This window comes from Talpa occidentalis, unplaced genomic scaffold (genome assembly GCF_014898055.3).
Source record: "Talpa occidentalis isolate TD23 unplaced genomic scaffold, MPIMG_talOcc4v2.1 talOcc4.11, whole genome shotgun sequence".
Lineage (NCBI taxonomy): Eukaryota > Metazoa > Chordata > Mammalia > Eulipotyphla > Talpidae > Talpa > Talpa occidentalis.
Window position 1 is genome coordinate 15,999,879 of NW_023601104.1, and position 288,358 is coordinate 16,288,236.

The 288,358-nt window shown below is 41.2% G+C and overlaps 1 protein-coding gene and 1 long non-coding RNA gene across 13 annotated transcripts; both read left to right on the top strand.

The window, feature by feature from the left end:
• Positions 1 to 56,663: 56,663 nt before the first annotated feature.
• SEMA6D (semaphorin 6D) lies at positions 56,664 to 114,283 on the top strand. 9 transcript variants are annotated; one of them, XM_054701218.1, is made up of 19 exons: positions 56,664 to 56,968; positions 99,522 to 99,684; positions 100,085 to 100,196; positions 100,755 to 100,815; positions 100,935 to 100,997; positions 101,397 to 101,498; positions 101,734 to 101,824; positions 102,270 to 102,389; positions 103,070 to 103,158; positions 103,892 to 104,109; positions 104,225 to 104,356; positions 104,669 to 104,824; positions 104,916 to 105,089; positions 105,935 to 106,075; positions 106,171 to 106,248; positions 106,645 to 106,745; positions 107,105 to 107,161; positions 108,656 to 108,823; positions 110,591 to 114,283. In XM_054701218.1, exons 2-19 carry the CDS (start codon positions 99,576 to 99,578, stop codon positions 111,877 to 111,879), a joined length of 3,261 nt encoding a protein of 1,086 aa, XP_054557193.1. In that variant the 5' UTR covers positions 56,664 to 56,968; positions 99,522 to 99,575; the 3' UTR covers positions 111,880 to 114,283. The 9 variants fall into 9 exon arrangements, with proteins under 9 accessions (XP_054557193.1, XP_037358316.1, XP_054557203.1 ...); XM_037502419.2 differs by having other exon boundaries at positions 106,684 to 106,745; XM_054701228.1 differs by having other exon boundaries at positions 106,684 to 106,745; positions 108,656 to 108,811.
• An 11,203-nt stretch (positions 114,284 to 125,486) lies between these two features.
• Positions 125,487 to 227,464, top strand: LOC119238588 (uncharacterized). Of its 4 annotated transcripts, none has more exons than XR_008554125.1 (9): positions 125,487 to 125,889; positions 137,637 to 137,764; positions 169,175 to 169,256; positions 175,022 to 175,122; positions 192,779 to 192,841; positions 194,072 to 194,148; positions 200,550 to 200,600; positions 206,447 to 206,686; positions 227,283 to 227,464. It is a non-coding gene; the product is annotated as an uncharacterized LOC119238588 (long non-coding RNA). The 4 variants fall into 4 exon arrangements; XR_005123600.2 differs by lacking the exon at positions 137,637 to 137,764 and adding an exon at positions 162,417 to 162,588; XR_008554126.1 differs by lacking the exon at positions 169,175 to 169,256.
• Positions 227,465 to 288,358: the final 60,894 nt, after the last annotated feature.

Consider the following 288,358-nt stretch of genomic DNA (forward strand, 5'->3'; position numbering starts at 1 on the left):
GCTTTAAGATTTCCCCCTCCCTCTCATGAAATTTCCAATATGTACTTCTCCTGGGAAATCGTTTCATAAGAATGTGTATGAAGACTGACCTTGACTCTATTCGATTTTGAAGTGGCCAATTTTAATGTCTTTGTCTTACATCCATTTGCATCTTTCTTTTTCCTACTCTAATAAAAATTAATGGTGAAAATATCGATGATATAATCTCTGCCTGCTAGGCTGAATTAAGATTTTTAAATTCTATTTTGGCATTGACACCTTGGCACTGACCTGGTAAATTTACAGTCCTTAAGATTTTCTGGGTGAGGGATGAAGCTATGGAAACTGCATGAAGAGTGGCTTCTCACATTCTCTCCTGAAGGGAGGAACTCAGAGAGAAAAACAGAATTAGTGAAAAGCTCATTCCAGGAAGTAGCCAGAGAGAGAAACTGAAGCTCTGGCTCTGTGGGAAAATGCAGACTTTGAAGGTAATAATGTTTGTGCATCCAGGAAGAATAATGATTAGCTTATGTCTTCAGAAGGTGAAGCTAGAAATCTTTTGTTCAAAGCAAAACCACTTGCCAAGGTACAGCGAGATTTTACTCTAAATGTCAAACATGAAGGAGGAGTAGAATTAGAACCCAAGTCCCTAAAACAAAACATACTTACAGAATCCTAACACAGAACAGTATTATTTAAAACACTTTTGTCACAAATGAATAACCAGCCCAGATGTCTTACACAAATCAGTTAAAACCTCTTGATTACTTCTTCATTTCCTTTCTGGTATTTCTAACACCAGCAGTGAATTGGCCTGAGACTCCGTTCCAGTCACTGCAGTCATTACGTTTTTCAAATGTGATATGCAAAACCCACATGCAAAACTGTGTGTTTGATTTGCCTCAAAGTGCAACTATAGCTAGTGGGGTTTTATATTAGAGTGTATTGGTGTGTGTCTGCAGTGTTTGGGAAGGTAAGAGGTTGCAGTGCTTCCATTAAGCTATGTATACAAAAAAGAGAGGACAGCTTTGGAGCAGGGATACTCCCCCACCTCTGGCATGTGTGTGCACATGCACACACATGCATGCACATGCACACACAGAGAGAAGCAATCAAAGTAATGTGCTTGTAATTACATTGTGTCCTCAATCTTTGAGTTCCTACCTTCAAGAGCAGCTGGATAGTGACAGCAGAATGTCAGTGGCAAATCCATTTCTGTGATTCTGTCACCCACTTTGAATGCACCACTGAAACCTAATATTAGCCAAGTCTTTATGAAATAGCATTCATCTCAGTTTTATCTGCTAATGACAATGTTGTAAAAATCAGAAAGCCCAGAAAATTCTGTTATTAGCTCATCACTCATTGTGCCTCCTTCTTAGAATATATCTGTCTCTGTGTGAGCACTAAATGTGTTTAAGTACATTTCGACAATGACCTGCCCCATTAGGTATTTCCTCTATATACATATTTACCTTACTTCTTAGGATTTAATTTCTTTTGAACTTGTTTTTTAAACAAATAATATATGAACTCGATTCCATACGTACCATTTTATATCTGCTGCATGCCTTCTTTAAGCTGAGTAGAGCACAAAAAACTTTTTTTCCTAAGCAGATGGCATTTCACCTAGATTAAGGGACTAGGTTGTGGAAGAGAAGAAAGCTCAAAATAAACTGTTATTGTTCAGAAAAAACTTTGACTCATTGGGAATAATACAAGTTCTAGATATGGCAAATAAAGTGTATGTATTTCAGGATTAGGAAATAGCTGAGCTAGGATGAAACTGTTGTATGTTGTATGTTGTATGTTGGAGAGAAGTAGGGTCAAAAGTAATTTGAGGCCAGACTCCAGAAGACATTGACATTCAGAGTAAAGTACTCATAGTATATTTTAACGCAATTTTAGTGACCACGTGAAATAACATGCACAGTGGCTGGTAGAACATAGGTGCCCAGAAAACATCAACTCCTTTAATTTTGTGGGCAGAGGGAACCCTTAGAGATTGTAAAGACACTAACAATTTCCAGAAGGAATGCTCCAAGAACATTGCCCACTGTGACAGTGGCAAATCATGTTTAGCAATGGAAAATTACTTTGTTCCAACTTTTTAGGTGCTCGCTTGAAATCTTTCTTTCCTTTTGTCCATTAAACTGTTTATTCTGACTCAATTCAGTGTCACTAGAATTGAATTACCTTATCTCCTGATCCAGAATTAATCCTGGATTGATCTCTGCAGTAACAGAATCAGGACTTTGCTTTGTTTCATTTCCACTGTAGTAATAGGGTTGGGAGCTTTGATAAGAGACTTTTATATGTAAACTGGTGCTAGACCTTCTGGTGTCCAGAAATAAAAACCTATGAAACTTAGTGTCACAGAAAAGAAACATTTGGAATACAGAGATCATAGTTCTTCACCAACCTTCTCAAAACAAACTTGATCAAAAGATCTCAGTGCTTCTTTGAATTTTAGGCAGCTTGTAAAATGTAATTTGAAAGCTAAACTCCTGGAATTGCCGAGATCTTCTTGTGGTCTGATGGGAGAAGAACAAGAAGGTTTGAGAATGCACTGTCCTCCAGAAATTGCAGGCATATGGATATAATATTTAAACTCATCTAACCCAGCTCTTTTGATTGGAGACACAGCAATGTAACTCCAGGGGTGTGATGTAGTTACCTATGGACACCCAGGCTATTAGGCGCAATGGTGGGATCAGAACCTGAGACTTTTTACTTATGGGTCCGTTTGCATTTTACTGTGTCAGACTTCTTCATCTTTGTTGAATTAATATTTTTCTTACACATAAAATGTCTAGAGATCAGTGTTAGAACAAATCTGAAGACAAATAATAGTGGATATTTTAATAAAACCTTGAAGCAAAACAGTTTGTTAACCATGGTACAATATGCAGATATAATTTATTTATAGTTATTTCTTCTCAACTAACATACATTTATACCCACATAGTCACAGACATAACATGGAAATACTTGCTTTGCATTTATTAGGTGCCACCCTTACACTTTATAGATGCAAGCAAAGGTACAAAGGAATTTGCTCTGATTGAATTATTTTTGAAGATTCTGCCTCTCTGCTTATAGAATATTTAGTCAGCTTCTGTGAATGTCAGGCAAAATTCTAGGTAGTGAGGATTCTGCCTTAAAACTGAATAAAATAATTATCTAGTCCCAGATTTGTACTGTGATATGCACTGAGCCATACATCATGTATCACAGCTATAAAATATTTAAAAAGTAGCATCACAACAAGATATGACAACAGTTTGTATCCAGCAACTAACAATTCATCCTCACTAGGGTATGACTCTGGGCAGATCATTTAGCATCTCTGTGAAGGCGCATCCTCAGAAGAAATGAGATCCCTTCCTTCCTTCAGTCTCTCTTTCCCTTTATGCCCAGTGTATAGCTTTCCTCTGTTCTTCATTTCAACTGTGCCAGTCTGTAGTGATTAGCCACTTCGTAGGAGCAGAACTGAACATCCCATGGCAAACTTTTCATGCATTTCCTTTGCAGTTATTCAAAGATCATCTTTACAGCTGAGTTCAACGAATCGACTCTCTAGGATGCCCAGCATTTGCACTTACTGGCCAGCGAGATGCACGTGCTTGGTAGGCTGAGTGAATGACCCCAGCAAACATGGCCCCTCCAGAATTCCCTCTGCAACTGCAGTGGAAGGATTGTATTTCCCTCCTCAGCTTTAATGGAGGGGAGAGGGGAGACAGGAAGTAGGTAAAGATTCCCAGGTGGAGTGTTACCTGGAAGAGCCTCCCTCATCTCATATGCCTTTTATTCTTTATGATTTTAAGTCTTTACCTGTCAAATATACCCATAGCCACAGCTTATGTGTATTGACTCGATGGGACTTGTTGTTTTGCTCTTTAATTTAAGTCATGACTATGAATTATTCCTAGTATTTTTAACTGTTGAGTAGGAGAGAAGAACTTTTTGAAGTTTTAGACCATCTCTTCTACTCCTAAATGTTATTAACTATTGTTTTCCATCTCTCCTTTCCATCCTTCCTACTTTTTCTTCCCTCTCCTATCTTTATTCATGTTTTTGTTTTTAATTGTCCAGTCTTTCTCCCATTCTGCAAATTTTCCAGGGAACCAGAACAGCAGGTGAGCAAAGAGTAAGATCATGGTTAGTGTGGGCGTAGGCAAACTCTGCCTAGAATAAACATTTTCTCCTTAGGAAATGTTTGCCTGGTGACTTGCCCAAAAGTACTCATCAATATCACATCAATTTTAGCACTCATATTTTTCAGGTGAAGATACAACCTTAGGGAATTAAGTTTGGCAACCATATAGTCAAGAGTATCCAGCATCAACTCAGAGTTCCAGAGATTTCTCTGTTGCTAGGCCATGTGCCCCAGGTCTTAGATTGTAAATATTGCTGTCCTAAAATAAGCTGCTTGTTGATAATAGGTGAATGATCCCAGGGGCATGAGAATTCAGATTCTAAAACACTTACTGCAAAATTTTCAGCCAGAAGTTAAAGAAATTTTGTATGACACCTTTTTCTAAACTTACAAAAATACTTGTTTTAAAGCAAACTCCTACTCAAATGTCCTGCTCTGTTTCTTCACTGTTTCATGAGAATGCAGTGAGGGAAAAGAAGAAAAATAGAACTGTCTTCCTGCTTCAGGAAGTTGGACCAAGACACATCTCAATATGTAATGGCGAGGCAAGTGCCCTAAGAAAAATCCCCCACCTTACCCATGTTGAGTAATTGTACTAGGAATTATATTTAGCAACAGCCTAGCTGGGGCAAAGTTGTGACATTTAAGGGATAATCCAATACTTAGTCACAAACTCCTTTATTTTCATTTAAGAGCAGAATTAGGGAGGCTATACCTAGAAGAATGCTTTTGGGGGTACATTGGGAATCACTGGTGCCTTTATAGTGAACTAACTTGTGTGTTAACTTGTAACATTTTTCTCCATTACATCATTCTCCCAAAAATAACCCATGGTGGAAAAAAATGAAAGGATGTGGGGGCCTCCCTGGTGGTGCAAGGGTTTAAGTCAGTGTTATCAAGCTATCGCCAGCCACTGCAGCATGAGTTTGATCCCTGACCAGGGAGCTACCCACATGGCACAGCAGACCTCTCCTGTCTCTCCTGCTGCCTCCCTCAGCAGTGTATTTCAGTAGATCTGCCTGTTCTACTCCACATTCTGTTTCTGGTGAATCCTCTCACCCACACCCCCTCACCTCTGGCCTGCACCCCAGTTCTTGCATACATAAATAAAAATAGTTTTTTTTAAATAAATAAATAAAAGGATGCTTTGGAACATGGCAAATCCTATGGGTTTGTGGCATCCTTATGAAACTAGAGCTGTGTAGGAGGAGCAAGTCAGAGACAAGGAACACAAGTATATACACCCTTAATGTGCTGAGCACAATGCTGAATTTTTTATGCTCTTAACAGGATTTTTGTTTTCTTAGAGCTTTAACAATACAGCTAAATTATGCTCACTGTGACCCACTTGTGAGAATTCCTGTTCCTCTGGCTTGGGATCCCTATTCTCATGTAGGGAATATGTGCTTATGACCTGAGAAGCACACAAAACTTCTCAAAGTGAATGCATTTTAAGTGTTTGGGATCAAAGGTGCTTCCTAAATTATGATCATCCTCACATGGTCCTTCCATGGCCCTAACGTGCTGCCAAGTAGCTTGTCCAACTAGCCTGAGGCTGCCGTGCAGAGAATGAGACTCAGCTTCCAAGAGGGGCCACTCACAGGCACTCCAATCAAAGTCCTCCCTGGCTAAACCCAAGAGGCATGGCAACCCAATTGTCCAACAAGTGAGTGAAGAAGCCTCCAGAGTATTACACCCCCCAGCTTTCCAGTCACCCTGCCTTCAATTCTTTCCAGCTAAAGCACCAAAAATTGTGGAGCAGCCAAGCCATTCCCTACCATGCCCTTTCCACATTCCTGACCTACAGAATCTTGGAGCATAATCCAACAATTGTTTTACACCACTGCATTTGGGGTTGGTTTATTACAAAGGGAGAATAAGTAGAAAGTTCTCCATCATCATCATTAATGAACTTGTCATTCTGATGTTTTCATTTTCTGAAACACTAAATGACTGTGCAGAACACAGAGAATATTTATGCAAACTGTATGCGAGCCCTGCATAGTCTATTTTCATGCAGAGCTACAAGTATTCTCCTTCACATCCAGCATCACACTTCATAGATGGCTACATGAAGAGGCTCATTCCTCAGAATGGGTGAGCTCCATGGAAGCCCAGGCAGCTCCATCAAACTGTGACCTTGAGGGAAGTGTCCATGGTCCTGGTGGCCCCCTTGGACAGACTCCAAGAAGAATCCTACTCTATTTACTCTTACCTGTTCTATTCTTACATTTTAAAAGTGGTAAAATATTTTTAAGCAAATACAATTAATTAAAAATTTCCTGAAATTTGTTTTGGTAAATTGAAAGTCTTAGTAGTATAACTTTATGGAGTATTTCCTTAGCATCAAGATTACCCAAAATACTGGAAACTCCACTGACTTCATTCCTCCCCTTTCATGTACCTTGTTGCCTAGAATATATTGTATTAAAACAATAACCTAAGGGCCTCCCCTGGTGGCGCAGTGGTTGAGCACTGGTCTGCAAAGCTGCCCACAGCCTCTGCAGCGCTGGTTCAATCCCCTGCCACCAGCGAGGGTCCCACATGGCACGCAGACCTCTCCTGCCACGCCCACTGCTCCCCTCAGCAGTGTACTTCGTCAGTCTGCCTGTTCTGTTCCCCGCTCTGGCTCTGGTGAATTCTCTCACCCTCCCATGCTTCTGAATGTACCCAGTGCTTGTATAAATAAATAAATAAATCTTTTTAAAAAAAAAATAACTAAAACAATGCACAGTATTAATGGCTCTCAAGTAACTTGAGTCAGTTTGTTCTGTGTCATACTACAAATATCTAGCTGAATGTAACACTGGAAAAAATGTTAAGACTGAAATGAAATCTGACCTGTTCCAGCCTGGCCTTGGTCAACTAATTCTGCACTCCACTGTTTATAACATGAACGCTATTCTGAAACCTTATGTATAAAGAGGTGGGTAATAAGTGGCCTCTATTCTGCTCCTAGCTGTTTGCACTGGTTTCATACATCTCAGAAATTACAAAATCAATGAGATAAATGCCACCCTGCCTCCCATTCACCTCTCTCTGAATCTCCACTTCAAGAAACCAAAAGCTTGTTTGAATGTTCTACAGATTGAGAAGGAGTGGTCTTTTCCAAAACCTTCATGTCATTGTTCCTTGGCTTAATGAATAGATTCCTTTTCCTGGCCTCTCTTCCAGTGCTCCCTCCACCATTAGCCCTTACTTTCTAACAAGAAATAATTAGAATTCAATTCTCATTTTAACCTCCTTTTGTTCTCCACCAATCTTTATTTCTAAAAAATCAAATATAAACTTTGAAAATTATCAGTATTTTAATGAACATCCATAAAGATTCACTAATTGTTATTCTGCTTCCTTTGGTTTTTTCATGTCATGATATCTCTCCTCTTTGCTGTTGCTGAGTAATTTGGAAGTATGTTGGCAGAAACAGAAGCGATTCCATCCTTGACTATCTGGGCCTGTAGCTCCTTAGAACAAGGACATTTTAGGGCCTCCCTGGTGGTGCAAGAGGTTAAGACACAAGCTATGAAGCTGTCCACAGCCACTGCAGCACAAGTTCGATCCCCAGCCAGGGAGGTGACCCACACGGTGCAGCAGACTTCTCCTGTCTCACCCGATGCTCCCCTCAGCAGTGTATTTCGGTCAATCTGCCTGTTCTGCTCCCCACTCTGTCTCTGGTGAATCCTCTCACCCCCCTGCACCTCTGGCCTGTACCCCAGTTCTTGTATGCATAAATAAATAAATCTCTAAGGAAAAAAAGGACATTTTAAAAACATCTCCTTTTGATGTCCTCCCTGATACCTTTTCCCTCCACCAAAATGCAACTCACTTCTTCCTTTGAGCCTCCCCTCCCCCACTTCTAACACCTTTATCTTAGTATCTGTAATGTCTGTGCTTGCATGGAATTGTTTATAAAACTGTTTCTTCTTCATCAGTTTGAGAGCTCTTCAAGGAAAGCTCCTGTCCTTATTGTTTCTCTACATCATCAGTGCCTGAACCTGTGCTTGGCATAGGGTGCCTGTTTGTTAACTGTTAGCCAAAGACATGAGTGGTTTCCTGTTCAAAGCCCCTTGTCCCCTTGATCATCTGCCCAACATGACAATCTGTAGATGGCCAGTCTCATCTCCTCAGCTACTATGTAGAACTCTTATCACCCTCTTACCCCAGCCTGGTTTGTTTTATTACCAAAAGATGCCCTGGCCTGCCTCTGCACCATCTATCATCTCCTCCTTCAACTTCCTTTTCCTCACACCATATCTGTCCTTTCTTCTCAGTTATTTCAGAGAAAGAGATATCTTTCTTCTTTTGCTGAGCAACACTTGCATCTGAGCCTGATCACATTCCATTGCATGTGGTATAGAACCAACTGCCTGGAAGTCTGATCTGGACTTGAATCCTAGCTCTAACATTTTACAGCTTTAGCAGCTTCTCTTCTCCAGAAAATGGGAATGAGGTGGCTATTGTAGGTGTTGAAAGTTTTGATAATTTTTGTTAAATGATTACCTTGGGATATAATACCCAGTTGGTTTGCAGTAGTCTCCCTCTTTTTCAGTTCCCAAAGCATATTGAGTTCTTTCATTCATTCTGCCTCGTTGGGCATGTTACCCCAAGTTTCTCTAGCACTCCTCCAGCTGGAGAAATTCCACACATCTTCCAAGCTCTTGAAATGGCATATTCACTCAGAAACATTCCTGGAGTAACAACTCCTCCTCTTCACTACCTCTAAACAAAAAGCAGAATTAATGAATACACTCCCCCTGCTCTCTTAACCTCCATAAACACCATTACAGAATATTCATTATGTTGCTCTGTGAACAGTGGGTCTTCATTTGTCTTACACACATGTGCCAGCCCCACCACGAGAACAGGGCATGTTATCTAAGGCACAAACCTTACCTCAAGTATTTTGAATGAGAAGTGTGTGCCTTCCATGTGTCTGTCCTTGCTTGGTGAGTCTTGTGTCTGAATGAAGAACCAAGGAGAAGGCTCTAGGGAGTCATGGCCAATGCACAGCAGAAAGCCAGTGAAACTTGGGGAGGTTTTGCTGTAATGGCGTCTTGATAACACTATAGATTCCTTTGAAATATGGCTTAGTAAGTTTTCTGTTCCCATGATGAACACAAGAAAAATTCTCTAAGGATTGAAATAGTTAAGGAATTGAAGTTTGCAGAACAAAAGCACTCTCCTGTGCTTCCTTTCTGTCATAAATACACACTTATGAACCCACCTGCCTCCTTCTTTTCTTACTAATTTATAAAGGCCTCTATTAAATTCCCAAGTTCAGTGATATTCTCCTGGCTCTCTGTTTTTTTCTCCCACTCTGTTAGTTACTAAGCATTAGCCAATCCAATTTTTTGTAAAAAGAAATATTACACAGTAGTGTTTTATAAGGATTTTGGTTTCCGTTTAATTACTTTCAATAAGTACATTTTTGTAAACCAAGTTTGCGTTCCTGAGAAAACAATGCTATTGTCGAGATGATAGCTTTGGATTTAGATTATATTTTGATAATGGAATATAGAAAAAACGCCTTTGTGTTTTTATTCCATTTTCAAAGAAATTGGTGGTGGGTTTTTTTTTTTTCCTTCTAATTTAAACATTTCCCTGCAGTGTTGATAACTCAAAGCAAATCTCATTATACACAGTGCATAAGAACCAGAAAATGATGCTGAATTGAGTTGAAAAATGAAACTGAGTAGTTTCAGCTAGATATGATAGCTGTGCTAAGAATTTTTTGAAATACCTACCATTTTGACTGTCAATACACTAGACAATGTAGGCATATAAGCTAACTGTCAGAAATGTCCTGTGTTCTCAGTGGTATCTATGAAATGTGGACATAGTTCAAATCATAAAATAATGCAACATAGTATTTTTCCCTTGGCAAGTGTATCAAAAGTTTAGATGGCACCTATGGCAGTGGCACTGTGAGGAATGTTTAAAGCCTTAGAAGAGAAACATAAGCAGTAAAGTGGACTGGACAGATCAGGACAAATTTGGGGGGGTTGAGGAATAAATCAACCTGATCATAGTGGTGGGTGATAGTAGAAAACAACATATTTGGAGCTCAGAGGTGCAAAGGTTAGGTTGACAAATTAAGGAATCAGGAAAGTGGGGATCCAAGTTGTAACTAAGCAGGAAAGGCATATCTTTTAATACCACAAAGGATGGTTTGAGCTGAAAAAACACTGTTGGCAGGGAGAGCAGTGCAGAGGCTTTTATAGTATTTGAAATTTGAAAACCTGGTGGTGGTAGCAATAAAATGAAATTGAAAAGATGTGACTGATTAAGCTATAAGGCTTGGCAACTGGGTCGATATAAGGACAGGCAAGAGTGAAAGAATTTGAATGACAGCAAGGAATATGGTTACCAATATGTCCAGTGGAAAAGCAAGTTGGGAAGTTCTGCTTTGAGGAAAACTGTGTGTGGATATGTTTGCAAAAATAACAATGACTGCTATTTATTGAACAGTTGCTATATGCCAGGTATTCTGCTAATAATAAGAGCACATATTTACATTTTGAGTAGCACATGCCAGCTACCTCTAAAATCCTTACCTATAATGAAGCCACAGAAGACATTTAACATTCTTATGTGATATTAGTACCACGCAAAACCCTTATATTATCCCCACATGATTATTCATCTCCATTTTACTTGGAAAAAAACCGAGGCTCAGAGAGGTTAAGTGACTTGCCAAAGGTCACATACAAAGCCAAGATTCAAAACTAGGCAGCCTGGCTCTAGAGCTCAATGCTTAACTCCTATGTATATTGCTAAGCATTTTACATTCCTTAACTAATCACACCACAGCAAAGTCTAACAATAGTGATTAATTGCTTTCCTGATCGTCCCCATTGCTCTGCTACATAAAAGTAGCCGAGGCTGACTCTTAGACTATAACGTACTGAGGGACATACCCTCAATTGGCTGTTGGCTATATAGACCACAAAAGCTTATGTAGAAAGGCAAAACCAAAGATATATGGAAAAGTCAACCACCTGGAGCCTCCCTGGTAGCACAGGGGTTAAGTCTCAGCACTATCAAGCTATGGTCAGTCACTGTGACTTCGATCTCCAGCCAGAGAGTTAACCCACGTGGCACAGCAGACCTCTCCTGTATCGCCCGTTGCTCCCCTCAGCAGTGTATTTCAGTAGGTCTGCCTGTTCTGCTCCCCACTCTTTCTCTGGTGAATCCTCTCACCCCTGCACCTCTGGCCTACACCCCAATTCATGTATGCATAAATGAATAAAATAAATCTAAAAAAAAGTCAGCCACCTAGAGTAGTGTAAATGGTGATGAACATGGGGTTAAACCCTGAGTTTTGAGAAAAATATATGCCAATAATACTTTAATTAACTTGACATAATTATATTACCGATGTAACACATTCTATCACCAACTTGTATTAAAATGTTTATTGGCAATCCTGAGTACATATATTAATGATATCAATAATATCATTTGGAGTAAGTTTTATTTTCCTAATTGCATCAGCTTCTCTTCCTGGTTAAATAATGATAATTATATAACATTAATATGAAAATTTCACTCAACTTGAGCTGCTTCTTTTTATTTTTCTACTCTAGGCAATGTATTAATAATTATCAGAATAATTCAGTGCAACATAATAAATATGACCTAATAATATTTAATCACATTAATAATGTAAGTGGCAAAAATTAAATGACATTCAGAAATGTTCCTACAATTTTAACAAATTGGTTGGGTTATCAGAAAGACAAGGAACTTTTTCAAATGGGATTTTTATTGCAAGCCAACTCTTTTAGCTTCTGATGCCAGAGGCAGAAAGATCCGTCATCTCCCTGGTTGCTGTCGAAAACACAGGAGGACCACTTCTGCATGTTTCATCGGGTCCTGAACGACATATGCCCCTAGACTGGCAACTTTCCCTCACCCCCTAGGAAACCCCCCAATGGCCAGCTATCCATCCACTTGAGCCACGTTCCTCCAATTACTCTTTGCAAAGGGAAAAACGACCTAAATTGTTTGCGAGAGTAAAATCTGTACCCAATCATGAGAAGCCTAAGGCTAAAAATCTGTTGTATACTTTTCTTCTTTCTGAAATAATATTAAGCTCAGACATATATAATTATACAGGCTGTGAAGGATGAGAAAATATAACACAATTATCTCTTCACAAACCTCAACTGAAATTGACAGAAATCAACATGAGCAGAGAACACTTCTCTCTCTCCCCTCCTCCCTGTCCAACTTAACCCCTGCTTTCAAATGGCTATCTACCAGAATCCACATCCGGGAATGCTGCCTACAAGCCTGTCACAAAAAGACTGGGCTGGCCCAGAAAGCATTCAGTGGGAGATGTCACGTTCAATCCAGGGATAAGTTTGCAGGGAAAGCTTGTTCTAATGTGGTGGCAACATTGTCAGCTTCATAATCAGCTATAAACCAGCACAGTCTACTGGGCAAAGCCAGCTCTGCTCAGGAACTTGTTGAAGTAGGAAAAGGAAGAAGGAGTCAGCTGTCATGTGGGGAATAAGAGCAGGGAATTAGCAGCAGGATGGTTGGGAACTGAAAGATAATGACAAGAAACCGAGGAGTTTATTTCCCAACTAGTCTAATGCCTGGAAGCACCCTTCTACCCACCTAGGAACACTTGCAGGCATTTTGGAGAAAGGTCACTGGGGAAGAGCAGCACTAGGCTGCCATTTCTTAGGACATCTGCAGTCTGCGCCCTCCAGCCAGTGCTTTCTCAAGTGAGTGTTTCTGTCAGGACCCCTCTGCTTTTCACATCACTGTCTCCTACCCAGTTCATTCTTTGTGTCTGTTCCCAGACACTTTCTGCAGCTCTCCCTGTGCAACCTATGGCACATGTCCACTTCAGCACCAAACTAACACTAGCTGCTAGGGGAACTGCCCAGAGGCCCAGGGGCTCTCGAACCTATCTAAAGTGAAATAGGGAAAACATGCCAGTGGGAGAACATTCATTTCCAAATAAAAAGTCAGTGTCAATGTCAAAATGCAGTTTTAGGGTTATTTTCAAATCTCCAAAATGTCCTCAGGCTTGACTTTTTCTTCTGGTGGAAGGAGAGTGGTAAGGAAGAGTTGGAAGGAAAGACATAGATTCCAAGAAGAACATCTGATTCCTCAACCACCACCACCACAATCATCATCATCAGAAATCACTGGGACCACACAAAACCCCTGAAATTTGACTTGAATAAAACATGGTCTTGAGACAACTCAATTCGCATTGAAAATGTCATCGATTATTCTTTGAGGAAGAAGATAGCTTGAAATTCCCACCACTGTGTCACTTCTGCTTGCCTCCACTGACCTGTCGACAGCCTCAGCTTTCTCTGACCTTGTTTGTAACCACTGTGGTTAGAAGGGTGAGGTTCTCTTTATAACGACCCACGATCCTTATTAGACTTTGTCTTTTAAGCCAAAATGCTAAATTACATCTTCAAGAGCAACATGGTCCATCCAAATGCCAACTTAGATGGGAGGGGTAGCAGCTGGGCAGGCTGGGACTTTTGCAATCTCAGAAGCACTGTGTACAGGAGGATTAGGGGGCACTAATTATAGGAGCAAACTATGGAAGTGACACTGTTTTGCAGCTGCCCCTTTATTGAGGACGCAATGTGCATCTGTGTTCTTTCCCCAGAAGAAGTAGGAATTCCTCTTATTTGAGGGGTTAGCAAATAATTAGCACCTGCCAAGTTCTAGGTCTTCAGAAGACCTCCTGGCTCAATGATCAAAGTGAAAATGAATGGTGACCACCATATGAGCAAATAAAGCAGACTGAGTTACATCACAGTGCATCAGGAAAGAACACAGAGCTGGAGTCAGAGATGTCTCATCAAGGACTGGACTGACCACAGCCTCACAGTACTATGAAACCATGTTTCTTAGATAATTTGGTGTTGCCATTATCAACACTACTACCTCCTAGTTAGCATGTGTAATTTAGATTGACTTAATTGTCCAATTTTCTAATTATTCTCCATATCCCATGTTATGAGTTGAATCATGTGGTTCCCAAAATTATTATGAATTGGAATTCATTGAAGTCCTAGACCCTAACACCTTAGAAGCTGGCTATATTTGGAGATGGACCTTTTAAAGAAGCAATTAATTTAAAATGGGGCCATTAAGGTGGGCCTTAATTTAATATGACTGTTGTCCTTGTAGGAAGAGGAAATTTGGACACATACAGAGATACTAGGGATACACAGAGGAGAACCTGTGTGAGAACATGGCAGGAAGGGAACCATATGTAAGCCAGGACCAAAGCCTCAGAAGAAATCAAACCTCCTGGCATCTTGATCTTGGATTTCCAGCCTCCTAAAGTGTGGGAAAACAAATTTTTTGTTAGTTAAATCATCCACTCTGTGATATTTTATTACAGTAGCTTTAGCAAACAAATATACTCCCCTCTCTAATAGGAGTTAATGTTAGTATTGTGTTTTGCTGCATAGAGAGAAAATCCAAAAGAATGACAGCTTATAAATGACAAGCTTTTATTTCCTACAGCAATTCCACAATCATCAGGACCCAGCCCCCTTCTATTTTTTCATTTCACTATCCCAGCTCTGGATTCCATGGTGATCCTGGCTCATTTGCCCTCAGAGCCATTCCTCAGAGCCTTTCCCTGATCTGGCCTGCACTGTGGGGAAGCTGCTCCTGTAGCTTGTGTTTCCTTGGTTCCTAAGATCCTTGGCTTTCAGCTGCATTTAGTCCATGGGAGGCTTTGACCAGAGTTCATAGTTGGGGGCACAGGAGGAAGGAGAAATCCTTGGGTTGCCCCTCTGGAGCACACTTGTCTCTTGGGCTTGAGCTCTAGCAGGAACAGGTGCACTGGGTTACAGTTTGAGCTCCCTCTGCCCTCTGTGCTCCAGTGTCATGGCCTCCTTCTGCCTGCTGGGGTGGTTAATCTCCAAGCCCTTTCACTGTTCTGTTTGTCTTCTCAGCTTTTCCAATATCTGTACAACAATTCCCTGCCTTGAATTCAATCAATGCTAAATGCAAAGTGCGGTTTTGTTTTGCTGGTTAGACCCTGCCTGCTGCAACTTCCATTCTCTGTATAACCTCACTGTCCAAGCGAGTTGCTGGAGCAGCACCTGTCATGTATAGTTCTAAGAAGAAAAAGGAAACAAAGAACGAAAGGGTCTTATTTCTTGGTTAAGTGAGCTCTTGTAGATGGCCTTTTTGGTTTTTTTAATTTTTTTAAAAGATTTATTTATTTATTTATACAAGCACTGGGTACAGTCAGAAGTGGGGGAGGGTGAGAGAATTCACCAGAGCCAGAGCAGGGAGCAGAACAGGCAGACTGACAGAGGACATTGCTGAGGGGTGCAGCGGGCGCAGCAGGAGAGGTCTGCTCACCATGTGGGACCCTCGCCCGGCAGCTGGGGATTGAACCAGCACTGCAGAGGCTGTGGGCAGCTTCGCAGCCCAGCGCTCAACCACTGCGCCACTGGGGAGGCCCTAGATAGCCTTTTTGAAAAGCACATACATTTCTGCCAATACCTCATCAGCCAGAATTTAGTCACATAACTACATCTAGCAGCAAAGGAAACTAAGAAATGTATTTTATTAATTGGATATAATAAATAAGTTAGAACTGTTATAAAAGATGATGAGGAACATGCATATTGGGTGGCAAAGACTGTTTTGGCCACTGTTTCTTTAAAAACCACTTCCCCCCTCCATGTTTGGCTCCTTTCATATTAAACTCTGTGAGATCTTAAGGACTACTAGTCCAATATTGGCAATCTTGGAGACTAAGGCAAATTTTTCATACAAGCAAAAGATGGATGCTTATAATTTGTGCAAATTTGGGAATTCTGACATTAAGTTGTTCCTCTTGTCAAAGTTAAATTGACTCTGATTTTCAATTCTGTGTGACAGTTGAGACCAGGGTACTAATTACATTATACTTCTAATCCCAAATTGCTTGAGAAGTAGTGTGGAATAAAAAATAAGCAGTATGGAATATCAGAGCCATGAAGGGTAGAATACTATTTAGATAATCTGAAATACACTTTGCGTTACAATTGCAATTGCTGCACCACAAGTGACCACAAAACTTATATCTTGAAAAAAATATTCATTATCTCTCACGCCTCTATGGCGAGGCTGGACTCAGATGGGGAGTTCTCTTATGAGGTGTCTCATGGGGTCACAGATAGTAGGTGGTGCTTCAATCCTCTGAAGGTTCTGCTGAGATGAAGGTCATGGAAACTCACACTCCTGGCTAGGAGTAGGAGTTGGTTGTAGGCTGAGACTGTTGACTGTATTCCTTATGCATAACTCTCCCTGTGGCTTTGGCTTCTAACAGCATTGGGATGGGGTCAAAGAGAGAGCATCCCAAGAGACTCAGGAAGAAGCTGTTAAAGCCCCTCATGACCTTGCCTTGAAATTTTTCAGTGTCAGTTTTGCCACATCTACAGATTCAGGTAGCTGGGGAGGATTTAGCCTCCAGGATCTTAATGAGACAGTGGCAAAATCACATTATAGGATGTGGAAATAGGAAATAATCTTTAGAAAATGCAATTTGTTGGGTCTCCCTGGTGGTGCAGTGGGTTAAGTCTCAGTACTATGAAGCTATCCCCAGTCACTGCAGCATGAATTCGATCCCCAGCCAGGGAGCTAACCCACATGGTGCTCCTAGAGACCTCTCCTGTCTCACCCACTGCTCCCCTCAGCAGTGTATTTCAGTAGATCTGCGTGTTCTGCTCCCCACTCTGTCTCTGATGAATCCTCTCACCACCTCTCATCTTTGTCCCATAGTCCAGCTCTTGTAGGCATAAATAAATAAATGTTAAAAAAAAAGAAAATACAATTTGTCATTGTTACTAAACACCAAGAGATAGGAATCCATTTCTCTCTGACCCGACTTTAGATGCCTTCCGTCTCTGAATCCCAGTATCTTCAATTTTTAAATGAGAGAATTGAGCAAGGTACATCTTTGTAGTTTATTCACACTGAAAAAATTCAATGTCTGGCCCATTGTGAACACTGACATCTGTATCTATCTAGCTATAGGTTCTTCAAAACCAAGAATAGTATAAAAAGAAAAAGTCTAAATTACCAGCAATTCTCATGATGTAGCTTTTAGACAGAGAAAGTAAGAAATTAGATGATTAAAGACTTTTCACAAAAGCACACCATGTTTGAAAGCTGTAGAGCAGCAAAGAAGCATTATAATTCCACTAAATTAAAAACCTCAATAGAAAAAGGGAGTGTGAAAATGGGGAGTATCCTTTCTCAATGAGAACTACCCTGTGAACATTAATTTTCTCCTGCAAATCGCACAGTATTTGACACATTCACTAGCCTCGGTTTTACTATTTTCTTTTTATTGGAGAGGTACTCCTGGCACAGAGAATGTAATTTTGTCATAGAAAATTAGAGCTGAAGGAGACCTCAAGGTCATTTTATCCAATGCAGTAATGCAGGACAGAAGAGCACAAATTATATACACCCACTGAGATCATAATCTAGAGATTAAATGATTTCCCCCAGCAACAAACAGTGAGTCAGTGACTGAGCAGTGGCAAGAACGTAAAGTTATCAACTTTTCAGCTACAGACTAGCAAAAGTCTCTTTCTTTGTCCCTGACAGTCAAAACATGCTTTGTGATTTTCAAATGTTTTTATATCCGTTCTTCTTTCCTTTCCTCCAAGCCTCCTTCCTCTCTAAACTTTTTCTTATGAATCTATGACATATCAGAGAGTGCTATATAGATTTGTTGATTTGATCCTTATATCAACCCTCCTGTACTGCTAGATACTACCATTGTCCACATTTTACACCTGAGGGAAGCGAGCATTTGCAAATTAAGAGACTACCAAAGAATATGTAACTAACGAGCCCAAAGTGTCACAGATGGCTATGGTGAAGTGCTGATTTCTATTCCTAACTTTTCTTAAGCACCCTTTCCTGTCCTTTTTAGTCATAATTTAGTCATTATTGTTCTAATGATTAAGGTTTGTTGAGTCTTTTCTATATGTTGGATACTTTAATTTTAATATTTAATCATGGCAATAGTGATATTGTATGATAGTTGCTATCATTAGCCCCTCTTCAGATGGGTAAACTGAGGCACAGAGAAGTTAACTTAAGTACCCCAAATCATGATGCTACTAAACTTTAGAACCAGGGGTAAAAAGCCATGATGTCTGACATTAAATTTCAACTAATCATGAAGTATATTCTAAAATCTTCACAAAATCTGGTAGCAGAGGTGACTTAATGTATTTCTAGACTCTTGAAAAATAAGACTTTTATATTAAAAATCTGTCCAGAGTAATAAATTGTGTATGTACATAGAATTAACTTTGCTACAGCTACTAATAAAAGTGCTTTGACTACAGATATGGATATATAGTTTTATATCCTTATTTTATATATATCTACATATTTTACATATTTTTAAAAAAATTTTGCTATAAATTCAGTTGATGTGAAGTTGAAAACTTTGAACTGAGAATCTGAAAACCTAGATCTGGGCCTAAACTCTGCCTGTCAGTGCCATGTGACTGAGTGAGTTAATTGCCCTCTTCAGGCAACTGAGTGATTGACTTATGTATAAAATAAAGGGGTGGGCAAAGTGGTCCTGAAGATGACTCTGAGATCCAAAAAAAGGGTATTATCCATCTGTACTTTCTGGCTGAGAAAGATAGAAATTACTTCTTTGGCACTGGTTCTTCCATTCTTCCAAGTGAGTCTCTCACATTTCGCTGGAGAAAAGAAAGAGCATGTGCTGGTGGGAAGGCAAACTGGCCCAGCCACTATGGAAAGCTTGTGGCACTTCCTCAGAACACTAAAAATAGATCTACCATATTCCTAGGTAGATCTACGGCTATTCCTAGGAATCTACCCAAAACACAAAAAGCACTAATTTGAAAGAACCCTGCACTCCTCTGTTTATTGCAGCACTATTTACAAAGACCAAGATATGGAAACAACCTAAATGGCCCAAGACCAACAAATGGATCAAGAAGACATGGCATATATACACAATGGGATACTCCTCAGCGATCAAAAAAAAAGATAAACTCATGCCATTTGTGGCAACATGGGTAGAGCTGGAAGGGATTATGGTAAGCAAAATAAGTCAGAAGGAAAAAGATGATACATATTAGATGTTTTCACTTACATGTGGAATATAGAGAAACTGAGCAAAGGGTCAGGAAAAAGACAAAACTTGCAAGCTGACCATAGATCTGAGGCATCCAGCAAGGGAGCGGGAAGGAGAGGGGTCAAAACATGGAAGGGAAGAGCACAAAGGACTGTGGTGACAGTTCACAGGTGCGATGGTGGTGAGAGAACTACAGGACTACACCTGAGGGGGGAAATTGAATATTGTCCAAACATTAACAACAATATAAGCAAATTAATTAATTAAAACACACACACACACACACACACACACACAAGAAAGAGCCTGGTCTCCCAGGAGCTCTGCTCTGATTGTTCAGCCACATTCCATCTTCTCTGCTTTTTCTCAGCCTTGCCAAAGAGGCAACATCATCGTTTTTATTCTGACTTCACAACTTCCCTTTCTTCTCCTCAAAGTGTTTTATGGAGTATGCGTATGTGCATTTAATTCACAAAAATTAAAATCAACTTTCCTCTGAAAAATTCCGCAAATTGTTGAGTTCAAATTTTGCAGATGTTGAGACACCCAGAGGAAAAATAATTATAACAGTCACAAATAGTATACCTGTAACTTTCAGGCACAGTTCCCAATCCTTGGCTAGTTTGGTCCTCATGCCAAGGCTGGTATTCATGAGGAGAAAACTCAGTATTGAGATGGTTCAAATGATTTTCCTCAGTAGGAAATTGTCTCATATTTTCAAGCTGTTAAATGGCAGAAATGGTCCTTAAAGAGTCACTGAATCCAACATGGGTCTCATATATGGCATCACATCATTTGTAAATTCTGCTTTGAACTAGTCAGCATAGAAATTTGATCAATAAATTTATTTTTAAATGAAAGCATGGGTGCTAGTTGCCTAATGTATCGCCATTTCCAGATAACATACATACGTTGAAAGAAGTTTCTGTCATCACCCCCAGAAGAAATGAGACACATTTCTGGACATATCGGAAAGTCAGATATTTTTTTGGCAGGGTAAAACCTGGCCCACAGCTCAAATGACTCAGTGTAGACAGTTACCATTATGTCTGTGCATATAATGGAAAGATAAAATACTTACAAACTGTATCTCTGATAAGAGATTAATGTCTACAAGTATAGAGAACTCCAATGACTCAGCAAAAAGAAAAGAATTTGATTAAGTGGCAAAGAACTAGAATAGACATTTCTCCAAAGAAGACATACAAATGGCCAGCAGATACATGAAAAGAAGCTCACCATCACTAAATCATCAGGGAGGTACAAATCAAAGCACAATGAGTTACCAAACAAGGGTTGACATGGATGTGGAGAAATATGAACCTTTACACACTGTTGATATGAATGGGAATTGACTCAGTCTCTATGGAAAATACTATGGAGGGTCCTGAAAAAAGTTAAAAATAGAGTAATCATCTTATCTAGCAATCCCACTTTGGGGTATATATACTAAAAAATTGACATCAACTCTTAGAAACTGGATAACTTTCCAAAATCTTAGAGATTTTTTTGCACTCCCATATTTATTACAGCACTATTCACAATGGCCAAAAGGTGAAAACGATCTAAATATCCTCTAACAGATGAATGGATAAAAAAAAAGTGCCACACAGACATACCCCAGAATATTGTTTGCCATTTAGAAAAAAGAAAATTCTGCCATGAGCTACAACACAGTAATCCTTGAGGACATTAAGCTTAGTGAGATAAGCCAGACACAGAACAAATATGGCATAATTTCACTTGCAGGAGGTATCCAAAGCAACCAAGCTCATAGAAGCAGTGAGTAAAACAGTGGTTGCCAGAAGCTTTGAGGAAGGAAAATGGGACTTATTGTTCAATGGTATGGAGTTTCAGTGATGCCAGATGAAAAAGTTCTCATGAGCTGCCATACGCGTTTTGGGTATAGGTAACAATTCACTCCTGCAGAAGTAATAATTTGTTAAGAGGATAGATTGCATATTGTATGTTATTTAGCACAATAAAAAGAGAGAAATAAATGAATGAATGAAACAATAGGTAACTGAATGTCTGCTTTAGAACAACCTTTGTTACTAAGTCACTGCATTACATTGGACTTGAGGTTTAACCTCTCCGATGCTTAGGGAGGTACATGTACAGATAGTGGTGATATGAGATTGAAATGAAATTATTATTAATTATAAAGCATTATAAAATCAAAGTTAGGTTTATTATTGTCCCATAAATTGTCTTAATATTCCTTTACCTAAAGGTAAGATCATCGTGGAGATGTTGTTGATGATGTTGGAGAAATGTCTCAAATGTAATCAGTAATGGAAATATAAATCATAAAAATTGCTCACTAAGAAAAAGGTTTTTAGGTCTCATGACCTAGTATTTCAGGTAATATTCAATTTTTCTAGAAGCCAAATTTCAGTTCCATAACATTAATCTTACTTAATGTCACTGAGTGAGATGTGATTTTGGGAACATGTATCAACCCTAAGGGGTGAAGTTAGCTCTTAGGTCTCTTCTCAACTAGTTAATATGTCAGAAGAAAAAGATGTCTTAGCTTGACCCAAACCCTGTTCTGGGACTGGGCTTTTTCACTTTGCAAAGCACGTCCTGGATGGTGCTTTACCTGGATGACTTAGCTATGCCATCCTTTACAAGTGAAAACAAATTTAATGATTGACAATCAATTGGTATTATTCTCCAAGATTGACATAACTCTGCCAAGTAAAATATCTAAGTTAAGCTGAAAATTATATCATTTTTGATGTGAGCACATTGGGCTTGAGAAGGACATAAAACTCTTCACAATGTCCACTGAGAGAAATTAAGGTGGAAACCCCACAACCCCCCAGCAACACCATCTGAGAGAAAGAAAACAGGTTTTCAGCAAAAGAGCATGCTCAACACTAATGCTAAGCATATAAACATTGTTGATTGATTTCCTGAACACAGTGAACACACTCAGGTTTAATTCCCATGGCTGTGTGACTCCAAAGAGCAGACCATGAAGAAAAATGATCTGTCTGTGCACATATTTTTGTGTCAAAATCTCCACCTCAAAGCAATGATGTCCAGGTTCTTAAAGTGGAAAAGCTAGTAGTTGATGAAATTCTCAAAATCCTTTTCAACATATGATAAACTCTGCACAGTACTATAGAAAGAGCTGTACTTTTTGTGTTTAGCACCAACTGTTTCTCTGAATATGATATCAGTTTTGTTGCATGTCATGTCAGCATTCTTTTCAGGAAAAAAAATCAACCTCGAACATTTTATTTGCCTTGTGTGGATATTTGCTCTGTTTTTATAAACAGACATTACACATCTGAGCACATCTGAAATGATTATTTAAGTCACAGTTGTATTAGTATTACATACCTAAATTTTAGCAGGGTTTACTAGCACATGAATGATTCATCCTTCTCCAGGACTCCAGGTATTGATGCCAGGGCTGAGTGAAATATTTATTATGCACTCAGGTGTGCACACACACACATACACACACTCACATACACACAAAAATGCATTGCATCCTTACCAACTTCAGTTCTGGCAATGTGTAACACATATTACTTCTTTTTAACAACATGAATCTAGAAATCATCCTAAAGATCTTTACCTAGTGCTAACAAAATCCAAATGGTGTTGAAGATAATGGGTAAAGGGACAGGAGTCTTTAAAAGAATGGATATATCCTATAGTAATTGATATGGAGGCATCTTTAGAGTGGTAGACCCAATAATCCTTACACCTAAACCGTTTTATCAGAAAGAAGGACATTGAAGGTCCCATTCTTCTCTCCCAAAAGATGCTGATTCCTTTCTACAGTCACAGTAAATATGCCTTCACAAAAAAGGTAGTCATGCTTGTATTATCACCATGTGGACTCTGCAGTTTTATGGACTATCCCCAGCCCCCCCCCAAAAAAAATAATGAAACAACTACTAACATTTGTTGAATGTTGACTATACACTTGGTACTATTTTTTTTTTAGATTTATTTATTTATTTATACAAGCACTGGGTACAGTCAGAAGTGCGGGAGGGTGAGAGAATTCATCAGAGCCGGAGCGGGGTGCAGAACAGGCAGACTGAGGAAGTACACTGCTGAGGGGAGCAGCGGGTGCATCAGGAGAGGTCTGCTGTGTCATGTGGGACCCTCGCCGGCGGCTGGGGATAGAACCGCCGCTGCAGAGGCTTTGGGCAGCTTCGCAGCCCAGAGCTAAACCACTGCACCACCGGGGAGGCCCTACACTTGGTAATATTATTTAAAATTTTTTGCTTTTAAAAGGCTACCAAAAATATTATTTAAATGTGTATGTGTTTGTGACCAGTTATATAGCATCATTTTTTTTCTGTAAAAATGTTTGAGATAGGAACAACACCCATTTTACAATTAATATCAAAGCACAGAAACATGGCTTAGATGTAAGCTTTTGAAATCAGGAGGTTTTGACTGTTTAGTTCACTACTCTGTTTCCTAGAGTCCATAATAATGCTTGTCATTTGTCAGGGACTTATAATTATTTGTTGACTAAATAAATGAATGTAGGTTGTTTGAGTTTACTGTACCAGTAGTTATCCAATTATAGCTGAAATCTAAATATTTAGCCAATCCTAAGACATTTTAGCTTGGGAATTCCATTTTTAAAAATGCACATTGGCAGATTTGTCACAACTACAATCAGTTTCAATTATTCAATCTAATAATTATCATAGCAAAGTGAAAATCTGTCCATTCATCCACTTATTCATTCATTTGTTCATTTATAAAGTGATTTTTTTTTAATGACAAGACCTAGCTAAATCTTCTTTTTTAATATTTTAAATGAAGTGCCATTGTTTTACATCCTTGTTAATTTCTTGACAGTCTTGGATTTCTCCCCTCAGGTGAGGTCACTGTAGTTGTGACTTTTACTATATTCATTAGATGGATTCTATTCCAGACTCAGTGCCAAATATCAGAGACAAGAAGAAACTTACTACAAACTATAAAAACTGGTGATAAAGGAAGTGAGATAAGGATTGTCTCACAGGAAGGAAGAGTGAACTAAAATTCAAGATTAAATAATATAGTGAAAAATTCCCACCTTATTCTAATCCTTCTCAAATATTTCCACTGAAGAATAGGAGAGAATAAAACTGTCTTTCTTAGGAGTCTGGTTGTATATTATAAAGTATTGCAAGTATTCACTATCTTTGGAAAGTCATGTTTTATCATAAAATTCATAGTTTCTGTGCAATACCATTCAGTAAGTTTTCCCAGAACCCCCAGAAAATAGAGCCTGAGGCAAGTGCTTTCATGCTAATGCTTCATTGGTTAGCATTAGGAGGCAGGAGGCAAGGGGAGAAGTTATGAGGCAGAGGAGAGAGGAATGTTGGGGCACAGAAAGTCTCCTTAAAGTCTTATTAGGGCTACCATGTTGCTGATGGTCCATCGGAAGGGTTGAAAGGGGAGATAGGGGAATATATTTGCTGGTTCCCTTCCATATTTTTCAAAATTTGTCCAACAAAGAAGTAACCCCAGCATTCTGGACTGAACCACACAACCCCTGAAGAAGCCATGGAGCAAGTCGCATATCCCCTAGGTGAGGTGGCCTTTGTTTGAGTCCAGAAGAGGAGGCAAGTCCGAGACCCCTAGCATTAAGCCAAAACAATTATGGAAGGTGAACATAATAAAGTGACCAAGGATCCTGGCAACTCTTGAGGCCCACAGGGTGTGGGGTTGACTGTATCAAGAGACTAATACAACCTGCCAGTAAAACTGACCCCAGAAAGATATGTCATTTCTGTTTTGGCTTTGTGTGTCCTTTGACTTTGAGTAACACCTTTGAAAGAACTCTTAATTGCAGAAAAAAATGCAACCTGACAGAGCAGAAAGATCTATATTTACAAAGACCTATAGAAATGAAAATACTGTATATTATTTACTTATTTACTTAAATGCAAATGTGGATATTTACTCTCAACTACTGCCCAATTAGAAGTGGATAATACATTCCTACACAATGCTAAGATGTATTATTTAGAAAATTTCAAGTCATTTATAATCTACCTTGTCCAAGGACAGGAGGTCATAAAGTTTTTTGGAGTGGCTCCCAAATAAAAATGAATTGGAAAAAAAAAGCTTTAACCATTTAGATATCTTAACAGGACCATTTAACTAAGTTCCAATCTTCTGAAGTTTCTTAAAGTGCTCCAGTGGCAGCATTGTCTTTAGCTGTAGCAATTAGCTGTTGGCCAACATATGAGAAGCAGGTTTAGAAGAGACAGTCCAGGTGGTAAAGAGACTGAAAAACAAGGTAAACCTAAGAATTCTGAAGCAAGCATGAATGTTCAGCCTAAAAATGTCTCTTCTTCCAATATAAAAAGAGCCTAGATTAAAATTATTATATATTCATTTATTCCACAATTATTTATTAAAGTCATGGAGATAATACATTCCTTACCAGAAGTGCTATAAATAGCATAGCTAGGTGAAGACCTGGTAAGGATTTCATAGAGAGAATGACAAGATCAGATGATGGGTAAGTTAATATCTTCACTTTCCAGCCTGAGATTCTATGATTTACATTGATTGGGATGAGAAAGGAACCTCATATATAAGGTGGTGTTATTTTAGTGGACACTGAGAGAGGACTTACTTTCTAGTTTTAAGTTACCACTTTAATAGTGTAACCTGGGAATACACCTAAAAGGAGAAGCATGCATTGGAAAAATGATTAATAATGTGAAAAATATATATATTTTTTTTAAAAAAAAAAAAAACAAACAGTGTAGGGCCTCCCTGGTGGCACAAGGGGTTAAGCACAGTACTGTGAAGCTATCCACAGCCTCTGCAGCACAAGTTCAATCCCAGGCCAGGGAGCTACCCACATGGCACAGTAGACCTCTCCTGTCTTGTCCACTGCTCCCCTCAGCAGTGTATTTCAGTCAATCTGCCTTTTCTGTTCCCCATTCTGTCTCTGGTGAATCCTCTCACCACCCCCCTGCACCTCTGGCCTACAACCCAGGTCTTGTATGTATAAATAAATCTTTAAAAAATAATAATAGTAAAATAATAATAGTGTAACCTGACACCCTCACCAGACTGTGTTTTAGTCTCCTCACTGAAAGATGAGGGATTGACAAAGTATTTGTTAAAGTCCTTAAGTTTTATGACGGTTCATACTCTTCTTAATATTCCTGGTGAGATGTTTCTACCCACATGGAACAATACATGTCAGTTATGCCAATTTCTCACATGCATGTTTGTTGGATGAAAGAACTTAAAAAAAAAAAAAAGATTTCTGGGGAGGCAGAGAAAATGATTGTTGGCTCGTTGTGCAAGTTGGCAAAGACAGTATGAACCCATTTTGAGACATGGATAAGCCATTTTTTAATAGATTTATTTTATTTATGCATCTAAGAACTGGGATGTAAGCCAGAGGTGCAGGACATGAGAGGATTCACCAGAGACAGAGTGGGGAGCAGAACAGGCAGATTGACTGAAATACACTGCTGAGGGGAGCAGCAGGTGAGACAGGAGAGGTCTGCTGTACCTGGTGGGTCAGCAACCTGGCTGGGGATCGAACTCTTGCTGCAGTGGTTGCCAATAGCTTGATAACCTCTTGCGCGACCAGGGAGGCCCAGATAAGCCCTTTTAAAACAGAACAAGTCTAGTGGCTTTAATATTTCTCAAAGACACACCCAGGAAAAGGAGAGTCTGGAAGAAGGTGGCAGGTTGTCGCAGGGATTTTGCACTGCAGTGTATACCAGTGATAGCCATCTCCACCTGTCATGCTCAACAAGTATACTTGAATTCAGATTTCTTAAATTTACTCTTCTAATTTAGTTCCCCTTTTGAGTTTCATTTTTATGTGGATTGTCGGACTCTCTCTAGGTTGTGGTGACCTGTTCAGAATAGACTGACACCCTAAAAATTGCTATTAGAAGGCAAGAGACAGCGTGTAGCTGAATTGCATAATAAAAATTGGTTTGGTTCCTTCATGAATGAGCTCATATAAACTTATACCAATTTGGTGGCACATCCCAGAAAATTTTGTCATATTAGCCAGTTGATTATATCTGAGGACAAGTATCCTGGCCTTGTCAAGCCAGCTTCTAGTTCAGCCCGGCCATAGGGAAGAATATTAGAAAATTAGCACAGTCCTAGATTGCTCTCTGCGGTATCTTTCCTCTAATCAGGGTGGAAGGGTTTGCCCCAGGTGTTGGATAAAAGGACAAAGAGCCTCTTCTCCCTTCAAGGCCTTTCATGCTGAGCCCCAGACAACCTTAAATCTCTAGCAAAGGGAAGGTTTGCTATAAGAAGCCTAATTTTCACCTGCAGCCACCTTGCCAACTGATTTGAGAAATGAGCCGGGTTCGTTAAAACACAGCAAATCCTGACTTCTTCTTGGCACATCCCAGCTCAGAGCATCCGCTTCCACAAAGGCCTGATGAAACGGACTTGCTGGGGCAAACAGCTTTTTTTCTTATATGCATGGATTTGCTCATCATCATCTTTTCTATTCACAGCTCCTCAGGGGTCTCCTGGCAGCAGGAGATTTGTTTGGGGGTGGGGGAAAGCTGGGATTTAGAGCAAAGTGTTTCCCTGAAACCTGCTGCCCAGGCAGCTGGGTCTGCTTTTAAGAAGCCCCTCCTGGCCAGGTGTCACCATTCCACTAATAAGTGGGGTGTTACTGTCACATAGACAGAGGCTCCCGCTCCTTCCATCAGTCACACCCTGTGCTGCCCATCTGCAGGCCTGGCGCTTTTTCCATTGCTGAAGCTACAGGCCAGTTACAGTGGAAATGACTACAAAGCTTGGAAGTCTCAAAACCTAGGTCATTTTCCCTTGTGGCTTTAAGAAGTCATTGTTCCTAGAGGCTGGCTCATAATTAAATTATTCTGAGCCTTTTCCTGGTCTGTTTCAGATGTGGTATGTATGATAAAAGTAGGGATGGGGTAGCATTTGAATTATTCTCTCATCATCGATGGAGGAAAAAGGCAACAGCACAAATCTTAAAGAACATTATATTTGTGGCATTGAAAATTAGCGTCCACTCTCTTTCTTGGTTTCCGACTTTAACCACATCTTCCATAAGGAACGCCTCATTTTCCTAAGAATGCAGGTAAAATCAAACCCTGACTGTTTCCATTCATGTGTGTAGAGCTATCCTGTAGCGTGCCTACATTTTTTCTTGATTCGTTCTCTAGGAGCCACAATAAAGCAACATTTTACTACTTTGTGGCTTCCACATCCAAGAAAAAGGCATTGGTTCTATAGCCTGCTTCCCAGGGGCACCAAACTCAGAATTTCCAACCTGCAAGCAAAGGGTTCTCTGCTAGCTCTGCTAGGTTGTAGTTTTAGGTGTTTTAGAAATGGGAGCTTCCCTTTTTGTAGAAACCATGCTATTTTAACACCTTACTTTGTAATAATTTTAAATATTAGAAGCTAGAAAAATACGCACTTGTATTCAATTATGTCCTTCACCCAGCCTCCCTCCTCCTGTTAACATTTGTATCATCATAGAACAATAAACTAAACCAGGAAATTGACACTGATGCAATTCTATGAACTAATCTGTAGGTTGTATTTGAATTTACCAGTTGTGAAGGGCTATAGAGTCTTTACGCTGACTCTGTTCTTGTCTGGTTCAGGTTGCTATCCAGGGGTCTGCCTTGCATTTACTTATCGGTCCTCTAATCTGGGTTGTTCCTCATCACTATATGACACTGTTGAAGAGCGCTGACTAGTTACTCATTAGAATATGCCTCAATTTGGAGTTACTATATTGTCTCATGATTGAAATGGGGATATACTTTTTTTTTCCCCAAAGAATACCAAAGAAGCCGCAGAGCTTTGCAGCGAAAGACACTTGATCTCTATACGTCTTTCTACTGATGATGTTAACTTTGAACATCTGGTTCAAGTGGTGTCTGCCAAGTTTTCCCACTGAAGAAGTTACTGTGCTTCCTTTTGAAACAGTCATTTTTAAAGGTTAGAGCCCCAGGAGGATATCCACAGTCCCATGTAGCCCGTTGTCACGATCACTGCACCTCAGGGTGCCTGGAACAAAGGGAAGCTGATACATGCTCTTTCTCATCTATATATGTAGTTACTGAAGATGATAGGCAGTGTAAGCACTTCTGTCTTTTTCACTGTCACCCACTGCTTCAGTCTATACACCCAGAGCAATGCAGTGACTTGAGAGCAATCTACTGTCATGATGAAATGAGAATGACATGAGCCACATCATCCTAAGTCTGAACCATAGGCCTGTTGTCTTAGACAAGTTAGTAATCTTCTCTTCTACCAAATAGTAGTAACAGCACCTATTTTGTAGGGTTATTTGAATATTAGAGATTGTAAAGTTCTCTTGAAGATCCTTGAATGTCCACCCACTTAGCTCATATTAAGTACGTGATAAAACGTATTAACCACATCTGACGGCACCATGAGAAAGATATCTATGATCCAGTTAACACCGGTCCGTTGTCTGGATTCATCAAACCTTTATTGGCCTGGTTTGTTATTTCATTTTAAAAAATCTATCTTCCATGCCAACCAGAGGTACTTTCTGCCTTCATGGAACTGACACGCCAGTGAAAGAAAAGTTAATAAAGAAATGGAAAATGTATAAAATGTAACACTCTTGTAAAAGCAAAATGCGAGCAGCAGTGTTCGTAGATGGACTCGCACAAGATAGCTTCATTCAGGAGGTGACACATACAATGAAACCCGCAGAATGACACGAGTTTTGTGATGCAGAGAGCCAGAAGGAAAGCATTCCTAACAGAAGACGCAAAAGCAAAGATCTTAAAACTGGGAAAGAGCTTGAGATGTTTAAGAAAAGGGAAGATAGAGTAGCTGGAATGTAGTGAAGAATTTAAGAGCTACCTGTACTGAATAACCTAACCTCTTCACAAAGTTTACTGGCATATTTTTCTCTCAGTTAATGAGTTATCTATATTTCTAATCAATTTTAAGCCTTTTTCTAAGTCACTGGTGGTGTTCCAGATGTACCCTCTCCTCCCCAGACTTACCTTAAATCTGCTCAGAGTTGGAAGTATTATTTATTCCTCAGAGTTATATTCTCTCTTCTGTGGACACAAAATGTTGAATGTCCACCCACTTAGCATCTTGGCTTTTCCTCGTCTTCCATGCCAACTACTGTTCTGCCACCCTGGTCATGAGCTTGCCAAGGCCCACTTGCTGGTTGCACAATTTGCTCAGCTTAATTCCTAAGCACGCTGTAAACTTCAGCACAGAAAGAAGCTGTGAAAACAAGGTTATCTGATACCTTAAATATTGTCATGTTACATTAAAAACACACTATACCTGATTCCCTAATGCTCAGAGCAAAGCAGTCATGTGAACATGTCAGAAAATTCTTGGCCAACTGAATTGGGAAGGATGTTTTCTTGGAGTCTGTTTGCAGATGTGACCCATGGTGTCACCTGGATGGGCCTGTTGCAGCGCATACCAATGACATCTATTTTCTAGTGGTGTAACAATGACCCTGGGAACTCATTCTGGTATCTAGCTGCCTCAAAAACACTGCACGAAAAGTTTAGAGTTTGCAATCACAGGCTGAGAATTCAATGTTTACAAAAGATTGATTTTCTACAATTACAAAAAGCTTTGCCTTGAATGGAAAAACTGCAAAAAGTTGTAGAGTATCCATCTCCTATTGCCACTTAAATTTTTAGATAAAGCAGTATTAGTGTTATGTGTGGAATTGTGTTTCCCCAAAATCCATATGTTCAAATCCTAATCTCCCATACCTTAGAATGTGAGCGCTTAATTGGAGATAGGATCTTGGCAGAGGTAATCGAATTAAAACAATGTCATAAGGATGGGCCCTAATCCAACTTGACTGGTGTCCTTATTAAAAAGAGAAATTTGGGCACAGAGATATTTAAGAGACACAGTAGGAAGGCTGCTGTCTAAAAACCAGAGTGAGCCTTGGAATGGATCCTTCCCTCACAGAGGGAACCCACCTTCTTGACACCTGGCTTTTGGATTTCTGGCCTCCAGTAACAGGCTGCTACTGTCTAAGACAAACAGTCTGTAGGCCTTTTTTACAGCAACCCTAGCAAACAAATGCAAGTATTTATCACTTGAGGTGGTAGAAAACCTCGGATAGCTAAATCCTTAAAAGTAAAAAGAGTCTTCTGTTCCAGTTCACTCCTGCACCACTAACACTGGGATCCCTCCTGCTCCTCTATGGACAATGATTTTCAACCCTGCCCGAACATTATTAAAATCACCTGGAAATTTTTGAAAATACAATTGAATATCTGGGCACATTACATCAACTATTATAGAATTTCTGGGAGCATAGACTCAGATCTGGTCATTTTTATTTATTTATGTTTTTGATTGAGGTAACACTGGTTTACACTGTTGTTTGTGTTTTAAAAGAATAGTGTCTCCAAAAAAGAATAGTGTACCACCAAAATACCCATAATTCTCCACTATAGTCCTTTGTGTCCCCTCCCCGGTAGGCTATCTCCCCTCTCCCACTGGTAGCCTCAGTTCTAGGAACTAGCTAGCATTTGCTCTTAGTTTGGCTTTCTCAGAGTCTTTGTTTGATTTTTCCACATTTCACATATAAGTGACACCATCAGGCATTTGTCTTTCTCCTTCTGATTTATTTCACTTAACATAATCCCTTTTCAGCTCGGCCCTTGTCACAAACTGCCAGTTTATCTTTTTGATAAGTGAGTAGTATTCCATTGTGTATATATGCCATATCTTCCTGATCCACACATCTGTATTTGGGCATTTAGGTTGTTTCCATAGCTTGGCTATTTGAGCATTTAGTGCTGGAGTGAACATGGGGTACAGGATTCCCTTGGAATTAGTGTTTTTGTATTCTTTGGGTAAATACTTAGGAATGGCAGATCTATTTTTAATCTTTGAGAAATCTCCATACTCTTTATCAAAGGAACTAGAGACCTGGTATTTTTTAAACGCTCCCCAGTCATTCTAGTATGCTAGATTTGGAAACCTCGCTTTAGTTTAGAGCAGTTGTTCTCAAAGTACGGTCCTAGCTGCATCAGTGCCCTCTGGGAACTTGTTGTATATGCAAATTCTCAGGCCCCACATCAGTGCTACTAAATCAGAAATTCTTGTACTAAGTTTCAATAATGATTATTTTCTGTATAGAAGATATACCTGCACTGCCATGTTCAAAACAGCATCATTTTCAATGGCCAAGACACAGAAACAACTTAAATGTCTACTGGTGGATGACCGGGTAAAGTTATGATATATATAAAATGGAATATTATTGAACTGTAAAAAGATGAAAACCCGCTATTTGCAACAACATGGATGGACCTTGCAGGTATTATGTTAAGTGAGATATGTTAAGTGAGACAGCAGACAAGGAATGCTCATTTTTGACCTCACTTATATGTATTATCTCACTTATATGTAGACTGAAAAAAAAAGAGAGCTCAGATGTTCTTATCACAAGGAAACCCCCCCCTTCCTTTTATTGTTGTAGCTATGTGAGGTGATAGATATTAATTACACTTATTGTGGTAATTGTTTCATAATATATGTAAGTCACGTCATAATGCTGTAATGACTGTAAACTATACAGTGTTATATGTCAATTATTCTCAAAAAATCTCAGGGTAAAAAAGAGTCACTGTTTTAACAAACCCTCCAGATGATGCTGATGTGGGCTCACATTTGACAAACATTGGTCTAGTACATTGATGTTTTACGTGATGGCAGCTCATGAGAATCTGAATAGTTGCGGATGTTTTCTACAAAACAAAGTCTACATGCGCAAGATTTTGTATTTAATATCAGAGTTCAGGGCCAACTTCAGGGTGGTCCATGGACACCTCAGGGTCTAAAGACCCCAGTTTAAGAATTTGAGATTCTTGGGACCTCTCTGGTGGTACAAGGGGCTAAGTCACAGCACTATGAAGCTATCCGCAGCCACTACAGCAGAAATTCAATCCCAAGCCAGGGAGGTTACCCACATGGTGCAGCAGATCTCTCCTGTCTCACCTGCTGCTCCCCTCAGCAGTGTATTTCAGTAGATCTGCCTGTTCTGCTCCCCACTCTGTCTCTGGTGAATCCTCTCACCCCCTGCACCTCTGGCCTGTACCCCAGTTCTTGTATGCATAAATAAATAAATCTTTAGAAAAAGAAGAATTTGAGATTCTCCTCCTCTGCCTCCAACCCATCAAAACTTAAATTTAAAAAACAACTTACTTCTCATACTCAAAAAATAAATAGACTTCCCAAGTAAAAACCGGCCCCCTGTGCCCCTCACATGCCCCTCTCCCACCAAGTCAGGCGGTGCTTGGATGAACCCCAAGCCCCCTGCCTGCAGCAGTCAGTGCCATGCTGAGGTTTACAGGCCTGCACATTCACTCACCTGATACAAATGGCTGTATTTTTCATAGACTCATATGAATATAAACAACCCAGCTGTGAAAAGATCAACGCATGTGTCTGGGTGGCTGGTCAATTGCAAGTTATTTTTTTTTTTTTTGCAGTAAGAAGAATACGGCTGCTTGTCTTATATCAGAATCATTTTTATATGAAAGTGACAAAAATGAAAAGTCATGGTGGAGAAGGATGGTAATTAAAATACATCTGTGTGTAATTAGAGGACATGTTACAATTATTGAGAAAGTTGTAATATGCCGGTAACACGGAGAGGATCCAGAAACCCTAACATGATAGACTTTTGAGCAGGGCATTGCCTCAGGCAAAAATTAAAGTTAGTATTGATGGAGATGATATATTCATTGAAGAGCAACTCTGCCTGGCATATGCCCCCAGGGCTTAAAACCTAAGTTACATAGACGAGCAGATTGTCTAGCCACTAGGTGGTCAAGGCTTGTTTGCTGGGCACACTTAATGAAGTTCTTCATCTGTGTCCAAATGTAAATCAAACTTCTGTGGACTCAAGCTGCTTTCTAATATCAGCGCCAAACCCAAATTCTGCCTTTCCAGTGCAGAGGGGAAAAAAGAGGTAATATGTCCCTGTCCCCATCTGCCTTTAAGACTCTTGCTAGCATAGCCTGTAACTCATTTCCCTTCAATGAAGCTGTATTTCAGGCCCTGATAGGTTACAACGGTAAACAATGTAAAAACAGTTTGGGCTTCTTCGTTCCCTTACCAGGTGCCAGAGTGGTCTCAGCTGAAATCAGTGGAAAGAAATTTGCTAATCCGAATTATGGAAGCCCCATTAATTTTAACTAATAAAGAGGGAGGAGTTGTGTATGCGTGTGCCTGCATGCGTGCACACATAAATGGATAGGTCTTATTAAACAAAGTTTTTAATTTTTATCATCATCTGATGCCTCCCCTTCAACAGTCAAAACTTTGGGATGAAACTGAAACATTATTATTTTCGCTCTAACAAAATATAAAATGTATTTTAATTCCCAAAGCTAGTGTAGGAAGGAGAAATGAAGGGTCATGTGACTAAGTCCATATTGGTATGGGATTTGAATGGCTGGATATGACAGCAAGTTGATTCATATTGGGTTTTATATATTCTGGAGCATGTAATGAGTTATTGATCTGTGATAAACTAAGCTGATATTTTTGTAACCACTAAACCATTAGTATATCCAGTAAGCATAGGTCACAATAACATATTGTTATGCCCAGCTCGCTGGTTGTTTTAGTGCAAATGTACAATTATTGCAAGAAGGAATGTGTACATATTGACAAATCTACATGCCTATCTACACTGCCTTATTCTCTCCCTTAACCACTAGGAAACATATTTTTCCTTAGCGTAAGACTAGCCTTCTCTTTACTCACTGCCCTTATGCTTTCTTGACATTGATATTGGGTTAAGAGGGAGATCTGAACTTCACTTTTCCTAGGCTCGAATCAAGGACCTAAAAACGTGTTTTCAATCCAGAGTTGCTTTAGATGACCCAACCTCTAAATTCACCAGGTTATATTATCTATACCAAGTGCTGATTCAAAATTCTTCAATCTCCATCCATTCCCAGAGTCAAAGTAACATCATGGCCGAAATTCTGAAACTTTCCTGCACAACCAGGCCTCTTACTAAGTTCAGGGTATGAGAGGGACTTCTTGGGGTTTCCTCTCAGGCTGAACAACATGCTGTAGACGGTGCTCTCAGGAATTGCAACTCAGCTGTTTTTAGAAGTAGAGGTGGGAGGGAGACCTGTGAGGGGTTCTTGTTGGTGAGAAAACTTGGCAAAATCTCCCAGTGACTTCTCTTGCCAGTGCTTCTCTTGCTGCCAAGATGAAGAGAAAGGATAAAGGCAGTGGTAAGGATTTCACATCTGCCCTGCAGCTTCTTGAAGACCAAATACTGTGAAAGGGACTTCACCAGCAATCCTACCATGTAGGAATTAATACTCCCTTTTCGTACATAAGAAACTGAGATTCCAAACCTTCATTCATTTTTTCCTAAGTCACACTGATGGTGATAGACCTGGCATTTGAACCACTGCACTAGGGAATGACTGCACATTTCAGTAATATACATACAATACTGGTGATCAAAATGCTCATCCTAGAGATTAGCTATAAATGCTGACATTTTTAAAGCACCTAAATATGTACTTAACACAGTAGGGTGTTAGTATATGAATGCTGCTATTATGATGATGATTCTTGTCATAATCATCATCATCTTATAAGTCCTACCCAGCTTACCTATGTGATGATATGTTTGACACTTCGTAGGTATCCCAAAATTTCTGGTAAAATCATCAAATTATCAAATGCAGGAAAGATGTGTTTACTGTTCCTCTGACTCACACAGTTTTTAAAGAACATACTAGGTATGTCAGCTGCATTTCCTGTGTGCAAGGAAGGCACAGGAAGGACAGATCTATGAACTTGCTGACACCAAGGCAGCAGGATGTAGGACCTGACTATGTCTCCTCCTCCGGGCCAAAACAGAGAAGACCAGGAAGGCCATGTCTGTCCACAGGAGCATTCTCCGCCCCCCACCCTCCACCCCCACCCAACAGGGACATTCTGATAAATTTTCTGAAGGGTATCAGAGAACCTACCCTCCAAAAATGCAAGTCCTTTCCTGCTTTCCTCTCTGAACTCCCCATAAGAATTTCCCAGGACCCCCATATGCCCACACCATGGTTACCCTCCTTTACCTCTTGCCTCTTCTGCTCTAACACTGACAGAGGTCATGGTATTTTTCTCATATTGGTTGATTATTCATTCAAACTCATTGGATTCCTAGGATGATTCTATTTTTACTTTTAACTTCCAATTATGTTCACCTAAAAATGTAATTAACTATTTTTGTTAAAATTTGGACTCCAAAACCCCTTTAGCCCATTGCTTGTTTTTCTGTCTCCTTTAGTCTCCTTCAGAATCTCTCTTTCTATATTAAGAGGCTCTACTGATTGGAGATTAATTCCAACTAATCTAATTTTATGTCTATTACTAACTATACTTTCCTCATTTTTCTACATCAATAGAGAAGCCTCCTAGAAACATCAATACAAATATTTATCATCTCATTTCTAAAATAGCTATTTTTCAGAGGTAATAATATTTGGTGAAAAATGCTATGACTGTTTGTCAAGAGACTAGGATTGCATTTCAGCATTGTGCTTACCTATCTCGCTAGGACAAAGGATTATTAGCTTCCCTGGGTCTTAGTTTTCCATCAATAACATAGGAGACTTGGGCCTCCCCGCTGGTGCAGCAGTTGAGCGCTGGGTTGCGAAGCTGCCTGCAGCCTCTGCAGCATCAGTTTGATCCCCGGCCACTGGGCAAGTGTCCCACACGACGCAACAGACCTCTCCTGCGATGCCTGCTGCTCCTCTCAGCAGTGTATTTCGTCAGTCTGCCTGTTCTGTTCCCCGTTCTGGCTCTGGTGAATTCTCTCACCCTCCCGCGCTTCTGACTGTACCCAGTGCTTGTATGAATAAAATAAATAAATAAATAAATAAATAAATAAATAAATAAATAAATAAATAACATAGGAGACTTAACCATAGATGATCTTTAGAATCAGTTCAATTTTGAGTCTACTTTATTAGAAATCACTTGATCTTCAACATGTTTGTTGGAACTATGTGCACTTTTTTGTTTCTCCTCAAAATGGCTTTTTGCCATTTATTAAAATATGGAATTAGTGAGATCCTTTTGAGATTATATGCTTTTTGCATAATCTATTAAATTTAATATTTGAACAGTGCTCATGTGAAGTGGGAATGGTCAGTAAACATTTAAATGCAAGCTATTTTAGATGTTCTGCCTCTATCTTTATGAAACCAATGTAAGAGATGAGAAAATAAGAAAACAAGGACAGTGTAAGCTTAGGTATTATTTAACACACGAAGTGATCAAGATCTCCAAAGGCAAGAACAAAATTTTATAAATGCTTTTTGCTGCTGCTGCAAACCTTTAGCAATAAAAATAAAGCTCTCTTAAGACTTCTTGAAGGCCTGGTTACTAAAATTTTCCTATGAAGGAAAACATCTCAAGAGGTAAATGAAAAAAATTTTGATATAGATGGTACCTAAAAATGTGAATCTACTAAATGAGAAACATTTATAAACTTGATTATTTTCTTCCTGTCTGGAAATCACCTGTTACTTTTTCTTTTCTGCATTTTTTCCTCTGGTGTAGCTGATCCACATAGCATATGAAATAAAAAGACATGGCACACAGACATATGGTCCCTCTTGCTGTACCCAGGGCAGTCATAACCAATCAATCATCGTACTCTTTCCCCTTGAGTCCTTTTGCAGGCACACCATCTTTATCTGTGCAGCATCCCATGCATCCACGATCTATCTGAGTTGGCTTGCTATAATATACTTCCTTGCCACCCGTGAAATGGAGGCTAACTAGATCCCTAAGGTATGTCTTCCGAGGTCCTGTTATAGCCAACCACCTAGCTATAATATTCTCCATTGTTTCACTCAATAAACTTAAATTTAAAAATGACCATGGTAGCAAAGGCAGACACAAAGAAAATAGAACATGGGGAAAAAAAGTAATCCCTAAATTGCTTTTTTATCCCAGTTAACTATACACTTTACTGAACATTTAGTCTGTATCCAACCCAGTGAAGATGAGAAGGGCAAGGCTGAGCTATCCCTTCAAAGCTCCTTTTATGCAGCCCTGTTCAGTCAGCACCTTTATTTCATCTCTGAAACTCATGTCCATTTCATCACAGAACTTAGATAAAGAGGAAGAAACGTGATTTTATTGCAAATCTACTATGTGCCAAGCACTATGCTAAGTGCTTTGCCAATGCTATCTCATTTAAGTTCATACAACCCTTTGACATTCTCCCTATTTTACAAATGAGGAAATTAAAACTCATCCCATTAAAGTCATTTTTTCCAAGGTAAGCAGATACCAAGGAGTAGAATTGAGATATAAATTCAGCTTTAGTGGTATCTCTGCAATGCTCCTTTCACTGCACCAAATTACCTCCAAAAAGACCTTATAATATCTGGCACTCTTTTAATTAACAGATCTGCCAACTGAATCGTAGAAACATCAGCTACCAGCAACAGAGAATAATGGTTATCCTTCCAAGCCATGCCTAGACATGTAGCTTAAATTACCCTTGTATTCAACACCAATTCAGTAGAAAATGAAGGGAGGTATTTGGAAGAGAAAAGAAAAGAGAGGAAAAGCAAGAAAACTCAACTCATGATATTCCTACTTTTAATCATCCTCTTATAGTAGAATACTCATCAATACTTCAAAAAATTATTATAGGCAAAATGTGTGTGTCTTAAAAGAAAATGAGAGGAGACAAATTTTAAACATACCTCTGAATTTGTTAAGAGTAAAAACATGTTCAGATTTCCATGTGATTTTTTTTTCAAAAAAGACATTCTTTATTGAAACAATCCTCCAAAAGAATTTCTAAATTCTAAAGCAGGTGCTCTCATATTGTTGATCAACTGTTTAATGTTTGTTCTCACTAACCCATTAGCTTTAGCAAGCTGTAATTTATGGCATGGTGGAATCACATTTTTATAGGTTATGCATTCATTTTATAGTACATAAGGACCCTTTCTATAATTAATTAAAATGTTTTTATAATTTTTATGGGCCATGAGAATGTAATTTCACTATTTAAAGTAAATATAAAGGCACACATTTGCTTATTTGAACTTATGATACTGATTATAGTTGTTATTTATGTCGTAATATCAATAACTATTCATTTTTGGTCAGCTATGAAAACTTACATTTTTGTCACAGTTCCTATAGAAAAAGGGAAAAGACCGCATCTTGCAGAAACTCATTTTGTACCAACTTCTAGGGATTTCCTGAAAGAATGAAAGATGCCTGTGAAAGAGGATTCCTTCTCTTTGAACTTACACTCATATAACAGAAAGTAGAAAATTAGTACAACTTTGTAGATAATTCTAGGAACAAAATCCTCGCTGGTATAAAATTAAAATGAGACAAAAATAAACTTTGGGTCCAGTACTAAATAAACTAAATAATTATACAGTTTGCTGGAAGCTGGGAAGATGTTTTTGTGCCTATCCATCAATTGTTGGAACATATTGAAAAATTTTTTTAAAGATTTTTTTATGCTAATAAAAGCATGCTCCATAATGAAAGATGAAAAACTTGAGAGAAGAAAAAAAAAAAAAACTGTTTCAAAAACCTAGAGATCATCAACATTTTTATTTATACCCTTATAAATTTAAATAGCTCTTTGTTTTTATTTTCATTGTCATTACTAATTAGTTGATATCTTTTTTTATACATAAATTGTTTGAAATTTTCTGCTCAGTAGCATCTACCCATTTTGCTGTTGACATATTTGTGTCTTTCTTATTGAAGAACACAATATATTTGTAGTATTAGTCCCTTCACTTGCAAAAGAATGAACTTGGTCCCCATACTTTACACCCTATAAAATTAACTCAAAATGGATATATCCCAATATATATTCAAAGAAAATATGAAGTAATCTTAGTGACTGTCAATCAGGCAGTGGTTTCTTAGATATGACACCAAAAACATAAGGAAAAACATACAAAATCAATAAATTGGGTTTCAGGAAACATAAAAACTTTTGTGCTTTAAAGGACGCTATCAAGAAATGAAAAGACAACCCACAGACTGAGAGAAAACATTTGCAAATCATATGTCTCACAAGGAGATATAATTATTTTAAATTCTCTTTCTAAATTCTTCATAAAAAATTTACAATGTTCGTGTCCTTTCTAATATTTAAGGCTAGATATCACTTTCTTGACTTACTGCTTTGGCTAGCCCTTCAAAACCATGGTAAATAATATTAGCAATTGATGACTGCTCTCTATGACTCTTTTTCCTCAAGAGGAACTTTTTTTAATTTGCCACTAAGAACCATGTTGCATTTTGATACGTGTGATTTACATTTTAATCATGTTAAAGAATTATCTAGTCGACTTTTGTTTCAGAATGGTAGTCAAGATTTATTTAATGTTTTTAGATGTGCCTTGATATAGAAATATACTCACCTTTCTGGTAATCATCTATGAATCACTCCAACTGTATCTAGTTAAGTATCTGTTTAGCCAAGACTATCCTAAATACAAGGACACAAATATGGTCCCTGCTTTCTAGCACTCAGTGCTGACCACAGTTATTTTTACCCTTTTTAATACTCTGAAGAACTTATGGACACAGTGTAACAGTGGATGGCTAAAGCAGTGGTACTCTATGAAAAAGGACAGAAGTACCCTGCAGACAAGCCAGGTCTGGCACATACAGTTTAACAAAGTCCCCCAGGTGATTCTTACCTGACTGCCAGGCTGGTCATTGAACTAGAATAATATCTAACCTTAATGTGATGTTTAGCAATTTTTCTCTACAAAACTTCCATTATATTTTGACAAACTTTAATTTATTCCTAACAACAACCTCTCATTAAACATTATCTCAACAACTGGGCCTCCCCTGGTGGCACAGACAGTTGAGTGCAGCGCTGTGAGGCTGTCCGCAGCCTCTGTAGCACTGGTCGATCCCGGCCAGCCCGCGAGGGTTCCACATGGCATGGCAGACCTCTCCTGTCTCGCCCGCTGCTCCCCTCAGCAGTGCATTTCATCAGTCTGCCTGTTCTGTTTCCCACTCTGTCTCTGGTGAATCCTCTTACCCTCCCACGTATCTGGCCTGTACTTCGGTTCTTGTATAAATAAATAAATAAATAAATATATATTTTTTTAAAAAAAAAAAACATTATCTCAACATTATAGAAGAGGAAACTGAAACTTAGAATTGTTAGGAAACCAAAACTAGTATCGATATCTGTACTCTTTGAAATTAATGTAACAAAACAATGGGAATAATGTTTTATATGATTTAATAATTTTCATAATTCTTGGCAGGCTGTTCTTCCCTGTTTTGTTACTCAAATGCCCCTCACCCCCAATTCCCACTTCAGAAATCACCTGTTCACCACAGGCAGGCTATCCAAATCAGTGCTCTTCCCAATCACCTGTGAGTTTCGGGATACCTAGGACCAGTCCTTTGTGAAGCCCTATGTTCTTGTCTTACACTGACTTTTGTTGATTAAGAAGCAAGGGAGAGAGCTGATCAAATCGAAACCAAATTTTGTGCAGCAGTATGAAAATGTTGACTTTCTATCAAAACTCAAGCCCATTAATAGGGAGTAAGAAACTTTTTTTTTATTATTTTTTTTTAAATAATAAATTTTATTTTTATATTCCCCATACAATTGCAGCCCCCCCATTCTGACCCCAATCCCTCCCCTCCCGCCCCCGCCCCCTAAAAGTGTCTCTGGTTCATAGTTTTTTGTTGATTTTGATTTTCGCTTTCTTATAGTTATTCATGTTCCTGGTCCCTTATTTAAGTTTTCTAGATTCCTGCTATGAGTGAGACCATCCGGTATTTTTCTTTTTCTTTTTGGCTTATTTCGCTGAGCATGATCCCTTCCAGTGCCATCCATGTTGCTGCAAATTGCATGTGTTTATCTTTTTTGAATGCTGAGTAATATTCCATGGTATATATGTACCACATCTTCTTGATCCAGTCATCTATTTTTGGGCATTTGGATTGTTTCCAAAGCTTAGCTATTGTAAACAGTGCTGCTATAAACATAGGGGTGCAGGTGTTCTTTGGAATTGATGTTTCTGTGTCCTTTGGGTAAATACCTAGGAGTGGAATTGCTGGATCATATGGAAGCTCTATGTTTAGTAGGTCCAGAAATCTCCACACAGCTCTCCACAGTGGTTGGACCAGTTTGCACTCCCACCAACAGGGAGTAAGAAACTTTTGCTGGAGCGAATCCTCCTGTAGTCAAAACCAAGCGGGATCTGCCCCTGCTACAGAGTGGGGACTGTTTCTGTTCCAAAGTCCTTTTCCCACTTTAGTTCATTTCTAGAGTGCACATAGGACACTGTTTGGGCCGCAGGGTGTTGTATTTTTCTATCTCTTTACAACTTAAGAAAGATCAGAGGAAGAAAGTGGTAGAGGGTACTCAGGAGACCAGATCAGCAATTGAATCTCTGCTGCAAACTGCTCCAGATCTCACTGCTAAAGTGGAATCTTGAGAGCTCTCTGGCATATTAAATATTCATCAAAAGCCAAACACTACTTTTTCAACATTTGACTGAATAATACAAGTGCAGATTTGTCTCATCACTACCCTTGGTTTGCCTAGATGTACATAGCACTAAATTATAGTTCTAATGAAGTCAGTTTAAAAGATGAGGGAAGAATTCTTTGTAGTTTATCCCTGCCTTTCATTTCCTTTTAATTTAACCATAAACTAAGTGGATTCATAAAATGTTTATGGAGGGTAATAAAGTGATGTTTTTAATACAAAGGTTGCTTTTGTAATTAAGCATACTTTCTATGACATTCTGTGTATTTTCACATGTATTTTCACCATTCTGTGAATGGTTCACATGAAATTGCCAAATACTTGTATCTATTTTATTTCTCTTTCCATAAATGACAAATAATAAAGCCAAAAAGTGGGGAAAAAAAGTAAGTTCATGCCAAGGTAAGTCTCTATGATTCGGAAATTGAAACTGCAGATGTTGCTGAAGACTTTATCTTCTTCTTGGAAATGTGCCATTAAATTTAATTAGATTTCTTTATTTGCCTTCTTTTCTTTTACTCTCCCTCTTCTTTTCTTTCTGTCCTCCCTTTCTCTTTTTTAGCCTCTCTCCCTGCTAACTATTAGAGCCACACTGTGTTTTTCAATGATTTTTATAACATAAATGAACAAACTAAGCACTGTAAGAAAAAAATCAAGTGGCCATTTTTCTAATCTTTTCACTGTTAAAATATAAGTCATCTTGAAAATCTCTAACTTCAAAGCCCACCTGATCATTAAATAATATCATGATCCTCAAGGCCCCACACTCACTTTTCATAATCTCTCTTTAAATAAAAGGGAGAACTATGTTTGACGAATTAGAGTCATAGTCTATTTTTCCCAGAATGTTTTTTAAAGAGAATTGGAAGTGATCTAATCTTTATTGCTATAGCATTTTATCATCTGGCTGTCAAGATGTGATTTCTTACTCTGAGATGATCCCCTCTCTATTATATTTCATGTTAACATTTCAACTCAAGTAAAATGGCGGCGCTTGTGTTTTCCAAGATAATTGAGAAAAGTCACTGAGCTGTATTTCTCTAAGTTCACTTAGACTTCAGCAGCAAATATTGATCATTAGAACCTAAAATGGCCTGATTTTACCAAGCATAAATTTACAGTAAATTCTGTAAATTAACTGGTGACACCTTTTGCCATCTACACTACCCTAAGAAAGACTAGGCTTCCCTTAGCATTTCTAAAATAAAGATTTTGGATAGTTTCACAAAAGATTTAAAAGTATCCATCAGCATTTTCTGTAAAAGTGTCAAGTTGAAAAGATATTAGTGAAGGTGATAGCAAGAAGGTACTAGATAAAACATGATGACTTGCCAGGTCTACCTTTCCTGTGTTTGTAAAACATGAGTGAAAAATGGCAATAACTCTATCACTCTCCACTGTGTGGTTTCTTTCCACCAGTGGGAAGGATGAAACGTTCTTAGCTCGATGTTTCTGAGCATGTAAGACTCCAGGGGATCATATCCCATAGAAGCTAACCTAGGCCACACGTATGTATTTGGCTCTTACTTTCTTGTATGTAATTGGTTTGTTTAGATTTTGGTGTTTCTCTAGAAGATAGGAAGTTTCCCCTGTCCTCTAACGGTAATTACAATAATGATTTCCAAGATGACTGTGAGCATCCCTTCCTGAAGACCATGCCAGCACTTTCACTCCACTTAACCAAAACCAAACTCAGTTATCCACCCTGCAAACCTGCTCCACCTCTGTGTCTCTGTCTCTTAGAATAATCCAACATTCTTTAAATTCAACTGGATCAAGGAACTTGAAAAATTCTCCAACATCCACCTCTCTAATGACATTCAGACATTAGCCATTTCTGTTGGAGCTAGATCTATATAGTCCTAATTTTATATTGATTCCATCACCACTGATGTCATCTCTCTCCTCACCCCCATACCAGCATCCTTACTTCAGAAATCTGCTCCTTCAAATTGTTCCTCCCTCTTGCTGGAGTACCGTCTCGCAAAAGCACAAACCTAGATTGTGATCATCTTTACCTCAATAATCTGTGGCTTCTAAACACCCCAAAAAAAACATTCAAACTCCCGCAAAGACATTCTATGTAATGGTTCCATCCTCCTTCCAGTCACATCTCCTGCTACTCATCTCCGGGAATGCCAGTCATGCCCAACCATGCCAGGCCCGCTCACGTTCAACCTTTGCTGACCTCTTGGCCCACAATAACTTTGTCATAGTCCACTGCCTTTGACACTGGTCTTTGCACTTGGCTCAGCTCACGGGATTCCACATCATGAAGTCTTTGTCCATTGACCGTTTTTCTTATCTGTCCACGGCACTTTTCTTCTGCCTCCGGATTTAGCAGTTATAGCATTTTGCCACATGTGATGTTAGCCTCTTGCACATCTGTTCTCCAAGTAAATTGCATGCCATATCACTCATTATTCCATTCCTGTCCCAGCCACTATCATGGAATAATAATGATAGAGATACCTAGCTCGCTCTCTCAGGAAGCTCGGTTTAGGGCCTCCCCAGTGGCGCAGCAGTTGAGCGCTGGGTTGCAATGCTACCCGCAGCCTCTGTAGCACCGGTTCTATCCCTCGCAGCAGGGTGAGGGTCCCACATGGCACGCAGACCTCTCCTGCCGCCCACTGCTCCCCTCAGCAGTGCATTTTGTGAGTCTGCCTGCTCTGTTCCCCGTTCTGGCTCTGGTGAATCCTCTCACACTCCTGCGCTTCTGACCGTACCCAGCGCTTGTATAAATAAATAAATAAAGCTTAAAAAAAAACGCTTTAAAAAAAAAAAAAACGAAGCTCGGTTTAGTAAGTGATTAAACGTGAGCTGATATGGTAAGGTAAGTGCAATAAGAAAGTCCAAGGGGTGAGCAATATAATGTGATAAACACCAGATTAGGAGTCAGAAGACTCACGTTGAAGTCTTTGCTGTCATATAACTAAGTTAGGATAAACCAATCTCCTCATTTGAGTTGTATGATTTGCAAAAGTGGTATCCCTACCACGTAGTGTTCCATAAGAATTAATATCATGTAGTGAATTTCCCTTGGCTCTGGCACATCTACTCTCTCCTCTACTCTATTCTGAGCCTCTAGACACTGACCTCTATGGACTGCACCAAAGGCCTTATTGTTCTTTGTGGCCTTTATTGTTTGAGTCAACGAGGAGCAAGAGAGAGGATCAATGAGACAAAGAACAGGTTGTTACATTTATTTCCTTAGCACCCTCCCTACAGGTCACCCTAGTTCCTTGCTTAAGGTCACAGTTCCGGCAAGGGGTTCCTCTTCACTTTGCCTCTGTGTCTCCAGCTTTTAATTGCTCCCTTCTCTGGCTTCTTAGGTCCTAGGAATCTCAAAGCCCCAGGGTAACTCTCCCTTGTGGTTTCCCTGTGCTCTACCCATACCTTTACAAATAGTCCCATTATTAAAGGCTGCTCAAATTACCCAAGTCGAATGTGCCATCTGTTCTTTGCCAGGATACTGACTGATAAAATTGTTTTTCAAATTTTAAGTTGCTGTCTAAATGCAAGGTATTTCTCATTTATCTCTGCACTGTGCTTTATACAAAGCAGATTGCTGCTATTAATAACAAATGGTGAAACGAATATGTGCAAGGATGAATGAGTGAATGAGCCTGCGCTCTTCCATTTGAGCTACAATTTTATCCTGGGAATATCTCCCTGTCACCTTGATTGGATTTTGTAATGCTCTAATTTGATTTGGAAGGTCCCCTCTTCCCTTGGAACTCGCTATTGTTCTGGGAAACATTTCTGCAGATAGTCTTACCAGAACTTGTGTGTTTCTAGTGGTTTAACTTGAAGGGTTAACTTTGTTTAAAGTCTCTAGAAATACCCCCCTTTATAGGCTGCACACTTATCTGATATCAACATGGATTACTTATTTATCCATTTATTTCTAATTTTTACTTCTCAACATAAATAATGGCAACTAAGTCAAAAGCAAGCAAATTGATTGTTGCCTTAGAACATGGGAACCAAGACCATATTTAAGTAATCAGTAGCCTAGGCTGGAGCAATTTTTTCAAAAGCACAGTAAATAAACATGTGCATACGATTGTCTGCACCACCCCCTTTTACAAGCAAAAACCTAGGCAAACAAGGGGTAATTCGGTAGCATCACCAAATGATCTAAAGAAAAAAATAAACCACAGAATTCAGTAGATTGATATTTATGAGAAGCTAAAATCATGACTGATTAGACTTTACTGTTAAATTAATTTATTTCCAGCAATTATAGACTTGACTCCTCATATATCTCAATAACATAGGAGATAAACATCTTCCTCTTATTTTAATAGACTGTTTTGACTTACAAATGAAAAACTGACCTATGGAAACTATCCTTGGAAAATATATTTTTGAGTAAACATATAATTGTATGCTTTGGTACCGAGTAGGTATTATTCATTAGCAAATAATTGTATAACTAGAATTCTTAATTAAAATTTGTGATGAAAAATGAATCTGTTTATTCTATAATTATAACCCAGGAATTCAGAACATATTGGAGTAGTTTATGAGCACAATTCCAAAGATTTTAATATAGCAAAAGTACTCACAAAGTCTTCCTCTCAGAGGAAATACACATGCAGGTACATGCCCGTGTTCATGCCCATACCTCTGTGTGCGCATGGATATAGAGGCAAGAAGATTTGAAAACTCAACCATTAAATATAACAAAAACATGGAAATATTCAGACTTAATATTGTGTGATATTGTGTGATATTGTTTAAAAAACAAACAAAACCCCTAAACAGTCCTTCTGGATCTTTCTGGATTTTCCTGAAAGACTCTTAGCCAAGCACTTTTTTTAAAAGACTTTTTTTATTTATTTATACAAGTACTGGGGTACAAGTCAGAGGTGCGGGAGGGTGAGAGAATTCCCCAGAGAGAGCGGGGAACAGAACAGGCAAACAGACACACTGCTGAGGGGAGCAGAAGGTGAGGCAGGAGAGGTCTGCTGCGCCATGTGGGTTTCTTTCTCCCTGGCGGGCCGGGAATCAAACCTGTGCTACAGAGACTGCAGACAGCTTCACAGCACGGCGCTAACCCACTGCACCACCAGGCGGGGTCGTGGGGGGGACTTTTTTGTTTTGTTTTATCAGTGAAACACAAATTCAGACAATGGCAAACTCTGAGTTGCCTTTTCCCAAATTTCTTTAAGAATGTAAGTTTGCAGTTGTTTTTTCAGCATCTATCACTATTCAGCCTTCCTGAAGACAGACATTCAGGAGCACATCCTACAGGAATGGAAAGTTAGGGAATCAGATAATATTTATTTATTTATTTATTTTTAATATGTATTTTTTTTAGATTTAATAATTGTTGTGAGTCCTAGCTTTCTTAAAACCACCTTCCTATTTATTTTTAAATATAGTGTCTTTTTTATTTTATTTATTTTATTTTTTTAAATAATAAATTTTATTTTTATATTCCCCATACAATTGCAACCCCCCCATTCTGACCCCAATCCCTCCCCTCCCGCCCCCCACCCCCCAAAAAGTGTCTCTGGTTCATAGTTTTTTGTTGATTTTGATTTTCACTTTCTTATAGTTGGAATCAGATAATATTTTTTTTTTAAAGATTTATTTATTTATTCATTTATTTATTTATGCAAGCACTGGGTACAGTCAGAAGCGCGGGAGGGTGAGAGAATTCACCAGAGTCAGAGCAGGGAGCAGAGCAGGCAGAAGGACCTAAGTACACTGCTGAGGGGAGCAGCGGGCGGCAGGAGAGGTCTGTGCGCCATGTGGGACCCTCCTCAGGTGACCGGGGAGCAGCCGGGGATCGAACTGGCGCTGCAGAAGCTGCGGGCAGCTTCGCAACCCAGCGCTCAACCGCTGCGCCACCGGGTAGGCCCCAGATAATATTTAAATCTGACTTAGTTTTTAGGGCCAACCTGATAAGCAACTTGCTATAAAAATGTATAGCTCTTAATTATTTTTATTTGTTGACTGGCAACTGATCATTCTTATTTGCTGAATGGAAACCTGGAACTCAGGTTCTAGGTTGTGCACCCAGAGAGCTTTGATGACAAGGAGAACTTGGACAGACAACTTTCTGGAACCAAAGGTTAGACAAACCATAGGTTTCTCCAAACTACCTTCTAGGACACAAATGAAAGCACGATGACTGGGTCTGGTTGGGAAAGCTGGACTCTCCTGTTACCTCTTTTGTGTCCTGCTGACTCAGTGACACCATATCTCAGAACCCTATAACAGACCCAGATTTAGACACTTGTTGGCCAAATACATTTCCTCATGTGCTGCTGGACCATGTCACCTCATCACAGTTAAATAGAACATTTGGGATTTTAGACAAACCCCTGTCCGAACCACTGAATGTCAGAAGTGTTTGCTATTGATTTTTTTTTCCGGCATGTCAACTTCTTCCTCCCATACACATACTACCCCTCACTCCCTTGCACGTTAGCAGTATGGTTTCTTTAAATGACTCTAATATATCCAATATTAATAAAATTTCTTTAATAATAAACATCCTAGCTAGGAAAGCAAACAAGAAAGAAAAAAATTTACCCTTTGCATGTCTTTATTTGGAAAGATGGTCATTACCCAGCATTCTATTCTTTTTTTTTTTTAACCAATAGGTGGCACTAGTATTTTTCAATTGCCTCTGTAGGTCCAACATGCAGACATTCTTCTATGCAGAGCATTTGATGAGTAGGATTTTTTTGTGTTTTGGTGGGAGATGTGATCCTATAGTCCCAACCATTAATTGAGACATTTGTAGCTTAGCCAAAGAAGTTTTTTAATTTAATTTTGTAAGCTGTTACATAAGTCTTTTTCTCATTTATAAACGATTCAGAGGAATTACATAGGTAATAGTGCCTATAATAACAGAGGTTTAAACTATGCTATAGGGCCTCCCTAGTGTCACAGGCGGTTCAGTGCTGCACTGTGAAGCTGTCCGCAGCCTCTGCAGTGCAGGTTCGATCCTGGCCGGCGGGGGAGAAACCCACATGGCGCGGTAGACCTCTGCTGTCTTGCCCACTGCTCCCCTCAGCAGTGTGTTTTGTCAGTCTGCCTGTTCTGTTGCCTGCTCTGTCTCTGGTGAATCCTCTCACCCTCAGGCGCATCTAGCCTATACCCCGGTTCTTGTATAAATAAATAAATCTTTTAAAAAAAAACTATGCTAGGGCCACCCTGGTGGCGCAGCGGTTGAGCGCTGGGTTGCGAAGCTGCCCGCAGCTTCTGCGGTGCCGGTTCGATCCCCGGATGCTCCCCGGCCACCAGAGGAGGGTCCCACATGGCGCGCAGACCTCTCCTGCCGCCCGCTGCTCCCCTCAGCAGTGTACTTCGGTCCTTCTGCCTGCTCTGCTCCCCGCTCTGGCTCTGGTGAATTCTCTCACCCTCCTGCGCTTCTGACTGTACACAGTGCATGTATAAACAAAAAACAAACAAACAAATAAATAAATAAAGCATGCAGCTATTAAAAAAAAAAAAAAAACTATGCTATAAACCCCATCTCTAGTTCTTGACAAGCAAATATGACAAGCAAAAACTATCAGAGTTAGAAGTTGAAGCACTTATTTTTACCACTGTTACTGAGAAATAATTGACAGGCACTATCGTATGTGTTTAAGGAATACCATAAGTAGCATGACCATTTGATTTACATATTTTAGAAATGATGATCACAATAGGTCCAGCTAACATTTATTTTCTCATATAAAAACTATACAATGAGGGCCTCCCTGGTGGCGCAGCGGTTGAGCGCTGGGTTGCGAAGCTGCCCGCAGCCTCAGCGGCACCGGTTCAATCCCCGGCTGCTCCCCGGCAACCGGAGGATGGTCCCACATGGTGCGCAGACCTCTCCTGCCGCCCGCTGCTCCCCTCAGCAGTGTACTTCGGTCCTTCTGCCTGCTCTGCTCCCCGCTCTGGCTCTGGTGAATTCTCTCACCCTCCCGCGCTTCTGACTGTACCCAGTGCTTGTATAAACAAAACAAACAAACAAACAAATAAATAAATAAATAAACATGCCTCTATTAAAAAAAAAAAATTAAAAAAAAAATCTTTAAAAAAAAAAAAACTATACAATGAAAAGAAAGAAGGAAAAAAGACAAAAATATTTTCCCTTTCAATGAGAATCCTTTGGATTTCCTCTTTTAACACACATTTTAACTTGGCCTCAAGTGTCTGTTTCTGGGCTTTTTTAATGTTTTTATTTCCTATGTTACCCAAGACATGTTTTTTCAAGCCTATGCTCTTTTCATTTTTCATAGCTGGCATCCTAGAAAGAAAATTAAACTTAATAGTCAAACAGACCCGTATTAGACCCTAGACTCTCATGTAGGAGGGCTGAAAACCTTGGCAAGATGGGTCACTTAAACAAGCCTGGTTTCTTTGCTCCTAAATGATGCCTGTCTCCAAGAGCTGGGGTAGGAATTAAGTGATACTATCATGGCTCGCCAGTATTTGGGAGATTATAGGTACCCAATTTGTTTCTTCTTGGCTTAAGCAAAATGAATAATGGTAACATTAGGCAGAGAGATCTATTTTTCAAAAAAATAAGTATATGTTTTTAAAAGCAGATAAAATGTTCTAATTCTTTACGACTTTTGATTATTTTCATCATCTTCTCCTTTGCTAAGGCATTCTATCTAACATTTAATAGATATTATTCAGCCCCAATTCTTCAAGGTCAGAGGCTTGGCTACTATAAATCTGTGGATAGAATCCTGTCAGGAATTTGTACAGACACTCAGCTGCCTTTCCGCAGGGATATATGCTGGCTTTCCTGTTTCCTAAGTATTTCTTCCCAAAGCCCATGTAATACAATTAAGTGATTCTGTCTGAGTGATCATTTTACTTGACCTTTCTTCCAAAACTTTATTTTGTTTCTGTTTGTTCAAAAGATCTCTGTTAAAATGAGGATAGCATTCCTACCTCTTGTCTGTTTTCAAAAGAGCTGGTAATATTAAAGGCTGTTTGTTGTCCCTCTTTCTGATGGAAAAAATAAAAGCCTGATTCTTTGTTTGGCTTGAACGCTCACTGTGCTTCCACACAGTGGCACCTGTGGAATCATTAGCAAAACTAAGTAAGTAACACGTTGTTTATGTGGACACAGGGGTCATACCCTTTACTCAGTGTGTATAGCAAAAATTGTCCATCCTAAGGAAGAGTGATCAAAATGAGGGAAAATCACATTTTTATCATTCCAACCATGAGCATAACTTTGGTGAGCTACTATCATAGTACCTAAGAATAGAAATGAATTGTGTCAGTAAAATCTTAAGATTTACCATGATAAATATTTTTCATTAAAGTGAAGTCTCTTGGCAGATTCACTATTATATGCAGACTGTTGACACAAGGAGGCCAGCTGTGCTTATGCAGATGCTGAGATTTGGGGCTATATTATTAATGATTTATCATGTCATGGAGAGCTCAGATTAGTTCTGAAATCAATCCCTTGTCACAAAGGCACTTTCTTTAATATGCTAGTGCAAGGAATACTGTATGTGTATTCCAAGTTAATCACAGAAGCTGGAGCTACCTTTGAAATTTCAATACCTCTGTCTTTTTTATTTTGAAACCTGAAATCTACATCCTAAACTGTATTATTCATTAAAATTCATACAAAATTTTATTTCATAGCAACTGGATAGTGAGTAGTGTGTGTAGCTGAATAAACAGATATACGCACATAGACAAGGGAAGGAGGAAATGGAACAAAAATTTATTGCAAACCTATTGTGAACCATGTTCTTATGCCCTAAGTCTCACTTTTAATGTGAGGCTGCATTAAGTTTCTAATCCAATTCTGCAGTGTTCCAAGGTTGTAGTCCTTCAGGGCATGGATAATAACATGGCTAATATTTATCCAGTGTTCACTGTATCCCATGTAAGATGCCAGACACTTTACGTGTACTTTTTACACTCATTCTTCATAAAATCCATTTGAAGTATTGTTATCACCCATGTTTCACAGATGGGAAGACTGAATGAAGCACAGTAGAATTAAATAATCATGCCAAGAGCTGGCTGGATGTGAATCCAGGTTGTCTGTATCCCAAGGCCTTCACTATTAACTACTGCTAATAGTGACCTCACTCTTATCATTGTGATAGGCAAGGTTCAGCTCCTACTTCCTTACTACCTGTGTGACCTTATACAAGTTAATGATACTCTCTGAGTCCAAGTTGTCTCTCCTGAAAAATAAAGATATTAATATTGCCTCATAAAATTATTGTGAGTTAATATGTGCAAAATGCTTAGAAAAGAATTTGGCACAGATTCTGCACTAATGCTTTATTCAATAACTAATAGATAAGGAGTGGTATCTGATTATAAACCTTTATTGACCATTACATGCAGATTTTCTATAATTTTCAGACAGTTTCTGTTCTTAAAATTTGATTGGAAATGAAATAAAGGGGCCTCCCCAGTGGTGCAAGTATAGTTAAGACACAGCACTATGAAGCTATCCGCAACTATTGCAGCATGAGTTCGATCCCCAGGCAGGGAGGTGACCCACACGGTGCAGCAGACCTCTCCTGTCTCTCCCACTGCTCCCTTTGGCAGTGTATTTCAGTTGATCAGCCTGTTCTGCTCCCCACACTGTCTCTGGTGAATCTTCTCACCCCTGGCACCTCTAGCCTGGACCCCAGTCTTGTATGCATAAATAAATCTTAAAAAAAAAAGAAATGAAATAAAATTCTGAGCCTTACTCCTATAGCAAACAAACAAACAAACAAACAAAACACCTAGATTGTAAATTAAGTTACTCTTACCACCAATGGAATATAAATGTAGATAATACTAAAGCACCGTCATAAGCCCTTTAAGCAATCTTTGTACTAAGTCCTTTAAGCAATCTTTGTGGGTGTGAGAAAAAACAAATACCTTCTTTCCTTCCACCCCCAACCCATCCTTCTTTACTTCCTTCTTCATTCAACAAACATCTTTACACAGCATTGTGCTAACCTTGGAGACCCAAATGAATAAATCTCTACTCCAGGGGGCCTCCCCGGGGTTCAGCGGTTGAGTGCTGGGTTGCGAAGCTGTCCTCAGCCTCTGCAACACCAGTTCGATCCCTGGCTGCGGGCGAGGGTCCCACATGGTGCGCAGACCTCTCCTGCCGCGCCCTCTGCTCCCCTCAGCAGTGTACTTCATCGGTCTGCCTGTTCTGCTCCCCGCTCTGTCTCTGGTGAATTCTCTCACCCTCCCGTGCTTCTGACTGTACCCAGTGCTTGTATAAATAAATAAATAAATAAATAAATATATCTCTACTCTGGAGGAACATAATCTAGAGAAGACTATACTCTGGTTTAGCATAGGAAAGAGTGTGGGAAACTTTGGGTTCTGTTATCAGATATATTTCACAAGCATTTATGAGAGTCCACTAAATACCCAGTGTGGGACTAGGCATTGGAGCTGTTCAGGTAAATAAGGCAAGATCCCAGCCAGTAGGGAAAACAACCTAAATAGATTCTTTCACTTCAATTTGGTAAGCTACACGAGTGAACTTGCTAGAATATACAAGGAGGTGCTTAAAAACCTTCCCAAGAGGATTAGTAAGATGAGGGAAATTTTGACACCTAAACAAAATTTGTGTCAAAAGCCCAGAGCAGAACCAGAAAGCACAGACTTGGCAAGTGAAGCCATGGAGGCAGGCGGCATTGTGGCATCTTGGAGGACTCCAAGTGGCCTGGCAATAGGAGAACAGAAGGTAGGGAAGGAAGAGTTGGACCAGAAAAGTAACCAGGGCTAAAAGCTCCTAAGTGTGTAAAATCAGCTGAAAGGACCAAATGCTAATAAATTGCATAAAGAGGAAGCAGTTTCTTTAGACTTCTTTCCACTAAAATACCAATTTAAAGAGTGTTGTTTCCCTGATCTCAAGATTCTGGGAACCAGGAAAGTGATGAATCCTTACCAGTAATATTTTGATGACTGAAAGTAGAGGACAATCCTTTTGATGTCAATGGATTACCTGCTTCCCTGCCTCTCCTCCCACAGTGGACCAAACAGGGATTGGCTTTGAGATCTAGACTGTTATTTAGATTGAAAACATGTCTAATCCTTGACTTGAAATGACCTACCAGCATATCTTTCTGAAACCTAAAAGGTTTTTCTTATTATGACATACTCAGCCCAGGGCCAACTGCATTCTCTGGAGACGGTGCTCTGTTAAGTTGACTATACTGGAATTTCAGCAAAAAATGGAGGAATCTAGAGAATTTTTTTTTTTTTTCTGCTACTGCAGATACAGGATAACTCATAAACTTTTGCTCCAGGTGGGTGGCAATTTGATTCTTCACCAAGCCAGTGGCCAACCCCCCTTGCATCTTCATTCAATTCATAGAACCCTCTGCCTGCAGCAGGCTTGCTCCCTGGATGGAGAAAATACGGAATGACTGGATGCTGGTGAAGCAGGCACAGCTTATTGGGTCAGAAGTTGGCTGGAGAAGGGCCCTGACTGCCAAGTAACTCACAATGATGTCAGAGCCCAGCACAACCAGAAAACACCAGCCAGCCAGCCAACAAAAGCCTCCTGCAACAACAGAAAAATCACAGAGCACTGTTGCCAAAGTTGTACTTCCGCCCCCTACCCCTTCCTTCCAATAGGAAGAACAGCAGGAAGAGAGTTTATATTTTTAAAAGACACCCCCCTCCTCCTCCTTCCTCTTGCTAACAAAGTGTTAACTAGTGAGGAAATGTTTCTTTGATTCCCAGGATGAATCCTGAACGCAGTTCCTTGGGGTGTCTTTTCTGAGTTCCCCTTCAAGGCTGTCAGTGGAAGTTTCAGAAACAACTCAGAACAGGGCATTTTTCCTAAATGTAAACATGTAACTTAGTGTTAGGAAGAAAGCAAGGACCTTTGAGGAAAGGAAAATCCATTCTGTGCCCTGTTCTTCTCCCCTTCACGGTAATTAACTATACTCAAATGAAAATTAAAAGTTTGGCGAAAAAGCTCTCTTCTTTCTATGTCTTTAAATAAGGGCATCATGGTTCATTCCAACCATTTAGGCCCTCAGTGATTCATCATTCAACTGGAAATTTATAAAACACAACCCGTTCTTGGAAATGAAGTTTGGATTAAAATCCTCTTGTTTTGGAATAGGATATATTTTTTTTTTTCCTTTCACTTGTGACAGTCAATTTTAAATGATGTCACTTCAAGGACATTTTCACTTCACCCACAACATATTACATGAAACACTTGCCTGTAAAATCGCCTCATTAGCCTGCAAAATTATACTGTACTGAATGGCTTTCATTCAAAGTAGAAATGGGATTTTTAGTAGGCAATTTCTGTATTTTATAAAGATAAAGCAATGTTTGATTGCTTCTTCCCAGATGTTTTGCTTAGTGATTATAAAGCGAAATGAGGGTGGGGAGGGGGGGGAGAGGAAAAAGGTAAGAAGGAGATGGATTTATAAGGATCTTCTTACAAAAAAAAATAAATCTTAGGCTAGAAAACTAAGGCCGAACTTTCAGAGCAACTGCGCCTGCAGCTCCTCTGGGTTGCAACGATGTGTCCTCTGGATGTGGGGAGCAAAGCGCTGGGAAAAAAGTAAGGGAGCAAGAAAAAGAAGAAAAGGGAGAGAGAAAAGCAAAAAGGCTGCTTCGCAGGCTGCAGCAGCCAACGCGAGCTGGTTCACGGAGGCGCCGGGAGTTGCTGGAAGGAGCAGCTAGCTCTTCAGGGGTGGGGAGAGGACGGTGTGCAGCCGGGAGGAGGGCCGCGGAGGCCACCGAGGGGTCAGCCGGGCCGCGGCGCCGAGGTGGGGGCCTCCAGGCGGCGCTGGCCCGAGCGCTCCAGCGAGGGGAAAAGCGCCCGCGCCTCCGCCGACCGCTCTCGGGGGTGGGACTGAGCCGCCGGCCGCCGCGCGCGGGGAGGGCACCGGCTCCGACTCGCCTGATGGATTGACTTGGAGATGGATCGAATTACACCATTTGCCGTGCCTCGATTTGTTTTGCTCCCGCTCGGTCCCGCTGCTGCTGCGGCCGCTGCCACTGCTGCAAGATCTGATGGTGCCGAGTTTCAGGATTCTATCCAGGAAACCTAAACCTAGAGAGACGGAGGGATAGATGCATATATTTTGGATTTTTTCCTTTATTTTCTCTTTTCCGTGTGCGTGACAAGCTTTTTTTTTTTCCACCAGCCTCCCCCCATGAGGTAAGACCGTCTGTAAAAATTTTTGCCAAATGCTCTGGGCGCCTGGAGGAGCTCGGACCCAGACCCTCAGAGCTTAATCGCAGTGCGTGTGTGTGTGTGTGTGTGTGCGTGTGTGGTGTCACTGGAGAGTTGATTTCTTTCCCTAGCAGCTCTCTGCCTGCGGTGCAAGGGACGCGCAGAAGGCTGGGGAGACTTGGCATACCCGTCAAATCGGGGCAGGCTGGAGTCTTGGGGGGAAGGGCGCGTAGACTTGGAGCACCCCCCCACCCCTTGCCACTGTGCACCATCACCCCTTAGGGGGGTGGAAAAAAAAGCCGAAGGAGGAGGGTGCAAGTAAAAGTTTCTTGCCAGACAGACAGCGCCAGCCCTGCGCTCCCTTCACTCTGTCTGGAAGCCCCCGGGCCGCTTCGGTGCTGGGCACGGCGGTTCCAGCCAGCGTAGGCGTCCGGCCAAGGCCGTGGGATCTGGCTGCGGGCACCGTCGCCCCCTGCCACCCGGCCGCCGGGGAGTAGCCTCCGGGACCGCGGGTTCGGGCCGCGCGGGCCCCGGATAGGCGCGGACCGGCGAGCACTCGCGGGCGCGCAAGGGCGCAGCGCAGCAGCCGAGGCTCCGCAGCTCGCCGCGGGCGCCGGCTACCTGTCTGCGTGCCCCGGGGGTGGACCTCGCAGGGGGAGCGGCTGCAGGCGTGGGGCGGGGACTCGGAGCCCTTGGGCACTCAACTCCCACCCCCCTCTGGCTCCAGCGCCGGCTCCTTCCCTGAGGGCGTTCACTTCCACCCTCCCTCTCCCCCTGCTGGCCGGGCGCGCCGCGGGCGCACGACGGGGCCGGGAGCTGCCCACTGTCCACCCCCACTGCCCAGCCGGCGCCCGGGTTTCGCCTCTCGGCCACTGTCCCCCGCAACTTTCCGTGCTTTGTTCTCCGGCTGGAAATGATTTACGGAAGCGTCTTGGACAGGGTCTCCGCCAGGCGGCAAGAGCCCAGCGCTGAGATGTGTTACGTTCTCATCTTGCCATCAATTATGTATGGAAACAAATAAGGAAGAGTCAATTTTGCATGAGCCCCTTCTCCGGCGGCGAGAGACGTCCTGCTGCCCGCGAGAGCCGCCTCTTGCTCTGGCGGCCACTGGCAGGGGGATGGTGAGGAGGAAGAAGGTAGGGAAACTTTTATTTCCCATCTTGGCGAGGGTGATGTTTGCTCTTGGTCTGCAGGCACCGATTCAGCCGCCGTCTTGGTGATTTAGAAAGGCTTCAATCTTCTTCTTTTCGTGTGTAACTCTTGGGGTGAAATAAAAGGTCATAAAGGACGGGGAGGTGTGGATGAGAGCAGGGTTTGATTTCTGCTAAATCGACTCTTGGGGCCAACGATGTCAGGTGATTGTGGAAATGGTGAACTTGTGAAAAGCTAACTGTGCTGGACCTAGGAAAGCATTGAAGTGATGGTGTTAATTGCAGCATTAGAGGAACTCGGGGCATACTCTGTCCCGAGGTGACCAATTGTAACCCAAGTTCCAGCATCTCAACCACTCACTGCTCTCAGCTGGCTGATTTTCTCAGAGAAGGCACAATATACCGTTATTATAGACATACAGACTTTGTAAACAATAATTGGACATTATGTCCACTATGTGGGCAACCGTTTTCCCTTAAATATAATGTTAGTGTTTCTGTTTACTTGGGAAAATAAATGTCTAGGGCAGTTTTCCCAAGAACTTCTGGCTACTAACAATTGTAAGTCTGCAGTAAAAAGTATGGGTGCCATGTAAAGACTGGCTCTCCCTTTGATATTTGGGGCAATCAAGTCAATTCTTTTGTTTATTTCAAAGCTGAAGTCCTAGCAAAGGCTTAATAGTTTTCTAGATTGGTTTGTCGTCTGCCTCTTAGAATAGGAGAAATACTTGTTTGGAGACATTTTTCTAGGTTTCTTCCTTGTATAATTAAGAAATCTTATCACAGACAGCTCAAGGTGAGGATTTTGCTATCTTTGTGGTGGTTTAAACAATAGGCTTTGATTCTGGCTTGTTGGTGTGGTGACAACATTTCCTCACTTTCTTAGGTATCTAACTTGGGAAATTAAGTTGTGGGTAGTCATGTTTAATGTAGTGAGTGACAGACATATTCTGTCAGGCTAGCAAACATTACACAAACATTTACCCTGGCTTACATAAATAGAAATTACCAGATAAGCTGTGAGATTTGGACCTCTATTACTGTGAACTTAAACATCATAAGGTAAATAAACTATAGCCCAGTCATGGCTGAGTTTTGTTTTTGATAAGTGTCTATGCTTTGATTTAGGACTGTAGAATGTGCTCTCAGAAGACAGTTAAATAAATAACCCTCAGATGTCCAAAATGTATTGTTTAGCAGACCATTTTCTTCCTTTGGCATGTTTAGTTAGATTAACAACCAGCTACTGTTTCTGATTGGCTTCTCTAGAATACTGCTACCTGTTCTAGTTTCTACTAGGGATGCTACATAGATAACCTGTTTTGAGAAACATTTTTGTGATGCTGGAGAATCTTCTCTGAAAATAATATTCCAGCTTCCCCATCACCAAACAGCTGGTTAACTTGAGTTTGATTTAGATTTGTGGGCATTCTGCCCTCTCTCCTTTTTTTTTTTCCCCTTGGTGCCCTCTAATAGCACCATCTGGTCATGCCTCCCCTGGTTTGATGGATTTGAGAGATGGCTGTGACGTAAACCTATCAGTCCTTAGATGGCAACTTAGAAATCCAGTGGACTTCAGCTCACTGGCGGCTTGCTGCACAGGAAGGATCTGTCCAGTAACTGTGCTCTTGGTAAGTGGGCCCCTGAATCCTGTGTGATGGTTGCTATTGCTTGAAATGCACACAGGCAAGTGAGCAGGAATCAGAACATTGATTCATAAATATACCCTTAATTGTTAAGGGCTTATTGAAGCTGGAGAAGTTCTTCACTTCTTGCTGCTCAATCATAATGAACCTTGGTAATTAGCTTAGTCATTGTTCTTGCCGTGTGAGTTTCACTAAGATACAAAGAGTGAAAAATGCATCTGAAATAGGGTCATTTTTCACCCTTGCAATGCATTTATGCAGAGTTAAGAGTCTGGCTAAATGCCTAACCATGACTGGTGTAACCATAGGAGGTGAACTCCTTCCTTAGCATATTGCAGTATAAATATATTGCCTTTTCTTTCAATTAACAGACTTTAAGCTGTACTTTCTAGACTCATTTCTAGAGGAAGCAAGAAACAATTGGGGTATGCCAGCCAGTCAGTATTTATTGAGTACCTGTCATTTGCTAGGAGCTGTGCTAGCCAATGTTCCAGCTACAGGCAAGGCAGATGTATCTCTGTATGTTCAACTTAAATAAGAATGAAAAAAAAAATAGAGAATGCCAAAATGATCATTTGCCCAAAAAAATGTAAATGTGCACCTTTTGTGGAAGCATGTTTTTTTTTTTTTATCTTGCAGACCTAAAGGAAAGATTATGCACACCAAATATTTATAGTGGCCCTCCTTTACAGTAATAATTTAACATAGTGTTACTGTAATTCATGTATTGAAACTCTTGTAAGAACAGGAGATCTCACTTTCTGTGGCTCATGTGAATGGAAGCTTAGTGTTAAAATCTACCAAAGTCAGTATCTTATGTTGCACCTTATTTTGTGAACAGTTGCCAAATTCCAGTTGGGAACAAAAGTGTGTTGATTTATTCTTCTGACACAGGAGAAAATGAAAATCGTGTAATTATATTGAGCATATCATAACACTTTTTGAGGTAGCTATTGTCGGGCTGACTTTTCCTCCTCAGACCCTGACATCAGTGGCACTGCTGCTCATCGTCAAACCAGCCACTGTGTGTACCAACAGGAAAAGTTGAAAATGTTCTTACTTTGAAAAGCCACCGTTTATGTAACCAAGGATGATCAAATCGGTGGTCCAGAGATACCACAGGAGTTGTACTTACTTCTCAAACTTTTCTTTTCTATTAAGCTTTTGTTAACTCACCCAGATTAGCATTTTAACAACCCTGAAGTGAACTTCTGCCATTCTCTCTACTTGGACACAGTATGTAGATCATCCATCATCCTGTCCTTGGCTACAACAGGCTGCTGGCTCCATCACCATTTGGAGCTACACAGAATCCATCCGACTGTGAACAGCACAGCTGGCTACAGCAATTTTTTCTTCCACACCACTGGCAGCATTGTCTGGCGGTGGTAACTAAAGTTAACACCCAGAACGGGAAGTTTCCATTGTTTGGCACCTGTGCTGGACCCCTTTGGGGGAGGCGGAAGGGGGCACCTGCAGAAAGGCTTGGAGTGGTATATTCTGCTCAAGAGGGGTCTTGCCCCAACCTTACATGACCCACAAGAAAGCCTCCTTAAGTTTATATGATTAAACCACCAGAATTACAGAATTAGAAGGAGCCTTTCAGATACCGCTCATCCTAGACCTTCAGTCTATTTGAAAAGGGAAAGAAAGGAATAAAATAACCTTTAGCCTGTGGTTCCAAGCAGGTGAAAACAGAAAAAGACCTTGTATGGTTCTTTGGCGAACCCAACAGGTCATTGTTTCTTCCCTTTTCACGGAGATTGTGTGCGATACCTAAATCTGGTGCCCCTGTCTAATAGTATCCAGAGATTCCTGTCACTTTTGCTTTTTTGTTTTTACTGAATACAATATATGTTACAGTAATTGTTGTTTGTTAAAGCAAGAAAGGCATGAATCAGGTGGATACAGTTGTTAGGCTATGTTGTCATGCTTAAAAACAAAACTTTCATACTTAGAAATACTGTTTTTGGAGTTTGATGTGCCCCTTGTACTGATAGCAAATAGGCTTCTCTTTTCTTTCTCTAATATTTGCCTGGGTGGTGATGGTGATGATGATGATGATGATGTTGGCAATGATGATGGAAGAAGTAGAAGGGGAAAGATAGTAGCAGCCATAGTGCCCAAAACTTGTTGTTAATGTGCTTACTGAATCTACACCTTTATTTTAGTAACATCATGTAACCCCCAAACAACAACATGAAATGATTTTAATACTATCACTGCTTTAGCAATAAAGTAATGGAGGCACCAAGAAGTCGTTTTCCTATGTCACACATCAGGGAGATAGTAGAGACAGAATTTGAACTCAGATTTGTCTGACATCTCAGCCCACCCTTTCATTGCTTCTCTGAATGGTTTCCATGAACATGGACCTCCCAGCGATGTTTTGATTCTCTGAGATTTCAGACATTTGTTTTCTGATAAGAGTTGTATTTTAAAGGACCATTTTTACTGAATGAAATGATTAGCACATTATAGGTATGTTCTTAAATCTTAACCGTTGTCTAAATGAAATCACATTGTTGTACATGCCTTTCTTTCATTTTTATTCCGGCTGGCCAAATAATGATGACATGCTTCTCTTTTCAAGTGTCCTGGAATAGCATCTTCTCCCACCATTTCTCTTCATGTTAGCCTTCCTGGTCCAAAATAGGACAAATGACAATATTCATCTCTCTCTACCAAAAAATGCTTCTGTATCAGGGTGTGATTCCCTGATCTTGGCAGGTGATGATCCTTGGTGTATCCTTGTCCCATTTCCCAAGAGTATTTATGGACCCCCCATCAGCAAAGACAGTGAGAGCTGCAGCTGTTCAAGCACTAGTGGCAGCAGGAGGGGAAAGTATGTTACTTAAGATGGACTATGTATTACATTTTTTTTTTAAGATTTATTTATTTATTTATACAAGCACTGGGTACAGTCAGAAGCACGGGAGGGTGAGAAAATTCACCAGAGCCAGAGCGGGGAGCAGAACAGACAGACTGACAAAGTACACTGCTGAGGGGAGCAGCGGGCGCGACAGGAGAGGTCTGCGCACTGTATGGGACCCTCGCCAGTGGCCGGGGATCGAACTGGTGCTGCAGAGGCTGTGGGCAGCTTCGCAGCCAGCGCTCAACCGCTGCACCATCAGGGAGGCACTGTATTGTATTTTTTTTTCCTGTATTGTATTTTAACACACATTTTTTCTTAGGTGTGGTTGTAGGAAAATCTTCTTACCTATATGAGTAATTGGGCATATTGTTGAGAAATTGTTACCCATGCATCACCAAGTGTTTACTGTTCCTTTTTATTCAGGTTCCCACTGGGAGGGGGAAAAACCAAATATACATCCCCACTACCTATAATGCTGAAATTTAAGATTTCCAACATAGGTTTGACAGGAAGAAAAAAATGAGTTTTGAAACGTCCAGTATGTTGTCACTTGTATATAATAAGATCTCAGGAAGATTTGCAATCACACAGCCTATTATTGGAGTGTGTATTTAAAAATAAAGTCCAGAGTTTCTCCTTAGCTTAGGAACTGACACCTAAGAACCAGAGCTGATGAGGTTCTTTGAGAAAATAACACTTCCATTCAAATAGATATATTTTAAAAATCTATAGAAGAAGGAGGAATAAAGAATGCTGCAGTTGTTTCTGTTTTCACCATCACTAGGGTGACCATTTGTTCATTGAACTAGCTTTCATTAAGTGTCTGCTCTGTAATAGTAGGTGCCAGCGTGGGGACAGGGTTCAAAGAGGAACATAACGCAATTCCAGAGCTCAAGGGTCTTACTGAGTGGTATAGAGAAGATGAGGCAAACCCGGAGCCAAAATAAAATAGCACGTGTTTTTAAGTGTCAGAAAACATACACGCAGTCTATGGAAATTGAGAGGAGTGAGAGGTTATTTCTGGCTGGGGTGGTCAGGGAAGGCTTTGTGGAGCCGCGGATATTTGAGCTCGTCCTTGAACTAGGTAGAATTTGGACAGGTGGACAGTGAGAGGCAGTGGGGGAGGTGGTGAGATGGAGGGCATTCCAGGCATAGAGAACAGCTTAGGCAAAGGCCCTGAGGTGGGGTGGGGGTGGGAACGGGAATCTAGGTCAGTTGTTCATTTTCCAGTCCTAACGTAGGACAGACTTATACCTCAGGTGTAAAAAGGTAATCTGCCTTGCAATCCAAAAGTGTTTATTGAGAGTCACTGGTATATTGGACTCAGCCATTCAGCAGATGGCTCCCAGGGCTTAAGCCATCAGAACAAATAGGATCAGGGCTTCCCTGATGGTGTAGGGGTTAAAGACACATCTCTATCAAGCTATCCCCAGCCACTGCAACATGAGTTCGATCCCCGGCCAGGGAGCTGACCCACATGGAATAGCAGACCTCTCCTGTCTCCCCCACTGCTCCCCTCAGCAGTGTAGTTCAGTAGATCTGCCTGTTCTGTTCCCCACTCTGTCTCTGGTGAATCCTCTCACTCCCTGCACCTCTGGCCTACACCCCAGTTCTTGTGAGCATAAATAAGTAAAACTTAAAAAAAAAATAGGATCAACCTGGTTACAACACTCTGTGATCAGAACTAAACCCCCACATCAACTGCCAACTGGTTCAGTGTAATACGTGAACTTTGCAAAAAATAACATGATTTTTTGCCTCAAATTACCTAGCAAGATGCTTCCCTCCCATATAGTTTTTAGTAAAATCAAACTAGAAGGTTTCTGCCTCATAAGCTTCATCTTTTTTTTTTTTTAAAAGACTTCACATGTAGGTTCTACAATCAAGAATCTTGCAGACATTCCTGGGGGTTATTGGAAGGAGGGGGTAGGAAGCTGGGAAGTAGGAGAGTAGAAACTTGTCGAAACTATGAGAATGAGATGAGTTGGATACTTCGGGTTCATTGGACAACAGACCCCAGGGACTAGATGACTTGTTCCCCCCCACTGTCAGCGGGTAGAGTGACTGACACAGAGTGGACAAGTGTGTTAGGGAGCACAACATACTCATTGAGTCTACCATTTTATTTTATTTTATTTTTGCAGATAAAGTCTATCCTGCTGGTTAACTGCTTAAGGAGTGGGGGTGGAGCTATGAGGATCTTTCCCTAATAGAGAGAGTGAAAGTAACAGTAAACAATTTGCTAAGTTAAAACTACCCTTTTAGAACTATCCCTCCCCAACCCTGTCCTTGACAGTCCCTGGGGATTCAGCCACCCTTTCTGGGTCTGAGCTTTCAGGATAAACTTACCAGGCTTCCGTGACACCCATGACTCCAGGGATCTTCCCAATTGCCTCACCTTCTCCATTCCACCCTCTGCCCATTCATATTCTGGGCTAGGCTGTGCAGTATGAGGATTTCCAAACCACCATTAACCCCTTGAATCAGCATAAATTGTAATTAACCCATAGTTGGGTTTATAGTGGAGGTGATACGCTTCACGGGAGGGAAGACTAGAAGCTCTGTGCAGTATAAGCAAGCTTATTAGAACACATAATAAAGGAAAACTAAAACAAAAACAATTACATTAGGGAATGATTAAGTCCACAGCCTTGCCAAGAATTGCACCAGTGGTTCAATTTTCCTTGGTATATTTAAGTCTTTTACAAGTTAATAGTTACATGACAGACAGTCTGAGAGAAGACTTTTAAGTCTAAAGAATCACTGCCAATGAAAGATCAATCAGAAATTATAAAGCAGGTCAATGGGGAAAAAGGATTAAGCATATACAAATTCAATATTGGGAACTTTTCAGGAATATTCCAGTGACATAAAGCAGAGAACCTGTTGAGTCTGCTAATTAGTCTGGCTCCCACCCAGTTACTTTTTGAAGTGAAGGGCATGCTGCCTGCCCCTGCTTAGAGCGCATTTGCCTTCCAGACAGGACCTAAAATAAACTAGCCCGGCTCAACTCAACTAATAATAACTGTTAGCACTTACTGTGTGCTTACAGTGTGCTGTGGCGCTGTGCCTGCCACTTTAAATATGTCATCTATTAATCCTCACAATACCCCTGAGAGCAGAGAACTCCTAGCTAAGTAGGAGCTAGTATTTATTGAGCGCTTACTATGTGCCTGATCTTTTTCAAGGCCAATAAAAATTGAATTTTAAATTATCTAATCAATCTCCTTTGTGGTAGCTGCTGTTGTTAATAAAAGCCTCAGTTTATGCAAGGGGAAACTGAGGTATGGGAGATTAAGTGATTTTCCCAAGTGTCAAACAGCTCATGAGTAGTGGCATCAGGGGACTTGGATTCATGAGAAACAACACCGTAGGGTTGTTAAGAATGTAAACATGTGGAGATCATGCTCAGCGAAATAAGTCAGAAAGAAAAAGAAAAATACTGGATGGTCTCACTCATAGCAAGGAATTTAGAAAACCTAAATTAGGGACCAGGAAAAAGACTAATTAATACAAAGCAAAAATCAAAATCAACAAGCAACTATAAACCAGAGACACACCACAGGGAAGGAGGGGCAGTGAGGGGCGGGGACACGAAAGACTAGGTAGGGTCAAAATAAGAGGGGGGGGGGCAATTGTTTGGGGAATATAACCAAAATGAAAATGCATACATTGTGCAAAAATGAAAAATGATGTAAGAATTATATAAAATAAAATATTAATTAAAAAATAAATAAAATGCAGAATAATCTGGGGGAAAAAAAGAGTCCTGACTGTGCGACTGATAAGCTGTGTGATCTTGAGACCACTTAACCTCTCTGAGCCTCAGTTTCACCACATAAGAAGTGGATGATGATGGCTGTACCTATCTGGTAGGGTTGTTATGAGACATAATGAATCAATATTTCAGCAGCACTTAGAATTGTGCTTGACCGTTGTGAGTGCCACTGCCGTATACATGAGTATGATACCTCAGTGCCTTCGAAGTAAAAGTAAAGGCAGAATAGCTTCAGAGCCATATCTTTAGCCCGGTACTTTGTCCTCTTTTCACATCTGATGTTATCCTATCTTTTTATGGAATATAAGCCTTGAAATCAGTTTCACAACCAGATGCCCACAACCCCCACCCACAACACTTGCCACAAATCCAAAATGGAATTCGACAGGAGATTGCCAGTGGCCTAGAGATTCATCCCAGACCTTGATGCCTAGAAGAATATCCCTGAACCAAATGTCAGCTGTTTCAGATTCATGATGTCAGAAACCTGGCTTGCACTGTTGGTTGTGTTGAAGGACAAACATAGATGATTGACGTGTATTCTATGCTGGTTGTTCTCTGGCTGGTTAAAACCTGAATAACACCGTGGAAATCCAGGTGCACTCCTAGGCCATCTGTGTCATCACTAATATCTTTGATCTCTGCCAGTGGTTTTCAAACTTTAAGATTCGTCAGAATACATAGGGTTAAAATGCAGATTACCAGGGCCCCAGCACCAATGGGTCTTGAATGGAGGTCAAAAGTCTTGAGTTTTAACAAACACCAATGTTCTCAGTCATCAGACTGCAAATTGCCTGGCTTTGCTAAAATACACATACCTCTTTGAGGAAGGTGCTAGACTTCAAGGCCAAAAGTGGTGGATCTGAAACCACTATCCTCCAGCACAGGGAGATTGTTATAAACTGAAGACTTTCTGGCTAGCTCATGAAAGACGGGAGAAAGTAATAAAATCTGCTCAGAGCTAAAGATGCTTTTTTTTCCCCCCTCTCCCGGTTTGCAAAAGATCTTCACAGTGAACAGAAATTAAGAAAGAAAAAGAGTACCCACTTATTTCTGCTGACTGACCTATATCATTTCATAAATGGAGCCCTGGGCCTGTATTCATAGCAACAGTTTTTGATTTAATGATAAACTGAGATAAGGGTAATCAAACTTCATGCTTCAGGGCATAAGGTGATTGCCTGCTGCGGTCAGGATGGAATTTTTTCCCTTGTGCTCTGCACAATTGACTAGATGCATTAGAGAGAGTACTCGTCCGGCTGTGCTTGGAGGAGCTGGGGCTGGAAGCCTGGCAGAAAACTCCCCTGAATGAGGTCATACAGGAAATGGTCTGGTGTGCGATGAACAACCTCATCATCATTTGGCATTATCATTTTTATTTCATATTAAGAATCTATGTACCTCATGTATATATTTCTACAAGGCACACAATGAGATTGCAGACTTACTCTATTTGGAATCAAGATGTCCTAGATTCCAACCTGGCCACAGTGCACTCTCTGAGCGACCCTGGAACAGCACCGCCCCCTTGGAAGTTCAGCTCCTTATCGGTGGATTCACAATTCTTATGAGCATCAAATAAGACAATGTAGGTAAAAGTGCTTCAAAATAGCATCAGATAAATGCTTCTCCAGCCTATGGTATGAATCACTCTTTACGGGATCATCATTTGTTATAATCAGCATTATAGAAATTCCTACCCTACATGATGTCATCATGTGATCCTGACTAAACATTTATTGAGTTCTTAATCTCTGCCAAACACTGAAGTATTTTATTTACCTTCTCTGATACATCTTCATACGGGTCCCCTGGGCACATACATTTTTTATTCCCATTTTAGAGATGAGGACACAGATGCTCAGGGCGCATCAGTGAGAGTCTGACTGCTGTTGTAACATGTTTCTGTCCATCGAGATGCCTGAAGCAACACAGATATTATCACCTTGCACTCGGGAGGTCAGGGTCCCAGATGGCTTTACTAGGTCAAGGTATCAGCAGGACTCTGTCCCCTCTGGAGGCTGAAGGGCAAGTCCTTTTCTTCGTCTTTCCACCTGCCAGAGGCTCTCTGCGTTTCTTTCTTTGTCTCCCCATGCTCCATCTTCAAAGTTAACTAAACCGTGACTCCAATTTCCCTTCTACAGCCGCGTCTCCTTCCGGGACTCCTCTGTCTCCCGCTTCTGTCCTTTAAGGACCTATGTTGGTTACATCAGCCCACCTAGATGATCCAGGAAAATCTTCCTACTTTAAGATCCTTTACTTCATCACTGAAGCAAGGTCCCTCATGCCCTGTAGGGCAGCTTCCTTGCAGCTTCCAGGGATGGGAATGCCATCACCTGACAGCATTGCTCTGCCCACTCAGACAGGAACCTTGCTAGGAGCATACAGTGGTGGAGTCAGAATTCATGCCTCAACTTACCTGACTTCGACGCCCTTAGTTTCAAATACTTGCTATAAAATCTTCCTCAATCGGTGGAAGAAACAATAGACTCATACAGCATACTTGGTAAGAAGCACCCTGCTACTTTTAAAATAATCAGTTGGAGACTCTTTATTATAAGTAGCATGGTGGTAACAACAGAAAAACTCTGTACTGACCTTCAAGTCCTGCATTGTATAAAGCATACTATGCACAGTCATTTATATTTTCCAAGGATCAATATTACTTACCTGGTTAACTGAATTTACAGGATACCTGAATCTAGGTCTTCCATGGGGGAACATTTTGAAGACCAGGGGACCATTTTGGAAAAATATAGGAGGAATGTGTAATGCAGTTACCAGAAGGTGGGGAGAACCCACCATCCTTTGCTGACTCTGGCACCGTTTTTTAGCCAGTTGGTTGGGGTTCCTCAGGCACGACTACCCCTGTCTCATTCACTGATAGCGTGTAAGTTTGATGTCCTCAGAGGTCAATCAGAAAATCCAATAACTTCTTCTGGAAGTTATTGGAGTTCTCTCCCTGACTCTCTTAACTTCATCTCTCTATCTTCTCTTGGCTACACATTTAGCTAATCTCTGAGCTTTAACATAATTTTAAAGTTCATAGTGTGCACTCATTATAGAGAAGACTGTCACAGCAGTGTGTCAAAGGAGCAAGAGAAGAGAGCTAGGAGTGTGGATACCGGGATCAGCTAGCCTAGACCGGCTCAGCTGGCACAGCTGCTGGCCAGACACATACCTGTGGGCAAGATACTTCCTTACTGGCCTTAGTTCTCTCAGAAGAACAAAGTTATGTAAGGGTGAGCAGCAGAGTCTAGATGATTCTTTCTAGAAATAGGATAATAATGCTGTATTTATCTTCATATTTTAATTACCTAGCTAGTAAGATGGAATCTAATAGCGACTTAAAAAATACAAATCCACATCATCAATGTGCATATCACTCTCTGTGAAGAGACAGACACCCAAACCATCTTAACTTCTCAAGTTTTTTATTGACATTTACATTCTACAGTGTTTTGCCCTTTCTTTTGAGATCACTTCATCTTTGTTGCTGCTAATGTAGTTTTTAAACTCAATTTTCAAAAATATATAGATCACATTTTCAGGTAGCTATAATTGTACCTCATTCGGTTCTCGGGTTGATAGGCTACTATTGCACAACTTCTTTGTAATTTTCAGTTATGTCCCTGAAGAGCTATCCCCTACCGAATGTGTAGGACAGACAGGGCAAATGAGTTTCAAAATAGAGAGCCAAACTTGGCTGATTGGTAGTGGCTGCTACGGTTTATATTATTGAAATGTGTTTGAGGTCAGGAGAAAAAGGTTATCTTGATTGATTGGCAAATGTTATATGAAAAGGAGAGGTGTCGTCTTTCATTCAGTTTTGTCTGTAGAGACAAATACCTCTTTAAAGTAGTCATCCTCATTACCAGTCTCTGTTACAGGTGGATAAGTATTTAATATAGATGTCATCTGGCGTTCTGACTCAGCTAGCCACAAAAACAGGGCTTAAGTTATCTGACCCCTGGGGCCTCCCTGGTGGCGCAAGGGGTTAAGACTCAGCCTGTGGGGCAATCTGCAGCCACTGCAACATGAGTTCTATCCTCTGCTGGCCAGGCAGCTACCCACATGGCGCAGCATACCTCTCCTGTCTCACCTGCTGCTCCCCTCAGCAGTGTATTTCAATTAGTTTGCCGGTTCTGCTCCCCACTCTGTCTCTGGTGAATCCTCTCACCTCCCACACCTCTGGCCTGCACCCCAGTTCTTGTATGCATGAATAAATAAATCTTTAAAAAAAAATTATCTGACGCCTGGGAAGGAAAATAAGTAATATACCAATGAGTAGGAAACTTGGTAATGATTACTTTTCCCCGTCCTTGATGTTTGCTTCATTTCATTGCATATTCTCTGTTATTCCCCCACTATTGTTATTCCATTAATTTTAACATTTTGTCAAAGATTCAAAAATGTGATAAATGAGTGTGCTTCTGTAGAGAACACTTTCACCATGAATGTATGTGCTGATATATATAAACATACACCCCACCACATAAACAAACACATATAGACTTCCAATGACAGCTTTCAAAGTCACACACATTCAGGTAAAAATCTTGCCTTTTCTGCTTCCTAGATGAGAGAAATTGTGTTGATCACTGGTTTCTTGGAGTCTCAGTTTCTTTTTTTTTTTTTTTTTTTAAAGATTTATTTATTTATTTATTTATACAAGCACTGGGTACAGTCAGAAGTGCGGGAGGGTGAGAGAATTCACCAGAGCCAGAGCGGGCAGCAGAACAGGCAGACTGATGAAGTACACTGCTGAGTGGAGCAGCGGGCGTGGCAGGAGAGGTCTGCATGCCATGTGGGGCCCTACATGCAAAAGAATGAAGCTTGACCACTACCTCACACCATATACAAAAATCAACTCAAAATGGATTAAAGAACTAGACATAAGACCTGAAACCATAAAATACATAGAAGGAAATATAGGCGAAACACTACGTGATTTGCATATCAAAGACATCTTTACAGACACATCACCCAAAGCAGTGATAGTGAAGGCAAAGATCAACAGCTGGGACTACATCAAATTAAAGAGCTTCTGCACAGCAAAAGAGACAATAACAAAAACAAAGAGAAACCCCACCAACTGGGAGAACATTTTTGCACCCAACACTAATGATAAAGGACTGATCACAAAAATCTGCAAAGAGCTGATGAGACTCAACAACAACAAAGAAAATAATCCAGTCAAAAAATGGACAGAGGAACTAAAAAGAAACTTCTCTGAAGAGGAAATGCGAATGGCCAACAGGCATATGAAAAAATGTTCAACATCACTTGCAGTCAGGGAAATGCAAATCAAAACTACCATGAGATACCATCTTACACCAGTGAGAATGGCACATATTAAAAAAACTAGCAACAACAAATGTTGGCGAGGTTGTGGAGAAAAAGGAACTCTCCTGCACTGTTGGTGGGAGTGCAAACTGGTCCAACCACTATGGAGAGCTGTGTGGAGATTTCTGGACCTACTAAACATAGAGCTTCCACAGGATCCAGCAATTCCACTCCTAGGTATTTACCCAAAGAACACAGAAACATCAATTCCAAAGAACACCTGCACCCCTATGTTTATAGCAGCACTGTTTACAATAGCTAAGCTTTGGAAACAGCCCAAATGCCCAAAAATAGATGACTGGATCAAGAAGATGTGGTACATATATACCATGGAATATTACTCAGCATTCAAAAAAGATAAACACATGCAATTTGCAGCAACATGGATGGCGCTGGAAGGGATCATGCTCAGCGAAATAAGCCAAAAAGAAAAAGAAAAATACCGGATGGTCTCACTCATAGCAGGGATCTAGAAAACTTAAATAAGGGACCAGGAAAATGAATAACTATAAGAAAGTGAAAATCAAAATCAACAAAAACTATGAACCAGAGACACTTTTTGGGGGGTGGGGGGCGGGAGGGGAGGGATTGGGGTCAGAATGGGGGGATTGCAATTGTATGGGGAATATAAAAATAAAATTTATTAATTAAAAAAAAAACAAAATAAATATAAATCATCAGTAAAAAAAAAAAACAAAAAAAAAAAAAAATTGAGATTGGTTTTGTCTGGTCTTATGGAACAAGTATATCTGGCATTTGCCTTTAAATATGATGTTGTAATGCTATGAGACTGTTGTTTGCTTATATCTTACTAAACTGTGTAGATATAGAATTTATTGGGGCAATGTTAAAAATTAAAAAAAATATTTATCCTTCAACTTAAATGTCTAATAAAAAATTTAAAAAAAAAAAAAAAGATTTATTTATTTATTTATTTATTTATACAAGCACTGGGTACAGTCAGAAGTGCGGGAGGGTGAGAGAATTCACCAGAGCCAGAGCGGGCAGCAGAACAGGCAGACTGATGAAGTACACTGCTGAGTGGAGCAGCGGGCGTGGCAGGAGAGGTCTGCGTGCCATGTGGGGCCCTCACCCACAGCCGGGGATTGAACCCGCACTGTAGAGGCTGCGGGCAGCTTCGCAGCCCAGCGCTTAATTGCTGCACCACCGTACTCAGTTTCCTTTTCTTTAAAATGGAGTAAATATCCCTTATCTTCAAGAGATGTGGTATCATTTAGAGAAAGTATGTGGAAATTGGCCTGCATAGTTCTTCCAACACCATAGATGTTCAGTCGTGTTGAACTTGACAACAGCTAATAGAAGACCCAACTCAAAATCTTTGAAACAATGAGGACATGTTATTAAGTCACGTCATAGGAAGTCATGAGCTGGACTGGCTCCAAGGTTGATTAATTCTTTGACTCAACACCATGCTCAGCAACTGACGTGCTTTCTACAATCTCCTCAGCCCACCAACATCTCCTGGCTCTTTCCATGTTTCTAACAAGACAGGCACATTCTAGGTGAGAATCCAGCAGAAACCTTGCCTAGTATCAGATTTCCTCTCAGTCTCCATGGATTGAATTGTGACAACTGAAGCCCAAAGAAGTCTTGTGTGGGAGAAAAGGACCTCCATACTTGACTTAAATGGAGGAGAGTCACTTACCAGTGAATAAATGAACAAAAGCAGCATTTTGTTGCAAATTACTTATCTCTATACAGTGTTATTTATGTATGCATATTGTGTACACACACAGGGTACATTACATAAACATATTCATGAGCGCACTCAAGCTATAAAAGTTTAATGTTTGGCCAGAAATATTTTTCTGCCATTATTCGAAGATTTTGCATACCAAGAACAGATTTTGCATTTAAAAAATATAAAAAATATGACATTGGAGGGCCATGTTACAAAAAAAGTGGACAGGATATATAAAATAAATTTGCTTTCTATGCTTCTGTATTTTTTTATTTTTCTTCTGTAGCTTGTTTGAAATGAGAAATAAGATATCCCTGCCAGATAAACACTTTGAAACATCGTAATAAATACAAGCCATAATTATGAAAGCTCTTTTATCTCTTGAGAGGTAGAGATAGAAACACTAACTCTATTCTCTTCAACTCTAAGACATTTGACGGATTATAAATGCACATTTTCTTATGATTCCTATTTCAAAAACTATTAACCCCTGAAGCTCTAAAGTTAAAGTTTCATGCATTTCTGTGCTTTTCTATAAATCTTGTGTCTACTAAAGAAAATCACCCATTTTTTTTTAAAGATTTATTTATTTATACAAGAACTGGGGTACAGGCCAGATGCGCAGGAGGGTGAGAGATTCACCAGAGACAGAGCGGGAACAGAACAGGCAGACTGACGAAATAAACTGCTAAGAGGAGCAGTGGGTGAGACAGGAGAGGTCTGCCATGCCATGTGGGACCCTCACCAGCTGGTTGGGATCGAACCCGTGCTGCAGAGGCTATGGACAGCTTCACAGCACGGCGCTCAACCACCTGCGCCACCAGGGGAGGCCCAGAAAATTACTCATTTTTAAGAGGTTTTTTCACTTTATATTGCACACTGCCGAGTGGAAATCTCAACCTGCTTCTGGGTCTGCCTTCACCCTGTAATGTAGAACCTCTTTTTTCCAGCACAGAACATAGTCCATCTATCCTCAGGCCCCAAATATGAGAGAGGAGGCTACTCTTTTTGTACAGCTCTCTGCCTTTGCATAAACTATAAAATTAATCACTGAGACTTTCAATATCTGTGATTTCTACTTTGAAAATTTCATGGCCGCATTTTTGTTCACGAAAGTGAAACTTCACTTAGGCCTTCTGAAATCAAAGTCTCAGTCATTAATGATAAGCAATAACCTTTGCTCTACTATTCTCTGGAGAGCCAACTCACTCTGTTTCCTCCCAAAAACTATTAGTCTCCCTGAGTCGAGGTTGGTACTATATTCAAATTCTGACTGCCACTGAACCTCTCAGAGACTTGTTTTCCTCGCTGGAAAATCAGGATATCTCCCTAATAAAGCTGTATGAGGCCTTTCTTCAGGAAGAAATCTATGCCTACCACTTAACATGGTCTCTGATATAATAAAAATGCAATAAATTGCAATAGTTTTGTTGCTATTATTACTATTGTTTTCCAATCAAGGATCCCTGATAATGCATGTTATATATGATAACGTATGAAGGATTTATAGATATTCACATGGATAGAGTCCATGAAACACATCAGAATGACTACTTCCATATGCATAAAAAAAAATACAAGAACAGTTCAGTTGAGACAGGGCAATGCTTGAGCACTTACAAACCTATTAATGCTACCACATGGGCACATTCCCAATCACCATGTGAACATGGTTCTGGCAACTTATTTGTGTTAGGCCTGGGAAGGTTTATTATGTTAAATATACTTTCAGATTATGAACTGTGACTCTTCTGATGGACAGAACACTCATCGTGGCTTACTGTTTTGACTCATCCTGACCCTGAGTCTTAGTATTTTTAAGGTATATTCCTTCACTCATTCCCTTACTCTGTCATTTACTGACTCACGCAACAGATAGTTTTCCAGTATTTTCAGTGCTCAAAGAACATTTCCTCCTCTGCCTTCAGTAAATAACGTAATATTCAGTAAAAAAAATAATTTCACTGAGGTCAGTGTCATGGGCGTGTGGCCGGTGTAGTCACCCTCGGCCCCATGCCTAGAGTGCTCTGTGGTCGCCATGTTGAAATTTGCAACAATTTTTGAATAAGGAGCCCCACATTTTCATTTTGCATTGGCCCCTGCAAATCAGGTAGCCTGCCCTGGTTGCTGCTTCTCACCTGATTGCTGCATTTATTCTGTATTGATCTGAATGGACAGACAAGAGTAGGAAAGAGTCAGGGACACTGCCTCTGAGTTCCCCCTGCATCACATGCTCAGGCAGGAGACCTAATTTCACAAGGGCCTCTGTCCTTTCAATTGTAAACTAAGGTGGAATAGACATGGTGTCCAGGGTCATTGCTGGCACTCTTCACACTTCAGGAGAGTAAGACCCAAGTGGAAATGATGCCAGGCCTAGATTTGGATTAAAACTGGGGTGACCATACCCTCAACACTCAAAATAGGACATGGGGATTATACTACTGAAAGAGGGAAAAAAGCTAAAATCAGGACTCTTCCTGAGAAGCTGAGCTGTGCATCTGAAGCCTTTGACCTTAGACTAGACCTGCATGCTGTTGGGTGGTTTTACCACATAAAATCAGATTGATTGAGCACTGGCATTATTTTGCTTCTTTCATTGGATCTGTCCTTTCCTCTCTATAGATTTTATGCTAATATCCCAGAGGAGCTTAAACTCACTCCAGTACTTTTGCCACACTTAAAAAAAAAAATCTATATACAGACTTTGGCATCCTTGTGTATTATTTTCTTCCTAGAGGTTATGTGAATTGAAAGGTGATAATCACAATATTCAGCCAGCCCTCTGGCATGATGACCAATTAAAACAGCCTGCCCAGCATGCAGTGCCAGCTTTGGCTGTATTCCATGTAATCACACCCTACAAGATTCAGTTTTAGAAAAGCTGTCACCATGCTCATACCCCCATAGCTAATTCCACAGAGACCTGGTCTCTCCAAGGTGCAACAAAGAGGTACCACCACTGAGTCTGCATTTACTTAGTGTGAAAACCAAGATCTTCCTTGACTCAGTAGTTGCTCCAACACCTTTGATAGTACTGTGACACATTCTGTATGAAAACATATAACTATTTAATAGGAACACATACTTCAGATAGACCCTTTTTTTAATCAATGAATGAAGACATTGCAAAGAAAAACAACTCTAAAGTAACTGAGCTTCAGTGATCATCATTTTAAGATACATCTCAGTTCTGCCTTAAACCACCTCCTACTTCAGCAAATTCTAGAACACAAGGGAATTCAGGCCTCAAAGTGACTCTAATCACCCACCTAAACATTTGCACGAAGTGATCTGTTAGAACAGAGAAGATATGGATCATCTTTCTGTAATATTAAAAGCACACAAACATCTCCAGTATGTGACAGAAACAGGAGCCAATTAATATCGAAGTCACAATGCTTAGTGCTACAAATTTCATCACTAAAATATGAAGCAATATTTATTTTGACACTACTGATCAAGAGGTATGATATAGATTCTTAAAGCTACTCAGTGATTTAGGGTATATCCGGGTATGTGTGAAAGAGAGAGGGTGGTCACTTTTTCTATTATCAAGAGAGAAGTAACATGTTTTGGGTCTCCTAAAAGTTACCCCATTTAAGGGTTTATTTACTTATTTTAATTAAACCTTATTTGATTGTATTTTATCTCAGTGGAGAGCATCTTGACTTCTGCCCATTTTATTGTGTGCAATTGGATGCTTAGCTTAGAAGCCTTGGAACCAAATGGGAGATTACATTTTAACTCCCAAGATATTTCTTCAGCCCCTAATGGTTGGCTGACCGATGTGTTTACATTTGTATTAGCAGTGAGTGGGCTGATTTGAAAAGGGCCACAGAGAGAACAGAAGCCTGACTTCTTTTGCTCTCCAACTAGAGGCAGAATTACAGAAGTGTCCTGATCTGCTATGGTACTTATTTTATGACTGCGAAAAGTGACTCAATGTGACCAAAAATCTGAAATAGATTTATTTTTCCAGCAGCTATGTACCTTTAAGGTAAAATGGTAACAGTCAGTTGTAGAAATGAGTATATGAAAACTTGTCTTTAATGTTTTGCTATATATTCCAATAAAAGTCTCCTTAATGCTTAGATTGTCACTTATTTGGCTAGTGGTGAAGTGGAGTGACAACTCCAGCTAAGAGCAAGAAGGTTGACAGGGAAAGCGCCCTTATTTCCGGCCTCTCCACCCGCAGGGCTTTAAGAGAAAGTTTGAGATTTAAATGAGCCAGGTCTTCCTTTTCCATTTTCCTGTGCTTGTTTTTTTGAGTAGAGAAAGGAGAACTTAATGGCAATATTTGAACAACTGGGGCAAAAGTGTTTTGGGCTTTAAATATCCAAGTGCACAATTGCAATCAGTTTCCCTTTTGCTTTTGCTGCTGTGCAGTTGACAACTGAGAAATCTAAGCCAGGTTTTCTCCTATGTGACTGTAATTCTTAATTTTTAATGCAGAAGACAATCACTACATTACTAGCATCAAGAGAACAGCAGTGATTTTGAATTGGCATGGATCTTTGTGAAAATCGGATTAAAGTTCACTCTAAAAATAGAAACTGTGGTTGCTGGTTTGATTTTAGCATTTATATTTTGGATGCTGAGGAAGGAAAAAGTAGGAGGTTGGAAGGAGCAAAGCCAAAATTATAATATGCTAATTTAACTGAAATCTGAAGTACCCCCCTTTTTTCTCTTGCTGAACATCCAGAGTGTGACATATAAAATGATACAGGGCTTATTCTCTTGGAAGTTGCCATATAACATAAATTAAATATTTCAAGTAACATATTCCATAGCTTCCAAGTACAGATCTTGTTCTATTCAATGGAAAGGCTGTCTTCACCAACAAAATGATCTGCTTATTTAGTGGGTAGAGGATGGAGGTTTTGGGTAGATATAGAGGATGGTTTTACTTTACTTTTCTTAATAGATCATCTTTCTATTCCTCCTTTTTAAAATGTTAAGTAATAGTCAAAGGGTTTTTTTGGTTTTTTTTTTTTTTTAAGATTTATTTATTTATTTATACAAGCATGGGTACAGTCAGAAGTGCGGGAGGGCGAGAGAATTAGCCAGAGCAGGGAGCAGAACAGGCAGAGTGACGAAACACACTGCTGAGGGGAGCAGCGGGCGCAATAGAATAGGTCTGTCTCGCCATGTGGGACCCTCGCTGTTCGCCAAGGACCGAACCGGCGCTGCAGAGTCTGCGGGCAGCTTCACAGTCCACCGCTCAACCGCTGCACCACCAGGGGAGGCCAAAAGTGTTGTTTTTAAAGAGGGGAAATTTAAAATAACTTACGTAGGGCCTTCCCTGGTGGCACAGGGGGTTGAGTGCTGCGCTGTGAAGCTGTCCACAGCCTCTGCAGCGCTGGTTCGATCCCTGCCAGCCGGCGAGGGTCCCACACGGCGTAGCAGACCTCTCTTGCCATGCCCGCTGCTCCCCTCAGCAGTGTGTTTCATCAGTCTACCTATTCTGTTCCCTCACTCTGTCTCTGGTGAATCCTCTCACCCTCCCGTGCATCTGGCCTGTGCCCCAGTTCTTGTGTAAATGAATAAATAACTCTTTAAAAAATAAAAATGAATAAAATAAAATAACTTACATTGTCTTTATTTATTATCACTTAGTACTATATATATATATATATATATATATATATATATATACACACACACACACATACATATGTATGCTTTTAGGAAGTTGTGATAAGCAGACATATAGCTTTATATTCTATTTTTACCTGCTTGGTATTACATCATAAGCAGAGGGTTACTGCTCTTCATTATTATCATTTAAATGGTTGTATACTATTCCATGAAGTTGGCATAATATGCTAATTTCAACTACTTCTCCACCCATGTTTAGAAATTTAAGTCTGTTTGTATTTTCTTCTTTACCAGGATACATAAAGCTACAATAAGCATATTGTCTAATAATGCTCTTTTTATTTCTTCTTATGTTAGATTGCTTGCTTAGGTCTAAAAATCAGAAGTAAAACTACTGAATCAGGATTAATGTTGTTACCTCGCATGGCTGGGAAGGTGTGTGTTACACATTGCAAATAGTTTTTTTAAATGGTTGTTCTAATTTATCCTGCCGTGTGCAATGTATTGAGTTCATCCTTCATTAGTCTTTAAATATACCCTTAATATCCCAGCTAATTTGACCAATGAAATTTACATTTCTATGATTAATAACAAGAGGGCTGATTTTTTAAAAAAATTTATTTATGCATGCATGCAAGACCTGGGGTGCAGGCCAGAGATGCAGGGTGGAGAAGGGTGAGAGGATTCACCAAAGACAGAGTGGGGAGCAGAACAGGCAGACTGACTGAATGCACTGCTGAGGGGAGCAGTGGGTGAGACAGGAGAGGTCTGCTGCGCCATGTGGGTCACTTCCCTGGCTGGCCAGAGGAGCTACGTCTTAGCCCCTTGCACCTCCAGGAAGGCCCCGAGAAGCCTGATTTTTTAAAGAGACTGGGACAAGACATTTTAGGGACAAGCTTAGTACTGCTTGACATATAAACAATCTGAAGGCTATTCCTGGGCAATTGACATAGCATCTGCATTCTGACCAAAACCTCATTGTGTCTGCAATATATCTAGCACTGACAGCTAAGTTCAGCCTTCGACTGGACTACAGGAAGAGAGCAAAGAAAGTAGTATTTCAGGGTAGTGTACCTGAAAAGATCTAGGGAGGGATTCTCCCCAAAACATGGCTGATGGACTATAAGAAACCATCCCCAAACTGAGTGCTTGTATAATAACAACAGTCACTTATGTAACTTAAGAATCTACAAATTTGGGCAAAGAGCAGCAGAGAAATTCTGCTCCTCTAGTTAACTCTGTTAACTCAACTAGAGACTTTTTGGAGCCAATTCCAAGACATTGGACATTCACATCAGTCCCTTGGGTGTTGCCAGTTGGCTGGAAACTCAGCTAGGACTGAGAACCACAGCCTTAGTTCCTCTCCCTCAACACGCCAGCTTCTCCACAGCAGCTCAGGCTTCCTCATACTGTATGGACTGGCTTCACCAGCGAGTGCCAGAAGTGGAAGTTGAAACCAGAAGTGGAAGTTGCCCATTTATTAAGTTCTGATCCCAGAAACTTGACCCACTATGACTTCTAGCATATTCTCTTCAAGCAGTCAGATCCCAGATCCCAGGGGAGACTATATACACTCACATACACACACCACTGTTCAGAATGGGAGCAGAATAAAAATATTTGGGGACCAGACTTTTAAATTGCCATCCATGTCTCCAGGCTTCAAGAGTCTGAAAATCTGGACTCTTGGAGCACCGTGGACTTGGAGGGGTTAAGGCTCTGACTTCTACCCCCACTTTCTAGAAACTCCAGGAGTGAGTTCTCCACCCTCCTTTCACACCGTTTGTTGTGGAGTCGTTAGGAGTCCAGCAGTGTTCCTTCCACACCCAGCTTTCTCCGGGAAGCCATTTCTCTATGCTGTTAATCATCTGAGTCATTGCTTTTTAGAATTAAGATAGATGTCAGAGGTGGGTCTGAGTGTGCAGTGCATTTCAACAAGAATGATGCATTCACATATGTGGTGCATTTATACTGCAAAATTGCTTAATTTCAATTTACTCCCAATGTGCATATTTATGACACTCACCTCTAATCACTGAGTAGTTGATTTAGGTGTTTCTATTACTGCTGGCAAGAAAATACCAAGTATTGGAAGGCAGTTTTTCTGTCCAGTCCTCCAAAGAAAATTTTAAGAGAGAATGTGGAACAGAGGCTGACTTTAAAATCACCAGACATGGTCTTCAGAAAAGGCTAGGTTATCACAGAGTGGGGCACACAAAAGAAAAAGCCACAGTGATACTAGTAATGATAATTTTAACTGCAGTAATCATAATAACAGCTAATACATACTACATTTATTCACCAGGCAGTTTTAAATGCTTTTTGCATATTCCATCTGTAACCCTCAAAACAATCCTTTAAGATAGGTCCAATAATTTTCTGATTTACAGGTCCCAGGTGAAGTAATTTTTCTAATGAATGGGCAATAAGGCCACAATATCCTTAAAGCCTGCTCCTTCAATGTGTCGTGCAAGGGTGTTTCTTTGCAGGTGTGGTGAGAAGTTGGGTGATCATCCCACATCTCCTTCCTCAGGTTTCAGATGTTAAAAACCCTTTTTTGGTCATAGGTTTTGTAATGTGAGGTGGGATGTGGATAAAAACTTCCCTTTTACTGTTCTCTTATTAATTATTGGAGATGGAAAGTTTAAAAAGTACGTAAGTCTTCCTGGGTGGAGAATTTACCTTCTTATGTGCTTCCCCCCACCCACGTCCCCTGGGCCTGGCCAGGCCAGCAGGTGAAGAGTGGGGTTCCAGAGGAAGCCTCCTTAACTTTGAAGGACCTAGGAGCACAGGGAGCTGTTGGGCCTTCAATTGTTTCCCTACGAGAGCATCTGAACGGGAGATTTCCTGGCCTTGGGGTGGGCCTCTCTCTCACCCCTGGGAGAAACTTAAAGGCTTTGATGATGGGTCAAGGATGGTGGGTCTCTGACCACTTCAAAGGTAGAGGTAGGAGGAAGAGGTGGAAGCCAACTCCCAGGGCTCAAGGAGGAAAGATCTTCGCTCACTTCCCGATTGAAACGCTTCTCATTTATTTTTTTATGGAAGCTTTTACTTATTTATTTGCTACAGTTACCTGCTGGGTCAGTAGACTAAAAGAAGGGATGTGGGGGAAATAGTGCTGTTCTCGTCTTAAAAAGGACAATAATAAAATCAAGCTAAAAGGATGACAATATCCTTATCTCAGTAAACTACAGACACCGGGCCTCCCTGGTGGCGCAGCGGTTGAGCGCTGGCTTGCGAAGCTGCCCGCGGCCTCTGCGGTGCTGGTTCAATCCCCGGCTGCTCCCCGGCCACCGGAGGAGGGTCCCACATGGCGCGCAGACCTCTCCTGCCGCCCGCTGCTCCCCTCAGCAGTGTACTTCGGTCCTTCTGCCTGCTCTGCTCCCCGCTCTGGCTCTGGTGAATTCTCTTGCCCTCCCGCGCTTCTGACTGTACCCAGTGCTGGTATAAATAAATAAATAAATAAATAAATCTTTAAAAAATAAATAAATAAATAAATAAACTACAGACACCATTTTCTCCTCCTTTTCTTCTGCATCACCTTTTCCTGGGGCAGCGACTAAGACCACAGACATTGGAGTCAGCCTGACTCAAGCGCCACTTTTTAGTTTTGTGACTGAAGGCAGAGTATCTCTTTATGTCCTCATCTGCAAACTAGAAAAATACAGCCCCAGCTTTCCAGGTTGTTCTGGATATGCACTTAGCACCACGCTTCCCTAGCATTAGCTGTGGCTTTTGTGATCATTGTTATCTCTCCTTTTCTAGTCTCCAACAGGTTCACATAATACGTAACTCTAGATGTGTCACATGAAAACAAAATGAATATGTTATCAAGTAAACTTGGCTTCTAGTGGACCTGGCAGGCAAAATATTTCACACGCTGACCTGTGGACTTATGTCTTCTCTTGGTCATCAAGCCTCCCTCCAGGAACTCAGTCTGATCAGAAAAGCAGCAAGCCCATGGCCTGCGCTGCCCACCAGGCCTAGTCCAAACAGATGGGGTGTCGTAAAAGGAGACCAGGAGATCAAAGAGGCAGAGAGAGATGGCAAAGTGGCTCAGAGTGGTGATGGGTTGTAAGGGAGGATGAGGAGCCCGCCAGTCAGAGAAGTCACCCCAGGTCCAGGGAATGGCAGGAGCCCAGGCAGGAGGCCAGTGGGGCCCTTGACTTTCCGGCTAGCTGCATCCCTGCAAATGGAAATGTTCATGTTTATTTGAGCGAAAGCGTAAGCCACGGCAGTGCACTGTGCTGATGCAAACTGCGACTAAATAGAGCACTAATAATAATACTACTTCTTCACACTCGGATAGCACCTGTACCGTGTACAAAGTATTTTTACTCATTTTCTCACTTGTCCCTTTCAAAAAACCCTGGTGAGGTAGTCAGCCGCCTTGCTCCCTGCTGAGGAGGCCCGGAAGTGGGGGAGACTGCAGACCTGAGGCAGTGCCCTTGCTATGGGATCCCCCCTGTCTTCAGAGCAGCCTCCACCTCTTCTCCCTGGAGCAGGCTGGGTGCTGCAGAAAGACACAGCAGAGAGAGTGGAACCAACCCTCCCGAGCTAGAGCTTAGGGGCTGGGAACTGCTGGTTAGAGCTCCTCCTAAGGCAGTACCCCCAGCCCTACTGGGCTGAGAATTATGCTGGTATAAAGGCTGCTTCCGCTTCGGTCCCCAGTACCCTCTGAAGGCTGTCTGGGACCTTCAGCATGACAACATGGAAGAGGCAGCTCTCCCTCTCTCCCCAACTTGAAGGACCTCCTATATCCCCTCTACCTCCAGCCCAATCCTGATGGAATTCTTTGCTTGCTCTGATTGTAACCCTACTTTATTCCTGTATCTTGAGGTGAAGAGAGAGCAGTGGACCTGGAGACAGAGGATCCAGAAACCTCTTAGTAACAGCATATAACCCCCAGTTCTTTAACTGTGGAGTTCTTTAACTCCACATTGGTAGAGATTCATTCCTTAATGCTGCGAACATTCTGTGAACAGATACATTAATTGCAAATGTTATGGTGGCTATAAAGATAAAGCAGAAAACAAAACAAAAGCAACTTCTGTCCTTGTGCATTGACATGACTTTGAACGGAGATAATCATTTCTGCCCTTTAAACCTCTAAGGGCAGTTTTGAGGCCCCAAACAGATATGGTGTATTTTCTCGGAGAAGCAAAAAATGCTACAAAGGTGAAACACTCTTGTGCAAGCCCTGCTTCAGGATGAGTATAGATGAGAGCTGAGGGCCCCTGACCCAGCAAAGAAGTTTATGCAGTACCTCCCCAGTACATTTGGAGATGCAGAGAGGGCCTTTGGAAATCCTGGCACCCACGGTTCCCACAAGCCTGTCATACAATTTTATATCACACAATTTAAAAAAGAAATTGGAGGGGCCTCTCTGGTGGCTCAAGGGGTTAAGATGCAGCACTATGAAGCTATCTGCAGCCACTGCAGCATGAGTTTGATCCCCGGCCAGGGAGCTGCCCACATGGCGCAGCAGACCTCTTCTGTCTCGCCTCCTGCTCCCCTCAGCAGTGTATTTCACTCATTGTGCCTGTTTTGTTCCCCACTCTGTCTCTGGTGAATCCTCTCCCCCACACACACACCTCTGGCCTGTACCCCAGTTCTTGTATGCATAAATAAATAAATCTTTTTTAAAAAAATTTTAAAAAGAAAAAAGAAATTGGAAGTGACCTGTTGGCCACCAAAGGAGGGCCTACACCCATCACCCCTGGCTCCAGGGAAGCTAGACCTGGCACTTAAAGGTGGTGTTTCCCAAGGCCACATGATTGGGAGGGGAGAAAAATGTACCCTCTGCAATTCCATCTGGGACACCATTGGTATGCCAAGCTCACATTCGTAAGCTCCAGTGGAGACTCACTCCACGTTCAGCACATCCTCAGTTTGTCCTCCAAAGCCCATTTGTGGTTTGGCGGTGTGGATCAAAGGCAGCACTCTCGTGCTCTTCTGTCTTGGGGTTCAGAGACCATGCACTTTGTATCCTAGGTAGCTAATGCCATAGGAAAAATTCAGACGTGTGAATCAGGAGTTATTTTACTTTTGTCAAGAGCCTTTTTCTACCCAGGCACCAAACTCAGAATCATAAACTCTCATGACTTGGTGGGGGCCTTGCCAGTGATTAAGATTCTGGCTCAAACACCCAACATATAGATGAGGAAACCGAAGCTCGAGGAGGTAAATTACTTCTCCCATGACCTCTGTGCTCCTCAGAGACTGAGTAGAATCCAGATTTCTTAACTCACTCACTCTTATCTGTAGATGTGTTTGACGTCTAGGGTAAGATTAACATCCCTCCTGAAGCAATTCCAGACAGGGGGTTGGGGGGTGGTGGTGGAATAAATGTAGATAAGGGTATAATTATCTCAGCAATAAAACTTGGAAACGCACAGCCCTTCCTCAGTGTTCTGTGCCTGAGCCCAGCACCAGCTTCCTGGTCTCACTCGATGGCCTAACAACTGCCAAGAACTCCGGTCTGCTCCTTAAACAACTCTTTCAGTCTTCACAGCCACTCTCTGAGATAATTGCTAGTATTTCCCCTCAGACCCCACCCGCCAGCCCTCTAGTCAGCTCCACCCACATGGGGGGAAGGACCCAGCTTCTCACACACCCTCTGGGTTGAGTTCATTTTGTAAACCTCAGAAACGTAATGATTCACCTGATCTCTCATTTTGCTTCTGTAAATCCAGAGATTTCAAAAGCCCCGAGATTTCAGACTTGGAGCCCAGACAGGGCCTCCAGGTGAATCCCAGGTGAAGTGGCTCTGCCCAGGCGGAACCACTCATGCTATTCCTATGGGTCTTGATTGTTCTCCCTCTTGGCTACAGTTTCTTTTTAATCTAGATTGTCAGACTGAACCTAACAAGCAGGGACCTCATCTCAGTCAGTGAGAGAAAACCCATATTTTAAAAAAATTATTTTGAAACAGTTATAAACTCAAAGGAATTTGCAACAGTTGTACAAAGTCCCATGTACTCGTCACCCAGGAAGTGCATTTGTAAAAACAAGTCAGAACTGGGTTTTCTAGTGGGATGTGACACCAATGGTGATGCTTTATTTTAGATCCTTCTGAACAATTACTAATCCTCCTCCACTTTTGCCATAGACAAGCAGTGGTTACAGTGTTTTCAAATACAGAGGCAAACACAAAGGTCGTATTTTTGGTCACTAGAATCCATAGGACTTAGGCCTGGAATTCTTGGCTTTTAAAAGTTTTTTTTTTTTAAAGACTTTCTTTCTCTGAGTTGTTAGAGTTTAACCCTTTTGTAAATCCTTCAACAATTGCTTTAAATCCTGACATCACCTGGGACCCTTGGGTGAGCTGGTGTGCAGGATAGGGAACAATAAGACATGAGCTCCTTAATACTGAGTGAATTCCTGCTGTAGTCGGAGTGTTGATAAACGTAATCACTGGACTCCCATGACATCTAGGTTCTGAGCTGGCTTCTCCACTCTTGGGTGGGGAAGTCCTTGAGGGGTCCCTTCATTTAAGTTCTTATTCTATCCCAGAAATAGCAGCAGCGACCCATCCTCAGACGTGCCTTGCCAGGCTATCATTCATGTTCTTTGAAAACCTGAAAACAGGGACCAGGGAGGTTATTGAATGCTGTGGCTCCCCAGTGACTACCACAGTGAAGCTAGTAGAATCCCAGCAAATGTGCCCCACTTCTGTCATCCCAACCTGGAGAGCAGAGCCAGGCCTGGGCCCAGGCGCTATTACCCTGAGCAGAATGTCATGTGCAAGCCATATGGCAGCCCCAGCAGGTCATCTGGTGGAATAAGCCAGTGTTCCAGAGACAGGCTGATCCTTTGGCATCTCAGTCATCCCTTCGAGCACTGAGTCCTGCCTTTGTCTAGAATGCTTCCTTTCCTGGAGGCCTGGCTGAGACTGTGTGTGTGGAGGAGATAACAAAGGGAGAGACTTTTAATTTCTCTTGTCACTTGTTAGCCTTGAAAGCCCCACGGTCCTCCCTGAACAAAGGACACACCATTCACACCATTGTGTTCATTTGGCTGAGCAATTTGAGGCTTTTTTTTTTTTTCCTCAATGGTAGAAGTTTCCTTTATATTTTCACAACGTTAATCATCATCTTGATCTCTTAAGAAGTTGATGTGTTTTGTCATCTGCCTAGATCGCAGATTCCCTCTGCTTGGCTATGGCGGTCATCCTCTCATTAGTTTCGTGTGATTGTCACCTTAAGTGAAAATTGTTTTAGGACAATTAAACTTTAAAATGTTATCTGGTTTCAGTTAGGGCAGGCAGGCAAAAACTGGTGGACAAGTTGCCACTAGTCTGAACAGAGATCAAATTCTGGGATTCCTGTTCTGATTTGCTTAAAATTTGGCAAAAACAGGTTAGACCCTGTTTTCTGTCTCTCCTGCCCAATTCCTTTCAAGTTCAATTCCTTTCTGAATTATCAATATAATAATTGACCAGAAGCACAACTGGTGCCCGTATTAGTGTGCTTTGCTTTAAGAAAATCCAGGCTTTAAGTGAAAATCTTGCATAAGAGTTACTTTCCTTCTCAGAAAACTTTGAATAACCAGCCTTCCTGTTGTATATAAAATACAATTAAAATCAGAATTGACCCAACTTTTAGGAAGACATTGATTCTGAAAGCCAGGCATAAATAAAGAACTCAACAGGCCTCCAATCCCCACAGCGTGTGCCTTTCCTCTTCCCATGGCCTCTACCTCTACCTTTCCTTTCTATCAGAATCTAGCCTTCAGAAAAGATCTTATAAATGTATTCACCCAGACTTCTGGCTTATGTAGCAGTCTAGTACTACTTACTTTATAACTGGGGGAAAGAAGTGGCCATCAGCCAAAGAAAAGAATTTCCCATTGCAGAATCTCAGGCATCAGCCAGCCGTTAGGCAGCCTGATTTTTAGTTTTGTTTGTTGAGTTCTGAGGAGTCCAGTAGGCTTCTTCTCTGCCAATTCCATATCCCCTGCTCTTTGTCTCAGGAACTTCTCTGCTTTCCTTGCCTTGCAGTTCCAAAGGGGATAGAGGTTTCAGTGAAGGCTAACAAAGCACTTTCCTTGTCAGTCTGTGTCGTCCATCTCTCCTGGATTAAAGAACAGTGTATTAATGTGTGAAAAGAGACATCTCTTGCCTTTTGAAGGAAGCTCTTGGTTTTGCATCATCTGGAAACTCATGGCCTTGGGCTCCTGGGCCTTGTGTGGCACTGCCCACTGTAGGAGAGCAATGGTAGAGTCCTGGGGCAGTGTGGGGAGGTGATCATGATGTGGCCCATGTGCCACGGCCAAGTGCTGTGACACAGACTACGTCCTTCATGATTTAATTCTTCATTGATTCATTAACTACTGACCGAGAACCTCCTCAGTCAGGCTCTGTGACTGATGCTGGGGAGAAAGAGGATGGAAAGGATACACTCCATCCCTAAAGCATCTCAGTTTAATAGAGAAAATGTGGAAACAAGTAACATTACAATGAGAAGATCATCTCTCTAATGGAAGTATTGTCATGGTCTCACATTATTGACAGCCATCCCGAGAGAAGCTGTATAGCAAGGGGAGAGGGGCTTGGGGTAGGGGGAGGAACAGGAAAGAGAAGAAAGCCAGGGAATTCTGATCTTATGCAGAGTCAATTTCCCAAAAGGACATTTCAAAGAGAATATTGTTTGCAGAAGACACTGCTTAGGAGTTAGGTGGAAGCACAGAAACAGCGAAGTTGGCAAGAATCAGATTGTGGGGAACCTTGTAAATCTTGGAAATGAATTTGGAATGTAAATATATAGACTTCCAGGAGTTGTTAAATTGTTTTTAGACAGAGAAATGGCATGATATTTGTGCTTTGGAAAGATCATTTTCGCAGCTTTGTGGACTGTGTACTAAAGTCCAAGAGAGCAGAAACCAGGCAATAGTGATATCCAGAACCATGAAGATAAAGATCAATAGGATGTACTGACAGATTAGAAAGAGAAGATGATGGAGAAGAGGTCTAGGATGACTCCTGATTTTAAGGCTTAAGTAACTGAGTAGAATATTTAAAATATCATTAACAACAATGATAATAACAATACTTGTAATTATTGGATCCTTACAGGATGCAAAGGATTGGGTCTGGCTACATGCACTACACAGATTATTTCAGTGAGTCTCTGTAATATTAGTGCTGTGATTGTTTTCATTTTAGGCAGAGAACTAGAGACTAAAAAATTAATTCACTCATCAAAGTCACATGACTAGTAAGTGATAGCACATGATTTTGAACCTACTCTGAGCTCATAACCTGTAGGCTGTAGGGAACTCAACAGAACAGGTCAAGGCAGAGTTTCTGTGGTTCAGGTTTATATCTTCTGAATTTAAATTGCTGCTGTATTTATTACTGAGGTTGAAATATCTAGCAGTGAGTTGATAGATGGGTCTGGAGCTGTGCTGGACATGTAGATTTGGGATTCATCAGTTAATTGGTGTTAGCGAAGAAGAAGATAGATGTAATGTAGATGAGTCTCGAAAGAGCCAGGGTGGAACCACATCTAAGGGTGGGCGTGTTCAGATGAGTTTGGGAAGATTGATGGAAAGTGGTAGCTAGAGGGTTATAAAAGAAAGCTCAAGGTGGAGTTTTTAGATCTCATGTAGGGATCAACATGATTAAGAGTCTTGGAGAGATGAAAGAATATTTAAAATAAGGATTGAGCTGCATTTGGCAATTAGTTGATGGGCAAGAGTTAAAGTTAGAATGAAGCAGGTCTTAGAGATTTAATAAGTGCATGAATGGAGATAAGGGACTCAGACTTCCCTTCAAAGAAGCGTGGCTGGGGATTGCAATTGTATGGGGAATATAAAAAAATAATTTATTTAAAAAAAAAAAAAGGAGCGTGACTGGAGAATGAGATGAGAGACAGGTGGGTAGCAGAGGCAGCTTCAGGACCCAAGGAAGTTCTGTTTGTGAGGGGAGCCACTCAAGAGGGTTGTATGTGGAGGGAAAGAGTCTGTGGCGCAGTGGGGATTCATCAGGACATTTACCTGAGGACATGAGGGGAGTAGGAAACCCCCACCAACCATCAGTAGGAAATCATGGAATCTGAGAGAGAAAAAGACTTCCTATGCTTTCCATTTACTCACCTTTTATTACTTGAAGAAATTCAAGTCAGAAGAGTGACTTGTCTGTGGCCACAGCACAGGTCCATGACCCCCAACCTGCTGGCGCCTGGTCCCTTTCCTCTGGCCTGTGAGTGTCAGTGAGAGCAGAAGGGGCCCAGAATGCTCCTCACAGCGCATCCTCCTTCTCCCCACAGTAGCTCTTCCCTGCTCCCTATGAAATCATGTGTTTCCAGATTCTGATGTGTCAGCGGGGGTTTCAGCTGTGTGGAGGGTGAGTCAGAAAGCTGCTTTGTCATTTCCTCAACATGCCATAAAGCAGTGTTGTAGGTGGTTAATAATAAAGTGCCATTGACATAGAGTGCTGGAAAGCCCCTTCCGCTCACCTGGGCACACAAGTTCCCAGCAGGAGGAAGAGTCTCATGCGCCAGGGTCCTTCAGCCTCCTCTTCCTGGCCCAGATCAAGGGGGTGTATGTTTGCTTATACATGGTAGCTGGCCCCTAAGCCTGTGTGCAGGAGGGGAAGGGGTGGCGGTGGGCTGGAGTAGCAATAGAGATTCCTCAAATGAGAGAGCTGGTGTCCTCCCAAGAAACCCCATGAGGCAAACGCCACTGGGTCAATCTGGATGCAACTAGCTACCCACACTGCTTCGAAGAGCCCAAAATACCTCAATTCTGCTAGGGGCCTTCGGGAATCTGTACGTATTATCTAGTGCTGGTACCATCATCCCTTCTTCTCACTTTCTTATAGTCTAAAGATTATGCTGTCAGCCTGGTAGTCATACCATTGTGATTAAATACTGATGCTGAGCACTGATTAAAACCCACGGTCCTACACAGAACACCTTGCGTTGAATCTAGACATGCCAATGTTCTCCAAACCTAAACCTCCTTTTGTAATTGACCTTCAGTTATTACCCTCTGTGTCTTGGTAGGCTCCAAGGAATAGCAATTAACTTGCTTTTCTTTGCTCATTTTCAGTCTACTAAACCCATCGCTCTTTTCCTGTTTTGTCACGTGGGGCTGTCAGATGGTGGGTGGGCTCCTCTACCTCCATTCTCATCTTCTGCACCATAAACAACACCCCCTGGAATTTCATAGATTATCAAGTGAATGTACCCCTTATGCTGCAGCTCTGGTTTCACCCCCTCTCCTCTCCTGTAGTTCACACATTTAAAGGAATGAACACTCTTTGGGAGTAGAATCAAGGGTGCCCATCCTCCCTGGGTCTGCTGCCCTCTGATGCCATTCTTTCTTGAGCCATATTAAATAAATAAAAATTGGGCAGAAGCCTAAAATGCTGCTTTTGTTTTCCAAGCACATGGTTGGTTCTTTTATTTCTTCCTTTATTTTACTGTCATTCACAGTTGCCTCGAGCATTAACAACTTCCAGACCTGCCTGTCCAGAAGGACTCAGAACAGTCTTCCCCAGGCTCTGAAAAAAATGGGAGGACTTAAGTAGGCCAAGGATGCGAGACAAGCAAGGCCATCCAGAGAGAAAGTAGGAGCAAAGAGTGGGTGAGGGAGCGGCAGGACACATTCAGGACCGGGAACAGAGCCAGGGTAGCTGCAGAAGGGAAGAGTAGAGAAGCTGGAGACATGTCTAGAGAGGAAGCAGGACTCAGCACATAGAAAACCCCAAAGGCCTCGTCACAAAGACGTGCGCTTTCTCCTAAGAAAACCAGAAGCTACTGGAGAGATTATGACAGTCTGGGGTGGGGGTTGTAGTCTAGAAAAAGATCATTCTTGTTGCATCTGGAAAATGAATGGCAGACAAGCAGGGGGCGTGTGGAAAGCAAGGTAAAGGTTAGAAGAGTGTGGTACGAGGGAGGGTAAGGGTTGGCAGTGCTTGGAAAAGCTGTGAGCAGCCAGCGGTGCCTGGAGCTCTTGAGTGACCACAGGAAGCGGCCCTGGAAAGCACCCACTGCCTTCAGAGAGCTGGGGTCAACTGTGTCTTTACCGAGAGGTGTTATTGAATGAGGAGTCAGAACAGAGGAAGGAGATGCATGAGTGGAAGGTGAGGAAATGACAACAGTGTGACTAAAAACCCTTTTTCCAGTGTCGGTGAATGTGAATGGGAGGAAACACCTAGGTGTGGTTGGAGGAGCCTATGAAGTCACAGGAACTCATTCACCTTTTATTTATTTGTTTGTTTGTTTGTTTGTTTGTTTGTTTTCAGATGAGAGAGGCTTAGAAAAATTTAAATGCGGATAAATACTATTTAGTCAATAAAAAGTTACAGACTATACCACAGAGAGAAAAACAGAATTCAGGTTTCTCTGTGCCAGGAAAGAGAGAAGAAATTAGGTTTAAAGTTCATGGAGAGGAGTTGGGGTGTGAGTATGTGTGTGTGTGTGTGTGTGTGTGTGAGAGAGAGAGAGAGAGAGAGAGAGAGAGAGAGAGAGATCTTCTCTTAAAACAGGAAAGAAGAGGAAAAACTCCAGGAAGATACAGATAAGCCAGTGTATTTTGTTACAGGAAGTAGGGAGGGATTGTGAAAGTACCTGCTTTTTATTTTCATTTTTTAAAAAAGATTTATTTATTTATGCATACAAGAACTGGGGTACAGGCCAGAGGTGTGGGGGGTGAGAGGATTCACCAGAGACAGAGTAGGGAGCAGAACAAGCAGATTGACTGAAATACAGTGCTGTGGGGAGCAGTGGGCGAGACAAGAGAGGTCTGCTGCGCCATGTGGGTAGCTCCCTGGCCAGGGATCGAACTTGTGCTACAGTAGCTGCAGATAGTGTCATAGAGCTGTGTCTTAACCCCTTGCACCACTAGGGAGGCCCTGCTTTTCATTTTCTATGTGAAGTAGCTGTGGGGAAGGAGGAAGCATATAGTCAATTGAGAAGAGAAAACAGATCAAGGCCTTGAAGAGAATGGGGAAAGTAAAAACTTATTGAATTGAGGACCTCCCTGGTGGCGCAGTGGGTTGAGATGCATCACTATGAAGCGATCCGATCCACAGCCACTGCAGCACGAGTTTGATCCCCAGCCAGAGAACTACCCACATGGCGCAGCAGACCTCTCCTGACTCTCCTACTACTCCCCTCAGCAGTGTATTTCAGTAGATCTGCCTGTTCTGCTCCCCACACTGTCTCTAGTGAATCCTCTCACCCACCCCCTCTGGCCTGCACCCTGCTCTTGTACGCAAAATTAAATAAATCTTTAAAAAAAAAACTTACTGAAATGGAAAAGTGGGGAAATCCAGCAGGGAAACATGGGATTCCTACAATAGTTGGCAATCAAGCATTCTGGGGCATTGCTACCAGATTGCCCTAGAGTGTGATTGTCTTCACTAGTGCGTGGCTTGTCTGGGGCAGATGCAGGAGGGGAATGGCAGAGTTCATCCAGGGCAAGAACTTTGACAAGGAGACACAAGACAGGAAACCTAAAACAGGTAAAATTAGTATTGAAATTATTGACTCTGGATTATCACATCAACGATGGCTAACGTGGTGTGTCAAAACTGAGGAGAGAGAAGTTACTGGACTGAGGCCCTGATTAGAAGGAAAAGTAGTTGTGAAGTGGTCAGACAAGCAAGTTGGAAAGAAAGGAGGTTGGGACCCAAGCATACAATGATATTATGATTTTTGAGATGAAGTCACTCTAGCTGATAACAAGTCCCAGAGTGGGGTCAAGAAAGTCTTTGAAAACTCTTTCTTAAACAAAATGACCAGGAGGTTATCCACTGAAAGACAAGAGGAGGGGCAGAACCCCAAGTAAGCAAAGACTTTTGGTAAGATCTTGGAGGCCCAAGGTCTGGAAGAGGCCCTGGGAAACTGGGAGGAGCCAACTCCACTTTCCAATCTTGAGGTTAGATGGAATAGGAGAGTCGAAACAGCCTCTTTTTGAGAAGTGGCATCTCCAGGAGAGAGTTGTAAAGTTAGCATGGTATCTTTTGGGGATTCTTTGGGATGGGAAAAAGTAAGCTTCCTCCATTACTGAATACTCATTTCCTTTGAACTAATGTGTCTTCCCGGGAGGGGGAAAGGCTGTTTGATTCTCATCTATGATTCATTCATTTCAAATTTGGCCACTCTGCTGTAATCACAAAATGAAAGCAAAACAAAGCCAAAAAACACCCCAACCCTTATCTATTCTCCTGCTTAAAGAACTCCTATTTAGGATTTCTTTTTGTTTGGGTCTGCTAACAACAAATCTCTCAGTTTTTGCTTATCTAATCCATCTTCATTCTGTTTTCATTTCTGAAGAAAATTTTCACTGGTTATGGAATTCTAAGTTGAAACTTTATTTGCTTTCAGCATCTCAAACATTTCATTCTGTGGTCTACTGAATCCCATTGTATCTATTGGTAAGTCAGCTGTCAGTATTATTCATGCTTCATTGAAGGTTAACATATCCGTTAGCTTTTGATGTTTTTGTTGCTATTGTTGTTTGTTTTTGACATCTTGACTACAATGTATTTAGTGTGGTTTTCTTCATATCCGGAAGTTGTTAGAGTTTCTTGAATGTATAACTGATGGTCTTTTGTCAGTTTTGGAAAGAATTATCTTGTCAAATATTGCTTCTCTCCATTTCTCTCTGCACTCTCTTCTCACAGTGATAGATCTTTTTACAAGATCCTTTGTGTCTCTTACTTTCTTGTCTGTTTTTTCCAACTTCTTGATTCTCGATGTTTCTGTCTGATATCTTCTATTAACCCATTTTCCAGTTGACTAATCTTCTCTTCAGCTGTAAGAGGTGTGTTGCTAAATATATCCATCAAGAAGCCTTAGCTATTGTGTTTTCTGACTGTAGAATTTTCATTTAGTTCTCCTTTAGTAGGTTCTAGTTCTCTGGTAAATTTTTCAGGGTGGGGTGGGGGCCTGGAAAAAAGAAATGCTTTTTTTTTTTTTTCCTATGTCTGGTAACTAATATCAGGGTTGCCTGTGGGACTATTTCTATTGTCTTTGTTTCCTGGTCTTAGTTAGTGGCATGTCTGGTAATGGGTGTTTGAATGTTGAGTGTTTTGTGTAGCAAATTGTAATCTCTGGATGATACTATTTTCCTCTAGCGAGAATTCACCTTATCTTTTCTGCAAATAGCTAGCACAGGAGATTACATCCACCCAAGGCAGGATTTACCTTATAGGATAACAAGTTGGAGTTTTTATAAGGTCTGCTTCATGTTTGTCTTCTCTCCCTATGGTATAGATCATTAGAAAGCCAAATGAGAGCCTCTGGGTATTTACTAAAACTCTCCTTCATGAGCCTTGCATTTGAGATTGCTCAAAATTTGGCTTTTCTTTATAGCTACATTTTCAACTTCACACAGGTAAACAATTAGCAAATCTCAAAATACAAAATTAAGTGCTGTGTATGGGGACTCATTTCCTATACTCCTTTTTTTCATGAATCTTGACTCTCTTGGCAGCTCAGAACTCCTTTTCAGAGCTTTTCTCATTATAGTTGAGCTTTAACATCAGTAATATATATTGTAGAATGCCACATGTAATACAAAAAAAAGGGGGCCAAAATATACTAACTCAGGTATTCCCGTTCTCTGGCTGAAAGGAATAACCTATGAGAAGAATGGAAATGTTTGGTTTTTTAAAGATTTATTTATTCATGCATACAAGAACCGGGGAACAGGCCAGATGTGCGGGAGGTTGAGAGGATTCACCAGAGACGGAGTGGGGAACAGAACAGGCAAACTGATGAAATACACTGCTGAGGGGAGCAGCAGGTGAGACAGAAGAGGCCTGCCGTGCCATGTGGGTATCTCCATGGCTGGCCAGGATCAAACCTGCACTGCAGAGGCTGCAGACAGCTTCACAGCGTGGCGCTCAACTGCCTGTACCACCAGGGAGGCCCCCGGAAATGTTCTTTACAATAAACTTTCACATGAGGAAGGCAGCTTTCTCTGCCTCCTTGCAGGCATCTATGTCAATGAAGCTGCACCTTATCCTCTAAGAGTCCTTCCACTGTGATTATTATGGCATATATAAACAGTATCACAAATAATTGTACAAGATGAAAGACTAAACAATTTTAGCCTTTACATATACATGCATATATATATATCATATATATATATATATCCTTTTAGATTATAGCCTAGTTTGATCAGAAAGGTATAACAATAATAGTCATATTCACTAAAATTTACTAGATTTACTATAAACTGGATTCTATATGATATATTTTATATGATATATTTTAAACAATTCATTTAATACTAAGAAGAGCTTATAAGATAGTCAAGACAATTATTCTTATTTCACACTTGAGGAAACTGAGGCTTAAAGAGGTTAAGTCAATTTAAACAGGGCCCTAGAGCCAGAAAGTAGATGGCACAAGAATGTTTAAAGCTACATTTTTTTCCACCCTGAGATCTAGGTTCTTTTCCAACATCTTGTCCTGCCTTTTGATTTGCCCTCCTTCAAGATAACTAGTTTATTGATTTCACTGAGCTCTGGAATCCTGTGATACTTCCTTGAAGCAGAGGAGAAGTAAGTAGTTGGAGATTTATGCAAATAAATCTCCTCGATTTATTTTTCTAGGTATTTCCAGATTCGTTCCTTCCCTACTCAGCCTTGCTTTGATAGCTATTTTACATTAAACACTTCCATTTATAAGTTCTATAGCAAATCTGAAAATATATTTTTTTTTCAAATAAAACTTTATGCAAGGGCAGGAAGCAATTAGTGGTGGGGCTTTATTTTTGGAGGATGAGACTGGTGGGGGCAAGGGTATGGGGAGAAGTTGCTTTCTGCAGTGTCAGATGAATGGGTTCTAGGAAATGATAGCTCTGCCAGTACTTGCCTGTGAGTCAGCTCAGTCTCAGTGCTGGCACCACAGCTGGGAGAGGCACCCTTCCTGGGAGGACCCTTCCTGGCCTGCTGTCTAGGGCATCAGGACACTTTCCACATGATCTCAACCATTCAGTTATCTGTTCTGGTGGGGAAAGATTCATAGAACAGACTTCTTGTTTTAGATATTTCTAAGTTTCTTTAGAATTGAGATTTCTCATTTTTCCCCCTCAGTACCCAGCAGAAACCTCCAGTGACTTTCCATCCAGAGGATCAAGTGTGGGGTTGATGTTATGGCTGAATTTAGTTCTTATGGCAACATTTTTATTTTTATGCTGCTTTAACTTTCTAGGGTCTCTGTAAATGGCGCGACACAGTGGAAAATTAGGACAGGACGATGCTGCTTCAGAAGTGGTAGATTTAATAAAAAAGGCCACCTTGGCATGAATGAAAATATTGTGCAAATGACAAGAAGTCTGGGGCCAAATCATCATGGCTGTTGGGTTGGGATGGGTAGGTTGGGATGGGTTGGCTGTGGGGTAGGATTGTTGGTGATTCTTTTTTATTTTCTTTGCCATTTCTTTGTTAAGTAGGCTCAAGTTATAAAATTTATCCTACAATAGTAAATAAATTTAAATAGCTATTTTAAAATAAACTTACGCATGGAAAAAAGGCCCAATAACTTTCCTACTTTAGCAGGTATTTTTTTCAGACCCTGCTTAGATTCATAAGCTCAAGTTGGTCGTGTGTGTGACTGTTTAGTAGAAATGAGTGGGGACGACTAAGTTGGCTCAGAATCTGTATGTGATGTGCCAGGCATTCAGTTCTTTTTCACCCTGTGGAGAAGATGGTATTATGCACATACTATAAAGAAATTAATGCTCAGAGAGATTGAAGAAACGTTCCCAGGTGTATCTGCTAGCAAGTCGTTGCATTCTGTCCAAGCCCAAGTCAGAACTATGCCAACATCCACACACCTTCAACTTCAGCACAAAACAATGCACCTGCAGGTTCCGAACACTTTCTGCTGGATTAATCCACTAAGAAAAAAATGTATGGAAATATTACTCTCTTTTTTCTTTGCAAACCTAGGAATCTAAAACTTACATATACTTGGCTTCAATGTTAGGTAGAAAAAGAAATGTTGAGAGCATTGCACAGCCCAAAAGTGCGTCTGTGTGTTTGCCATTAATACAATATGTATATAAGGAAGCACTGTAGGTTCCCAGGTGATTGGTTGGACTCCCCCAGAAATTGAAGTGATTCTCGTGACTACCCCTAAAGTTCTTAGATATGAGACTGAAAGGGAAGCTAAAAAATTTACTGTTCAATGGAATAGCTGTATGTGATGATTTTGATTGAAGAACGGAGTGACAGTGTTGCAGAGTAGAGCATTTACAGTTTCACAAAAATACCCATCCTATTGACCAAGGGAGAAATTAATTAATGTTTCAAATAAAGTAGTAACATTTATTAAATGTTTTGACAGCTATACTATCAATGTTTTGTTGTGGTGTTGACCTAGACTACACATATATAAATGTGCTATTTGAACAAATTTAGTATATGGGTACACCTGTGAAATATATTCATTATCCCAAACAGAATTTTTATAATGCTATATTTTTAAAGAAAAAAAAACCCAGTCATTTAATTTCTTCATCTAATTTGATGAAAAGAGCCTGGATGGGGACTCCAGTGAAAGGAGTCTGTACTCTGATCTTGCTCTAAATAGCTCCATGAAATTCACTGAGGCCCTTAATTTTTCCAGCCCTTAGATTTCTCATCTGAAAAATGAGGGGGTTGGACTAGATGGTCCCCAGGGCCCCCTACGGCTCTAAAGTTCAATAAAGCTAAGAGGACAGGCATATTTAGCTTATTGGTTTGTTTCCAAATGGTTTTATGTAAAAATGTAGACTTCCCCCGTGGTCTGGTGTCAGCTGTGCAGCTTCATCTCTGCCCTGCTTTGCTTGACTGATTGATCGTGAAATCATTTCTTTTCATTCCCTTTCACCCTAACTCAAGGTCATTCGTGACCTTGGTTCCATATCGGTCTTACTAAAATTAGGAAACTGTTCTACTTATGAATTTGGGGATAAGGTCTGATTAATGCAGGGAATTTGGCAATGCCACAGGCAGAGATGTTATAGGGGCAACAGGCACATCAGCTCCCCCAAATAGTTGTGAGGCAGCTTGGGCATTTTATGGGCAGTAGAGACAAGGCATACTGGATGTATTTCAGGGCTGGGGGCAGGGAAGCAGATTGGAGTTTAATTAAAATTCCAATCCCAACTTTGCCCAATTCTCGCCAAGTCAGCAGCCAGCATTTGTTTGTGGTTCTGGAGACTTTGCTGTGTGACATACATTACCTCAAAAACCTCTTGCAAATTTGCCTAAAAAAACTCCAGCACGCTCACCTTGTGCTGTCAAGCCCGGCACGCTGCCATCTTTTTTGCCTGTGCTCTCAGAGAGGTCTCCTCCACCACCGCCAGTGTTCCTGACAGAGGGGGGAGGGGAGCTCTGGAGAAGGCTGGTGGGGAAAATTGAGCTGGGTACAAATGAGAAAACAGTTTCACCACAGCCTTGAGAGCTTCCAAACGGTTTCTGTTTTCCAGGTAGCTAAGTGGAATTTCTGAGGAGGGGCTGCTCTGACACCATCTGGGCCCATCATGAAGTTCTTCCTGCTCTGTGCCTACATGCTGCTTCTGATGATTTCCCAGTTGAGGGCAGTCAGCTTTCCCGAAGATGATGAGCCCCTTAACACTGTTGACTATCACTGTAAGTAATGCAAGGAACATTATCTTTTTTCCTAAGGTAGCTCTTTGGGTTTTGATTTCTTAAGCATATTCATTTTCAGGAGGAAAGAGAGTCTTATATGCCTTCCAATGTTTTGCACAATAATTCATTCATAATCATTTCCTAATGTTTGGGGGGAAAACGGGACAGTTTTGTTGGGTGCTTTTAGAAAGCAACTCCCATATAGGTTATATAATTTTAGCTAAAAGGAAAAGCCCAGTTGCTGACATTCTCTGTCTTTTATTCATTTTATATTCAAGACCTTAAGAGAGGAATTTAGTTAAAACCTTTTTACAACTAGTATATACAGCTAATCAATGGTGTATATTGATTCTCCAGCTCCATAATCCTGACTGATGGTTTAGCCCATTTTTACTTGCAGATTCAAGGCAATATCCGGTTTTTAGAGGACGCCCTTCAGGCAACGAATCACAACACAGGCTGGACTTTCAGCTGATGTTGAAAATTCGAGACACACTTTATATTGCTGGCAGGTAATTTTCCTCTCGTTGGTTTATTAGATTAAAATTCTTTTCTCTTGTGGTGCTTGCATTAATGTGTCTAGTTCATGAAAAACTAATATGTGATTGTGATCAAAAATTGCAAGGAGCCAAAAATATTCACTGAGAGGAGTCAGTGTTGTGTACCAGGAACAAAATGCAGAGCTAGAGGCTTCAGTGGTGCTATTTTATTATTGCCATCAAGAAATCACACACCATTCTTTATTCCTAAAGCAGCAGGAGGAAAAAAATCTTTCTTTACTTTTTTTTAACGTGGAATTATTCAAGCAAATATTAGAAGTACATCTATGCTAACACCAAGTATCAGCTTGACCCATGCCTGAAGAAAAGAGCTTCCTTTGCTCCCTAACCACAATGATATATAAAAGCATCCCACTAATGAAAAAGTACTCTCTGTAGACTTTGAGACAGAAAAAAAAAGCCAAATGATCTCCAAAACACAATAAAGGCAGAGCTGTAAAAATAAAATAAGAAGCAGCTTAACATTTTTATGGATTCACATGATAGGACTTGCTGTCTTTTTTCCAACAGGGATCAAGTTTATACGGTAAACTTAAATGAAATCCCTAAAACAGAAGTAATACCGAGCAAGGTGAGCAAGTCTGGTTGGTAAATTGATTTATATTCCCCAAAAACTTGAATAGTGCTCCCCTCAACTCTAAAGATTTTCCCCATTAAAAATTGTACTTTGTTTTTTCTTGATTAATATAGAAGCTGACATGGCGGTCAAGACAACAGGATCGAGAAAACTGTGCTATGAAAGGAAAACATAAAGTAAGTCAAATAGATAAGTGTCTGCTGGATTTAGTCTTTTTTTTTTAAGATTTTCTTTAAGATTTATTTATGCATACAAGAGCTGGGGTACAGGCCAGAGGCGCAGTGGGTGAGAGAATTCACCAGAGGCAGAGCTGGGAGCAGAACAGGCAAATTGACTGAAATATACTGTGAGGGAAGCAGCAGGCGAGACCGGAGAGGTCTGCTGCACCATGTGGGTAGCTCCCTGGGCTGCCTGGGGCTCGAACTTGTGCTGCAGAGGCTGCAGGCAGCTTCATAGTGCTATGCTTAACCCCTTGCACCACCAGGGAGGCCCTGGATTTAGTCTTTACGTGAGCTTGATCCCATGATGTCGGCACATATTATATCTAATATTTCTGTAATTGTTACTTTCTTTAGGATGAATGCCACAACTTTATTAAAGTATTTGTTCCAAGAAACGATGAGATGGTTTTTGTCTGTGGTACGAATGCATTTAATCCCATGTGTAGATACTATAGGGTAAGTATTTTTTATAGCATGTGTTTTTTTAAAAAATCAACTTTCCTTTCTTCACTGATATGCTGTTAAAGTTGAATTTTTTCTGCTGTAACTCAGTCATTTATTTTATCTCTAATGTTCTGAAGGAATCAAGATAGCGTTATTCAAGTAGAATTTTAGTACAAATAAATCAGTATTGCCTTCAAACAGGTACATTGAGTAGATGTGACACCAGCTATTTATTTTTCTTTTGTAGTTGAATACCTTAGAGTATGATGGGGAAGAAATTAGTGGCCTGGCAAGATGCCCATTTGATGCCAGACAAACCAATGTTGCCCTTTTTGCTGGTAAGATGTTTTAGTGTAATGAATATAAATGATTAATGACATTGAAGGTGCAAAAGGAATTTGAAGGAAGAAAAAAGTTCAGAAGGAGAATGGCTACCTTGATATAGGTGTTTCGGAAACTAAAAACCGTGAACCTAAAAACAATTTCCAGAAAAAAAGAATTTTAAGTGAGCATATTACAAGTATTCTGAACTTGGCTCTGTTGTTAACTAGGCCCAAGACCCTGAATAAGTGGCTTAACTTTTCGATGCTTAGCTCTGTGTCTGTCAAATTAGGTAGCATTATGCCAACCTGTCACCAGTTGATTCTGAGCATCAGATTTAGGCTTATTTATATCTCAAGTGATCACATAGGTAAAAGCATTCCAAAGGGTGTAACACTAACCAGGATTACACACAACAGGATAATTATGGTTATTTTATCCAAATTATAACTTTGCTTTCAGATGGGAAGCTATATTCTGCCACAGTGGCTGACTTCCTGGCCAGTGATGCTGTTATCTATCGAAGCATGGGTGATGGATCTGCCCTTCGAACAATAAAATATGATTCCAAATGGATAAAAGGTAACTTTCAAGAGCAATGCTGTGGGATAGCCAAGAGCCAGGAGGATGGCCCAGTGGGAACAGGAGCTTCAGGAGGGTCAGTGCATGACTTACATTGTTTACTTAGAGCCACTGCAAACTGCTCTGGTTGTGAACGGGAACATTGACGAGACACGTCAGGAGTCATATCAGGAAAGTAGATTCATCCAGGGTGTATCCTCGGTGGCCTCGAAAAAGAGCGATGTCATTTCTCTATGCCCATTTGCCTAACCCTAAATGCACGTAACACTTCTTGCCCACTCCCATCTACCTGTCCTACAAAGTTAATGGTGAGGATTGATTGATTCATATCTGTAGTCATTTTGTTCTTTGGCGTCTGGAAGTCAAGATTTTTTATTCTCAACATAAGGGATTTTCCTTCCTAGTTAAATAGGTTAATGAATAAATGTGTTGAAACAAAGACCTTTGCTATAGTTCAGTTCCCTGCAGGCCTTTTTACAGCCCATTAGCTGACATTAAAGACTCTGGGTTCCCTGAAGCTACAACACACCCATATCGGGACTCCTCAGATGCTCTGGCGCATCAGAGTTCTCACTGGCTTGAATGTAGCTGTGACAGCTGTCAGTTATGCCTAGCAGCCGGGGTCTTGTGCTAATTGAATTATCCTTTAGGAACCAGTTTGTTTTCCACTTTTCTTTCAGAACCACACTTTCTTCATGCCATAGAGTATGGAAACTATGTCTATTTCTTCTTTCGAGAAATTGCTGTAGAACATAATAATTTGGGCAAGGCAAGTATATACGTTTCACATCTATGGCGTACTTGTACTGCATGGAATGGAGCCTACTTGGGTAGAGTTATGGTCTCTGTATGTTTTCCAGTAGTCAGTGTGGTGCGTTTAGAGCCAAGTGCAGGGAGGTGAGTTGCTTATCATGAGAATAATTGCTGGAAAACCCTGAACAATGGCCAGAGTGGGAACAGCAGCCTTGGGCCTTGAGAAAGTCTCATTTTTTTCTCTCACCACAGAGAGTGTTCTACAGGCACCCTTGAGCTATGGAGCCTTCTTTAACTCTTTGGAAATCCATTAATAGTTTACTATTTCCCGGTGTCAAAGGCAGGGTGGAAAGTAAGGACCCAGTTAAATCTTGAGTGCTCCTGTAAAAGCCCAGAGGAGTTTAAAATATTGCAACCCCTTCTCTGCCACATTGAAGGATGGCAAATTTCATTAACAATTTGAGAAGCGAAGTGGGAGACAAAAGTGCAGGGATAGTTTCCATTCAGCCAGGCAGTTCAATAGCTCACTTCTTGGGGAGCTTGTTTGGCAGAACAGGAAAATGGCCCTTCTTCACGCAGGTAAATCTAGTTTGCATTCTCATTCTACAGCCCCCTAGACAGAAGGCTGCTAGATTCTTTTGAACCAGACATATCTTTAGCATTTTTTTATCCCTCCCTTAAATAGCAGCTTTTTGTTTTCATTTCTCCTCGTGCTCCTAAGCCTGTTGCTTGCTTTTGTGCCTCCACAGGCTGTATATTCCCGCGTGGCCCGCATATGTAAAAACGACATGGGGGGCTCCCAGCGGGTCCTGGAGAAACACTGGACTTCCTTTCTGAAGGCTCGGCTGAACTGTTCTGTCCCCGGAGATTCATTTTTCTACTTTGATGTGCTACAATCCATCACGGACATAATTCAAATCAATGGCATCCCCACTGTGGTCGGGGTGTTTACCACACAGCTCAACAGGTGAGAGCGGGCCCCTGGACTCCCCGCTGCTACCCTGACCCTCCTGCTTGCTTGTGAGAAACACAGAGCGGCCCTCTTCGCCTGATGGTTTCCTGACGGCTTTCTCCTCTTTCAGCATTCCTGGTTCTGCTGTCTGTGCATTTAGCATGGATGACATTGAAAAAGTATTCAAAGGACGGTTTAAAGAACAGAAAACTCCAGATTCAGTTTGGACAGCTGTCCCCGAAGACAAAGTACCAAAGCCAAGGTAAAGAACAAAACAAAAAAGTGCTTTTGTTTTCAGTCAAACCCTCTGGTCACCGGAAGCATCCATCCTCCTCCGAGAGCAGCCTGGCCGACCTCCCCAGCAGGAAGGGTCCCTGTGACAGATGCGTGGGAGGCAGTAGACACAGCCCTGGGAGCTGATGGGGAGAAGCAGCTACCCTCAGAGAAATAGCAGTGTCCTTCTGGTTTTGCTCACTTTCCATCCCTCTTGACATCTTCTTTCAGCATGGACATTTATTCCTCAGATAGAATTTGTGAGGGGTCAAAAAACAACACCACCATGTTTTCCTTTTAGGCCTGGCTGTTGTGCTAAGCATGGCCTTGCAGAAGCTTATAAAACCTCCATTGAGTTCCCGGATGAAACCCTGTCCTTCATCAAATCCCACCCGTTGATGGACTCCGCCGTCCCACCCATAGCTGATGAGCCCTGGTTCACAAAGACTCGGATCAGGTAAAAGTGTGCATTAGACCCTGGGCCAGCCTCACGCCACGGCCTTCTCCTCCTGCTGCCCCACCTCTGACTTGCCCGCCTCCTCCGGTAGGTACAGACTGACGGCCATCGCAGTGGACCATTCTGCCGGACCTCACCAGAACTACACAGTCATCTTTGTTGGCTCAGAAGCTGGCGTGGTACTTAAAGTTTTGGCAAAGACCAGCCCTTTCTCTTTGAATGACAGCGTATTACTGGAAGAGATTGAAGCCTACAACCATGCGAAGTAGGTGTATTTTACAGAACGTTCTTTGGTGCTGCTCAAAAATTCCCCATGTGTATTTCACCTAGTCATTTCCTTTCAACTCTCTAAATTAGCAGTGTTTTGGCATATTAGTGTTTTGGGTTTTTCTTCTCCTCACTGAAATGAATCCTGGGAGTCTGCTGGGGCTAGGAGGGTGGGTAATGGAGGAGAATAAAAATAATTCACGCTTGATTTTTCACCTGTGAAAAATGAGAACATTTTAGCACTGCTCCCCTTACCTTGCAGATATATTTTAAGATGCTACATAACAGCAGAGCAGACAGCTGGTTGTAAACACACACACACACACACACACACAATGCACTTCCAGTTACGCATTTTCTTCCAATCACTAACATAAAAGATTATTTGAATCATTAAAAAAAAAAAAAAAACAAGGAAATAGGTAAGAGAATGGAACAAAGGAAACTAAGGCGAGATGGAGAAACATCCCGCCCAGGAAGATTTAAATGCATTTAATCGTGATCCTTTTTCTTTTCTATAATCTAACACACTCTTCACAAATGCAGTTCCCTCCAGTGATCAGAATGGGAACGCAATCTCACGAAACCCTTTGTCCAGCCTGAAATTTAACCAACCATGCAGAGCAGAAGATGAATCACATAATTATTACTTTTCAAACTTGTGTACTATTTGGTTAGCTATGGAGAATATTCCTTAAGACCTACCCAGTTCCTAATAATTGCAAAAAACCAGACCCCACTTGCTTTGTTTCGTTTGTGTGGCTTTGGACTTACTAAATGAATGGCTTTAAAATGTACCCCACGAAAAAAATAAAATAAAATAAAATGTACCCCACGATACAGGTGTAATGCTGAGAATGAGGAGGACAGAAAGGTCATCGCATTGCAGTTGGATAAAGATCATCACGCTCTGTATGTGGCATTCTCTAGCTGCGTGATTCGAATCCCACTCAGCCGCTGTGAACATTATGGAGCCTGTAAAAAGTAAGCTGATGTTCCTTTACTTACTCGGGCCCTACATCATCGAGACCTTTGACGACGAGAAAAATCCAAATGACATTCTGTTTGGTTTTCTATAGGTCTTGTATTGCATCTCGGGACCCGTACTGTGGCTGGTTAAGCCAGGGGGCCTGTGGGAGAGTGACCCCAGGGATGCTGTAAGTATACTTTGTCTCATCAGCCAAGATCTCCAGATCTATGTCTATCTTCCCCAGGGGCTGTAACACTAGAACTCTTAGAAAATTTTCAACATTTCTTTTTCTCTTCTTCTGTGTATTTATTGTTTGGCTTGGGAGAAAAAAAGAAAAGAAAAGAAAAAAAGAATCTGCAGCTGTGAGAAGGAGGGAGGATTGTAGAAGTACTTAGACCTAAGGGAAATGAAGAGGAAAAAAACAATTTTTGTCTACTTTCTTAAACATTCCAGTTACCAAATATTTCCCAGAAGTGCTCCTTTTAGCAAATTATGTTGAAATCTTACTTTTTCTCTGCTCATTCTTACTAATCAGTCTTGTGTTCTTGGTTCTGCTCTGGTTGTCACTTGTGTCCCTATGAAGGCTGTTAACTGAAGACTTCTTTGCTTTCCATAACCACAGTGCTGGAGGATACGAACAAGACACAGAGTACGGCAACACAGCCCATCTAGGGGACTGCCATGGTAAGACCGAATCTTCCTTTCCTGGCACTGCTTTTTGACCACATCTGCACGAGAACATTATTTTACAATCAGCCTTTTAATGACTCAGGACACATACCACCTAGCATTTAACTTAAACTTCGCAAAAGCCGAGCTGTTTGGTCATGGGGATACATTAGAGGTGAATCTTACTTTTTTTATTTTTTTTCCTTCGCCATTGACAATTTTATAGGAAATCTAGAGAAAGGTAGTCTTAACCAATAGGTTAATCTTTTAATTTATAGCCTTTTCTTTTGACTTTTTTAGTTAATTGGAATTCATAAATTTTTGCTTTCTTTTGGTTACTTTTTACTGATTACTTGTTCCTTTAATTCTTTTAGAAATTTTGCCTACTTCAACTACACCAGATTACAAAATATTTGGCGGTCCAACATCTGGTTAGTTTTTTTTCATTTTTTTGAATTAACAACCTTTTCTTTCCTTCAGTTCAGCATTTTCTGCCCCTTCTCCCCTTCTTTTGCGCAGTTTGGCAGTCCTTCATTTTTCTGCTTTGACTCATAACCCCACTGATGGAACCCAAAGACTTTTTCTTCCTCAGCACTTCACCCCTGTGTAGCATGTTGACAGTCCATCATTGACCAAGGCACATCCTGTAAGAGAATTCAAGTGGATTAACGTAGACTGCATTCCAGCTGCACGCACATCACCCAGGCTTTCTTCTTTCTCACCCTTTGCATCGTGAATGTTCCCTCTAGCCATCTTTAATCAGTGGATGGCAGAATTTCATTATTTCCCCCTTCTCTCCTCACCTCTCCTAAGACCCAGTAAACAAATACACATTTGCCCAAAATGTGTATTTATACATTTTAGAGACCTTTTTATGAATGATTGGTGGTACTCCTGGGTATCTTTGAATGTTGCGGTCTCAGTGGTATGAAAAAGGCTCCACTGAATGAAACTGGTTTCTGATGTACTCAGGTGTTCAGTGGACTCTCCACGCCTGTCTGTCTGTCTTTGTTTTGGAGTCATTAACTGTGACCGTTGCACCAGTTTGAATTGAGGCCTCTGGAGTTTTAGACTAAAATCATATGCTTACTTGTGGAATATCTGCTTGGCAGAAACCAGTAAGAGACACACTAAGAGTTTAAGTTACTCCTAGTCGCATTGCTGCTTCTAAAACTTACCAACAGTTTTATTTCTCAGGGGGGAGAAAAGGATGGCAGAGCTTCTGTATCAGAACAACCTCACTCAGCTTGCAAATGCCATTCTTTTGCATGAGTTGCTGCTAACTCTTTGGAAGAAACTACCTGGACACTTTGGAAGGCACAGGCAAGGTTCAGCGCTTTACCGTAGACAGTGAGCCCTTGTCAGTGACTAATCCACAGCTGGAAGGGAGGTCCTCACTTGAGCAGGACAACCTCTTAGGCAGAGATGGTTTATTAGGTCCAGAGTCAGGTGTACAAAGACTTAACCAGGTGTTTCCCAATGTAGTTGCACTTAGCTTTCCCATTAAAAGATGTACAGCCTTAACCTTCTCTGAAAGTGCCCTGAAAATAGATGCAGAAAGGAAATGAAATGTCACGTATGACGAAAGAATGAGACATGACAAAAGAATGAGAAACTAGCAGTTAAGCTTTGGGACTTGTATTTGCGTCCACGAGGGGCGTTAGTCACCACTGGGGCTTCTGTAGGAGTGTTTGAGTGTCTTTAATGTTGAAACCTGCTAAACATGTCTTATTGTTAGTTTTTCGCTTTTATCTTTCCCTTGCAAGAGAGAGATTTGATGTGGTCTTCTCAGATGTGTTTTTGTGAAATCCTAGAACAGGCTTTCTCAAAAAATTTACTTAAAACTTTACCTTAAAATGCAACAGACCAGTCAGAAAAATCTGCTGACACTACCCACGTTAATAAAAATCTGTTTGCCACCACAGACATGGAGGTATCTTCGTCTTCTGTTACCACAATGGCAAGTATCCCAGAAATCACACCTAAAGTGATTGATACCTGGAGACCTAAACTGACGAGCTCCCGGAAATTTGTAGTTCAAGATGACCCAATCACTTCTGATTTTACTGATCCTTTATCAGGTATCCCAAAGGGTAAGGCCTCACCAGGGAACTCATCTCTCACTGAGTGGAAACCTGATTCCTAATATCTCTGAGGAGCTGGGCAAGAGGGTTCTCCAGAGGGGAGCTGAAGCGGAGCTACCGCTTCCCCCCCCACCATACTGGCTGCAGTCACTTCGGCTTTCTGTGGTTACACTGGAGTGCATTCCTTCAAAGATGAAAGAGGTGGAAAGCTGTTAAAGGAAGGGTTGGTGAAACAGCCCCTCAGACAATCTAATCTGTGTTGGTTTCTGTCTGAAGAAGCTGAGAGTCTGCTGGATATCAGAGCATTCCGAGGGTCACCGCAGCAACATCAAAAACCCAAAACTCATTAATTGCAAATATCCTGATATCAGCTGTTTTATCTCAGATCCTTTCCCAGCCTTTTGTTTAGTTGCAATTCAAGATGTAATATGAAAAGGATATGTGAGGTGCTTGAATGCCACAAGCAATAAAATGCAACAGAATGCTTGTCCATAACTATCATTTTCAGCCGATAATAGAAGCAGTTATAAAATAGCTGCCTGTGGAGTTAGCTTATTAGATATATTACTCTGAAAATAATCTATTCTTTAGTGCTTACTAAACTATGGTATCAGGTTTCCAATCAGTTTTATGCATTGCATTGTCATTTATGATTTACATCTGTTGATTTTGGTTTCGTATGTTTTCATTGTAAAATTTATAATCCTTCTTTTTGCTTGGTTTTCTTTAGTGATACCATTTCTTTCATCTTTTCTTTCTCTGACTTTCACAGTGCCACTGAATCCCATAACCCTGAACACTAATGAAAGACAACTAATGTACAAAACCATCAGTACTAACCTTTAGCCACACAATCTCCCAAATCACTCTGACTTACCTTATTCTGGGATAGCTGTATTTTTAGCATGTAACAGACTTGGATACCTCTTGAACTAACATTTCTTTGATTGACTGTTAGATGTCTGTGGTTGCATTAAAAATCCCAATATGACCAACTAATGAACTCTTTTTTTTCCTAGTCTAATTTAAGTATCTCTCTTAAATATGCATCAAGATATCTTAGTGATATTATTTAACTAATACATAGTATTACTCTTTTCTTAGACTATCTGGATTTCTTTCATAGCAGGCAATTCAAGAGTACTTCACCCCAAGGTGAAATGAAAAAAAAAAAAAAAAAAAAAAAACCACTCAAAGCAAACATGAAAGTCTGTATTTGTAGCTAACAGTGACCAAGCCCACACTTTTAGTCTGTGAACAGATGATGTTTCTATTCTACTTAAGATAGTATCATTGTATTTGCGTAATTCTTTTCACATAATATACATTTATGCCAATTCACACACTCAACTCTTTAATCATGATTTATGAATAAGGAAAAGAGCGTGAGACAGACATTCTATGAGTTTAAAATTGGCCATTTAGAAAATGCATACTTTCTAACTTTAATTTTTGGGTAGAAACTCTTTAAGATTGCTAATGTTATGGAACAACTCTTTAAGAGGCCTTGGGAGAAAAAGACAGACAAATACAGATCAGTGGGAGTTTCAAATTCTCCTGGCATTTGCAGCAATCATATATGTCTCTAGAGATCCTGTTGTGATTAAGGGGAAAAACACATACACGTGTACGTATGGAATTTTAGAGGCTATCTGACCCTCCAAGCTAAGCATAGGGACCTTGTGAAGGTAGTGTTGCCTCAATGGAAGCCATCTTCTGGTTAATACTGTTTGCAAGAAGCACCTCACTCAGACTCTTGCTGTATGTCTATTGCAGGTGTCCGATGGGAAGTCCAGTCTGGAGAGTCCAACCAGATGGTCCATATGAATGTCCTCATCACCTGTGTCTTTGCTGCTTTTGTTTTGGGTGCATTCATTGCAGGGGTGGCAGTGTACTGCTATCGTGACATGTTTGTTCGGAAAAACAGAAAGATCCATAAAGACGCAGAATCCGCCCAGTCGTGCACCGACTCCAGTGGAAGTTTTGCCAAACTGAATGGTCTCTTTGACAGCCCGGTCAAGGAATACCAACAGAATATTGATTCTCCCAAATTGTATAGCAACCTGCTGACCAGTCGGAAAGAGGTGCCGCCCAGTGGGGATACTAAATCCATGGTGATGGACCATCGAGGCCAACCTCCTGAGCTGGCAGCTCTCCCCACACCTGAGTCTACACCTGTGCTTCACCAGAAGACCCTGCAGGCCATGAAGAGCCATGCAGAGAAGGCCCACGGCCACGGGGCTTCGAGGAAAGAAACTCCTCAGTTCTTCCCATCTAGTCCTCCACCCCACTCCCCGTTAAGTCACGGGCATATCCCCAGTGCCATTGTTCTTCCTAACGCTACTCATGACTACAACACATCTTTCTCAAACTCCAATGCTCACAAAGCAGAAAAGAAGCTTCAAAACATTGACCACCCTCTTACAAAGTCATCCAGTAAAAGAGATCACCGGCGTTCTGTAGATTCCAGAAATACCCTCAATGACCTGCTGAAACACCTAAATGACCCAAATAGCAACCCCAAAGCCATCATGGGAGACATCCAGATGGCCCACCCAACCCTAATGCTGGATCCTGTGGGACCTATGTCTGAAGTCCCACCCAAGGTCCCTAACCGGGAGGCATCGCTGTATTCTCCTCCTTCAACTCTCCCCAGAAATAGCCCAACCAAGCGAGTGGATGTGCCCACCACTCCTGGAGTCCCAATGACTTCTCTGGAAAGACAAAGGGGTTATCACAAAAATTCCTCCCAGAGGCACTCTATATCTGCCATGCCCAAAAACTTAAATTCACCGAATGGTGTTTTGTTATCTAGACAGCCTAGTATGAACCGTGGCGGGTACATGCCCACCCCCACAGGGGCGAAGGTGGACTATATTCAGGGGACACCGGTGAGTGTTCATCTGCAGCCCTCCCTCTCCAGACAGAGCAGCTACACCAGTAACGGCACCCTTCCCAGGACGGGACTAAAGAGGACACCGTCCTTAAAACCCGATGTGCCACCAAAGCCTTCATTTGTTCCTCAAACCACATCTGTCAGACCACTGAACAAATACACTTACTAGGCCTCCAATGTGCTATCCCCTGTGTGGCTTTATTCTGCCCATGTCGTGAGAGGATGCTGTTGTAAGGGTACCTTAAGACAAGAGACTCGCTTGTATTTTAAGAGAGCCAAGTGGCCAAAGAAACTTTTCTAACTTTGGCAACATCAGAACTTGCCACATGTAGCTACTGCAACAAGGCTTCTGTGTACTTGTCTGAAAACAAAGGAAGGTGCTGGTCATTCCATTTCTTTTGTTTGAAGCTAAAGAGATGTGTAGCTCTGAGGGGCAACCTTACCAGTATAAAGAGCTGACACAGTACTCAGAAGAATCTGTGAGCAAATACTTGAAAATGGGTTCAACTTAGACTGCCATTAAGTGTGGTCTTCCCATTCAATGTGAACATTTTCTTATGTATGCATTCACCTTGCCTCTTGCACAAATGTCAAAAAAAACATGGTAATGTCTCAAAGAAAAGAACTTGTAGATTACCAAACAATTTGCTAAAAATTCAGTCTTCGACCCAAATTGTAGCATTTTTTTCAGATGTGGCACTTTTTTCATGCCACCAATGAACTGTGTTGTGTGGGTGTGTGTGGGTGTGTGCCTCTGTGCGTGGGTGTGGGTATGTCTGTGTGTTCTGTACCCACTAGGATTTGTGTAGGTGCCCATCACATCTTTTTGTGCTATGGAGCTGTTTACATTGAGCATGACTGAATGAGAGATAATAACTTCCTCCCACAGCAGTCCATTGGGTCCAGCTTTCAGAAGGAAATAAAATCGAGGCCGGTTGGACCATGGTGCCCGATGCTAGAATGTAAGGGTTCTAAGTAATTCTGTGCTGCTATTCATTCAAACTTCTATAACAGTCTTGCCAGCTAAAGGAGATGGAGATATTAAGAGGTATCCTTGATTTATCCACCAGTATTCGGTAGTAAAACTTACCTGTCCACTGTGAATCCAAGCCCGAGTCACTCTGTTTAACCTTGGACACTGATAAGGTTTTATTTGGGTTGTTTGGCTTTTCCTACGGAGTAATATGTTGCTTTCTTTAACTCCTCCTACCCCCAAGGTCAAAACAAAACCAGACAAAAGAAGGAAATGTGAAGGCATTGTAAATTGGCTTAACAGGAACAGTCTATGAAAACCTACCAGAGGTGCAATCATGTTGTCTATGTTGTGTTATGTGAGAATTTTCTCCCAAGTCATGCAGGTAATGACAATATACTGTAAATATTACATGTGAGTTTACCTGAATCTGTGCATTTTGTGCCTTATTCATGCGAATGATAGAAGTTCTAAAATATGTCACGTGTTTCCAGTATAGCACATCATTTACCGAGTGCCAGTTGTAAACGTTTTTCAACCAGCACCTGAAAGGACTTTTTCAAACATCATAAAACCACCTAGAACAATTAATCGTAAAACAATCCACCCAAATAGCAGCATTCTATCCTTTGCCATGATAAACATTCCACTCCTGCTTTTTCTGAGGATGACACAGTGATAATGTGAAGTCAAATGAGGTTTCCTGGGGAATGTGAACCCCGCGGAGACCACCTAGCGTCATTTACACGTAGTTCAGAAGCCACTCACAGTTGATGATGTGCAACCCGATGACTGTCTCAGTTCATGCGCTGCACACCACACCACGGTTTATCGAGCCTAATCTAGAAAGTACCAAGGCAGAGGAATGCTCCTGACTTAGTCAGATGAATAAGTTCAGCTGATTTCTTGTGATAACCTGATGATACCTTCCCTTGGGGGCAGATGGGTGGCAGAGACCAGAGCCTTTTTATACAGAATGTAGAACTGAGACAGCTATTCTTTTCCTTTGAGAATATTGTTTTTATAAAGAACGCGATTCCCTGAGATGTCTGCAAGCTCAAAAGCTAAAACTTCTGTTCTTGAAGCACTTCAGCTTTGCAACTAAAATATTACAGATTAATAATAAATTAAACCAACCAACGATAAACACTACTCAGTCCACCGCCGACAAAGCGTGTTTGAATTCACCTTACCAATATTAATCCCGGCGCGGAAAACAGAACAGTAACTCTATGTGATCCCAGATAACATCTTGTAACATTGTGCTGCCTTGTAGTTTGTAATGTGAGTTCTATCAGTATTTATGTTGAAATTTCTAACATAAAATCTAGTCTATCCTGTTAATTTAAATTTTAAATGCTTTATCCATTTGTGCAAAGGTAAACACAGATTGTATCTTTTTTAATGGTACGGCATAAAAAGTAACCCTAAAGTGAAGTGGCTCTATACTGTTTTATAGAGTACTTTAACATGTATAGATATCTTGTAAACTTGTATTGTGGATGTGTAAATAATATGTACTTTGGGTTTTTAACACCGCATGTAAAGTCAAAATAAAATATACAAATCATTATATCCTGCCTCTTGATATTGAAGAGGTTTATAACATTCCTTCTTTTAAAAATATCTCCATTCAATCAACACCAGTGTGAGTTTCTTTTAAAAGCCACTCAAATATTCTGATCTGGAATATTTGCTACCGGGTCGTGATGATACGGTCTTTCTCTTCTTGGAAAGCTAATCCTGATGGGCAGAGCCCCTGAAAGAAACTCAGAAACTTTACAGAAAGTCAGATGAACTGTGCTGGCAGTAGTCAAACCGCAGGCAAACAACCAATGATTCCCATTGTCCACGCATTCTGGCTCAACAGATGTTTTTAAAATTCATGATTTGTATTCCTAGGTGAGACTTGTAATGTCTCTTGTCTCCGAGATTGCAACCGGCCAGCTCTGTTCCTGTGAATACTTCTTGCTATTTGACATATGGCATTTCTCAGTCCCACTGTTTTTTTTTTTAACTTTGACTATTTATTGGTTTGCAACATGCGTATGTTTGGAGGGTATAGTTTCACCTCTGCCCACCACCACAGCCCCACTGACCAATCTAGCACCACAGTCCATTGGTAACCTGGTAACCTCAGTTCTGCAGTCACATTTCTAGGTTTTATTTTGCTTTAGCATTGTCCTTTTTCTTTGACTTGTTATATTCCACATGAGAGAGATGGCCTGGCATTTGTCTTTCTCCTTCTGATTTGTCTTGCTTAGTATAATTCTCTCCAGCTGCACCCATATTGTCTGTAATGGCAAGAGCTCATCTTTTATGACAGCTGAGTAGTGTTCCAGGGTGGCTATATGCATCTTTATCCATGCGTCTGTCCAGGCACTTAGGATGTTTCCAAAGCTTGGTTATCGTAAATAGTGCTGCAATGAAATGAGTGCCTTCCAAAGAATGTTTTTGCATTCTTTAGAAAGATTCCTGTGAGTGGCCAGTGCCGTGGTTACAACTGAATATGACGTATTAAGAACTATCTGCCCCAGATGTTGAAATGAAAGGAAAGTTTATGATTCCATCTGGTTTTTCCCTAGCATGGAATGACCTGCTGGCTGCGCTCATTGCTTCTTGTGGATGATGAGGGTTTCATGCCACTTTGGAGAGAGACACTAGGAATGTTTGCAGCAGCCCTGTGCCCTTGGTCGTAGCTGCTGCCCAGGCGGAAGCTCACCCACACCTCTACTACAGCTGCGTTTCTCTCAGGGAGCCCCAGCAGCATCTCCACGGAGTAGCAGAACTTCCCATATTCCTCTATGGGCCTTGTTCTCTTCCACAGTGACCTCTACCTGGGGATGCTGCATTCCAGTGTCATTCAGTGGCATCGGGGGTTCTTTATATAATTTATTTATATACATTTTACATCTTAGTTCATTTTTGTACAAAGTTTGCTTTCTCCTCTCAGGTGTAGTCCCCATAAAATTCCCACTACCAAGACACCCGTGCACCATCACCATAATCCCTTGTGTTCTTCCCTCCACTGTTTTGATCTCTCCCTCCCCCTCTCATACAAAATGTCTTTGATTTACAGTTGCCTGTTAATTTTGGGTTTTTATTTATTATTACTATTAAAATTTTCCTGATCCCTTATTTGCTTCCCCTATATTCCTCCTATAAGTGAAAGCATCTGATATTTTTCTTTTTCCTTCTGGCTTATTTCACTGAACATAATCCCTTCCAGCTCCATCCATGTTGCTGAGAATGGCATGGAGACACATCCCCCAAAGCAAAGAAAGTAAAGGAAAAGATAAACAGCTGGGATTACATCAACTAAAAAGCTTTTGTACAGCAAAAGAGATACTAACCAAAAGAAAGAGACTCCCTACTGACTGGATTCTTTTTATTATTATCCTGGCAGCCTCTTGTCTAGAGTTATGAGGCAGAATTTGCAGGAAACCTTTTGCAGGAGAAAGGATTTGGTAGCAGGCTTATTTTCCCCCTTTGACAGCTACTAACACTCCTGTGTAGACTGCAAGGCAGTGCCATCAAGAAACCTGACTGTGGGGCCTCCCCTGGTGGCGCAGCAGTTGAGCGCTGGGTTTTGAGGCTGCCCGCAGCCTCTGCAGCCCCAGTTCTATTCCCGCCACCGGCAAGGGTCCTACAAAAAAAAAAAAAAGAAGAAGCCTGACTTTGGCATTCTGAACCCCATCTTGCTGCTGCAGGAAGCCTGTGGAAGCTGGCACTCTGCTGCTTGCTAGAGAAGAGGGTGGAAGGGGCCTCACCGACATGCAGAAGTTCACCTGAAACTCTTAGAATTTGGACAAATGAAGGAAGTAAAAGCAATTAAGGGAAATGTATCTTCAACCTTGTTTCTTCCTGGGCTTCTTGAGCATAACAGTCTCTTTCATTTATATTGTCTAGTTCTATTAAATTGATGTTTATTATACATTATGGCAATTATGCCACTTTCCCTGGCTTCGGTGATTTTTTTTCCCTTCTAAAAAGTGCAGCTTCTCCTTTTCCTTATTAGAAGGTCTTAGCCTTTTTTGACCAGGAACACCTTTGATAATGTAATGAATGCTATGGACTGAGAGCTGAATTTCATTTTCCTTTTCAGGGAATTTACAGACACCTGAAACCACATCTATGAATCCTCAGGATAAATGCTTAGATGCCATCTAAGAGAACTGGGGTTAGAGATCTTGGAGCTTTTCAAAAGGAAGACATTATAAAGACACAAAGAAAATGAATTAACCACAACTTTTCAACTGTGCTCTGATTCCAGAAATCCCATTGACTAGGCATATAGTTTATTCTGGGAAGCAGCAATTTTGAAGCCAGGCGGAATACTGGAGATGCTGGTACAGGCTAAGAAGAAAGGGCATCTCCCATGCAAGGTGGTGGCGTGATGGCCCAGGGGCTGGCCAGGTACCAGGAGGACTTGCTTCCTGCCATCTGAAGAAGGTCAAATCACTCCCCTTCCCTCCCAGCTAGTCTCCTTCATCTTTGTCAGAAAAACAACCAAGTGTCCAAGACAGTATTGTGTCCAGGCCCTGGACCTGGGCTCTAATTCTTTTTTTAAAAAAAGATTTATTTGTTTGTTTGTTTGTTTATTTATGCATACAAGAGCTGAGGTATAGGCCAGAGGTGTGGGGGGTGAGAGGATTCACCTGAGACAGAGTGGGGAGCAGAACAGGTGGATTAACTAAAATACACTGCTGAGGGGAGCAGCGGGCAAGACAGGAGAGGTCTGCTGCGCCATGTGTGCCGCTCCCTGGCTGGGGATCAAACTCTGTGCTTCAGTGGCTATGGACAGCCTCACAGTGCTGAGACTTAACCCCTTGAGCCACCAGGGAGGCCCTTGGGCTCTAATTCTGAGTCCCCTCATCAGGCAGCTTTGAAACACTTTACTACTCCCAACTTCAGTTTTCTCATTTTTGAAGAGATGGTTTAACATCCATTTCCCTGACAGGTCTGTGGTATCTGTCAACATTATAATTTGGTTACCTACTTTATGAATGCTGTGCTTAAATATTACTCTTTCAATAGCTTTATTGATAGGCTTCTGATGGACGTGTGAGGCCTGTTCCCTGTTAGATGTAAGATGTATGTGAGATTAGGAATAAAATAAAGTGGGATAAATGGTGTACTTTAAGCCATTTAGCATGGGTCTATCTCTGATAACTAGTCTTTTTGCATATATAATATGCAAGACATTTCAATCTCTGCCAGTATTGCATTCTTTAGCAAACAGATGTGATACTATAAACAATGAGGAAATGAATAAAATCAATCTCTAATTCATGGGGGCAATGAAAGGATGGGGGGTGGCTGTCAAACCCTGGATACTCAGGCTATGAATCACCTGGAATTCACATCTAAAAGAGAATGGAATATTTCTAGATTCTCCCCTGATAAAATTCTTTCAAAAAATGAGGAATTGATTACTGATTGATAAGTCTCTTTGGAACATGCAGTCTGGTTCATCATAGCCTCTTAAGTATGAAAATACGTTTGCTCCAAATGCATTGATATTTGGGACTGTTCATCATTTATGTGAGAAGGAACCACCCATTGCTATTGATTGAGGTTGAGGATTGACTTGAGGTTGTTAGAGTGGTTGTCAGTGTGGAACAGTTCAATCTAGTGGAACTCTCTGTGTTGGTGGAAATATTCTAGATCTGTGCTATCATATATGGTAGCCCCTAGCATATAGGAGCTTCTGATCTTTTGTAACCAGGACCACTTAGGCATTATCCTGGACAGATCTGGTTTAGAAAGTGACCCTGTTGCTGTCACAACTGGCCAGGCCACTGCTCAGAATGCAGCAATTCCATGGGGATTTGCCTCTGACTAAAATATACATTTATGTCTTTTCCCCAGGGGCTTATAGAGAGCTGGGCTTATATTTGCTCTCCTGATCAATCACAGATCTAGTGTGTGGGTGTTTCTTATTATTTAGAAACTATGATGACACATCCATTGATCCCCCAAACAATATAGTACTTGGTTTGCATTGTCAGGCTTCCCTTTGGTTTTACCTGGTGCTTTTGAGCCCGATTCAGTCAATCCTCAACGTGCTTTTTGTTGAAAAGGAATAAGATTTGTCATTCCCATTTTCAGTGTACAGAAATTGAGGTCAGTAGGGCTGTGACAACAGATGACAGGCAATTCACAGATCAGAGCTGATTCACATAGTCTCACATCCACACCCCGTGCACAAACCAATATACTCCATGAAAGGATCAAAAGGGAATATCAGTGTTCAATCATAAAGGATGGCCTCTCTCCAGCACTTCATGTATAATGAGGAACACAAAAGGTAGAATAATTACAGTATCCGAGGGTACATGCCAAACAGCCAGTGAAAGATAAAACATTCAGTGAAATCCACTCACATTTTGGACCATGGTAATGAACACACCAAATCGAAAAAGTCCGTGGATTGAATGACATGGTGTAGGCTGAGGACAACCAAAGGGGATGAACATAAAGATGTTGCAAGAGACTAAACTGATGTTTCCAAATTGTACCCATGAGTCTAGGCATCCTGTGGACTGACAGAATCTCAGAGGAGAATTTGCTTTATTTCTTATTTTGATGTTTCTCCCTATTGAGTTGGGGTTGCATAGTAGGAATTAAACATGGTTGTAACTTGGCCACCGCTTTGTTGCAAAGGAGACTGTATTGCAGTGTCTCCTTTAAATAAAGACTGAATAGCAAAGGAGAATGTTCCCTGAGGACTTGAGCTGCCTATCCTTCTGTGAAGAACAGAATAAGCACTTGGATAATGTTGGTTGACCAAACAAACTTGGTAACTGTTTTGGAGTTTTATCCTAAGTGGCAGGGCCTGGCAAGATATTTGCCACTGTTAATGCTAATAAGTATAGTAGAAGCATATTGCCCTTCTAAACATTTGCAAATCAGATTCCCAAATAAGAGGATTATAGAGTTCTTTAGTCATTCTCAAAGGAGAATGGGAGACAGCTTTAGAAGGTGCGAAAAGGAAATGGAATCCTCAGAGTCTTTTGCAAATTTGAGAACCTCAAGTGTTTGTGAGCACTGCAGTTTGTGAGCACTGCAGGCTCCAAAGTTCAAACTCAAGTTGAGAGACAGGCCCATTCACTGATCTGGCTAGTATGTATCTCAGGCAGCTGGTAAAACTGGAATCACATCAAAACTTAAGATTCAGGGTCTCCCTGGTGGCTCATGGATTAAGTCTCAGCCCTCTCAAGCTATGGCCAGCCACTGTGGCCGGAGTTCGATCCTGGCCAGGGAGCTAACCCACATGGCACAGCAGGCCTCTCCTGTCTCACCTGCTGCTCCCCTCAGGAGTTTATCTCAGTAGCGTTTCCTGTTCTGCTCCCCACTCTGTCTCTGGTGAATCCTTTCACCCTTGCCCTCCCCCATCTCTGGTCTAGACCCCAGTTCTTATATGCATAAATAAAATAAATCTTTAAAAAATAAAAAAAAATTAAGATTCCACCTGACTTACTGGTGGCCTCTTCAGACTGCTCCCTGAATAAGTCCATCTGATTTCCAGGAGTTACTAAGCAATCATTTCTAATTCCCTATGCAACCTTCTCCTTCCAGGGAGGTATAAAAAAATGAATTCTTGATGTTTGCTTAGTTTATATAAATATTTGTCATGAAATTATGTAATGAAAAACAGCAAACTGAAGAGAGCTATAGAATTCAAATTATTTTAAATATATCTACATACATATAGAAAGAAGCCTAGAATAAACCTACAAAATATTTTTAAATAGACACAATCCTTAAAACTAATATTTTAATGTGTTTCAATTAAATATATATCTTGGAAAAAATCTTTTTAAGTTTGATTGTCGGTTTCTTTTACAAAGGAAAAAATATCCTGGAAACAGCACCTGTGGCAACTTGAGGATATTCAGAATGTAAAATAAACTCCTGGGAGGTTTGATTCGTCCTTTGGCTTCCAAAGTGTCTATCATTGTACTTTTTTAGCTAGAGAAAATGCTAGGACTGAACTGGTGCAACAGTAGAATTGAGAAAATAGCAAAAAGCAGACAAGAGAGGCGCCCCCCCCCTGGTGGCGCAAGGGTTAAGTCTCAGCACTATGAAGTTATCTGCAGCCACTGTAGTGTGAGTTTGTTATAGCTCAGCCAAGTTCAATCCCCCACCAGGGAGGTGACCCACATGGCACAGCAGACCTCTCCTGTCTCGCCCGCTGCTCCCCTCAGCAGTGTATATAAGTCAGTCTGCCTGTTCTGTTCCTCACTCTGTCTCTGGTGAATCCTCTCACCCCCTGCATCTCAGCTCTTGTATGCATAAATAAATAAATCTTTAGAAAAAGAGAGAGAGAGAGACCTCAAAGGGCTGGAACTATGAATCCCCCAAAGAAGGCTGGTCAGCGGCTTAGAAGGTTCGAGATCATGGCAGGGATCCAGAGCTGGAGCCTCTTTAGTCTTGGCCCTATAGGGACTCAAGAGCAAGGACACAGAAAGCTGTAAAGTCCCATTTTCACCTTTGTTTTCTCTTCTGGGATTCCAGAATAACAGAAAGCAAGGAAGCAGAAGACTAGAGAGCTGGTAGCTTGGAGGACAACAAGATTGTTATGGTAATGACAACTTGTGAAAATCGGAAATAATTGCTAGAGCAGAATCCTCTCCGCATGACAGCTCACCAGTTAAAGCTGTCAGGAAAGCCACACCCCTTTCTAAAATTCCCTGAGGTTCCTCCCCTCCCCCCACTTTTTAAAAAGCGAATTTTCTCGATTTAATAAGTTTTCCCTTTGAAGAATTGTCTTTGCCCCGCCTCACTATTGTATATGTGGACCATGGGAAAGAGATAAAAGACCTCTGGGGATAATCTTAAACAGTGTAGTCAGCCAAAATGGAATTCAACTTCTAAGTTGGCATTTAGAGACTGACCTGCATGTCATCATATTTTTTTCACTGTTCTAACTTACAGAAATGTCAATAACCAAGACAATTCATTAGGAAGTTCTTGTCCTCAGAAAAACGAGTCGAAGATGTAAAAGAGAGAAGCCACAATACACAGTTACCCCCAAGGCTGAAACGTTTTAATCATAGCCAGATCATGTCTCTTAGTTTTCATTGGTCAACCGAGAAATACATTTGGAAGAAAAAAGTGCTTTTCTTATCTTATATATAAAAATGATCCCTCATTTAATAATCTTAACTTCTAAAGCTCCAGTACCTAAAAATGGTGACATGGACACATTGAAAAAACATTGTTCACAACTTTTTGAGAACCCTGATGTTGTAGATCTTATTCCCATTTGATTTGAATGTGATCAGGCCCTGTCTGACTAAGCAATGGCCCTGGACCTGAATTGAAAGTGGCCAAGGGCCTCCCCGGTGGCGCAGTGGTTGAGCGCTGGGTTGCGAAGCTGCACGCAGCCTCTGTGGCGCCGGTTCGATCCCTGGCTGCTCCCCGGCCACTGGAGGAGGGTCCCACATGGCGCGCAGACCTCTCCTGCCGCCCGCTGCTCCCCTCAGCAGTGTACTTCGGTCCTTCTGCCTGCTCTGCTCCCCGCTCTGGTGAATTCTCTCACCCTCCCGCGCTTCTGACTGTACCCAGTGCATGTATAAACAAACAAACAAACAAACAAGCAAACAAATAAATAAATAAGCATGCCTCTATTAAAAAAAAAAAAAAAAAAAAAAAAAAAGAAAGTGGCCAAGATTTATGATTTTGTTGTGATCCTTTTTGAATGGTCTGATGTTTTTTCTAGTAATCTTAGCTTTTGCTTCTTCTCTCCTGTACTCAGATATCAATATATTTAGGGAGTAGTTTACAGAAAATACAAAGGATTCAGGTAATTTATGTTTGACAGAAATCTATAAGATAATCGCTATATAATTTTGTCAAACAACTGTTTAGTTTTGTTCACATCTGATTAAAAAATAACAAAAAGCCATAGTTCCTAAAAACAACAATGGAACAAAAAAATCTTTGGCAGACTGGTTGAATTTTAGAGTTCCATGAAGAAAGTCCCTATGGTGTTGAAATAAACATGAAAAAAGAAAGAAGGGGGTCTGGGGAGAATGAATTCCTCTCCAGCCACAATAGAAAACATCTACTATTTAGAGAGCAAAAGTCAGGGGGGAATGTGGTGTGCTTAGAAATGCAAAACATCTTCCTAAGGTCTTACATTCTCCTAGGAGAGAAAACAGCTTCCAAAAGCTCAGGAGGGACAGAGTTAATTACCAGCTTTCAATGAGGAAGTAGAGAATGGAGGAGGCTGAAAGCTATATGAGAGTATCAGGAGACACAGAAAACTTCTGGAAGTGTGCACAACTAGCTGACAGTGTGGAGGACTAGTAAGAGAACATTTTGCTTCATAACAAAGTTACCCTGACATCCTAACAAAAAGTATGAAATGGATGAATTAAGGGGCTCTATACTTGGTCCTAATCAGCCCCTTTGACAAACATTGAAGAAAGTAGAAGAGTTGAGAGGGGCGGGAAATCGAAAAAAGTTGGGCAAATGGATTTTTTTTTAAAGATTTATTTATTTTTATACACGAGCTGGGGTACAGGCCCTAGGCACAGGAGGGTGAGAGGATTCTCCAGAGAGACAGAATGGGGAGCAGAACAGGCAGATGACAGAAATACACTGCTGAGGGGAGCAGCAGGCGGTGAGTAAGGAGAGGTCTGCTGCGCAATGTGGGATTCTTGCGCCGGCCGGGATCGAACCCACACTGCAGAGACAGCGGATAGCTTCACAGCACTGCGCTCAACTCTCTGCACCACCAGGGAGGCCCTGGATGATATTTAAAGATTAGTGAGAATATACCTAAGTGTTTGTATGAGTTGACTTGAAAAAAAAACAGTCATTATATGCTACATGATTTTATTTAGGTAAATAGACAATGACAGCCCCCTCCACCTCAAAAATATATGTGCTTTTTAATGATTTATAAGCATTGAGATAGTGACTGAACAGCAAATGTGAACATTTGTTACTGAGGGAAAGTGCAGCGAGTCAAAACTGTGATAATAGCAAGAAGGCTAATGAGAAGAAAAATGACCCCAGTGAAGGTACCACCTCATTCATGTGTCCTGTCTACATATACATACATGCACATGAGTCTTTGTATGAGCGTGAGAAGCTGCATGAAAGAACTGACAAACTAGTAGTGATACCTTAATTTCAGGCCTAATCTCCCAGCCAGGAATAGATCCCAGGCTGCAGGGGCAGCGCTGAGTCCTAGCCACTAGACCATGACTACTTGGTGTCTCATGAACCACAGCAGGAACTTTGCCGATACTCAGGCAAGCAAGTGAAAAGGCAGATTTGTTTAGAGAAAGAAAAAATTTGTTTATTAAGGAGAAAAGAAACAAATAAAGTGGGTCTTCCAGGTCGGTTGAGCCAGGCTAGGGAGGGGCAAGGAAGCTGAGGTTGAGTCGTGCCTCAGGGAATATAGACCATCTTTCCCTGATTATTCTTTTTTTTTTAATTATTTTTTTAAGATTTTATTTGTGTATACAGGAACTGGGGTGCAGGCCAGAGGTGTTGGGGGGGGTAAGAGGATTCACTAGAGATAGAGTGGGGAACAGAACAGGCAGACTGGCTGAAATACACTGCTGAGGGGAGCAGCGGGTGAGTCAGGAGAGGTCTGTTGCGCCAAGTGGGTTGCTCCCTGGCCAGGGATCAAACTCGTGCTGTAGAGGCTGGTGATAGCTTCATAGGTTGCATCTTAACCCCTTATAACACCAGGGAGGCCCCTTTCCCTGATTATTCTAAAGCTCCACCAGTCTGTGATTGGTTAGTTATTGGTGGTCTCACTCACTGCCTAAATGGTCTGTGCCCAGAACTAAGTTTCTGTGTCCCGGCCCTTATCTTTTTTCTTTACCGTCCTTGTCCAGGAATGTCCTGTTGCTCCTAGTCCTGGGGTGTTTGATTAGTCCCCTTTGGAATTTGTTGCCCTTATCTCTGGAGCCTTCCTTATTCCTCCAAGGCTTTTCCTATTCTTTTCTGATGCTAAGGGTTCTCTCTTGCTCTATGCCTCAGCAGTCCACCCAGGAACCTTCCAGCCACCACCCTCTGCTACTTCCTGGCAAAGAGAGTGCACCTTCCACTACAAGGTTTGAAAAATGCAAACTACTTCCTTGCCAGTATCTCTTACAGGGGTGCCATGGAAATGTAACTCAATCATGGCCAGTAGGACCTGAGTCAAAGTCTGGAAAGGGTCGGAGGAAAGTTTCCTTCTGTAACAGAAAGAGTATATATGAAGAGAAACTCCCTCCCTTGGATGGGAGTGAATGGAACAGCAGCCCCATCCGGGCCCCTGCTGATAGACTGGGGTGCGGGTGGGGGGTTGCCCACAGGCTGGAGTGGCAAGGAAATGGAAAAGCCCTCAAGCTTTTGATGGCTGCTGACCTAAATGACTTTGAAGTCTGTCATACCTGGATTTTTCTAAGGCAGAGATGAGAGTTTTTGTTGCCGCATTGATGATCAGATATTTATTATTTCTTCCCGCTTGAAAGCATCCTGATAGAGTCACTGTGATATTGTGATTCATAATAAGTATGTATTGACCTTTGCCCTACCACAGATCCCCTAAAACCCTTAGATTTCCTGTGATAAGAGCCATAAAGCTATCTTTTATTATGTTAATGAAGAACGGGAAAGCACATAAGGTCTGGTTGTCAGTGGAATCAAATGTGTAACAGGGGTAGGTACTTTAGTCCCTTCCCCCACTACAAGCACATGCGCCCCCCCCCACACACACACACACAATCAATCTCTGGAGAGAAGAGGGGCTGGAGATTGAGTTCATCACCAATGGATAAGAATCTAATCGAACTACCCCTATGTAAGGAAGCCTCTATGAAGACACAAAAGGACTGAATTCTGAAAGATTCCAGGTTCTGGTTTTCGGGAAAGCAGTGTGCTCACAGCGGGGCTTCTGCGCTCTCAGCACACCTTGCCCTGGGCAGTTCTTCCCCAGGCTGTTCCTGAGTCATGCCCTTTTATAATAAACTGGTAATCTAGTAAGTAAACTATTTCTTTGAAGTCTGTGGGCAGCTCTAGTTAATTAATTGAACCCAAGAAGGGAGTCCTTGGAACCTCAGATCTGCAGCCAAGGCCGTCAGAAGCACAGGTGACCACCTGGACTTGGAATTGGCATCTGAAGTGGAGGGGAGCTCTGTCTTACAGGACTTAGCCCTTAAGCCTTAACCCTGTGGGATCTGAAGCTGTCTCCAGGTAGGTAGCGTCAGAATTGAGTTGAATTGTGGGGTACTCAGCCGGCATCTGAGAATTGCTCAGGGTGGAGGAAAGTAAGGCACATATTAGAAGTGGTACCTTACGAATATGTTCGAGAGGGTTCTCTCACCATGGAGTGATGATGGGAACTGATGGGGTGGAAAGCTTCCTTCTAGCTGGATACTAGAATCACCTGGAGCTTTTCAAAAATAAAAATGCCTGGGTCAGGCAGTTAGTCCCCGAACAGTTAAATCAATTAAAGCAGCTTTCTGGAGTGGGTCTGGGCCCTGGCATTTTTAAAGTTCTGCCACAAGATTCTGATGTGCAGTGAAAATGGAAATCCCCTGCCCTATGTTGAGTCTTTCCCACTGTAAAAATGTGAGCATATGTATTCATGTGCTACTGTGTAATAAGCTACTTGAATTAGTTTTCCATTGCTGCATAACAAATTAGCACAAATATGGAGGCTTGTTTGTGCCCAGTTTGTGCCCAGTTCAACAGGGGTTCCCCAGGAAAGGGGAGGTTCCAGGTTTCCTGCCCCACCAAAGGGATGGTGGAACTGAGCAGGGAGAGAAGAAGCTGCAGAGGAGACTGAGGAAGGAAAGGAGCAGGATGGAGCCAGAAGGAGACCTGGAAGAGGCACATGGAGCCAAGAGACACATGAAGAAACTGTGCTTGCCTTTTGGTTCTGGACTGGGTGACACAGATGTGGGTGAGACCTGTGGGGAGGTGACAATGGGGGTTATTGTCTTGATTTTGATTTTGCTCTTTTCCTCCCTTGTCTGGTTGTTTTTGATCCTTTCCTGTGGGTCCCCACTGGAAGGTGCTTTGGACTTGTGGCAGGCTTTGGGGCCTTGCTCTGGGCCAATCCTGCTTGGGTGGACTTTTACCCATGAGGGGACGGGTAACTTTGGGTGCTTGATTTAGAAACTAGATTCTTTGCCTTTCCTGTATTGTTTCCTAATTGTGTTAACGTTCCTTCCCATTAAAGTCTCATATGTTTTGTGTTGATGGGGCAGATGGCAGAACCCATTTAGAGTAGGCAGATTTGAGGGGTATGGGCTGCCATTCTCCCTGCCCTGTAACAATAGGTGAAAAATATGGGTTCTCTGCTCTGGATATCAAGAGGCTACTGCCTGGAAGCACAGGAAGAATCCATTTTCCACTCCTGAGGTATTGGTGGAAGCTGGCTGCTTGTGGCTGTGTGACTGGGCCCCATACCAGCTTTCACCTGGATTATTTTGTTTCTCTGAGTGCCAGCCAATACTCCTTGTCATATGGCCCCACGCACCTTTAAGCAACAAACCCTTCTTATTCTTTGAGTATCTGCGACATTCCCTTCTGCTGTCAGCCGGATAAAACGCACTGCTTTAAAAGTTTTCACTTCAGCATTGTAAATAATCATCTCAGACCCATATCACAAGGTACGCTGACCAGGGCTTTAATTACATTTGAAAAGTTCCCTTCACAGCAGTCTCTGTATCTATATTTGATTGGATAAGAAGGCAATGGCAGTCTTGGCGGGGGCCATCTTTAGAATTCTATATACCCCAAAATTTAATAGCTGAAAACAGTAATTATTTGGTTTCTCACAATTTTGCAGATTGGTATTTGGGCAGGACTCAGTTGGAACAGCTCACCTCTACCCCACATGTGTTGGCTGGGCTAATTCCTGCATTTGTAGCCAGTTGGTAGAGCTGGCTGTGAGTTGGCTGGTTCACATGTCCTGGGCCTCAGGTGGGATGACTGCATCTCTCCTACTGTTTCTCTCTCTCTCTGTCTCTCCATCTCTTTGTCTCTGTCTCTCTCTCTGTCTCCCTTTGCTCCCTCAAAGTGGCTAACCAAGATTATTTGTTTCAAGATATAGGGTTCCCAGAGAGTGTGAGTGGAACCAACAAGGCCTCTTAATTTTTATTTTTTTTAAAGATTTATTTTTTTTTAATACAAGAATTGGGGTACAGGCCAGAGATGTGGTGGTGGTGGGGGAGAGGATTCACCAGAGACAGAGTGAGGAACAGAACAGGTAGACGGACCGAAGTACACTGCTGAGGGGAGCAGCGGGCGAGATAGGAGAGGTCTGTCCCTCCATGTGGGTTTCTCCCTGGCTGGCCGGGAATTGAACTCGTGCTGTAGTGGCTGCGGATCGCTTCATAGGTTGCGTCTTAACCCCTGTGCCACAAGGGAGGCCCACCAAGGCCTCTTTAAATAGAAGCTTGGAAGTCACACAAAAAATGACCTCTGCTACTTTATTTTGGTCAAAGTGAGTCACAAGGCCAAAGCAGAGAGCAGGGGAAACGGATTCTGCTACTTGATGGAAGGAGCTCTAAAAAATTTATAGCTACATATAATATATCAGAGTGAGTGATAAATATTTATGATCTGTGTTAACAAAGAGGTGTTTGGATGATTTTAGAGTTACAAAAAGCAGAAGCAGGTGAACCTGAGTTATCCTCAGCTGTAACCCAACACACTTCAGCTGGTTCTAAGGAGTCCCAAGAGGTTGACCACCGGTGCCGGCCACTCAGGTGGTAGAAATAAAACAATCTACTTCTATGGGTCTGATGTTCATGTCTCAGACTGACCATAAAATCATACAATTTGATGCCCAGTACTTAATAGGACCATAGGAATCGCAGAATTGTCTTTTCCAGAAAGATGTTAATTAAAAAATGAGAAGGTTGGCATTGCTCTTTCTTACTCTGAAGATACTCCTATTAGCCATTACGTTTCTAGGGGTTCGTGGTGACTTTACTGGAATGATAAATAATTGAAGTCATTTAGTTTATGAGTGTAAAAGGGTGGTCCCCAATAAAAGGGGAGGATCCAGGTCCCCTGCCCCACCCAAGGGAGGGTGGAGCTGAGCAGGAAGAGAAAAGAAGCTGGAGAGGAGGCTAGGGAAGGAAGAAAGAAGGGTCCAGAGGCAGAAGGAGACCTGGAGGAGGCACATGGAGCAGAGAGACACGTGAAGAACCTGCGCCTACTACTCGGTCCTGGACTGGGTGACACAGATGTGGGTGAGAGACCCGTGGGGAGGTTCACAGTGGAAGCTTTTATCTTTATTTTAATTTTTCTCTTTTCTCGCACACTTGTCTGGCTGTTTCTGACCCTTTTCCATGGGCCCCGGCTGAAAGGTGCTTTAGACTTGTGGCAGGCTTTCAGGCCTTACTTGGTGTCAATCCTGTTTAGCTGGACATTTATTTTTTAAAAAAGATTTATTTATTTATGCATACAAGAACTGGAGAACATGCCAGAGGTGTGTGGTGTGTGTGTGTGAGAGAGAGGATTCACCAGAGTGGGGAACAGAACAGGCAGACTGACTGAAATGCACTGCTGAGGGGAGCAGCGGGCGAGTCAGGAGAGGTCTGCTGCACCATGTGGGCTGCTCCCTGGCTGGCTGGGCATTGAACTCGTGCTGCAGAGGCTGTGGACAGCTTCATAATTTGCATCTTAAACCCGTTGGGCCACCAGTGAGGCCCAGGACATATTGTCTTCTAAAACTATATACCAATCTGAGATCACATAAGGTGGACAAATGTATTTCCATTAATAGACAATAAGGTTAAAGCAGCCACATTGCCACATCTATGTCTAGATGAAAAAGACCTTTCTTTATTGAAATTCCTATGGTCAGTGTTTGGAGACAACCAAACTTAGATGGATTTCAGATATCAGCACAGCATCGATCTATCTAACCAGCAGATAAAAACAGCCTTCGTCACTGAATTACTCCCTAATTCTTTAAAAATCTAGTCATTCTCTATAGCAAAATAGTAACAAAGCCTGATCGCCTTAGCCTTATATACGAGGCCCTTCTCAACATGGCCCCAGTTATGGATTCTCATTTTCCCAAACAATTCTAACAAATCAGTGTTGTTCATTCAGAAATACAGCTAATCATTTATCTAAACAAGTGTGTATTAAGGGTATAATATGGAACTTCTCTACTATTCTAGTTGCTAGAGATTCAAAGATGACTAAAATATTGCTCCTCCCCCATTGGGGCCAACGCTTACTGGAAGCGAAAGATAATAAATGGCAATTGGAGTGTATACAGTGATAATTATGAAAGTTCCCCAACCCAGAGAGCCTTGGCAATCATTCAGTCATTCAACATACATTTAATTGAGTGTCTGTCTATTGCTGAGCAGTTTGAGAACACCTAGAGAAAACAGTGGGAGTGCACTGAGCTTAAACTTTCCACTTAGACTGGGCCAAAGAAGCAGGAAAAAAAAAAAAAAGCAACAGTTTATTCATCTTTCCTGAAGGAACATGGTCCCGTGTGGGGGACGAGCCTCTAGCAGGCCCGGGGCACAGCATGTTGGGGGTGCTGCTGTCTTGCAGCCAGGCAGAAAGCCCCAGACTCTAGTACAAGCTAGCTGGTGTGCATTGGGGGGGTGTGCGTGTGTGTGTGTGTGTGTGTGTGTGTGAGAGAGAGAGAGAGAGAGAGAGAGAGAGAGAAATGGATCCCTTGTCCCCTGAAACTGGTGGACTGAAGGACAGAGGACAAACTATAGTGCTCTGAAATCTACCTCCCATCTGTGTTCTCATAAAATAGTTTCCACTCTGCTTCTTGGGGGAAGAAGTAGAAGAGGGTAACAGGATGAGGTAAATAGCCTTTGCTCTAGGGCATTTTGTTTCTTTACCGTGTCATTTCCTTTCCTATCAAGCAATCCTGCAGTAGGGCTGACAGACCTTGGGAGATATAAGTTTGGGTGTTTTCCTTATATTCCACAGAGCTCCATTTCACTTCCACTTTATTTTTTTCTGATTTTTTTTTAAAAAATTATTTATTTATGCATACAAGAACTGGGATGTAGGACAGAGGTACAAGGAGAGGTGGGTGGTGAGAGGATTCACCAGAAACAGAGTGGGGAACAGAACAGGCAGACTGACTGAAATACACTGCTGAGGGGAGCAGCAGATGAGACAGGAGAGGTCTGCTGCACCATGCGGGTAGCTCCCTGCCCAGGGATCAAACTCATGCTGCAATGGCTGGTGATAGCTTGATAGTGCTGTCTTTAACCCTTGCACCACCAGGGAGGCCCCTTCACTTCCACTTTACTCACCAATCCGCCTCTCATAAAAGGAGACAACAGGAAAAGGAAAATGAAAAACAAAAGAGGGAGATGCTCGGTACAGGTTGAAAGAGGAATGAAAAACAAGGAGGAGAAGATGGACAGAGTCATAGAAATGACAAAGTCTGAATTCCTTTCCTGTACCAGGAACTCCAGTCAAATTCAGCGTCCTGCTTCCGCACAAACAAGGCTTTCCCAGCCCATGCCCTGACACAAGTCTGGATCCTGCCTCTCCTCTAAGGTCCAAGGCAAACACAGCTACCTGCTCTATGGCACGTGCGCTGATATGTTGCCTGGAAGTACTCTGACCCCTAGAATAGCTTAGCCTTTTCCTCCACCTTTAAGGACCTTATTGTTTTCTATACTGCAATCAAATGGCATTGTATGTGTCACTGCCCATCTTGAGTAAACGCCTGTTGGTGGCTGACCTCTGTAATCCAAGATAGAGCCTGACATAATCCTGCACACAATAGACCCGCAAGCATCTCAAGGTCATGAAACTGAATGTTTAGCTCAGCCCAGTGCCTGTTCCACATAGTGCTCCCTGCCCTTGCATGCCAGTAAGCACACTCTGTTCCTTCTTTTGGATCTAGAATTAATCTTTCCCTATGCCCTGCCCATTGTTTGGAAAATTCTTTCTTTTTTTTTAAGATTTATTTATTTATGGATATAAGAGCTGGGGTACAGGCCAGAGATGTGGGGGGTGAGAGGATTCACCAGAGACAGAATGGGAACAGAACAAGCAGACTGACTGAAATATACTGCTGAGGGGAGCAGTGGGCGAGACAAGAGAGGTCTGCTGCACCATGTGGGTTTCTCCCTGGCTGGCTCGGTATCGAACTTGTGCTGCAGAGGCTGGGGATTTCTTCATGGTGTGGTGCTGAACCCCTTGTGCCACCAGGGAGGCCCTGAAAATTCTTTCTTTATTAAACTTACTCAGATCATGTTGTCAGTTTCTGCTTCAGAATCTGACAGTATTTTGTCAATGACAATAACAGTTACTATTTGTTTGAACTACTCTATAAATATTTTTCTCACCTTTGGATTTTATTTTTTAAGAATTGATGAACAGCTATCAGTTGTCACTCTTGATCTAGTAAATGCTTACCACTGTTTAATAGTAATCATTAGCCAATGAAATAAGTTTAAATATTGTCTTGAAAGGACATTGTATTTATTATTTATTTTTATTGAGGTAACATTGGTTTACAACACTGTATATGATTTAGAGGCATCAGACCACACCCTTCAGGCGTATGCACCTTTTTCTCTCCTTTGTCCTTATGATAAACTAACAGTTGGGTACTTTGAACCTCATTTTACCCTGGAGATTCAGTAAATGAAGTAATTTAATCCGAAGTTACAAAGGTCTCATTCAATGTTGCTTTTCCACAGGAGGTTTTCCCTTCTTGAAATAACCCCTTCCATCTGAGTTCCACCGTCACTCTTTACCCCCTTAATAATGTTTCTCTCCCTCAGATAGTCTCTTAAACATTGGCTTTTTATCATCTTGTCTTATCACAAGAGAATGCGTGCTCCACCAAGGTAGGAATTGGTTTTGTTCTCGACTTTACCCTCTAGAACATACTTGATACTCAGAAAGTGTGTTGAATGAATGAGAGAAAACTCCTCTCTCAGTCCTGTGAGCTCCTTCACACAACAGTCTCTCACAATAGGCAGGGATGACTTCCTTTACATTGACATCAGGATCTTCAAGCCCAGAGTTTTGATCATTAAACTTTATCCAGAGCCACAAGCTAGTCCAAATATAGGGCGTTCCAAAATAGATTTTGATGTTTTAAGACAGAAATTAGAAAGGGGGGGGGCAGAACTTTCAGACACTGTGTGCCACTCTGAATTGGCTTGCACTGAAGAATAGGGGTCCTCTGCTGACTCACAAAGTAATGCAAAACACTCCAAAGACTGTTGATATCCTGCTCCTGAAAGCAGTAACAAAGTAAACACAGTTGCAATTTAATAAATAAATAGCCTCAATGGAAGTTCAAAAGCAAATAACCCACTCTCTTCAAAATAAGAAATAAGAATGCAGAATATAGTATGCATTCTGTAAATACTGTGCAATCCATTCCCTTGTGGAAAAAAATTTCCATACACTTAATTTATGGCTTGTAATGATAGCACACACCTACACAATTTCAGATTTAAAATTTTTTAAATTTCAAATAGAAAGTTTTCAAATTCGTGTGATTCTTCTATGCATGCAAATAGTCGTTTTCCAAAAAAATTAAAATCAATTTTGGACTTCAAAATTCTTGGCAACTTAGAGTTTTTGCTGCACATGCTTCCCTCTTTCTGTAGAACTGGCCTTTGGCATCTGGATGTCCACATGAATCCTTGTTTTGGACTTTTTCTGTTTGGGGAGGACAGGATTTAGTGTAAGTCATTTCTGCATTGTCCTGTCCCTGTTCCCTTTTGTGAATTTCCCATGGATATCATTGGAAGGATATTCCTAGGAACTTTCCAAAAGCATGCAAGCCATGGTTCTCCAGGGTTTTCCAACTGCTCCAGCCAGGGAACCTAGTACAGTGCTTGGCACATTAATAAAACTCAAAATTTATTTGTTTGGCTAGCTGAACTCGGGGCTTCCTCAAGACGGTAAATAACTTAATGTTACCGTGTTGTCTTTTTTCAAACCAAGGAAGTTATTGCCCTGTTAGAAGTCTGCATCATATTTTTTCAAATTGAGGCAGCATTAGTTAATACCCACTCTGTGTGGGGCCTCCCTGGTGGAGCAAGGGCTTAAGTCTCAGCACTATGAAGCTATCTGCAGCCACTGCAGTATGTGTTTGATCCCCTGGCCAGGGAGCTACCCACATGGTGCAGCAGACCTCTCCTGTCTCTCCTGCTGCTCCCCTCCACAGTGGATTTCAGTGAATCCACCTGTTCTGTTCCTCACTCTGTCTCTGAATGAGTGCAAGAGGTGTCACCCTCTCGCAGCTTTGGCCTGTACCCCAGTTTCTGTATGCATAAATCAATCTTAAAAAAAATACCCACTGTATGTGATGCAGAGGTAGAGCATCCACCACTCCTACCATGAAGCACCCAGTGTCTTCACTATAGTGCAGGATGTCCCCTCTGCCCTTTGCTCTCCACCTTCCCCTCTCCCTCTGTAACCTTAATTCTATGGACAGATTTTTAGGGTTTGTTATTGTTTGGTTTGATTGACTTTTGTTCTTTTTCTTCTCTATTCTAATAAGCCATATATATATATATATATATATGTATATTTTTGTGGAGTAATTTTTTTTTAAAAAGATTTATTTATTTATTTATGCAAGTACTGGGTAAATCAGAAGCGCTGGAGGGTGAGAGAATTCACCAGAGCCAGAGCGGGGAGCAGAACAGGCAGACGGACAAAGTACACTGTTAGGGGAGCAGCGGTGGCAGGAGAGGTCTGTGCGCCACGTGGGACCCTCTCAGGCGGCCAGGGATCGAACCGGCACTGTAGAGGCTGCGGGCAGCTTCAAAGCCCAGCGCTCAACCGCTGAGCCAACAGCGAAGCCCAGCCATGTTATATTTGCCTTTCCCCTTCTCACTTATTTTTGCTTAGCACCATCCCCTAGAGTCCCATCCATGTTATTGCAAATGGCAAGAGTTCTTTTTTTAATCACTGACTAGTATTCCATCACATTTATATACCACATCTTCTTAACCGAGTCATCTGTCCTAGGGGAACTTAGGTTGCTTCCATAACTTGACTATTGTAAATAGTGCTACAATGAAATAGGAGTGTATATATCCCTATTAATTCAGTTTTTAGATCTTCAGATCGATACCTAGATGTGGAATTGCTGGATCATATGGTAGATCTAGTCTAACATCTTGATATTATATTAACTGGGTAGATATAAATATCCACTGCTCCTTAACAACTGTTCCTGAATAAGTGCAAGAGGTGTCAGGGAATCCCTGGAATTAGCAGGGACTAATACATATGTCTGGATGAAAACACCACAAACGTATATTTGTGTGTTCCAAGCAGAAGTGCCAGAAGAGTGTTGGATGAAAGCAGGACATCGCATATAACCTGTAGTGCTATCATTTGTATATTCCTTTCCCTCCCTCATTTTATTTCCCCACCATCATCCCTTACATCCACATGTCCCATAATTTAAAATAAGATAACAATGTGGGACGGGAACGGGTGTGAGGACTCCCTCTGTGGCTATTCATAACTGGAGAGTGCAATGATACTGGTGATTGCTGCAGTGAACCAATGGTTACAAATAAAACCAAATCTGAGGAAGTCAGAAGGTGATGCTCCAGCAAACCTAGACAATTTATAGAGTGTTGTTTTCATTCTGGACAGATAGGTTATTTGTTTATTTCCAAAATCCTTGTAAATTCCACAGAGACATTGTTCCACCAGAAATCTTTGCCATCACTGAGGTGTCACCAACCACATCACCATTTTTTTTAAAGATTTATTTATTTATGCATACAAGAACTGGGGTATAGGCAAGAGGTGTGGGGAGTGAGAGGATTCACCAGAGACAGAATGGGAAACAGAACAGGGAGATCTACTGAAATACACTGCTGAGGGGAGCTGTGGGCGAGACAGGAGAGGTCTGCTGCGCCATGCGGCTTAGATCCCACTCCAGGGATTGAACTTGTGCTGCAGTGGCTGCTGATAGCTTGATAGTGCTTTGTCTTTAACCCCTGCACCACCAGGGAATTCCTACCACATCATTTTTAGAAGAAAATTCATGCAGATTATTCCCCAGAGCTCTGTCTGCTCAATGTCCATCAACACAACTCTGAGGACACAACCTAAAACGACACTTGCTGAGGGTAACTTAGCTCTCAGTAACTGGGTTGAGCATGTCTGTGCCAGTAGCTCTGTGGACCCGCTGGATCTCCAGGGGTCAATGGGGCAGCCTCACAAAATCTGTATAAAATGTTGCAATTTGCCAGTGGTCTGGGATTCATGGAATCAATCTCACTTTTGTGTTTGAGCCAATGAAATCTGAACTTCCTTTTTAATAAACGCTGGGGTCAGTTTTGGGCTAAGCTCTTATATGTTCTTTCAAACAAATCCTATCATCCACTTGAGATGAATGAGCTAGAAGGGCCCAGTTGCTTATCCACACAAAAGCTGCAGAAAGGTGAAGGCAGGCCGGGGAAGGGCCATTACATGGAACATAATAATGGGGGGCCGGGTGGTATTTTTGCTTTGTAAGTATTTGTTGCTGATAAACAATGCAGAGTGGTTTCAGTGGAAGTGAATGATCTAGTCCCTTTGCCCACTGAGGTTTGAAGCTTGAATTTCCTAAATAAGAAGAGGAGACATTGACTAAGATAAACAGTCAGTCATTTCAAGTCTGGTTTATGCTATGGGGATGCACCCTGATCACTGCCATTGATTACCCTATACGCTCTGTGAATGTGCCCTTCTCCAAAAATTAAGCCACCCTCCCTTTCCTCATTTGTTAAGTGGATGCAGTCGGGGCATATGCCCCTCTTAGGGAGCATGTGGAGATGGAAGAGTTTCTATATGTACAGTGTTTAGGCAGCAATGGCACCAGGAAGTGCCCTATGCTTATTAGCTATTGGTATTTTAATTGTTATTATTAGCCTGTCTTCATTGAGGAAAATTCAGCAAAAGTTTTTCATTGTTAGGAGAAAACTCAAAACAGTGATTTCCCGAGCGCTCAGGCAGGGTGGGCTTAAGTTGGAGCAGACTCCATCTTAGGGTGCAGGAACCATGGAGAAGTGAATGCCCTTGAAATTCTGCAAAAGCTCTCACAATGTGAGCTTCTTACCAGTGAAGCCACTTCTTTCTGGATAAACAAGTCAGACCCCATCCCAGGGAAGCACTCCTAGTGAAGTCTGCTTTTTTTCTGTGATAGGAGTCTGAAATAAGCATTTCAATTAGATTCATTAAGACAGTTATTACTTGGTAATTGAATAGCAACAGATTGCAAAGGAACACTTATTGAGGTCTAATAAGTATGTAGGAGAGAAATCTTCTCCTTCTGTAATTCCATCAGCTATAAACCAGTGTAATTAGATTCTTACTAACACATTCAAATTGAAGGGAATGTTGAGGCATGTAATTGGCACTTAGGAAGGTACCTGTATTATGTTGGGGTGCTTTCCATTTACATACTTATTGTCAGTTTAAGTTGTTAAATAATTGAGACTAGCGGACAGTAGTAGGTCAAGTAGTTAAGTAAGAATTAAATTCTTAAGTGTATTAATACATTAGGGTTAGATATATTTTAAAATATGAAGTGCAACTTTATTGTGTCTATAAGTTTGATCAACACACATAATATTTCAGTGCTTCTCATATATAAATTCAGGACTGTGAATTGATTATTTCAAATTTAATTCATTCATGTGCAATCATCTTTCGAGCTACTACTGTAACAGGGTGGTCCCCAGGAAAGGGGGAGATTCCAGGTTCCCTGCCCCACCCAAGGGAGGGTGGAGCTGAGCAGGGAGAGAAGAAGCTGCAGAGGAGACTGAGGAAGGAAGCAGGATGGAGCCAGAAGGAGACCTGGAGGAGGCACATGGAGCCTAGAGACACGTGAAGAAACTCGCTTGCCTTTTGGTCATGGACTGGGTGACACAGATGTGGGTGAGACCTGTGGGGAGCTAACAATGGCGGTTTTTGTCTTGATTTTGATTTTGTTCTTTTCCTTCCAGACTTGTCTGGTGGTTTCTGATCCTTTTCTGTGGGTCTCCAATGGAAGATGCTTTAGACCTGTGACAGGCTTTGGGGCCTTGCTCTGGGCCAATCCCATTTGGATGGACTTTTACCCACAAGGGGACAGGTAACTTTGGGTACTTGATTTAGAAACTAGATTCTTTGCCTTTCCTGTATTGTTTCCTAATTGTATTAAATTTCCTTCCCTTAAAGTCTCATATGTTTTGTGTTGATGCGGCGGATGGCAGAACCTATGTAGAGCAGGCAGGTTTGCAGGGTCTGGGGTGCCCCTCTCCCTGCCCTATAACAGATTTGATGCCTAATTTGATTTAGGACAGAGCCATCCATGTTTAGTCAGCCCCATGGGGAAATTGAGCTACCATAAGCACTGGCTACCATAAGCACAAATGTGATTTTTGGTTTCTCTAGTGTGTTTGTTTCATATGTAGATTTGCTGTTGAAAAACTGCTTTGGGCTTTGTGAAGATTCTGTGTGTCTGTGTGTAGTTTGTTTGTAGTGACTTGCTAAGAGATTTGATTTTTTTGGAAATTGTTCTGTGTAACAAACAGTTTTACTCAAAAGCTTAGGTAGTATGTTGGACCATGTGGCCAGGTCAAAGATGGCGTCTGAGGCCACTTGGCAGGCTCTTGTAAAATTCAGAGGTTCTTGTTGCTAGGACTTTGGATCATTTTTTTTTTTCTTTTTGTGATCTCTGCTGTCTCATTAGCATTTCTAAAGGCAATAATGATTCTTCGGTGATATGTTGCTTTGTCTGTGACTACTTCCTGACCTCTGCCTGAGGGGTTTTGCAAGCCAGCTGTGGAGCAGTGGTGTTTAAATTAGCAAATGTATGCCTGCGTGTTAAAACTGCAGTTACATAATATATTCCATGTGGCATAACTAAAAAAAAACTGTCTTTGCCTATGTGTTGTATGTTTGTATGTCCTTGTGTCTAACTGTCTTGGCCTCTAGAGGTTGAAAAATTTGTATACATGCTGTCTATAGACATTGAAAAAAAAAGAGTCTCCAATTAAGAGGAAAAAAACTAAAGGTTATGGTTTGATTGTCAACATTGTACTACTGATCTAAGCTGGTACCTTCATAGAGATTGAATATTGTTGTTGCTGTTGTTTTTTGATGTTTATGGCAAAGCTTCCCAGAAATCTAAATTCAAGTAAAAAATTTGGTAGCCTGTCATTTGGTTGATCAAAGGAAATTTTGTGGAACCTCAGTAGAGCTCCTGAGACACTCCACAAAGTTTTTCCCTTTCCTCCTGGGAAAGGCATTTAGATGAATTTGTCCTATTCGGTTTACCTAGTGAAATAAAACTAGAAGGGAAGTATCGTCACTTGGGAAAATGGGGAAACTTTGACATGTACAGAAATGTTAACATTGGTTTTTCTAAAACGTGTATATACGACCTCTCAGTACCTGATATATATGTAAATTGTCAGTGGTGATTGTCACCTTGTAATATTGTATACTTTAATTGTTTGATATCTACAGAAATTGTTTCTGTAAAAAAAATAGGGAGAAAAGACCTCAACAGATTCCTATTGATGGAACTGTTGTGAGTAAAAAATTTCCTACAAAGAACTGAATAGACCTGGAGATACACCTGATGTTTACTAAGTTTTGACATAATGCTGATTTTTTTTTTTTTGCATTTTGTTCTGAATCCACAAAAATTTTCTTGTTTTGACTGACCAGGACCTGCAGCAATGTTGAATTTTTTTCTTTTTTCAGCAGAGCTAACTTGTGTTCACATTTTCTTTCCCCTTGATACCAACACAGCATAAAAATAGTGGTAGTAATTTTTTTACTACTTATCTCAGAGTCTGTTTTTGCATAACTTCCATAGGGATTTTGTCTGCTTCAACTAAAAAAAAAAAAATTGGACATGAGAGTCATTGTGTGGCTTTGAGTGGAGTTCTTCCGAAGTTGAGACAGAGCTGAACCAAGAAGAGGGGAACCTGTTCCTATGTTCATAGGGTTCCAGAGACCTCCAAAGAAGGTGAGGAAGCTTGCCTCCATTGGCAGGACTGGACAACCCAGCAAACGAAAAAGTCCTGGTACCCTCGAGAAGAAGAAAACCCAGGTGGAGTCTAAGACCAACTTTGTTCTTGAAGCCTACATGGACCGAATTTCAAGAGTTCGCTCTGATCCTGTATGGAGTATTCCAACAAAGCCAGCAAAATTGCTGTTTATTCTGCCCTGTGATTTTATGTAAAAATAGGTAATATGGTTTAAAAGTAGATTGAGTTTGCAAACTTTTGCTATGCTGTTGAAACAATTTGGGATCAAGGTTGAGAGAACTTGTTTTTTACATAAGTTGAACCAATTTTAAGATTTTTTTTCCTGTGATTTTGATATATTTGCTGTCTTGTTTTGGTCAATGACTCCAGATGCTTTTTTTTTTTTGGCTTGGACTGATGAACTGTTTTTCCAGGAATGGAGGACTTTTGCTTTCCACAATGGACAATACCTGGAGAGACTAGTTTTCTTTCACTCTGGAACCCTGAAAAATTTTCATCTGAGACTGTACCCCAGCATCCATATATTTGATCTTCATCACCATGGAAGTGGTGGCAAAAAGTGAAAGGGGGGAATTGTCAGGGGGAAAGGATGTCCTGAGCTAATTCCATACAGGCTTTGTGGACTCCACCTCAACTCCAGTCCAAAGCCATCAAGACACTGAAAATGACAAATCCCATGATCCCCAAAGCAAGGGTTGCTGGGACCTGCGAGCGGAGTTAAGCTGCCAGGTTTGGTATAAAATCAGACACGTGGGTCTTGGGGGGCTCTCTCTTGGCTTCACGGCTCTTGGCTCTCCGCCAGCTCTCAGCATGCCATTGGAATTCCAGGTTGGCAGAAAGGGTAGGACACATTTGAGACTTTATCTCCCACTTTTCACCCTGAGCTGTACTTTTCCTCAATCCCCTTCCCTTTTGTGTGTGCCTGCAGTGGAGTATTAATAAGTTCCTTTTAAGCGCACTGGGTGGGCACCCACAGTCAGACAACCCATTTTATGTTGGGGTTGCCTGTAACACTGACACTTGTAAAAAAAAAAAAGCCTATTTACCATCAATTTGATAATGGAACTAAGGTAGACACACAGTTAAAAAAGCCACACTTTGTGACTTACGCAAAGTAAAATGGCTGAACAAAACCAAGAAAAAAACAAATTCTTCTCACATTCATTCTTTTATGTGGGACACAATTCCTCTTTAGGATTTCAATTTTCTACCAGTGATATAACTAAACATTTCCTCTTTCCAAATCAAAGTACAAATTTCAGAGGCAGGCCCTTATTATTACTATTTTCAAGCTAAAACAATTACTTCTGTATATAGACAGTTAAATTAAGTATTTATAAAACCTCAGATAATGTTTTGTAATAAAACTGTATTTGATTTTTGGAGAAGTTACATTTAATATCGTTATATTAGCAAATAACCAAGTTTGAATAACCTACTTTGTCTCTTGTTGAAATCTTTGATTAAAAAAAAATCTAGTTTAAGGGACTAGTCTCCCAGAAAATCCACAGGGAAACAGGAAAACAAAAACTAAAATAACTGCGCATGTGTAGTGCTTGTGAGTGGTTCAGATTGCATTTATAAGGCAGAAGGCTCATGGATAGAAGGCTCGTGTAAAAAAGTACCTCTTTTGCTATTGAAGTGACCGAAGGCAAAGAAAAACCACTACCACCCCCACTGCCCAACCCTCCCCACTGCCAACTCCTCCCACTCCTACACACACACACACACACACATCAAAAAAGTAGAATTTGATTATATCCATGTTTTATGTTTTTATTATGCATAAATCTTGCTGGAATATATACAGATGGTGAAAGTTCTCATTGTGTGCAGTATTTCCCCCTACCCTCTATTTTTTAACCACCTACTTATCTACCAGGGGACAGAGAGGAAGGAAAGATGTCTTCTTTACTATTCTGGCACCATTTTGATTTCATTATCAGTCTTGGTAATACCACTACCTTATATTCATAAATCCAACTTCTTATCAAGCAGACCAACCTCTTCCCTCACCCTCTTTGTCAGAGACACCCTTGTCTCCCTCCTTTTTCATGGGCTCTATCACAGGCCTGCATCTGACACTACCCTTTTCTCCCTGTCACTAAGAATGGATGTTACTAAGCCTTGTCACTTTCCCTCTGCAACATCTCTAAAGCTCCATCTTAGCTCTCCATGTCTGTTAAACCTTTACCCATGTTTTATCTTGTGTGAAACCATAAAAAGGGGCTTATGTGACAACCCGTGGGATTTATCTTGAATATAAGGGAGAATTTCTTGGCCATGAAACATTGGAAAAGGTTCCTAAGAGAGCCTGTTGCAAAGTTTAAAAATGATAGATTCACCTTGGGCAGGAACCATTTTAAATTTTCTGAAACCAGACTCACACATCTGCTTATTTGAGGCCATTCTTCTCCTCTCCCCTACCCAGCCCTCACCTGACTGCTTCCTCCAGCTATTATTTCTGCCTTCATTATTTTCCTTTCATCCAAGTTGGTGAGTTCTCTACTGTTGAGACCATAGCATTGGCTTGAAAATTCCCATGAACACCTCCCTCAAGTCACTTAAATGATCATTGCAATAGAAGCTAATCTGTATTAACCATGAACTAAGGACAACCAATGTCATAAATACTTTGCATATATTATTTAATCCCGTAACAATCATGTAAGGTTGTTACTATTATTATCTTAGTACTCACACTGGGAAAATGAGATTAAGGTCAAACAGCTTGCACAAGTCACATGCCTATGAAATGGTAAAACATGAGTTTACACCTAAGAGTCCCCCTGTTTACTACCATAGCATCAAAGAATCACTATAAATTTCAGGTTTGTTTCCAATAAACCAATATGGTTACTATATAATATTTGACCCCTCTCCTTGATTACTATACTAACAAGAATATATGTTAATGAAATAATATGTTAAAGGAATGTATTCATGGAAAAAAACCCTCATCCTCAAACTACCCTCTACTTGTGAGAAACTGACCCACTCACAGCTCCTCTTGGCAGGGCCCTTGCTGGTTGAGTCAGCCAAGGTGGTCTGTCTCCTTGGCCGTGTCCTCTGGAGAGATGGGGGCCACATGACATGAGTGTCTGAGCCTCGACTTTCTTGAAGTGCTGGGACAGATAGATGTGTTCTCTCTGTGGCTGTGTGGGAGGAGTAGCATGGAGGCTGCTCTGTGGCCTCAAAACTGACCTTAGGATGACACTCCCATCCAGAAGGCAGAGTGGAGGTATTCGAGAAACTGGTTGAACTCTTTCAAGTCCACTGGGGTCCTTGTTAGGGTGAATGAACCATCTTTATTGCTTAAGCCAAGTGGAGTTGGGGTATTTTAAGTGTGGAAATGTGTCCCATCTAGGTCATTTCACTTTTATACCTGTTGTCCTGGAATATCATCGGCAATGCCTCCTTCCACTCTCAAAGAGTCCTGTACGGGTAATGAGTGCATACTGCCCTACTTTCGCTACCATTTCAAACAGTGAGTCCTAACTAATCCGGTCAACCCTTCTCTCAGATTTTATTCTTTTTGGTACTTTTTGCAAATACCCCACAACTTTATGTCAGAGTCAGAAAATAACTATCTCCTGATAAATGGGTCACAGTACCTTTGAGACGTTGAATTCTTGATTCCTGAGAGATTTAGCCAGCTAAGAGAAGGTGTCTCCATGACCAGGTGTAATGAAAGGTCCGTTTGGGGATCTAGGATCCAGTACACCTCCACTATAAGCTGCACCCAAACTCAGCTGATTACTGGTCACTAAGAGCGGCACCAAGATCTAGAAGCATCTGATCCATGTTCATTTTGTCAGCAGGTGAAAATTAGGCTCTTTCTTGTAGCTCTGTAAACAGTCACATGTAGCCCTGAGAATAGCAAGAACTATGCGTCACTGAACATCACATTGATGCCCCAGCGTAGCACATCAATGCCGACACCCCAGGAGCCAGATTGAAAAGGTGTTCTTGGCATCTGATTCAGAGCTAGGGCCATGTGCCGAGCTCACTGTGGATCCCAGCTAGAAATGCCAATTTTAGCAGGGCAAGAGAAAGAACAAATCGCTCTAACAGAATCATAATTGGGAACTTTTGGATTACTATCTTGAAATGCAGCACAGGCTTTAGGACTTGAAGAATGGGAAAAAGAAAACACAATGATTCCAAAGGAAAAATAAGGAATTAAAGGACCATAATCATTCATGCAGTTCCCATCCTAGACTATTTCCACTCAAATTCTAAGAATATTTTGAAAAAGATTTATCTTTTTCTCCTCCTGTTTTAATCTCCATCCCCTAATCTTTTTGTTTCTAAAGTTTAAAATAGCAATGATGGCATCTAGGAAAGTAAGAATAAGACGATGTCCTGGGTGGACCGAGAAGGGGTTCCAGTACTTTGATGGTGTCTGGTTGCATGGAGTAATTGCATCTAATAGGAGAAAAGTTGCAAGTCCTCTGAGGAACCTGCTTGGTCCTTTGAGGACTGTACTTCTGAGAACTCAGAAGTCTGCACTGGGGGAAGGAGTCTGGTGAGAAGGATCAGACATGGCCCAGGCCTAGACCTCAACAGGGAAGGGGGTTGTGAACACGTGCCAGGGCTGCATCAAATCTGCCCTGATGCAGTGTGGGATGTTTGGCTGTGTTGCAGAGTGCTCTCCAGCTTAGTGCATGAAAACTCCAGCATTTTCTATGGGTCAGGAATTGGCAGAGTCCTTGGTAAACTGTGGAGCTGATTGGGGTCCCTCTGTGGTATTCAGATGGTGACTGGGTTCATGTGGAGGGCACTGGGTGCCTGGGGGCTCTGGCAGGGACAGCTGGAAAGGACCTGGACTCCCCTGGCCCTTCTCACCCTCTGTCTCCATGTAGCCTCAGGCCTCTTCACATGGTCCCAGAAACAGCCTAGCTGAACTTCTCATTTGTGGTCCAGTGCTTCAACAGGCTGAAGCAAAGGCTGCCAGTCTCTTACAGGCCAGGCTCAGGTTCAGCGTAGATTCACTTCACTGAGCTCTCCTAGTCAGACGCAATTGGTCAGCCCAGAGCCACTGGGAGGAAAAACCCATCTCCAATGCGAAGCTTGTCAGAGAATCTGCCCCCATCTCTAATGAGCCACAGGAGTTACGCTGGCATGGGTTGTGTGTGTGTGTGTGTGCACATATTTGTGTACATTGAAAGAATATACCCTTAAATACTTGAGGGCTGCCCACGTGATCTTCCTCTCAGAATCTTCCTGTCCTCTCCTTCCAAGTTAAAAATGAAGTCATTACCTGCCCTTTACTTCAGAAGTGTCACCCTATACACGCCTGGCACTCCACTGCAGACAGCTGGGAGCAGGCAATGCTCACAGCCTGAGTGATGCAAGTGGGTTTTCACCTTCAGGGCCGCATCTCTGAGGAGCCTCTGGCCTGTGGGCTGCAGCTCCAGACTCAGCCCTGCCACCCAGGGAGGAAGAGCAGAATCACTAATTGCTATGATATTTTGAGATTCAAGCTGAATTTCTGTAGGAAATCCTGTCTTCCCCCCTCAGCTCGACCAGCCCCACCCTCCTTTCTGACTTTGCTGGAGTGGTGCTGGGATGGCTGGCCTCCAGGCAGGAGGGGGAGGTTCCAGCTCTTTGACATGGGCCAGAGTTGATTTTCAATCCCTGCAGGATTCAGGCAGCAGCAACAAAGACAGGATCTGCATTCTGGAGTCAGAATGGTCTCTCCCTAGAAACGTCAGGGCCAGAGCTCTGCACAAGCTCGGAAAGCAGCAGAGCTGAGCCCCACCAAGACCCACTACCCTGGGGATAGGGTGGGTGGTCTTTTGAGTTAAAGCTGTAAAGGGGGTTGGAGCCACTGAGATTTGGGTTTCGAACCTTAACCAGCTGGTGAAGACTGAGATGAGCACATATTACATAGATTTTTTTTTTCTTTTTCAGTGAGCATAGTTACGATAAAACATCCATCAGCTACTGACATCTGACTTAGCAAAAGGAGCGGTAGTAACAATGGAAGAATGATGCAAAATAATCTCCTTTATCTGCTCCATCTATCTTACTTCTCCTGTCAGTTTGTGTATTGTATCAGTCCCCAAAGGGAGAGGAAGTAAGCCCTCCTGAGCTCCAGTTACAGGCTTCTGTAGAGGTCCCCAGGGCGTCTACAAGATAGTCCTGCTTCAGGCTGGAAAGTGACGCTGAGCACCCCTACAATCCTTTTTTCCCTTGGGTTATAACTACTTAAATTTTAAACCTAAAATTTGAAAGGAATAGAAATTCCTAACAGAAGCATCATTTGTCATTATTTCTTGCTAGTTCCTTCTTTACCTTCACAGAAATAAGAATACTGTATTTCATTGTAAATGGTCCTTTTACAAAGGGGAGAAATTACTAAAGAAGTTATTTTGATGATCTTATTTTTAAATTATCTTTTCATTGAAATTAAAAAAAAATTTGGGGCCTCCCCTGGTGGCGCAGGCATTTGAGCACAGCGCTGTGAACCTGTCCGCAGCCTCTGCAGCGAGGGTTCGATCCCAGCCGGCCGGGGAGGGTCCCACATGGCAGGGCAGACCTCTCCTGTCTCGCCCGCTGCTCCCCTCAGCAGTGTATTTCAGTCCTTCTGCCTATTCTGTTCCCCACTCCGTCTCTGGTAAATCCTCTCACCCTCCTGCGGATCTGGCCTGTACCCCGGATCTTGTATAAATAAATAAATCTTTTTAAAAAAATTAAAAAACTGTGGTAACATGAGCTTACATGTGTACGTGATTTGTATGTGATTCAAAGGCATAGGCTCACACGTCCTCAGGTGCCTGGCACCACACCCCACCCACCACACAAGCACCCACAGTCCTGAGTGCAAGGTGCTCCTCCACTCTGTGTTTCCCCTCCCCATCTTGCAGCCTCAATTCCACAGACAGATTTCTAGAGTTATTGGTTTGGCTTGTCAGACCCTTTAGTGTTTCACTACACTCCACATTTGTCATCATCATCCTTTAAACTTGAGTCTGAATTGTAGTGTAACAGCATCTGTTAATGAGGGGACAACTTTTAGTAATAGGTGTTGTGCATGTCAATGCACTTGAGACAAAGGGTGGTTATTTTTTCCTTTCCTTTCCTTCCTCCTTTTGAAGATGGTCTTTTCATTGCCCTGTTTCCTATTCCAATTCAAAAAACAAAACCCCCCAAACGCACAGCTGCTTATTCTCTCCAGCCTTTGTGAGTTCCTTCTTTAACTACGCTCCTGCTTTTGGGGCTGATGCCCATGATTTAAAAGAAACAGCATAAAAATCAAGCTTAACTGCAGTCTACAGCTCATAAACTAAAAGTAAGCAAACTTGATTATGCTAATGCCATTCAGTGCAGCATGACAACACCCGAACTCTGTGGTATATTTAAAATCATAAATGTACATTATGGTTTTTTCCCCCTACCCCCCAACCCCCGCCCCCAGACTGCATTGCTACACTACTTCCCTGCTTTTTCACTCATGTATTAGAAGCTTATGGGTTCTTAATTTTTAATAAATGAGATATTGATTTGTTTTGCAAAATGCTCCAGCAGGTAAACCTTAATTGACTGTTCTTAAAGACCCATGTTATAAAAAAGCCATCAGTCCCCACAATTAACACTCCAAGGTTTTTTTTTTTTTCCTTCTAAGTTCAGGAGACCTGAGAAAGTATTCAATCCACACCTCCTGGCATCCTTCAGAATAGCGCCATGGCTTAAGAATGGAAGCTCCTCTCTCCCAGGTAGTTCTCCAGGGGAATTCTGACCTCGCCATCCCCCTTATTTATCCCTGGAGTGAGTTTTCATCTCAGACACTTGGCTTAGATTTGGGGCTCAGCTGTGTTTAGGAGCACACACTGGGGGGGGGGGGGGGGGGGGGGGGGGGGGGGGGGGGGAGGGGAAGCAGCAATTTTCTAGGGAATCTAGGAGTCAAGTTCTTTATGCTGATCAAGGAAGAGGGTTACGTTTTGAAACAGAAAGTTTAGCAGCAATCGCTCTGAGATAGCTGTAAAATCACATCCTCCCTTTGCAACTTACGGAAAGGACTGTTCATGGCTGCACTGAAGGGAGACTGAGGGGCCGTACCAGCGCTGGAGGGGCGGAAGGACAGTGTGGGCATTGCATTCCAGAGCGTTCAACTGTATCTTTCTGTCAGATAATTAAAGGTTAACCTGTGACACTAAAATTTAAGCATGTGGTTGTTAAATTAATGCATGAGGCCACCAGGCTAAACAGATAAGCCAGTTTGTAGTTGCATTCTTGTCCTGTGGCTAAACCTCTGGGTTTTGAAGCATGCACTGAAATATTCATTTTTCAAAGTATGGCAAAACTCAGGAGTTAATGCCGGCAATATGGCCTAAAGAGTTTGTGAATAAAAGCCTTCAGGAGGTCCCACATTTACAGTACAGTACCAGTCTAAATGGCCCCAAGTCTTTCCCGACCAAATGTTCCCTAGATATCTTGAGGAGATTAGGGGCCAGCATTTGGTGGTGGGGTAAACCTAATTGTCTAGTTACTGCTTCCTTAATTTGATTAGAGCGCTCTCCTAGTTTGTCCTAACTGCTGTAATAGTGGTTACCCTGTCAAAAGGAATTATTTCATACTGTGCAAAGATTCAGCTGGGGCAGCATATGGTACTATGCAAATCAGTAAGGATGATGCAAATCACCTCAAGTGGAATCTAAATGAGATGACATAGGCTGAGATCATCAAGCCAGGGAATCCCAATTCAACAAATTGCCCAACAATTACAGAGTCCTGGTAGGCAAAACTAATATGATTGATTCTGTTTTCTCTAAACACACCTATACACGTGCTCGTTTCATTCATTCATTCATTCATTCATTCATTTGTTTAGAAAATGAAAGCTGAAGTGGAAACAAATTCAAGCAATCCAGAATATTGGAAACAGAGAAATGAAAATCACAGGCATATACTCCCGTAGACAGCTCCTCTCACTTTAGAGAACCTCAGACTTCTATGTACAGAGAGAAGAAAGAAGGTTGGGAAACATTTCACAAAAATGAGGTTATCATGATCTATTTTGTTAATATGTATTAAGTTTAATTGAATTAATGTTAATAGGATATTAGCCAAAAAATTAAATAAAGCATTGGTCTCTGATTAAATTTTTTTTAAAGATTTATTTATTTATGCATATAGGAGCTGGAGTACAGACCAGAGATTGTGGGGGCTGAGAGGATTCACCAGAGAGAGTGGGGAACAGAACAGGTGTATCTACTGAAATGTACTGCTGAGGGGAGCAGCAGGCGAGTCAGGAGATGTCAGCTGTGTCACCCCTGGCTGGGGATGGAACCCATGCTGCAGAGGCTGCAGATTGCTTCATAGCGTGGTGCTTAACCCCTTGCACCACCAAGGAGGCCCCCTCGGATTAAAATTTTTAAAGTTTCCAAAAGATTCCTAAAAATTTAAAATGAAGATTATGGATTACATCGAGGGATTGAGAATCATTTTTAAAAGAAAAAAGCTCCCTATTTGACTTTCTTCCTTCAGTGTCTGTTAATCCTTTGCTCTAAATTATAAGGATATTAATATCTTATTCTTTCTCTTCATCTCATGGCTATTATTTTTGCTATTCAGTCTGACCCTAACAGTTGTGAGGTCTATGGCAACAATAAAATGGAAACTCTCTTATCCTGTACCCTGTACTAAATATTTAAGTGCTAACTATTAAATAAAATTCTCTTTGTCATTCTGTCTTGACAAACACACCTTTGTAATAACAAAACTGAAAAATGTATAAAGCTCTAGTTTTTTTATATGATGAAAGGTTAGAAAATATCAGACAAAAAAATTTGTTTTTGCTCCTAGTGAAATGTGTCAATGTTTAAATAGTAATAAAATAAGTACATACAAAATTTATAAAGTAGTATGCATTAATTTTTGTACTTTAGCTCAATCACATTTTTTATAATAAAGATATTCACATAATCTATTGATGGTTTAATGAAGCAAAGGATTCAACATAAAATGTAACCTTCACATAATATATCAATATTAAATTGATATAAGATAAAAGTAAAACAATTAAAATTATTTTTAAAATGCAATTTTTACATGAGTGGTCAAATGTTGTTTATCATTGCATGTTTGCCATAGAGAAGTTTTTTTTTTAAAAAAGATTTATTTTATTAATACATCTAAGACCTGGGGTCTAGGCCAGAGGTGCGGGGTTGAGAGAATTCACCAGAGACAGCGTGGGGAATAGAACAGGTAGACTGACGGAAATACACTGCTGAGGGGAGCAGCAGGCAAGACAGGAGAGGTCTGCTGTACCATGTGGGTCAGCTCCCTGGCTGGGGATAGCACTCGGTGGTGCAGTGGCTGCCAATAGCTTCATTGTGCTGAGACTTAAGCCCTTGAGCCACCAGGGAGGGCCGCCATGGAGAAGTTTGAGGTCATTCAGATATTTTTCTTAAATTTATGATTTGGTTGGACACCATGGAGGTGATCTTTATCTACTTTTACGAGTAACTTTAATGTAGATCCACTTTTCTATGTTATCAGTGTTTCTACTGACACAGTGTGTTATTTTGCATAGCCTGACAGATAGTAAATGCCATATAATATCTTATTATTACTGGCATTTCAATAAAATTTTCTTTTATTTTATCTTTGAATATTTTAAGATCCCATTTGTTTTGCATCACATATGAAAGCTGTAACGTGTAGAGGCTGGAGTGATATTGCATGTTTTATTTATTTTTTTTTTATTTTATTTTTTTTTAATAGAGGCATGTTTTATTTATTTATTTGTTTGTTTGTTTGTTTTGTTTATACAAGCACTGGGTACAGTCAGAAGCGCGGGAGGGTGAGAGAATTCACCAGAGCCAGAGTGGGGAGCAGAGCAGGCAGAAGGACCGAAGTACACTGCTGAGGGGAGCAGCGGGCGGCAGGAGAGGTCTGCGCGCCATGTGGGACCCTCCTCCGGTGGCCGGGGAGCAGCTGGGGATCGAACCGGGGCCGCAGAGGCCGCGGGCAGCTTCACAACCCAGCGCTCAACCGCTGCGCCACCGGGGAGGCCCGATATTGCATGTTTTAAATCTCAAATCTGTTACTTACCTTCTAACTGGCCTTGAAAAAGTTCCTTAACCTCTTTCTGCCTATTGTATTAGTCTAGGCAGTCATAACGAAATGACACAGACTGAGTGATTGAGTAGCTTATGCAACAGAAACTAATTTCCTCACAGTGCTGGATCCTGGAAGACGAATCAGGGTGCAGCCTGGTGGATGGTTGGGTTCTGGTGAGGACTTTCTCCCTGGCTTCCTAATGGTCATTTTCTTACTGCATGGTTGCCCACATAGAGTGGAGAGAAGAAGGGATGGTGGATAATAATCTTATTGGTTCAAGGTCCCACTCTTATGATGTCATTTAACTATATCTACTCCCTGAGGATAGGTCTTCCAACACTGGATTTGGGGGATATACAAATATTCAGTTCATAACTCCCATGAAATGGAGAACTAATTTCATACAGTGTTTATAGAGCAAATGAGTTAAGAAAGGCCTTAGTAAATGCCTGACATATTGGAAGCACTATATAAATATTAACCATTGTTATTATTTATGAACAACATGAATTATTCACAAACATCTGTCATACATGTATATGTATACAACATAATATATATTGTATGAGACGATATATATCTGTATGCATATATATGGCTGCCTCTGTTTATCATCCATACTTTTCATTCTTTTAACATTTTATTTTTTTAAATTATATCTTGTGATTCTAAATGATAATTTCCTCACCCATTATCATGTCTCCTACAATGTTTATAGCCAATTTCTTTTTGTATCTTCTTTATGTGGCTTTCTTCTTTGCACTAGTTTGACTTTTTCTTCCATTTCATTTCTGTACTCTGTCAACTCACTTCTCTTTGCTCTTCCTTATTTCTTTCTAAGGTTTTTATTTCTTCCAGAAAGTCCATGCCATCTTTCATTTCTCTAAGATTCTCAGGGACATTCTTCCAAACTCTTCTGTTTTCTGCTGTAATGAATTGAGTTGTACTTACTTGGTTGCAAATGAAAGACATTCAACTCAAATTAGCTTAGTGTAAAGGTGAACTTATTTGTTTATATTACTGAAAAGTCCAAAGGCAAGGTGGTTTAGGAACATCTAGATGTTAACTAATGTCTTCACATCTTCATCTATAGACTCATATTCTAGTCTTAGAAACACAGTTAGAGTTATTTAATTGATCAGCTTTAGAGCACAAGTCTCTGGCAGGAAAAGTGACAGAGTGATAGGAAATCACACTAAAGCCACATGAAACGAATGTAAAATCCACACACACACACAAAAGGTGCTATTGCTAAATTTAGGAGAAGGAATGATGTTGACCTCTGTGTTGTTTCCTGTCTTCTCCACTATAACAGTCAACATACAAGGTCTATACTGATTCTCTTCTGTTTCATGAGAAATCTTCAAATGGAACTGTCTTTATTAAGGCCAGCTGGAATATTACCGAGAGGGGCAGCAGGAACAGATTGGCCAAGTTCATGGTGTGCTTTCTTAATCATGCTCTCACTAAATTTGCTACACCTCCATAGGAGCATGACACCCCTCCCCCCCCAGTTTTCATTTTATTTTCCATTTTCTGGGAAAGCAAGAAGTCGGTAATACCAATTATGTTTCCAGACTCTCCCTGTTTATTGCTTCCCTTCCTTTTCCTCTGGGAAAACCTCCAGCAGTTTCCTTTGCACAGGGGATGCATCTATCTTACAGAGCAGGGTTTCTTTTTGTCTATCTATGATTTTGAACAAATTTGTGTGGACACATCCCCTACTATTTTGGTGGCCTATCTACTAAATGAACTTTTTATTTTGACTTGATTAGAGAAATCCTTATACTTCCTACAGTCCAAAGTAGTATGTCTTGGATTTCAGTGTTCACCTACATTTTATCCCAACCGGTATTATACTAGGCAGTACAATAGATATCTGGTGTTATACAACAAATTAGACCCAAACTTAAAGGCACAAAACAATAGTTGATAATTACCCAAAGTATTGAGGGTCAGGAACATGGGAGTGGCTAAGGATTTCTCGGGAGGTTGCAGTTAAGATATCTGTTTGGAGGGCATTCATTTGAAGGCTCAATGAGGCAAGAGAATCCACTTCCACTCACTCACAGGAATTTTAGCAGGAGGCTTTTGGTCATCACCACACTGATCTTTCTAGAGACTCCCTAACTCCTCACGACATGACAGAACTGACTTCCTACAGAGCCAGTGATCCAAGAACACAAGCTAGAAACCCCTCTGTCTTTTAAGACTCAGTTTCAGAAAGCACACTCCATCCTTCCTGCAATCTCTTATGGGTCACAAAAGCCAGTCCTGTTCCATGTGGAAGGGGGCTGCAACAAAAGCATGCCTACTGGGGTCATCTTAGGGGCTGACCCTACAGTCAAGACACTACTCGTGGATTATTAACAGAAATGGCTTTGGGGGCCTCCCTGGTGGCGCAAGGGGTTAAGCACCACACTATGAAGCAATCTACAGCCTCTGTAGCATGAGTTTGATCCCCAGCCAGCCAGGGAGCCACCCACATGGCACAACAGACCTCTGCTGTCTCACCCACTGCTCCCTTCAGCAGTGTATTTCAGTCAGTCTGCCTGTTCTGTTCCCCACTCTGTCTCTGGTGAAACTTCTCACCCCCCACATATCTGGCCTATACCCCAGTTCATGTATGCATAAATAAATCTTTTAAAAAAAGAGAAATGGCTTAGGGTTTTGCTCTACCACTTAATAGCTATCTGACTTTTTTGTTATAAAAATGGGCAGGCAATTTCATCCAAATTTGGAGATAAGTACAATCCATATGCTGGAGATGATAAAAAAATACAAATCATATGTAAAATCTGTATTAGTTTGCTATATGTAAAAGCGATTCCTTACAGAGTCTGAAAGTAACTAATTTTGGAGTTACATTCATCATGTATCCCCATAAGCACAAGATAAACTAGGGCAGTCCTTAAATGAGCCAGTACCACCTCTTTTGCCCTTTAAATCCAAGTAAGGTAGATACTATCAGAAGCTGCCCTCTCAGCTCTCTGAGAGCATCGACTGGGAGATATTCCCCTGTGTGCATATCTTGTGTTCTTCATCAGAACTGGGGACCTGGGCACATACCTCAGTCTCTAGGCTGGATAAAGTTCCTCTTTACCTCGTACCTGGTCTGCACAGTCCACGCTCAGCCAGGGCAACCACAGGCACAATTTTGAAGCCCTTTAAGCACCTCCCACTCTCTCAGCACCCAATTCTTCCCCCTCACTTCCACCCCTTTCATTTTCTTTCCTCCAGATCTTATTTTCAGCTTGCTGTCCTTTACTTGTCAACAATTTCCTGAGGTATTACCTGGTGGGTTATACTTAATGTCACTCAGAGACATTACATTTTAATAGGGCTTGCTTAAAGACATCTTTACTACCTAAAGGAATAAAACATCAACAGTGAAATTATTTATTTATTTATTTTTTAAAAAGATTTATTTTTATTTATTTATACATGCACTGGGTATAGTCAGAAGCACGGGAGGGTGAGAGAATTCACCAGAGCCAGAGCGGGGAGCAGAGCAGGCAGAAGGACCGAAGCACACTGCTGAGGGGAGCATCAGGCAGCAGGAGAGGTCTGCGCGCCATGTGGGACCCTCCTCCGGTGGCTGGGGAGCAGCCGGGGATCGAACCGGCGCTGCAGAGGCTGTGGGCAGCTTCGCAACCCAGCGCTCAACCGCTGCGCCACCGGGGAGGCCCAACAGTGAATTTAAAGCATCACGAATGAAAAGGGTGCTGGATAGAGATAGAGAATTTGTAGTTAAGAGGCCCTAATCTTTGCTCCCCAAATCACTGCTTATTGCCAAATCTTTTTTGGGAGTTCAGTCTTCTTCATCCTCTTCTCTCCTTCCTCTCCTTCTGAATTCAGTTTATGAAACCAAGGTTCACAAACAATTTCTCCTTTAGTGTCCATTCCAGCTCTCCTGGGTGGCTGATGAGATTCACATGTTTCCCCGTCTCCCCGAAATACTGCCACCCCTTCCTATTGCTCTGTTCTGTTTCAGCTGTACATTTTAGGGAGTGGAGGGGTAATGTCTTCTTGTCCTCCTTATTTTCCTCTCTCATGAATTTAACAATCTGACTCATCCTCAAAGTTCCAACATAAATATCCCCTCCTCTGCAAAAACTTCCCCTGAATTTCTTAAGATCAATCTCATTACATCCTCCCCCACCCCGCCGCCCCCAAACTGTGTCCTCTAACGATTTTGAATGGGACCCCTGCTGTAAAGTACCAAGGTATTGCTCCTTCTGACAGGGCAGCTGCTGGGTCCTGGGGAACTTGGCATGTGGGCTCACAGCACAAACTTCAGCACTTATAGCCACCCCCCCACCCCTCAGAGAAGCCAGATAGTTGGTTGTTTGTTAGTTTTTAAGAATGATATGTCTACTTTCTGCCTTTAACTACCTGTATGCTCTTGACCAAATCATTTGCATTTCTCTGGACCTCAGTTTTCTTTCTTTTTTTTTTTTTCCACTTTCCTTTCTTTTAATATGAGGAAATAGGACCTGGACTATATTAAGCCTTTCCTGGTAACGAAGTACTACAGCACAGCATCACGGCCCAGTCTCTCCAAGGGGAGAGGTAATATTTTCTCCACACTGTGAGCACAGGTTTGCTTTAAGAGGCTTGTTGACACATATTTGTGCAAATACGTGAACACTGACGTCTTCACTGACGCATTTAGCCTGGAATCACAAGTTCACATACCAAAGAGAACTGAGAAGAGGCCTGGAGTAATACTTTGCAATTTATCAAGGTAGAGTGCCACACCCCATTTTTGTTCTGTGAACAGTGGCATGGCTGCCCTCTCTCACTACAGAACATGGTGCTGCAGAACCTGGTGTCCTGAATGAGCCACATGAGCATCAAAGATGCTGCTGAGGCCTCAAGAGAAGTCATCAAATCTGTCAACTTCTCTTTGTTGTCTTTGCTTAGATGATTACAACAGAAACACAGGAGAAACCCTAAAAGAAATGTGAATGTGAGGGGAACATAGCTTTCTCACGGTGACCACAGAAAGGTAAAGATAAACACGTTCCTCTGGTGGTTGCACTTGATTGTCTTTCTGCACAACTTGATGTGCAGAATGGGAGCAGATGCCCATTTCCAAGGGAATGGCGGAAGAGCTGACTTCCTCTCTCTGCTGTTTAGCCTTTTTCTCCTGTACCTATACTCTGCTCCTGTGGTTGACACTGTGGGTTCTAAGTGGGTCCACATCCCTTTACCCAGTGCCCAGACCCCACTTGCTATGACAGATGGCTACCGATGACTCATAGCTGCCCCTTCTCCAGGGAACCATCCTCGGGGACAGGTGCTGTCTTGTCTAGGAAGGAAAGCATGGGTCCCCAGAGGTCCACAGAAAATGCCCGCCATACTCGTGCTTCTAGAAAGCTGACCTCCTCTCCTGAACGGGGATAACTGTTCTGGGTGACATATGCTGCAGAATTTTCTCCCATGGGTCAGACCAGACCTTCTCCAAAACCATATTCTTACCAGACTTCTTTCCAACCTCAATCAGACTGTTTCAGCTCATCTCTCGTCAGCCTGTCCTCTTATATAGTAACCTCCTTCCAGAAAAGGCATTCGAGCTGGTAGGCAGACTACTTTGGGACACAGATCCCTTGTGGAGGTTTTATGTATCCTATTTCCTCTGTGGTTCATTTATAGTTGAGGAGCTGGTGGGTCTCTAGTTTTCACTACACCATGGTGTAGTGAAGGAGTCCTGGCTTGAAATGTAGGGAACGTGAGTCCAGCTCTCTCTCAACTATCATTTTGACCAGGGATAAACTGGGACAGCTCTTGGGTCTTACTTTATTCCTCTGTCACATGGAGAGAGGAAAAAGATGACCCCAACTCTTCCTTCCCATTCGGCCATTGTAATTTATGAGTCACACTCTCTTTTCTATTTCAACCCAGAGAGAATATGCAGGAAGAGCTATGTGGTTGCGGTGGACTCTAAACTCAATTATTCATTTCCTATCTCCAGAACAGAGAAGGCACACTTATGTTTAAATGCTTTTATTTAGCAGTTAGTTCCTTCACCAAATTTTTGGTAGAAAACTGGCAGCAAGGCTTCCTCAGTTTCGCTCTGGCAACTACTCAACATCTGTGCTTCCTGACTGTGCTTTCGAAGAGCTGAGTGGGAGCCTGGGGGAAAGGCAAACCTACTCTGAGCAGCACTGGGCTCATTTATAAAGTGGAGAGTGCTTTTTGGATCAATTGTAGACCACAGTATTCATTTGAAGAGTAGAGTTCACTTGTTTTTCCTTTCCTTTTAATTTTCCAAAATGCCTGTATATCCAATCTTTCATCTGGTCTTTCTGGTGAACTTGTATGGCATTATTGCCTCTACCTGAAAGACAAAGACTTCCAGGCAGGGTGTGGTCCTGTAATGTAGAGCTTTAGTGTCACAAGCAGTCCTGGAGTACAGTGCTCAGCCACCTAAATTCCTCCTAAATCACATTGCACGGCCTTTCTTAATAGTTTAGATTTTGCCTAAGTGTGTTCTAAGAATTGCCAGGCTCTTGGAAGGTGGATAATTGCTATGCACAAAGGAGTGGTCTATGATGACATAAGTTTAGGCTAAGCAGGCGCCTTCACAATAAGACGTCTTGGAGCCTTAATGCTACTTAAGTGTTCCAAAACAAAGCAATGCATGGAGCAATCCCAACATACCTGACCATAGACATTTTTACTTCCAGGTCATTGGACAGCTTAGAAAGTGCTTTAATAAGGTGTGCTCATGGGTATTTGTGATAGCTGCAGTGTTGTTGTTTGAATGATTTTGAATGACAAGTTAGGCTGAATACAGGCAGTCAGGTAGGGTCAGAGTGCCCCAATCCAGTAAAAACTGATTGTTCAGAAAACTCACACAATGCCAAAGCAACAGACCAAAGCTCCTTCTGGGAAAATACCAAGTAACCTGAGGGACTCCACAGGCCTCAGCCAATCAACAAGAGACACAACACAGATACCTCCAAACCACTATTCCATGACCTCCATAATCATATAAACTCCTACTTCTTGCTCCCTCAGAGTCTACCCACCCTCTCTGCTCAGAGAGATTTCCTATCCTTCTTACCTGACAATAAATCTCTAGTTTTTCTGCCTGACTGTGGTCTTTATGTTGAATTATTTCTTCGCCAAAACAAGAACTGAGAGTTCCTTGGGGTTTGGCTCGTGGACCCCAAGCCTGATTCAATTTTTGGTACCAAGTAGTCATAACCCACTATTCACCCTACTGCAGTGACCAATGACCAAATGCCTGGGTTTTGTCTGGCTGTTTGAGTGTGTGGTGCTCGCTTGCTGAGAAGCCCTACTTGATTCCAATACAAGTGTCATGTCCAGCACTTCTATCCAGTGACTTACTGACCTCTCTTGCAGAACTGATTCATATCTCACCCTTTCAGAGTTTCCAGTAGGCTAAATGGGCCTAGTGCCTCCTCTGGTGGTGCAGCAGTTGAGCACTGGGTTGCGAGGTTGCCCGCAGCCTCTGCAGCACCAGTTCGATCCCTGGCCACTGGCGAGGGTCCCACAAAAAATAAATAAATAAATAAATAAATAAATAAATAAATAAATAAATAAATAAATAAATAAATGGGCCTAGTGATTGCTAACAATCTGGCACTGGAGATACACCAGTTCTGACACAGCTTGTAATGGCTTCACCTTTTTTTTTTTTTCAATTTGTATTAAAAAAAAATAATTAGGGCCCACCCTGGTGGCACAAGAGGTTAGGCATCAGCACTATGGACCAATCTGCAACTACTGCAGTGCAAGTTCGATCCCCGGCCAGGAAGCTACCCACATGGTCCAGCAGACCTCTCTTGTCTTGCCCGCTGCTCCCCTCAGCAGTGTATTTCAGTCAGTCTGCCTTTCTGCTCTCCACTCTGTCTCTGGTGAATCCTCTTACCCTCAGCACGTCTGGCCTGTACCCCAGTTCTTGTATGCATACATAAATAAATCTTTTTTAAAATAATTAAATTATTTTCTTACATTGTTGATCATTTTTGAACAGTGATTTCTCCTCTTGGGTGTAGTCCCTGTACTTCTCCCACCACCATAGCATCCGTGATCCATCACCACAGTCTCTTCCCTCCCCTGTTTTGAGCTTGTAATGTCTTTGCCTTAAACCTTATTATCCATGCTACTTTCTTTTGAGATGCTCCCCAGCCCTCCAAAACAGGCTGACAACCATGTATACTTACACGTGTTAAACTGCCTACATATAAAATTTCCAGGACTCTCATCATTGTCTCCACAGAGACATAGCATGCTTCTCCCTCTCTATGAGGACTCAGTTTACACATTGCAGATGACTCTGTCTGGCATGTTGCTAGGTCTTGACTATTGGCCAGTGGAGAACCCTGGCTGTTGACCCCTGGCCCCCCACCATTTCCTATCACCACTAGCAGCGACTCAGGGCCCTCTATAGACCTTAGTGGAGTCATAAAATTTCCAGTCCTCCTCTTGGGGAACAGGGATGAAACACCAGTGCATGAGGCTGGGGATTGGCCCCTCCCAAAAGGGCTGAAGCATAACCTGCAGCAAGGGAAAGTGGAGGAGAGGGAGAATGAACACCCACTGAGGCAACACCTGATCTGCTATGGTCAGGAAGCAGATAAAAGCTGACAGAAAAACACTTCTCTCATCCATCTTCTCCTTAACTGGTGGTTCTGAGGTCCTAGTTTCCTCTTGACATACCCAGAGCCCACAGGTCCCACCAGCTGTGTTTTCTTATGGAACTTGAATGCACCTGCTCAAAACCACCTCCTTTGGCTTGCTTTGCCTGCCTGCCTCCCTTGCCTTATTCTCCATGCCCTTGACTTGTGTGCCCCAATGAAGCATTAGTATTTAAACCTTGCCTTAGGTTGTTATTGGGAACCTAGCCTGATAATACCGTAAATGTCCAAGGGTTCATTTTAAAAATAATGTTTAAGGGCCTCCCTGGTGGCGCAGCGGTTGAGCGCTGGGTTGCGAAGCTGCCGGCTACCTCTGCGGCGCTGGTTCGATCCCCGGCTGCTCCCCGGCCACCAGAGGAGGGTCCCACATGGCACGCAGACCTCTCCTGCCGCCCGCTGCTCCCCTCAGCAGTGTACTTCAGTCCTTCTGCCTGCTCTGCTCCCTGCTCTGGCTCTGGTGAATTCTCTCACCCTCCTGCGCTTCTGACTGTACCCAGTGCATGTATAAACAAAACAAACAAACAAATAAATAAATAAAACATGCCTCTATTTAAAAATAAAAATAATGTTTAAAATTAAAATATTTTAAAAATAATTACAGCCATGGCTCCTGAATACTGACCCTTACTATACAGATTCTTCACAAACAACACTTCCTACTGCCCATTTGATGAGAATGAAATTGTGACTGGCCACTGCTTATAACGCTTTGTTTACTCCTATGGGCCCTAAAGTAAATCTTTTCTAAAGTCTCTCCTGCAGAGGACAGATGTAAGAGTTCATTAAGAAAATAATGATGCTTTAGACAAGAATGCTGCCAGGTTTCATCACTGTTGAAGCATGATTAGCTCATGATCTTCCACCCTAATCCCATTCAATGGATAAAATGCATTCAGATGGAGTGGGAGTAGGATATGCACATATGTTGTAGGGGTTGTAGGCTGTGTGCAAGGAAGAAAAACAGATAAGTCTCATCATAAACTTGAACAAAGCAATTTGAAAAATTGTGTTAATCTGTCCTTCTATAGCAAAATCATCTATAAATACATTTGCATGGAAACTTGGCCTTTTCCCATTGCCTATATGATAGCTATTTCTCTGGACTGCAAGTGAGAAAGACTTTTTCAAACCCTCATCTATATCTATGAACTACGAGCATAGTTTCTTCCCAATGTCAGCTAGAAATCTTCCTCTTCCTAGAGGGACTTATGGGAGTCAAGTAGAGCAGGATTGACTATGCTACAAGAAGAAACAAGACAATTATCCTAGTGACTTAGAACAGTAAAAGCTTATTTTTAACTCTCCCTACAAGTCCATCAAGGGTTGATGGAAGGGCCCTCCTCAAAGTCACCCTCACTCTGGAAGCTTCCATCGCGGAAACATTGCCAGTTACCGTGGCAGATAAAAAGAAGAGGTGTCAGATTATGCAGTGACTCTTAAAACCTCAGTAGGACGTGGTACAATTGCTTCCATCCTTGTTTTAGTGTGAAAAGCAAGTTAGATTGCCACAGCTCTTTTCAAAGGGGGTGTGCGAAAATTGGCTTACCAAATGTCCTAAAGCAGGAGGGGTATTAGAACATTTGCTCTCAGTCCTATGACTGGTTCTGTGGAGGCCACCCAAGTAAGGAATTCCATCCTGGGAAAGGAAGGTCAGGAGACCCTTTTGTTTCAGTGTGCAGCTTGCCTTTCCAAGGTCAGAGGGCAGAGTCAAGTGTTGTCAGATTTTGGAAGGTAGTGTTACCACACGTGCACAACACACAACCACACACACATTCCTCCTCACACTGCTCAATGCAGACATGTAAATGTTTACTTAAATCCCCCACAGAAGAGGGAAGAGAATTGGGCTCCCTGCTCTGTGTGGCGCAGTTTAGGTGGGGGAGATGCAGAAGCTGGCCAGCCATATTCTTGGGAAGAATTGTATTCAGAAATCATACCCATCAAGCCTCCTCTCTACAGGGGGTTTTCTTCTCTTTCTGCAGACTTATTCCTGGCAGTAGAATAAGGTCCCTAATGATTTGACACTCGGAGCACATTGCATCCAGATGCATCAGTCTGCTCTGGAAATCCTTGCAAATGCAATCCCCAAGTTCTTTGCAGACGGCCTCCTGTCAACCTGGGAGTTTGGCTTGTTTTCTGTGGTGTTTTCAAAGCAAAAAGTGATTTTCTGGAGGGTTCCTATGTATGTTCCTATAAACTAGAGTTGAAAGGCCAGAAACCTTTTAAAGAAATTTCTGGTCTTTCTTCACAAGCTTTTTAAAAGACCACACCTTCAGAAGCCATTTTCTTTCTCTGTCAAGGGCTAAGCTATGAATTCCATAGAGCAGAAACAGAAAGGGAAAGAAATTTTTAAAAGAAAGATAAAAAGAAAAGAACAAATCATAAAGAGTTTTTAGGTACAGGAATCTAGAAGCTTTAATACTGGGCATATTTTTATCATTCTATAAAAATGGCTTTGTCTTTTACTCAAGTCTATTAAGTGGGACAAAAGAAAAAAGCCTATTTCTCATTTTCTCCTCTGAGGTTGTTCCCAATCTATGCTGCCCATGTGCCCAGAGGTTAGTGCATTAGCATCACCAAGCCCCCCAAAGGTCTTGCCTTTCTGCTCACCCCTTCTCAGATCCTCTCTGGCTGCTTGGAAAGCAGGCAGCATTTAATGAGACAAGTCCCCCTTGGAGACTCTTCTTCCCTCTAGGAATTCAGTAAGTGCTTTATATAAAACAGTAATAGGATGGTTCAGCCAGACTCTCTGACTCACATACACTAACTGGTGTTCCCTTTGGGAAGAAGGAGCAGGTAGCCGAGTGATAAGACCATTAGGACTGACTGCGAGGCGAGCTAGTAGTCCCTAAAGCTACTTTTCTTGCCCGTTGTAAGCATGAAAGGAAGTTGGTGAACAGCTGATCAGAACAGACTTCCTGGTGGGATATAAAGATATCCATGGGCAGATTCCGGATAATAACGGCAGAGAGTGATTTAGTGTCTGATTATTGCTCAGCAGAGACTGGAAGCCTTGGGTCCAGGAAGCTCAGAGGAGCTGCAGAGGAGTGAAGAGTGAGAAATCAGATATGCTGGCCCCACGTAGGAGAATTAACTGCTTCTGTCACTAGAAGAAACCCAGAACTCCTCTGGGAGGCCATAGCAACGCCTCCCAGAACTCTAGGAGACATAAGGTAACAGAGTTCACATCGGTGGAAAATTTCTCTCCTTTTCATGTATCGTTTACCCGTCATCCTCTCCATTCCTGGATGTTTGACTGTTGTGGGATCTAGGCTTCAGGGCTGTCTGGACCTCCGCCTGTGTTGGGTTCTTTGTCCTAAAAGGTGGGAGAATGTTGTAAGAACACAACAATTGTAAGGCCAACAATTGGGGTTCAGGAGAAATTAGTTATCAGCACAGTCAGCATGGAATAAGGGGTGGAGGTTAGTGAGGAAGATTTATTAAGTGACATGAATAGAATTGTGCTCCTGTGCCTCCTCTTTCTTCTTGATGTGTGGTGTTCATTTATACCTCCCTAGCAACTGCTCTCAGTCCTAGAGACTGTGGTCTTTTAAAAGCCTTGAGAAGGCTATCAACTTCAAAAATGAGAGCTTCTATACAACCTTTGGTATAATTTTAAGATGTGTCCACCAATTCTTTGATATTCCTCTATTTCAGATGTGGAGACAAATTCTCCACTCCCCTCCCCTGTAGTGTGTGCTGGGCTAACCGACTTGTTTCTAGCACATCGATGATTGTATACAGTGTGTGACCCTGGATGCTAGATCTTCCTTCTTGTTCTCTCTCTCACTTGAATCACTCATTCTGGGGATGCCTGTTGCCATGTCATGCAGATTCTTGCAGCCGACGAAGAAGGAGGTCACACAATAAGGGGTTGAGGCTTCCCGCTGTGAGCCATGTCAGTGTGTCACCTTGGAAGACTGTAACCCAGCCTTTACTGCCAGTAGCCCCATCAACATCCTGACTGCAAGGGCCTCCCTGGTGGCCTAGGGATTAAGTCTCAGCATTGTGACCGCTACAGCCTGAGTTCGATCCCCAGCCAGGGAGCTACCCACATGGCGCAGCAGACCTCTCCTTTCTCACCCGCTGCTCCCCTCAGCAGTGGATTTCAGTCATTCTGCCTGTTCTTCTCTCCACTCTGTCTCTGATTTATCTTCTCACCCCCACATGCTGGCCTATACCCCAGTTCACTTACGCAAAAAAATAAGCAACAACAACAAAAACATTCTAGCTGCAATCTCGTAAGAGATACTGACCAGATCACCCCACTCAGACAGGTCACTCCCAAATTCCTGAACTGCTTAAGCCACTAAGTTTGGGGCTGATTCTCTATACAGTAATAGGTCACTAAGACAGCAGGATTGTAATCGTGAGGACACAAACATCGGTCCAAAGTCACAGATGAACAGTATAAAGTCTGTACCAGCGTCTCCTGTGATTTATTGGCACCTTGTTATTAGCACCTCAAAGCTATGAAGAGGAGGAAAAGAAAAAGGAGACAGAACTTTCCCATTCAGTGTTCATCTCTGGTAAAATGAATTGTTATTTTTAAGTATCTCGACCTTTGTTCCCGTGTACCTTTCCTTAGGCTAGCCAAATATTCTCAAGTTGAAGCTACTTCAAGGCCATGGTTATGTATTTATGTGATCATCCTTCATAAGAAATTTAGAAAAATGTATTTTCCTATTCTAGGGTTAGATATTCTTAGGCTGGCAAAATTGGAATAAAAAACAAAGAAAGAAGAGAAAAGGAGAGGAATGAGGAAGAGATCTATAGTTTATATGAGCTTGTCTGTGAAGCATCAAGAATAAAATAAGGAAATTTCATATTGTAGCAGCCAGAGAAAAGGTGTCCTCCTGCAGTGCATGTTTTTATGAATTTTGTCCCTAAGCTTTTCATGCCCACCTTGATTTATTAGCCTTTCTCAGCATTATATCTTGTAAACCTGCCAGAAGAACACAGTGAAATGAAACATCTGGCAAAATTTCCCAGATCCTATTATGAAATATCTTCAATTTTCAATTCAGTGAAAAGTAAACAAGTCATTGTCTTCTCCAGAAGTGATTCACTTTGCTGTCACAAGCCATGGGCCACAGGCAATGGAGGCTTCTGAGTCTCCTGCTTGAGTTGATGGGCATGTGGACCCTGTCTTTTGCAGGCTGGGTTAACTGGAAGGGTCAGGTAATTCTTGGATGCATCACCTAAATAAATTTATCTGCTTGCTCAGTGAGGTGGTTTTTTTTAATTTCCAAGTGATGTGCTTTGATGCTGGTAAGGGGTCGCTTAAGAATTAACATTATATCTGCAAATAGTAATTGCTTAATTTCTGTAAAAACGTCTAGTTTAATTTTCATTCCAATTTTCCTGCCCCAGCACACACACAACCACACACATACACGCAGAACCAGGCTTTGAAAAAGACAATGTAGATAACATGGCTGCCTATAGCTGCTTGTAATATCACAGAACCAGATTCTACTGCAAAGGGAAGAATCCCTGCAAATTTTTCCGACATCAGCCCATTCTGAACTGAATAAAAATGCGCAATATTTCTGAAAGCTTTGCATTCATTAAATAAAAAACAATTCCAAATAACTGGAAACAAGACAATTACGCTGGTATTTCCAGGAAATTGTTTTCAATAAGGTGTCTTTACAGATATAACAGACCGGGACACTAGGCCACACTTGATGGGGGACCAAACCAGAGGGACTTGAAATGAACCTGTACAAATTTTCAAGGCCTCTGAGCCTCAGTCAAGAGACTGAATGACTTGGACCAGATGGTTCTATAACAATACATCTGGAGAAACTGAGGTTGAATGTGGGAGAGGGATTTGATTAGTGTTTGATGTAAGAGATGTCACTGTGGTGCAAACAATTCAGAATGTAGGATGTTGGAGGATAAAGGCAAAGACAAGCAGCTCCACATTTAAGTGGATTTTCTTGATCCTACAATCACTGCAGCAAGCTCATGGCAGAGTCTCGGCGATGACCATGATGGGGTATTTGAACTGTTTCCAGCATCTGATCCATTCAAATCATCCCAGTGAGCTCAGGAGACTTGGAATGGGAAATCTTTCTTTCACAAAGATGAGTCTTGGCTCATCTGCCTTATCTTTGGGGAGGTTAAATTATAATCATCGAGTCTTTTTATATATTTCTAAATCAAGCATAGAGCTGGGCACATAACCATCATTCAGCAAATGTTGAAGTGAAAAGATGGAGTAGTTGCCCTCATTTTGGATCACACCTTGTACATTAGCTGTGTATTTCCTGCCTCTTTTCTTTTTGAAGCTGAATGGAGGCAGAAAGGGGCTCGGCCATCCCTAAATCTCCTTTCTTGAAACAAATGAGCCAGCTGGAAACTCTCAAACCTGAGGTCTCTAGGAATATTGTTCATGCAATTTCTCTGTCTTTCTCTCATTTTGATTTCACCTTAATAAGCACTAAGCCTATTAATGCTTCTACCTAGGGAAGCAAGTAAGGGAGAGAAGAAACACAGCCTGCATTTTGCCTTTCCTTTTCTCAGGGAGCCAAATTATGTTATTTTTATAAAAGCATCCCTCTTCTTTTCTTATCATCAGCCCCAGCCATCTCTTCTATCTGATGGTGGAGCACCACAGCATGAGGGCTGCTTATCTTGGTGGGGATCTGGTGGTGGGCTTTTAAAGTTGTCCCAAGCTGAGCTGGATGTCTGCAATGCTTAGTGCCACTTATTTAAAAAAAAAAAAAAAAAAAAAGGAAGAGCTATTGCGATCTCCACTGGTGCCTTAATGTAGAAAATGCTAGTGAACATTTTCATTTTCAGCTCCAGTTTCTTAATTCCTTGCAGTAGGAGAGAGACAGTAGACTAGTAAACTCAGAACTTCATACGCCCCATGCTTGTTCTTGGCTTTTATATAAATATTGTAATAGGACACAAGAATGTAGGACAAATGCATGGGAAAATGTCTAATAGCAGTCTGACAGTGCTCCGAACAGTAGTATTTTCTTCGGTCACAAACTTCTATCTTTGGGGTAAGCCTTTTTGAAAATGCTAATCCAGGGGCCTCCCTGGTGGCACAGGGGTTAAAGACAGCACTATCAAGCTATCAGCAGCCACTGCAGCACGAGTTCGATCCCCAGCCGGCCAGAGAGGTGGCCCACATGGCGCAGCAGATTTCTCCTCTCTCACCCACTGCTCCCCTCAGCAGTGTATTTCAGTAGATCCACCTGTTCTGCTCCCCACTCTGTCTCTGGTGAGTCCTCTCACCTCCCGCACCACTGTCCTGTACCTCAGTTCTTGCTTGCATAAATAAATAAATTAAAAAAAAAAAAAAGAAAATGCTAATCCAGGTTTGCTTCTGTCTGGTTGCAGACAATAGGCCCATCATCCCAGGCAGCCACGTGTGACCCTGTTTCCAGAAGACAGCCATGGCTGTGGGTCAGAAGTCTTAGTGGGGGAGGAGTTTGCCACACTAGAAAACCTAGGGCACTTCAAGCTGGAACTCAGAGCAAATGGACTTGGTGTTTTCTTATTTTACACAAAAAATTTTGGCAAAACTTCTTCCAAAACTGCCTAAGGAGACCAGGGTCTAGAAAGTAGTGGTCAAAAGGCATTAGACGATGATGCTAAACTTAGCAGTAAGGAGAAATTTGATTCTCCCCGTAACTTCCTCACATAGGATCAGGCAGGAAAGTCAGCATGGAAATGATTTACCAAATGCAAAGCATTTAATGCAAATATGTGGGTGCATCGTGGGCTACAGAAGGGGGCATCTCACTGGCCCAGGGCTCCTGCCCTTCCCTTCAGTTCCTAAGCATTGGCTTTGCTGACCCAGAGGAAGGCAAACTGTACCCTTTTCATCTTAGTGTCCAAATAAAATAGAGAAACTAAAGTAATAGCTGAAAATAAGAAAGCAAAGCATGGATCCCCGGTCAGGCAAGAGGACCAGCAGGCCCCACACGGATTAGGTATATTATCTCCTCGCTCTCCATCTATCCCTAGCTTATACTCCGTCCTGTGAAATTCTGAGCCTCTGCAAACATGTAACCCAAGTGGTACCTGTCTTGGGAAAATGAACTCAAAATTTATAATAAATGAATTAAAACAAAGAAAAAAATTGCTGTTTAATGAAACTGAACACAGCTTTTTAAGGGGTAAGGGCGTCCACATGCGCTGAACCCAGGAGCCAGGGCAGGCAGGTGCTGCCTCTTACACAAAGGACCTTTGCTTAGGGGTCAAGGAAGGGGCTTGTCAAGACAAAAGAGCCTAAATGACTGTGCATAGTAAGGCAACTGTGAAGCTGAGCTTGCCCTCTGGTGAAATGAGGTTTGCATTTCCTCTGGCATCCTCAGGATCAGATCCAAGACCAGGGACTCAATAAGGTGAGCATAGGTCCCAGCGAAAAGATGAGGAAGCCAGGCCTGAGGAAAGAGCCCCCTTGCAAGGATTCCTGATGAGGGGCAGCCGCCAACTCAGGCGCTCAGGACCTCTGCTCTTCCATAGCCATATCTACTTGTGTTCAATCCTTCTGTAGTTCAACAGCCTTTCAGTTTATGGTCCACCAGGTGACAATGCTGCTAGGGGTGAGTTGTGTTCTCATTCCATGCTGACACCAGAACTCCTGGGGCCTCTGGGAATGAGCAGACAGATCCAGGAAGGTACTGGAGGTGTGGCAGTCAGGGCGCAGCTATCTGCCCTTAATGCTAAAGCCGAAGCTAACCCAATAGTCTGGGCCTGGAGGAGGCCATGTCTACCAGCTCCATGACCATCGAGCGCTGGGAGGCATGGAAAGCACTGCCAGGTGTAAGTACAGAGGCCACCCCCTTAAAGGCAGGGTGCATCACCCACAAGTGGTTTCAGAAATGCTGACTGAGCTGCCTCTGAGTTCTGGTAATTCCTAGGCAGACTTCCTCAACTCCCTAACTTCTCTAATCTCCTGAAATCTCCTTGGCTGCGCAGCAATTAACAGGCCTGGAGGTACAGGGCCTGCCGGGCCTGCCGGCTACACTGTGAGCCAGCAGTTTAATGCCAGCCAGAGAGCGTGGGAGGTTGTGATGATTTATTGCATTTGTCTCCACCAATATGAGTAAACAGGCCAAACCACTTTTTTTTTAAGGCTAAGAAAGAAACTACTACTGCTGAGGACCATTAAGCTTAAATAAAAACATTGGTGGAGAGCTTTAATGTAATATCATGCTAAATGTGTAATGGTGTTTGTTGTGAGGTTCAATTGTTTCGGCTATTTTTTTTGTCTCATGGTCTAGCATCTGCTTGCTATCTTCTGATGATATATATTTCCTATATTAAACCAGATAAAATGTTACTTCATTGTCTGCAGACTTAATGAAATTATTTTGCTTCTGTTTCTTTAATTTCCTATTTGGGGAACAGATTTTTTTCCTGTTTATTATTATTATTATTATTTTAAAGATTTATTTATACATACAAGAACTGGGGTGTAAGTCAAAGGTACGGGGATGAGTGCATTCACCAGAGAGAGTGGGGAGCAGAACAGGCAGATCAACAGAAACCCAATGCTGAGGGGAGCAGCGGGTGAGAAAGGAGAAGTCTGCTGCACATGTGGTGTGGTGGTGGGCCAGGGATTGAACTTGTGCTACAATGGCTGGTGATAGTTTTAACCCCTGCACCACCAGGAAGTCCCCTTATTACTATTTTTGAGCTGAAATTACCTGCAGATAATGAGTTCTGATGAATATATATACCCGCGTAACCACTCCACAATCAAAACTTAGAATATTTCCCTCATTCCAGGAAGTTGCCTTGTGTCTCTTCGCAATTCCTCCTAACCAGCACCATCCCCTGCAAGGTAACAACCAGCGTTCTGATTTCAAAGGTTAGTTTTTCTCTTTTTCTTGAACTTCTTATAAATAGAAGCATGTCTTAGATAGCCTTTGGTCACCGATTCTTTTGCTCAACAGATTTATAAGATTTTCTATGATGTTGCATGTGTAAACAATTTGAGCCTTTTTATTGCTGAGTTGTACTCCATTATATAAATATACCACAATTTGTCTATTCCTCCACCTGCTGGTGGACATTGAGTAATTTCCAGATTGGGGCTATTGTGATACTTATGTAAGTCTTTTTGTAGCTAGGTTTTCATTTCTCTTGGGTGAAAGTAGAATTGCAGGATCAAAGAGTGGGTGTATGCTTACCATTATAAGGAACTGCCAAACAGTTTTCCTAAGTGGTTACAACATTTTTCATTTCCACCAACAGAGTAGGAGAGGCCCAGCTTGTTCGACATCCTGACCACGTTCTTTGATTTCAGCCATTTTTGTAGCTGAGAATGACATGTCATTGAGGTTTCAATTTTCCAGTCCCTGATGATAATAATGTTGAGCCTTTTTAAAGCGAGTGTTGGTCATTTGCATATTGGCTTTTGAGCAGCATCTATTCAAATATTTCCCCATTTCATTACTGAATTGTTTATGTTTTATTATTTGTTTAAATGTAAAGTTATGATACCTTCTAGCTACTAACTCTTCACCATGCTGTGACTGCTCTCACGTTTCTGTCTTACCTTTTCATTTTAATGAAAGTATTTTTTTTTTTATCATTTTATTTTTTTTATTTTTTAGAGGCATATTTTATTTATTTATTTGTTTGCTTGTTTGTTTTGTTTATACATGCACTGGGTACAGTCAGAAGCGCGGGAGGGTGAGAGAATTCACCAGAGCCAGAGCGGGGAGCAGAGCAGGCAGAAGGACCAAAGCACACTGCTGAGCGGAGCAGCGGGCGGCAGGAGAGGTCTGCACGCCATGTGGGACCCTCCTCCGGTGGCCAGGGAGCAGCCGGGGATCAAACCGGCGCCGCAGAGGCCGCGGGCAGCTTCGCAACCCAGCACTCAACCACTGCGCCACCGGGGAGGCCCATGAAAGTATTTTTAAATAAGAAGTTGTAAATCATGGTAAAGTTCACTCTATCAATTTTTTTCTTTAGAATTTTGCATTTTTTGTTTCCTTCAGAGCATCATTTTACCAGTTTGGGTAACTTTTTAACTGACTTCTTTTTTTAAATTTTTTTTTAAATTTTTTACTTCATTGTTTATTTTTAAACAATATTTGCTTCCCCCCACCCCCTCAGCTGTAGTCCCCAAAGAATTTCCTTCAGCAATGCACCCGTGCACCATCACCTCAGTCCCCTGTGCTCCCTCCCTCCCTCTGATCCCTCTCCCTCCTCCTCCCCTGCAGTGTGTCTCTGATTTGTAATTGTCTGGTTTTGCTTTGTTGTGTTTTGTACTGTTGTTATTTTTTTTCACACTGATGTCTCATTTGGTTCCCCTATATTCCTGCTATAAGTGAAACCATCTAATATTTTTCTTTTTCCTTCTGGCTTATTTCACTGAGCATAATTCCTTCTAGCTCCATCCACATTGCTGCGAATGGCATGAGTTTATCTTTTTCATTGCTGAATAATATTCCATTGTGTATATATGCCACATCTTCTTGATCCAGTCATCTATTTTTGGGCATTTGGGTTATTTCCAGGCTTTGCCTGTTGTAAATAGTGTTGCAACAAACAAAGGGGTACAGGTGGTCTTTTTTTTTTTAAAGATTTATTTATTTATGCATACAGGAGCTGGGGTACAGGCCAGAGTTGTGGGGGGTGAGAGGATTCACCAAAGGCAGGGTAGCTCCCTGGCTGCCCGGGAATCAAACTTGTGCCGTAGTGGTTGCTGATTGCTTCATAGGTTGCGTCTTAACCCCTTGAGCCACCAGGGAGTCCCCAGGTGGTCTTTTGGATCAATGTTTTTGTGTCCTTTGGGTAGGTCCCTAGGAGTGGAATTGCTGGATCGTATGATAGCTCCATTTTTAGTAGATGAAGTAACTCCAGACAGCTTTCCATAGTGGTTGGACCAGTTTGCACTCCCACCATAATGTGAGAAATTTCTTTTTTCACCACATCCTCGCTAACATTTGTTGTTGCTTGTTTTTTTGATATGTGCCATTCTTACTGGTATAAGGTGGTATCTCAATGTGGTTTTGATTTGCATTTCCCTGATTGTAAGGGATATTGAACATTTTTTTATATGCCTGTTGGCCATTTTCCTCTTTGGAGAAATGTCTTTTAAGATTGCACTTCTGCAAATTTGAAAATGGGATACCTTTTTTACACGTTGGATTTTGGAAACTTGTTCCCAGAGATTCCAGCCTTACTACCAAATGAGTAAATGCTTGGTCAAGAATTCCCCCACTTACTCTCTTAAGAGGTCAGATGGATGAAAAGGACAGAAAGGACCATTTTAAAGTTGGACTGAAGGAGAAAGCCAAAATTTTAACAAATTTCATCCCAATTGTAGTTTTTAGAGCAAACTTAAACCCCCACAATCTTAAAAAGAAGATTGGACTTTTTAATTGAATACTTAACTCATTCAAAGTCTTGCAGTGGTGCTCTCAGTATCCTTGTTAGCATGTGAAAGGCTTGTACAGACAGGTAAGATTTCCTTTTCTGAGTGTTGAAATATAATAGCACCCCTTCATCTTTAACTTGAAATCAAAACTATCAGATTTTATTTTTTTATAATTTAAGGAAGGTGAAGTTAGGGACTAGCAGACTTCTAAGTTGGCTTCTACAGATCAGTGATTTAAATGTAACCAATTTGTTGGAATTTTATAGTTAAAATTATTTTTGTGTATGTAACTTAACTAATCTGTAAGTTGTAATAAATATATTTGCAATTAAAATTATTACATGATTAAAAAAAAAAGATTTTCTGCCCATTTCTTGACTGGATTGTTTACTTTGTTTTTGTTGAGTCGTGTGTGTTCTTTGTTTATCTTTGTGATCAGTCCCTTATCAGTTGTATGGAGTGCAAAAATTTTTTCCCAGTCAGTGGGGTGTCTCTATTTTGGTTAATGTCCTTTTTGCTGTGCAGAAGCTTTTCAGTTTGATGTAATCCCAGGTGTTTATCTTTTCCTTGACTTTCTTTGCTTTGGGTGATGAGTCTTTAAGGATGTTACTGAGATGTATGTCTTGTAGTGTTTTACCTGTATTTTCTTCTATGTATTTTATGGTTTCAGGTCTTATGTCCAGTTCTTCTATCCATTTTGAGTTGATTTTTGTGCACAGTGAAAGGTAGCGGTCTAGTTTCATTTTTTGCCTGTGGTGGTCCAGTTTTCCCAACACCATTTATTGAACAAACTGTTTAACTGAGACTTCTTGAAGAAGATTTTTTAAGTGCCCCAATAATAAAAATTTACTGATTACCCATGTTCACAAAAATGTTTTTTTTAATTTTCATTTTTATTTTAACTACATGCTGTAATGTGCTGGAAAACTGGCTTTCTGGGGTGGGAGGGATAGGCCTGATATATGTGATTTGCCAGTGTCCATGATGTAAATACTCTCCCCATAACTGGTTTCAAGCTACTGATGGCTTATCAACTGACTCACAAAACTTCTGGCTATTTAACAATCAGCTCTCATTAGTTACTATGCTCCTTTCCTGCACGCTATTGCAAACACTCCACAAAAACACATGGCAAGAGGTAAATCCTGGGGAAGGACCATTGCCAGAAACACTGGAAACATGACAAGTTTTGAGGGATACCCAGATTAAAGAACCATGGCCTGACTTCCAGCAGTGGTTTTGTGCAAACTGAAGGGATAATGTGAATGATGTAGGGTTGAAAAAATAAACACTTAAAATGAGGAACTTACTGTCCTGGTAAATTAATATAAGAGCAGAGGGTCTCTGGATATTACAATTACTATGGATATCAAGAGACAAAGATCTGAAAATACTACAAGGAGATGGAATGGGAGTCTAGAGGACTTCATAGGACTGAGGATGGACATTTGGACTCTAGACAAAAGGAGCAGGAGAGATTCATTCAACAGGGAGTGATTCATAGAGAGACCCAGGACTCATGGACACATCTCCTAGTGAGTTCATTCAGAGTTGGAATTAAACATTAAATAGCAAAAGCCCTGCGAGATGGTAAATGAACATATTTCATCCGCAGCTGCTACGGCCAGGTGGTAAGCTTGATGTTGTGACCCAGGAAATGACCATGGAATCGAGACCTTGAGTCATAAGGACGCTCACAGATTACTTTCTTCTCATCAAAAAGATGAGGAAACTTGTAGTAACCTCCTACCACAGCAGTAAGCAGAAGGAGGCATTTCATAGCTATCATTCTACAAAGAATTTTCATAGTAGAATAGAAAAACCTGGAGATTTGCAGCTGTGCATGATTTCCTGTAACAGCAATAACAGAACTAAAGCCAGAGAAACACATTTATAAAATATTTATTGCTTCAAAAGTAAGCTTTGACCACTTATGAACTGAGATTTAAAAGTATTTCTAATTCATGGATATTAAACTAATTTCATTTATTTTATTGAATATACCATCTTTGCAAACATGTATATTTAATTTAGTTTAAAAAGTGATAAAATGGATGCACGTTTAGTGACCACCAAGCTTGTAGACTAAAACATGACCAACGCCAAAACTTGGCCTCCATCCCTTGATCCATGCGCCTCCCGCACGCCCCCTCCCCCGCCCCCCGTCATAGAGGATGCATCCCTTCATTTCAGGCACAGGTGGTCTCCCTAACTTTCCTGGTTGTTCAGCAGTGAACTAAAAAGATGTTGCTGCTGGTTTATAATTTATCCTGCAGCTTTCTGTGTCTTCTATTGGGTGAAGTTTCTCTGTAGCACTGATATGTCACATTTCCAGAAACAGAAACTCCAGATTGTAGCATCACCAAATAATAGGCTTGCAGCAGACATGATAGCCAAGGTGCTGGCCCTACCCCTGGCCTTTCTCAGAGACTCTGCTCACCCCCTGCAACTGAGCAAAGTGTGGAGCACCTGACCTTGTCCACGCCTCGCTCCTATTAACAGCTGAGTGCATGAGCTTTAAAAACAAGCCAGGCTTGATAATAAGAACTGGAGGAACACACATTTACTTAGTTCATGTTGTCTACTGGGTTTGAGAAGTTAGGCAGAATTGGGGCTTTGGGTACCACTTTCTCCGTTTACTCTGTTTTGCAGAGTAAAAGATGGAGGGAGAACAGTTTTGAAAGTCATTCTCTCCTGAGTCCCAGCTGTACTTCTTTCATTTGGGTAATGTGTGTTGCTCATTTTAATCACTGCCTCTTTGTATGTTTGTTTGATGGGTTTCTATTTCTTGAACTGAGTGTCCCTCATAAAGTCAGGCCAGAGTTGAGGAGAAAGGTAATGTCATAGAAACCGTAGTGGTCCAATATGTGAATGAGCAAAAGTTGAGCCAGGAAAACATTAACTTCTCCAAATATTTCCAATAAAGAGAATTTAGTGAAGGGAATTGATAACCCAAGAGATGGGGGAGCAGAGGACCCTCAGCCCCAAACAGGAGATGCTGACACAAGCTAGAGATTAGCAACAGCAGGAGGTCAATGTGATATCTAGGCCAGAGGGATGAAAGGAGGAAGTGCTACCAGAGGCAAGGGGTTGGATCAGGTGGGGATCCCCTCTGGTGAAAGGTGTGGCCCAGGAGGAGGTGTGGTTGCCAGAGAACCATCCAAGACAGAGGAGGAGGGGAGAAATAGCTGTACTTCATTCTTCTTCGTCCGCCCTTGCAATCTCCTGTTAATACCTTTCACTAGGTGAGTTCAGCCAGAAGCCAAATGACCCTAGATCCTACAAGAGGGAGCAGAGCAGAAAAGGATGAAGAGTGAATCCAAGGCCCAGGACAAGCACGTATGAAGTAAGGAATTCTTCTCTTTAATAGAATTAAATTAGCATGAATATCATGTATGTGAAAACAACCTAGACACCCAGCGATCAGCAAAAATTTAATTAATTATGAAACATTATGTGGACCTGAAAAATGATATTAAAAGAATTTGTCATTATGTGAGAAAATATTAAGAATTTAAGGTTAAATGAAAATATAGGAAAAAATTATATGTACATTCAAATTTTAATTTGAAACCATGCAAAAATGATTGTGTATGACTTCAACAACTTAAACTATGTATATATATATATGTAAATATATCGCATACCAACAGATAAATATTATTTGAGACAACTGTTTTTGTAATTTTTAATGATTTTTTTGGTATTGGGAAAATTCTCAATTCTTGCCATTTATTACTTTTATAATCAGTAAAAAAGATAATCCTCATAATCACCTAGAATATAGAATCCGTTGAGTCACACAGTAGATCCAGAAAGGTTATCTGCTATTTGAGGATATGGCTATTAGAAAGGATAGTTATGATGCTTTCTTACAGTATTTACATTCTGTACGATATTTTTACTATTATTTTTATAATACCCATATGATAGGTATTTCTACCTCGTAGATAGAGAGACTATACAAGATCAAACTTGTTGTAAAGGGCAGAGCCTAATTCTGAGCCTTGGCCTAGATGTCATTTTCAATGACATCTTGGGGTCATTAGTACTGTTCTCTGACATTTCATACTTTACTCTATTCAAGTAGGAATGTGATTCTCTGTGGCCTAGGTAGTGTGGTCATGTGATTTGCCTTGGCCAATGAAATGTGAGAAAACAATGATGTGCTTCAATTCCCAGTAGAAACTTTAAAAACCAGAGTGTAATTCCTCACTCTCTCCGTACAACTATGGAAATCACAGGAACACACTTAGAAATGAAGCTTCTAAACATGTAAGTTCTTTAGATTCCTAGTTAATTAACAGTTTGGGGCATGCAGCATGAACAAAAACTAAACTGTCACCATGGTAGGGCATTGAGATTTGGGGGTGGCCTCACACATAACCCATTTTGATAAAAACAGAAATTATTATCTTCACAATACTCAACTGGGCTTCTCCTACTCCTATCCATTGTCAAAGGCAATTGAGTAATGACCATTTGAGAGACTGCCCATACCATCAAGCAAATAAAAATATTAGAGCAAAAATAGCCAAAGACATATTTATTTATTTATTTTTCATAGACTTTTGTTAGGTTTTTTAAAAAGATTTATTTATTATTTATGTATACAAGAGCTGGGGTACAGGCCAGAGTTGCGGGGGGTGAGAGGATTCACCAGAGACAGAGTGGGGAACAGAAAAGGCAGATTGACTGAAATACACTGCTGAGGGGAGCAGTGGGTGAGACAGGAGAGGTCTGCTGGGACATGTGGGTTGGCTCCCTGGCTGGGGATCGAACTCGTGCTACCGCAGCTGCAGACAGCTTCATAGGTTGTGTCTTAACCCCTTGCACCACCAGGGAGGCCCTCAAAGACATTTTCAATTCTTTAGAATAATTTCACAGATGACAAAGGCCCAATTATCTAAATTAAAGGAAAGATGAAAGAAATATAATTTGGATTAAAACTAAGCACTGCCCTTTTGTTCTTCCTATCCCCTTCTTTAAAAAGCATTTATTGGTTTCTTTCTTTCTTGATCAAAAGCCATTAAAACAGACCTAAATATGGAGGCGACTTGAAAGAGGCAGGTCCAAACAGGGGTTCGGTTTGCAACAAGAAGAGTAGCAGCCAGAAGGGTCCTGGGTTGGTTACATACGGGGAGATGGAGCTATTGAGAACCGGGGTTCTCACAGACAGGGAACAAAGGGATAAATATGGAAGAGGGGAAAGCTAGAATAAATTTTATGATTTGGGATTGGAATTAGAAGTACCCTTGAGTGCTCATGATGTTTGATGTAAATAGAAAGAGAATAAATATAGAATATGTGTGTATGACCACACACCACACATACACGCTTAAATACATAAATGACTGACTCCTCAGGGATGTGTCTGACAAACAACTAGATGAGTCTGTGATACATTTCTGTAATCAAAGTAAGGAAAAGATAGAAAAGAGGAAATCTTTTAGATAAGGAAAGGAAAGGATAAGGAACCATGCCAAAAGCTCTATATGTAGCTACTTCCACTGGTCCAGCACAGACAATTTGAACATCAAAAGAAATAATAAGAATGGATTACAATATGTTGAAATAGTAGGAAGCCATGAGTCCACACTGACTTCAATAAATGAAAAGTTAAGTTGGGAATAAGTGGGAAGAGAAAGTTTTTTCTTAGTATAGGAAATGAACTAATAAATGTAGCAGAAATGATTTTATTGGAAAACCACCATTTCTAACACAGTAAAAATTCATTCAGGGATGAAACATACCAAAGGGTGCTAAAATTTTTGGGTAGAAAGTGAATCATGAACAAGATTTTATATTGTCTCAAAATAGCATTCCACAATATGTTTATTAATCACAAGAAAAAAAAGACATTTCAAAGAAACCTGGCAGATGCCATTACAAACAAGGAATCTAAATTAACACAAGTAGCAACAGGACAAATAGATGTGCGCCGGGACAGGATATACCAACAAGAACATAGGATCTGCCATACTCCCGTCACAAAATATGTCATCAGTGTCTAATCATGAGGAAGCCCTGGAAAGGACAAATTGCAAGACTGTTTTATCTGGAAGAGGAGAAAGCATACAATTGGAAGGACCAGAGGCTAGTATTCAACAAAATGATCGGTCTACAATCTTTAAAATGTCAAGGTCCTGGAGGTAGGAAAGCTTTAAGAACTCTTCCAGGTTGAAAGATTATAGAGACTGACAAGAGGCTTACTGGGGTTCCCAGCATGGACCTTCTGCTAGATGTTGCTGAGATTTGCTGAGATTCTGCATCACCTAAGTGGGACTCTGGTCAAGAGTAGACAGGATATTTTTCTAGACTTCTTATAAATTTTCTGTGAGTTTGGAGTTGGCAAAAGGGCATATTACATGGATCTCTTTGCATGCTACAAGTTTCCCAGTGGCTGATAAAAAAAAGGAAGGATGTTGGGAATAGAGAGAGGACACTGAGCAGACATGTTGGCACGGCTAACATTTCCCTCAACATTTTCACTGCAATAAGTGGTGATATTGACTAATGATGGGGTAGGTGGATAAAGAGGCTTTCCAGGTTCTTAAAATTCTGTTTTGCATAGTTAGATGAGAAGAGTAATTCAGTGAGTACAGCAAGAGATGGAGGAGATTCTAAAACACACATACACACAGCCCATAGATGCAGACGACAGATTGGTGGTGAGTGAAATGGGTGAAGATGGTCAGAAGATATAACCTTCTAGTTATAAAATAAATAAGTCACAGCAATGTAATTTACAGCATGGTGACAATAGTTAATAATAGTGTATTATAAAGCTGCTAGAGGAATGGATCTTAAAATCCACATCACAAGATAGAAATATTTTAATTATGTATGGGGAAGACCGTTAACTAGATTTATTGTGGTCATCATTTCACAATTTATACAATATCAAATCATTATGTTACACACCTGAACTAATGTATGCCAATTATACCTTAATAAAAAAAATAGTGCCTAGCTGGGTATTTGTTGAGTATTAAAATCATGCCGCAGCAATTTAAAAGAGAGGGAGAGGAGAAGCAGTTAAGGTCATAGGAGGTAACTGAACTGGAGTCTGGGAGAAGCTGGGAGCTAAGCAGTGAGGCAGACAGCAGCCATGATGAGAAAGGAAGAAGCAGTCAGCTCTGAACAGAGCCTGGGGCTGGAGGAGCCTCTGCAGAGGAAAAGGAGGTGAAGTGTGAGTCTGAGAGGCCAAATTTAGGTAACCAGGTTAAAAAAGAAGCCAGACCAGAAAATGAAATATATATATGTATAAAATATAAAGACAAAATTAAAAATAAGAAGCAAAAGATTACCAAGACCTCTTAGAGATGGATAGATTATTTATTGGTGTTAGAAAGTGAAATTACAGGGACTTGTAATAATTTCTGTGTCTGGCAGTTCATGGGAAAGACTGGAAAATAGGAGAGAAAAATATAACTTTCAGAAGAGGAGCGAGAATAGCTAGAAAAAGAAAGGAAGCTAACATAGTTGCTGATTGCAAGACTGTTCTACCTGGAAGAGGAGAAAGCATACATTTGGAAGGACCAGAGGCTAGTATTCAAAAATCACAGAGGAAGAAAAATAGGTATTTCCCTTTAAAATTGCTTCCTAACTATAGAAAAGTAGTCTGTTCAATATTTTACTCAGTAACTAAATGAACAGCCAGTGCCCCAAATGTCATTCTGAAATCAGAGAGAGCAAGAAGGAGGGACAGGGACAGACTCTCCAGGCCTTCCTAGTTGGGACCTCAGGCTTCTGACCTCAGGAATCTGACCAAGGGGAGGGGAGCCCCTCAAAATATTCCTGCACAGCCTGAGGACATCTGTCTTTGGCTCCCCTGTACCTAATTCAGGTATCAGTACCTAATGGTTGCTCAACCAATGTTGCTTTAACTTCCTGAAGAATAAAGGTCTCTTTCTAATGATAAAGGCAAATGAAAATAAAGGAGAGGTTTGTATTTCTAGGTGAAATCTCTAGGATATAATAAGCAGAGTAAAAAGTTACATTAAGGTCACCTATTTGATTTTTTTTTAAAGATTTATTTATTTATACAAGCGCTGGGTATAGTCAGAAGTACGGGAGGGTGAGAGAATTCACCAGAGCCAGAGCGGAGAGCAGAACAGTCAGGCTGACAAAATACACTGCTGAGGGGAGCAGCGGGCGGCAGGAGAGGTCTGCGTGCCATGTGGGACCCTCCTCCGGTGGCCGGGTAGCAGCCGGGGATTGAACCGATGCTGCAGAGGCTGCGGGCAGCTTCGAAACCCAGCGCTCAACTGCTGTGCCACCAGGGAGGCCCCACCTATTTGATTTTATGTTAAAATGTTTTGAAATAAACGGTTGCAAAGATTTTAGCCAGTAATTTATCACTCTAGATTGCAGGTGTGATAACCATTTCTAGCCAGCCTTAAGAGAGTACTATATAAAATTTCCATATTTCAAATAGACCCGACTAGGGAAAAGAAAATAAATGATTTTGGAGAGGGGAATTTTTTTTTTTCCTTTTTAAAAAGACTAAGTGGAAACTGTCCTCTTCTGATAGGAAAGACTAAGCTTTAGGGAAGATTCAAATCTGGAAAGATAGAATCTTAAAAATCATAGCGAATAGTAGACTGGGTAAGAAGGCAGGCAGGGCTATCAATTTAATTACTTCTGTTGACCTTGTTGATGGAGAAATACTGGTAATCAGGGACAAATGCCCAGAGGCGACCAGACATCAAGTTGTCCTAATGTTATAAAGCCACAGTCACATCATGATAAGGGATTATGTTGGCCAGGATTCTCCAGAGAAACTGAACCAGTTGGAGACACACACACACACACACACACACATGCACACACACTCATGCACATGCGTGCACACTGGGAAGGAGAGATTTATTATAAGAAATTGGCTTACATCATTATGTATGTTGGGAAATCCCACACTCTAGTATCTGCAAGCTGGAGATACAGGAAAGCCAGGGTGCAAATTCCACTGAGTCCAAAGGCCAAAGACCAATGCTTCAGCCCTCCTACCCTGGGGTATGTGGGTGGGTGGGGAGGGCTGTAAAAGAGAGAGAGAGAGAGAAAATTGTCCCTTCTATTTTCAGGGGTTCTATTTAGGCCCTCAAGGGATTGGAAAATGCACACTGGCATTGAGTGGGGCATTTTGCTTTATTTAGTCTACAGATTCAAAGGCTAATCTTCTCTGGAAACACCCTTACAGATACACTCAGAAATAATCCTTAGCCAAATACCTGGGCCCTCTGTGATCCAGTCAAATGGACACATAAAATATTAACCGTTGCAAGAACTGATCCAAAGAAAATTATTCCAGAAGAATCTGAGAGAATTTTGGGTTGTACACTCATTAAAAACCTAGTAACCTACAGGTAACAATAAAAGGCACTGAATTACAGATTAAATATGGCTTTCTTTAAAAACTGTTCTCCAAGTGAAAGAAAAACAAGCTTTTCTTTCTCAGTGATTTGACTGAGGAATTAAACCAACCGGGAAGAACTAGGAGGGCATATTCTGATGATAAAAGACCTTCTTCAATACAAACCTAAAACTCAAACGGTGACAGAAAAAGCCACGGTGAGAATAAGTTTCATTAAAAACCTGAAATATTAATTGAATCCATTCTGCAGAGTGGAGAGCTCTTAAGATGAATGAATCAATATAGAACCCAACCTTCTTTTTCTTCAGAGCAGAATTCACCCCCTCTGGATTGGATTTCTGCCTAAAAACAGCTCTGGCCAAAATGCTGGATGGCAGATGGGGGTGGGGACGCAGTGGCTCATGGTCTGAGGCAGCTGACTTCTCTAGAAGCCCTGTTTCAGGAAGGAAGATAAAGAAGACATCCCAGAGTCAGAATTCCCTCCAGGATCACAAGGTAGTCCTCCAGGAAAGCCTCCTTTCAAATGAGACACTAAAGTGAAAAGAATCTACTGCACCTTTGAGTTCTACCAGGCAGTTTTTGAGCACCTACTATGTGCAAAGCACTGTTTTTGCACTCAGACTCTACTTGGAATGCCGAGCTGATGCCATTGTGAACAACCAAGTGTATAGTTGAATCACAGTGAGAAGAGGAGGTGTCAGGGCATCCTGGTGCAGATGAGAGGTCAGAAAAGGCCCCTGAAGTCTGGACACTACCCAAGCCTGACCAGAATACACCTATGCAGGGCCATGGTCTGAACTTCCCCTGATGTTCTGAGCAAGGGGGTTGCTGGGAAGGGCAGAGCTGAGCAGCCATTTGTGAGCCTATAGAAGGAAGCAAGGCACTTGAGCGCTGTCCTTTTTTCATTAGAGTCATTATGGAAGGGAGACAAGCCACTGGGATGGGGACCTTCTCTAATCCCCCCTAACCCCCAACCCCTGGGGTGGGGAGCCCCAACCTCAGCAGCAGCCTGCCTTTGCCCTACCTTGCCAGCTCCTGTAGTTACAACTCCACCTCCCAGCCTCGTTGGTAACTGATTCCACTCCCTTGCCCTTTAGCCTGCTGGTTTTCTCTCTCTCCTTCAAACCTATTTTTTAGAAATATTTTCTTCTTTCTTTTGCTGGACCAAACACCCTTTTGTTTGCACTTGTGGTGGCAGGTGGCTGGCCCTAGAACCCCAGAAAAGTTCTGCTGGTTTTTAGATCCTTTGCCTGGAAACGTAAGGTAGACTAAGATAGAGATGGGAAAATGGCTGTTGTCTCTAAGAAATTGAAAAATTAAAGCTGGAGGTTTAGGGTGTGTGGATAAGCCCATGGTTTGCAACAGGTATTGATTGGGGGAGGGACTTCTTTGTATTTTGAAACAATTTTTTTTTATTGGCTTTCTTTTTAGGGCAGCTTACATGCAAAACAGTATGAAATAAGCTTTTGAGGTCATTCCAGATTTAAAATTCTGTGAGCCTATGTTTTCTATCATGCCTGGTTTATTTCTCTTCCTAAATACACCTAATCCTCAAGAGGAGCAAGTCATCAAATTAAGCAACTTGAAGTCCAAGTGTTATAGGACAGGGAGAGGGGCAGCCCAAACCCCACAAACCTGCCTATTCTACATGGGTTCTGCCATCCGCCGCATCAACACAAAACATAGGAGACTTTAATGGGAAGGAACTTTAATAAAACTAGGAGACAATACAGGTAAGGCAAAGAGTCTAGTTTCTAAATGAAGCATCCAGAGTTACCCGTCCCCTCGTGGGTAAAAGTCCATCCAAATGGGATTGGCCCAGAACAAGGCCCCAAAGCCTGCTACAAGTCTAAAGCATCTTCCAGTGGGGACCCACAGAAAAGGGTCACAAACAACCGGACAAGCCCGGAAGGAAAAGAGCAAAATCAACATCAAGATAAAAGCTGCCATGGTCACCTCCCCACGGGTCTCACCCACATCTGTGTCACCCAGTCCACGACCAAAAGGCAAGCGCAGTTTCTTCACGTGTCTCTAGGCTCCACGCGCCTCCTCCAGGGCTCCTGGCTCCATCCTGCTTCCTTCCTCAGTCTCTTCTGCAGCTTCTCCTCTCCCTGCTCAGCTCCACCCTCCCTTGGATGGGGCAGGGAACCTTCCCCTTTCCTGGGGACCACCCTGTTACACAAGGAATAAATGAGACAAATTCTGACTTTAAGGAGTCATAAAAGAAGATAAAGAACCCAAATAAAATTATATTTTAATTGCTTAATAAAACAGAAAAATAAATCATAATCAAAACTACTGCAAATCAGATACTCATAAAAGTGGTAGTAGATCGATGGCAAAAACTTCCCCAATTGTTCACTCTTCCCAGTCATGCCTGCCACTAAGTGAGTTCACAATTTCTTCAGTCACAGGTTAGTCTCTACTTCCTCACCCTTTGAATCTGAGTTTGTCTATGACTTGCTTTGGCCGCAGAAAGTGGCAGAAGGGAAGGTGTTCCAATTGTAAACCTAAGCCTCAAGGGATTTGCATGTGTCCTCCCTCTCTGAGAATACTGTCACCACCCTAAGGCAAATCCCAATCCAATCGGCTAGAGGGGGAGAGAGACCACTTGGAGGAAGCAGGGTTGTTCCAGCTGAAGCTATCCTAGGCCATGTTCCAGTCAGCCTATCCCTTCCCTCTGAGAGAGCTGGGCCAAGATCAGAGGACCTTTCTGCTCTCACGCAGCATTGTCAGAGAACAAAGGAAATCATCCTGTAGCCTCTAGGTTCTTTTAGGCTGGCAAGTAATCAAATGACATCACACAGATTGATAAGAGAAAAAATTAAAAGGAAGTTTAATAATAAGTATACTTCCTGTATATGTGGGAGAGATGCAATATGACTGGGTAACTTGCTGACATGGCTTTAGACTTCCTCATAAATAACCTAGTTATGAGAAGAGAGGTAAAGGTCAGGGGAGAAACGGAAAGTCAGTTAAGGGAGGGCATAACAAATACAGCAACAGGAAGGTATGCAGACACCATTGGAAAGAGTTTAGGAGATTAGGTCTTCCCAAACGTACCCTTTCAAAGTGTGCATTTTTTTCAAAAGCAACCTCACCAACCTTCAGAGCTCCTACCATGAAATAAACAAACCTCTTGCTAAAAAGACAATTGTTTTTATATTTTTATTTTATTTTATATTTTTTACATCATTTTTCATTTTTACACCATTATGCATTTTCATATTGGTTATATTCCCCATACAATTCCCCCCCCCCTTATTTTGACCCTAATCCTTGCTTCTCCCCTCCCCTCCACCCCTCCATAGAGTGTGTCTGGTTTATAGTTGCTTGTTGATTTTGATTTTTACTTTCTTATAATTAGTCTTTTTCCTGGTCCCTTATTTAGGTTTTCTAGATTCCTGCTATGAGTGAGACCATCTGGTATTTTTCATTTTCTTTCTGGCTTATTTTGCTGAGCATGATCCCTTCCAGCTCCATCCATGTTGCAGCAAATCGCATGAGTTTATCTTTTTTGATTGCTGAGTAATATCTCTTTGTGTATATACCACATCTTCTGGATCCAGTCATCTATTTTGAGGCATTTGGATTGTTTCCATAGCTTAGCTATTGTAAATAGTGCTGCTATAAACATAGGGGTGCAGGTGCCCTTTGGAATTAATGATTCTGTGTCATTTGGGTAAATACCTAGGAGTGAAATTGCTGGATCATAAGGAAGCTCCATCTTTAGCAGGTTGAGAAATCTCCACACAGCTCTCCATAGTGGTTGGACCAGTTTGCACTCCCACCAGCAATGCAGGATAGTTCCTTTTTCTCCACATCCTCGCCAACATTTGTTGTTGCTAGTTTTTTTAATATGTGCCATTCTCACTGGTGTAAGATGGTATCTCATGGTAGTTTTGATTTGCATTTCCCTGATTACAAGTGATGCTGAGCAATTTTTTCATATGCCTGTTGGCCATTCTCATTTCCTCTTTGGAGAAGTTCCTTTTTAACTCTTCTGCCCATTTTTTGACTGAATTATCTTCTTTGTTTTTGTTGAGACTCTTCAGCTCTTTGTAGATTTTTGTGATCAGTCCTTTATCATTAGTGTTGTGTACAAAAATGTTCTCCCAGTCTGTGGGGTCCCTCTTTGTTTTGGTTACTGCCTCTTTTGCTATACAGGAGCTCTGAAAAGACAATTTTTGAGGGTGCAAATTTTTGCTCCCTTACAGCAGTCTGCAGATACACGGTGAACCCTAATGAGACCAAAGAGCCATGCAGCTAACCTGTAAGATTTGTGACAATAAACATTCACTGCTGTGCGCCACTGCAGTTTGGTTGTTACTCACTTCTACTGTGACAATTGAACTGATACCACGTTTTGCTGAGGAAGTTGTCTATCAACAAAACCATGGAGAATGACAAGGACTATTACAGGCAGTGGAAACAAGAGGACTTTCTGGTCAAAGCAAAACATGAATAAAACTGTGGAGGGAGAAATTCTGAGTATGGGCACAGATTGCCAACAACGCAGTTTAATGAAAAGGGCTCAGAATTTCAAGATGACCATTATGATGTCAACTGCCAGAACTGATCTGAAGGAGTGGTCATCCTCTACCCTCTGAAAGAGGGTTCATTGTGGGCACAGGCCTCTTAGATGCTGGGGTTATGGATTACAGTTTGCACTCCACTGAGCTGGGCCAACAGTGCACGGGAAAGAGTCAAATCTGGTCGTTGCATCTGTTTTAGCACAAGCCTGGAACAGGACGCGGAAGTGAATACCTTCTTGAAACGAAGATAATCTGACTGGATGCTGGAAAAAAAAGCTGGAACAAGTGAATACAGATATTTTTACTGAAACTGAGAAGCACTCAAGTTAGATTTTTGTACTGGTGTGCCATTGTTATTTTGCCAAGAAATTAAATTTTGGAGCATGCAGGGGTTACCGAGATGCTATCACATTGGACTGCATCAAAAATCTCTGGGGACATTGGTGGCATACGAAATATCAATAAATAACTCATCCCTTTCTGGAGAAAGTGGAAGAAAAACAGTGTTGATTTTCTCATATTGATTGTTTGCTTTTACTTTATGCCCCTCCCATTTCCCACAATTGCCACAATGCTAGGTAACCTTTCTGTGTCTCATTGCCCAAAAGAAATAGGCAAGATACGAACTCTAGAGGAAGAGCGAGTGCCCTGTTTCTGGTCAAATAACCAGCTTATTTGAAATGACTAGAAAATAAGATGAAGAAAGTGTATAGCTGAGAAGGGAGGCATATAGCTGCCAGGGAAGGTGGAGTAGGGTGGGACAGCCAAGTAGAACCATGTCTCTGCAACTAAGTGTTTCACTGCCATTCTGTGGAATATAGTGGTTCCTAAACAGTGCATTCCTGAAAATTCTTCAAACAGAAATTGCAACTCAGACACTTCTATCAGGGAGCTCTGAGTAATTAGATCCTGTTATCTTGCTCATCCACGTGACCATTTCCGACCTGGTTATTGCATAGACAGAGCCTCTTTCCTAAACAATGCTGCAGAGGAGATGGAAGATGTTTCAGAGATAGTGCTACTCAGTCAAGTGTCACACACCACTTTCTCCAACAAGCACTGAGAAAATAATATTAATTTCCTCTCTCATTACTTTATTTGAATCTGATGCCTGAGGTGTCTAATAAAAGCTACTTTACTGCCCTGAAATATTTCCTGACTTAGTGGCTATTTTATTTCACTATTATGGGACATGATAAGAGGTGCAGGGAGTGACACAGGAGAACTTCAATTTGAATTACAAGATTTCTCATTTGCAGTTTGGGCACCGAGACAGAACAGCTCGGCTCTGTTTCATAGCCCTCCAGCCAGAGTCCACACTGGCAGGGAGATAATTCAGAGTCCTTGAGCATGAGCGTTCCAGCGGCATTGTCTAAGTCTACAGAGTAACAACTCAGACATTAAGAACCTTTAGTGGGAGCTAAGAGAATGAACGAGTGTGGGGAGCAGGTGAAAGGGACCAAAAAAGGAATTATGTCTATGTAAAGGAAACTGCTGATTGTGCAGGCTGGGGATGATAGCTCTGCTTAATATTTACCCAAACAATACCAGAGCCTCATGGGGTATAGGGATTAGAAGCTGCAAACTCCTCAGTCCACCAAGGGGGAAACTGAGATCCAAAAAGGAAAAGATGTCTGGTCCACAAAGATCTCCTACCTCCCAGTTCAGGATACCACTACCCCATGAGATTTACTTGCAGTCATCTCTGCTTCAAATAAGAACAGGCACCCCCCTCCCAAAACCAGATTTCTGAGCACGGAGATATTTATCTCTACCATGCCATCCTCAAAGTGAACAATCCAGAAAGGCCCACATCACTGTGTGTGCTTGGTTTGCCATCTCAGTGAATTAATCCAGATTGATGGGTTCCACCCAATGGATGCCCGTCACGCCTAGCTCCTTAGGCCACACTCTGTCAGACCCAAGATTTGGTAGCACTACTTTATTTTTCCTTCATCTCAGCAGATTATCCATTGAGCAAAGGAAATCAAAATCCTCATCCTTCCTGCACTGGACGGTGTCTTTGGGCTAACAGTCACTGGAGGGATGATGGTCCTGAGGTCCTTGGATTGCATTCACAATCCCAGCTGTCTGATCACAAGGCCTGGAAGTTCCAGGCTTCACGTTCTATCCTGAAAAAAAAACAAAACAAAACAAAACAAAACAAAACAAAACAAAACAAAACAAAAAAACAAGTGCCCGGACCTCATGAATTGTGACTTTCTTTTCTTACCCACAAAGAAGCTATTGTTAAGTCAACAATAGGGATTTCCAGGACTGAGATGGATTTTTCACCTGTGCCAAGGGTGTAACTACTTTTCCACCCCCCCCCCAATCTTTTTTGCAAATAGTCATTTGATTTTTCCTATGTGTGACAGATTTATCAGTAATGCAAGTAATCTTCCCTGGACAAGTTAGAAGGCTTTGGGGAACAGACATAGTATCTACCTTCTCATCATTGCCTCTTTGACAAATGCCTCCTCAACTCCAGTTTCCATATCGGCTTTCATGTCTCAGCTTGAGATCTTTGGTTTAAATCCCTGATTTATTTTTACTCCTGTCCCCAATGCCAACATGGGAGAGTTCAGACATGTTTTCATATGCATTGAGATGTCAGAGAAATTAAAGAAGAGGCAGATTTTTCATATCAGCCAGTTAAAGACTAATTACATCTCTGCTTTCCAGCAAACCAGTGATTGTAGGCTAATTTTCAGTTATGAAACAGAAACTGAGGTTAATGAGGCTAATTGTGTTTACCAGCATTTTCGAACAAAAGAAAAGAAGCCAACTCAATTTTGAAGAGAGTTCTTTGTCAGGCACAAATTGGGGAAAATTGCTACAGTTGTATCAGCGTTTCCTGAAATTGCTTAGTGCCATGCTTGGGAAAGGAACATCTTTGAATACAAGCTAACAGTCCAGAAAATCAAGTCCTTAGACTGTGAGGTTTTCCTGATCCAGAAGGCATTGCTGCATGACAATGATAGCTGAAATCTTGAAAGCAGTGAGTTGAAGAGACTTTGAAGTGGCCAATTCTCAATTTTGTTCCATTGTGCAAAGGGAGAGAAGGGGAATGAATTATCATATGCTTAAGTCTGATAAGTCCAGATCTAGCTTTGCTGACTTCTGAAGGTGGATAGGGGTGATACAGCTAAGGACACGCCTGAGAAGAATACTGCATCTAGCTGAAGACTAATGTGGTCCTGACACCCTAATGTGAGGTAACTGCAGTACTGACTGCCTCTTGTTTGGATTGCCCATGAATGATTCATTCGTCTTTTCCAACAATTCCATCAAGTGAGGAGACTGGCTATAACCAACCCTAGGAAAAATCCTCTGTCAAGAAGACAGAATTTCCTGAGGCCATGAACAGCTTACGGCGTAACAGAACAATCATTGACCTAATAACAAGTTCATGGGAAAAAGAAAAATGCTTCTGTGGTATTGTATCACTTCTGTCTGGAGTGGAAGGGAGGCAGCTGGAACTGCCCATATTGTCCACGTGGGTTTTGTCCACTTGTTCCCTTTTGATTATACTTTGACCGGATGGCAGGGCTAATGGTGTTCTGGAAGAAGCTGCTATGCGACCACCAACATCAAGTTACTTGGTTCTATATTTAGTTTCTAAGATCTCAATGTTTCTAAAGAGGCTGCTACAGAGAGTCCTTTGGGGGTATTTTTAGACTCTAGTGGTGCCACAGTTTTAAAGAGGACAGTAGTATTTTGAAATGCATCACATTGCCTAGTAGGACTCTAAACAACATACTCTGTTTTAAAGGAGGTCTTAGGTCCTCCAACTGCAGATCGTGTGAAGTAACCATATCTATTGACACCCATCATGATGATGACTATGTGCCTAAGACAAAGCCTGGGTTAATTAAGCACATGCTGGGTGTCTGGAAATACAGGAGTAAAAGATGACAGGCTTTGCATGAAAGGAATCCACCCTGCCAGGGAGATCAGATCCACCTATGGTTGACAAAATTGGTCATGAAACAAATCGTGTGTTTTCAAAAAACTGTCACATTGAGTTTAATTAAATGTTGCAATGCAAGATACAACAAATGCTGAAAGCAATCAGAAATCAAAGATCCTTCATCAAGGCACAATTCCAGCACAACCTCTTTGGTCTCATCACTTTAGTCATGTCATCTTGCTTTCCTTTGGGTTCTCAAAGCACAGAGTTTCAACCTTCATTTGGCATTTATTTCACCATGCCTTATTGATATACTTGTCAATTTCACTAACTTCTTCTTTAAATTGTAAGCTCTAGGACAAGAACCTTAATCTACATTTATATTCTTCACAGCACGTAATACTAACATAAATTGGACACCCAATACATAATCACTGAAAGGAATATGAAGGAAGTGGGGTTATTTGTGTTTTCTTAGAGATTATTGGAGAAAGAATTATAGATAATATGAAAAATAAGCCAGAGCTGCAACAGCTAGAAGGGTAAGGATTTAGGTAAGAGAAAAAGAGTTTGGCTTTCTAAGAAGGGGAGAAGAAATTGAGCAAATTGAAAGTAACAAACTTCGTGGATGAGTGGTAGTGGTCAGGGTAGGGATCAATCCTGAGAGATGTGATGGTAGATCATAGATAAGAAAAGCTGAGACAGATTTTGCAGATTTTTGAGAAACCAGTTTAAGTGTAAGAAGCTTATGTTTACAAAATTCAATTCATTGATCTCTCACATCCCTTTCTGAAATGCATGAAGGTGTTTCTGGGGTGGACTTCTGTGAGCTCAGAAAAATATTTATGGTTGTGAGTTTGCAAGTCTGGATGCCTATAACTCTGTTCATTTTAAGACTGGAGAAGTGGGGTGCTTAGGTCAGCAGCAAAGGTTTAGAATTAACCTTATGTACAAGGAAGTCCTTTATCAAAAGTCAGGCCTTGATATTCTTTTTTTTAATTAATTATTTTTTTAATTTTTTAAAGATGTATTTATTATTATTTTTTAATTTTATTTTTATATTCCCCATACAATTGCAACCCCCTTATTTTGACCCCAATCCCTCCTTTTTATTGGGATCCGAGCAGCTGTGGTCAATCTGATTAGTAGACTACACACACACACACACACACACACACACACTCACACACACTCACACACACACACATTAAGCGACATATGATATATATGAATTGATCTTGGTTCATAAGATGTGAGTACATGTCCCCAGTCATGTCAACATGACTCATCAGCCATTTCTATTGTGGTGGCTTTTCAGATATCACAACTCAAGCAAGACAACAATTTTATGTTCAATTTTTCTACTTTCCCATGGGATCTATTGCTTAAATTTGGGGGAAAACAATCCTGGGACCATGTTGCTTAACTAAGATTACATTGCTCATCTAGTTATGTTGGGTTAGCTCCTTTTTCTGTGGCCACAGGCCTGAGCGAGCGTGAACATCCCCATTCATGCAAAGGGCCATTTGATCACAATAGGGCTTTGAGGTCACTTGAATTCTGACATTCTACTCAGTAATCTCCAGAGCTCTCCACAGCAGAGCCAACCCATGGGAGGTTCCCAGTGGGCACAGAGGCCCTGCTCATTAACATTTTATGTCCATGAGATAAGGGCATCTTGTTTTTGAGTAGAAAGCTAGTACTGAGTGGCACCCAAATTTCCCCATAGCCAGGCATTCTATGTACTATTGTTTGCAAAATTATTACAAAAACATGCATTCTCACTATGTTATAGGGAGAGGAGGTGGTACAGGAAAGGCAAGAAGCTGCCACCACTGCTATCACCACCAAAATTATACCTTCATTCTTCTTGTGTTTATCAATTGAACGTTCTAGAAAACCCTCCAGCCTCCATGTTTAAACCTAGAATTAAAAACATTCTGAAAGTCAAAGGAGAACTATGAAGGTCCCAGGCCAGATGCAGGCCCATGTTCTTCATAACCTGCCCACTCTTGGCTCTTAGAACCTTGAGTCCAACCACCAGTCACCCCATACCACCTGTCGCTCCCCATATGCCCTGTACACTCCTGCTTTGTTTGCTCCACCTGGGAAGCAGCCCCTGTCCTCTGCCAAGTGCCAGAAATGTGCAGCATTCCTGCAGCCTGGCTCCATGCCATCTCTTGTGGGAGGTGGGCAGAGCTTGTCACGCCCACCCGCATGCCCGCAGCAGGATGCCTTGCATGCTTGTCCCCTGCCTGATTTGTCACATTGTAATAAAGTTAGTGCCTTGACAAATATGATCCCTACTTATTGTGAATTCACTAAGGGCACAGGATTTTACTTTCCTCATCCAAGAGCTGGCATAGTGTGGGTGTTTAGAAATAATGTCTATTAGATGAATGGATGACTAAGCTAGTGAATTCAGCAATGAGTGAACAAAAGGAAAGAACTCTCCATTTTTACCTGAGGAATTGCTTTCTAAGTAGGACAAGAGTACCATTCAACACTCTGGAGATTCTTCCATGGCCTAAGCTACTCTTTGAAGATAGAACTAAAGGCTATAAAATAGGTCTTAGAAGGATCTGGTAACCAATATGTGAGAGAGTGCTTAGGAAGATGAAGAGTAGCAGGAGGCACTCTGGCTACCTCCCATGGCATCACAGAGAGCAAACTGCTCCTTTAATAGAGTGGACACCGGTGTTGCTCTGTGTGTGTACAGGCATGTGTGAGTACAGGTGTGTCTGTGTATGAGTGTGTGGGTGGATGTGTCTGTGTGTGTGGGGGTGTGTGTATGAATGTGTGTATGGGTTGTATGTTTGTGTACATGTGCACATGAAGTCATACACTCATTTAGAAGGGCAGTGCAAGCACATTGCATGAGAAGCAGGACTTGAATTGGGTGTAGGGCCCATGGAGAATAAACTTGAGTAAAAAAGTTAAAAAACAGACTATCCACAAACATTGAAAGCACCTGCATATTGAAAATAAGCAAAAATACTAGTTAAAGAAAATTTGCAGATTTCTAGGAAAACTTACATTTAGCCATTAAAAGACAAATAAAAATGAGTGCTATTGCAAAAGACAATATAATCTCACTCTTCTCCATGTTATCTACTTCATTTCTTTATGGTTTTCCACTTTCAAAAATGCTCCTTTTTTTTTTTTTTTTGTCTTCCAGGTTGAAAGCAAGAAGAATCCCACAGTCTGACTGGGATGAGTTTCTCTTCCTGGCTGGAGGCAGGTGAGTGCCTGGCACCAGTCAGACCTAGAGCACATCAAGGTCTTCCTGGCAACAAGCAGGAAGCATATACACTGATATAACATTTTTTTGGGGGAAAAAAAGTGACTATAATAAACAACAATTCTCTGAGTTCTATCCTATATGTATTTATCAATCCAATATTCTAGAAAACCTACTGAGTTCCATACTATAGAAAATCTATCTCTGCAAATATTATTTAATTTTATATTTGATTATAGTTAGAATTTCATTTATAAAGTGAACTACCATCCGGCCTACCATGGAGAGTAAATATTCATTTAGGCCTAGTTGACACTAGTAAAACGAACACCAGAAGCAAGGGGTTAAAGAGAGTATTTCTCCTTTACCTCTCCAAAAACTTCATTTTTTTCTCTAAAACTCTTTCAATGGTCACCAAAATTCTCAGATTCTTTGTGTAACTATAGAAGTGACCTTGTTTTCTCTGAAAATAAAATGCTGTCAAAGCGTTTTCTAATGCTTTCTAAATGAAGGTCAAAAAAATAAAACTAAGTTTTGTTGGAAGAATGCTTCAAGTTTAATTCAATTACAGAATCTCATGATTTAAAGGAACTTGAGCGATCATCTGATAGAAGCCTTCAGTGAATCACTGAATTCTAGCCCAAGTGGGCATTAACTGCTGCTTGGCTCCCCCAGTGACAAGAAATACAAGACAGGGCATGTCATTTGTTTCCTGAAAGTTCTCATTGTTGAAAGTTCCAAGTACAATATGACTCCTTGAAACTCAGTTCGATTTCTGTTTACTGGAGCTACGCCTACCACCTTCAGCTTTTAATGGCATGACAGTGTCCATGAGAGGGCCACTCAAAAGCCACGTCCTACCTGAATGATAATGCCCCAGTCTGAGAAAATTAGGGCAAATTCATGGTGAGCAACAATAAGCCTTTGAGAACCAGACTGCTTTATCCTATATGCTGGCCATTACCCATAAGTGATTAATTAAGTACTTGAAATATAGCTGAACTGAATAAATATGTGCTGTATGTGTAAAGGACAGTAGATTTGGATAGAAAATAATGTAAAGTATCTCTTTAATTTTGCATATTGAAAAGGATGTAGTAGAAAAATAAAAAATATTTTATTACATTTTATTACAATTACCTTCATGAATTTTTAAAATCTTTTTAATGTAGTTGCCAGAGAATTAAAAATCTGTTATACTAATTTCACCTGAAAATTTATCACATCCAGCCACAAAGATCCATGGGAAGAAGCAATGGTGCATGAACCCAGTTGGTATCCTCAGAAGTCCCTTGATGATTAAAAAGGTAGGTACCCCCTTGTATGCCTAAGGAAGTCCCATTTGTGGGCCCATTCCATTGCCTGCCAAATTGTAAGTTCCTGTTGTAAAGCAACCATACCACTTTTGTTCCTCTTTGATTTTGCCCTTCCTCAAATTCTTTAGGGTGATACTAACCTCAAGTCCAGATTGTCTTGTCTTCTGGAGACAGAACACTGCTTTAATCCCATACTTTTAACAGACCTACTTTCCTCCCTACACGCCCCCTGACATCTACTGGTTATTTTAACCACAGGTATTATTCCCAAATCATGAATACTTATGGCGTTGTATTTCCTACACTGTCTTAAAACACTCTTGTTGATTAAAAAACATAACAAAACCCAAATTAACAATGTTCTGCACATTCACATCCAAGTAAATTGTTCTATAAGTGAAAATTCCAAATTGCCTATGAACAATTGCAAAACATGTCAAACACATAATAAGGACTAGTCAAGAATGAAATAATACACAGGAAAAGTGTTTCAGAGCAGACAAACTGACCTAAATTCACAGTTGACTGTTCTGTGTAGCTAGGATTTCGCTAATGATTATATTTGTTCCATCTCGTCAAGGCTGATCTACCATTTATGCGATCCATTGATCTACAGACAAGAATTAATTGCAGAACTCAACAACTTCTGTCAAAGGAAGGTGCTTAGTTTGAAAATACAGTTTTTAGTTGCAGATCTTTGCTGATGTCTTTTAGAATTGAAATTCATATGGTAGCAACACCAAAAAAAAGAAAAGAAAAGAAATTCTATGCAAATCTGCATTTGCCAAAAGGAATTTGGAAACTTATGTCTTAATTTATACTTTGGGCTCATATATATTACATATTTAAACTGCTTCTTAAACATATTTCTTGGAATAATTATCAGTAAAATTAAAATAAATTATTTCTCTGTAGTGCATGACAAAAATAAAGATGGGAAAATACAGCAAATCATTTTTAAATAATCTGGGTTTCTTTTCTGTGTTTAATATCACAAGTCTGTTTTTAATTCTACCCATTAAACGTAAGAAATAAGTAAATAGATGCTGTATTGGTTAGTTTTCTTTTTTTGTAATTTTATTTCATTAAAATTCCACCCCCCCCAGTTTTAGTGAGATGCAGTTGGTATTTATCACAGTAATACACAGCAAAATGGTTTGACTTACATATTGTGAAATGATTACCATAATAATTTTAGTTAGCATCCATCATCTTATATAGATACAATAAAAAGAAAAAGCTAAAAAGAAAAATAATTTTAATTTACATTTAACTTCAAGCTTATAAATGTTATATAGCTACATAATAATAACTTAAAGGATGACTGCAAGCAGGGGTTCTCTTTCATCTCTTCATTCTCGTCTACACTCCCAAAAAGCAGCCTCAACTCTGTCAGTTTTGAGTGGTTCAAGGCTATCACCTTACCTCTGGGGATATGCTTGTGACTCCAATTCTTGATTTGTTCAATTTAAAAACTTTTTTATTGACTTCTCAGAATGAAAGATGAAGATCTGGGTCACTTATGCTGCCCCCTTCTCCTCTCGGTTCCCAGCATTTGATCGTAAAACTTCCCGTGTTCCTCTTTGTAGCTTTAAATGCTATTCTATTTCTTGTACCATTGGCTTTCAAAGTAGTTCTGGACACCCTACTGGTGAGATGAAGATATTTGTGTCTCCTTTCTCTCCAACTTTCTCCTCCTCCCTCTATCCCCCAGTCACCTACAAGTTGACATTGCCAAGATTCTCTATATTAACTTTCTGTACTATGACTATGAATAAACATACTTTGTTCACAAATTGATAGTAAAAATCTAAAAGAAAAGAACTGGTTTAGCTTATTATGACTGTAAATTTTGTTCATTGCTGTATTGAATTGCATGCTTGGATTACATTTCTTTCTTTGCAGGTCTCACCTCATCTAAGAACATGTTTAGCATTATAGTTAAAATTATGCTATTCCCCTCAATCAATGACATAAAATCAAACAATATTCTACTTTGCTTCTTAGGAGGACCATTCTGCTTCTTCTCTTTTGTTTATTTACTTTTCTTTTTTAAAAAAAAAAAAGATTTATTTATTCATGCATACAAGAACTGGGGCACAGGCCAGATGTGCAGGAGTGTAAGAGGATTCACCAGAGACAGAGTGGGGAACAGAACAGGCAGACTGACTGAAATACACCTCTGAGGGGAGCAGTGGGCAAGACAGGAGAGGTCTGCCATGCCATGTGGGTAACTCACTGGCCTGTGGGAATCAAACCAGCACTGCAGAGACTGCGTACAGCTTCATAGCGCTGTGCTTAACCACCTGCACCACCAGGGGAGGCCCTATTTACTTTTCTTGATGTTTTAAATTTACTTTTTATTTTAGTATGTTTTTTGAACTTTAAGTTATCTCCTACTGTGTAGGCCAGATTATCTTCTGAAGACATTTGGATGTTTTTCTATTCAGGATCTAAACTCTTTTTCACCCTGAGGGATTTTCTACAGTACACATCTTTTTGGGGGGTCAAAGCCAAATTTCCTCAATAGGAAATTTAAAGGCCTACACTCCACTTTCCTAATAGCTTCTGCATCTAGGCTGTGGACAAGTTACCTAGGATTTACTTATCAGATTTCCCTACTTAGGACTTTAAATTGGGAACTAGTGACTCAAAGTTACAGGAGCCATGGAGTATTTGCTCTGGAATGGAAGGTGGTATTGTGGCAACAGACAAATATTGAGTTTCTGTGGACTCCAAGCCACAGTGTGAGAGTCCAGTGTCTGGGGAAAGCAACAGCAAGGAGGCGTGGTGAGCTTTCCATGGAAGTGAGCAGTATCCCCCCAGACAAAGCCATGACATAAGTTTGACAACTCTGGGTATTTAGCTACCCCTTCTCCACTCTTCTCAATCTTACTTCACTCTTACCAGTTTTGAGATGGAATTTTCTGAGTCCTTGTTAGCTAAAAGAATTTCTATTGTAACATCCTACTTGAGTTGACATAAAATTCTAGGTAGAACACCATTTCACATTGCTTGTCTTCTAGCATCCAAAGTAGTTTTTAGGAATATCGAAGTCAGTCCTAGCCTCTTTCTTTGTAGATTAAAATAATAATAGTTTCTGAAAGATCTGGGGCTCTTCATCCCTGGTCTTCTGATTTCATAAGGCTATGTCTGGACAAAGGTTTCTTTTCATCATTTGGAATCAGCACTTAGTGTACCTTCTCAAGTGGAGAATCCCATTTTCTGGAATACTTTGACTCTTGAAAAATATCTCTTCACATAGATAATTTACTTCCCTTTGTTTTTCTAATTCTTTCTTTCTAAGAAGCTGACAGATCTAATAGAAACTCCCCAGAACTTTCATCTCTTGTCTTGCATGCTCCCCCTTCCCATCTCTGCCTTTCTCCTCTATTTTCTGAGAAATTTCTTAGACTTAAATCATTTCATCAAATTTTTTGCCTTACTTACTTTTTGGCAATTACCCTTTAGTTAGTAGGAGCCTTTTCTTTTTTCTTGTTCTCTGTGTCTTTCTTTTCCAAAACATTTGATTCTTGATTTGTTTGTTATATTTTCTAATTTGTTTGAGTTTATTACTTAGGGAGGTTTTAAGCAATTCTCATTTGCTTGATGAATGTTTTCTCCAGGGCTTTTTTTGAGTTATTGGGGTTCTGGTAGTTCTACTCATTAACTTTGTGCTTTCCAGCTGTGTGTGACTAGCTTCACAGAAGATTGGGTAACGGGATGGTGTTCTTCCAAGTGAGAGAAGGAAAAGCATTATCTTGCCAGTATATGACACAGTTCAAATTTGTCAGGCTTTCCGATTTGCTGGATGTAAGAAGTGTGTGAAATTACAATTTATGTGTGATGGAAGTAAGGTGTCTCTCTGGACAAATCTTTTTTTTTTTTTTTTTTTTTTGTGGGACCGTCGCCGGTGGCGGGGATCGAACTGGCACTGCAGAGGCTGCAGGCAGCCTCGCAACCCAGCACTCAACCACTGTGCCACCAGGGGAGGCCCTCTCTGGACAAATCTTTTTCATAATAAATTCAACACAGAATGGGAGGATGAAGTCTATTGTGAAGCCAGCACACAAGTAAAAGAAGACGAAAAATAAATTCCACTTGAGCCAGACTACATGCCCATGGTTCAAATTTCATCCTTTTGAGTCAACCAGTTCTTCTTGCTGACAGATCTTCCCTGTTTCTTCTCTGTGTAGTGACAATTGACCCTTGATGTCTGTCAGTCACTTATCAGCTATCAGAGCTAAGGATACTTTGTCTTATCGGTGGTTTTTAATCTGTTCTCAGTCACTGACTTCTTCAAGAATCTGATACAATCATCAGCTCTTTTCACCAGAAAAATGTACATGTCCCAAATGACTTGCATTTAATTATAAGGAATTCAACCTCTTCATTGACCTTGGGACCCAGATGTTAAAAGCTGTTCTCCATGATCTGTAAAGTCCAAGTTTTATAAATTGGAAGACTAACCAATGAGCAACATAAATAATTAACTATGTCAGAAAAGGTCCTGCTATCAACATTACTCTAAGAAAAGTGAGCAAAGAAGTCTGTTAATAGTAGTACCTTATCAGGGCCTCCCCTGGTGGCGCAGCAGTTGAGCGCTGGGTTGCGAGGCTGCCTGAGGCCTCTGCAGTGCTGGTTCGATCCCCGGCCGCTGGGCGAGGGTCCCACAAAAAAAAAAAAAAATAGTAGTACCTTATAAAAGATCTTCTGCTGAAAACCAGAGTTAAAAAACAAACCAAATGTCTAGAGCACAAGAGTTAGATCTCCCACCCAGCCTGCTCCCTGGCAAGGACATCTAAGCTTTGTGAAAATGGCCTCAAAACTAGTTCTCAACCTGATTGTGTGCCCCTGACCAGAGAATAAACCAGTTTTGCCATCTGATGACACAAAACTGGACATGTCTTTGGAATTGTAAACACAGGGTTGGACTTGGTTCACAGAAAAATCTCTATAGACGGGAAGCTAATTCCATAGAATCACCGGGAGGCTGACCCAGCTCCTGTTGTCACTGAACTCTTGTCCCTCTGAAGAGAACATTCAATCTGCTCTGTCTTCTATTCCTTAGGCGAGGGGACAGAGTCGCATAGTCCCCAGAGATGGAGCTTCATGACAGGGAATTACATCTAGCTCAAGAGTCACCACTGGGGCCTCCCGGTGGCGCAGTGGGTTGAGAGCAACGTTGTGAGGCATAAGACCTCTCCTGCCTCACCTGCTGCTCCCTTCAGCAGTGTATTTCAGTCAGTCTGCCTGTTCTGTTCCCCACTCTGTCTCTGGTGAATCATCTCACCCTCCCACACCTCTGGCCTATACCCCGGTTCTTGTGTAAATAAATAAATCTTAAAAAAAAAAAAAAGTCACCATTATCCTTATAGGTAATGTCAGGGAATGTAATTTCTCTTCTTGGAGTTGGTGTCAAGGCTGCAAAATGAGACTCAGGAACTTGCTAGAGCATGTCCTTGTCCCATTTCTCTCTTACCTGGGGGATTGCGTTCTCTAAAATCTGAATAAGATAGCCCCAATTTATACACCTTAAGTCTTGTGCATAGTACACGACCCTTGGAATTGTTTTCTTTTGGTGTATCTACTTATTATCTATGAAAACGTAGTTTGAGCTACTAATAAAACAATCCCACCCAACTTACTTACATTGACATGTGTAAGTGCTTATCTACAGCCTACACCTTGCCTGTGCAAGCTTTTTAACCACCATGTTGCAAAGGTGTGGGACAGCCTTGGGTGGCAGAGGCAGAGGCAGAGCCTTCTGCCGGGTGATCTGACTCTGTTTCACTGCTGTGCTCAGTTTGCTGGTGCCAGCACCAGGAGATGCTGACCTTTAATAATTGAGGCAATCTCCTCAAAGGTCAGTCCTGACAGAAAAGCTGTAATTGGTGTGGTTGGAATTGCTGAATCCCAGGGCTACATCGACTCAGAGGAGAGTTTGTTGTTTCCTTTCTTGCTTCTTGGACAACAATTCTACTCAGGCCACGCAGGGTTTGATATCACTAACTGGGGGGACACTGATCAAACACAGCAGCCGCCACTCCTGGAGGGGAGGGATTTTCTATTACCGTGTCTGGAGTCCTTAGCCCAGTGCCCCAATGTTGGCCCAATATTTGTTCTCTTGCTGGCTAAATAAACAAATGAAAACACTTTTCTTACAGTAAATAGTTATGAAATGGCAGTATTTTTTGGCCATTTTCTAAAGGGGCATATCCAATGCTACCATAGCCTGGGAACACCAACATTTCTGAAAGCAAAACAGGGAGACAAAGTTTCCCACAGTCTTATGCTGAGTTCACCTTTATGAGAAAGTATAGGAGGAAGTGTGTGTCTTTTATGTCTCGTAACTAGCCCCTTTCAATATATGTCATGATTTTCTTTTATAGATGGGAAAATTGCAACTTAGAAGGATGAATGAACTTTCCCAGAACATACAGGTGAATATATATGGGTTTGGAATTTGAAACTCCCCACTGTTGGAATCTGACACCTAAAGATTTCTCCACCACACAGTACTCAGGAGCCCTTGGAGTATTCACACTATCACCTAATGTCTCTAACTTTGTCTGAGATTTCCACCTCCCACAATGAGGCTGCAGCTCAGATGTGGCAAAACATTTATCTAATGTGAACCTATAGCCTCTTACAATAGCAATTAAGTATAATTTTAGTGAGGATGAATTTACATATGACACACTCTAGATGTGAACTAAAGCTGAGCGTGTAGAGCATGTAGAGCGTGAAAAAATTGCCTCCATTCACGGACAACTGGTGCACCACACCTCAGGGTGGGTGGGGCAGCAGGAGAGCTCCACCCTGCACATCTTCCACAACCCAACCCTAAATATACCCAAGATGGGCCTCCCTGGTGGCACAAGGGGTTAAGATGCAACCTATGAAGTTTTCCACAGCCACTGCAGCACGAGTTCAATCCCCCACCAGGGAGCTGCCCACATGGTGAAACAGACCTCTCTGGACTCACCCGCTGCTCCCCTCAGCATTGTATTTCAGTCTGTCTGCCTGTTCTGTTCCCCACTCTGTCTCTGGTGAATCCTCTTACCCCCTGCACCTCTGGCCTGTACCCCAGTTCTTGTATGCGTAAATAAGTAAATCTTTAAAAAAATACCCAGGAACCTTCACAGGGAGAGGGCCTGTGACATATTACACAGAATTTCACAAACTATCTACATAATTTCACAAACATCCTTGAATAAAGAAAGTCAGGAATCAAGAGCAACACAATGCCAGGAACAGGCTGCCCCACTTCATGGGAGTGGAAGGCAGCAGGGTGTGGGGGGCTAGGACCCAGGTCAGCTGTGGTCCCAAAGGTTTCTGAGTAGCAAGAAACACAGCCCCATGTCTCTGCTGAGGTGTGGGTGCAGGAGGTCTTACTCAGAGGGAGCGCTCCCCGCCCCTGGCATTCAGCAAAATGTAACAGGAAATCAGGTGCTGCCAGGAACATGATTCATTTGCTCTCTGCTACCAGACGGGGGTCTGGTTCCAGTTCAGCCCAAATGTATTTCAGTAAACTGTTTTTCTGAAGATTGCCTCTTCCTGTCTTTTACCTTCCTTGCATGTGGCAAGGAGAAATAATATATGTACAATGCTTTGAGCTCCTTGGGAAAGCAGCGCTCTCTAAGTGCATGATATTAATAATAGCAATATTTCTGTTACCAGGAAGATAGGCTGAGTCCATCTTTCACATGTCCTTTTAAGTCATTTTCCCTGCGGCTGCCTTTTCTGGTAAAATGGTACTGGATGAGGCATACAAATCTCTAGTTTTAAAATACTCATTGGGGAAAACACTAGTTAGGCTACAGATTCCCTGGAAGGGAATATTCCAATGTTTTTTTCTTAAAATGATCAGGCGATGCTAGGCTAGGAATGGGAGAGCAGCCAAACTCCAAGTAATGGAGCTGTGAAAGAGGCAACTGGGGTGGGAAATAGAAACCTATGGGAGTTCTGCCCATGTTCTTTGGCTTCTGAGCCCATTCTCTGCAGAACAATGTGACCAGGTGACAAGAAATTCCATCCTGGGGCCTCCCTGGTGGTGCAAGGGGTTAAGACGCAATCTATGATGCTGTCTGCAGCCACTGCTGCACGAATTCGATCCCCAGCCAGGGAGCCACACACATGGCACAGCAGACTTCTCCTGACTCGCCCGCTGCTCCTCTCAGCAGTGTATTTCAGTAGATCTGCCTGTCCTGTTCCCCACTCTGTCTCTGGTGAGTCACCTATCACCTCCATACCTCTGGCCTGTACCCCAGTTCTTGTATGCATAAATAAATAAATATTTTTTTTAAAAATTCCTTTCTGGAGAGTCATGAAACACTAATGTTCTTGGCTTAAGAAGACAGGTCAAGATTTCTGCAGCCAGACATCCCAGAGCCTCGCTCTCTTTGAAACAGACCTGAAATGATCATTCCTGATATTAGCGAAGTACCATTATGATGGTGATGATAACCACCATTTAGCACAACCTGTCCCATCCAGAGACTGCAATCAATGCTTTATCTTCCCTATTTCATTTATACAAACCTGTGTGGTCAATATTATCTTTAAAGCTCAGAGATGTTTAGTATTTTTCCCAATGCCACACGGTAAGAATTTAAAATTTGAGGTTCAAGCTAAAAATAATATGTTGTGGCTATTTAAAAAAATAAAGGAAAATTGTGGCACCAGCTCTTTTGCTGTGTCCCTCCCCATCCCTACCCCTTGCCATCCATTCAGTTGCATTTGGTGGTTTTTGGGTGTTGTCAGATGCTATTAGTTCCTGGGAATATGGGGATAAGTAAATATCTCATTTATACCTACCAAAACAAAATAGGTATACGTGAAAAAGATTCTCCCTCCTGGAAAAGCAGGGGGTGCTAATGTTTCCCGCTTTGCAGCTGGGACAGCCACCAAAGGCCAATCTGTGAGTCTGTGGTTTCCAAGTCGCTGCATCTCTGGGCTCTGCTCTTTCTTCCTTCCTCAGGAGGCTGCAAAAGGGTGGGGCCTTAAGAATGTCAATTACATCTGGGTTTTAACTCTGGATTCACCACTTGCTTGCTGAGTGACCATGAGAAAGTCACAACCTCTCTCTCTGAGCCTTAGTCACTCATATTTTAAGTGGCGATAACACCACACATGGCAAAGGCTGACTGAGAGCATTAAACAAGTGACTGCATTTTAAGGGCCCAGTATAGAACTTGGCAGCCATGGATCTTCAATTATGGTAAAAAGCTTTTTCTGTTGTAAAATGCAAGTGGAATGTTCAAAAACAACCATGTTTTAAGAGTAAAACCTATTGGAGACTGGTGAAGTGCCAATGTGATCGTTCTGAAGCCTGTGAAATCTGTCATGTGATCTACTTCCGGTATCCACACTTTCCCAACGCCTCTGCACAGAGAGGTTGCTAATAAAATGGGAACAAAAGAAAACATGAGGGAACCATCCATTCAGCAATGACATCAAGCCAGTGCAAAACCACCCCTACCCCCTACCACGACCAACTGGAAGCCACAAGGCAGGGGGCTGATGGTGGCTGGAGAGCTCCTTGTTGAACAGAGCCCAGGAGAGAGGGGACCCATTCACTGCTATGCCCCCAGGGACTCTAGATTGTCCAGTCTTTCCCAATGAACACTCACGTCAGCAGAAGAGTCATGTCAACAGAGGATTGACGCAGCAGCGGGCATAAAGAACTGCCTTCTTAGTCACCCCAGTTGTGGGTCTGGTGCTTAGGAAACAGAATGTATTTGGTATTTCGCCTTAATGAAGGAAAACAAGTCTAAGTGTCTAAAGCCCTCTGACTTGCGTGGCAGGCGAGTGTATCTGCTTTTACTTTTTCATACCAGCCATGTGCTCTATTTCTTTTTCAACATTATATTCAGTTTATTCTGGAATAGCTGCCTCTTCATCTGATAGTCAATACTCAAATATTGCCAAAGTATTTTTTAAAATTAAAATTTTTCCTAATTAAATCTATATATATAGATTTGTATATATGTATAGAGATTTAATTAGGAAAAATTTTAATTTTAAAAAATTAATACTTTGGCAATATTTGAGTATTGACTATCAGATGAAGAGACAGCTATTCCAGAATAAACTGAAGACAAGTAAGACATGGACAGGTTTCAGAGGAGATGCCCAAGTTTATATAGAGTTATGGCAGCTTTGAACAACGACCGATGCTTTTTGCAAAGAGAATCTTTATCTAATGTATGTTTGTCTGTATAACAGACTGAATTTTCTTGCCTTGCTGAAGAAAGTCATTGTGAGGCAGACCAAATGTCATGATTTAAATGTGCACCCCAGGGCTTAAGCAGCATCTACTGAAGATGCTAGTGGCCCTGGTGGTTACCGACAGTCTGACCCCCAGCTGCAGGCCTTGGAGAGGGAAGCTGTGCTGCTTAAAACAAAACAAATAAGACCTTTTCTTGAAGGGTTCTGTCAACTGTCGTCTTTATTTCTTTTGCCTTTGGTCACACTCAGTCAGAAGTATAAACATGAAAAGACTTTCCTGCTAGTCTTGGTTTATTTTCTTTTTCTTATTAAAATGTTTCCTCATTTCATTTTTTTAAAACAAGATGTATAAATAAATGAAATTAAATATTTTAAGGTGAGCTTTCAAATAATGACTAAAAAGAAATGATGCACACTTTCGAAAGGATACTCACATAAGGATATTCACATAAGGATACGCACTTAAGTAGCAACCTTAGCAAGTTCCACAAAGATGCCAAAGAGGCCTTGGCTGATCTGTGAGTATCATTGGCCTTTCTTCCTTGCTGAGAGGGGGCTAGTTGGTTTAGTTGTGCCCTCTTTCCTCTCACGAGTCACCAATATATCTTGAATTGTCCAAACAGTGATGCAGACATTGCTTTTCTTGGTAGAGATGGACTTAGAAGTGGTCATGAGGACCTCCCTGGTGGCGCAAGTGGTTAAGACACAACCTATGAAGCTAACCGCAGCCACTGCAGCGCAAGTTAAATCCCTGGCCAGGGAGCAACCCACATGGCGCAGCAGACCTCTCCTGACTTGCCCGCTGCTCCCCTCAGCAGTGTATTTCAGTCAGTCTGCCTGTTCTGTTCCCCACTCTGTCTCTGGTGAGTCCTCTCACTGCTCCCACCCACCTCTGGACTGTAACCCCGTGCTTGTATGCATACATAAATAAATCTTTAAAAAAAAAAAATAAGTGGCCATGAATGCCTGTCCTGGCCAACAAAATGTCAGCAGAGACCCAGCAGGAGTCTTCAAGGAAAGGTTTTAAAAAGAAGTAGCAAGTTCCAGAGCTACCCTGCCTTATAGCAATTTTGATATAAGATGATTTCCCCCCCACCCACCATTATTTGTGGTCTTTTAAATTGGAGGTTTCTTATTTGTCACTGAGAATATTCAAACTGATAAATGATAACTGCTCTACTCATCTTGCATTCTCCTCCATGGAGCGTGCTGTCAGAATCAATTTAACACCAGCACAGGACAATCTGTAGCACTCACCTGTTCCCATTCCTCACATCCGTTCCACTTTCTTCATAAGGCTAATCAGTGCTTCTCAAACTTGGATGTGCAGGTGAGTCATTTGGGGGTCTGTGAAAACACAGGTTCTGATTCAGTAGTCTGGGATGGGAACTGGGACTCTGCATTTCTTCTTGGTGATGCTGCTGCCTTTGCTGCTCATCAGGCCACTTTTTTGCAAAGAAAATGTCTACATCTTCATTGGATAAACCAGTCCTCTCTGGTACTGTACAATGTCTGCATTAAAGTTGATTAAGACAGAAGAGATGTCCATTTCTGGGCTATAGAGAGGCACATCACTCTGTGAGTCAATGGGATGTGAGGTGTTTGCTGGGAGCTATTGAGACAGAAGCCTGGACACTGTCTGAGAGAACAATTGGAAACATTTCCTTTGCATGATGTGGTATAAGGAAGTGGTGGCTGGACCTGTGTGTTCCCATCTCCACCCCCACCCCCAGTCAGTGGAACCCACCTAATAAGGTACTCTGAGGCCAAAGTATCGCTAGTACCCTGCTTTTGTTCCTGTTGCTTGTGCTGGTCCACTGCACCTAGGCTTGGAGGAAACTTATTTCAAGGCAGCTTCATCATGGCTTTCTTGACCTAAGATTTAGGCATGAGTTCTTTGCATGTGGGCCTTGTCCTACAAAATAATGACTCCCAAAGAGATCCAGGCCCTAACCCCAGGATCCTGTGAATGTCGCCAGGTATGGTAAAAAGGGACTTTACAGAAATGATTAAGGGTTTTGAGCTGCGGAAATGATTCTAGATTTTTTTTGGGCAGGCCATAAATGTAACCAGAAGTATCCTTATGAGGGAAAGCAGAGGAGGATTTGAGTGGAAGATGAGAAGGCGATGTGACAATGGAAACAGAAATTGGAGTGATATGGCCACAAACCAAAGAATGCTAACAGCCACCAAAACGTTGATGTAGGCAAAAAAAAAATGGATTTTCACCTGTAGCTTCTGGACAGAACCAGACATGCCTACGCCTTGACATATTGGACTTCTGGCCTCCAGAAACGTAAGATTACCTTTCTGTTGTTTAAGCTCCTAAATTTGTGGTCATTTGCTACCATAGCAACTAGAAGTTAATATAAGCCTGGAGATGATCATTCATGTGTTTGGAATCTTTCATCCCTCCCAAGGTCCTTGAATCATCTGTATTTCTTTAGTCTCCTCATTAAGATTCCCCTGACATGCACACCCCACCAGTCTTCTGACTACAATCAGATACACATAAATCTACACTTATACTAAAGCAAAGACTCCTGAAATTATGTATAAAAGTCTTTTTACTTTTATAAATGATACTGGAATAGTAGCATTTGAAATTCCTATCACTATTTTTCTCCTCTTTTTCTCACTCTCAGGTTAAATTGCATTAGTTAGCTTAGGGAATTGAGATGGTTCATCCAGCTTCTTTCCAAATAAATATTGCTATGGTTCTGTCTTGTAAAGAGAATGCAAAACAATGAGCCTCACTCTTTCCAAGGGTGAACATCTTTACCTCACAAAGCAGTGTGGTCTTCAAAAAGAGGCACCCTGGTGCTATATAGCAGGAGCGATAGCCAATTTGGCAGAAGGTATCAAAAAACTAATAAACACTAGTATATTTTCAAGCAAAAATCTACTTCTAAGATGTGTTATAATCAAATTATCCTGGATGTGCATGAATTGACATCTGCATGGCTGCTTTTCACAATTTACAGTTGCAAAAGAGAACCAAAAAAATAGACAAAATATCTTATAATAGAAGATTAAATAAAGCACAGCATCACTTAATGATTGAATGCTGTGCAGCCATTAAAATGATGCTATAAAAAATTAATCACATGGGAAATCCTCACATGAAATTATGAAGAGAAAGAACCAGGTTGTAAAACAATGTTTATGTTAGGCTACCATGTGTGTATCTGTGAAAATAAAAGACTGGAGTGCTACAAATGAAAATGTTAAAAATGGTTATTCCTAAAGTCATGGTATTAAGAGTGATTTTTATTTCCTTGTACGTGTCTGCATTTTTTAGATTTTCTGCAATGAGTAGACTATATATGTGGTCGAAATGAAAAATATTCATTGAAAAAGCAGAACTAACCCTAATCTGAGAGTTGGAATCCTGAGCCCATTGTTATCTCCATCCAACCCTGTTGGGTGACCTTGGGTAAATCAAGTCATCTCTCTGGAACCCAATGTCCTCTTCATCAAAAGAGCCCAAGATTGCACATGGGTGTCCAAGGGGGAGTTGAGTGGATAAACCTCATGGGCCCCTCTCCCTGCTTCAGTCAGATCATCTGCATGTTTGTGTGTTCTAAGCACTGGGTGTGGACCTTCTGTTTTGTTTGGAAAAATAAATAGATTAAGGTAATTTTTTAAATGTTGAAAATGTTTTTAAATGTTAAAAATTGTTAAATGTTAAAAAATTGTTAAATGCTAAAAACAACCGATTTAGGTAGTCTCTAAGATCCCTTCCAGCAATAACATACTTTGATCAAGTGACTATAATCTCACACTCAATCTCAGAACTATGTTCCAAAGCGTTCAGACTATGTTAGCCTGAATTGGAGGTAGCTACCAAGTGGTTGAGAAAAGCCCTGGAAAAAGGAACTAGAAAGTTCATCTGTCTTTTTTTTTTTTGACACATGGATGCAGCATGTTGAGGCCATTTTAAATCTGAATTTGATCTCCACCCTACCAGCTGTCCCCTATGTTGGTACTTCCAAGAACAAAATCCATAGCCCCCTTTTGACATACTCTGCCATCGAAATTCTGTGTGTTCTACAGATGACTGGGTATTGGGGTCTTTTAGTGATGGTGTGTAAGTGAAGATGCTTCCAGGTGATTTTAACCCCCCAGCTGTCAAGTCACCATCAGTCTTTGAATTCTCCCAGTTAAAGACCCCAGATATCACAGTGCAGGGCAAGAAGTCTCTGTTGCTCCCTCTCAATTCCTGACTCTGAAATGTGCAAGCAAAGTAAAGTGATTATTTTATGGAACTAAGTTATAGGCTGATATGTGACTCAATGAAAGTAACTAGCCTGTCCCTAAGCCTCGTCAGCTATGGGTTCAAATGAAATCATATTAACTCATAAACTGAGCTCCCTGCTCTTGTCCCTACTTGTTCACCTGGACCTTCTCTTCCCTCCCAAATCTTTTTGGGGTCTCTAAGGAAGTCTCAGATCCCTTTTATTGGTCTCCCCCCAGCAAGTTCTCCTCCCTCTGCTGATGACCAATTTTGCCCCTGAGGCATTCAGAGAGTTTGATACCTGCCACCTCCTCCAGGTGCCCTGACACCTCTGCACCCCATGCAGGTAAATATTACCTGTCCTGGTGTTCTTTTATCCTCAGCTGCATCCCAGAATGGAGAAGTTCCACAGTCCCTAGAACAGAGCTGTATTTTTGTCATTTCTCCATTCTGCACAAAATCCTTATGAAAATTGCTCTCACAGTTTCTCTTTATACCCCACTGAACTGTAAGAACTATAGATTGGGTGGGGACCAATTGCCACCATCCTGCCAACCTCTCCCTTCTCTTTTAAGGAAAAAAAGGGCATCATGTACATTAACTCGTACTAATTTGACATCTAGGGAGGTCCAGATGTAACCAGCTTTATAGGTAGGGCCATAGGTGTGTCCCTCTAAGGCATCCCTAACTCACCTCATGTAATTGGGAGCAGCATTCCTACTCTAAGAGATCAAGCAGCAGTCTCCTTTACGCTGGTCATGACACAACTAGAGCAGCGGCAAGTGGTTCAAGACCTTGAGTTTCAGTTACAGCAAGTGGGGAATTTGCCCTCCACCGAATAAAAGTGCTGGCCCCAGACCTTGGGCCCCCGAGCAGTAGTTTTCCCTAATGTTCCCGCCTCTGGGGAAACTTGCTGGACCTCAGAGAAAACGATCATTATCCCATGCAACTCTGTGTGTCTATACCTGTCTGGTGCTGGGCACAGCCTGTCCCTCTTGATATTCCCCTGTCCTCCCTTGAGAATCTTCCCAAGTTATCTGAGCATCCCAATGTGTGTATGCTCTGACCTTTCTGAAGACAACCAAGCCCCCATCGCACTCCATAATAATCCCACAATAGGTAATATTGTACGTACAGTGCCTACAACCCGTGCTTGATCTCAGTAGCCATCTGTAGCCAGTAATTGAGGATGTGTCCTACACCCACTCACCAGAAAAGAGGTGGAAACATTGATCCTAAATCCTTTTTTTGTTTTGTTTGTGTTTTATGATTTAAATTTTCCTTTGGTACTTCTGGCTTATCAACCCCTCAGATTCTGTGTAGCAAATGCAAAACCACCATCTGCTAACTCAAGGAAAGCCAAAAGATGAGAACATGGCCTCAGATTTGCTATGTGATTATTTTTTTTAAGATTTATTTGTTTATGTATACAAGGACTGGGGTACAGGCCAAAGATGCAGGGGGTGAAAGGATTCACCAGAGACAGAGTAGGGAACAGAACAGGCAGACTGACTGAAATACACTGCTGAGGGGAGCAGCGGGTGAGACAGGAGAGGTCTGCTTCGCCATGTGAGTTTCTCTCTGGCCGGCCAGGGATCGAACTCGTGCTGCAGAGGCTGCAGACTGCTTCATAGTGCGGTGCTTAATCCCTTGCGCCACCAGGGAGGCCCAGCTATGTGATTTTGAAAAGGCTTTCTTCACTCATCTGTACTTGAGGTTAATACCTCCTATCATAAGGGTTATCAGAGAAAATCAATGTTATGAACCCTTGCCATGTCTAACAAGTTACAATCATCACACACACCAGAAGGAAAACTCTTTCAAAGTCAGGCTCAACCAGACATGGAATCCAGAGATTGATGAAAAGCATGTTTTATTATCTCCCACCCAATTGTCTTTTTGCCCAAACCTGGGTGGCAACAGGGAAACTTATATTCCATGGTTTCAGCTCTCTTGTGCCTCTCTCAGACCTCCCTGACCCCATGCTCACAGAACATTGTCAAACCATGCTGACAGTTTTCCTAATTGCAATCTGTAGGATGTGTGAATACCCACTCTCTCTATGTGATGACTTACAGGCCAGCAAGTGCTCTAAGCAGCCTCAGATCATTTGATCAATCTCTGTGGCTCCATGACTGATTTCCTGCTAGAAAGCTCAGCCCCATCTTGTTAGCAGGTATGGTCTCTCTTTTTGTGTAACTGTTGATGATATGGTCCCACCGCACACCAGCACATTGGCACATGATTCAGACTGGTCAATGAGAACCTACCTTAAGAACTGCTGAAGTGTTATGATAGAAACATATCAGGAGACCACACATGCCTGAGGCTGCTGGGTCCTGGTGATGTCACATGGTGAGGATACTTCTAAGGATGTTGTCAACACAGAGGAGCAGAGACAAGCATGATGGGGAGTTTCTCAGGTTGAGTGTGCTACAAGAAGAACCCAAAAATTGGATTCTTGTCCAACTTTTTTTTTAATTTTTAAATTTTATGTTTTTTTATATCATTTTTCACTTTTGCACAATGTATGCATTTTCATCTTGGTTATAGTCTCCATACAATTCCCCCCGCCCATAGAGTGTCTCTGGTTTATAGTTGCTTGTTGATTTTGATTTTCACTTTATTATAATTAGTTTTTTCCCTGGTCCCTTATTTAGGTATCTAAATTACTACTACGAGTGAGACCATCCAGTATTTTTCTTTTTTCTTTCTGGCTTGTTTCACTGACCATGATCCCTTTTAAAAAAACTAGCAACAACAAATGTTGGTGAGGATGTGGAGAAAAAGGAACTCTCCTGCACTGCTGGTGGGAGTGCAAACTGGTCCAACCACTATGGAGAGCTGTGTGGAGATTTCTTGACCTACTAAACATAGAGCTTCCATATGATCCAGCAATTCCACTCCTAGGTATTTACCCAAAGGCCCCAGAAACATTAATTCCAAAGAGCACCTGCACCCCTATGTTTATAGCAGCACTGTTTACAATAGCTAAGCTATGGAAACAACCCAAATGCCCAAAAATAGATGACTGGATCAAGAAGATGTGGTACATATACACAATGGAATATTACTCAGCAATCAAAACAGATAAACTCATGCAAATTTTTTTAAGATTTATTTATTTATATAAGAGTTGGGGTACAGGCCAGAGGCTCGGGAGGGTGAGAAGATTTACCAGAGACAGAATGGAGAGCAGAAAAGGCTGATGGACCAAAGGCACTGCTGAAGGAAGCAGTGGGTGAGACAGGAGAGGTCTGCTGCACCATGGGGGTTTCTCCCTGGCCGGTCGGGAATCAAACCTGTGCCGCAGAGGCTGCGGATATCTTCACAGCATGGTGCTCAACCCGGTGGGCCAACGGGGAGGCCCTCTTGTCCAACTTTTTAATGAAATAATTGCTCTAAGTAGTAAATGGGGAAGAGAGAGTGAGGTAAAGAAACTAGGACAAAAAATAAAGCTTAGCGGAATCACAAAAAACCCCGAATAGCCAAAGCTCTCCTGAAAAAAAGAGAAGGGAATGGAGGCATCACACTCCCAGACTTCAAACTCTACTACAAAGCCATAATCATCAAAACTGCATGGTATTGGAACAAGAACAGACATACAGACCAATGGAATCGAATAGAAAATCCAGAAATAAACCCACAGACTTATGGTCAACTAATCTTTGACAAAGGAGCAAAGACTATGCATTGGAGCAAAGAAAGTTTGTTCAATAAATGGTGCTGGGAAAACTGGGTCGCTACATGCAAAAGAATGAAGCTTGACCACTACCTCACACCATACACAAAAATCAACTCAAAATGGATTAAAGAACTAGACATAAGACCTGAAACCATAAAATATATAGAAGGAAATATAGGCGAAACACTACGTGATTTGCACATCAAAGACATCTTTACAGACACATCACCCAAAGCAGTGATAGTGAAGGCAAAGATAAACAGCTGGGACTACATCAAATTAAAGAGCTTCTGCACAGCAAAAGAGACAATAACAAAAACAAAGAGAAACCCCACCAACTGGGAGAACAGTTTTGCACACAACACTAATGATAAAGGACTGATCACAAAAATCTGCAAAGAGCTGATGAGACTCAGCAACAACAAAGAAAATAACCCAGTCAAAAGATGGGCAGAAGAGCTAAAAAGAAACTTCTCTGAAGAGGAAATGCAAATGGCCAACAGGCATATGAAAAAATGTTCAACATCACTTGTAATCAGGGAAATGCAAATCAAAACTACCATGAGATACCATCTTACACCAGTGAGAATGGCACATATTAAAAAAACTAGCAACAACAAATGTTGGTGAGGGTGTGGAGAAAAAGGAACTCTCCTGCACTGCTGGTGGGAGTGCAAACTGGTCCAACCACTATGGAGAGCTGTGTGGAGATTTCTGGGCCTACTAAACATAGAGCTTTCATATGATCCAGCAATTCCACTCCTAGGTCTTTACCCAAAGGACACAGAAACATCCATTCCAAAGAACACCTGCACCCCTATGTTTATAGCAGCACTATTTACAATAGCTAAGCTTTGGAAACAACCCAAATGCCCAAAAATAGATGACTGGATCAAGAAGATGTGGTCCATATATACCATGGAATATTACTCAGCATTCAAAAAAGATAAACACATGCAATTTGCAGCAACATGGATGGCGCTGGAAGGGATTATGCTCAGCGAAATAAGCCAAAAAGAAAAAGAAAAATTCCGGATGGTCTCACTCATAGCAGGAATCTAGAAAACTTAAATAAGGGACCAGGAAAATGAATAACTATAAGAAAGTGAAAATCAAAATCAACAAAAAACTATGAACCAGAGACACTTTTTGGGGAGTGGGGGGCAGGAGGGGAGGGATTGGGGTCAGAATGGGGGGGCTGCAATTGTATGGGGAATATAAAAATAAAATTTATTATTTAAAAAATAAATAAATAAAGCTTAGCAAAGATGTTTTCTCACTAAGCCCTGGTCTCACAGAGACCTCTGTTACAGCAATTTCTAGTCAGGGTTGGTCATATGTTGGGGCAAGTTGGTCAACTGGTGGATAACTATGCCTGGAATGAAGAGATGGGGTGTACATAATCTCCCCAATGAGGAGGCCACGAGCTTTTGACAGTCAACACTGAAAGGGAATGATGTGTTGCCAGCTAAAGGAGTCCTGGGTGGGGCACCAGAGTGTCTGCTCTCAGGAGAGAGAAAGAAGAGGGGAAGTCTTGGAAAAAAGGGCAGTGATTAAGGGCATGCATTTAAAAGTCAGAATGTCTGGGGTCACCTCACAGCACTTGCACTCTCTCGCTGAGTCACCTTAGGAAATGACTTAACTGTTTTGGGCCACATTCTCTTCATTTGTCAGATGGGGGTACCGGTAATATCTGTGCACTGAAGATGTGGGTCAAACAGTAGGTCAGTGCTTGTCACTTAGCACAGGGCCCTATCCCTGCAATAGGGACAGGCAGCCAGAGACAGCCAGTTCTTCCCAAGACATCTGATGACTAACACAGCAGGGGCCCAGGAGCCTGCCCCTTTCTCTGATACATGAAACTTGAGAAAGGAAGTCAACAACAAAAATATCCAGAGGTCTCTCGCATTACGGGGGTTTGATATTACCAGGAACAAGTGGCCCTAGAGAAGCACTTTCCAGAGAGATTTAGTGGAGGCGGGGCTGGGGCGGAAAGGGAAGAAAGCCAGATTTTGCCTTGGGCAGTCCCTTGAGTGATTTCTGCGGGTTCATTTCTAGAAACAAATACAGTAAACTGCCCCCCCCCTAAGGAGTGACCCAGTGTACCAAAGGCTCTGAAAATATGCAGAAGGAATTTCTAGGGTTTGGGGTGTTGCAATTGGTAGTTTTCCCTTTTTTTCAAGAGACAACCCCAAGGGGCCAGGCAGCGATCTTACCACCACAGATAAGCAAAAAGCAGTTGAAAGAGACTCCCTTGCAGATCCCCAAGGTAATGACAGTCAGTGAGTGTGGCAGCAGCAGAGCACACAAAGAAACACAATTGGCATTTGCGCTGAGGACACAAGGCTACTCTAATCCTCTGCCCTTTGACCCCGCACTATATTCCAATAGGTCAGAGCAGCCTTGCTTGGCTTCCCTAATGCATATTATCCTCTCTGGTCAATAAAATCCCCCTCTGTCTCTACACTGACAATAGATATGAAGGTCAGCTTGCCCCCTCCAGCTGCAACAATGTCTGAGCTGCCAGTTGGAATTTAAATTAAGCATATAGGTAATCATTTCATTGCTTTTAGGCAAAAATGGAAGCCTGATGCTTTGGCTGCAATCAGATTCTTGGAAAAGTGAAAAGATCTCTGGACTCCCAGGGGACAATAACTCAAAGTGCCTGAGCAGAGCCTCAAGCACACAGGTCTTAAGTGGTAAATTTCCTAAGAGAGAGACTCGGCCCTTTACATGTTGCCTGGTGCAAGCCACCTTCTTTCTCAGTTTTCACTGTCAAACAGTGTCACATCAGTGGATGGGAGCAATCATAATTAGAGTGAAATGAATTTCATAATGAAAGGAGTGACGAGAAAAGGAAGGCAAAAGGGAACAAAGAGATGGCTGGAGCACTGGAACCCCGGGGCAGCAGCATGTAGATTTGGGAGCCTCAGCTCTCCGCCAACGCTGCAACTGACCAGTTGTGGGACCTAGAGTAGATCCATTAACCTCCCTGGGACTCAGTATCCTTATCAGAAAAAAGATTCAATTGAGGTTAAAAGTTCTCTAAGATCCTTTCGGATTCCAGCATTTCCTAGAGCTTAGAAGTCATTTTAACTTAGAGCTGTTTAGTGAACACCAGTCTTAGAAAGACGGAATGAGAAATGTGGTTTGCCCTTGGAATCCTAAAATCCTATAAAGTTGAACTGGAACGAGGCTCCACAGATTATCCTGTCCAACCTGCTCATTTAGAAGATGGAGAAAATAAGGTGACTTTTCTACTTGACTTTTTAAACTCCAAATTCCCCCTTGATCTCCATTTTTCTCTCTCCTCTCTCTTTCTGTTCCTCATCTTCTCTGTTTCTGACCTCTTTTTTCGACTTGATAGAAGATCTTCATATTCAGTTCAAATTTTCTCAAAAATTCAATGACAAGTAGAGGAAAGGTAAAGAGAGAGAAGGAAGTGAGTTCACATTGCTTTGAAAAGAATCAGAAGATTCCTGTAACACACTTTATATGAAAAAAATTTGCAGGAAAATTAAAGGTTTATTGCAAAAATCATAGCAAAGTACTAGATGAAAATGTAGATAAATATATATTTAAATTTTCTCTGAGTTAGAACTTCTGCATATGTTTCTAAAGGTAGAAATCATAAATGAATACATAAATATATTGCAGTAACTTACACACCAAAAATATCCTCACACAAATATCAAAGGAAGGCATCGAAAAATGTGCAATTCATGTAGTTACTCTTCTCAATATATAAAGATTTCTCACAACTCAATAAGAAAAACATGAACACTTAGTAAAAGAAACAAAATTATATAAATTATAAATCACAAAAATACAAATGATCATAAAAATATAATACTTCAATTATCTCTAAAAATACAAATTGAAAAAGCTGTCCGATTTTGCTTAAGAAGTTGACAAAGTTTGTTTTGCTTCATTTCTTAAAGTAACAACAGCCAGCATTGGTAAATGTGGTAAAAGAAATACTTTTAAAATCTTCTAGGCGCAGGGTCAATGGGTATAGTTGGTACATACATAACAATATTTAAAACTGAATGTACTCTTAGAAGAGAGACCTTGTATATTAGTCTGCTCAGGCTGCCATGACAAAATACTACAGACTAGGTAGTTTAAACAAGAAAAATTATTTTCTCAGCGTTCTAAACGCAGGAAGACCAAGATCAATGTGCCAGGTTTGGTTTTTAGTGAAGGCTCTCTTCCTGGGTTGCCAAGGGCAAACTTCTTAGGGGGTCATCACGTGGCCTTTCCTCAGAGTGCAAACTAAGAACTCTCCAGTGCTTTTCCTCTTTTTTTTTCCCCCCCCAAAGATTTATTTATTTATTTATACAAGCACTGGGTACAGTCAGATGCGCGGGAGGGTGAGAGAATTCACCAGAGCCAGAGCGGAGAGTAGAACAGGCAGACTGACGAAGTACACTGCTGAGGGGAGCAGCGGGTGGCAGGAGAGGTCTGCGTGCCATGTGGGACCCTCACCCGGTGGTCGGGATTGAACCGGCGCTGCAGAGGCTGCAGGCAGCTTTGCAACCCAGTGCTTAACCGCTGTGCCACCGGGGAGGCCCTCAGAGCTTTTCCTCTTATAAGGATACCAGTTCTTGGACTGGGGACCCACCCTAATAAATAACCTAATTTAATCTTAATTATGTGCTAAAGACCTTATCTCTAAATCACTGGATTTTTTTTTTTTTTTTTGAGGGTGAGTAAGAACAGGACAAAATTCCATCCTGGGTAAATCTATTTATTGGTCATTCAATGGTTTATTTAGCCAATTATTTTTCAAACACTCTAAATGCTTAGATGTGTGCTACATGGGATGTGAGGTTATGTTTGTCTTTCTTCCTTGACCTATGAGGTATTCAAATCTGGGCTGAGGTTATATTTAACCCAAATTTTCAAACTCCTATACTCAAAAATAGATAGGCAGAAGAATTGTGTCAAAAGAAAAACCTGCACGTGATGTTTATAGCAACCTTATTTATAGTTGCCAAAACCTGGAGGCAGCCAAGATGGCCTTTACTAGGAGAATGGATATGCAATCAGTGGTACATCCATAATATGGAATATGACTCGACAATAGAAAAACAAGTTATCAATTCATGAAAAGACATGAAGGAAACTTACATGCGTATTACTAATGACAAAAAAACCCAATCTGATCAGGCAGTATTCTATATGAATCCAATTATAGCACATTCTGGAAAAGTGGAGACAATTAAAACTATGGCAACAATTAAAAAAGATCAGCCAGGGATTTGGAGGAGGAAGGATAAATTAACAAAGCACAGGGAAGTTTTAGGGAGGTGAAATTATTCTGAATACTACTGTAGTGGTAGAGACATCACTATGTATTTGTCCAAAAACATAGAATGTACAGGATCCATCATGAAACCCTATTGTCAACTCTATACTTTAATTAATACATAAGTATGTATTATGTATTAAAATAGTTGTAGCAAATCACACTAAAGCAACATGGTAATAAGGGAATATTAATAAGAGAATGCCATACTTTCTACTTACTTTTCCATAAACCTGAAATTTCTTTAAAAAAAAAAGTCTATTAAATTATCTATTTTTTAAATGGGAGAAAAATAGAACAGCAGAAAGGACTGCTTCCCACACCTTTGTTCCTCTTCATATGCATGTATACATTCAGTCAGTGTTCACTGTCAGGAGCTTAAAATCTCAGTGTTTGAATACTTGGGATCCTGCCCCAGGCTACTGTGTAGGATTGCTTCTCTTTCTCTTCAGTCTGGTACTGCTAAGACTCACAGTTTGCCATGAGAACACTTGTCAAATATTATTCTGGAGAGAATTCAGCCATGGCTGCCACGTTGATTGCTATCTAAGGTCAGTATGGAACTGATGCTGAGACCAGGAAACACCTTGTGAAAAAATGACCCTACCTACCTACAGCTGTCTCTTGGTTACTTTGGAAATCACCTAGGAGGGTCCTGTCAAGTCACAGTGGACTTAAGCTTGGAGGTCCATTTAAAAGAGGAAAGAACTGAAAAGAAAATTGCTGAGAATTTCAAGTTTGCTGTTTGGGGTTTTCTTCGTCAACTCTTGTAATAGAAGTCTGTTTGTCTTTAAGAACAGTGAAATCTGAATCTTAACTTTGATGCTTAATGAATGGAGTCAGGAATCTGTTACATAATACAAAAATTGAATTTTCAAAGAACTTTCTATTTGACTCCCTGGCTGCCCCTCTGCCTGGTCATCAGACCTTCACATGGACATCAAAAGGTATGGTTCATCTCATTATGTCCAGCTGCAGCAGAAGGTGGTGGGCTGGTCCTGGTAGATTATCTACCCCACTCCCATGTTCCACAACTGCCCCTTGACACTGCACAAGAAAATATTCAGTCTGATTTAAAAGAACATGGGCAGGGGGCACTGTTCCACTTCCACATCTCTCTTGTATGATTAGATAAAGGCATTTGATTTACAGTACAATTCTTGTCTCAAAGGGAAAGAAATAAATGCCAATGACAAACCAGACCAGCAAGTGATGATTTCAGACACTAGCTGAACTGTGTTTTGCTTATTAGAAATGTACTCTCAGCTTTTGGGCCTTTAAAAATTATTGTAGCTCCATTTTTAGTAGACTGAGGAACCTCCAGACAGCTTTCTATAGTGGTTGAACCAGTCTGCACACCCACCAGCAATGCAGAAGAGTTCCTTTTTCACCACATCCTCGCCAACATTTTTTGTTGCTTGTTTTTTTGACATGCGCCATTCTCATTGGTGTAAGGTGGTATCTCATTCTGGTTTTGCTTTGCATTTCCCTGATTATAAGGGATGTTGGACGTTTTTCATATGCTACTAAAAATGGAGCTACCATATGCTATTCCACTACTAGAGATCTACCCAAAGAATACAAAAACATTGATTCAAAAGAACACCTGTACACCTATGTTTATTGCAGCACTATTTACAATAGGTAAAACCTGGAAACAACCCAAATGCCCAAAAATAGATGACTGGATCAAGAAGACGTGGTATATATACACAATGGAATATTACTCAGCAATCAAAAAAGATAAACTCATGCCATTCACGGCAATGTGGATGGAACTAGAAGGAATTATGCTCAGTGAAATAAGCCAGAAGGAAAAAGAAAAATATCGGATGGTTTCACTTATAGTAGGAATATAGGGGAACCAAATAAGACATCAGTGTAAAAAAAAAAAACCATAACAGTACAAAACACAACAAAGCAAAAACGGACAATTATTTACCAGAGACATCCTGCAGGGGAGGAGGAGGGAGAGGGATCAGAGGGAGGGAGGAGCACAGGGGACTGAGGTGATGGTGCACAGGTGCCTTGGGGAAGGAAATTCTATGGGGACTCAATCTGAGGGGGTGGGGGGAAGCAAATATTGTTTAAAAACATTATAAAAAATTATTGTAATTGTAAGAGTTTAAATTTTCGTCTTAGCTAAGTGCATACCTCCTCCTCTCCTCCACAATTGACACTAATACGTGGGGCCAGTCCCTTTGGAAATGGCTTGACTAAAGATGGTTAGGAGGATGTCAAAGGCCAAGTGAGTGGCACTTCCCCATCTCCCACAGAAATGATGATTCTCCTCCCTTACAAGGATAAGAGTGCATTACTCTAACAATAATGCTTTAAATGGTATTCTAAGTGGCCTTAAATAGTTAATAGGCCTCTCTAAGCACCTCACTTTCTCCCAGGGAGGGATTCAGCTAACGTGGCTTATAGCTTATCATCAGTACCACACAGGCTCCAGATAACCAACAGGAACCCACTCTCTAGCCTCATAATAACATAACTGCAAATTGGAATGCATTGTGCTTCTCCATCTGTAAACTAGTCAAAATTGAAGCTGTGTCTAATCAACTGGAATGAAAAGACCACGGAGCAATAGAACCATCACTTTGGATGCCCACAAGCCTGTCTACTCAGTCCCGAAGTATGTGCCTCTCACACCCTGAGCACCCAGAGCCATGCCCCGGAAGATGGTGTGGCGGCTGGCCCGGCGATGCTGCAGGCTGGTCATCTCATTGCAGAGAGGCTTGACCTTGAATCAAGCCATTCACTCTCAATGTCTGGCAAACAGCTTTCAAAGATTTAAGAATTTAAAATGTTAAACCGATGACTTTCCCCCTCCTCTAAACTGTATGCCAGGGTGAATTATGTCTGAGAAATAAAGTTCATCTGTCCAAGGGCTGCTGCTGAGCTAATGCCTTTATATGAAGGTTCATCTAGGGAGAACAGAGGAGCACTTTTTTGTCCATTCCACAGATTCATAGTGCTCTGCTGGGCAAATTAGCCTTAAATGACCACCACCAGAATCATGACCTTTTTCTCAAGTTTCTATTATCCACTGTCTATTTGTCCAGTTGTGCTAGTGGGTGACAGACTGGAAGGAAAGTGAGATTCTGCAGTGGCTACAAGTCTTATGTTCTGCCAAATGTCCTGGTTTTATGGGTCTGGTTCTTGTGCCAGTCGATTTTATTGACATAATTGTTTGTCCCAGTTTCAGTATATAATTGGCTAATTTTTTATCTGTGACTGTGAGTCACTTAGTTCTCTTTGATGTTAATTGTATGGAAAGCAATTGAGAGAAGAGTTCTGTGTTTCTCCTCTATCTAATAGGAAGCATGGCTGAAAGTCAGAATAGAGGAAAACGAGAGAATCTGATTAGTCAAATGTGCCTTTGAAAGATAAATGACGGTCATTGATTGTGTTACAAGATTCGATTTGCAAACGATCTGCAGTGCTCAGAAGCGCCCCACAGCCCTGACTCCATCCGAGGGCACATGCAGATTAGGGATTTTTCAGTTCTCAAGTCAACTCCAGAGTTTCATCAGACTACCTCCTTCAGCCAAAGACTACCTCTGAGTCTATGTTCACTGTAGGTCTATTCTGATTTGGGAAATATTCAGAGGCAGTCCCAAGCACAAGAACATAGAGCATTTTCTACTTTACCTTCAGAGGAACTGGTGTCCCTAAAAACCAGTATTTCAAAAACCAAACAGAGAAACCTGCAGTTAAATTGCTTGAAAATCCCTTGTTCTTTATTGTTTACATGTTTGTCTTAAAAAAACATTTCCAAGTCTAGAGAATACAACTCTTTGACTTTTAAATATTTGCTATGATCCTTTACTTCTCAATTATGGATGTGTTTTCCTGAAGCAACCTAGATTTTCCTGCCTACCAACAGCCCAAGGAGAATCCTGTAAAGATAATTTTACCATTCCCTGGCAACCACATCAGGAAATGTTAAAGTAGGAAAACAATGATTGAAATTGGAACCAGTAAGTCCATAGATTTGTTAAAAATTTAAACCTAATCAAAATATCCTTTATGGCTCAGATGCAGACATTTAACATGAATTCAAGTATGTATTAATTCTTTGAGGCAATCTTAAAGTAATGAGATAATTGTTAGTCCAGTATGTAAGAACGGGATGGCCACATATAAACACAAAGTTGATAGAAGCCTCATGTTCCTTTTCATGGAACAATCAGACTTTCACTTAATTATCATATCTAGCTCATTGTTGTTAGCGGTAACACAGTACATTGGGTGTTTGATTGACTAATGATTTATACTATACAATTGTGAAAGATCATGATAGTAGCAATTTAGAAGCATATCAGTGTAATTTGTTTGTTGTGCTGAATCAATCAAAATATCATTCCCAGTTTTCCTCTAATAGTTTTACTGAAGCATTTTTAATATTCTGCCATTAGCCATCTATTTTTAACACTCTCCTTTTTGAAACTATAAGAGAATTTTGAATTCAAGTTGTGGGTAGAGGTGTATGGAGCCACATACATTGAAATCAGCTCTTATTTTCAAGTAAAAACATTTCTATTTACTTTGTTCTAGTAGACAATATATATACAGTATTGCTTTGAAATGTAAAGTGACGAAGTATAGCAGGGTATTTGGCTAGGTTGAACTTTGGCCCAGCTATTTCTGATCAATAATTTGATAACTAACATGTTTTACCCTCTTAACAATATATATGAATTTATCCCCTGCATACATAGGAGCTAATGAGATTGCTTGGGGTTGATGAGCAGCGCTATAGTGTGAGATATTAATTGGAATCACAAAAATGAATTTACAATTACAAACTGTAATTAGTGTCATTAAAGAGAAGATATACTAAAGGGAGTCAAGAAAGGCCTTCTGGACAAGTGATGTTTGGGTTGACCTCTGAAGAAGAAATAGAAATAACTCATGGAAGGGGGCAGTTTGGAGAAAGAGGTGTGTGGACAGAAAGAAGGATATGAGCAAAGGCCGTGTTTGGGAAGCAGCACAAAACACTTAACACTGGTATGGGAGTCTGGGATGGTTGGCATGCAGAGGGTATAGGAAGGATATTGATGGCTGAGGCTAAAGAAGTAGGTGGAAGCTAGACTGTGCACGACCTTTACAATGACTCTGGCCTCTACAAGCAATGGGAAGCCACAAAAGGATCCTTTGAGTTTGGTCACCTCTGCACTGGGATTACTCTGGCTTTATGTATAAATAAACCGGAAGCAAGCAATTAATCTAAATTGTCTAGCTGATAGATTATGGTGGCTTGGACTGGATGGGATGACATAGATGAAGGCAAATATACAGACTCAAAGCATTTGGGCAAACTATTAAGGCTTGGTGATGGACACCACAGAGTGGGGAGGTAGTGGAGAGAGAAGATTTCCAGTTTTCTCACACATACCTGGATGGTTGTAATAGTTACTGAATAGATATCTCTGGAAGAGGATCAGTTAGGGAAGGGCGTGAATTTTTTTCTGGACAAATTAAACTTGAGAATCTCTTGAGATATCCAAGTGAAAATGTTGTGCAGAAAATGATTTACATGGTCTTGAACCCAGAGAAAAGATATTGTGATAAACATATTTTTATATCATTGGCATATGAGTAGTAATTGAAGTAGAGGACATATATATGCTTCTTAGGAAGAATACCTGAAATTTGAAGAAAAGAAAAGCGGGACCAGGTGAACTCAAATAGTAATCATCATTTGGGGGGAAACATACAAGGAAAGGCTTTGGACAAAGAGTAGATAGCCAGCTAACATTTGGGAAGAGTGTAATATCACAGTGACCAAAGGCCAACAGAGCTTTAAGAAAAATAGAACCTGGTCAATAGTGGAAGCAGCACAAAGAGATCACATACAAAAAGCACTGAAAAAATATCCACTGCATTTGGTAACCTGGAGGCCAGTGTTAGAAATCATACAATGGAATCAAGAAAATGGCTGGAGCAGGTCAAGGAAAAAGTTGGAAATAAATTACTCAGGGTGAGAAAACAGAGTCAATTTGTAACCCATTGTGTGAATTCCTAGGAATAATTATGGAGAGAGAATATAAAAGTGTTACACTGATGAAAACTCAGACAATGAAAGTTAAGTGTTATTGTTTATATAAATTTTATCTGTACTGATCTCAGATTGAAGCTTGATTAGTATTCCACAAAGTCATATAGACTTAAATAATTAACCAAAATAGCATCAGATTATATTTTGCCACCTCAAAAATGGAATCAGATCATAGAGTACTGCAAACCAATTAATTACTTAGCAGTTGGCCCATAAATGATGGATCCAGGCAATCATCTAGCCCTTGGTTCATGGAGGCGTTTAATCCACATGAACATTGAAGAAGGTAAACCTTGATGTCTCTGTAAGACGGGTGTCCACAGATACAGGGAGGTAATGCAAATGAAGGAAAAGCAAGTAGGAAAATCGAAGAGAGTATGCCACTTTGTTCAAGCTACGGAGGGCCGTGGGAAAGCCAGACATGCCAGATTTTATGTGAAATCTGCCAACAGACCTTTAGGTCAAATTTTAAAGATGTTCCTGGCCTATGGCCTCCCAGTTTATGGTTTCAGTTGTAAAACTGTGAACATTCGTGGCTATTTCATGAGCACTTGCTATCTGCAAATTGTGCTAAAGTCCCTGGGGAAGCACAGATGACATGGGCTCCCGGAGGCTGTGAGGAGACAACACAAATCACTTGTCCTATAAGGCAGGGGGACGTAAATGCTGAAAAGAGGTACCAGATCCAAGCTTCCAAATACAGAGGAGTGAGCTGTTGACTTTGGCTAGAGAGAGTGCCCTTAGAAGACTTCATAAAGAGGACGTTTGTACTGGACTTTGGTAGGAATAAATAACTTTCAGCAGTAACCCAGATCTTCTTTTTTTTTTTTTCCAAATCTTTCTCTCTAATATGAAATGTAACCTTCAGAATAAAAATACTTGTGAAATGTATAACTTATCTAGGTTCAAAGAACTAGTTTTTGTGTTTTTTACATTCAAGGAGCCCAGGCTCAGGAAGAAGTCTTCCATCCGAAGAAATGGTTAATTAGCAAATGATATCACTGATTGTTGTTAATTGAAGACTGGCAACTAACACATTCAATGCTATATAGTTTGCCCTATGAACTTTACCTGTAGCCTTCACCCCCTTTTCTCATTCAGGGATGCGATGCACCCTCTGCTGCACTACAAGGCCCAGTGTGGGTGGCAAAGCCATGTGCGGGGACCTCTTTATAAACAGGCCTTGGGCCTGATCAGGTCTTTCTCTTTGATCTCTTTCAAGGTTCTTTTCCATGGGAAGAGACCAGGCATTTTTTTTACCCATTTATGATCTTCCTTGTGTATTCAAGAAAAACACAGTGTGGGGGTAGGCGCAAGGTGGGGGGTGGGGGGATGTGCAGCCGTGGGGAGGGTGGCTGAGCTGTGTCCTGAGGAAGAGCTCTATCAGATAAATTCTCTGAGTTAAGCAGAGCGAGTACAGTGGGCCTGCTCTGGAGTGGGAGAGGCCTACTTCACCTATGCTACCTCTACCTCCCTGTGAGCCCTCATTTCAGAGCAAACTCTTTCCAGATGTGGTGAAGTGCAGTTTTTTTCATGGTTCTTTGGCGTCTTTTAGGGAATGGAAAGGTTTATATGCTTTATAGGAGTATCTGCACGTCCCTACCAGTAAGGAACCTATAGGTACTCCTTGGCTCAGAGTACCGCTTCTGTGTTTCATCACAAGAGCAGGACCAGACTGATTTAAAAAAAAAAAAAAGGGACCTTCCCGGTGGCGCAGCAGGGTGAGCACCACGCTATGAAGCTGTCCACAGCCTCTGCAGTTCAGGTTTGATCCTAGCTGGCCAGCGAGAGTCCCACATGCCGTGGCAGACCTCGCCTGTCTCACCTACTGCTCCCCTCAGCAGTGTATTTCAGTCGATCTGCCTGTTCTGTTCCCTCTGTCTCTGGTGAATCCTCTCACCCTCCTGTGCCTCTGTCCTGTACCCCAGCTCTTGTATAAAAATAAATAAATCTTTAAAAAAAATAGATTTGAAGATCAGCTAACTCAATGTCGCTAGTGGTTGCCAAGCCACCAGAGTTTTTGGGTGACCCCAATAATGGGAGGTAAGAGATAAAATTCAGCTACTATAAAGTGGCACTTCCACCCAGAATGGAACCAGAGTGGTGTTTCTGGGTGGCAACTTCAATCACATCTGAAATCAGGCCTCACGCTTTCCCCTCAATCCAGCTGCCACAGCTTAGAAATTCACAGGTCTGTGCCCATCCCCCAGTGTCTTAGGCATTGTAAGAAAATGCAAATTCCTGAGACCTATTCCAAAAATACCAACTCAGAGAGGCTAAAATGAGACCCAAGAACCTGAATTCCTAGTGGGAATTCCAGATGATTCTGAAGTAGGTGATAGCTTGTGGACTTGCCTTTGAGAACCACTGCAAGAATCACCTGTTTCCTCATCACTTCCTGTTACAGGTTGGGGAGAGGGGCACCCCAGAACCGGCAAACCTGCCTGCTCTAAATAGTTTCTTCCCTCTGCTGCATCAAGACAAAACACATAAGACCTTTAATGGAAAGGAAATTTGATACAATTAGTGTGCAATATGGGGGAAGAGTATAGTTTCCAAATCTAGCACCGAAGTTACCCATCCCCTCATGGGTAAATGTCCACCCAAACAAGATTGGCCCAAAGCAGGGCCTCTGAGGCCCAAAAGCCTGCCAGGAGTCTAAGGCACCTTCTGGTGGGGACCCATAGGAAAGGGGCAGAAACAGACAAGTCTGGGAGGAAAAGAGCAAAATCAAGATCAACGTTGCCATTGTTACCCTCCCTGCGGGTCTCTCACTCACATCTGTTTCAACCAGTCCAGGACCGAAAAGCAAGTGCAGCTTCTTCACATGCCTCTTTGCTCCATGTGCCTCCTCCAGGTCTCCTTGCTCCCCATCCTGCTCCCTCCCTTCCCCAGTCTCCTCCGCAGCAGCAGCTTCTACTCCCTGCTCAGCTCTACCCTCCCTTGGGTGGGGCAAGGAACCCAGAACCTCCCCTTTTCCTGGGGACCACCCTGCTACATTTCCATTCCCAGACCTTTCACAGTTCCATAAACAGGTAGATATGAAGAGAGGTGATGGCCGTCAGGAGTGTGGACTAGGCAGAGTTCCTGGTGGCCAGGCCCTCCATTCAGTTACAGTCTGAAGTTTAGATTTCTGACATTTTCTCCAAATAAAGTTATTTATATAGGTCATTACAGATATGAACCAAAAAGATTGGAAGAAGATGACATTCATCAAAAAATTTTAAACTTTCGTTCCATTACTAGATCATAAAGCTTATAGGTAACAATAACTTAAATTTAAAAGCAAATCCTCAAATTTTGCTTGGAATCACAAAATTCTATTAAATAGTATTTCCTGCCGAAAGTGCTAATATTTTAAATGCAAATATTTAAATGGCATCCACTTTTGTAATTTTTATTTGGGAATTTAGTTTTGTTTTATAATAGGCCAAGAACCCTCAAGCACAGAAGTGACTTGGACTTTTCTTCGTGTCTAAAGAGAAGGCAGCTTAAGAGAGCAGAAAATGAAAGATAAACTTTCAAAACTGTTGCTTGGTGGGATTTTAAATAAGTGTCGCTAAACTAAAGACATTTATTTTCTGCTTTTCAGGATTACACCCAAGCTGGAGACCAAGGACTTTTAATGTTTAATTGCTGGGCTCAATTAAAACAACAAATAAATCAAAGTAAGTAAGGCTGAAGCCCTTCCCAATTGTACCAAAGTACAATAAAAATTTATCTACATCAAGAGGAGGAAAATAACTTTTCACTTTCAAAAAATAAACCAGAAGAAAGGGCTTTCTCTAGTGAACGCTAAACTGGGTTATCCCTGGGCAGGCTAATAAAACATTCATTCACAGTTTGAAGATCTGTGAATCTGTGAGCACTTACTTACTCTTCCAGGATATTTATCATCCTTTTATTCTTTCTCTTTCTATTTTATTTCCCCCTCTGCTCTCCTACCTTTGCCTCCACTTCTATTCCCTTCTCCCTTCCCTTCCCCCGCCCCCCCACACTCACACACAAGGACTGATGCCTCCATTGATAACAGTTGGTGCAATAAGACATTCCCTGCTTCTTGTTCCATAACTTCCACAATTCTAGTGGCGAACTCATTCTACTGTGATTCCTTAGCAAATTCCACAGAGGGATGTCGATGGTGGACGTTTAGCAGATCTGTACAGTTAATGGGCTGCTGGGCAATTTTGTCAAACTAGCTGTTTTCTGGTGACTTATCTGTAATACTGAGGGAGCTACACAATGTTATCTATTTGTAAATAATTGGAAATCCTTCCTGAGCTTGCAGGGGGAAATGCTTTATGGCTAAATGGCGGTTTGATTCCCTTGGTAGTTATGTTTTCTTACATAAATCTCCTTGCTGACCTCAAACCAATATCTACCTTTTTGGTTTTTTTTTCCCCCTCAAGGAGGAAAAACAAATAAACAAAATCAGGCTTGTTAGAATACAATAGTTTGTTAAGAGTGAGCTAGATTAGTTGATGATTAGTATTGTTTTAATTAAATAGGATACAAAGATGGAGCCCATGGGACGTTATTTACCTTCAATGGAAATAAATTTAGAGGGCGAGATTAATACCAGATTTCTGCAAGGGGAGGGGCCTCTGTTTTGTAGTATGCTAGTAGCTGCTTTTCAGAATTACACTCAATCTAGAGACCAAGGACAGTTAGACAACTTTTAAGCATTTAATTCCTGGGGTCAATTAAAACAACTATACTTAACATTTCTGCTGTGCCTTACAATCTACAGAACACTTTGAAATTAGTTAAATTTTTCTTCCTCATTATCCTCTTAAACATCAACTGGGTGGCCTCTATCCCATCCAAAACAATTATAGCAAATAATAGTCCCTAGTGAAATGTTAAAGTTCTTTTAAATGAGTTTCAATAGAGAATGGTTATCTTGAAAACAATTTAAAATTTTAATTAAAATGTTCCCTTTATGTTGATGTATATTGTTCGTTTTAATGTATGATTTAAAAAAAAAAAATCTACTGTATGTGGCTCTGTTCTGGCCACTACTCCATGGAGATGGAAATAAAACCAAGCTTCTCAGAAGTCCTCTGACCCCTTGTGACTGAGGAGCAAGCAACTGAAAATTGTCAGTATGCTGGATATTTTCAATCAGGAGGAAGGTGGTTGGCAGTAGAACTCATTCATTACAGGGTAGCCCCCAGGGAAAGGGGAGGTTCCCGGTTCCCTGCCCCATCCCAAGGAAGGGTGGTGCTGGCAGGGAGGAGAGGTGAGAGAAGACTGGGGTGGGGGGGAATCAAGAAGAAGAGTTGGAGAAGTCACAGGGAGCAGAGAGACCTGCGAGGAAGCCATTCTTGCTTCTCAGCCTTGGACTTGTAGCCGGGATTTGGGGGACATGGAAGGAGACACTTGAAACAGATGTAGGTAAGAGTCCTGTGGGAAGGCTGACGATGGCAGACTTGACCTTCCCTTGGGTTTTGATTTTGCAGCTTTTGTCTCAGACTTACCTGGACCCTTCTGCGCCTTTCATGTGGGTTCCCATAAGAAGGTGCTTTAGATTTGTGGCAAGCTTTTGGCCTCAGCAGTGCTGCTTTGGACCAACCCTATTTGTTTTTTTGTTTGTTTTTTTCTGTTTTATTTTTGTGGGACCCTCGCTGTTGGCCGGGTCTTGAACTGGCGCTGCAGATGCTGTGGGCAGCCTCACAACCCAGCACTCAACTGCTATGCCACCAGGGGAGGCCCTGGACCAACCCTATTTGGCTGGACATTTACCCATGAGGGGATGGGGACTGTGGGTACTTCACAGGGAAACTATTTTAACTATATGCTAAGTATATTCTTTTCTGCTCTCTATCACACAGATTGTATTAAAGTTTCTTTCCATTGAAGGTCTTTTTTTTTTTTTTAGGTTTATTTATTTATGCATATGAGAGCTGGGTACAGGCCAGAAGTGTGGGGGGTGAGAGAATTCACCAGAGACAGAGTGGGGAACAGAACAGGCAGATCCACTTAAATCCACTGCTGAGGGGAGCAGCAAATGAGACAGGAGAGGTCTGCTGCACCATGTGGGTAGCTCCCTGGCTGGCTGGGAATCGAACTCAGGCTGCAAAGGCTGCGGATAGCTTTACAGTGCTGTGCTTAACCCCTTGCACTACCAGCAAGGCCCTCCATTGAAGGTCTTATGCACTAGAGTATGTTCTGTCTTGATGCTGCAGATGGCAGAACCCATTTAGAGCAGGCGGTTTTAGGGTCTGGGGTGCCCCTCATTCTGCTTGATAACACATGCATCCCATTAACTGCCAAATGAACTCATTCATAATGTTCACCAACATCTAGAAGGGGAGCCTCCTGTGATGGCCCAGACTGCAAGGAACTGACCTGCATGTGTCCATGAGCCCACTGCCTTCCAGGTGGAGGGAGCAGAGGACTGCAGAGTCCCACACAGTTGGAGAGGGGAGTAAAGCAGAGCAGGGGTCACTGGCTTCTCCTGCCTCAAAGAAAGTTCGGGATCTCAATCGGGAGTTTGTTTTCCATGAAAGAGAATATTTTAGAGAAAACTGAGAACGAATGAAAGGCTTTTTAAAAAGTCAAAATAGTCCAAAAGAGGTAAATAAGCTAGAATTTGAGTCACAGAAGACGAAACCAGACCTAGAAATAAATGTATTTCATTGAGGTCACCCAGGAAGCAAATGTTCTTCCCTCAGAGAAAATTAGCTTTGAAATCAAAACGTCAAGATCAAAATCCGTTTTCCAGAGCCTTCTTCCCATGTTTCTCTGCCTCATTCTGTTACCAGAGGCTGGCAGGCAACCCAAGGCTGCAGACATGGCGGCAGACACGTTCCAGATGGAAAGATCATTTTGTTTCTAGACACTGTAACAAAGGACTTGGCAGTTGGTAAGAATCCTCCTGCTGGGAGCAGGTGTCTTCCTTTTGACAAGATTGCATTTTATACAGAGGAGCTTGAAATGGACTGTAACTGGTAGCAGGTTGAACAAGTTGGGGTTTTTGAAAAGGCTTGGCTAACCAGCTTGAGGTGAGGAGCATGACATGAGAAATGAATTACCTGTTTACTAATGTCACAATAATTCAACCATTCACTTTGACTGGAGCATACAGCATTAAGCTCCTTCCTGCCAGCCCCAGGCTTTGGCCACTGAAGAGTCAATGGAAGCAGTGGATCGGGATGGGAGCTGGGGGACATAGTAAATTCACACTCGCGTATATGTACACACACACACACACACACACACACACACGGCAACAAAAAACAAACTAAGTTTTGGAAATTAATTCAGTGGTGTGAGCCAGTATTTTCACCCAGTAGATCATACCACGCTTCAGAAAAGGAGTTTATTACTTTAGAGTCAATATTGTCTGCAAACAAGTCAACACAATCCGAAATCTTTAAGCTAGCTACCCAAATGCCAGTAAGACTAGAATGGTTAAATAGATGGTGCTATAGTCACACAATAGATGAACAATTACAAAAACATGTAACAATTGGACAATTCCTATAAGCACAAGATTGAACAAAAGAAGTCAGGCCCCAGAAATGACGTACTGCAGCATTTCACTGCTCAGTACAAAACAGGCGTGTATGTGGTTACTCTGGAGACTGGGTGAAGAGTTTGTTAGTGACAGGAAGATACAAAGATGCTAATAACATGCTTTTACTGGATCCAGGTGTTGCTTTTGCTTACAAAAAGCATTCATCTTGTGATTTTTCATCAAACCACTTATATGTACTTTCTAGTATGTATATTTTACCTTAATTCAACTTTAAAACATTAAATTTCCCTATCGTGGAAGCTGTTCTCATAAATGATATTTGATTTATACATTTTTTAAAAAATTGGGATAACAATCTACTGAACTACTCTAGAAAAACAAATCAGATTTCAGATTTTATTTTTGACATGGGATGGTCATGTCTGTGGCTTAAAGAGTCCTGGATCTTGAGCAGACTTGAGACATGAGGCATCTGAAAGAATCAGTGAGTGTCTTATGGACAACTTCAAGCACATGTTTTTAATTCCCTCCCCAATAAAATTCAAACCATGACCTATCTTAGGATGACCTTAAATTGGAAACACACTCTACTTTTGTCTCATGTTGAATGTAAAATTGTGCCTGGTATATAAAAATAAATTATTTGAAAAAAGTAAAAAAAAAAAAGTATATGTGAGCTTGGGGGACAAAGTTAAATTGAACTTTTTTTCCCCCTATATTCTTCTACTTTTCCTTACATGCATACTCTCTACCAATTTTTTTCCCACTTAATGGACTGGAAATTACTACTATAACTTGATTTTATTAAGTGGTGAGTTGTATGAAAGGGCATGGGTAATAGTGAACTAAATATGTATTGGGGATGTTGATATATAATCCCAGCATTTCTTCTTTCTCACACTAGAATCCTAAGTTAATCAACTCCACTCTCAGAGGCCTTAATTTCTTTACCTGTATAATGGGCCATTTGAGCTGTACTAACTCTTAAAGATTCATGAATCAGCACAAATAGCTAGATGTAGCTAAAGTTACATGTAGATCAAGTTAGATGTAATGTAATACAAACATCTCACCAGAGGATTACTAAGATGCTCTTCCTGAGTTATTTTTAGAGGGTGAGGGAAAGAAAGCCCCTAAGACTGAAGTGATTGTGGCAATGAGTTTTCTCACATACCCTAGAATAGAAATGATTTCAAATTGCATTGGGAAGGCAGAGGAAGTTTCAGAAGTTACAACTAGGCTTTTCTTGGATTCAATTCTACTTATCCCTGGTCATTACTCATTGTTGTCCTTACTTAAAATACTGACATTCTAATAAAGAGAGAAAAAATGGTCCCTCAGAATGGAATATGTCAAACCAGACTGACCTTTGTCCTTCAAAACCAAGGAAGTAAGTCTTAGCCTGAAACTCAGGGACTCTGTGATCACAGTAAATCAGTCCACCCCATCAGCTTGTAACTAAGACCAATTGGGCCACATTCCTGCTCTCTGGAGAAGAAATGGTTGGTGAAGGACTAGCGTGTCTGAAGTTAAGGGAGTGCTCTCACCTGGGTAGATGTGGAAAAGAGCAAGCCTATTTTCACAAAGGGGCCATTTTCAACTCTATAAATTTTCCTTAAAAATAAGAGTTGGTGTAAGGTACAAGGCTATCAGAGGAGAGGACTTAAGTCCTTTTGGGCATATAACTCAGGCTCAACATAGGAGTTGTCAAGGTTTGGATGTGAGAAGAGCTGCCATGTCAAATTGGTTCGATCCTATTTCCATCCAGCAACGTGAACGATGGATTGGTGCTTGTCACCTACCTGTTCAGGGAAAACTAGAAACAAACAAACAAAAACACACTTTCTGGATTAAATACTTCAAGCTTCCAAACATTTTAATGAGAAAAACTCCCTTTTCTCACACTGGAGTTTAATCCTCTGAAGCAATTTCAAGATATCCCAGTTAGCCTGTTTATTACAGTTGAAAACAAAGTGAGGGTGACTGACTCCGATGCTTCTCAAGGTGATAGCGTGTCCATGAGATTTGTCTCCTTACTTCCTTAATATTGTCTTCTCAGAATTAGAAATAGATCCAGAGACTCTTGGAACTGACCCAGCTCCTGTCTGGTGCAGGAACTCATGGAATCTCCTTAGTGTGTCTGTTCTGATAGGGGAAGGGAGGCAGCAGAAAATATGGCTTTGACTGTCCTGGGTGGTGGTTTGTTATTTTTTTTTTTTAAGTCTTGTCAGATTAGGACCTTGAACTGCCTACTCCTACTAATGAAACTCACAAATCATAAAAAGGAGCCCAAGTTACAACAACTCACTCTGAATTTAGGGGAAGAGAAAGATTATTATTGGCTTATATTTGGGTGAAGAAAGTCATTTTCTCTGCTCTTATAATATAATTAAAAGTATAATATATACAGCAGCTGACTACAACATTGGATTGTTTCAGAATTAGTTTTCAGTGGGTTGACTCCTAAAGCAATTAGTTTCCCCGTTTGGGTGGGTTATTTGCATTCAGTAACAAATTTAAGTCCGTGCAAGTATTTCAAGTGTTGGGGTTCACTTTCACCTTTGTTTGTTTATTCTTTCAAGGATTGCTAATCTCATTAAATGAAGTCTTTTTGTAAAGGGTTTCTATGTTTGACCCCTATATAATTTCATTTTGTCTTTACTTCCATTGCATTGTTAAAAAGATACCTTAAATGCAGGTTCCTCAAAACATAGTCTCCCTGTATGATCATGATCTTCAAAGATCAATTAGACATGTGAACTTTGCTATCTGAACTAATCTCATCTAATATGTTTTCCTGTGAACTAATTTTAGACATGGGCTACAAAGATACTCAATGTAGATGTTTCATTATTAATTAAAATATACAAATGGTACATTACCCAAATGGTAGAACGTGTGTGTGTTAGAAAGGAGGTAATATAATTGGTGTCTGTTGTTTGTTTAGACACAAAAGGCCTTTGGATAAAAGAAAAGTAAAGAATATTTGAGTTCTGCCAATAGGCACATTTGTTCAGAGGGTGCGTATGTCTCTGGGGACTATCCACTAGTGGAATACTGAAACATTTCCCCTTTACCAATTGAAAAAACTGCTCCTCCCACCAGCCATAAAGTGACTGCCTCAACACTTCCCTGTGGATCCCAGAACCTCCCCAGGATGCAACAATTAAAGGGATTTAGCTGGCACAGCAAGGGGCCTCCAGGAAACAGTGGCGCATTATCACCTTAATCAGCCTGTCTGATTGAATTAGGGATCCTGAGAAGTTGTGGCAGTATGAATAAATGCATGAATGTACTATCAATTAATAGCACAGGGCCTAAGCCAGCCTTCTGGGTCCTTCAATTACTCACTAGATGACCTTGAGCAAGGAATTTAACCTTTCTGTGCCTCAGTTTCCTTCTCTGTAAAATGAGGATAATAATAGTATACTCTGCATGGAATTGTTGAAGCAATTAAATTGAGCTGATATGTGTAGAATGCTTAGGGCAGGGCCCATATAAATGCTGGGGCTGATGATGAAGATGTTGATGCAAATGATGACTAGTGTGGACATCAGCAAGATCACTGGCCATGAGGTGAATCTCTGGTTAAGTGGGCTCTTTGATACTCAAAGGTGAAAACTAAACTGATCATATCTTCCCTCTTGGGAATTATGACTGATTTGCGCTGAGATTGTTGGGGGGAAAGGATGTCCTGAACGAACCCCTCAAACTCAGCTTTCGTAGACTCTACTCCAACCCCAGACCAGAGACACCCAAGGCACTAAGGACTATAAATCCCATAATGTAATCACCACTGAAGTGAGGATTGCTGGGAACTGAGGGTGGAGTTAAGCAGCCAGGCTTGGTATATAACCAGAGACACGTGGACCTGAGGTTTTCCCCCCGGCCTTCAGCATGCTGTTGGGGTCTCAGCTCAGCGGAACAGGTAGGACACATTCACCAATATATCTCTCTCTCTCCCTGTGTTATTCCCCTCTTCATTTCCCCTTTTGTAAATTAACCCCGTTTTAACCTTTTGTGTGTATCTGCGCTTGAGTCTTATTACAATTCTCTTTAAGTGTGCAGGTGAGGACCCACACTCAGGCCAACCCATTTCACATTGGGGTTGCCCTGTAACAAGATGACATGTTCTATGCATTTAAACAATCTTACAAGCAGCGACGAGCTACCATTCTTATTCCTACTGTGAATACGCCATAGGGAGAATGCTACACCCCCACTGTTAAAGTTATTCTGAATTTGTGTCCCCCACGCTACCTAAAAGAACATAAATGATACAACTAGGGGAAGGAAAGTTCTAATAAATGAATGACATATCTGTGCCAAATGCTCACTATCAGAATCTTTCAAGAGAACATAAGTTCTTGTAGCAGCAGCTTTCCCTCTTTAGAATAATGTCTGCTCATTTCGTAGAGTCCTGTAGACGATGTGCAGGCACTGGGGCTGTTTTGGTCTGTGTGAAGTTTATGCCCAGTAAAAGATAGAAAAAAGAAGAGGTGGGAAAAAAGGAAAGAAATGGAAGAGATTATGTGTCTAGTGTGTCTACAGTATCTTCTTCCCAATGGAGCATGAGTGTTCTGGCTGTATTCAAAGTGATATTATCATTACTGCTTTAAGTGGAAAGTCCTTTGAGATGAAGGCAAAGAACTACCCACAGCTTAGGAGGAAGGAAGATGCAAAAGTGTGGATGAGTAACAGTCTATCTGATGGTCTAGCCTAACCCCACTGTGTAATTCTTTTTTCTTTTTTGAAAGATTTATTTATTTATGCATACAAGAGCTGGGTGTAGGCCAGAGGCGTGGTGGGTGAAAGGATTCACCAGAGACAGTGGGAAGAAGAACAGGTGGATTGACTGAAATACAAGGCAGGAGAGGTCTGCTGCATCATGTGGGTTGCTCCCTGTCCGGGGATCGAACTCGTGCTGTAGAGGTTGTGGATAGCTTCATAGTGCTGTGCTTAACTCCTTGGGCCATCAGGGAAGCCCCCCACCATGTGTTTCCTCCCTGTTCTCTAGTGCCCCCTCCTCAGCCCTGCATTCTCCCTTCCTTCTCAGTGCCTGACCAGAAGGCACAAGCCAAAAACCAAGAGACAGGTGGCGTGACCCCAATAACCATGATTGGAGTGGCTCCAAGGGCACCACCCTTGGGACTGGAGATGACTGAAGAAATCACCTGCCCCCACAATTGCTTCTATACCCTCAGCCTGTTTCCTATGCTATAACAAGCAATTCACAGAAGAATGCAAGACTTCCGCCCCAAAGAAGTCCATAAACTTGAGAAGGACTAGTCTAGAAAAGCAAAATGCACTTTATGCCTCTGTGCCACCAAAGAGAGGCAACATGGAAGCCCCTCCCCAGGGAATAAAATAGAGCAAGCTGGTCATTCAGTCTACTTTTTGCGGTCACCTTCCTCCTACGCACTAGATGATATCGGGAAGATGGGAAACAGTGGCCTCAATGCACGCTGAATATTAATGACCTTTCTTTCTTTGCCCTGCACCTCCATGGGCACCTGAGTTCTTTGCCAAATTGTCAGGGAAACCTGGCATTCTGCTATTTATCTTGCTTATGTTTTATAAGACTTCTTAACCCACAGCACAACAAAGAGAAGTTTCATTTTTATGTAAACAAGGATTATAGTTACTAAATAGTCTGAAAGTACAAGTTCAAATGAGAGAAACCTGCAGGTGCTCTGGAGGAATTCTGATCACGAGAGAACCCTGCTCTGCGCACAGCTTTCCTCCAGAGGAGAGGAAGCAAGTCGGTTTCTTATTTTCCTAAATCTCCGAATACATCAAGGGCAGTGAAGCTCCCTTACCTCGGATTTGTGCAGAAAATGCTGACGGGAACAGAGCATTATGAGCAGGGAAAGGAGGACAGTTCACAAATTCTCTCCAATTCAAGAAGCAGTCGTGAAAAGCCACGACAGATTGATTGTGGTCGCCAAGCTCAGAGCTCTGGAAAGCGGTAGAACAGAGGAATCCTTACCCCTAAATGTTTTGTCCATAGCGGAGTCTTTGCTTCATCAAGGGGCTCAGATATGAGGCAAAGCTGTCAAGAGGACATAAAGATTACCCCCAATAGCTGACAGCAGATGGTGGCTAATGGCAAGTGTTTTTAACGGAGCTTTATTATTCCAGGTTGAGGCATTAACTTGTCTCTGTGGGGTGTTTCTGGTTTTATTTATTTATTTTCCATTTTAAAAAGTCACTTTGTAAAATGACAGTGTGACATGCATTGTAATTTTTGCCTGCTGGGCTCGCAAGTCATATTTGTCTCTCGTTTTCCGGATGTGGGGGTGGTGTTGGGATCCCACTAAAAGCAAGTTTGTATTATTTCGAGCTTTGACGCTTCATAAGGAAAGCGTCAAGCCTCTCAAATCAGTGAGGAATTATTTCTTGTTTTCTGAGTGACTGCAAGGACTTTGAAATCAAAGTAAATATAGCCTGTTTCCACATGCGAGTGGGCTTGCTCCGCTCCATGCCAGCAGCCCCAGACCTGTTTCTGCCAGCTACAACTGTTCGGTGGCCTTAGAAGAAAAAGCTTCTTAACACTTTTGTTTCTCTAACAAAGCAACTTTAGTCAGTGCAGATTTAAATCTGATTTCTGGGTGATTATCTTTTTGTTTGATTTCTAAATCCCAACTATTTTGTTGGAATCCAGCAAGTTGTGACTAAGCACAGGGTAGTTGATTAATACGGACCCATAAGAGAGCTGAAAATCTTTAAAAAAAAAAAAAAAAAGAAAACTGACAAAGAATCCGAGAGCCTTTTTCACACTTTCCTCCCTATCGGAGTCTATCCAAATTATCAACACAGGAAAATCCTAGCAGGTGAGAAAGCAGATGTCTCCTTCCCTCCCATACCTTGTTTTAGTCCAGGAGTCTGGAGAATCTCAGACGCAGCAGTCCGGCCACAGATGTGAAACCAATAGAAAAGGAGGGGATAGCAGTGGCCATAGTGGGTCACTGGACATTCTGCATCTTCATAAACAATTCCTGAGCACAGTCTGAATGTACTAGGATCTACAGAATTTCTTCCCCTGTCCCTCCTATGTGCCCCCATCAAAAAAAAAAAAAAAAAATATGGCATGTTTTCCTGTCTTTGTAAAAGCAGATGTAGTGGAATTGTGAAAATGGTGCACATTGGCCCCAACTTGCAACCTGCCTTCTGTGACTGTTACCAGATGGCTAGAGAAAGTAGCAGGAATGAAAGGGTATCTGCTGATCTTGGGGTGTTTTTCTATTTTGGCACAGGTTTTTTGAACCTGGCCTTTCTAGGAAGGAGATTCTGGAGCAAGACCTTTGGTCTCATGTAGACCTCTCCCCTGCTGCACTGGAAGTCAGACCTGCCCCCAAAGACCAGCCTCAGTGTGTCCAGAACAGTTTCACAGTGAGAGCCTGAGGTCCTTGGTCACCAACTGTTCTCAATTTTTTAAAGAGAAAATTACAAACAAGCAAATAAAACAAAGCAAAACATCAGGTTCTTTATTTGGCAGTGATCAGCTGCTTTCAACTTTTGTATGCACTCAGGAAAAGTCCTCTTCGCTTTTTAAATTGCAAAACAAGCAGCTCAACATTGCAGTCTCCAATACCACCAAGGGGTGAAGGTGCCAAATAAACAGATTTTCTGCATCCCTCCTTCCTCCCTGCAGTGTCAAGCATCTTGGACAGTGTTTGTACCTCAGGAGAAAAGGGGGAAAAAAACCAGAATATTGTACTTTTGATGCAGGAAAAAGCCCCATTAGTAATTAAACCACAGCAGTCTGAACACGGAATCATCAGCTAGTGGGTACCTCCAGCAGAGTTAGAAGGTTCTGTTGAAATGGGGAATGGAGCTTTTGCACCTAAGATAGAATTCTAGAAATAGCCTTGATGTCACACCCTACAACCCTTTTATTTCACATCTATCATCCATTCCCCCTACTAGGCTGTCCAGGAAGTTAGGAGATCTCTCAATCCTTTCTGCCCTTATCCTCTAATTCTTATGAGGAAGGTCAGCTGAATGGTGATTAAACCAACACCTTTAAGGATTGCTATTGTAACAGGATATCTAGAGTTGTAAAGAAGCAAAAATCCTACCTTTCTTGCCTCAAACAGTAAGGACAATTATGGCCTTATATATCAAGAAGTCCTAGCATGGATTGACTTAAGGGTAGTTCAAAAAAGCAATTCAGTGACATCAGGACCTTGGTTCATTCTTTCCTTCACTCTAGCCTCAGCAAGTTGTTCTTCTCCTTGACAAGCTCCTCCTCCAACTGGCAGGTGACTTCTGAAACAGCTAACATTATGGACAAAAAAGCAATGTGCATTCAAATGAGAAGGTTGTTTATTACCATTTGTCTTATTTTTTAGAAGAATTCATTTTCTAGAAAACTCCCACCTGATTATCTTCTTAATTCTTTGACTGGGTCTCATGCTCAGCCCCCTACCTAACTTCTGTGAAGGAAAATAGGACTGTAGTGATTGACTAAGATGAATGAGGATTTTCACCCGAGCCACATGGGGGAAAGATAGAAAACTTGAGTGAAATCAGGAATTTGTGAACAAAAAAGAGCGAATGGTTGTTTGATATATAACCAACATGCCTGGCTTAACTCCAAAAATCAAATAACTTCCAGAATGCCATTTATCAGGTATTTCATGAAATGAACTCACCACTTACAGGAGTAAAGTTCTCTCTGCCAAGGGTGGGGATGAAAGTAAGAAATGTTTACTTGTTCACACAATCTGACTCCAGTGCTCAAAAGTTTAAAATATGTAGACTGCTCAAGACTAGAACAAGTATATATGAATATTTTTTATGTCTCTGGGTTTATTTCACCCTGAAATTTTGGGGGTTTCATAGGCGTATTTTTAGTAAGACTATCTTATTTTCAAGATTTTTTTTCCTTTCTTCAAAGTTTCTGGGAAAGCATATGTTCCGTTTTTTTCACTGAATCACTCTGGTTGCTGTATGGATGGAAGCCTCCAAGTTATTCTAAGCTAGGATGTGTGGATCTTCCCCAGGAGAGGGACATTTCTAGACCGTTAAGGCCCACAGACTTAGCATTCACTCCCCTACATGGTCACCTTTTCCTGAATCAACAATTCAGGATGTAGCATGAAGGACTGACATAGCCACAGCTGACTCTCATAGAGATGGGAGACAAATCTAGAGCCAGAGAGACAGCAAATATGAATGTTTTCAATAGACAAATCCTATAATTTACATATACCACAGTCTGAAATTTTCCTCACTACCAGGACCCTAAAGAATTTTGGTGGGGCCCCCCTGGTGACCTAGGGTTTAAGTCTCAGTGCTATTACTACTGAGTTCAATTCCAGCCAGGGAGCTAACCCATATATGCAGACCTCTTCTGTCTTGCCCACTGCTCTCCTTAGCAGTGTATTTCAGTAGATTCAACTGTTCTGTTCCCCACTCTGTCTCTGGTGAATTCTCTCACCCCCGCCCCCATGCCTCTGGCCTATACCCCAGTTCTTCAATGCTGACATATAAATAAATAAAATAAGATCACATAATATGAACCCAGCATAAACAAAAAAAAAATAATTGGAAAAAAATAATTTTTCTGTGTATTTCACTAACCAGTAATTATATTTTCTACTGAACAACATAGTTTTTTTTAAAAAAAATATTTATTTATGCATTCAAGTACTGGGGTGTAAGCCAGAGTAGTGGGAGGTGAGAGGATTCACCAGAGACAGAGTGGGGAGCAGAACAGACAGATTTACTGAAATACACTGCTGAGGGGAGCAGTGGGTGAGACAGGAGAGGTCTGCTGCGCCATGTGGGTTGCTCCCTGGCCAGACGGGCATCGAACTTGTATTATAGTGGCTGACATTAGCTTGATAGCACTGTTTTTAACCCCTGTGGCACCAGGGAGCCATTGAACAACATAGTTTTTAAAATAATAAATCACAATGTATTGGTTAATTTTATGTCCATGTGACTGGTGTAAGTATGCCCAGATAGCACACAGAAAATTACTTCTGGGTGTGAGTGAGAGCCTGTTTCCAGAAGAGATTAGCATACTGATTGGTAGATTGAGTAAAGATCACCTCACTGACGGGGATCTGTTAAGGGTCATAGAGAACAAAAAGGCAGAGAAAGGGTGAATATGCACTATGTACTTGAGCTGGGAAATTCTAATTTCTCCTGCTCACAGACAGGTCAGAAAAATTCTTGGACCTTAGGAATTTTGACTAGGACTTGTACCACTGGCCCCCTATTTATCAGACCTTGGTACTTGACTGAATTACATCACTGACTGTCCTGGTTCTCCAGTTCACACAGTAGGTTATGGGACTTCTTAGCCTCCATAACTGTATGAGCCAAATCCTATAATAAATCTCCTCTTCTTTCTACCTGTCTATCTGTCTGTCTATTTATCCATTATCTATCGATCTATCTATCCATCCTATTGATTCTGCTTCTTTGGAGAACCCTCATATATACTCATAAATTATGCAATGTCCATTGCTTTGTAAAACGATGTGTTTCATTAACTCGAATCATTTAGAACTTGCTCCATTTTATGGATTTCATAAGCCACATTCTTACAGAGCCAGGCAGACTGGTTAAAAACAGTATGGCTATTTCTCAAAATATTAAAACTAGATCTACCAAATTATCCAATAATTCTGCTCTTGGTATCTACCTGAAGACTGTAAAGCTAATTTGAAGGGATATATGTACCCCTATGTTCATTTTGGAAACAAGGACAGATGAGTGGATTAGGAAGCTGTGGTATATATGCACAGTGGAATTCTACTCAGCTAGAAAAGAAGACGTTATCTCGTAATTTTTTACTCCATTTTTTACTTTTGTTGGTTTGCAACACTGTGTATGACTCAAGGATGAAATCGAAAATATCATCCTTGTCAGGCGCATGACATAGAAGTTTATCTGACTCTGTCTGAGATTTGGGTGGGAAACAATTTTTCCTTCAGGGAAAAACTTAAAGGCAGGCCTGTACTTAGGGTGATGAGGGCCAGGGACTCTGGTTTTAGGTCTCAGCGCCCTGGATCCTGGGAATGCCCTCAGTCCTAGACAAATCAGGACAGTTATCCACCCTACCTGCATCTCATGTCTCTCTCTCTCCTCTCTCTGTCTCTCCCTCTCTCAAGTACACACCCCTCATACCTGCAAACTATACAGAAAATATTGCTCTATGACAAAAGCAGCATTTGGAGACAATAAGAAAAGAATAATCTGTTGACTATATCATGCTTGAACAATGATCTATGTAAATAAATAGCTTAAGTGAAAAAGTGAAATTTTTAACACATTCCTTGATAACACACACACACAATTTCAAATGAATTAAAGACTTAACTGTGAAAGAAGCAAAACCTAGCTTTTCAGAAAAAAACACAAAAGGCTAATGTAAGATTCTAGGAGGAAAGAATTTTTAAGCTAAGCTACAAAATACACACTGTAAAGGAAAGCCTTGATATGCTAACTAGAAATTAAAACCAATGGTTGATAAAAAGCGTTGTAAAAGTCGGATACCATTTATAAGGACATGAATCTTGAATTATGCTAAGTGAATTATGTCAGTCAGAGAAAAACAATTACTGGACTGTGTGATATCATTTATATGTGATACCTTAAAAAGGCAGATTCATAGAAACAAAGAGTAGAATGGTGATTTCCAGAGACTGGGGACTGAGGAAAACTTCCAGTTATATGAGGAATAAGTTCTCAGGAGCTAATATAATACAGAATGGTGATTGTTTAACAGCACTGTATTATATATTTGAAAGTTGCTAAGAGAGTAGGCCTTAAATGTTCTCACCATATATATAACGATGATGGAAGGCTGGAGAGAGGAAGGAAGGAAAAGAAAGAAAGAAAACTGTGAGGTGAGGGAGCTGTTAAACTAACCACTAACCCTATTGTGGTAATTATTTTGTAATGTATGTGTCTCAAATACTTACACATGTATTGTGTCAATTATCTTTTTTTGTTATTATAGAGGTAACATTGGTTTACATCATTGTATTTTAAAGATATAATGTTGTTACTGCATCACTCTCACCACCCAAGGTCCTCCACCATAGTCCTTTTCGTTCTCTCCATGTCAGCTCCATCTGTTTTTAAAAGATTTATTTCTTTATGCATACAAGAACTGGGGTGTAAGCCAGAGGTGAGGAAACTGGGGTGTAAGCCAGAGGTGAGGAGGTAAGAGCATTCACCAGAGACAGAGTGGGGAGCAGAACAGGCAGACTGACTGAAATACACTGCTGAGGGGAGCATTTGGTGAGACAGGAGAGGTCTGCTGTGCCATGTGGGTAGCTCTCTGGATGGCCCGGGATTAAACTCGTGCTGCAGAGGCTGGTGAGAGCTTGATAGCGCCATCTTTAACCCCTGTGCCACCAGGGAGGCCCTCAACTACATCTTAGCAGAGCTAGAATAAAATTTCAAGTTGGGACAAATGTTTTAGGCCAGGAGAAGATATTTGCAATCTCCTTATAATCAACTTAAATGTCTAAAAGGGACCTTTCAAACTAATAAGAGAGAAACAGACAAAAATTATGGAAAGGAAATTCATTGCAGAGGAAGTAGGAATGGCCAGTAAGCATGAGAATGGGGTCAACTTCACTACATCCAGAGAATTGCATATTGCAGTGACCCTATCAAATATCAGCTCATACTCACCATACTGGCAAAAATTGTCATATAACCAAGTTTGGGGAAAATGTGGAGAAACAGAAATGTTTCGATCTTGCTGGTGATGTGAGCACGTTTGCAGCAACCCTGGCCAGCAGCTGAGCTCGCCCTCCACCATGGAGGTCTTTGTTTGGAAACTTCCTGTTTACACACAGAGGCACATAGGATGATATCACTGCGGTGCTGTTGAGTCGAAAACAAAAAGAACAAACTGCCAACTTGTCCATTAGCAAGAGAAGAGATAAATAAATGGAGGCTTACTAATACAGATCAGCAGCACACAACAGCTACACTGAACTAGATCTACATGTATCAAAAACAAATGCTGTTCCTAGGAACATACTCCAGAGAAATGAGAACATTTGTCCACACAGAATGTTTATAACGGCACTGTTCATAAGTCAAAAGGTGAAAATAATCCTTATGCCCATCCACCGATAAATGAATAAATGAACTGTGGTATGTCCATACAATGGAATATTATGACATAGACAAAGCTTGGAAACTTTATACTAAATGAAAATGATCAGTCATTAAAGATCACATGTTCCATACTTCCACATATATGAAATGTTCCAAACAGGTGAATCCCAAGAAAGAAAGTAGATTAGTGCTTGCTTCCACCCAGTGTTGGGGAGGGGAGAGTTGATGGAAGAATAGGATTGATTGCTAAAAGTGATTGAAATGTTATAAAATTGGCTGTGGACATAGTTGCAAATATCTGTGAATAATGCCATTAAATTGTACACTTTAAATGGATGGATATATGTAAATGAATTCTATCTCAGTAAAATTTTATTAAAAAAAAGTAGGCTAGTATTATCTGAGCATGTGAGAAAAACAAAAGTGAATTTGTTTGGGGGCATGCGCACATTCAAAATAAAACTTTGAGATATACGTGCAGTGATACAGAGAAGGGTCAAGGTAGAGGCCGCCCTTGTAGAGGAAGGAGTAAGACAAGAAGGGCCCTGGAGTGTCTCTCTAACATAGTACTTTATTAAAAATGTATATTGGAAGTAATATTAAAAAATGCTAATATAAATTTACCCTTGATAATTCATACATAGATAGTATTGTATTTCTATTTTAGATAGTATTGTATTTTCTATTTTGTTTGAAATCTTTAAAATTCTTTTTATTTTAATTTAAGTTAAAACACTTTCTTATAGCCTGTTAAATTCATTGAAATGAAACTCTAACCTTCAAGAATGAAAGGTAAAAATATATCATTATTTTGCTCTGATATTGTTCACAATACATCCAGCCTCTTTTTCTTCCTTTGATTGTGTCCTGTAATGGTGGGAGATACTCTCAGGTGATAGGTAGTAGAGTTCATAAAATGAGTTTTTGCTTAAGTCACATACATTGCATACGAATATGGTTTAAGTCCATCCACAGAGTACTACAAAATAGTGCTTTTGTTATTTTAAAACAGTCCTTTGCTGTCCTTTCTGGAGTGATATTGTTTAAATGCTCTGCCATAGTAACAGGCCAGCACAGTTTACCCTCATTTTGTTGATGAATCACATGGGCTTATTTTCCCAAAATGTGGATTATTAGATGATGGTGGTGGTGGTAAGAGAAAAGTCAGGCATTGCGACATTGTTGAAGACAGGAAAAGAGTTGGGAGTCTCTTCACACTCAATCTGTCAACACGGGAGCTTGTTGGTAGTGAAAAATGTAAATATTTTGTAGCCTGACTAAATCCAAGTTTGAGACGTGAAAGGCACATAAAAATCAGTTTCGTGCTCTCATCTCAAAAAGGACCTCTTTTATTGCAAACTATAAAATAGATTCAACTACTCCAGTCCTTCTGAAATGGCATATTAAGTTGATATCTGCAATGTTCTGAGGACATATGACTGCAGCAAAGTAAATGATATAAATCTGTGCTCTAGAATAAAAGAAAACTAATTGCAAAATGTACCCCATTCTGCAATTATCTTTGTCAGAGAATAGTAGGAGTCACTGGGTGGATCTTGTTTGGGAAAGTATTTATGGCCAATCCCTGGAGTATCTGAAATCACTGATAAAAGAAACTGGCACAATCCACTATGCTTACCGACTTAGTTGACCATCACACCCGAGAGGAAAAATTTTTATGGAGAAAAGTCTTTTAAATATGTGGCTGACTGCTAATAGATGGAGTCAATTACCCAAGAAATTAAAGTGAATAGATGGTTAGCTGCTTGGATGGCTGTAATGGCCTGTTTGTGACGAGGACTTCTTCCTGCATAGATAATGATATCCCCTCTGAGGACAAATGCCCAAGTTCTAAAGATAATTGATAACTCATCTTTTCATCCAGTGGAAGTTTCCTTTGGGGGATGAACCCCTCTGTAGCCCTGTAACCTATCAGGAGAATGAGTGGTTTATAATGAACTGGCATGTACTCCATATTTGAATCAGCCAGTATCATCTATTATTTTTTCCTGGGTGATTTCAAGAGATTTTGAACCATCAGCTTGGCCATAAAACCAACCCGATATGTTCTTAAAACATTGGCTCAAGTACATTTGCAGCTAATGTTTAAATCACATAAACATCCTGATCAACGAATTAATAGAGCAGTCCCAAGAGCCCAAGTTATTCGTTGCAGATGCAGTATGTAAAATTATTGGATTCACTCATGCTTTATGATCAACATCAAATTGATAGCAGGTCGATGAAAAACCTTGAGAGGAATGAAATTTTTTAATAACATGTTGGAGGTTTCTGAAAATGTTCTCTAGGTTAGCAATTTGAAAAGTAGGATCCAATAGCCTTTCAAAATAACTATTAGTTGATGTTTAGATATTATTTATTCTGTCATTTCCAAAATGTATTCAATCTCATACAAATCCCAGGAAATGTTACTAAAATGGTACCTTTGGGGGTGGGGAGGTAGGAGTTGGTCGAAGGAGAGGGCTCTGTGATAAAATTTTTTCAGGACTGCATATTCTAGCATTTTTGGGGAGATTTTCAGCCTAGTGAGGACTCTGAGAAGTCCTGCAACACAAAAAAACAAACCTTAACTCTGAATTATTCATATTGATTTAATCAATGAATCCTATTTTTGTCTAATACATTCTACACAATCTACATTGAAAAACACCAATAGAGCCTAATCTATTTCTTCTGGATAAAGACCTACCAAGTTTAAACTACTTATCCAAGATCACATGAGCTATTTATTAGTTGAAGAGTCAGGAGTCCTGACTCCTAAACCAGGGCTGATTCCCAGACAGATCCAATTAAGGGTATCTAAATTTCTCCCCAAATTTATGCAAAGTTTTTAATTAATAAAGAATAGAGTAATTTAGGAGTTACAAGAAAACTAAGACTATTTATACATTGTCCTTTCTGGTTTAGGAATGGCTTGATAATGGGTGGGGCAAACCATGTAGATATCCTATACTCTATAGCAAGTAATATCACATCACTCTGAAAACAAAGGTCCTTCACTGCCTTTCTCTATTTTCTCGTCCATATTAATACTGCAGCCCTGAGCCCAGATCTTCACTGGAAAAAAAAATTAATAAAAGAGGGAGCTCAGATCACAGAAACAGTGATGGGCTGAGATCTTAACGGCTGAGAGGGCCAAGAATGGTTCTGCTTTCTTCTTTACATCATGCTTCCAATTGTGCATCAAGAGTAGGAGATCCTCAGGAAAATCCCCGTCTGTGCCTGAGACCCTCTGACTTCATCATGTAACCATTTTTCCTTCCCGTCAGTAGCAGATGGAATTAATAGACTGTGACAATTGTCTATTGTTCTAAGCAAGTGACGCCATGATCTGCATGCATTTTTCCCAGAAGATGGACGACAAAATGCAATGAGGAATGAGAATGTGTAATGTCTGCAACTCTCTAGTTAAAAGCCCCTCTTTGTCTGAAAATTATGCTAGCTTGATTCTCTATGCTCTATTAGATAATATTAGAGTCTTGATCCTCAGTGTCCCTGATGAAATTAGACTAGTGATGGGGTGTCTCCAAGGTCTCCCAGTGTTCTGAATTAAGGAAGAATTAAACAGGGGTCCCTTGGAAGTTCTGTAGACTGGCAGACACTCTGCTCCAGAGCCAGGCACTCCATTTGTCATCTGTCCACGCACCACTGAGACAGCCAAGCCAGCCAAGGCTCAAGTCATTAAGATAATTGAAGAACCCACCTTCAGGATGAGGGCTAGCAGTTGTGTGGGCATTTTCTGATTTTTCCTACCTCAACCTTTGATAGCTTAATCTTTGATGGGGAATAATAGTTGGTGATGCCCTTTGCCTTCAGTTTTCTCTGAAATCTTGATCTCATTTTAAATGGCCTGGACTCACAGGATTGATTACCTGAACTCACAGGGATTTGCCCTACCCATTATCAAGCCGTTCCCAAACTATTCCCAATATATGCAGTATCTAAGTCAGTATGATTATGCATTTTTACAATTATTAAGTTTATGGTTCATGATCCTTTTTTTTCTTTAAACAAAATAGTGAATTTTTTAGTAGGGAAAATTCTGGTTTGTAGAAATCTGCTAATGTCAATTATTAAACTTGCCTACCTCTCGCACCTATAAAAATGGCCTGCTTATGACTTCAGAAGATACCTAAGGTCTTCCATATATTATTACTAAATTTAATTTTCAAAGTGAACTTGGAGAAGTAGCCCTCAGTTTCATCACTATTACAGTTCATAAAAATAAGAATCAGAAAGGATCATTTAGTCTATTCAGTCAGCATTCATTACCTACCTATTTGAAGAAGGAAAAGAAAGAGAATAAATAAGAGGAGAAATTAAAGAAGCAGAGAGGCTAAATAATCAGTTTATACCCTTGCTCCTTAGAGGGTGGACCACACTGGCATTACTTATATGCTTGCTAGAAATGCAGATTCTTGGGCCTCTCTTGATCTACTGTGCCAGAATTTGTTCTTATTCTTGTGCCCTATAAAGATCCCAAGTGACTCGTGTGCACTATGAAGTCTGAGAAGCAGTGTGACCCAATTAAAGCCTGACCCAGAAGGAAGGCAGGAGAGAGGAAGAGAAATTCTCCATGGGAAAACAGAGGGAAAGATGGAATTGTGAAAACAAAGTGCTTGAAGGCCATTGTGTTGTATCTAAGACCAAGACTAAGAGGAGGATTGAGAAAGTAGCATTTTAATATTTTTTTCTGTGATTATAAAAATTTTATCCCCTTTTAAAGTTCATTTCTGGGGACTAAGCTAACCTTTTTATTTTTTAAAGATTTTTTTTTTTTAAGATTTATTTATTTATTTATACAAGCACTGGGTACAGTCAGAAGCGTGGGACCATGAGAGAATTCACCAGTGACAGAGCAGGGAGCAGAACAGGCAGACTGACAAAGTACACTGCTGAGGGGAGCAGCGGGCGAGACAGGAGAGGTCTGCGCAACATGTGGGACCCTCACCAGCAGCCAGGGATGGAACCGGCGCTGCAGAGGCTGCAGGCAGCGTTGCAACCCAGTGCTCAACTGCTGCACCACCAGAGGAGGCCCGACTACGCTAACCCTTTGAATTGTATTTTCAATTTTTTTAATTTTTATTTTTAGTCTGCCTTTCCCTTCACTGCACCACGAGACAGCGCAACTCTCAGACAGGTCGCTTGTTGAGATTAATTGAATGAGACTAGATGAGACTCTGCAGAAGGAGAACTAGTTTATGGTACTCAAATTTTCCCTTCTGCTCTCAGTTTATTTATTTATTAGTTGTGAAGTACTTAGCCCTGATGAGATTCATTTTATCTAGAAGACCACATAGGAGTCAAATTTGGGATAGCAAATAGGGGTCCATGAACTGCCAGAGTCTAGGGAGCCAGGACCATGGCGTGTCTGCTGGTGGGGGTCCCGGGGAGCCTTGCTAGTCAGTGTCAGCACCTCCACACAGGCAGCATTGCCATCGCTGGGAACTTGTTACAAATGCAGCATCTGAGCTCTTCTTAGACCCACTGAATCAGAATATGCACCTTACCAAGCTACTCAGGTAATTCATGTGCTCTTCAAAGTCTAAGAGCACTGTCTTGCTGTAGTTGTATTATTTTTTTGAACTTCCCGCAAACTGATTTCTCCTCCTCTCCCTTGGAAGATTTGGACTGTTATTATACAATACTGTAGACTCCAGTGGTTTATCAGCAATAGAAATTTTTTACTAACAGTTCTGGAGGCTGGAAGGCCAATGTCAGGGTATCAGCTTGGTCTAGGGAGGGTCCTCTTCTTTATCACTGACTTCTCATTGTAGCCTCCCTTGGGGGGACAGGGAGCTGGGGTTCCTTTTATAAGAGCTACTAACCCCATTCATGAAGGCCTTTGTGACCTCAAAGGCCTCACCTCCTACTGCTGTCTCCTAGGGGATTAGGTTTCAGCCTATGAATTGGGGGAGGGGGTACTTTAGACCACAGTACTTCCCAATGCTCTCCCTTTCAAACCTGTCTAGGTGCACACATGGATACATTTTGGCATATTTTTCCACCAATCTCTCCCAAGTCAGCTCTTGCAAAATGCCTCAGGAGAGAGCGTGATCTGAACAGATGCCAAATGCAGTTTTTGGCAGAGCTTGAGCAAAAATTCTGAATTATCTACTCCAACTATGCTGGAGGGCACAGGGATGCTACCTTTACTGGGGTTTGTTTACTTTTTATAAAGCCATTTATGCCATGGCTGTTCCAGCAAATCTGACTCCAAGTTTTGAATCTAAATAAAAAATATTTTATTGCTCTCTAATTCAGAGCCCTAGGGTTTTCATATTGAATGTCTAGTTTGGTTTCTTTTTGTAGATATGTAGAAAAATGACCGGCTTTACCAGATGGCCTGACAATTTCACTCCAAGGTATGCACCCAAGAAAAATGAAAACACAGACCTACATAAAACCTTGCACATGAATGTTCATAGCAGCATTATTCCTAATAGCTCCAAATAGAAACAAGCCAAATGAGCGTGGATGAATAGAAATTAAATGCAGTACATCTATACAAGGGGATGTCATTTAGCTTTATATAAGGTATGATGCAGGCTATGCCATGGATCAGCCTTGAGAACACTATGCCAAGTAAAATAAGCCAGACACTAAGGGACAAATGACTCCATTTATGTGAAATACACAGAATAGACACATCCATAGAGATAGAAAATAGCCTAGTGGTTGCCAGGGCTGGAAATGGGAGGAGAAGACAATGAGTGCTAATGGGTAGAGGATTTCTATCAGAAGGGTTGAAAAACTGGCTATGGTGATGAGTAACTCATAGTTACTCTACAAGTAACTAAGAAGCCACTTTAAAAGGGTGAACTTTAAAGTATATGAATTGTCTCAATAAAGCTGTTCTTAAAAATCGCTGCCAATGAAGCCAGAGAGCCCTGTGGCTCAGGTGGAAGTTGGTCCCTGCCCAGGACAAGGAACCCCAAGAAGTGCCTTCACAGCCATTGTCTTTCATTTTTTAGCCCTCAGCAGGGGAGCTGAACATGTGAGATGCTTCTGGGTGCCCCAAATCCCAGAAATAGTGGTGTTCTCTGTGTAACTCCCTCCTCCCTGACTGAGGTAGGTGTTACTGACACTGATCATCTTCCCTCACCCCTGCCCATGAACTTCACTTAGTTTTCCACTAAGTCACTTTGCCAGGATATAGGTGTCTAATGTGGTAATAGTGCAGAAGATCATCTTTATGGAAAATGTGCTGTGAATTCTCTGTTCTAATAAAGTCCCCCATGGAGGGGCTTACCAGACCCTTCAGGGAAGTTGCTCTCCAGGTAAGACAACTTTTCACTGTGAGATAAATCACATTGCAGACTAAGAACAGAAGCTATATAATTTATGGACCCAACTGCAAAATGCAAATGCAAGGTCCTTTGCAGCTCTTAAATTATTAAGAATTTCAAAAGAGTGGCAGTAGAGCAAGCACAGAGACTGTACGTGTGAGTCTGTGTGACTGCACACATCTGTGGATAGAGATGACAGATGATAGACAGGCGGATGGATGGATGGATGGATGGATGGATAGATAGATAGATAGATAGATAGATAGATAGATAGATAGATACAGAGAAAAGAGAAAGAGGAGCTCCTATTCTTATATACTTGAAAATAATTTCCTGACCTTTAGTGGACATGTTATTTCTTGTTAAAAGCTATTTGAAGATGGTATATTTCTAGGGAGTAACTGGATGTAAATGTGTGAAATAAAATCTGATTTTTAAGAAACTCTCCCAGCAGTTCATTAATATAGTGATTTCAAGAGCTTTAATTTGAAAATTACTTTATTTTGGTCTCCCAACATTATCATGATATTAAAAGAGCCAAAATTTTAGCATCCATTTTACATATGCAAAAAAATAGTTACACAAAGCATTTTAGGGGGATGTTCAAATGCAAGGGAGCTCAGTAAAAGAGGCACATTTTTACTTTTCTCCCACATGTTTTTATAGTAGACTACTGTATGATAATAATATGGGGAAACTATATATTGATTCCTAACATTGACATACGTAATATTAATAAACAATAGTAAACATGTTATCAAATGTTTACAATGCACCAGGCACCATGATAATCTCTTTATATATTTTATAGCATGTGATTTTCCCTCCAAAAGTCTTGCCCAAATTGATCTTTTATATGCAGTGAGAGGTTAAGTATTTGTCTATGTCAGATTAGGTGTGTGTGCATGTGTATTGACAGAGTACAAGTTAAAATTGTGTTCAATTAGCATTAATTCATTTTAGCAGGAATATTTTATGTAAATGACTCTAAAAATACCCACAAAGGTGACCACTGATTATATTTTGAAGCTAAAGCAGCTCCTTACTTCAAAGAGAACACATAATGTGATGATGAAGACTATGGACTCAAAGATCAAGATGTGTGAGTTTTAATCTCAATCATACTTTTCAATAGGTATGTGATCTTGACCAAGTCAGTTTCTCTCTCTGTGACTTGAGTTCTTCCCTTATAAAATGGAGATTGCAATAGCACTTACCATAAGGTTTCTGTCAGGACCGAGGCCTTATAAAATGGAGATTGCAATAGCACTTACCATAAGGTTTCTGTCAGGACCCAGTGAGAACGTATCTAACCTACCTAACATATGTATACATACATATGTATCTATATATATGTTACACCAGCATTTACTGTTGGTTTTGGTGTTGCTACTACTACTACTATTATTATATAATCAGATCTTTTTTTTTTAAAAGGACCTTTTTTTTTTAATAGAGGCATGTTTTACTTATTTATTTATTTGTTTGTTTGTTTATACATGCACTGGGTACAGTCAGAAGTGCGGGAGGGTGAGAGAATTCACCAGAACCAGAGCGGGGAGCAGAGCAGGCAGAAGGACCCAAGTACACTGCTGAGGGGAGCAGCGGGCGGCAGGAGAGGTCTGCGAGCCATGTGGGACCCTCCTCTGGGGGCCAGGGAGCAGCCGGGGATTGAACCAGGGATTGATGCGATGGCTGCATCGCAACCCAGCGCTCAACCGCTGCGCCACCAGGGAGGCCCCGATAATCAGATCTTAACATTACAAGTTATCAGTTGAGATTGTCCACCAGTGTCACTACTCCTCACACACTGTATCTTGATACTTGATTAAATTATATTTAAGTACAATCCATAATGGTTCTCTAAGAAGTAAGACAACCAACCACCAAGGCAGAATGAGCGGTGGGAAAATGTTGCAGCTACAGAGGTTGACTCTGGACCAGGACAAATAGGTAAAGGACAGGGCCTACCAGTGTTTAAGCAAGCATCAATCTCATTCATGATTCAAATGACAGTTGGTTTCCAACTGGCACTCCCAATCAGGCCACCAGGGGACATTGACCCCAAATCCAAACAGCAGAATACTTGGGAGAATGTTAATCATCTTGTAACATTCTCCATAGGGAGGGCAGTCCCAGACATTGGTCTGAGGTCAGGAGTAAAACTTCCCATCCACAAAGAGGAATGGTCATTAAGAGTAAGGCAGAGGGCCTCCCTGGTGCCCTAGGGTCTAAGTCTCAGCACTATCACCTCTATGACCTGAGTTAAATCCCTGGCTAGGGAGCTAACCCACATATGGCACAGCAGACCTCTCCTGTCTTACCCGCTGGGCCCCTTAGCAGTGAATTTCAGTAAATCTGCCTGTTCTGCTCCCCACTCTGTCTCAAATCATCTTACCCCCTGTACCTCTGGCCTATACCCCAGTTCTTCTGTGCATAAATAAATTAATAAATCTTAAAAAAAAAAAAAAAAAGAGTAAGGCAGAGCTGTAAAGTCCCTGTACAGTACCTAGAACTAGCAGGGCAGGGTGCAAGGCAGGAGGTAAGCTGATCCTGGAGGACCCTGATTCCAGGCCTGCCTCCCAGGGCACCAGTCAGTTCAAGCCTGGTTTGTAGTTAAAGAGCAATGTTAGGACTTCTACAGCTGTGGGGGGGTCATTTGACTGTAGGTCTGCAGTGGTGACATAAATCTGCATGTGCACCTTCTGATAGGGAAAAAAGGTTTGTTTGTGAATATTTGTCCAATCTCCATGCAGACTGTCAAAGAGGACCAGAAGGAAGAACTATGAATGGGACTCTCTGTGATCCAGCTTTAGAAAATGGGGAGTGGGAAGCAGAGGAGAGGAGTTGGAGGCAGCACACAGCCTGTGCCCATTCAATCTTTAGTCTCTAGTCAGACCCTTGTGAAACCATCAGTCCTGGTCCTATGGCCCCTGGGCAAGAATGACCTCTCCATCCCTCTCCATTAAGAACTGTGCTTGCTCTCGACCAACCTGAGACTCCACACACATTATGGGCTGACCTTCCTTGTTTCACCCCTTCCTTGGGAGAGCCCTGCTGAGTCCAGGCAATGATTTCTGTAGGCTACAGGGAAAGGATGATGGCTCCCCAGCTGATGACAAGCATGCTTGAGTGTGACCTGTCATCTTGGTTGCATTTCATAGGTTGTCTTTATGCTTCTCTTTTTGTAATTTAAGCTAGAAGTTCACTTTAGCCTAATGATGCCAATATAAAAATATCAGGGGCAGGAAAGCACAATTGGAAGGAAACGTAATGTGATTTGTGTTATGCTATTGAACCCGAATCTCTGAAGTGGTCTTAGCTAGGTCTTTGTATATCAGGCACATATTAGGAACTCTGAAGGGAGTGTTCATGAGTAGATAGATGAACAAATTCTTGTTAACATTCTGCTTTGCAGTGGGTGTCTAATGTCTAAGGGCTCTGTTGAACAAGGGAAGAATCAGTGTATTAGGATAATACATTTGCATAATGAGGTTTAAAAAATGCTTAATACATCATCCAGCAGAACTCACCTTTTTCTTGGATGCTGTGTTACTATGCCCAGGCTTCAACCTTTGCCTAAAAGAAGAGAAAGAGGAGAAAATATTCCAGGCTCTGGTCTAGCATGAAATCAGGAGCCAGGGGCCCTGGGATAGGGCATACCCGATGCATGGAAATGAATATTCTTAATTCCCCTAGTTGCTCAGACAGTTTGCCCACATGTAACATGCCAGCTGATGTAAAGCTCAGCCTCACACCACAAAGGGCAGACAATGTGAGCGCATCCACTCTGCATAGTGACAAAAATGAAAAGTGACGGTAGCTTCCTGAGAGCTTTGTGAACTGACACATTCAAACCTGACTACTGGCAACCACTGAAGTGGGGGGCAGCAGTAAGCGATTGGAGTGTGATGTTTTGCGAGCAATGGTTTTAGCAGCCTGTTTTTCAAAAGCAGTAACTGCTAAAAATGCCCATGCCTGAGATTTACCTTGGAGTGAAACCTGAGGTCATAAAGAATAACTTTTTGAAAAGTTGGATAACTTCTGCAATATCAGCAATTTAACCTCCTAGCCTTAGAACTAGCAATGAGCATTTGGGGTTCAATAAAGTGATGACATAAAGAAAAACACATATTGTTTTTAATGAACTATGGTCAGCCTGGGGTAGAGATCTGTCAGTCAATAGGTCAGTAATGATATTGGCTCCCGTTCTCCAAGTGAAAGATTTGAGAATTTGATGAGTTATGGAGACTCTACTTAAAGTATAATGAATTCATATGGGACTGAAATCAGGCTGAGTTGAAATCTGTTGTCTAAATCCAGCCCTCCTCTCTTTTGCTGATGCCCTAATTATGGTCCTAATGGTTTCTGTTTTCTTTTCACCTTCCAAAGTGCAGACTTACTGGCTTGCTCTGGTACTGTCAGAGGTGAGGGCTTTGAGTGAGCTCATACCACCGCCCTCCATGCCTGCTGCTGAAATGTTAGGAGTTACCCAGAAATAACCAATTCATGATTTCTCCCTGCCTTTTTTATGTATGTGCTCTAATTTAGTGTGGTCTTCCAGGGATAACAGTTTAGAATCATTTTTGTGTTCCAGAGGAGTAATGATGTACCCTAATGAATGACTCCAATGTCTCCCCTGAAACTACTAAATCATTGGCAACGGACATATTTGCACCTAAGAATATATTATGTGTTAATTAATCTAGTCAATAAATATCTAGTCATTAAAGGAGATGTAATGAAAGCTCGATGTTTTAAATCCCTAGACACATCTGTGCAAAACCAGAATATATAAACATCATCTTAAATGTTCATCAGCCAACACCAAACACCCAGATCTGTGAAGGCAAGGTGAACAGAGTTATAGCAAGGAATAAAAGCATTGAAAACAAAAAGTTTATAAAAAGCATTTGTAGAAGTTGGGTAGCTATGCCAAAGAACAGCCCAATTTTCCTGAGCCAGGCAGTTCCAGGTGCATCCATCTCAACATTCACTGGGAAAACTCCAACTCATATCCGCAGTCACTTTTTTTTTTTTTTTTTTGCAGCACTACCAGTCACTGGTCATGCTTGTTAGTCAATGACCTCAGGCTTGGCTAGCACTGCTGGCAAGGAAACCTCTCCTAGCCAATGCACAGCAAACCCTCACTATCCTTATACTGTGATTGGAAATCAACCATTGGCCTTGTTACCCTTCAGCTTTACAGCTTCCTGTTTCTCCAAAACATTCAGAAGGAATCAGGATGTTCCCATATACAAGTACACACTAAGGCCAGAGTATCACAATCTCATGGTACTGTTAGGAAAAAAGAAACAGACCCCAGAAAATTCTAGTACTAACAGTACTATGACCCTTGTCTTTTGAAGGCAGTTCACATCTGGATCTCTTGTAGCTGGATCTGGATAGGAGGCTGTGGATGGAAGAGGCTTAGAAATTCACTTTCAATCTGCTATCCTGAGGGGGTGTATTAATGTCATCTGATATCTTAGCCAGGAATCCTTAAATTACACAAAAGCTAACTCCACTCAAAGTAGTCAGGCCAAATTGGCAATTTTATTGATAGCCTCTCCCAGGGGGCAAAAGGTAAAGGTCAAGAACTAAGTTTTCTTCTTCATCTCTAAATGGACCCCAAGGACCTTGACTTCTCTCTACTCTTCCCTTTGCAAACTGAGAAATTTCTCTGTTTTCCCAAATTTTCAGCTTGCGTGAGATTTTGTTTGGCCCCATGTTTATATGACTTCAGTCCATATTTCCTCCATTACATAACCCTGGGCTCCTCAAATTGTGTCCAGTCGCAAAATATTGTAAAAGAAAAGGTACAGACATTGAGAGTAATGTTTAGAAACTCGCACAGCTATTTGATCTTGCCACACCATCCAAGTGTGTGATGAGTAGATCTAACTTTCTGAGTAGGCTGGACACCAGTGTGGGTGACACTAAATTCAGGTGGTGCATTGCCTGAGATACACATCTGCAATGGGTCTATATTACGTGTGATGGTTTAAGGTTATTTTGTTAACTGTAACCCCCAAATGTATAAAATCCAGAATTCATTTCACTCGTTAAGAGAAAATTAAATTTAGGGGCCTCCCTGGTGGCACAAGGGATTAAGTCTCAGCACTATCAAGCTATTGGCAGCCACTACAGCACGAGTTTGATCCCCAGCCAGGGAGCTAACCCACATGGCATAGCAGACCTCACTTGTCTCACCCGCTGCTCCCCTCAGCAGGGTATTTTCAGTCAATCCACCTCTTCTGCTCCCTACTCTGTCTCTGGTGAATCCTCTCGTCCTCCCACATCTACGGCCTATACCCCAACTCTTGTATGCATAAATAAATAAATCTTTTAAAAAAGAGAAAATTTAATTTAATTACAACTTTAGAGGTGTGAAATTTTGGAACTGGCCACTGAAACAATTAAGATAATTTTTTTTTTTTTAAGATTTATTTATTTATTTATACAAGCACTGGGTACAGTCAGAAGCGCGGGAGGGTGAGAGAATTCACCACAGCCGGAGCGGAGAGCAGAACAGCAGACCGATGAAGTACACTGCTGAGGGGAGCAGCGGGCGGCAGGAGAGGTCTGCGCGCCATGTGGGACCCTCCCGCGGCGGCCGGGGATTGAACCAGCACTGCAGAGGCTGCGGGTAGCTTCGCAACCCAGCGTTCAACCACTGCGCCACCGGGGAGGCCCCAAGATAAATTTTTAAGACACTTAATCACCTATTTTATTTTGGACAAAAGTTGAAATTCTGAGCATGTAGAAATTGCTTTAAAATATTTTCTTCCATTTTCATTGACCTAATTCTGTAAGGTGGTTTCTCTACTGAGTGCTATTAAAAGAAAACATAGAAGCAGTTTAGATACACATAATCCTCTGTGAGTAGTGTTATCATCAAGGCAACCTAGATTAGATTAGTTAACAAGCAAGAACTAAGCTCATTTGTTACACTAAAACCAAATATTGCTATTTGCGGTATTGATTCAAAATGGGTATGCACTAGCCACTAAAAGATAAAATCATCACTTTGTTAAGCCATGATCAAGGAATTAAAAGTTACAAGCATAATAGTGACTCTTTATTAATTGCCTCTGTGTACACTTCCTTGAATAATGTGCACAATTTCTACGCTATTTTCTTTTTTCCCATAACTTATGTTTATTCTGTTTGTAGTTATTGAAATTAACTAATTGTCTGCTGACTAATAATAGAAATATGGGTCTTGTTTGTAAATCCTTTTTTCAGCTCAGTTTTCTGTTCAGTCATTTTAGAACACTCTTGGCCCATGCATGGCACTTTGGAAATTAAAATAATATGTCCTTCCCCTCAAATGATCTTAACGGCTGCTCTAATACAGTCTCTGGGGGTTCCAATTCAAGATGCCCATGGTGCACCTGTTAAGTCACGTTGGACAAGGTCTTCACCATTAGCCCAGAACTGTAATGAGGTGCGGGAAGCAGCAGCTAGTAGGGTGACAGAGCTGTCCCCTCCCAAGGTCCATGGAGGCTTGGACGTTTGGCCTATGGCCACATTGTTGGTCTGTCTCATTAATGCTGCCCTCTCATTTTTCTTACTTTTACATGATGAACAAAATTATCAGTAATTTTGACCATCGATTTCAAAATTGTGCCCGCTCGAAGGCTCCCCTGGCTTGATGACTGGGAAGGATAGCTACAGCTCTACAAAAAATGATGGACAGATGGTATAAGAAATCTCAGCTGCTCAGAGAGGGCATCATATTTTTATTTAAGATTTTTTATTTTTTTAAGATTTATTTACTTATGCATATACGACCCGGGGTACAGGCCAGGGGTGTGGGGCGTGAGAGGATTCACCAGAGACAGACTGGGGAACAGAACAAGCAGACTGACTGGAATACACTGCTGAGGGGAGCAGCAAGCGAGGCAGGAAAGGTCTGCTGCGCCATGCGGGTATCTCCCCGGCTGGCCGGGATGGAAGCCGCACTGCAGAGTCTGCAGATAGTTTCACAGCACTGTGCTCAACCACCTGCGCCCCCAGGGAGGCCTTGTTCATAGTTTTCAAAAGTATAATATGTATGTTATCTCCCCTGCCATGCTTAGCGAGTGTGAGTAGTCCTCAGCAATAAAAAGATATACTCAACAAGAAGTCAATCATTTAGGAAATGTGTATTGAATACCTATCATGTCCCCTATGCTAAGAATGTTTTTGTTCCCTTCAGGGAGCTCAAAATCTACTTAAAAAACAGTACTATGGAACGAGTCCCTGAGGTAGACAAGGAGAAGGACCATCTAAATTCCCCTTCAAGGAAAACTTGTTGCCTAGCTGCAGGCAATGGCTCTCGGACAGCTTCCACAGGTCAGGTCCTTCAGCTGCAGCGTCAAGGTCAGTCAGCAGCAAAAAGTTGTCTGACCAGAAGCCAAACCCTTTTGGAAGGGGAAGGGGTGTGCAATGCGGGGAGAGGACTCCTAGCCAGTGATTTTGTCAGACAGGGAAATAAAGTCCCAGCCTTGTTGGCCCAATACCAGACACTCTGATGGGCACTGTCTTCTCCAGAGTGCCCTACTTGAATGGCCAATGGTTTATCAGATGTGAATCACAGCTTATATCAACCTCCATGCAGTCCTACTTCTTCAGTCTTCCATTTGTAAATGTTGATCCTGAGTACAGATTGTGCCCAGAACTCCACGTTAGTGTCTACTTCCAAACAGCCTGACATAACGGCAGGGGCGTATGAGTCTAGAGAAAGGGGACCAACTATTTGGGAATCAGGGAAGCTCAGGAAAGCTTAGGAAAAAATGGTATTTTACTTAAATCTGGGAGAACACATGCAAAATGTAGGTAATGGAAAGTGAGCACATGCCTCCAGGTATAGAAAATGGATTGTGCAAAATTAAGAAGCATGTTCTTAATGTAGTGGCTTCTCATTATTCAAGTCCCAATTCGACCGGAAGAGTTCTCTGACCTTTCAATTTAAAGCAGTCACCCCATCCCAGCCTAAACCAATCTCATAGTCCAGGGCACCTGGTCTTATAGTTGGGATGCAGACCAGAAAGAAGTTAGTAAGTCAGGATTCAATGCGGAAAGCCAAAGGAGACTTTGGGAGACTGCAAACGTACTTCTTATTCCTTCTGAGTTATGCTTTAGAAATGCACTTGGCTGCGCCTCCCTGGTGGCTCAAGGAATTAAATCTCAGTACTATGAACCTATCTGCAGTCACTGCAGCACAAGTTCGATCCCTGGCCAGGGAGCTAACACACATGGCACAGTAGACCTCTCCTGTCTCACCTGCTGTTCCCCTCAGCAGTGTATTTCAGTCAGTCTGCCTGTTCTGCTCCCCACTCTGTCTCTGGCGAATCCTCTCACCCACTGCACCTATGGCTTATATGCCAGTTCTTGTATGCATAAATAAATTGTTTTAAAAAAAGAAAAGAAATGCACTTGGCATCTGCATGAAAGCATTGGTGAAGAGGAGGAAGAGTAGTATGGGAGGATCCATTCAGAGCTTTTGCAATGATAAAGATTTTTTAAAAGATAGAATTCAAAGGAAGGTGCAACAAACCAGGGAAAACAATGGTTTTCAAATGTTAAAGTGCATTTGCACCACTCGGAAATCTTGTTAAAACATACATTCAGGTACAGGAGAATGGGGTAGAACTCAAAACTTTGCCTTCCCAGTAATGATAACACTGATGATCTAGAGAGACACCAAGAATCTCTGGGGAGCCATTAATCAGGAGGTGATGTATACTGACCTAACACAGAGAGGGCTATAGATGTTCGTAATTGTGTATGGCATAGCCATGCTCTCTGAGCGAATGTTAACTATGCTTAGGTCTTCAGTGCATAGTTGGAGATACACCAAAGACATGGCTGTCTCCTCTCAAACCACCACAAATCTCTCCAAGGATGACAGAAGGGTATATGGTTCATTTAACTATGGCTTCATGTCACCTGCTATTGTCCAGGAATTAGATCATTTAATTACAAATAGATTGAGTCAGCTCTTGGCTTCCGTTAAGAAACCCAGATTCATCATCATTTCAGCTGTTGTTAGTTCATCCAAAATGTGGTTTTTCACAGTGAAAAAACCACAGTTGGCCAAATTCTACTCTTGTATGCAAGAGTAGAATTACTATTAAGCAAACTATTATTAAAGCCAATTATCAAATACACCTTCAATTGGCAATTTTGGATGTATGCATCTGAGCACTTAATTATCGTATTGAAGCAGCTATAAAGCTCTCTTTTATTGTCACACATGAGTGCCTGTGCACCAGCCTGAAATGACAGTGCCCATTTTTCGACTAGAATGCTGGTGTCTTTTCCTCTCCCCTCCTTAACCATATTCACCCCTCTGTGGCACCCGCATCCATTTGATATTTGTCACACAGCAGAAGATGGAATTCCTGGTACATGACATTGAACCTCAATTATCGAAGTGAGTTTTTGCCTTCTGCATCCTTAAGCCTGGTTTGAGAATATTTGAAAAGACTTCAAACTGATAATAAATTTGAAGCGGGTATTATTTCCTCATGCATATTTTTATATCACTTTCAAATCAAATGAACATTACTTTTCATATTGATCACCTATAAAGTTGCATGGTGCTTCAAAAATTCTTCGTTCTATATTCATGTGTGTGCTCACATGTACGCATATTGTCATAATAGAATTTGGATTTACATGCATCAAAAAATTTTAGCTTTAAAAATAAGATTTTTTTTTTTTTTAAGTGAGGGACTGTAGAGGAAGAGCAATGTATTTACAAGCAATTTCATAGTTATAATTTGGCCCTGCCTTGCTATTCTCAGTTCACATATGGTAACATACAATCTGTAAAGAATAAATACTTGCAAATACTGTGCAGTGCCACTGGGACTGACAATTTAACACAGGGAGGAAGGACAGGAAATATTAATTATAAGGTTGTGATTCAATTTGGAAGACTCTAAGGGTATTGTCTAAATTTAGAATGAATGTGCCATAGAGTGTTAGTAATCTGCCCCTCACTGCTAGTCATTTCCTGAACTTGGTTTAATTAAGATTGAACCTTGTGAACGGAACAACATATAACATTGTTAAAAGAGCAAACTGGAAGAATCACAGGGTTTTAGAATGAAATTAGAAATTCTGTATTGGGCTGAGAGCCATTTCTGAGGCAAAAAGAATAGTACGAGTGGATGAATGTATATGCAACTGCATTGAAAAGCATAAAGCATTATAAATGTAAGGGATTATTACCATTATTATTTAAAAGAATGTTGCAAGAGGGAGAGAGGCCCCTTGGTGGGAGAATCATAAATCTCCAGGCTGGGAAAATAAAATAAGTACATACATCTGGCAGAGGAAACAATACAAATGTTGGAAGCAAACAGCAGCCAAGTCAAACCCTCTCACATTTCCTCGCTGGAGTGTCTTCATGCACACCAGTTGGAAGTCAGAGGCCTCTGGAGCTCAGCCACGCTGTGGTTATCACTAGGGGATTTTTCATTCCCACAAAATATTTCCAGAAGACCCATGAACAAGGACACAGGGTCCTCTATTAACATTACTGCATAGTCATCTAGGATTTATATTCTATCGTTAATGGTGGATTTAGTATGGAGCTAATAAAGCTACAGCTTCAAGGCCCCTCACTTGGGCACCTATGGATGCTGGAAGTTGTGGGAGTTGTAGAAGGTTCTAGATGCAAGCCGAAGGCAGGTTGCATAGGGAACCACTTCTGTGAAAGAGTTTCTGGTAAATTTCCTAAGGCGATCATGGAAGAAAATGTCCTGATTTTGTCAAAGCTCTGGGCATTTGTTATGATTTTTCTCATTCTACTACATACCTCCACGTCTATTTTCATATCTGAAACTAAAGTGAAGTGTGTCACTTGATTTCTTTCCTTTAACTCACACACTTTTGTGTGATAAAACTGACCTGTATCAACTTTTCAATAGAAACTAAACTCCCCACAAGTCTGACTTATCAGTCAATGGTCAGACATTCATTAAGCAAACACACAGCCAAAAAACCATCTAGAATGTTCAAGGTGTTTTGCTCACAGCACCTGGGGTACCTAGGCCTGGATCACTGCGGGGCCTCCTTGGTGGCTGCAGGCCCCGTAGTCAAGGCTTGCTGGTCTTCCTGCCATCTCTTTGTATATTAAACATCTTATATACCAAGCCCTGCTACCAATATCTTATAGGTATTACTTTACAACAACCCTAAAAGATAGATATTAACATCACCCCCATTATAGAGAACCCAGGAGAAGCCTCACACTGGTAGGTGGTTTTGTCTTGATTCAAGACAGGCTGTCTGTCTCCAGAGCTGGACCTCTGACCCGCTACACTGCTTGTGTGAAGGAGACCCTCAGACCTCCTGAGGGCCCTCTTTATCCAGAGTCTCATGCTTCCTGTCCATTCACTAAACCAGTAGTTCTCAACTAGGAGCCCTTTTGTACTCCAGGAGCCGTTTGGCTATGTCAGAGACAGTTGGATAGTCGTGACTGGGGAGGTGCTGCTCTGTCTAGTGTGGAGGTCAGGGATGCTGGTAAACATCATAAAAGGTGCGGGGTAGCCCCTGCAACAAAGAATTACTCAACCCAGAATGTCAATAGTATCACTGTTGAGTAACCCCGCGTTAAAACAATACTGAAAATTCCACCTCAAGCACAATATCCCTCTTTAGTGACTCCTTATTCCTTCCCAGATGAAGCCAACAAGCTTTAGACTTGAGTTCTACACCTCCCATAAGATGCCCTTTTATGTTCTTCCACTTGTATTTTTTCATGTCTGCACCATCTCTGCCCTAACACAGCCGGTAGTAGTTTCGCTAACCCAGAGAGCCTGACAGGGACTTAGTGCCTTCGCTCCTGGCTCTCTCACAGGTCAGTTTTGTAACCACCAGGGTGTCATGTGGCCTCTCAGGCCTCAGTCTCCTCGCCTTGTAATGCGTCAGGCCGCACTGTCCCCTGGCCCCTTCCAGCAGGGCCACCGGCTCTGGATCCCCCAGCAGGAAGAGGCAGCCACAGCAGGTAGGGATCATTTTCCCTGTCACCTGACTGATAACCAGAGCGTCACTAGAGCAACCAGGAGCCAGACTAAGGCTGCAGGCAGGAGCCAGGGGTCAACTGCCACGGGGTTGAGGAGAATGAGAACTCGAGCCAGACGGACGATTTCACAGCGTAGGTTGTGAGCAAAGAAAGACTGAGGAAAACAGCAAAGATGGGCCTTGTTCTCATCGGATGTCAGAACCCCTCATTGCCTGATATGTGTCAAGAGTGAAAGTGGGCTCTTTGTGGGGTCCTCATTGCACCTGGAACTGCCATGGTGACAGGAAAGGGGAGCCTGCTCTTAGAAGCACTGGGACGTGACGAGTGATGATGAAAGGACACGGTTCACAACGCCTTCACCAGAGTCAGCCTCGGGGGGCCGACCAGCTGCAAACCCTGTGCAGTTCTGTGTGGTCTTATCCCCTCCCACACCCTCCTTCTAGCACGCTCCCTGAACGGGAGCCCCCACATTGGATTCTGCCACCTCATCACTGTTACTGAGCAATGAAGCAATTCTCCTTGGTCTTTTGCTTCTGTGCCTTCCTTGGCACCTCTCCTTCATCAAAGTCTAGGTGGTGATACTCTAAACAGTTGGGGTTTGAGGTCTGTTTGTTTTTGCCTATGTGTGAAACAATTGCAAAAGTACAGAAAAATAGCAAGAACTGTACAAATTTTTTTTCCTGAACTATCGAAGAGGAACTTGTTAATCAGATGCCTCATCACTCCTCAATGCTTTTATGTGTAATTTCTTTTTTTTTAAGATTTATTTATTTATATAAGAACTGGGTATAGGCCAGATGCACAGGAGGGTGAGAGGATTCACCAGAGACAGAGCGAGGAGACAGAACAGGCAGAAGGACCAAATACACTGCTGAGGGGAGCAGCGGGCAAGACAGGAGAGGTCTGCCGCTCCCTGTGGGTATCTCCCTGGCCGGCCGGGAATCGAACCCATGCTGCAGAGGCTGTGGACAGCTTCACAGCGTGGCGCTCAACCCGCTGTACCACCGGTAGGCCCTTTGGTGTGTAATTTCTACAAACAGGAACCTTCTAGATAACTGGATTCAGCCATCAAAACCAGGAGAGTGGCACTGATATACTGTGGCCGTGTTTTTCCTGTTTCTAAAAGTCACAGGAGGACTTCTCCTTGAGGAGAACAAATTCCTCCCTAGAGCTCTAGCTTCAAAAGATTCTAGTCAATATTTTCAGCTCTCATAGATGTGGTGTGTTGTGCTTTGTTTGTTCCTTAGAGTCTATTTTTGTTGTTGTTTTCAGATGTCTCGTCTACTCAGATAGAAGGAAGGTGAAAGGCAGGTGAGTGTCCAGTCCCAGGATCTCACCTGATTTTACCCTCACTCCCCACTATTACATCCAGTACTTTCTAGGCCTGTGTTTGCAGTAAACCTCATGAAATATTAGCATTTTCATGCACAAAATATTTAAATATTTTCTTGGATGTTCCCAAATATAGGCACTATTTAATTTCTTAAATCACTGTCTGTATTTTATTTAAGTCACACAGAAAATATTACCTACAGGCCACTCCAACCCCTGACTTGACCACAAATGGACCCATTTGATTCATGGTCCAGAATTCCAGCCCCCAGCCTCCTGACATCTCCCAATTAGCAGCCTTCACATCCCATTTCTTTCTTTACTGTCAGTTTCTTTTTCTTTCACGTTTCGTTCAATCCTCTAAGAATCTTCTTGGTTTTCTTTTTATTTTCAAGTTCCCCCTCCGTGTCTCCCCAGTCAGATAGAAACAAAACGTTATTGTCTCTTCCCTACCTTGTTGGATTGGTCTGAAAACATAGATCCTTGCATATTTATTTTATTCCTTTAATTAAATTTTATTTTTTAAAGATTTATTTATGCATACAAGAACTGGGGTACAGGCCAGAGGTGTGGGGGGTGAGAGGATTCACCAGAGACAGAGTGGGGAGCAGAACAGGTGGATTGACTGAAATAGACTGCTGAGGGGAGCAGTGGGTGAGTCAGGAGAGGTCTGCTGGGCCATGTGTGTAGCTCCCTGGCCAGGGATCGAACTCGAGGTGCAGTGGCTGCGGTTAGCTTCACGAGTTGTGTCTTAACCCCTTGCGCCACCAAGGAGGCCCTCCATGCATGTTTAACACATGATGATTGACTTTGCCTAAAGCAGTCAAATGCATTGTTATCCGGAGCAACATTTAGTCCTGGGACCCTGGGGTGTAAGGTGCTGTCAGTGCTTTTCTCTGCCACCCTCAGATTCCTCTGCCATTGTGCGCAGAGACTTTCAAGTGTGTTTTACTTCCAGTAACCAGCACCTGCCTCTTTGTCAGAGGACCATCCTCAGGCTGCAGGAACCCACCTTGCTTCCAGTCTTGACTGGTGGAGACTGGAAGTGTCTGGGAAGGTCCAGGTGGCTGGTGATCAGAGGGAGGTGGCCATGTGTTGCTTATGGAGAGGAGTGAATTCTGAGAAATGCATCATCATTAGGTCATTTCATTGCTGTGCTTGTGCAACATCAGTAGTGGATTTTGTTTGTTTAGGGGCCGTGAAGAACAACACAATGCGAGATTAAATCAAGCACATGGGAAATGATCTAGCAAGACGCAGTAAACACGAGAGGTGTGAGGCTGCTGGCAGCATAAAACACTGTGACATCCTCATAGCTGTAATATTACTAGGCAATAGGAATTGGGAACCATGGTCATATATGCAGTTGATCATTGACTAAAATCCTTGGTGCATGGCTGTAAACATTTCAGCTCTGGAGACCTCTGAGTGGATGACTCTGAACTTGGACTCCAAAGCAGTGCAGCAAATTTTAGGACTGTTTCTTTCAAGAGACTTTGCTTGACACCTCACAAGTGCACTATCTCTTTCCCACTGCCCTGCTGTCTTTCTTGCATGTTCTTTCCAATAAATCGCTTTCATGTTAATCCTCAGGACACAGGAGAGATTGAATCTATTTTCTATGTTCTTTCCAAACAGCGCATTTTGTAAGTATAAATACTTCTGCTAATGCCTGTACATCTTACAGTATTTGCTTATTTGATAATTACCATTTCTATTTGGGGAAACTTTTTATCAGTCATTGAAACTATTATCAACACTTGCAAAACAATGAGATCAACAACAAACTCAATTTGCACTTGATTTTCTTAAAACTAAAAATCTTGTTTTCTAATTAGCTGATCAAGATGAAAAAGCCATCCACTTCTCCAGGAAAAAAAAAAAAAAAAATACAAAGTCAAGTCAAAATGGAATGTCATTTCTTACTTATCCAATTAGCAAAGATTTTGAAAATTATCTTATTCAGTCCTGGCAAAGGTGAGATGACATACATTCATACTGCTGGAGAAATGTAAATTGCTACCACCCTTCAGAAAAGCAATTTGTCAAGATATGTCAAGATTCTTACAAATGTTCCAGCCCTTTGGCGCTGTTTACATACTTTCAGGAATCTATCCTAAGGAAAATAATTTGAAATATTGGACAATGATTTATGCCCAAAGATGTTAATCATCTTGCACTGGGAATTAGATGTTCAAAAGAGAGCAGTGATTGAAAAAAATGAAGGAATAGTTATTTGAAGGAATAATGTTATGCAGCTATTAAAAGATGTGAGGACTGTAATGGTATAAGTCATTTTTAAAAAATAGGTTAATAAGTTGTATATACTATCTAGAAATAGTATTTTCATTATGCAAAAAATCATCATTAGGAATAAAGAAAGAAGGAAATATAGCAAAATCCAAAATAAAAAATAGTATATATTTCTGTCTGCTCTGGGGGAAGTGCAAATTCTCGATGATTATTTTTCTTCCCTTCTTTCTGTAGTCTCAACATTTTCTGCAATAAGCATAAATTAGTTTTCTAATTAAAAAGCAGATGTTTTCAAAATTAACACAAGTTTTTCACCCTCTCGGTATCTCCGGAACACACACTTTCAAATGCTTCATTTCATTCTCCCCCTCCCCCAACCCTTGTCCTCATAATACCGCTTTCAAAGTCTCCTTCAAAAGCAGGCTCTCTTGGAAATGATTCATGAAAAGACAGGTGATATTCCATAGTAAGCTCAAAGAGGACATTTTAAGTATAGCTCTGGGTACGCAGCTCTCCTTGGGATGAGTTTCTCCTTTGCTTTTCTTCCATTATACTTTACTGTACAAGTGATGTTTGTGGAAATTTAAAATATTCTTCTATCCCTACTGCCTATCCCATCACAAAAGTCATAGAAAATGTTGTGGAAGTCGTGGTATTCATTGATAATGGCCTTCTGACCTTCACATCTGCCAAGAAGGAAATGATGGAGAAGGAAAATAAACCACGAAACACAAAGATTGAGTAAAACAAGAAAAAAAGGCAATGAAACAATAAATTTGGAAAGATAGACAATAAAATCAGAGTCCTATTTTCATTATGAGGTTAATCAAATTTTGCTATGGAATATGAACATTGCAAGTAAATCTGTGCTTTGTTCTTATTTAATACTAATCATTAACGAAATAGTCTGTTGATAATGGAAAGCAGACATTTCTATGTTATTATTCCCAGACTTCTGATGTAAATAAGTCCCCTGGTCCCATGCTCTCTAAGCTCATTACGAAAGGGGAGGGGGGCAATCAAATAGTACAACACAAACCTAATAAGAAAAAAAAGATCATAATTAAAATTGCCATCTTTCCAATTCAATATTCATTGGCAATATCCTGATTCTCTTAGTCTGAAAACAGTTGACTTTTCACATGATGGTAGATATAATGTGACATCAATGATCGAGAGGCAAGAGGACAATAAACATAAGAAATAACAACTGAAATCACTTGGGGAGCGAGTCCCTGCAAGTGGTGGTTGTTGGGGGGGCTGATGCTCAAAAGGAAGATCAGGAAAAGGATGAGATAAACCCAGGAAAGTGAGCTTCGATGGTGGGTGGTCGGGAAGCCAACGGCTGGTGCTGCAGAGTGGCCAAGAGAGAGGAGAGTAGAGAAAGGACCGAAGAGGGACTTGGGAGATTGAGAGGGCCTAGGGAGAGAAGTGTGTTCAAAGGTCCTGGGAAGTAATCCAAGGAACCATACACTAGTTTGACAAGGCCCCCGTGGTTGCTAAGAGCACAGATTTGGCCCGGAGTCCTGGGTTAGGCTTGGAATCCTATAGGAAAGAACAAATAATCCCTGTAAAGGCCAGTGCTAAAACTCAATTTTCTGACCCAGAGGAAAAAGAGGAGGGTCAGGGGGTGAGAGAGTTCCTCAGTGATCTCAGTGATCAGTTCTTTGTGACTTTGGTCTAATCTCAATCAGTCTGAGTGAGCAGAGCGTACCTGTGGCTTTTCTTTTCTCCAGAAGACTTTGATGGCAAATATTTCTTGGCCTTCTTTTTGTTTGGGGGAGTCTTTATTATTTTAGTTTATTTTGGGAGGGGGGAGGGAGAATCTCTAAAACATAGGTGATGCAAGGTAAAAAGTAGAGATGATTGTGAAGTTTTCTGGAAATCTGAAGCCCAAGATCACAAAGACAGTGGTGAGGAATAATGAACTTTCTTGTGCAACACCCTGGGAAGGCACCCAGAAGTTGTATAAATTACTGCTTTCAACCCACGGCATGTCAGCAGGCAGGAAGGAGCCATGAATAAACCGGGTGTGTGAAGATGGGGTGCCTCACCGGCTGCATTTCCCAGGCCACTCAAGGGACCTCATCTATAAGCTGGAAAACAATTTTTCCTGATGGGAACATGAAGCCAAGACTTTATTCTTCTGATTATAATGCAACAAGAAGAAAACTCTCTACCGTCCTTTAGTAGTTCCTGTTTGAGTGTGCCTCACTGACTCGTTCACAATCTTAAGCCCCAAAAGGGGGGAAGCAGGACTTTCAAGCATCAATGAAGCACCTTCAGCTCTCACCAGCTGTGACGTCAGCATATTCAGATGTGAATTTACACCTGGTCCTCTGTCTCTTTGATCAGGTTGCTCAAGAATCCCCTGCTTTCTCCGTATGTCAAAGGAAGTTGAGAACATCACTCTAGGGACAGGAGTTGTGGGCAAAGTTTCATTCACGTCTCTGTAACTAAGGCGTGACTCCCTGGAACATGAAGCCTATGTGCCAAATGGAGTGTCAGGCTGTGCAGAGGTAGAAAGATATACATCCTGGGAGATGGATGAATAAAGTGAGATAACAAGTTGAGATTCTTCCCTTTTTATCTACAATTCAAGTGGGACAAGCCCCAGGGCAAGAAGAGGCCCTGGAATCTCCCCAGGAACCCCATTCATAGCTTCCTGGTACCATCGCCTATTAGAGAGGCAAACACTGAGGGGTGGTTTGTGAGAACAGCTGTGGGGTGAACTGTGCTTGGGAAGTTAAGGAAGAGAGAAGGAGCTCTGTTGACATCATCTCTCTGAACCTAGCGTTGGTTTTCTTCACAAATTTCAAGGCAAAATTGTGAAGTAAATTAAGTTTGTCTTCAGTATTTTCTGTTTTTCCTTTCTATCATTTTATCCCATATTTTCTTTTCTTTTTTTTTTTTAAAGATTTATTTATTTATGCATACAGGAGCTGGGCTACAGGCCAGAGGTGTGTGTGGGGCTGGGGGGGGGGGTGGGGGAGGAGGATGGAGTGAGAGGATTCACCAGAGACAGAGTGGAGAGCAGAACAGGCAGATTGACCAAAGTACACTGCTGAGGGGAGCAGTGGGCGAGGCAGGAGAGGTCTGCAGCGCCATGTGGGTTGCTCCCTGGCTGGCCAGGGATCGAACTCGGGCTGTAGAGGCTGTGGACAGCTTCATAGGTTGCGTCTTAATCTCTTGCACCACCAGGGAAGCCTGTATATCTATGTTATTTCTAACTAAAAGGTAAATGACTCATTGATAGCTTATTGAAGAGAACTTGCCTTTGAGGTCAAATTTAAAATTCCATAGATAAGGGTGAAGAAAGGTGTAGAAAGAAGATTCATATAATGTTCATATTACTTGAACTGATACCACCAACATGTAATTTTATGATACTCTTGGGAGGCAGCTAGAAATGATATTATTAGTTTTATTAAAGAGATGAGAAATCTGAAGTTTTAGGATAATTTAATGACTCAGTGTAAGGTTTAGAATGATTCACTAATTCTTTAGATAATGTTGAATTACTCAATGAGTTTATATATGACAGAGTTGGGATTTGGATTCTGCTTTCCTAAAAGCTAGCCCAATGGTTTACTCTTAAGCTAGTCTGCTTTGCAAAAACAATGGGTAAAATGCCCGGTATTCTTGAATGCTGTTGGGAAATAAGAAGTACCTTCCTTCTTTATTGTAAAAGGGGATGAGGGAAGTCCATGGAAAGTTTATGATGGCAAAAATGCCCTGGAAGTCATTTCTGGGAGTGTTTCTCTAGATTTCCTTTCTCACAGGATTTCAAAGATGGATATTTATTTGCCAAAGGCACGCATTTCTCCTGTTGGGTTGTGACAATGGAGGGCTCTTCACGTCACAGAACACAGGTGCCCATTCTGTAGATTTCCTTCTAAGATCTGCAGTATCCCTATGCTTCTTTTCTACCCAAATCACTCAAATATAAATGCAAAAATGAAAGGGTAGCATTTTTAGAGTTATGTGTGTTCTAAATATTCCATACTTGCAGACCCAGAGTAAGAAGTATAATCTATAGTTTTTCATTCTAATGCCCTATTATTTTCCCAACCTGATTAGAAAAAGAGAAAAAGAAAGACCTTGACCTTTTGCAGTTTTTTTAAGCATATTTTATAGTCTGCATAATAAGGCAGTGCTGGTTTTGACTATATTTTGTCCTTAATCGATGTTAGAGATGGCTTCACCAAGAGACTTGCAATAGGATTTGTATTTGATTTACATTTTTATATTTACAATGCAATTTTCTCTGGCATGTTATTTTTCTTGTAAGTTGCACTAAAGCATGATGTAAGTAAATAGATTACATTGCTAAATAAAGAACAGGAAAAAAAAACATTTAAAAACAAAGTAAAATCAAATAATTAACATTTACTTAAAAGACTGGGTCAATATACACATTTGATTATGTCTAGAAACTGGAAAAGTTAAAAAGATATAAATATTGATAATTCTGAAATAGCTTTATAAACTGGTCATATATAATAGTAAGACAGGTACTTTGAAAATGTGCATGTTTCACCATAATTCATTGCTGTTTGTATATTCAACAGACATTTGTTCAACTAAGTTACAATCACTGCACTGGGTACACAGATAAAGCAATCACACAGAAATAGTTTTATTCGTCATGGAACTTTTATGATTTATCAAGGTACAGAGTGCACATATGTGAGCTCAGGTTTACATGGATATACATGCTCTTTTTACAGATACAAATGCACATATATAGGTGTGTAGATAGCTACACATATATCTTATCACTAATTTCAAGGGGAGATTGCATCATTGCAATTTTGGCTGGTTTTTGATTTCTAGTGAGCTTAAACATTCATGAATTTTGTCAGTTACATTTCTTCTTTAAAAATTGACTATTCATATCTGTTACTTACTTTTGGCTTAATGATTTTCTTATCAACTTGAATGACACGTTTATATAATCATGTCATATTTACTGAAAATCCTCGCCAGTGTTATGCATATGTGAAACTTCTCTATCTATATGAGCATAGAAAAGCTATTATATAATCAACCCTATCAATCTTTTTCTTTATAATTTGTGTTCTTATTTTTCAACTTAGAAAGTTTCATCTAACAATCCTCCCTCTCCTCCTTCCACCAAATGGAATCCAATAGAGGTGAAAGAAGGGAAAGACATTAACATTTGAGTGCTGCTTAACCTGTATTCTTTCATAGAAAATAAAAATGGGATCATAATGTATCGATTACCTGTAATCGGGGATCTTAACTTTCTTAAAAAAATAAGCTTTTTCCCATGTCTGTAACTACTATCTAATCATGTTTGTTGCATATATACATTTATATAATTTTATTCCTTTTATTAACAAATATTTAGATTTGTTTCAAATAAAAGTTGAAATGGACAGCTTTGCATATATTTTTCTCAGATTTTTACCTTAAGATACATTTTTGTAAGTAGAATTTGGGGATCAAAATATTTTTTAGATTGTTTTTATTATTTTTATAATTAATTATCACCAATTCATGTATCTTTAACAGACATATTCTGTATTAGGGTATTCCCATAGGCATTACCACCATAATGTTAGATTATATTTAATATGTTTCAAAAGCACTCTTCAAAAAAGTTATATGTCTGGCGCGCAGACCTCTCCTGCCGCCCACTGCTCCCCTCAGCAGTGTACTTCGGTCCTTCTGCCTGCTCTGCTCCCCGCTCTGGCTCTGGTGAATTCTCTCACCCTCCCGCGCTTCTGACTGTGCCCAAAGCTTGTATAAATAAATAAATAAATAAATATTTTTTTTAAAAAAAAAAAGTTATATGTCTGGTAAGAGATGAGGAGCTAAAGAAACTGGGCGAATATGGTGTCACAGACACCAAGGTAGAGCAAGTTGCAGGTGGTGGCTGAAGCGAAGTCAAGTGACAGCTATTGAGATCAAGAGACCCAGGCAAAGCAGGCAATGGGCCAACTAAATGTATGTTCAGTTCACCCAGGAGGATTCCATCACTCAATTTGTTTGTTCAACATTAAAGGAGGGCTAACCATGAGCTAGGCACTCTTTTTAAAGAAAAAAAAAAAACAGACAAAAATTGGAAACAGACAATAAGCAAGTAAGATAAAAAGAAGCACTATGTCCGATGGAGAACAGCTTTGAAAAAAAAAAATCATGGAAAACAGATAGGGAGTGCTAATTGGGGAGGCTTATCATTTAAGCTAGAATGGCAAGAAAACTAGAAGACAGAAGTTAAATGAGATACTATGGAAATCTGCAGGGACAGTGATTCAGGAAAAGTGAACAGTGTAAGCAAGGCCCCGAGGCTGTTTGCCTGCTGTGTTGGGAAAGTAGAAAAGGGAGTGAGAGATGTGGAGAGTAACAAGAAGGTGAAGCTAGAAGGTCACAGAGGGCATAAGTCAACTAACTTGCTGATGGTGAGACAGTGGGGTGGAGCCGTGTTAAGAACAATGAGGGAATGAGTTCCTATGTGACAGTGGGGGGGTTAGAAAATGAATCATAATGAAAAGGAACTGGCCAGTTAGCTAGCCAGTGAAATAGGATGAAAACCAGTCTCAGTGGTATCCAAAAAGTATGGTCTTCAGGAAGCCAGGAGGAGGAAAAACATTTAAAAAGAGATAGCATAATCAGTTGTGGCAAACGGGTTTGAGAGTTTGAGCAACTCAACTGTATGAATTGACCACTGGTTTGGCAATTTGTAAGTTACTAATGGTACAGAATGTGGAAAAAAAAACCACTTTGGATTTTTTTATTTTGATTATTAACATTTATTTGGAACTTAGTAGAAAATATCAGACTCCTCTTCCTTCCACTCAAAAATAAATTCTCTGTTTCCAAGTTCCCATAACTATTTACATGAATATCTCTTGTAACATTTTATCATAATTATTTTTGTGAATGTTTTATATCCATGACTTAGACAACTTCCTGTTACACTACAGTACCAACACAATGTTTTGCATAAAATAAGTCTTAAGTAAATATATGTGGAATGTATGAATAACAAAAATGCAATGAATAAGCTGAGAGTCAGAAAGCGCATTAGAGAACCATTCTGCCACTTACTATGTATGTAACCTTGAGCAAGTTATTTAACTTCTCATATTTACATCTGTAGGGTAGGAATAATAACAGTCCCGTCTAGCTAACAGGCCAATAAAATTGTAAAAGTAAATAAAAGTGTGAGAACTAGATGCAGCATTTGAAATGCTTCAAAAACTGCTATAGCCAAATTAGCTATTTCAAATGTGACATTCAAAAAGTATTATCATTCATTGCAAGACAATTTGATAATTTGCAAGAAGCACTCCTTTATATATTCCACAATTTTTTTTTGGCTCAGATACATCTGGAAGTAGAAAGCCTGGAAAGGACTCAGGTGACAATTAAGCTGTCTTTTACCATCTTTAGCACGGATGCTGCTGAAGGTAGCAGCCATGAGCTTACTGTAATTTTCAACTCCAAATTTAACAAAAATTTTCTAAAGCTTTGTATTGTACCTGAAATCCCAACATTATTAATGTATTCCCTAGAGTTAAATATTTTCTTTATTCTTTAACTTTTATTTCAAAGAAAATGGAGAAATGGCTTAGATTTGAATGCCAGTTTTGTGATTTAGTGGCTCTCAGATTTTTAGAGTTTCCTGCTTTGTAAAATAGATATAATGACAGTATCTTCTTCCTAAATTTCAGTATGGTATCTGGCCAATGCCAATCTCAATGATATAAAACATTCACAAATGGTAGGCATTTTATTATTCACCATAAAATCTCTAATGGCATAGTAAAAATGATAGCTCTAATAGAAAACAAAGGTATAATACAGAGAATGAACAAATCTAAATTACTATTCTTGGGAAAAGATTAATAAGGTAACAAAACCTATGAGGAAATTAAAAAAAAATTAGAAGAACACCCTAAAAAGGAAAGTGCAGATACTGCATAGATCAAAATTCAATGAGAGAATATTGTTAATACTTGACACCAATAAATTCGAAAAGACAAAACAGATCCAATTCTATAAAAAAGTTACAAATTACCAATCTTGGTAAGAAAGAGAAAGTTAAATATTACTGTAACCATAAAAGAAATTGAATCAGTAGTTTTAAATCTTCTCATAATAGTTTCAGATAATTTTATAAGTAAGTTCTATCTAAATTTTAGGGAATAAATAATATCTGCTTTTTTTAAATCTAGAGAAACAGTTAATTTTCTCCCACCTCATTTTGCCAAATGAATGTAACTTTGATGCATTAGAACCAGAGAGAGGAATAAAAGAACATAAAATTGCAGGTTAATCTCACTAGCCAATATAATAATCCTACATAAACAAAAATCAGAAAACTGAGTTCATCAAAATAAACAAGGGCCTCCCCTGGTGGCGCAGGCAGTTGAGTGCAGCCCTGTGAAGCTGTCCACATGCAGCCTCTGTAGCACCAGTTCAATTCCAGCTGGCCAGCGAGAATCCCACATGGTGCGGCAGACCTTTCCTGTCTCGCCCGCTGCTCCCCTCAGCAGTGTATTTCGTCAGTCTGCCTGTTTGGCTCCCCGCTCTGTCTCTGGTGAATCCTCTCGCCCTCCCGCGCATCTGGCCTGTACCAGGGTTCTTGTTTGCATGAAAAAATTGATCTTTAAAAACAAAAAAACAAACAAAAATGCAACATGTAGGAAGATGTTTAAAACATATATCTACCCAAGAAATAAAAGGTTGCAAAAATAAATCCATTGATATAATTTAACAAATTAGTATACTAAAGAAGAAAAAGTCTTTGGTCACCTTGATAGATGCAGACATGGCCAGTGCATAAAATTGAACATTAACAAAACAGGAATGGAAGGAACAGTTCTTAACTTGATAAAGTGTGTCTACCAGAAATATATATTAAGCAACATGGTCATTGGAAAATTAGAAACATTCTATTTAAATTTAGGAAGAAAGTTAGGAGACCGTCTATTACTACTTGACAACAACGTGCCAGAGATCTTACCTGGAAAAGTGAGGCAAGATAAAAAAAAATGGAAAATACATGGAAAGAAAATATATTAATCTTGGGGCTGCTATAGCTAATGTAAACTGGGTGACTGAAACAACTAATGTAAACTGAGAGACTATTTCTCATAGTTCTGGAAGCTAGGCCTTCAAGATCAAGCTTCTGGCCAGCTTAGTTCTGATGCAACTCCCTTATTGACTTGCAAATGGCCAGCTTCTTCTTGTGCACTCCCACGGTAGAAAGAGAACAAGCTCATTGGTCTTGATAAAACTGGAAAAGATAGATAGATAGATAGATAGATAGATAGATAGATAGATAGATAGATACATAGATACATAGATACATAGATACATAGATACATAGATACATAGATACATAGATAGATAGATAGATAAAAGCATTCATTTCTCAAAGGACACCATGGACAGAGTTAATACCCTTGAGAGAAAAGGAGAATCTATTTGTGGTGTCTAAAATGGTCAAGGGATTAATATCTATAATGTCTTATAAACCAACAGGAAAAATACATTTTCTTAATGGGAAAATGTTTGTCATGTATGAACAGTAAAATAACATAAAAGGAAACCCAAAAGGGAAGTAAATATGCCAAGAAACTCTTAAAGTCATTAGTTCTTGGGAAAACCCATGCCAAATAAAGTGATATCTTTTTCCACCTATGAGATTAGAAAGTAAGATAGTGCAACAAGAAGATAGGATTTTTAAACTCATACGTGTCAGCCATTCTGGTGAGAAAGCTGTCACACATGGTCACGTTAAACATATGCCTGATCTGTGATGCAGCATTTCTGCTTCCAAGAGTACAGTCTCCAAAGAAATTCAACAGCACACACTTGTACAAGCTTGTTCATGGAACTACACTTGTGTGCACATCAAGGAGGCAGAGTGAGTCAGAGGTGACCTGGGTGCCCATCACTGGGAGGAGGGAATAAGTAAAGGTAGGCTCACATGTTGGAGTTTCATGCAGCAGTCAGCAAGAACTTTGTAGATATACATATAAACACATAAAAATAGCTGAAAAACAGGACTGAGGAGAAAAGAGTAAGAAATTATATCATTATCTACTGTGCATGCTAAAATATATGTCGCAAAGACACATATAGACCAAAAGATTCACGTCAAACAAATTAGAATGTTCGCCTATGAGGAGCAAATGGGGAAGGGCAAGAAGAAGGAGGGAGAGAGGGAGAGAGATTGGGAAGGAGGAGGGAGAGAGCATGTTCAAAAATCAAACATGAGGGCCTCCCTGCTGGCACAGAGGTTAAAAAAAGCACTATCAAGCTATGGCCAGCCATTGCAGCACGAGTTTGATCCCTGGCCGGCCAGGGAGCTACCCACATGGTGCAGCAGACCTCTTCTGACTCGCCCACTGCTCCCCTCAGCAGTGTATTTCAGTCAGTCTGCCTGTTCTGCTCCCTACTCTGTCTCTGATGATTTCTCTGAACCCCCCCTCCTCGGGCCTACACCCCAGTTCTTATATGCATAAATAAATATATATTTTTAAAAAATCAAAACATGAAATATTGTAAATATATCCATTCCCTGCAATTTGCTTTATAGATTCAATAAAATTCTAGGATCCATTTCTATAGGATTCTTAGTGAAACTTGACAAGTTGATTCTAAAATTTATGTAAAAGAACAAAAGATTAAAAAGAGTAATTATACTTCTACAGAAGAAAACTAAGGCAAGGAGACTACAAAAATCAAAATTTATTGCAGTAGTTAAGAACATGATCTTGGCAAATATACCAAACAGATCCATGGAATAAAACATATAATCCAGAGTGGATTATAATGTAGAACCCCACATTTATGGAAGCCTCATATATATAAGGGGGAGGGGGGAGGGAAAGCATAGACTATGCAATAAATAGCAATGTGGTAAGGCACTTGGTATTTATTTGGGGGAAAAAAAGGATTCTTTTCCATGCCACATATAAAAATGAATTATAGATATATTAAATACTTAACCGTGAAAACAAAACTTGAAAAATTATAGGAGACATAATAGAATAGTTTTATGATCTTGATGTCAGGCACAATTCCTTAAACAAGATGAAAAAGTTAACCGTCACCAAAGAAATCCATAATTTTGACTGCATTAAAATGAAAAACATCTGTTTATCAAAAGACTTCATAAAAAAAGTTAAAAGGCATTTATCATGTGAAAACAACAGAGTGTTTGTACCTGGAATATAGTAAAAAATAAAATCTTATAAATCAACAAGCAAAACCCAAGGATCCCAAAGTAAAAATAGAGACATGAATTAAAAAAATATGAATGGCCAATATGCAAGAGTGTTCAGTCTCATTGGTCTTCAAAGAGCTTCAAATTAAAATCCTAATAATGTTCTAGTTCATACACATCAAGTTGGCAAACGCTGTGCAAATCCGGCAACACCAAATGTTGGTGAGGATATTGGACAGTCGGATCTTTACATATTGCTTCTGGGAACGAATGTGCATTTGTGCCACCACTCTGGAAAGCAATTTGGCATTAGGCAGTGAGATTCATGGTGATCCCAGCCCATGACTCTCTCCTTTCACATCTATTTTGTGGCCTAGAGAAACTTCGGCATGTGTGTACCAGGAGTCGGGTGGGAAAATGTTCAGAAATACTGCACATGTCAGCAAAGAAACCAAAAAGAACACAGTGTGTTTAAACAGAGATTGGGTAACATTTTGGGATGCGGTCACACCATACATGCTCCACAGCCCCTCATTTACATTATATACAACAGCATTAATAATTTATACCATATAGATGTGCACGGATGAATCTCAATATCATATTGAGTTGACAAGCAAGTTGCAGACAACCATATTAAATATTTTATTTATTCAAATTCTGAAGACATAAATATAACAATGTTTGATCAATGATATTTACATAGGTAGAAACGTACAACAAAATGAAGAGAGTTACTATTTTCCCGTTCTTTGAAAGTAGAGCGATCCTATGAAGTCAAATGGTGTAGAACCAGGAAGAAACTACCATTAACTTATATGGAAAAAATAACCTACCTAGTCATACCAAATGACACATAAAACCTAAACCACACTAACTTTTGCTATTCTAGCAAAAGCAAGAATAATATGATAAAAGCACAACCTGTAGCAAGTAGTTTCGAGGGAAGGGGCTTGGAGGGCCTTGTCAGCTTCAAGGCAGCCGTGAGGCAATCTGAAGGTGCTTTTCACTCTGTGATTCTTGCAGGAAAGCAAAAAAACAAAATCGCTCCACAGATTTTTGATTCACAAAAACAGGTGCTCATGTAGGTCTTTCTTAAAAGTAAAGTTGTGAAATTCAAACTTTTAAAAAGCAGGGGATAACTGCATAAACCTTAGAAAGAAGGGGAAGAATTCAGCTGGGATCATGTCAAAGTTATCAAGAAACTTCTGTTTTGTTTCTCTCTGTTTCTTAAGCTACATGCTACGAATATGAGTGCTCATTTATTTTTCTTTTTGCTGTATGTTATACATATATACATACATATATAGACATGTGTCAGAATATATATGCATATATATGTCATGATCATTCACATAACTGTAGTCATTCTTTTCTATGTCTATACTATTTCTTAGCAAGAATGCCAAAAATGAAGAAAAGTAAAGTTTCCAGTTAGTATGTAAAAGATTTCCAATCTAAGCGCTGATAGTTGCTCAGACTATGCTCAGACTATTTCTTCCCCAAGCCTAGAATGCACCCTATCCCGTGACTTTATGCCAAAATAATTTCAAAAACGTTGTGACTGGGAATGCACACTCATGCAGTTTTATTAAGACAGATTGCAGACACAGTTGTTACCTTTCTATCTCCTTGTCCAGCTCTACTGCCCAACTAGCTCATTTGCAGGCCTCGGTCATGGAGGCTTAGATGCTGAACCATCTAGATTTCCTTCTAGGCCTCAAGGAAGAGGAAAGAACTCAGGCACTGGGAGGCTGACTTGGCAGAGCCTAAGGGTTTTCCTGCAGGATGGCGCCATGGGAAGAGGGCTGGGGAGATTGGCCTGAAGGCAGGGTGTATGTGGAATGGACCTCCTGGGTGCAGTTTCAGGCCTATCCAATGCACTCACCCTTCTGAGATTCCTTGTTCCCGGTGGCAGTGCTAAAAACTGAATCAATGGCCAACAGTATATGACTGTGTATGGTAATTTGCTTAAAACTTGTCAAGTGTTACATTTAGCCAGAAACATAGTATGGCCTGGGATCAAAATATTATTTTTAAGATGAAACAGAGTAGCATTCTGGCAAGCCAGGGTAACCTCAGACTATGCAATGCTCTTAAAATTTTGCTTTCTCCCAAGATACCTCTTCAAATGCCCACAGTGGCAGTGGTCACGCAGGCTTTCCAGTAGCTTGCCATGTTGGAGGTAAAGACACATCACTCACTCAGCCACAGGAAGTCCCCAGGGAACCCTGTTACTCACAACAACATGTCAGCACTGAAGTCCAAAACTCCAGTGAAATCCAGGAGAACTCGTAGATTCTTTTCACTACTTTTTCTTCTGTATTGAGACCATATGGCCATAGATGTTATATCTAGATCTTTCACAAACATAATTTTTGACGTGATCTGTCTGCCTTTGGCTCGTTGTTAGTCTACTTCTGCTAGCAAATTCATTTACTTTAGATATTTTGAGTTATAGGGACTGGAGAGTCTAGGCGTACCACCCATCAGCTGTAATAAATTTGTATTAATTCTAGGAACTGGAAAGCTTTTAAAGGAAGAAGAGCTCTTTAGATTCTCTTAGTCATTCATGTGTGTCACTGGATGTAATAAAATCATACCACATTGTCTTTTGTTTTGTCCCAGTGAGTGTTGCACTCAAGGGGCGTGCCACGGCATGCCAAAGTCATGGAGCCAGTTTGAGCAGAGACTGCATTGAATGCAAACCTGGTAAACGGTTAAAACAGCCTGGATCTCAAGTTGGCGTGAGAGCCTGTCCAGTAGGCTGCTTTAACACAATACCACAGACAGGGCAGCTTCTTAACAACGGAAATGCATATCTCACACTTCTGAAGGCTACTAGTCCAAGATCAGGGTGCTGTCATGGTTGGGCAAGGAACTTCCGGGTTGCAGATTTCTTTTTTCTTTTTTTTAACAATTCATATATTCATGCATACAAGAACTGGGTACAGGCCAGAGATGGGGCGAAGGTGAGGAGAGGGATGAGAGGATTCACCAGAGACAGAGTGGGGAGCAGAACAGGCAGAGCTACTGAAGTACACTGCTGAGGGGAGCGGTGGGCGAGTCAGGAGAGGTCTGCTACCCCATGTGGGTAGCTCCCTGGCAGGCCAGGGATCAAATTCGTGCTGCAGTGGCTGGCCATAGCTTGATAGTGCTGTCTTTGACCCGTGAGCCACCAGGGAGGCCCTGAGTTGCAGATTTCTTGCTCATTGTAGTCCCACGTGGTACAAGAGAGGCAAGTGAGCTCTTTGGAGCCTCTTTAAAAAAAACTGCTAACTCCATTCATGGGGCTCTGCTGCCACAATCTGATCACCTCTGTGAAAACCCCTGCCTCCTGAAACCACCTTCTAGGGCATTCGGCTGTCCACATATGTGTTGGACACGGATTCAGATCCTAGCTCTCTGGTTACTCCCCCAACCTCTTCACTGTTCCCTCCTGCAGACATAATATATATTAGTGAATATTTCAAAAGTAAGATGAAGAAGAAATTGATAATGGAATATAAAAAGGAAGAAAGTGAGAAAGAAGACAGGAAAATATAGAAGATGGAGATGACATGGAGAAAAGAAAGTGTGAAAGAGGAAAAAAAGATGTGAGATGAGAGGCAGGAGTAAAAATCTGAGGTGGAACAGCCACTTAACACCTCGCACTGAGCAAGTTTGGGCGAGAATCGGGGGGCTGCCGGCATCTCTGTCTCCTGCCTTTGGTCGAACATCAAGTTAAGTTAAGGGTTTCACACAAATGATTTTTCCTTTTTTTTCCTGCAGGAAAGCACTATATTTGATTAACAAGTAATTTGAGCTTGGGCCCGCCTGTTCCAATCTAATTAAGATTTGGTTCCTAATAGGTAAGGGGAAGAGTACTTTGTATCCTAAGCCCATGTGCTCCAGCTTGACCCTTGACCTTCAGCAGTATTCACAAAGGCACAAAATGGACAGCTCGCAGCTAAGGTCTGCAGAGGCTGCATCAATCTGAAATCTCTATGAATTTTTTTTTTTTTTTTTGGTCCACTGAGTTCGGTTTATTTAACTTACACACATGGACACGGGCATGGACACACACACACACACACCCCCCACAGTGTGTTTGATTTGAGGCTTTTCAAGTAATGAAGTGCAGACAGATGAGACATCATTATATTCCACAGCACCATGATTTCTGAAACAAAACCTTCATTCCCTCCCCCCACGTAATCACTGACTGGTTGGCTTTCGTGTCCTCCATCTTTTCTTCACGTCAGTAGCCCTAAATGACAACATCACTCTTTCTTAGCGTTCTGAGGACACTCGGGTAGGGTGTCTGTCATTTATTTGCTTCACAAAAACAGGAGCTCATTTTGAGATCACACAGTAGAGGGGAACTGGGCCTCACTAGCTAAATCCTACGTTTGTATTTGATGAGCTTTGTTGAGGATTTGCATACTCAGCCAGGAAAATTGATAGATGTCCACTCTGCTCTGTTATTAGTTCACATCCTATCATTAGCTCTCTTTCGTCCAGTTTGCACCCCTGCAATGCTCCTCTGAATTTTTAGTTTTCTTATTCCCATGAAAGGACAGCCTTAGTAATGCCTCCAGAATGAAATGGTGAGAGGTTGCCCTTTGCAAATGACATTGGAAAGGAGGAAGAAATTATGGCTCCTGAGTAAATAAACAAACATAACACTGGAGTATTATTTAAGAAGCAAGAAAGGGCATGACGTGGAGCATAGCATTACATATCTCACGAGTGTTTTATGAGATCAGCCTTCAGGAGGGCTGACTCACATCTTTATGCGCTATCTTCACCGAAAACCCAAGAGGCAAGTATCTTTATCCCCACTTTGCAGATGAATAACCTGAAGATTAAAGCAATGATGTGACTTGCTAAGGTCATTAACTAGCAAGAGGAGGAACTCACACCCAGGCTGATGGACACTAATACAGGACCCTTATCTCTGTCTAACCCACATCGTGGATTCCGCCATCTCTGTTCAAATCTGGCTTAGCTGTGCTCTGTATGTGTGTTCTCAATGTATGACATGAGCTGGTCACTAAGCCTCTTTGTACTCAGTTCCTTTATCACAAATGCAAATAATAATAGAAGCTGCCATTGTAGAGACGTGAGGATTCAGTGAAATGATAACAAGTGCCTCAAAAGTGCACCTAACTATGTGCATGATAAGCTCCTATAAATGTAGCTATTATTAAAAATGTTTGTAATTAATAGATATAATTGCCCTTTATTGCATGGCGCGTGCTCTTTTATCCTGGTTCTGACAGATGCATTGTGCATGTGCCTTTTACTGAAAACCTACATGGATCTGTTGTGGAAGCAGGATAGGTGTAAAGAACAAATGATTGAATTAATTTCAGATTTGTCCCATTGAAAGGTCTGCTGCAGAAATGTTTCCCTGTCCCCTTCCAATGGACCTGAGCAGGCACTGTCCATCTGCATGAGGACACGATCTGGCGACACTGAAATGACTGCATCCAGTCACGGGGAAGACAGGCAACTGATGATGAGTGAAAATAAAATGTTAGTTGAAAATTACTTGGCAATGGTTCTCCATTCCCATATGGACAGAGCCTGACTAGAACAGGGTAGATCATCCCCTTTTGGTTTAATTTCCTTTTTTTTTTTAAAAGATTGATTGATTGATTGATTGATTGATTTATACATACATACATACAAGCACTGGGTACAGTCAGAAGCGCGGGAGGGTGAGAGAGTTCACCAGAGCCAGAGCAGGGAGCAGAGCAGGCAGAAGGACCGAAGTACACTGCTGAGGGGAGCAGCGGGCGGCAGGAGAGGTCTGCGCGCCATGTGGGACCCTCCTCCAGTGGCCGGGGAGCAGCCGGGGATCGAGCCGGCGCCGCAGAGGCTGCGGGCAGCTTCGCAACCCAGCGCTCAACCGCTGTGCCACTGGGGAGGCCCCCTTTTGGTTTAATTTCAAGGTCTTGAGAGGAGCTCTACAAAATATCTCAGGCCATCTGGTCTAATTTTTTCATCATCGTGACTCCTGAAAGTAAACATGGTCAGAGAAGATATTTGCAGTAAAGGAAACAAATGTCATTCTTATAACTTCATGATCTTGGCCTGACTGTCAGTCACTGAGTTTATTCTTTTTCTCCTAATCATCAATTCTGAAGCATCCATTATGCTCAAAGAAGTATGCCTGTTCAGGAAATTAAAAATTGAGTATACGATTAGTGACCATGTATTGGATCTTTGTTTACTTAGCATCTTCTGAGAAACAGAAAACCCTACTCAAATAAGCTTAAGCCAAAAAAGGAATTTATTGGGACAGGAAAATAAAACATCTAGGGGTGGCTTCCAGCCTTGAGGAGACTGATTGGGGCTTCTAGTGATGTCAAGATGCGTCTCCCTCTCTGCCTGTCAGCTACGCTTCCTTCTGGGTGTGCCTTAGACTCTGCAGGCCTGCACTTTGCCACTCATACCCTCAAAGCTGTGGCAAGGAGGGTCATCCTCTTGGCCACTCACTCCAGCAAGTCTCAGAATTTGCTCTAATTTCGGTGTGTTTGGACTAAGTCACATGGGATATAAGCAGACGGGTAGGCAAAATCTCCTATGTATCCTTAAAAGACTGCAGGCTTTGCCCTCTGCTCCTCTTGTCTCCACCCCCCTCCTTTCCATCAACTGGCTGTGTTCTGAACCAGAAGCAGATGGCCATACCCTAGGGCCAGCTAGAAGAAGTCAAGAAATGCCAAGACTAGAATTCAAGCCAAGATTGGTTTGATGTTAAGTCCAATAGTGCTCTTTGCACTGAGCCTTTTTATCAAGGTCTTGTACAAAAAGAGTTGGCTCAGTTGCAGTCACGAGACAAGTGCACAAACAGACACCAGAGTGACGTCTGAGCAAGGTCACAGCTCAAAGTTGACTCTGTGGGCTTTGAGCGATGGCCAGGAAATAAACTTTTCTAAGCCCCAGTTTCCACATATATAAAGGGGATAGTACTGTAAAGATACTGTAAAGATTAATAATGTGAAGTGTTTTGCATTGTCCTGGCACAAAAATTATAGCCACTTTCTAACCTCATCTCCTCCTCCTTCTCCTCTGGTTTAGAATATGATAAGCACCAGGCCCTCCCTGGTGGCACAAGGGGTTAAGATGCAACCTTTGAAGCTCACTGCAGCCACTGCAGCACAAGTTCAATTCCCCAGCCAGAGAGCTATCCACATAGTGCAGCAGACCTCTCCTGTCTTGCCTGCTGCTCCCTTCAGCAGTGTATTGCAGTCCATCTGCCTCTTTTACTCCCCACGCTGTCTCTGGTGAATCCTCTCACCCACCACACCTCTGGCCTGTACCTCAGTTCTTATATGCGTAAATAAATAAATCTTAAAAATAAGAAAGAATGTGATAAGCACCAGAAGAAAATCACTAAGGTTGGAAGTAAGCTACAAGAAAAATATTTTATTTTTTTAAGATAATCAGGCCCTACCCTTAGAAATAATGGGGCTAAGCCTAGAAATCTCATTTTTAAAGTATTATTGTTAGCTAAGCTTTGGAAACAGCCCAAATGCCCAAAAATAGATGACTGGATCAAGAAGATGTGGTCCATATATACCATGGAATATTACTCAGCATTCAAAAAAGATAAACACATGCAATTTGCAGCCACATGGATGGCGCTGGAAGGGATCATGCTCAGCGAAATAAGCCAGAAAGAAAAAGAAAAATACCAGATGGTCTCACTCATAGCAGGAATCTAGAAAACTGAAATAAGGGACCAGGAAAATGAATAACTGTAAGAAAGTGAAAATCAAAATCAACAAAAACTATGAACCAGAGACACTTTTGGGGGGTGGGGGGGCGGGAGGGGAGGGATTGGGGTCAGAATGGGGGGATTGCAAATGTATGGGGAATATAAAAATAAAATTTATTAATTAAAAAAAATAAATAAAAAGTATTATTGTTTATTCTTCTTCAGGAGAATTGTGGACCACATTTTGAGAAATACGTGGTTAAGAGATGACATTGACGAAAAGGAAAGTGAGGGAGAGGAGGGGAGGAGAGAGAAAGGAAAGTGGAAAAATGCAGACATGGAAGGTGATGTTGGAAAACTAAATGCTGAGCTAGAAAACGTGAACTCAATAGTTAAGTGAAACCATTTCATGTTTTTGCATAGAGTTTTAAATCCAACATTTGATTTAGGAAAAGTAATCTGGTAATTATATGTTAGAAGTTTTGAAGGAAAATAACTGAATTCAGCACCTTCTGTGTGTGTCGTTCCAAGGCTCGGTAACAGAAAGGACTAATAGAAATTGGCAACTTTCTAAAAAACGCTCTTTTGGGGCCTCCCATGGTGGTGCAGGCGGTTGAGCCCGGCTCTGTGAGGCTGTCTGCAGCCTCTGCAACGCTGGTTCGATCCTGGCCGGACGGCAAGGGTCCCACATGGCACAGCAGACCTCTCCTGTCTCACCCACGGCTCCCCTCAGCAGTGTATTTCGTCAGTCTGCCTGTTCTGTTCCCCACTCTGTCTCTGGTGGATCCTCTCACCCTCCCACACATCTGGCCTGTACCCGGGTTCTTGTATGCATGAGTAAATAAATCTTTAAAGAAAAAAGGAAGTTTTTAAAAAATATCTAATCCTCAAGTGATTGTCTTAGTACTCCTATAAATGCTTACTGGATACAGAAAGAATAATCATTTTGAGTATTTTGTTTGTTTGACTTAAAAGTAAAGCACAACTGTCACCTAAGATATTCTACTTCTCATGCATTTCTTTCCGGCCCTACACTGTACTGTAAACATTAAATTTGAGAGGAGTATCACGAATATTGTGGAATTTGCTTTAAATCTAGTTACTAGAACTTAATGGGGACTATATTTGGTGATTTGTGATTTGTTCATTGTGTAATATGCAATTTTCTTTCCAAATACATATACTTTCAATTTTTTGGTTTAAAAAAAATAAAAATAAAAATAGACAATACTGGGAGAAAAAGAAAATCTC

Excerpts from the sequence above, each read along its gene's own strand:
- SEMA6D (XM_054701218.1), top strand. The coding sequence starts at position 99,576 with ATGAAGTTCTTCCTGCTCTGTGCCTACATGCTGCTTCTGATGATTTCC. Across the intron at positions 101,825-102,269 it reads CAATGTTGCCCTTTTTGCTG|ATGGGAAGCTATATTCTGCC; the intron begins GTAAGATGTTTT and ends CTTTGCTTTCAG. Across the intron at positions 108,824-110,590 it reads TTTATCAGGTATCCCAAAGG|GTGTCCGATGGGAAGTCCAG; the intron begins GTAAGGCCTCAC and ends TGTCTATTGCAG.